General features: G+C 43.5%; 15 protein-coding genes across 32 annotated transcripts in view; 5 read left to right on the plus strand and 10 right to left on the minus strand.

The window, feature by feature from the left end:
- Positions 1-924: 924 nt before the first annotated feature.
- LOC142969209 (uncharacterized) lies at positions 925-8,885 on the minus strand. Its single transcript, XM_076108942.1, has 7 exons — positions 8,768-8,885; positions 3,848-6,701; positions 3,555-3,750; positions 3,308-3,406; positions 2,965-3,214; positions 2,741-2,857; positions 925-1,516 (listed from the first exon to the last, which is right to left on the minus strand). The coding sequence occupies exons 2-7, from the start codon at positions 6,451-6,453 to the stop codon at positions 1,353-1,355; spliced, it is 3,432 nt and encodes a 1,143-aa protein (XP_075965057.1). The 5' UTR covers positions 6,454-6,701; positions 8,768-8,885; the 3' UTR covers positions 925-1,352.
- Positions 8,886-9,547: 662 nt separating this feature from the next.
- ltap1 (lipid transport auxiliary protein 1) lies at positions 9,548-14,837 on the plus strand. Of its 3 annotated transcripts, none has more exons than XM_076109297.1 (7): positions 9,548-10,820; positions 12,706-12,807; positions 12,934-13,042; positions 13,116-13,160; positions 13,243-13,409; positions 13,706-13,764; positions 13,884-14,837. In XM_076109297.1, the coding sequence occupies exons 1-7, from the start codon at positions 10,692-10,694 to the stop codon at positions 14,098-14,100; spliced, it is 828 nt and encodes a 275-aa protein (XP_075965412.1). In that variant the 5' UTR covers positions 9,548-10,691; the 3' UTR covers positions 14,101-14,837. The 3 variants fall into 3 exon arrangements, with proteins under 3 accessions (XP_075965412.1, XP_075965414.1, XP_075965413.1); XM_076109299.1 differs by having other exon boundaries at positions 9,548-10,040; XM_076109298.1 differs by having other exon boundaries at positions 9,548-9,847.
- Positions 14,838-14,980: 143 nt separating this feature from the next.
- On the minus strand, positions 14,981-25,846 carry tuft1a (tuftelin 1a). The gene is made up of 12 exons (XM_076109296.1): positions 25,766-25,846; positions 20,600-20,677; positions 19,662-19,763; positions 19,474-19,560; positions 19,194-19,244; positions 18,958-19,044; positions 17,808-17,918; positions 17,446-17,669; positions 17,239-17,344; positions 17,049-17,132; positions 16,721-16,815; positions 14,981-16,063 (listed from the first exon to the last, which is right to left on the minus strand). The coding sequence occupies exons 1-12, from the start codon at positions 25,832-25,834 to the stop codon at positions 15,991-15,993; spliced, it is 1,167 nt and encodes a 388-aa protein (XP_075965411.1). The 5' UTR covers positions 25,835-25,846; the 3' UTR covers positions 14,981-15,990.
- A 5,340-nt stretch (positions 25,847-31,186) lies between these two features.
- cgna (cingulin a) lies at positions 31,187-47,328 on the minus strand. Of its 5 annotated transcripts, none has more exons than XM_076109032.1 (21): positions 47,135-47,328; positions 41,668-42,562; positions 41,460-41,530; positions 41,283-41,352; positions 41,092-41,187; positions 40,287-40,408; positions 39,841-39,952; positions 39,382-39,594; positions 38,696-38,844; positions 38,507-38,533; positions 37,842-37,962; positions 36,663-36,875; positions 36,301-36,522; positions 35,960-36,208; positions 35,662-35,832; positions 35,274-35,435; positions 34,763-34,936; positions 34,550-34,668; positions 33,630-33,738; positions 33,391-33,554; positions 31,187-32,835 (listed from the first exon to the last, which is right to left on the minus strand). In XM_076109032.1, the coding sequence occupies exons 2-21, from the start codon at positions 42,559-42,561 to the stop codon at positions 32,700-32,702; spliced, it is 3,594 nt and encodes a 1,197-aa protein (XP_075965147.1). In that variant the 5' UTR covers position 42,562; positions 47,135-47,328; the 3' UTR covers positions 31,187-32,699. The 5 variants fall into 5 exon arrangements, with proteins under 5 accessions (XP_075965147.1, XP_075965144.1, XP_075965145.1 ...); XM_076109029.1 differs by having other exon boundaries at positions 41,460-41,557; XM_076109030.1 differs by lacking the exon at positions 47,135-47,328 and adding an exon at positions 43,689-43,708 and having other exon boundaries at positions 41,460-41,557.
- A 505-nt stretch (positions 47,329-47,833) lies between these two features.
- Positions 47,834-55,886, plus strand: she (Src homology 2 domain containing E). The gene is made up of 6 exons (XM_076109165.1): positions 47,834-49,096; positions 49,655-49,781; positions 51,859-52,113; positions 52,348-52,699; positions 53,800-53,919; positions 54,703-55,886. Exons 1-6 carry the CDS (start codon positions 48,680-48,682, stop codon positions 54,893-54,895), a joined length of 1,464 nt encoding a protein of 487 aa, XP_075965280.1. The 5' UTR covers positions 47,834-48,679; the 3' UTR covers positions 54,896-55,886.
- A 3,573-nt stretch (positions 55,887-59,459) lies between these two features.
- On the plus strand, positions 59,460-75,457 carry chrnb2 (cholinergic receptor, nicotinic, beta 2). The gene is made up of 6 exons (XM_076109305.1): positions 59,460-59,788; positions 67,326-67,471; positions 68,502-68,546; positions 70,735-70,844; positions 72,622-73,750; positions 75,213-75,457. The coding sequence occupies exons 1-6, from the start codon at positions 59,731-59,733 to the stop codon at positions 75,363-75,365; spliced, it is 1,641 nt and encodes a 546-aa protein (XP_075965420.1). The 5' UTR covers positions 59,460-59,730; the 3' UTR covers positions 75,366-75,457.
- Positions 75,458-78,538: 3,081 nt separating this feature from the next.
- s100t (S100 calcium binding protein T) lies at positions 78,539-79,184 on the minus strand. Its single transcript, XM_076109268.1, has 2 exons — positions 79,023-79,184; positions 78,539-78,931 (listed from the first exon to the last, which is right to left on the minus strand). Exons 1-2 carry the CDS (start codon positions 79,182-79,184, stop codon positions 78,770-78,772), a joined length of 324 nt encoding a protein of 107 aa, XP_075965383.1. The 3' UTR covers positions 78,539-78,769.
- A 2,148-nt stretch (positions 79,185-81,332) lies between these two features.
- Positions 81,333-86,893, minus strand: LOC142969238 (protein S100-A13). Its single transcript, XM_076109026.1, has 3 exons — positions 86,735-86,893; positions 81,976-82,097; positions 81,333-81,869 (listed from the first exon to the last, which is right to left on the minus strand). The coding sequence occupies exons 2-3, from the start codon at positions 82,093-82,095 to the stop codon at positions 81,714-81,716; spliced, it is 276 nt and encodes a 91-aa protein (XP_075965141.1). The 5' UTR covers positions 82,096-82,097; positions 86,735-86,893; the 3' UTR covers positions 81,333-81,713.
- A 62-nt stretch (positions 86,894-86,955) lies between these two features.
- LOC142969239 (protein S100-A11-like) lies at positions 86,956-91,187 on the minus strand. The gene is made up of 5 exons (XM_076109027.1): positions 90,883-91,187; positions 90,062-90,128; positions 89,382-89,441; positions 89,074-89,223; positions 86,956-87,793 (listed from the first exon to the last, which is right to left on the minus strand). Exons 4-5 carry the CDS (start codon positions 89,200-89,202, stop codon positions 87,659-87,661), a joined length of 264 nt encoding a protein of 87 aa, XP_075965142.1. The 5' UTR covers positions 89,203-89,223; positions 89,382-89,441; positions 90,062-90,128; positions 90,883-91,187; the 3' UTR covers positions 86,956-87,658.
- Positions 91,188-91,332: 145 nt separating this feature from the next.
- pbxip1b (pre-B-cell leukemia homeobox interacting protein 1b) lies at positions 91,333-100,562 on the minus strand. 10 transcript variants are annotated; one of them, XM_076109019.1, is made up of 12 exons: positions 100,498-100,562; positions 100,317-100,418; positions 98,526-98,599; positions 98,172-98,247; positions 97,834-97,901; positions 96,868-97,252; positions 96,078-96,308; positions 95,889-95,912; positions 95,304-95,383; positions 94,861-94,974; positions 94,525-94,615; positions 91,333-94,222 (listed from the first exon to the last, which is right to left on the minus strand). In XM_076109019.1, exons 3-12 carry the CDS (start codon positions 98,571-98,573, stop codon positions 92,703-92,705), a joined length of 2,637 nt encoding a protein of 878 aa, XP_075965134.1. In that variant the 5' UTR covers positions 98,574-98,599; positions 100,317-100,418; positions 100,498-100,562; the 3' UTR covers positions 91,333-92,702. The 10 variants fall into 10 exon arrangements, with proteins under 10 accessions (XP_075965134.1, XP_075965133.1, XP_075965129.1 ...); XM_076109018.1 differs by having other exon boundaries at positions 91,333-94,225; XM_076109014.1 differs by having other exon boundaries at positions 94,381-94,615; positions 100,498-100,561.
- Positions 100,563-100,772: 210 nt separating this feature from the next.
- On the minus strand, positions 100,773-102,265 carry lenep (lens epithelial protein). The gene has a single exon (XM_076109028.1). It carries the CDS (start codon positions 101,809-101,811, stop codon positions 101,617-101,619), a length of 195 nt encoding a protein of 64 aa, XP_075965143.1. The 5' UTR covers positions 101,812-102,265; the 3' UTR covers positions 100,773-101,616.
- Positions 102,266-102,409: 144 nt separating this feature from the next.
- shc1 (SHC (Src homology 2 domain containing) transforming protein 1) lies at positions 102,410-122,773 on the minus strand. 2 transcript variants are annotated; one of them, XM_076109023.1, is made up of 13 exons: positions 122,548-122,773; positions 111,260-111,451; positions 111,011-111,081; positions 110,442-110,505; positions 109,280-109,399; positions 108,443-108,496; positions 108,038-108,089; positions 107,088-107,214; positions 106,855-107,005; positions 106,493-106,550; positions 106,239-106,355; positions 105,453-105,688; positions 102,410-105,283 (listed from the first exon to the last, which is right to left on the minus strand). In XM_076109023.1, the coding sequence occupies exons 1-13, from the start codon at positions 122,689-122,691 to the stop codon at positions 105,155-105,157; spliced, it is 1,515 nt and encodes a 504-aa protein (XP_075965138.1). In that variant the 5' UTR covers positions 122,692-122,773; the 3' UTR covers positions 102,410-105,154. The 2 variants fall into 2 exon arrangements, with proteins under 2 accessions (XP_075965138.1, XP_075965136.1); XM_076109021.1 differs by lacking the exon at positions 122,548-122,773 and having other exon boundaries at positions 111,260-112,405.
- Positions 121,469-130,575, plus strand: flad1 (flavin adenine dinucleotide synthetase 1). Of its 2 annotated transcripts, none has more exons than XM_076109024.1 (13): positions 121,469-121,612; positions 122,347-122,642; positions 122,791-124,889; positions 125,754-125,847; positions 125,998-126,166; positions 126,583-126,960; positions 127,417-127,530; positions 127,610-127,877; positions 128,200-128,347; positions 128,663-128,761; positions 128,888-129,077; positions 130,020-130,093; positions 130,192-130,575. In XM_076109024.1, the coding sequence occupies exons 4-13, from the start codon at positions 125,840-125,842 to the stop codon at positions 130,325-130,327; spliced, it is 1,584 nt and encodes a 527-aa protein (XP_075965139.1). In that variant the 5' UTR covers positions 121,469-121,612; positions 122,347-122,642; positions 122,791-124,889; positions 125,754-125,839; the 3' UTR covers positions 130,328-130,575. The 2 variants fall into 2 exon arrangements, with proteins under 2 accessions (XP_075965139.1, XP_075965140.1); XM_076109025.1 differs by having other exon boundaries at positions 122,347-122,420; positions 124,342-124,889.
- A 10,068-nt stretch (positions 130,576-140,643) lies between these two features.
- On the minus strand, positions 140,644-170,056 carry efna4 (ephrin A4). The gene is made up of 5 exons (XM_076109458.1): positions 169,413-170,056; positions 150,583-150,881; positions 146,782-146,850; positions 141,283-141,309; positions 140,644-140,726 (listed from the first exon to the last, which is right to left on the minus strand). Exons 1-5 carry the CDS (start codon positions 169,523-169,525, stop codon positions 140,644-140,646), a joined length of 591 nt encoding a protein of 196 aa, XP_075965573.1. The 5' UTR covers positions 169,526-170,056.
- Positions 170,057-193,241: 23,185 nt separating this feature from the next.
- efna3b (ephrin-A3b) overlaps positions 193,242-202,580 on the plus strand; it is a 50,890-nt gene continuing 41,551 nt past the window's right edge. The window contains exons 1-2 of the mRNA XM_076109338.1: positions 193,242-193,343; positions 193,611-193,823. Of these exons, the coding sequence (XP_075965453.1) occupies positions 193,714-193,823 (110 nt within the window). The 5' untranslated portion in view covers positions 193,242-193,343; positions 193,611-193,713. The remainder of the gene's footprint in view (positions 193,344-193,610; positions 193,824-202,580) is intronic.

Genomic DNA, 202,580 nt, shown 5'->3' on the forward strand with positions numbered 1-202,580 from the left:
TCTGCATCCATGTGCAAGACAGCAGGTAGGTAACAATAATATACTGAATAAATGAGAATACACCACATCTATTAGCACTCAAAACCACCAGCACAATTATTTACATTATTACGACTCCCTTCGTCACAACACCTACAAAACTATGAGAATCATTAATGTCAAATCATTGGTGCATATTTGACAAATACGAGTTGTTTGTACACTCTTTATTCTTTAGTCTTTATTCTGTATGAAAAAAAATGGTATACCTTAATAGTTTTTATAAAAACTTCTTTCTCCTTGTGTATTGTATATTTGTATCTGTATATTGTATCAAAACTGGTAAATGAGCTCCATGGAATTCCAGTCTAAAAACAAGCCATAAATACATGTAATACAAAATATATTACTACTGGTGTGGTGAAACCTTCTTGGCGAGTGTTGAATAAGGTGTTGGGTAAGGCGGTTGATAGGGAAGCCCCTCTCATCATCTGACAAGATGTAACCATAATCCCCTTCACTGAACTTTGGACTCCTTTGTGGATTATGTAACCCAAATAATTGCTGTGTAGGAGTAAAGAACCGTGTTTTTGCTGATCATTTTCAGAGAGGCACATGACTGTGGCATGTCAACTATTTGACACAAGTTGATCCTGCATCCTTACTGGTGAGAATGCTTTGATTTCTGAATGAAAACTGATGAAAACTGACTGGTAGGGTACATTTAGAGTTGGGAATCTGTCATGACATGGTGTGTGGAGAGATCAACAGCTATTGACATCTTATCTTATCACATCTACTGTTGAGTATCTCTGTTTGGTAATGTGTAAAAGGACTTACTCAGCTTGAGAGTTTTGTCCTGTGCTTTTTTTTTTCTGTGAACTGATAGAAAGATAACATCATATCTCACTATCACCCTCTGCATGACATAAGAATAAAAAAACATCACTTTAAGTTAGGATTTATTAAAAAGCTCGATAAACTCTTTATGCAGCCAGCTTCTATTCACAATATATTACAACATGCATATTTATTTACAGGCACCACATTACTAGCTTTTAGCTGACCAAAGTATCTGTAGCAAAGGTTGGTTGACTTGAATGAGCCATCAGTGCATTTTAATCATGGGCTGGTAAAGAAATATCACAGGCCTTGAGGTAGACGTAATCCTGTAGATAAAGTGAGAAAATTACACATTTTTGACCTTGTCTCTAAGATAATATTTCCTGTAGGGATTTGTTATAATGACTACAAATTGTTGAATTATTTTAATGGCATTAGGCACAGATATCTCACTTAAATCATGTCTGGTTCTTAGCCACTAGTGCATGGCTTTTAGTTCCTTTACTGTGTGCAAAGCACCTCCACAATCCTCATTTTTCCAGATGTTTAATAGGGCGACGAAGCACCACGTCCACAGGCCCAGGGGGCAGTCTTCTGATCAAAGTCCAGACCTCCAGGCGCCTCATCCCCACCACGCTCATTCCTTCAATCTCTTCCACCTCATCACCAGGACGCACCTCGTCAACAGGACCTCCTGAAGGGAAAAGGTGGATTTAATGAACATTTCTGTATACAAAGAATCCAAATCAGCTTTATTGACCGTGCACGTTCAAGGAATTTGACTTTTTTGCGTCTCTCATAATGTACTAACACAGAATAGAAATAGAAATAACAGCTAGGGACTAGCTCGACATATAAAGGTTAAGAGTAGGCAGGACAGCTATCTACACAAGTAGCGAAAATAAGTGTTAATACAAACATTATATAAATATGTATAAAAAGCACCAATGCCCAAGAATAAAATAGAAAATAAAACATCTATACGTATGTATGTCAAATGCTCTGTGACTTGAAATAAATATTGAATGATTGAATTGACCGTATGATTATGTACAGTATGTACAAGTAAAGACGTTTATCTACTGTAGATACAGCATGTAGGATTTATATTGACAGTGACAGATGTTATGTACGTATTAACAGAACAAATTGTTCATTAAAAACTGCAAAATGATAATCTATAATGACAGTGTACGTCTTATTGAACTGTTCATCAGAGTGACGGCCTGTTTCTTTTGTCCTGTAGCGCCTCCCAGAGTGGAGAAGCTGAAACAGGTTGTGTCCTAGAGAGGTAAACTCGCAGCGGTCATGATGAAAAGGTAATGTAGAATGTTTATAACAATATCTAAATATGGACACCTAACCTGTTTTTTTTTAACCTGTATCAACACATCTGATATCTTTCTTATTTCTGCATATTTACAAAGAATACTTGGACCATCATATCCAAGTAACAAAAAAATAAAAATAAAATATACTCAAAAGGCAATAGTCACAATATGCCTCTTTGCTCATGTATTTCTTTCCCGACTTTATTTGGCAGTAGAGTAACCTTAGCGATTTCATAAATCAAACTCTTTATAGATTTAACTTTTTTTTGAGACTATAGAGAGACATCTCTAACTTAATGCCGCAGCATAATTGTGATATTTAAAGAAAATGATACGCTTTTCTCTTTCAACATGGCTGTGATCCTGTGCACAGAGTGAGGTCCATAATCATGGTTTTCTGAGTTGGGAGTGGAAGAGCTAGCATGGCCTGCAGGCAGCCCAAACCTCAACCCCATCCAACATCTTTGGGATGAATTAGCTAACAAGGCCTTATCACCCAAAGTCTGTGCCTGAGCTCACTAATGCTATTGTGGCTGAATAGCCCACTACAATCGGATGTTTACATACTCGGCCGTTTAAGTTCTCACCCTGGAAGATCTTCTGTACAGTGAGTGGTCGGTTCCCAAGGTTGGAGTCTACACCTCCCTCCAGGCTGAAGCCCAGATCCCTGGTGTTCTTCTCCAGACGCACACACACATGCTGACCTGAGAGCAGCAAATGCACAAAAACACAGATAAAGTATCTCACTTCAAACTGCTGCAGCTTTAGGACTAATGTCTTTTCACAACTCTGGTAAAGTACCACTTCTCACCTGTCTCAGTGCACTGAGTCTGCGTTTGTCCCTGATTAATCGTCTGCGCTCCCCCGTTACAGACACTGCTCATCCCTCCCCTCCTCAGGACCACCACCCCCATCTCCCGAGTCTTTGCTCTCCTCAGGACCCTCAAGGCCTCCCAGTGGGCGTAGCCGGACAGTGCTGTGCCGTTAATTGACAGGACCTGGTCCCCTTCGATTATGGAGCCTTCCTTGGCTGCAACACCCGAGTGAAACACCTTGTGAACCTGGGAGGAAGAAATCGAGGGACAAATGATGGAGACTGAGGATGATGCTTTTCAATATTTTTCAGGAGAAAGCAGGAAGGGGTGTTTCCTCACAGTGACTGGCTTGTTCTGGTCCACGCCTCCTGCCAAACTGAAGCCCAGTCCCACACCTATGTCCTTATGGAGAACCACCACCTGCACATCGTTAGAGTCCTGCAAAAAGTGAAGGCAGTGAGTATGAGACGGAAGTTGTACTTTTTGTCCTATGTATGATTGATTTTGTGGTGTGCAACTTGCATGGGAAAGGTGACCTTAGTCATGAAAATGTTAAAATTGTTGACCACAAAAAGTTACACCGTACCTGCAGAGTGCTGTCCCCCACGCTCCTGACGTCCTCCAGCAGCCTGTCGAGCTCCTCACTGGGCATCACAGACACACAGGACAGGGCCGACATGTCTGAGCTCAGCGAGGCAGTCCGATAGCTGGTAGATTGCCACTCATCGATATCATTCTCCGACTCATATTCAACACCAGCAAAGTTACACAGGTCTGAAAGACTGCAGGGAGGAAAGACGAGAGTTATGAGTTAAACATTTTTATAAATTGTTGAAAGGAATAATTACAACCAGAAATGTGACATATTACAGTACCCACCTGACACAGAAGCTCTTGTGATCCGACTGGCTCATGTTACTCGTGATGGTCACCGAGGACTCTCCGGAGTCTGAATCATAGTTTGAATCCTCGTCCCTCTGTGTACTTTCATCATCATCATCCTCAAAATCCTCTTCATCATCCCAGACCATAATATTTGGTTTCAAGCCAGCTACCCAGGCATTCAGAAACAGCTGTTTCTTCCCACTTGGATGGGCTGTGTTGACATCTGGTAAGATGAGATCAGAGAGGTTGCTGTGGGAGGAAGTCGCAAGGGGACGAGGGAGAAGCGGTGAATCTTCTTTGGGGATTTTGGCTGCTTGTGCGAGGACGGAAGTACTTTCATTTTTGCTGTGAGCAATGGGAAAGACGTTTTCCGGTTGTGTGGTAGGTGTAAGAAAGGGCGAGTTGTTCGGAGAGTTTGTTGGAGTCTTGTCTTCATCATTAACAGGTGAAGTAACCCTAGGGGGTGTTGTTTTCTGCACACCAGCGGAGTTGGACAGTTGCAAGGAGGATGGTGCCTCCTCAGGGCTTGAGGTTGTGTAAAAATCTGTCTCGTCTACGTAAAAGTTTCTACATTTTCTTTGAGCGCCTCCATTTAGTGGGATTTCTAGGGTTGTCTTGAGACTGGAATATTTACCAAAATCAGCACAATTGTTGGTGCTATCCATTTCTTCTCCTTCATTCTCAACCAAATCATCCCTTTCGCTCTCTCTCCTCCCTGATCTTAGTCCATTCTCATCCAGTGATAAAGATCTAGTTGACCCAACCTTCTTTCCTCCTCCCGTCACTTTCTCCTCAGTTTCATCACCTGCCTCCCCTCCCTCTTTCAATCCCTCCCACTTGTGTCTCAATCCACCTATCGCTTTTGCCGACCCGCTCTTTTTCACTCCTTCATGAGCCAAGCTGAGATGTGTTGGCACAGAAAAGGCCCGTCTGGGCATCAGGGCCTGTCCTGTAGCCAAACTCTGTGTGAGAGCCTCGAACTGATTGATCTTATTTCTCACACTGGCTGCAGAGGCGGCCGACAACCTCCCCGGGAATGTCTTCCTCTCTATTGATTTCATTGTCACTTTCGGTGGGTTTGAATCAAACACATCATCAGTGCAGCTACTCATTAATTCAGTTTTTTCTTTTGCTACTTCATCTGTTTTTTCCCCCTGTTCTTCAAGTCGCTCGGTTCCTTCACTCAATGTCCCTTGTATTCCATCAGTCTTGCCCTTCATCCCTTCATGATCCTTACTCCCATTCCCACTTGCTCTTCCTTCCCTCAAACCAGACAAATCTCTCAAAGAAACTGTTCTATCTTCTTCTGAGAAACTGTTAGAATGTGGGGGTGAAGTAATTCCTGCTGCAGCCCTTGCAGATCGTATCCGAGCTGCTTTCGAGTACCTGCTCCTGGCTCTATCCAGAGACCTTGTGCCCATTTCCTCTAACCCTCTGCTCAAGTTAACTCCCCCTACCTCTGAGTACTGGCCCTGGATCTGTCCTAGCCACTGTACCCCTGACAATCCCTCCCTTGTCCTGTTTGTCCGTGGTAAAAATGAAGTCTCAGAACCTGTAGTGTCTTTTTGTGTCCAGGTGAAAGATTTCCTGCTTTGCACTGGACTGGGGATCCTTTTCTCTTCCGATGAGAAACGCCTGTGGGAGGTTCCCCCCGAAGCCCACTCATATGACCTCTGCTGTGTAGAAATGAGGGGTTGTGTTGTTGTTTCTCTGTGATGGGACGTTGCTGAGGTTGAGATGTCCCTAATTATGCTGCAATCCTCCATTTTACTGAAACCAGCTGACCCGTAGAGTTTCTTTATCCGCTCCATTATGCTCTGACCTCCTTTGGGCCCAAATGAAGAAGCTGCCTCTCTGAAACCAGCGCCAGATCCAGACAGGGACCTAAAACTAGTGGGAAGAGAATGACCTTTACTGGCCCTGTCCAAAGTCTCACTCATGTGACTCACTGGGCTCCTCTCCTGAACAACATTACTTGTACCAGCGGAGTTATAGGCATGTATTGAAGACATCACCCTGCCACTCATGCCTTCAACTCCGGTCCTTCCTTCGTCCATGCCTCGTTGAGTTGGCAACACGAACATGTCAGCCATCTTGCCACGATCAGTGCTTGATGCCCCTGCTCTCCAATCTAGACTCTTACTTCTACTCGGCAGGCTGTATTTCCTCCAGTCTGTCCTGCCCCGACTTTCAGACGCAGGGTTACATTTTCTACTTCTGTCAGTGCCAGAATCCGTGATAGTTTTGTCTGCTGTGCCATTCTGGTTCAGCTCGGTAGATGTTGTGTAGCCTGACGTATCCTCTTTCTCACTCTGACCTTTGATACTGCTGGGACTCTCCGTCCTGGCTTGATAACCAGAGACTGTGTGATCCCCTTCTTTGGTTGTACCATCTGTGCCAGTGTGCATCCTGAATCTCTCTCTCTCGCCAACTTCTTCATCACTCTTCCTCTCCTCCTCCGAAAAACATTTGGGTTTCCTAACAGCTGCCCTGCGAGTGAGACTGTACGAGGGAGAGTTAGCTGAGCGGACAGTGAAGCGTGCTTCTGTCCTCTGGTTATCATACTCACTCACTGGAGTAAGCAGCGTGGACAAGTCCATTGTCTGAGAGTAAACAAAGTTAATGATCTGCTGTCAAGTGCCAAATCACAAAAAGAGAGTGGAAGAGATCTTTATGCAATTGCAAGTAACTGTCTTTTAGACGGAAATCTGGAAGCAGTTTGTGTGAATGCAGCAGCTGCCGCTTCTGATGATTCTCTGTTTTGTGTCCTCGATGTCTCCTCTGGGCTCCTCTTCTTGATCTCTTGTTGTTCTGTCCCTTGCAGTCTTTAGCGAACAGCTCCCGTTGCCTGCCAAGCATAAAAAATGTACAAATTTCCATTCTGAGAACGAATTGGGCAGGAATGTTATGAAATGTGGATTGTGGTTGCTTTGGCTCCTCGAGATGGTCAAACAGAAGCACAGAGTGGTTGAGGACAGTCAACACAAGACGTTACAGGGAAGCATAAAGTGGAGAGTGAATGGATGAGATATGAAAACGATAAGAAGAAATAATAGAAACAGAAAAGCATGAGGGCCAGAGAGCCAAAAACACTACAATATACTCACTCCTGTCAGCTATGTCATTTTGCAACACATCCCTGCCCCTCTGACATTCGCCTCACAGTGACTCAATGAGCCCATTCAAAGAACAGTGGGACTCAGATAATGCACTCTGTTGTACACACACATCATAACTGTTGTTTACACAAGCAACATACTCATGACTACCTGTCATCGTCAGCTAAACCTGAACCCAAAACTGGAAAAACTCCCCTAACAGCAATCCACCCAGCTAAAACAATGTGTTAAAAATCCACTATCAGTCTCTGTGCAGCCCGTATCGGTCTCATAAAACCAAAGTAAGACAACAACAGACTGAAACCGTGTTACAGTGTATTCAGGTGGAATTATCAGATAAGATGGACAAAGGTGAGGACAGCGCCACTTTGATTTACGTACAGCCTGCTGAGAGATAGATAGCATTACTGATGAACAATGGCTCATCAGGGAGCTCTCAGCCACACACAACAGGCACCGTCTGTAAGCCAGTGAAACCATCTTTGATCATTAATCAAGTCAGAATTTGGATCCAATCGTCTCTTTTGAAATTGAACACAAACAGTGCAAGCTTTTGATTTACTGTACAAACACAACAGGACAAAAGAATCAGATAAGCAGTGCCTGTGTGATTATATGAGGCCGTTTATAGGTTACAGCGCGTACCTTTTGGCGACAGTCTCTATGGTGCTTTCCAATGCAGGTGAGTCTGAGTGTCGATTTACAGAAACACCTGTTCAGCGAGGTCACAAAGACTCCCATCTGGGTAACCCGGGCAACACGGCACAGTTCTTTAAACTCCGATTGAACAGCAAGAAAGATAGAAATGCACCCCGACATCCGACATTACTCTCTCACATAATTACAACATTCACAAATACATGTTCCTTACCTTCTCTTGGAGTGACTTCTTTATCTGTCGCCACTGTGTTGACACGGGTTCATAATGAAGGCAGCCCTCTGTAATGACATCAGCCCCTACAGCGACTCCTCTCTCGTCTCTTTTCATCGGCTTTGCATGATGGAGTACAGTGACGCAAACTTGCCACACTGGTTTATCCTCTAGTCCACTCTCTCTCTCTCTCTCTCTCTCTCTCTCCTCCCCCTCCCATTGTTGTTTTCTCCCTCTTTTCCTCTTCTCACAGGGTAGCATTCCTGACTTCAGTTAAGTATGTAACCAACTAAACAGGGAGTGCGCGCACGCACACACAGTGTGTGTGTGTGTGTCATAGACGCCCTTGTGACGCTGCAAACTTCAAAACTCCAAACTCCCTCACACATCAGCATTTCATAGCTCAAGGGAGAGATCATTGTGTGAAACGGAAGAAGAATGACATTTCTCAACACAGGCTTATTATATCACCCCACCTAAAGGCAAACCTAAGTTTAATCATCTGTGCTGAGCAGGTATCAAAATACATAATAACAGAGCACCTTTAATTGGGACCAGAGACCACAAAGAGCTCATGTGGACCCAGAAAATACCAGCAGGGATTAATATTGTTAAAAGGTATATACACCTCTCGTATGACATATGTTTAACAAAACAAAACTCTATTGGAGACACACTGAGAATCTGTGGGACCATAATGCCGACTGAAGGAGTGAAATGCCTGAAATTGATAGATTTTATCCACACAGAAGAAGAAGAAGAAGAAGAAAACACAGAAGAAGAAGAAAACACAGAAGAAGAATAATAATAAGAATTGTTTTTGCAAAAACTGAATTCTGCAGAGTGGGAACAAACAGCCTCTGAGTCGTTCAAGGAGAAAGCAGACAGATATTTAACATTTTTAAATATCTAATAAGCACTTACAGTTTTGGTTGTCATGTAGAGGCTCATGTTCATACTGCTGCTTTTTTGCATGCACCTGCTTCCTTTGAGATAGAGGAAACTGTGGTTACTACATCAGCGCGCTGCAACGCTAAATACGGGACGTCTTAACGTCTCTCTGAGCCTGTCAAAAGCCAAAAGCAACTGAGTCAGAGACATTAATGCTAGGCCAAGTCTTAGGACATGAATGATCCAATCAGTGATTAGCCATACAGAGGGGTTGGTAGGTCGCATGGTCTTGGTCGCATGGTCTTCTCTCAGGACAGAGATAAGTCTGTGAGTAGGGATAAATAGCTCCAGTGCGACTCCACAGACACCCACCCTTGTTCCTGACAGAAGAATGGCTCTCAGTGTCTCTGCATAATGGATGCAAATCACTGTCCTGCTCACAGAGACACACTGGTTCTGTAAATTCATTCTTTAGGGTGTAGGACTCGGAGGGTTTTGTGAGAAAAGGCAGTTTATTATATTTAATCACGAGCTCACAGTGGATATAAATAGTCTGCAGTCCATTCAGTGTCAAGAAACAGAGAAATAAACAGCAAGAATGTGAAAATGGAGCAATTTCATGGTCTCCAACTTTGCTTGACGGCCGAGCTGGAGATTGTGGATGCTGGCCTTTATTTTCTGTCCTTGGTGCTTGTTGATTTGTTTGTTGTTGGTTGGTTGGGTCTTAGTGAAGTGGCTTTCAGCAGCAGGTGGCAGAAGAGACCAGAGAAACGTCAGAGCTTACGTCACTACTGCCTTCACCAGTCACGTGACCACCGCGGAAGTCAACAAACCGGGTGGACAGCTAAATGTAACGACGAAAAGCACTTTACTTATTTTACTTCCCTGTTCTGTCTTTCGTTTAACGTTTTTAGATGTTAACGCGTTTTAAAAACGAGCATTTAAATGGAAACCGCGTGCCTTTCAAATGTCATATGTTGGACGTACTTTCCGTCATTTAAATGAAGTCAGCCAACGTTACTTAGTTTAAATTAAACGCACCGTTTCAACATGCCGACTGTTCCTCTTCTCTCGAGCGTTAACGTGGTGCTCGTAATGACCTACGGTAGTCTGGTGAGTCTGTTTCACTTTATGTAATATCCAAGTCCAGTTTAACTTAACATCGGAATGAAGTGTTTTACAACTGCTTTGATTTAATTGTAAAGTGCACAACACTAACTCCTATGCTGAGTCATTACAACACACACACACCTCATAGAAGACCAGTGCTGTTTACCAGACTCCCAGATCACCACACCAATGCAACGTGAGTCTGCAAACATTACTGAACCCAAGTGAGCATCACTACAACACAGCTGAAGTATAATTAAATCGTTAAATGTAGGATTTACTGTGTAGTCAGACTTAACCTTCCTCTTGTGTTAGGGTCGGCACCGACCCGTTTTAGGTTTTAAATGCTTAAAGGAACCACAAAAAATGTGTTTATTGCATCAAGGCTTTTTGACTTTGTCAGGAACCTCTATTTCAACAAAATAAAACAAAAACATTTTTTTTCGCTAAATTATAAAATGCTCTGGTTGAAATTATGACCTTTGTGTTGTTAGGGTCGGTTTCGACCCAGTTATAAAAATAATATTATAAAGCAATAATTAGAGCCAAAACTGAAATCATAAGTGCACCGTCAGCCAACACACTGACAGCCAGCTCCTCTCCCAATCATGTGAGCTTTAGGGGATTCTCATTTTGCCTTGTTATCCAGTATACCTGCACAAAAACAAAACAAACGAAGACGGATGTCCAGACATGTGAGGTCAATTCAGTATAGAGTTGGTGACTTGCAGAGTGCACATCTCCAATTTGCAGCATGCAAAAATGAAAAGATTTTCAGTGAGACAAGTTCTGGATCATATTTTTGGTGAAAATGAGGGAGAGGACATAGAGCAGCATAGCGAGACGGATGAGCAGGTTTCTGAGGAGGAAGACAATGTGGAGTAGCATCCAGAAGACACAGACACATCTGATGAGTCTGATGAGGAGGTCACCGGTGGTGAAGCTGCTCCCGCTGAAAGATACAAGTCCAAAAATGGTAAGATGTGTTGGAGCTCAGTACCTCATGATGTACATGGCAGCTGCTGCAAATGTCATCAAAATGACCCCTGGAATCACAAGGTTTGCTGTGATGAGAGTCAGTGACATCAAGACATGTTTTGAGCTATTTATGCCATTGTCACTAAAAAGAGTCATCATTGCTATGACAAACCTTGAAGGAAAAAAAGTCCATGGCGACATGTGGAAAGACATTGATGAGGAATACCTGGATGCTTATATTGGTGTTCTTCTTATTGCTGGAGTGTACAGATCCTGCAATGAGGCCACTGATAGTCTCTGGGACGCATCGACAGGCAGAAATATTTTCCGGGCAACAATGTCACTTCAGACCTTTCAAATGATATCAAGAGTCCTCAGATTTGACAACAGAGATACCAGAGCAATATCTGACAAGCTTGCCCCCATTAGGGATGTCTGGGACAGATGGGTGCTGAAAAAAATACTTTTGAGCCTTTTTCTTGAAGTAAATATATATGGGTCGAAATTGACCCTAACACCATAGATGTTACTATAGTTAATAATATTAAAATGAAAAAATAAATAAAACAAATTTATTTAAGAGATGTGTTCTAATACCCCTCAGTAATAGTCAGGTAACACAACAACCTTTTATTTATTTATATGATTCTCTTGAGGTTCATTTTAACATTCTTTTAATTGAAATCGAGGGGTATACTGACAAAGAAAAGGCCCAGAGGCCCACACCAAAAATATTAAAACCAATATGTTCATGGATAAGGAAGCCTAACAAGGTAACCAAGAGATGAGAAACAAATTGGATGATAGATAATTGTTTTTAGTGTATTTTACAGCTGATTTAAGACACGGGTCAAAACCGACCCGTTAACATAAGAGATGGTAACAGAAAGCCAACACAGGAGGAAGGTTAAACCACATTATCTAGGTTTTATAATTCTACAGTATGACCAATAAATAAAACGATAGTTTTCAAAAATAATATAGTTACACTTCCTCATTTATAAACTCACTTCTGCGTATTTGGCACATTACGAAGCGATGATATTCTGATTGTCCATTACACTTCCTAATAAACAAGATATGGGTTTCATATCTACACGGAACAAATCAAAGCACTACTCTATTCATAACCTGATAATACTCTTTTCTAAATGACAGCCATAAGAGCAAATGTAACAAAGTCAAGGCCTGTTTTAACACAGGAAAGAAACCCGAACATAGTTTTTAACACTCTGCGCACATGCGTACTAGTCGCTAGGTTGTTGACCTTCTCATCCGGAGAGTCCTACACTGGTCTGGTCTGATTGGCAGTTTCAAACAGCAGAAAGTCCTCAAACACCTCACAGAAGGTAAAATAAAACAATAATCCGCCGTCAACGCTGGGGGATCCATGAGCACGTTAGCCACACTTAGCATGTTAGCCCCTACTGTAAGCTCGGTCGAAGATATTTGCAACATGTTGTTACTATCCCGAGGTACAATAATGCTAATTATAACCAGCGGTGGCCCGTGAGCAAACATTTGTAAGGTGTCATTTTTGGAGTTTCACCTCTCTACTATCTACTACTATATGCTCTGCACGTGCAGCTCTGCCCTCTTGCGGCCGCAGACACACATGCAGCAAGTACAAAACTTGTGATGAAGAGTACTTGAGTAAAAGTAAACTTGCATAAAAAAAAAAAACTCAAATAAGTACAAGCCTACACAATGAATTAAAACAATTAAAACATGCAAATGTACGTAGTAAGTTCAATATATCAATATTTTGTGTATTTTAATTAATTAAATAAATTATTTACATATTTTGTTCTGTTTATCTTCCACTGGCATCCTGTAAACTCAGCTTTAAAAGGGTTAAAACATCCATTGACTCTTCCCTCTAGGTGTTTGTTTTGCTATTCATCTTCGTCAAAAGACAAATTATGCGATTTGCCATGAAGTCTCGTAGAGGACCACATGTTCCCCTTGGCCACAATGCTCCTAAGGTACCACACACACTACAATGAACCAGAAGTGAGATGCTGTACAATGTGTTGCTAATTAATTATTATATCATAGCTGTGTGTGTCGTGTGTGTGTGTGTGTGTGTCTTATGTGTGTGTGTGCTGTAGGAGCTGAGACAAGAAATTGATGCCAAACTGTGCCAGGTTCAGAAAATCCACTTTGAGCCTCGTCTGCTGTACCCAGATGATGACCGGCTAAATCAAAGAGAACTGTGTGGTTAGTGGAGCACATAAACATACACACACATACACCCGTTAAGTGTGCACAACAATCTGTGTTTGTGTTGCAGGCTCCCTGTACAGGATGAGAGCACTGGATGCCATCAGAGACACTGGTAAGCTTTGCTGTCACTTATCTTAGTCACGGTTTTGTGTTGTTGTCATGACAGACTGTTTACAATACCACCTGCACTTTAGATCTCCCTTTCCGTGAACTCGGCGGCACATCCACCGCTGTGACGGGTAAAAGACTCCGGACGTGGCTTCTACAGCTGCGAAACTCCCACTGCGTGTTCGGAGACCGCCTGAGCTCACTCATCGACACGGTGCTGGATGGGTACAACAAAGCACGGCACGGGGCGGAGGTCAGTGTCTCTGTGTGTGATCGGCTCCCATCAAACACATCCTAGCGATATTGTGTTCCACGGTCTGCAGTCTAAACCGATAACAAGAAAAATGCTGTTTAAATGTGTGCCTTGTAGTTCAATACCATAAACAACCATTTACATATGGCGCACATGTGTACTGTACATCGCTGCACATTTATATTTACATACATTTTTACCATGTAGCCCATCCTGGTGTTTTCTGTATATTGCGATTGCATGAAAAGCTGACCAATGTCTGATGTCCTGTCATCTGCTCTTGTTTGTGTCTGAAGGCTTTTGGTGAGGCTGAATTTTTGAAATACCACAAAGCTCTGACTGAATTGGCCTCTGTGTGAGTAAAACCACCCTTTCCTCACAGTGCTCCCTTACAGCTCTCCTTTTAGGCTAATCCCACCGTGGAATGTTAATTCTGCAGCGGGAACAATCTGTTTTTCCCCTTCGCTGTTTCAGCGTCAAGTCTCACAGCGGTACCAGCACTCCGAGCCAGTACCACCAGTCCGCAGCCAAAGACCTGACCAGCACCGCGGAGCCTGCGAGCTCCTCCTCCTCCCCCACCCAAACCACCTACCTCACATCTTCAATGCAGCAGCGCAGCAAGCGGCCCAGACACTTCCTGGAGCTGAAGAACTTCAAAGACAACTACAACACTCTGGACAGTTCGTTCTGAAATTGTATCCAAAAGAAAAGGTCAAAGACGAGGTCGAGCCGTCGGTGATTAAAGTGCCTACGGACGACGACGGGTCACCAGATAGTTTAGAGAGTGATGATAAAAACACTGCCTTCGTATACCCAAACGTATTTCCTGGTTTACAGTTGAATGCATATCAGACTCGGTGCTCTTTATCTCCGTGTAGCCTATGCATAGATCCTGTATTAATGCATGTGCAGTATAAGTAGGTTGGGTTGATTTGACCAAACCAGAGCTATGGGGAATGCAATGGCATAAGACAATCAGTATTTATTGCACAATGTAAAAGCCTATGCAGACTTGTTGAAATGACTGGATTAAAACATGCTTATAGTTAATTATGTTTGTAGAGAAACCAAGTGTTAGTTTAAAAGACACACACACTGTTTGTCACTTATGTTTACATCTATGTATGTCACTACTGCAGTGAAATTGCTGCCTGGTTTTTTTCTTTGTTTGTTTTACAGAAGCCATACTTGATTTAGTGCTCTTTTTTTATTGTTAATCAGTTCTCTCAGTGCAATGCAATTTAACAGTATTCCAGTACATTAATGCATCATGAATGTTGCACCAGGGGGAAGTCTTTTGACTTTTGTCTTTTGTAAAAGGTAGACTGGCCTCCAGATATCTAAAATGTGTTTCTTTGCTAATCAGGGTTCCTATAAGGTGAATACTTTTATTTTCTGTGGTTGTTCAAATAAAACAATGACATATGATGGTGCACAATGTTCTTACATGAGTTCCAGTGTATAGTGTCCAGCAGAGGGCGCTCCTTCACAGTAATCTTAAAAGTTCTTAAAGCTTGCTTCATTTTAGTAACAAGTCAAAAGAAACATTAAATTCATTTTTAGTAATTTATTCTGAGAACCACAAACAAATACAGTAATAGATTCAAATTTACTTCATAAAAAAATCCTCTCAGTGTCTAAAAGTGTTTTTCATATATAAATAAATACAAAGGAGAAAGTTGTTAGGTAGAAATTAAAACATTAAATCACATTAATTAAAAGTGTGTACAAAACAAGCTGTCTGGTTAACCAATGAGAGGGGACTGAAATGCTTTACAAGAAACATGTAGAATAGCGACTGCTTTGAAATCATATTTCTTCCTTCTGCTTCCACAGTTTTATGAAGTGCCACATTGTTGTTTGGGGCTTAAAACCATATTATCATTTAAAAACATCACAGGGTGTTGACCTTATACAAACTATCGTCAGTATTTACATGTTAAAAATCTTCCTGTTCACTCAGCAAAGTGAACAGAGTCACGAGTGACTAATGATTACACAGGAAGTAGATCATCTGGTTAACGATTGATTGTTACATGAAACTTCTCGCTTTGTTAGCTAGGTTTTCTACATTACTGCATTTAAGCTTTATTATGTCATAACCCACTTTGGCAAAAGGTCCGTCATCCTGCCCTTTGCTCAACTGTTCTGCTTTGATACAACAACGCCAAAGGTCTAAAAAGCAATTCAAAACAGGGCAGCACAAGATAACACTCGCATTAAGTACGCAGTATTTATGAATAGTATTTATAAACTTAAAATGCACATCAGCTGAATCAGTACGCTTCAGCTACGCTACATTAAAGCTGACACACACACACACACACACATTCATTAGCTATGCACAGACGCACAGCAAGCTTCCGTGCGCGTGTGCCGCCAAACATCACGTACAGTTTCCTTCAAGAGTGTTTGTGGTTTAAGTGGTAGTGTTGTAGTTGCAGTCCAGAAAGCTCAACTCTGACACCACAAATGTTAAAGCGATCAGATGTGGTCGCAGAGCTGCTGTTCAGTTTTAGTCTGCATTGCAAAGATTTGGTGGTTCTTAACAATTGTGGTCTTTTTTTGCTCTGCAGCCGCTTCATGACTTGATCTCGATGACTCTGATGAAAGGGAGTGGTTTGTTGGATGAGTTGGACGGCTTGATTTGTTTACTGAGGGGACAAGAGGAAGAGACATGAGTCGTTTGTATTTTGTATTTTGAAACAGTATAAAAACTAGTAATCAGTATGCATCTCATATTACAGTGCGGCAGGAATGAGTCTCGTGTCTTAAAAAAGGCAGTTGCTGACAAGTGGCTAAATGAGACTACAAAACGTCATCACACCCACTGGTTTACCTTCACAGTCTGTGGTGTATATTTGTGCAACTGGTGGGGTTTGTTTGTAAATTACATTACCTTTCATTTTTGCCGATTGCATTCATGCATCAAAAATCATAAAAGTGGCGTTCATTTGTGAAGATTATATCGCTGAACAAAATGTGTAAGCATCATACATGTTTGTTTGTGTTGCTTATTTTCTACAATAATCCAAAAACTAATGGAAAAATCCCATTGGCTTTTTGTTAAGGGGACCAACCTCTAACTTTCGAGGTTGGCCTATAAAAATACGTCATCCCTGCGGCACTCTATAGGTGAATATTTCATGTGTGTTTGCATGTACTGCATTTTGGGACCTGTTGCACCAAATTCGCAAAATTTAAATTTAAATAAAGTTGCAAATCCTGCTTGGGCAAGAATAGGCCCTGTAGGACTGGCACATTTACAAGGTTTGCGGGTGTAAAGAATATTAAGAGGAAGTGCAAGTTACCTGTAGACGATCTGGGGGTTGCGCTCTGATGGAAGGTAGGAATTTGACCGTTGTCCTCCCAGGAAGTAATCCATCTGGTCATGCATCTCTTGGTTCTGCACAAACAGGAGATCAGGGGTCAGTCCACATAACACCAAAATAAATATTAATATGACCACAAAACAGACAGTGGTTGCATCTCCTTCCCTTTCATATCTCCTCACTATCTGCAGATATTTTATTTCCTTTCTCCCGTCCATCACTTCCATTAACCGCGACTCTTTATTCTAAATTTTATTGATGAGCCATAAAATGTTCTTTATTTGAGGAGACAATAAGCAGAACTCACCTCAGCCTCCAAAAAAGTCACTTTCTCCTCTAGCTCTTTGATCACGCGGTCCCTCTCCTGGATCACCATGCGAGAGTTCTGGAGCTAAAGATGAAAAACACACACACAGTCAAACAGTCAGTAAATCCTGCACAAATATGAACAGAGACAATGTGTTTGCTTTACAGAGTCTCACACATGTGCGCCTCACCTGTTCAATCATGTGTCTGACTTTCCTTTGCTGGCTTTTCAGCATGTCATCCAGATGGTGGATCTTTTCTTTGAGAATAGCCACCTCCCTCTCCAACTGCTCAGTCCTAAAAATACACGCAGAGAGTTAGAACGCGCGACACGTGATCTATCTGTCACTGATTGGTAGATAATCATTCATGCTGTTAATGTGTTTGTGTTGACTGACCTCTGGTCCCCTTTCTGGCCCTCCTCTCTGATCTTGCGCAGTTCGCGCATTTCGTCCTCGCGGCTGCGCATTGCCTCTCGCAGGGTGGAGCTCTCCTGCTCCATCCCTCCCAGCAACCTCTGGAGCTCGTCTATGCGCATGTCTTTCCTCTCGCTGGCTTCTTCTGTTATCTTCAACTTCTCCTCCTCTTCGTTGAGACACTCTCTCAGCCTGCGGCTTTCAGCCTGGAAGAGGCAGGGAGAAAAAAAAGACGGGACACTTTATTACTTTAGTTTAAAATGTAGTACCGTTTCAGTGCAACCAAAATGCAGTGTACATTATTTGTGATGATTCATATGTAAAACATAAGCTCTGTGTGTTACCTGCAGCCTTTCTTTGTCCTCTTGGTGTTTCTTTTCTGCTTCCTGTAGCTGTGCATATAAGCGCTTACTGACCTCCCTCAGCTTGGCTCTCTCGGCTTCTTCATCTGCTTCCTAAAGGAGACAGAATGTAGTGTTAGATTAGCAGAGCGATACTGTAATGTGTGTGGCAGCGTCAGAGTCCAGATCTTAATCCAGTCGAGAATTTGTGATTGAACTTGTTCCCTCACAATTCCTGGGCCACCTTGAGCAAAATTTCCAGATAAATTCTGACTTGAAGGGGATGAATACGTATACAAAACAGGTATTTTGTATTTTATATTTGTAGTAATTTAGATCGCTTTGTCAAGATCTGTTTTCATCTTGACCTAAAGTGCATTTCCTGTTAATCAGTCTCAAAAACAGCCACACCTACTATTATTTAATGTTGTAAAACAATAAAGCTTTATATCGTAAACTGTACACAGGAATGGCCTAAAAACAACAATCCAAGATGGATCGATAGACACATAGATGCTTTCAGGATGATAAATGTAAAATCTTGTTTTTGTTTCATTGGAGCTCAGTGGATTTGGCCGTCATAAGAAAACAGGTGTGTCTGTGTGCGTCACTGGAGCAGTTGGATCACGACCAGCGTTGTCCTCCTAATTTCTGCAACGCTTCTGTGAGTGAGCCATAGCGTGAGTCACAGCTAAATGCTATAATTGGCACAAAAACTATTGAACCAAACACAATGGTGCCAGCTCTGTTTGTATTTGTACACAACATTAATGACACGCAGATAGTACTAGTGGTTGCTAAAAGTGTGTGTCTCAAAGACAGCAACAAAACTATTAAAGGAGAGGTATCTGTGGAATGCTGGGAACAATGAGGCGGGCCTCAACACAATAACACATGTAGGGAGAGGAACAGTGTGTGCTGGAACGGCTCTCTCACACATTTTAATACACCCTGGGGTGCTATCGCATATTTACACTCTGTGTTTAACTTTATACCTCCTTCTACCTGTGTGCCTCTGGCAGGTGATCGCTTTACAGGCATCGCACGAAACACACATTGTCCAGATGAAAAACACAGACGGTGGACTGCGGCTATGAAATGCATGCAAGATTATTATTATTATTATTATTATTTATTAACTTTGAATGTTCACCTGTGCGTCAGCTTTGGGTCCTCCGTTTTGGGACGACGAGGGGCTCTTTCTGAAGGGAAGACCAACTTTCCACCCGTTTGTGAGTGGCTGAAAAAGAGAAAAGGAGGAAGTCAGCCAGGAAAGAGTGAAAGAGTGAAAGATGGAGACGAAAGAGGTTGAGGAAATGCCATTAAGCACACAGGATGTAAGGTTAACAATGGCAAAGGGCACAACAAAGCAGCTTGAAATACACCTACCTTGTTTTTGGCTGCCATCTGCTCCCTCAGTGTCTTCAGGCAATACCTCACCTGTGTGAAATACAGACATATAATGAGTCACACAATTTTTATAATGTTTTAACATGTGTATGTTCTCTAGGAAGTGATGAACACAAGACAAAACATGTATGGAAGCCAGGAGGAATTTACATGTTGCAAATATGCAAATTGTTTCATGATCCAGGAGACGGGGTGGAGAGACTGTGCGTGGGTTTAAAATGAGTGTCAGAGCTAAAGAAGATACTGTCCAGAGACTGACCTCCTGTATCTGGGAAACCTCGTCTGACAGCATCTTCAGGCTCTGCTGGTGTTTATGCTGCTCTTGTTTGCGGGCCTCTAGATAAACCTGGACAGACAAACACAGATGTTAAACACAGACGTGACCATGAAACAAACGCACACCATTTATTTCTTCAAAAGCAACAGCCAATGATGTGCCACACCCACCTTGATAACTTCCACCTGCTCCTCTTTAGATTTGACCGGTTCAGGGTTCAGAGATGTCCTGTCAGTGGCCAGCTGCACCAGCGCATAAGCACGTCCAGTTGGCTGGAGGTTAGAGAGCAGAGGAGTTAACAGTGCGGCATGCACAGTGTTGCGTCAGGATGGGTGTGGTACATTTCCAAACATCGTCACTGTGTTTTTGCTAACGCTGGAAGAGAAGGGGAGTTGGAGCATGTTGCTGATGAATATTGCAACAGTCAGGAATACATCCATTTAAAAATCATATGAACAATGTTATTAAACTACCAACGGGCAAAACTGAATACATACATTTAGTATTCAGACTAAACCATTAGCAGAGACACACAAAATAGTTTTGTTTTTTTAAATCTAACTTTGGCACTGTTTTTGGGAAACAAATGGTTGTCTTGAGACATTTTGAGTAGTTTGTGTTAAAACCATGGTATTAAAAAACGCCGAGCTGTTTGAGTCTCTGTGCAGTTTGTGTTTAGGAATATGCCGTGATACTTCTGTGGAGGAACGGCAGCTCTGAGGATCATCGGGAAGTTTAACTGACTGAACATTCAGATCCAAATATGGCCTGAATGATAGATAGCACCTTCACCTCCAAAGAAAACTACGCAGTGCTACTGTTGCTGCTGGTGTTTCTCTCCTCGAAAGAAATCACAGATCATTCTGCCTTTGTCTTACAACAAATCCGACAACAAAAGTGTCGTCTATTAAAAATGAAAAGTCAATTTATATATAAAGCATAATATAATAAACCCTCAATTGTCCAAACCATGTATCTAAAACAGTGAGGATTGTTATTACTCTTCCCATTGCTACTCTCCTCTATCTCCTACCGTTGTGATTCCCTCTCTGCACTGGTGTTACAGTCCAGGTTATAACCCAAGTTATCAGGCGCAGGAAGTTCTTACCTTGTCCCTGTGCTGCTCCGTGCTCTGAGCTGCCTGCCTCTGGTCGTGCAGTGTGAGCCGCAGTCGCCTGCACCCCTCCTGAAAAAAGGCAACGAAGAAATGAGACGATGAAGTGAATCCACAAAGAGACCGTTATGTGATGGAGAGACTGATTGGACTATTTTGAGGTGGTGAGGGGAAGAGGAGGAGAGACTGAGTCATACTCACTGACAGAAACAAGAGGAGGGCGAGAGTAACCAGTAAGAGAGAGGGGGTACGAGCGTCAGAAAAAGCAAAAAGTTTTTCACAGCTGCACAGAGACAGATTGTTTGAATTAAATTGTGTGCTGTGGACGTCAGAGGGACTTTAGGCGGAAACTCTCCAGGCGCTCACAGCCAATTGGAAGCAGAGGCTGGATTTCTGGGAAAGTGGGCAGATAATGTAATGTCAAGCAAGACAGAACATTTCCATGGAAACAGAATCCTCACAGTAGCCATAAACTCTGGCACTCTAACAATGTGAGAGGGAGGAGTAAGTCCGAGGCAAAACAAATGCCAAAAAACGCTGCAAGAAAGCAAGACACACAAACCCTCCGAGACGTTTTCTTTAGTCGCAGGAGGGGAGTCGCGTTGACGGGAAAAGTCTTGAGCGGGATGTGACTGGGTGTGTGTCCTCCAGCACAGGGAACCCCCTTAAATGTGATACCCAGTGAGTGTGTGTGCAGGTATAAGTATGAGGATGTGAGGGAGAGGAGGTCAGGGACAGTCTGTAACTCATTCCAGCCAAACAATCTTGTTCCGTTTATCTTTCCGTAATGTGTTCACTGTGTCCTCATGGAGTCTAAATCATGTCAGCTCTGAGACAGACAACAGGCAAGGAAGAAATGGCTGCAATGTTCTCTTGCGGTTAAATATAAACAAGCGGACACATGCAAACCAATTCCACAGAAGAACACACACACACACACACACACACACACACACACACACACACACAGATTAATTGATGATATATTATACTGGCCTAAGCTTAATAAGTAATGAGTCTGGCAGAGGAGAACTGAGGCTTGTGTTTGCGCATTGATCATTCGTTTGTCCATATTTGACTCTTTTGTACAGTATTGCTTTTAGTACATAATTTGCAGTACAAAAAGGACCAGCTACTGTATGTCACATTGCCTTTCCTGTTTAAACTGCCAAAGACACTTTTTTTTTTTTGCAATTGTCACATACATAGTATAACATTCATAAAATTTGACCGGGGGAGCAACTTGGGGTTCAGTGTCTAATTCAAGGACACTTCAACATGCGGACAGGAGGAGCTGGGATCCACGCCAACCCTAAATATCTTCAGGTTTTTGACTGTTGGTTGGACAAAGGAAGACTTCTGATCAGTCTTTAGGAAACTAATATTACATTTTTTCCATTATTTTGTTTTCTTCTGACATTTCATGGACGAAACGATCAAATCAATAATGAACATATTTGTTACTGGCAGTCCTACTTTAAACTCAATTGTTTTACCTTTAAAGTGGTAGTCAAAGTGTGTACTGCATCTCTCGCTTTGCATGGAAACCATGTCTGATATGCAGAATGTCCCAGCCTTGATATTAGCCAGACAGGAGAAGTGAACTGGGCTGTGTTGTGTAATGCAGAGATAAAGAACAGAGAGAGGTTATAAAAGAAAGGCCATGTGTTGTATATACAGAGAGCCTTTATGAGAAGCTGGTTATCTGTTCAGGAAGAGAAAGCAGAGCAGGACAGATGGGACTGAAAATCTTAACGAACAATAAAAAAGGCAGAGGAAATAGCGTAATAGTTGGGGGTGGGGGTCCAACTATGACAAACAAAACTGAAAGCCAAAAATTCCCCACTTGTTCACCATGTTTTCCTCTCATATTACAAGTACCTGAAAGCTCCAACACAGCCATTATATGGGGGGAACAGAGGGGAGGGGGAGAAAAAGGGAGAACAGTGAGAGGGTTGTTAAGAAGGAATCCATCATTATACAACTTCTCTGGCTCTTCATAGACAACCAAACAAAGACCCCGTTAATCCTTACTCTGCCATTGTCTATTTACACGCTAGTCTCTCTGCCTATTCTCTCTTTTATATCCACGCACTCAAAAATGCTGTCTATACCACCTTCAAAGACAACCTGTAATACTAGATTTCCTGGGAACACAGACAAAGGGACCAGTTGGATGGGCTCATGGAAGGTGACGTACGCACGCACACACACGGGAAAATTCACGCACCGATAAACAAACAATAAAAGTACACGTGCAAAGTACACGCTACCTTTATAACAGGGCAGAAACCTGAAACCAAGCACGCACACACAGCGTCCGCACTGCTGGGTGCACTGACAAAGAGCACAATAGATCACGGGGTACGGCCGGGCTGAAAGGATTTATCGATATGAAGACGCTTTTTGTTTTGGACTTTGGCATCAGGAGGCCTGTGAATCATGCCAGTCGAATTAACTGAGATGTGACTGCCAACCTGGTAATGTTGCTGATGAACAGACAGAGCTGCAGAATTAGGGGCAGAAATGTCTTTTAGAGCTCTGAACCACTTTAGGAAAAGTACCCGATGTTCAGCAGCAGGTATCATGGCCATAAACAGCAACACATCTTGTGCCTGCATTCTACAAGTACTGCTTTCCTACACCTGCTGCACAGATGCCACGTTTGTCTTCTGTCCAGCTACAGATGTGAGCCGATAGGGCTGAATAGTTGAGCTGCAGGTAATGTTTCAAAACCAGTGCCCACATAAAACCTGAGGTTTGTTTTTACCTGACTTCTACAAGGAAGAAGATATACAAACATGTTTTTCTACAATACCTTTTTATCACAAGCACAACTTGCCAAACTCCTCAGTACATTTGTGTTTGAAAGTCATCTTTACATAAGCAGCTGAACAGAAACTGCAGGAAAAAAATGTCAAATTTATGACTGAGCTCAGGAAATGTTTAAAGAATAAGAAATGAGACGAAGAATTTAAGAAGTTATATAAGTTACAAATGATTGTTAATAACGCAACAAGTCAGAAATGTCACTTTGGTCTCTGGGAAACTGTGATCGCCCCCATTCTTTGACAATTCAGTGGCTCAATGATTAATCAAGAAAAGATTTAATAAATGACTCAATAATGGAAATGATTGTTAGTTGCAGCGCTAGTTTATCCTGTTTTTTGGATTAAATTAGTAGTAGTATTGAGCTGTAGTTGCCAGTGTGGTGAGGGGTATTTTTGACTGTCAAAGCTTGCCCCTTTAGTCAGTCAGCAGTCTAAAGGGTTAAGTTAAAGGATAGACACTAACTGAGGTGTGAAGTGAAGCCTTGGGAGGTTTGCGTGTGTTTGACATCACGTGAGAACCTGAACAGTGAACGTTGATGGTAAACAGTTAGTCCAGGATATGTGTCATAAAGTCATCAGGGCAGACTCGCACTTATCAATTATTTTGTTGTTGTGGTTTTTCCTGCTCTGTGTAGCGTGCGAACCAGATGTGATCTGACATATTCTATTTGTTCCTCTACATTGATGCATTTAGGATATGTCATGTTTGGCTCATTCCCAGCCAGTAACGTGACACATTAGGATGAGCAAAGACAGAAGGAATGTGTTAAGTCACAGGGAATCTAAACGGCTGGAGGGATAATTGTGGCATTGTTTTAAAAAGTGCCCCTCACAGAAGAAAACATCGTCTCAACACACTGGGGCTTTAGGGAGGAAAAAATTGTACCACAAGTTTCAAATTATTCCCAAATAATAGCTGGACTTTGGTCACTACTGTAAAGTTTTAAGTAACAATTTATGTCAAAGCCAGGCCTGGCTGTTCCTTCTGTTTCATTTCAGATCATATCATCTCAGTTCCAGGGAACTTATCAACAAAACACCCACTGAAGGCCTTTCCCTGCTACACAATGCACATTCCCTCTCCTCATGTATCCGTATGGACTGACCTCCCCCGGCCTGATGAACAGGAAGGGTTTCTTCTTCTTGTTAATAAGTCATTATGAAATGTTACATGTAGAGGTGAAATATGTCTGCCGGTTCATTTAGTCCGACCTGAATAACCTTATCAGATATGTAAATAACTGTAGGTGGGTGACTATTTGACTGTGATAAAGATGAATTTGTTTTCTGTATGAAGCTCATGCAAATGTGCTATCAGTCGCATGTTAAGGACGCATTATAGATAAAACAGAAGCGGAGTTTCACATACCGCTTCCAGAGAAATAATCAGTTTATTAGGTGTGCGAGTGGCGCTGCCCTTTGTACACTCTGACCTTTTTGTACAGTTAGACAACAGTAACTGGATAGTTAAGTGTCGGCCATTGACGCAAAATCTGGCTCTCAAATTCTGCTCTAATCGCACTCAGTTATTTAATCCAAAATAATCATGGTGGGGAATGTTCACTGCAGAGAATTTCATCCGATACGAGCTCAGTGGATCTGTCGCTGCTGACAGGTATTGAGCTCAGCAGGAGGCTGCTGATAAGGTGAAAGTGTCATGTTGCTCTGCAAACCCATAAACCACAGAGCAGGAAAACTGTTTGCTTTTTTCAGGCAAGGTAAATGATTAAACCTCTGCTTTCGTAGACAGAGGAGGAGACAGCTTATCTACTGTACATGCCACGGGCAGCCGCTGATCACTCATTTACAGAACAAGTATCTAGCAAAGTGTGATGTTTAATCTTGCTTAAGTAAACCTATCGTGCACAGGTGCTGCACAAGAAAAGTGTTTAAAGGTTTGTCTCCTGAGCAGTCTGTCACAACTGCAACTGTAAGCCCTTAAGTGATGAGGGCAGAAGGCAACTGTGACAGGCACAGATGTTATCTGGACTCTTATCTGTGTTGGGATTTTGGGGGGGGGGGGGGGTTGGGGGCTAATACTTTAATTAGAACAAGGCCAGAGACTTAATAGTAAATACACCACTTAGAGGAGATGAAGCCTGAACAGAAGCACAGATTCACACAGAGCCTCTAATACAGGCAACAGAAGAGTCACGTCAAGACAAATGAGAGAGGAAACTAAAAGTGAAAGATCTAGAATCTGAAAAAAGGAACCAGCAGCTCCACAAACCAGAGTGGACAAAAAGAAGAACCGAGGTCTTCACCTCTGGTTTTCTGCATGATTCACTAATTGATTGAAAAAGAAGCATGTGAATATCGAGTAACTTACCCCATGCTCTTGATTTCTGATGTCCTCAAATGTGCACATGCTTCTCGTCATCCCGTTCATCTTTGACATCAATAAAACTTCCTCAAACAAACAAGTGAATAAATAAATATATAAAAGTGAACTGTATAAAGCTCCCTCCGTTGGTCTCTCTGCTGCGCGTCCACGGTAGCTTGCTGCTGTTATTAGTCTTCAGACCGGTGTGCTCGTGTGTGTGAGCCTCCTCCCCTGTTAGCACATTGTACTAACTTTTCTCACCCACGTCACTGTGGGAGTGAGACACAGCAACCAGCCCGCCCACAAACCGACCGAAACAGCCAAACAGGGAACTGGGTGTCCGCGGAATGTCTGGGAGGGGAGGGTGAGAGGACTCACCTGCTGCCTGCGGTACTTCTGGTTCAATACATCAGGATCATGGTTGTATTATTAGACTGGATAACATGCTTTTAAAGGGTGAGGCAGAATGACCTGGTTGGACTATAGATGGTCAACTCCTGCTTAATGTTGCGCAAACACTGCTCAGTTTACCAAAAGGCGCACATTATTTATTCATGAGGTTTCACCCCCTGACTGAACCTGTTCAAGTGTCTCCTATTAGCTTACAAAGCAATGGAAAACACGGTATTACATTCACTGATTTAAAGCACTTTCAAGGGTGTTTTGTAAAAACATTATATTAAGTGTGATTCAATGCTCTTTTCAACAGAATTAATATACAATCATTGCAAATATAACTCTTTTCTTTGTATAATTTGCATGTTTTTAATTCTTTCACTAAATTTCACATATAAGATTAGAGACATTGCGTCATCCACAGTGAACATCATGCTGCTGTTTTGTTTTATTATGTTGCCTTATGGTTGTGTGGTTGTGCAGCAGAAACGTTTCAGTTCAGTCTGTACTTGTAAATATATAACCACAAAAAGGATAATGCAACTTTAACAAAAAAGTAAATGCAGACTGGCTCACTGTGACCCATAAAGCAGAGTCCAAGGAAAATCAATGTAAACCAGTTGAAAAATAAAAAATGATTTTGTGTGCTTGTCAACAGCAATGAAAATATGTAGTAAAACACATTAAATCAATCAGTGATATGAATGTTTTGGTTATTTATTCTAAGTGTTTACACAGCATTAATGTGACGCATGACAAACAGCATATTTCCAGAGTTGACTGAGGTCGACCTGGAACAAGCTGACACAGCACAAGTAACAGAACGCGTCTCTCTGCTGGCTTATCCGGGCCAACACAGACCTCAAATTGGATAAAGACCTTAACGGCATTAATGGCTGTTGAGAAGCAAACAACAGCTCGCGGTGGCAAACAAGGGATGACACTAAGTGAATTTGAAACAGGGGCAAGAAACAACTCACACACAGGCGGAGATAGAAACATTTCACATGTGAAGAAATGTTGCTGTAGTATATTCAATAGACACCAATGAAAAGATATATCCCAAAAGTGCAGTGATGTTTCATGGTAACTCTTGACTGCAATAGATACTAATCAAGAATGTGGTTCACTCTTTAGAGGGTGTTGTTGTTTCATGGTTGGTTTATCAAGTGGAATGAGGTCATAACAAACACACCTAAACCTTACTACAGTATGTCATCATGTGTCCCAGTTACTAAATCATAATACGAGTCACAACAGTGTGTTTACATCCCACAGGTGACCACATTCAGACAGACTGATCCACAAATCAGACAGTTATGAGCGATCTGTGTGTTTACATACATCCAAGTCTGAGACTACAGCGTGAGTCCCAGTCCAGTGTTCACACTCCGTCCAACACAAGAAGAATAAATAGACATCAAATGTCTTTTATTTCACCTCTCAATGGAGAAAAAATAAGAAGATTGTCGAATGTGCAGTTTTACTGTAAATGGAAATCCCAACTGTTTAGTAGAGGATCAGAATCAAGGAATAGTTCGGTCAGTTTAATTTGTTGTTGTTGTTCGTGCACAAAAAAATATTACTTTATATCAATGAAATATTAATAAAAATAATGTTTCCATTCATTTTTGTATGAGTAGGACCATTAAAAGGTTAAAGATCAAATCAGATGATTTCAACAAAAGTGCGTATGAGATAGAAATAGCTCATATTTTGGTTGAGTGGGAAAACGTGTTAAAAGTGCACCATGGTGACACAGATACAGTGAGTGGTGAAGCAATGGTGCTGCTTTCCCGAAACAAAGGATGACACTGTAGTCACATACTAGTTCTTTCCACTCCTTTATTATTATCATCAGAGCCCCACTTTGTGACTTTGGGAGTTTCAGCAACCTGGATGTGGTTATTTAATAAATTCATGGTAAAGAATTAAGAAATGAATATATGTGAATAAAACAGGCACTTTGTTTCACAGGTCCGTATGTTCCTTATAATTCCCTATAGGTTTCCTGGAGTGAGTAGTAGAAACATACACAAAATATAATTTAATAGCCAGCTAATCAAATTAGATTATAAACACAAATATTTAAACATTTTAAAGACTTTGTTTTTGTTCTCATGACCTCAGTATTTCAAAAACCTGGGACACGGCCCTGACTATATACTGTTGAACACAAGGATATACTGTATATATATTTAGCACTAACCACTCCTTAAATATAATGCAGATTAAATAACATGTTGCCACTCTGTCTGAACTACTGCAGGTGGCATGTGCAAAGATTTGTACGGTAGGACTGCATTCTTTCTGAGCAATCATTTGTGTCAAACACATCAATTCAAAACACAACACACCCAGCTCTTGGCAAATCAGCTCTCGGGGTTGTGCCTGCAAACCCAGAATTATATTATGGGAACCCAATCCCACCCCTGGAAAGTATGTTCTCTCATAGTTTCTAGCTAAACAGGTACAGTACACAACATGGTGGCACTGTACAGGTTTGGTCACACTGAATGGGAGTTGTAGTATCGTGGAGGCTGCATCTGGTTCTACAGGAAGTATCGAATGTGTGACTCCATGGCAACATATTTGTTTCAAATAACTTTAGTGTTCAATTTCTGGCAACCAGGAGAGGAAAAGGGGCTTTTTTCAGGTCTTTTGTAGATCAATCACACAATAGCACCACATGAGGTACAGTATGTCTGTCACAGACCAGCAACAGACCAGAACACTTCTGAGGAGCAGACACACTGTGTTGTCTCAAAATAGTCAAACACAATCTTGTTACGTGTGCCAGTGTGCCAAATAGGATGTAAACACATAAATAACCCCAGGAGTAGGTGAAGTCTCCCTTCAGGGTGCTGACTTTCATCTCTTTCTTAAATGTAGGAAAAACAAATGCCTGAAGCCATAAAAAATGTTTTGGCATGACGCGTAAAGGCGTGGATTAATTCCTGTTACCGTACAGAGATTCTTCTGAGAATTAAAGATGAGTTGGATTAGTAGTTGCAGGTGTTCTGGCATCAGATATGACTTTATACATATCTTGTGTTTCTGTGGAAGCTTCCTTCCACCAAAGACAGATCTCAGTTGACCCTGCACATTCCTAACGTGTCTCACCCTGCGGTGCAGCTTGCAGCAACAAACTGCCTGCGTCTCACGTCATAATCCCGAACAGGATTAGGAGCAGTGGGCTGCTGTAGAGCACACAGGGAGCAACTTGGGGTTGAACGTCTCACACAAAGACGCGTCAACGTGCAGATGGTGGCAGCCGGTGGCAGCCGGGGATCGAACCGCCAACCCTGTGGTTAAAGGTTGCCCTTCTTACCGAGCCACAGCTGTAGAACTGTGAATGCGTCCACAAATGGAGTCACAGGCCTCTTCTATCAACACACCAGCTCAGTATATATATGTTTATCACAGTTCAATCAAAATCCAGATTTCATACGTAAATCATCACGCTAGGTAGAGAAAATGTAACTCTCAGAAAACATTTTGTTCTCTTCTCTTTCAAACAAAACAAAGTTGCTGTCATCAACACACTCAATGTCAGATTTAGTTAGAGTTGTTGTTGGCAGTTAGGTTTTGTGCATGGTGGGGTACAGTATGTACTATTGTAGATCCTGTTAGTTTGGTTAGTGGACCGCTGTGCTACAGGGAGAGTGTAGCAGGTGAAGTAGAGGCCTGAACTATTTATCCAGGTTTGTATGATAATCACATGAACGTGTGAATGTGTCCATAAACGGGAATGTGGCCCTCCTGCATCAACACATGAGCCGAGTGTATTTCTGCCCTGCATGATGCTTATCTCAGTTATGATGAACACAAATAACTCTGCAACAATAGATAAGAGGGTAAAACAAGAACACTGGCACTCGTGCGTGGCTGCAGCAGGTTCAGTGAATGGCACGTCAACACGTTTGAAATCTATACATCTAAGAAAATAAGGGATAAATCTAAATCCAAATACCTTTTTTCACAGCAGAACATTTTGACATCATAGAAAGCACAGGCAGGAATAATAGCATATATGGTGGCTCAAATCCATTTAAGTGCTCCAATGCAGCATGCACAATATCAGGACCTTGGGAAAGGTAATCCCACATAAGAGGAAGCTGTAATTAATGGAAGAAGTTACTATGCTTTTCCTGATGTGACATGTTAAATGTGTTATTAATGTCTGCAGGTGCCACAGTCATTTGTCTGTTGAAAACCAGTGTTTAAGAGGAGAATGAGACAAAACTGTAATCAGTCTGCCCTGTGCACACACAGGTGATGTGAATGAAGGCAGGGTACATGACACACACACACACACAGTCATTATCATCCATGTTGACAACACAGTGATAATAACTATTATAAGCTTAGCGAGCTCCAACTGATGGTATTGAACTCATTCAGCAACACACTTCTTTGAAACTCAGGCTTAGATTGCAAACCTCAAACAAGCACCGCCCTGCAGCAACAACATGATCCATCTCTATTATCTTAAGTCATAAATACTCCTTCACACATGGGAATGGTAGCATATAGAGAATTCATCGAATGTGATTCTGCTTAGATCCTTATAATTCTCAACTAATTAGTGTGTAGTTTCGTCTTTCAAACAGATTGTTCATACAAATCCCTTTTTACTCTTTTATTTAGAATAGAGCGGCTATGGGCTAGTATGTAAGTGTATTTCCCCATGGCTATGAATACTGTATTAAGGATTAAACCTCCAAGAACTGGTTTTTTTGGCCTCTTTTTGGGGGCAGAAAAATCCCAAAGTTTTACCAAAGTAGAATTGGATTGTGTATTATTGCACAATAACCTTTTTTCTGGTTAAATGGTTTGTTGACTTTCTCCAACAGTGATCTTTTCCAATGAAGTCTCATGACCTTCTCAAGAAATGTACTGCATGAATGAGCAACATCCACTGTAGTCCTACTTTATGTGCAGAAAGCCAGTTTTATCTGACTCTCTGCTAAAGAGAAAGAACAAAAACTGTGAGGAAACTGAACATCGTGAAACGTGCAAAAACATGGATCAATGTAACTTAAATCTTTTATTGTAGCTGAATTCACGTGCAACAGAAACATTATCTATTTTGTGAAGTACAGTCACAGGGTGAATTTTTCCAGTCAACATTATAGTTCACAAATTCAACAGCTTTATACTCATTCTAACAAATCATATGAAGTACCATCTCCAGTTTCACTGAAAAGATAAGAAGAAACATTACATTACAGCAAAATGTAATACAGTTATTAGCTGATTGTTCAAACTGTATACAACACTCAAGTCTCAAAGAAATCTATAATGTTAAATAGACAATGTTACATTTTACAAAAAACATTCAGATAACAATGACAAAATTCTTTTTTAACAATTATTTTAAGGCATATATTTCAGTGACTTGCTATAAAGGAATGCGTAGAAATTGTGCAGCTTCTACAAATACACACGTAAAGATTTTATTGGACAGGATGATATTCTGGCCATGATTTTAACTCAAAAGTGGAAAACCACTTTTGTAAGTTATGTGATATTCTAACAAAGGACACTTCTGTCCTCAAAAGTACAACCCACAAAACAAAGGTCTGTTGCACCTTCACCAGGAAACTGTTTCAGGTACAGTGAATAAAGACAAAACTAATCAAAACCTTCACACCAACATGAGGTTTCTATCACGTTTATAGCAATAATATTGTGCTATTAGTGTCATATTTTATAATTCTGAATTCATGGACTGTGTACCACGTGACAAAGTCTGGGCGGTGTAATAAACACACAAGTGACATATTCCAAAAAAACATGTGAAAATATATTTGATTTTACGTTAACAAACTCCAGATTTCATTCAATACGAATACTTTGCATTACTTAAATTTTACTCGCATGAGAATCATCGTGTAATATTACTTATAGTTTGTGAGAATCAAAAATGCACACAATGTTTTGTCCATGTTTGTCAGTAGCTCTACATAATATTTGTGCATGCTGGGGTACAGAGTTTGTGAACTCAGTCATTTGAAGTTACAGGTAAACTCTGAGAGATGATGAGAGTATTTTTGATTCTTCAGTCAAAGCCAGACTCGGTACCGTAAGTGCTCGACGCAGAATCTCAAACCTGAAATGGTTTGACATACTGAATTTGTATCAAAAAATGCAAGAGGAATTTCTTTTCTGTGCTTCTAGCCTCTTTTCTCTCCTTGCAATCCAGTTACCGTCTTAGAGCGGTTTTTGTATGTTGGAGTTCTTCCAGCTGTACCGTGGACTGCATCGAAGTACATTGTAGACTGAAGGAAATACCCTGATGTGCAGAGGATGTTTTGTTTCCTTCCATTCACCCTGGTGTGGAAAATGATTCCCCTGCTAATGATGATTTAAATCCCAGATCAGTGCGTCCCTCCCTTATTGCCTGTAGTGTATACCATTCTGCCTTTTGGCTTAACTCCCAGTCTAAAAAGCAACCTACACGCCCCTGTATTTCTTTCCTTAACAGTGCTATGTTTTCCCACTCTCACCCTGTCCCTGAAGTGCTGTTTATTTATTTTTTTTAACAGGAGCTGGTCTGGAGGTTGCCCTCAGTGAGGATGGAGGTGATGGTGGAGGGATCGTACAGGCTGTCGTCGTCATCTGAACTGAGAACTGATGAATCCAAAGCTGGGCGCATTGCTGCCTGGGCTTTTCTCCTGTGACACATAATCATCATTGTCATTATCAATGTCATCATTAACTGTTCAAACACACTGTATTTAACAGTCGCTTTATCCACAAATGTTAGCACTGCCAGGTGGACAAAGTACTCCCTCTGCTGGCAACACAAGGGAACAACCTGCCTTTCCTTGTTGCTAGTGGGAGCATGTCTGTAATATGATTTCCCCCGAGGTACATGAGTGACGAGCCTTTTTAGTTTAATGAAATACCTTTTCAGACGTGGCTGATTGCCGATTTGTTTTACACACATCACATTGTGAAATACTGCACCTCAGGGGGCTCTGTGAATCTCTACCAGGTGTCTGTTAATTGTGTGTAACAGATAAGGAATCTGGGTTTGCTGGTAATAACGTCATTGACGCGCAGTTTTATTCATTCTGGGACATAGATAGGATGAGATCACTCTCTCTTACTCACTCTCTCAAACTGCTGTGAAAATGTGGCTGCCAGGAAGTGTCTTGCATAAGCGCACAGCGAGTAGCAAATTGGATGAGAGACAAAATTTGATACAAGGAAAAGGAAATGCGTACTTGAGCTCAGTTTCCAGTGCTGTGACTCTGGCCTGCAAGGCCTCTTTGAGCTCCATCTGTTCCTCCATGTCTCTCTGGGCCTTTCTCCTCAGTCCATCGAGCCTTTCCAGCTCCGTCTCTCCTTCGTCCACCTGCCTCTTTAGAGCTTTCACTCTCAGAGCGAGCTGCAACACAGGATGAGGTTAACGTCTCCAGAGTAAGTTCTAATATGACACGCATTTTGAGGTGAATGTGTTTACCTGGTCCCTCTGCTCAGTGTGTGTTTGTTTCTCCTCATCCAACATCATGTTGAGATCTTTTAGTTTCCTCTCCAGACGTCGTTGAGACGCCACCACTAAGTTCTTCTCCCTTTACATACACAAGAGGAGAACAGAGCAAAAGAAATGTCAGCATGCTCATGAGTAATGCCAACCCCTATCTCGACTACTGCCAAAACGCCCTTTAGCAAGACATTTGCCACCTCATTGCTCTCATGAAGATGCTCTGTAGTCAGGTGTTAAAGTCTGGTTTTACTGTGTGTGTGTGTGTGTGTGTGTGTATGCATAACTGAATTAATGTGAGGTTTAATATTAGTGAAAAAGAACAGTTAATGCACCTAATGTTACAGCCCAAACATGGCTTCTATAACTTTACTAACATGTTCCCTTAAGAAAAGGAGTTAACTCTCTTTCATAATTAAAATGAACAGGTACATGTCTAATGTAGACAGCGGTGGAAGAAGTACTCAGATCTTTTTAACTGAATTAAAAGTAGGAATACTTCAGTGTAAAACATACTCCGTTTCAAGTATTACACTTAAGGCAGCAAAAGGAAAAGTACTCATTATGCAGAATTATATGACCCATAATATTACGTCATAATGTATTCGTTGGTTTATATTTTGTATTAATCATCTGAATTTGCAAAATTACTAATAACTAATGTTGTATAAATAAATGCACTTGTACTTGAGTAAATGTAATTAGTTACATGTAAAAACCTGGGATCACCACCAAAATCATCTATTGCTCAGCTAATGACAAACGGTATCCCTCCACCAACTTTCAAGGGAATCTATTCAAAAACATTTGAGATATTCAGTTCAACAAACAAATAAGGGTGAAAATAAATGTGATCCAGAACTACACATGCAGCATGTCTAACGTTTGTTGCACTGTACCTTTCCTCATTCCGTAGGCGTTCTTCCAGCTCCTGGATCTTGTTCTCCAGCTGGGAGAGTCCAGCTGAGGAGCGAGAGTGGCCCTCCATGTCGGCCACGCGACCCCTCAGCTCCTTCAGCTGCAGGGACAGACAAAGACAAACAGCAGGTCAACAAAACCCGAAAAATACACTCGAGTGGTTCAGTCAGGGTGGGTATGTTCCTGTTACGTACATGTCTCTCCATGGTGTTCTTGTCCAGCTCCAGGTCCTGTTTGGAGGATCTCTCCTGCATGAGGTCAGAGCGGAGCTGATCGATCTGGTCTCTGCTCCTGGCCACTCGGTCCGTCAGCATCTCCACGCTGCTCTTCTCCTCCTCCAGCTCCAACTCCATACGCTTCAGCTTGTCCTGGCACAGACAAGAAGAGACCACTTTATTAGCTGCTCAGAACGGAGACGGTGTGCGGTGGGTTCGCCGAAAAAAGGCATTTGATGGTGCTGGAGTTTGTACACGTAAGCATATAAATACATATATTTGATGTGCATTAAACAGGTCTACATGCTAATCTTTTAACCATATTTGTTTGATTTACAGATGAAAGTAATAGATGTGCAGAAAGATGTCTAGATATATAGACAGACTGCTGAAGTCACATTGTATGCAGAGCAGAACTATTAACAGCAGAGCGCCCTGCAGTTATGCTTTATTCTCCCAGACCACGGAGATGCAGCTGCACATATCTTACCTCCAGGATGCGAATCTCCCGGGTTTTCTCATTCTGGCCGTTTTTGACGGCCTCCATCTCTCCCTCAAGGTGGCGCAGCCTGTTGGCCAGAAGCTCTTTATCCAGCTGGTGGTTGTCTCTCTCCTCACATAGAAGCAGAAGCTCCTTCTTCTCTCGTGACATCTGGTTAGATTTATCATTTTACAAACAGTAATGCCACACTGAATTTCCATCATGAAATAAATATGTGCGGTTTTGCATGTTTACACGCACATGAATACAATCAGTCACGCATGCACCATGAATACGATGTGTCAGAACTACTGAAAACATTCAGACCAGACATTCATAATAAAAACAACAACAACCAGGCCAAGCAAGTGAGCGAGCATGCACTCAAAACACAAACCTCTTCCTCCAGTCTCCTTAGATTTATATGACTTCTTTCCAGTTCACTCCGAGAGTCGTTTCCGTGCCGTTGTGTCTCCTGCATTTCCTTGCGTGCCCTCTCTCGCTGCTCCTCCAGCTGAACCTTGAGAGTCTGCACCTCCTCCCTCGAGGACACGGTGAGAGACTCACACTGACAGGCAGAGGGGGAAAAAACCAAGAGGATAACTTTTTAATCCTCTAACGATCAGTTGGATGTTCAATGCTGCAGACGCTTTAATTTGCTTATCAAGGTATAAAACCGGATCCCTCCTTCTTACCTCTTTGTTGAGTTTCTCCAGAGCTCTTTCCTGCTGTAGTTTGGTCTCTTCCAGCTGGTTGAAGGTCTGTTTGAGTGTCTCCTTCTCTTTCTCCGTGTCCTCCACACGCAGGAGAAGTTCACGGTGCTCCTGACTCAGTCTAGAAGCTTTTCTCTTGGCCTCGTCTAGCTCCGATCTCAACCCTCTCACCTCAGTGTGGAGGGCGATCTCTGCCTCTGAGCTCTCCGTTGTGTTGGTCTGCAGCTGAGCCTGAGGGAACCACAGAGTTGTGCTTAAACATGTCTGCTGATTTCAGGGTATCTAACACGCGGACACTGGTGTGTGAGAGGATGTGTGCCTACCTCCAACCGTAAGAGTTTTTCTCTCAGACGCGTGTTGGCCCCCTCCTGTTCCTGCTGAGCATCTTGGAGGTTTTTAACGTCCATCTGCGCTCTATTGAGAAGTGTTTTACTGGCCACCACTTCCTCCTCGGCCAATGAGAGTTTCTCTTTGAGCTGGCTAGCTTCACTACGGTTCTCACCAAGCTTCTGCTCCAGCTCTGAGATGATGGCTGGGTCTGGGAGCTACAGGCAAGAAGTCAAGGGAATGATGTTGACAAAAAATACAAGAGAGATGATGGCGGTTAAAAGGTGAGAATTTCTAACACAAATCGAATCATCCTCAAAACTACCACATACACATCATCACTCTTGAGTAAACTAACCCGTTTGTTTTTGTCCTGTGCCTTGATAAAATCCTCTCTGGCCTTCTGTAGTTGGTCCTTTAGCCGGTCAATCTCATACTTCAGTTCTGCCTCCTGGTTCTGGTGAGCTTTTTTTATGGAGATGACCTCCATGACCTTCTTGTCAAACTCCATCCTCTGCTTCTCCACCTCAGACTTGGCCTTCTGAAGATCAGTATTGTAACGCTGAAGTTCCTGAACAGAAATATGGGCAATTTGATGGTTAAAACTACAGTTGGTAACTTTAATAAAAATAACGTTTGTCATATTTGCTCAAACCATTAGTATGTCCCGACAGTAGGACACGAGACAGCTGAAAAATCAGGGTCCTCTTCCTCTTTTTAATGCTCCTGATGTCATTTAGAGAAAGAAAAACAACCAATCAGAGCTGAGGCGTCTCTGGTGCAGCTGTTCATCACTGCTCGTAAAGCTCATGAATGCTGATCAAACTGTCAAACTGAGCAACGCTGATCAAATATGAATCATGATTCTGTTACTGCATTTCCTACTTCTTGCCTCAAATGTTTTCATGAGAACGTTTATGACCCGGCCGCCATGTTGAAAACAGCCGAGCCAAAACCAAGCACCGCCCACCCGCTGGAGCAGATTTTCTCATTTGACAGCAGACTCAAAAATGTTTCTGAAAACATTTGAGACAAAGAGAAAAAGGAAATGCAGTCACAGAATTGTGATAAATATTTGCTGAGCGCTGCCTAGTTTCACAGTTTGATCAGAGTTCATGAGCTTCAAAAGTAATGACTGACACTCCGGGGCTCTGACTGGTGGTTTTCTTTCGGGCGTGGTGGAATCTTCGTCTTTTAAATTGACAAAATGCATGTGAGCAATTCATGGCACAACTCAAACATATAATATGTATAATATAATATATTTACAAATAATTTGTCTCTCGCCGTTGACTATGGTACATCTTTTTAAGTTATATATATTTAAGTTCCCATTGTGGTCCAGCGGAAGGGAGAAGAAGGCAGAGGAACCTGACTTTTTGTATACAGATTATCAGTCTCCTGTGCCACTGTCAGGATGTGTTGGGCAAATATAACAACAACTTTATTATAATAACCAAATGTAGCTTTAAACTGCTTCATATTTTGTGAAACAGATCAGGCGTCAGGTATCATATGAGGCCGAGTGTATGTTCACCTGGTTGAGAGTCTGTGTGTGGTCCGGGTCCGGTATCTGCCGTTTCATGGTGCTCACTTTCTCCTGGAGCTCCTTTAGTTCCTCCTCAAACTCCTCTTTTTCCAGTCGGGCTTGCAGGAGACTAAACATCGTAGATCAAACACAGTTGATCCAAACAGATTGTAGCAGATGAAAGCATTGTAAGTTCTGCTTGATTATCTGATCAGCAGCAGGTGGATTGAAGAGGTGATTCATGAAATGAGCTTAATTTTCTTTCATGTACTCAACAAGCAAATACGCCTTTTAATAATCTACAAACAACAGGAAACAAATCAGCATTCCTTGTTAGCACAACAGATATAGTCACAGAAAGAAAGTCTACAACACATTTTTCACTAAACACAGATATCTAAGATCATCAACACCCCCCTTGTAGTGTTACAGATGTCCAGATTGTGACTGGTGTTCTGCAGCATTGTACATATATGGTCCATATTCCCATTGGGACCCATTGGTACTTCAGGGTCCCTGGTACATATTTAAATGTAGACCATCTAGTCAGTCATGAATGAGGGCTGTAAGTGTGGATGACCTTGGAACTACAGTCAGACAGTTGTTAGCACAGCTAGCCACATCTACAGGTCTGCATATCTAGACACAAATGCAGTTCAAATAGTGACTCTCACGGTGTTTTAGGGCCGCTGGGTGGCTCTCTGACAGAGAGCGGGAGAAACATAGACCAGGTAGAATGAAAGAGAAGAGATGGACACACATTAGTAGCACAGCAGGTGTAAGGACAAACCGAAAAGACGGTGACTAAATCCACGTCCACGTCAGCATTGGAAAGCCCGACTCCAGTACTAGAATAAACTCACTCATGTTTGGTCGTTCGAAGCTCGTCTCTGGTGGTGTGGAACTGCTCCATCCAGTGGCTGCTCTCGTCTCGACAGTCTTCCAACTGCTGCTGAAGGGAGCGAACGGATGCATTCACACGCAACCGCTCTGACTCGATGCCTGCGTGAGACTAAAGTAAGAAAGACACGCTTGTTATACATTCCTTTTCATTTCATAGACATAAATAGATAGATAGACCACTCCGCATTGTTTTGACCAAACAGATCACATTTCAGTTCAGTTCAGTTGTTTCTTGCACCTATGCTGAGCATGCTTACTGCACCTGTGCATGCAGATACTCCTGTGTTCTTATCCTTTCCCTTTCAACAGGGGAGTTTCGGCTTTCATCACAGTACTCAGAAAGGTAGTTCCGAGTACTGCACATATGTATAAATGTATGTATTTGGGTATTTATGTATGCGTGTGTGTATGTATGTATGTTTAAAAACTCTATTAAAAGGTATAATACATGTATATGTATATGTGATGTATGCTATATTGACACAATAACTCTTCCAGCAGGTAGAAGTGGTTTCTCTTTTTTGCTTTGCTGGTCTGTTGTGGAGGGACCGGCTTTTCCCATTTTGTGTCCAACTTCAAAACATTTTCAAGTCAAATGTACGTTAGTGATGAGCTGGCTAGGGGCTTCTGTGTTTCGCGTACACACCTGAGACACCTGCTCCATGCTGCTGCGGAGCTTCTCCATGTCGACGCTGTACTGCTCTCGGAGCACCTCGATCTCTTTGTCATGCGTGGCCACCTCTTCTTTCAGCGCTCCTTTGAGAGCCGTGAGCTCCCTCTCTCTCTGCCTCAGCGTGTCCTCCTGCTTTTGTTTCAGCTGGCACACCTCCATCAACTCTGCCTGACAAGACATCAGGTCCTGCAGACACGGGGAATACACAGTCACGACTTGATGCTTTTGACCTCTCGGCCTCCGGTTCGGTACAGCATTGCTCATTTGTTTCCACACAGAACGCTAATCTTGCTTTTAATCGCAAAAGCCTTTACAAATCATCATCCTGTCAATGTGATGCGATGTGATAAAATTGCTGACTTCAGTGGGGTGAGAGAGTTTCTCTCTGTGCATCTGCGCGGGTACATTTGTGTGAGCATGTTTCTGTAATACCGTCTTGTTGCCATTCTCCCTCCTCAGTTCATCCTGAAGCTCAGCCAGCTGGTCCTCCATGTCTCTGACCCGTGCCTCTGCGTTCTCCCTGTCCATACGCAGCTGAGTCAGCCTGCGAGTAAAAGAGGACACACACACACACACACACACACACACACACACACTACTGAATGATTCTTTGAAATTGGCGATGGCATACAGTTTGTCTTGTGAATAAGTGACAGTAACGGCTTGTTTCATGAACTGTGAGGAGTGTGTGCTTGATAACAAAGTGGGTTAGTCATGCAGCCCTCGACCTCCTGACCACCAACACAAAAACAGACAATGGTACCATGCCCCTTCCTGCTTCCCTCTGTCTGTGCATTTGAGTGTGTGTGTGTGTGTGTGTGTGTGTGTGTGTGTGTGTGTGTGTGTGTGTGTGTGTGTGTGTGCTGTCGAGTCCTCACTCTGATTGTGTTTCATTTAATTCTTTCGTCTTCCGGTCCAGCATATCCTGGAGCAGCAGATTTTCATCCAGACAGGACTCCAGCTCAGCTTTCAGAGCAGGATCAGAATTGCTAACGGAGTCCTACGCACAAGCAGACATGATGAATAAATGAGAGCAGTGAAACACAAGACACCAGGTGGCTCTGGTGGCATGAACAGAGAGTTTTTAGGAAATGTTAAAGCAGGCTTGCTTTTGCCCACCGGTCAATATGCATAAAGACTTAAGTCCTTAGGAGCTATTAGAGATTAAGACCTGCCCACCTTCCTGAAGCCAACATAAAGAGTCATTATTGAAGTTAGATTATTGTGTGTGTGCACCTTTGACCAGGCCAGGGGGCTTTAAGGATTAATGTGAGGATTAATCTGAAGCACACTCCAAGGAACCCCCCCACCCCCTCAGCCCTCCTGGTGAGATTAGTTAAAGACATAAAAACTCTGAGGACAGTTTCCTTCTCGCAACCAACCGACAGCCATTCCCTTCACTCGATAGCTAGCGCTCTCATTTCAGGAAGACTTGGATGAGTGTTTGTGTGTGGCATTGGATGTGCACTGTGTAATCAAAGCTGATTAAAAGTGGCAGATTACTCTCTGAATGTTAACTTGCTCTGGTGGCAGCCAGTTCCAATCAGTCCTGTGAATTCAGGAAGGTTTGGTGGGTCATCCAAAGCACCGACACTACAGTTTCACAGCACGGCTAATAACCTCGTAAGTATTGGAACAGTTATGGATATAAAAAGTGTCTATGGAATGCTCTATTTTATTTACCCGTCTTTCCAGTTGCAGGGTGTTTTGTAGTTCAGCCATCTTTCTTTCCAGCGCTCTCTTTTCTCTCATCCACTCTTCCTGAGCTCTTTCTTTGGGCTGTTGTAGAAAAAGATATACGGGCAAATAATGTGAGCAGCTTTCTTTCCCCGACACGAACCAGTGCAGGAATAACCCCTCACAGAATTACAAACCTTCAGATTCTGAATCTTCTTAAAGAGGACCTTGACTTTGTGCCTGATGATAACATCACTCTCATTGGTCCTGAGAGAAGGTGAAAATGGGCAATTATTAAACGCATTCATGTGTAAACATTTATTACTGAACACAGCCGATATGTGCTACGGCCAGGACAACACGCAGGTCCATACCCTTGTCTCAGGATGTTGTATATAGTCTGCATGACCTGCTCCTCCTCACTGGTCAGCTCTGCACTCTGACCCTGGTCCAGCAAAAGGTCAGGAGTCACCTTAAGACATAGATCAGAAAACTACTCTTGCAATCTTGCGTGCTATGTAGTGTTTGGAGCTCGCTAATAATCAGCCGTCATGCCCAGACATAAAATATTGTAATTCTTACTTGTGGCTCAGTCGGCGTGGCATGCGGGGTCTCCGCAGCGGCATATGTCCCCGAGGATGTCCGCTGATTGGCCACTGAGTGTCCGGGGAATTTGTTGACGGCGGCCTGACTGCGTCCCAGGCTGCTGTGAGTGGAGGACGGAGGTGAGGTGTAAGGGTTGGGGGTGAGGAGAGGAGATGTAGCTCTGGGATCTTGTTGGCCTCCAGTGTTACCACCATCAAACCTGTTTATTAGTCTGTTGACAGGAGTTGGTCTCTGATGCGTTTGTTGAGGAGGGGCAGGGTTGGACTGACTGCTTCTAACGGACCCCAGCGACCCGTTGAGCCCTGCTTTGTTTGAACCATCCCACATGTTCCTCTCCACGCCCCCCTCTCTACTACCGGCATGCTGAACCTGCTCCCTCTCTCCCCTTACTCCAAGTCCTCCATCCAGAGTCCCGTAACTTCCAGACTTCCCGTCCCCTGGTGGCCTAGACAGCTGAAAGTCCTCGTTGCCTGCTCCTCCCTCTCCATCCCTGTCCAGCAGTGACCCATGGGACTGGGCCCTGCGTAGTGCCCCACCCTGCCCGGCTCCTCCTTCTACATCTGGCCCCTGTGTTCCTGGCTCTGCCATATCTCTTCTGCGGGGAAGGCTACTGTAACCAAAGGGGTACTGGGTCCTGAGCTGGACCCCGTAAGAGTCTCCTTTCTCTCCGTCCTTCAGGACCACGTATGGCTGGCCAGCAATACCCTGCACCCTGACCGCCACGCCGTACTTGGAGGTGGTCTGGGTCTTGGTCTTGGTCCTGGGCTGGGGCCCTGGCTGCCCCCCGCCAGAGTCCTTGAGGTCATTGATGAAGCGGATCTGGACACCGTAGTCCACCGGGGTCTTCCGATCTGAGGGTGATGTGCTCATGCTGGTAATACGGCAGAGAGCAGGGCAAGGAGAAGAAGAAGGAAGCAAGTAGGTGGTTAGATCACATATTTGCTCTGGTCTAGTATTTTCATACCCAAAACATGAAACATGAAAAGAAAATTGGGTATAATTGAGAAAATACTTTATGAAGGTGTCATATTCACCCCCGAAACAATCCTGTTCAGGATTTGGTATTGGTTTGGTATTTCACCAGATTAGCACTGGCAAGTTTATTTTTTCAACTGAAAAATATCCTGCTTAGTATAATAGTCACAATTAATTAAAAATCTAACTTGAGGGGATCTGTACCAAGATTGTTTGTTTATGTTAATCAGATTTTTTAAACTCTTTTTAAAATCAGTTTCGGCCTCATAACTCCAGTATCGGTTGGACTATACTCACAGTAGCAGGTTCAGGGACACAGCAGGGGGAGAAAACAGAGACGGCTACAATACAACGAAAAACCAGCTTAACATAAAACAGTGCCTCCCTCAAATTAGGAAATCCGACAAAGAATACCGAGACACTCATTAACAAGCAACCCTGAAATGTCAAAACCTTGTTGGACAACGCTTTGAACACAAACGGGGACGCCGGTTTATCGGCACTAACACCAATACTTAGTTTGTGGCTCTTGACTACTTGTGTGGACTTTGTCCTCCGTGCGTTCCATTAGTCATTAACCTGAAAGCACACACCCACATATCACTTTCCCCTTGTGAGGACCAACAAAGCTTTTCCCAATGTTTGGAAGATTCCCAGCCAGATACTGAACCTATTTCCCTCTTCAAAACGTTGACAGCTTGAATAGAGACAGGTACCATAATAACTAGCGAGGACTATTTCATTCTTTTACTTTGTAATTTCTCCACTTCGGTGTTTTTTCTGACTCCCTAATCCTCCCGTTTCCTGTACTCCGATCGCCCTGAATGAGTAATTCTGAAACTATTTCAACGGGTCACACCTACGTCATTAATTAGTGATACGTCACTTTCAGCCTTATTGGTCTCTGCCTGGCAAGTAGAGTACTGCACTGAACAGATCAGATACTACATTGACTGACTGACCACGCCTTGTGTTAGTGTCATCCTCATGTCTATTACACTGGTATGGTTCAGTCAACTCACATTAAACCTGTTGCAACACTTCCTCACTGACCTCCGCACCTTCCATTTCCTCTCCACAGCTTTGCAAGGTGAGAGACAGAAAGTGGGCTGAGAGGGTGTGGTGAGAAAATGATAAAAAAAAATAACACCATTATCAGTGCCTTGTGTGATAAAAGTCAAAGTCAAAGTCAAGCTGTGTACAACCCCCCCCACACACACACACATTTTCATGCAGGTTTTGGAAGCTGTATGACGCAGTCCAGCCCAGGCCAAGAACAAGATACAGTCAGCAAAGTGAGCCATGACAGATAATCTTATAAGTCCCCGCTGTGTGAAAACTAACACATAAAACAACTTTGCAAAAATAGGTGATGGAAAATGTCCCAGCTGGCAGTAAGCGAAGCAACACGACATCAGTGACCTTTGAGGATATCTGTGTGCTTGTTGTGCGTTAGCATCGTCCGCACACACAGACCTGCTCATCGGTCGTGCACGGCGAGCTGATTTTTTTTTCTCCCACCCTTTGGGAACCCCAGAGGAAGCACCGTGTCACAACACATTTGAGCAGTCGAGCGTGAGGTCTGCAGCCCGCTGTCTTCACTGCAAGGTCAAGCATGTCGTGCACGGAAGAACGTGCCATACGAGGGCAACGCTGAAGTTCTGGGAGTCTGAACCGGAACGATCTGCAGAGTACAAGTGTGCAAAACTTGCGTACGAATAGGTAGTAACAAGACGTTCCTCTCTTACTGTCGCTTAAAATGTCGTTTCATTTTTGTATGTCAGTGAGGTAATGCGGTCCCAGCTCCAAGAGGAACAGGGGTGAGGGGGGACCCCATCCCATTGTCCAGCTGATGTGGGGCAGAAAATGAGGGCAGCAATTCTGAGAATGCCAAAACAATGCCCATGGTCTTTCATCCCCCCCCCTCCTTACATTGTTTATCTGATTACAAGTTTGTTCTAAAACTGACAGTTGTCCGCATACACTTTCCTTTCTAGGTTTCTCCCCAAAGCTAATGTCTTTCTACATCTCAGCGTCTGTGCTGTCAAATTAACATATCAGTCACAACTTATGTTATTGCTTTCTTTCTTTGAAAGAAACATTGTGTGACTCTGTATCCTTTAGAGCTGAAACAATAAACAACAAATCAATTAGCAGTTAAATGGTGATTATTCTGTTGTTCCTGCTTCTTAATTGTGAGGATGTGTTGCTTTTATCTAATGTCATAGTTAACGGATTATCTTTGGGTTTTGGGCGTTGGTCGAACAAAGCCGGTGATAAAGAGATCATTGGCTTTAGGAAATTTAGATTTTTCGTTATGTTGATCAAGCAAATAATCAAGTAAATAATGGGTGGCTTGATGGATAGCTGCACCCATAGCAAGCTTTTAGCAAGCTTTCAAGCAAAGGACTCGTATCATTGATATGATGCGGCTTTAACAACAGTCATGTTACCCTGCTGGTATGCTGACGGGGTCTCTGCCTCTGGCCTCTAATTGAATTCCTGCACAGTAAATTGGATCGGAGCCGCTTCCCCGTCAACATCCGAGACGCAACGGAAAATATAATTAGGAGATTAGAGCAGCTGTGCAGAGAAATGGAACAGCAGCAATGTGTGGAGTCATGAAAGTGCCTCTGCTGACTAACAGAGTGAGCAGGGCTCATGTGATCAGATCATCTCTGAACTGACACAGATACAGAGACAGCAGCAGAGGCTGGAGGCTGTTTGAGTCTTGTGGACAGGATGTCACAGTGCATCAGCTTTTAGGATGTAGAATGTGTTAACAATTTAGAAATTGACTGTTTGATTATTATCCATCATTAACACGTTGATTGTTTTTTTTTTTTATTAATTGATGAAGGATTTAGTCTCTAAAATGTCTGAAAATCATTTCATTTGCTGATGATGAGAGCGCCAGTAGAAGCTATGAGTGGACCATGCGTTAAGGTTTCTGTGTCTAACTACTGTTTTTGAGGTCAATAATGAACTTCCATCTTTCAATAAAATAATAGAGAGAAAAGCAGCAAATACACACATTTGTAAATTATTATTTTTTTGCTGGATAATTGAATTTAAATAACGAATCACACAAATGTGTTGTCAATAAATTGTAGTCGATTGACTTGATCAATGAACTGTTTCAGCACTTGCATACATACTATTAGGTCAACACGGACAAGCTGTAAAACAGTAGTTTGGCCCTTTTCTTCCAGGTGAATCATTGAGGTTTACGGGTATAACATGGAAAATAGAAACACGAAGGTGTAACAGCGATGGACAAAATAGTAGCTCACGCCTTCAGTGTCCTCTAAGGACAAGCAGCCACTCAGTCCTCAGGGAATCCTGCCTCTCCATTACATTCTTCACATCAAACCAGGCTCCTCTTCCTCTCTCCAGCGGTCAGTCTCTTTCTAAACTTGCCCCCCGCTCCCCTTACACTCTCAAACAAACAGCCATTTATTCCTCTTTTCAAATCCAAAGAGGTTCATTGGCATAACAAAGAGATACTTCAGTGTTACCAAATAGTGCACAAATGACACCATATTTGGAGCACATAAATACGCCCCTCCCTTACCCCACATTCCAGACACTTGTTTCTCTGTCCTTTTCACTTACACAGGCCGAGAGTGTGTGTGTGTGTGTGTGTGTGAGAGATAAAGACTTATTTATGGGAACCTATCTGCACACTACAGTTGTACCTGTAATATTAAACTAACCTTCATCACTTCGTCCAGAATTTAAAAATGGCGATGTGCAATGCTATGATTATTTAATCTTATGACACCATCCATGAGCCATTCCCCACACTTCAAAAACTATAATCTGCACTTCTTTCTTGCTTGTGTCATCAGTTTCATCTGACTGAAGCTTACTATTGAAGAGCAGCTCTGTACCATAGACCTGCTCTTCAAAAACCTCCTTGAGAGGTTGCAGAGAACAACATGTAAGACTATCTTATTATTAAGTTATATAGATTATATAGATGTCAGGCCTAAAGGGGATGTGGTTGTAGGTACCCTCCTGTGTCCTAAACACTAACGTTACGAGGAGGAGGAGGAGGAGGAGGAGACACATCTCCCTGGTAGCAGGTAACGTTGGGCTTTAGCGTTAATTACCTGTTTTTAAATATGAATTCGATATTTAACGTTAAAGGTCTCACATTTTAATTGCAGAAACGTGTAGTCCCCCTGAGAGCACGTGCACATTTCACATAAACATCTCTCACGTGTATTTCACATAATATGAGGAAAGTAATCCTGAAGTAACGTTAGCTACCGAGCTAACGTTAAACTGCTGATCAATTACCGCCACTGACACAACGCTGTAAGACATCAGTACAAAGCTAACTTCAACAAGGAAATAGGCGTCACAAAGCTCCTACCAACACCTCACACAAAGTAATAACTGACAGGTCGTGTCTGGTTTAGTTGTCTCGGTATGTGAAATCCAACAACAAGCGTAAAGTTACCTCTTTCTCTGGAGTTTACGTTCATCCGTTGCTGCTTTTACGCACTTCGCTTCCCTTATGTCGGTGATAATTCAAATGTTTTCCATCAAAGTCCACGCAGAAAAGTGGGTGGAATAACAACTCCTACCTAAATTAACACAGCAACAAGTTCATTATGCGGCGACTGCAACCTGTTACCTTTGTCGGGGATGTAAGAGTCCCGCCCAGTCTGTCCGGAGGGACGGCTGTGATTGGACCAGCGAGCTGACAGAGGCGGGACTATAGATATCGGCTATGTTTGCTATTGGTGTAGTCTTTACGTCAGTCATTCCTTGTGCTTTTCCACTCTTCGCTGTAAAACGGAAGGCCGCATTATTACTTCAATTAAAATAAACAAAACAAAAAGCTACCGGTATGACCCAGATAAAAGTCAAACAAACATTTTTTTCTGGACTAATGATGGACGAAATACAGAGTGGTGCCTACATGTGTTTGTTTGTCTCTAATTTACCAGTAGATGGCGCAACTATCTACCAGTAGGTGGTTCAGCATCATCATCCAGGGCCCTTGACAAAAATATCTAACTCTTAGCTACAAGTGCACGGCCTCCAATAACGTGGGACTGCAGCTGAAGGAGTACGCAATGTCCTACTGTTGCTTTACAGATATTACATTCATGTAAGTGGTTGTTGGGTTGCTATAAGAGGCCGTTTAGCTTGTTTTTTATGGTGCAATCTTTCATGATGTCTCCGAAATTGGAGTCATCATTTTATAATTGAATTTCGGTTTAATTTAGATTTTGTGGCATATTTAGTGTCGTCTGTAATCCATTGTTTTTGCTACCTATTTTGGCTAATCAATATAATCTCAACTGTAGACAAAAGAAATCTTTAAGGAACATTTTTTTTCAAATTGTGTCAAAACTCACATGTTGGATCCCATTTTGCTTATTGCCAGGCATCTGCCGTCGTTGGGCCAACTACTACTAAAGTTTGGAGCTTTCAGTTGTCCATTGCAATGCTTACAGTAAAACTCCTACCCCGCCCCGTACACACAGCCCCTCCCCATGTCTCCAGTGACATCCCACAGTCGGTGCACACAACTGTCCTCTCCATCTCATCACCTCGACAGGCTGGACACATCATCTCACGCTCCGGGAATGGGAACTTTACTGGGTTCAAAGAAAAACTTTGAGTTCTTCCGCATTTACGCTCTACAGAGGCTACTTTTCAAATTGCAGGGATAGTTGTCACTGCAGGTACAGAGTGCCAGCAACCAGGGCCACTGGCCAATGCCTTCCGAGACGCACCAGACGTTGTAAGGAATGTTTTAGACGCAAGGAATCGGCTTAACACCACGAAGTAGGCTGACTGAATTTTACGATTAGGAAATACTTTTCAGTAATTTCAGCCTAACTTCAACCGAGGCGTGCGTAAAATATTTGTGCGTAAAGTTGGAGCTGACGCGCACGGTCCAAAGTTAGTTGCAGTGGGGCAGCTAATGCAAGTACGTACAAAAGACAACCAGTTTGTTAACTTTTAAGCCTGTGTTAATACCTTGACAGCCATGGCAAGATGGTTCAGAGATTTCCCCAACCTAAAGAACGGAAATGAACGGGTCCGCTCGGCCTCTGAATCTGGTCCACAAACTCGCCTCAAACCCTCGTTTTCTCGTGACAGCCTGAAAGGGGGTTTACTGGCAGGGAGAAATAGGAAAAATTCGGCTACAGAATTGGGTCGTAACAATGCTGGTTCTGGTGGGACAGTCTGGGATACTCTCACACCTGGAAAAGGTCGCAAAAACTCCAAGCTCGAGACTGGCACGTCAGATGAGAACCGTCATGTTCGGACCTCTAGTTTGGCGCAAGCGTACATCAGCAGGATGATCAAGGTGGATAAACAAGACAAGACCCCCAAACTCAACGGGATAAGCGAACAGAAGCAGCCCGAGAACGAAAAAGGGAGGCCTGACATCAAAACAACAGTGAGTAACTTTATAAGATTAAACACAGTTAATCCAAACCCCATTCATCTTCATATTTCATGCTATTTGCTATTTTGCTATTTATTCAGAATCAAACAAAACCAGGCAGAAGCAGTTGCAGCAGCTTGCAGATAAAAAGTCAATATACTGTACAGTGCAAAAAAAATGAAGATTTCACTGTGGGCTTGAGGTCAGTGCTGGCCTTTGTGTTCCCCATCCCCACCTCAGTTCATAACCCTGTATTCAGTTTCCATGCTCTCAAAAGAACACAATGCAGTTTCACTACATTGTGTCACATCAAACAGCCAAACACAATGTGTTGACCTCTTTGCACTCTTTCTGCTTGTCCCTCCTTGTCACTTAGTCATGGACACTAAACACACTCACACAAACACACACACACACACACACACACACACACACACACACACACGCACACAATGAAAGTATCAGATCCCTCTCCTCCTGCCAGCTCTGTTGTCTTCAAGTAATTGTAACATCTGAATGCTGAAAGCAGCCCAGCATTGTTCTTTCTGACGAGTCTTTTACCTCTCGCAGCTGATTATCCTGGAGGACTACGCAGATCCTTTTGATGCAGAGAAAACCAAGGAGCAGAGGGAGGCTGAGAGAGCAGGAGTGAATGATGGCTACATGGAGCCTTATGACGCCCAGGTCATCATCACAGGTGAGTTTAGGATCATCATCCATCTCAGCAATAACAACTATGGAAGGGCCAAAGTGGCATCATCTGGACTGCAGAAAACATAAATACATGTATTTATATCTCAACACTCTTGGTATAATCATCTTTGGTAATGTATATGACACGAAAGCCAAGGAATACACAGCTGGGTTTTAAAAGGACTTGTAGGGTAAAACTAGACGAGTCTCTTTGCTGACTTCCCTCCCTGCTGGTGGTTGTCATAGGAACAGTGTTTTGCAGGGACAATGGGTGCAGCTTCCTCTTCCAGCTTCCTGTCTCCTGCCTCTGTTTCCTTTGCCCCATTCTCTTGATAGGAAGTTGGCCCCAGTGCCCCCCCCCCCCCCCCCCCACACACATACACAAAATGCTTTATGATCCCTTACGTGTGAAAAGAATCGAAAGACCCCCCAACCCCTCTGCAAAACCTACAGGTCCCCCCCCCCCTGGTCTCGCCCAATCACTTCCCAGCAGCCAGGAAGTGGCCTGGTCAGCCAGCCAATCAGCAGTTGTGTTGACCTTTTCTTCCTGTAGCTCCATTGTTTGGTCACACAATAGGGCAGACACTCAGGCTACCTGTCAGACAGTAAAGAAACACAACAAGTGAAATTCCCCTAAACTTTAACAACATGTCATAACAAAACTTAATTTACAGATCAAATCACACTGGACAGGCAGATTTGGTGAATCCAGCTGGCCCCATAAAAACACAAGTATTAGCCTACAAACTTTGTTTACCGTATACTAAAATCTAAAAAAACATACAACTCTCTTATAAGCATACCACTGTTTAAGTTTATAGACAAACTAACCAGTCTACTTTATCAATTAATAAAAATGTGCCTTAAGAAAGTGTATTATTTATTTTTTGCACAGGTGTCAGTTTTGACATTCTCCTTTTTCTGTTGTATAGTTTTCTACTCCACCTGATATACACGTACATTTACATCAAATGTTACTCATCTCTGTGGATATGAGACAGAAACGTCATGCAAATGAATACTGGGAAGCTTGCATGCTGTGCATGCCTGATTATAAACTTATTTAGGTGATTTTTTTGTTTTTCTTTATAAAATATACTCAGTTGTCAGTTTATAAGGTGCATCTTACCAAAGCTAATGTAGTTATTCAACAACTTCTCAGCAATAAATTGTGCTTTCATGAGGGTTAAAATAATGTTCTCAATATTTTGTCCACCCCACTTTTTTTTCAATAAGTGCAGAGAAAATATTAGAGACACCTCTCAGCATAACCAAGGACCAACAGCACCACAAACTACAGCCTCCTAAATGATCATTAAGTTGAATCAACATCTCTCTTGAATAGTTTCGACAAAAACTAAACGTAACAAACGTCATGAATGTTTGATATATTGCAGCACCGTTGTATTAGACTGTATTAGTTTAAGGTAAGTGTATCTAATAAATCGGCAGCTGAGTGCATCATTTCAAGGCGTGTGTTATGAAAGGTTACACTGTGGAAGAGCTCACTATCATGTTGATCCAGCTCAATGCATGATTATTTTACAGAATCATGGTGTGAATGTAGCTGAATATGTTTTGAAAAGATTAAGCAGGTACGTTTGCCATATTATAAATTTAGATTTGTTTGAGGTTGGTTGATGTGTGGCAACTCAAACAGAGGAGGATAAAACAATACAAAATAAAAATAGTTATTGGACATTGAGCTGATGACTGCTTTGTCTATAATCCGTGAGAAAACACACACACACATGTTTAAGTGCTGAGTCCAAAACAAAAGAACAGTCAATTCTACGTCCCTAAGGACTCGCCACACTGTCACCTGCTTTGATTAAAATGTCTTCTTTATGACGTTTTGAGGCTAAAGAGGCTCTTTGTCAGGTTGGTGGTTATTCTATCAAAACACAGAGGAGCCAATTTGGGCTAAAAAAAGAATTCTAAAAGAGAGAAAGAATACATCTTAACAAGAGCAGATGACAGTGTCCTTTGGGAGATACAATGTTTGTCTAATATGACGTACTGTATGTGATATTCATTCATCTTGATGCCATTTACTAATCACATGAATCCCTGTGCTGCAGAGGTCCGTAGACGTGGCTCCAAAGACCTCCTGAAAGTGTGTGTTCTGCTGGACAGAGGCAAGAGGGAGGGGAAGGGGGACGAGGGAAAACCCACGCCCCCAAACATCTACGACACACCGTATGAGGGCGGGCTGGAAGGCGACAGTGGGGGGGTGTGGATCCCTGTCACACGGCCAGAGTCTGACGTCCGTCCCGCCGGAGAGTATGAACTGCCCTGGGAGTGGAGAAAGGAGGACATTGTTAGAGCGCTGTCAGGTAGAGAAAGGGAGAGAGGGATGATGGGAAGGGTGGGGGTTTAGGGTGTGGAGGAAGGATGCCATGAGTTTTATTTGTTCAGTAATGCCACAACAATTTTGTGTTTGCTTTAGAGAGGAAACAAAACAATCCTGCTGAAGCAGTTTCCAGAGATGTGTTTACTTTGGTAGCTCTGGCATGCTTTAATAGAACTATATTATGAAAGGTTGATATTGTCTCTCCTGCTTCCTTCAGCTCAGTTCGAGGCAGTGGATTGTTCTCCCACTAAAGAGAACGGTTCAAGTTCCACCCGCCAGCAGCAGCAGCAGCAGCAGCAGCACACCCTGAGGCAGAAGAACTGGAACCATAAAATACTCGTACCATCTTCTCCATCCTCCTCTTCCTCTCCCTCCTTTCCCTCCTCTCCTATTCTCAAACTCTCCCCTCTCTCGCCCCCATCTCCCTCTTTCCCCACCCTAAAACTCTCACCCCTCTCACCCTCTTCTAGTCCCAACAAACTTTCCCCTCCGTCTCCTACCTCCCTCAGTGCCCCATTGGATGGGGAGGCAGTCAAAGTGGACCCCAGCCTGCCCCTGGAGAAGCAGAGGTAAGGAGGGAGAAGACTTACTTATCCAGAGGAAGGAGGAGTGGATACGACTTTTATAAATGTTAGTAAGGGAAAATAAGAAAGCTTTTGCACGCTGAATTATAGCTCATAAACTTTATTGGACTGAAACAGGCAACATATCGGCCCTATTAGTTCATCACCAGCCCAATGTGCAACAAGACAAATCAATGTATGTAAAACCGTTATGACACCATGCTGACATCACGTTTTTTTCTTTCTTTTCTTTTTGTCTTTATCTTAACCATCGCTGTGATAAACTCTGAAAGAACAGCACCCTCCACAGTTTTGGTTCAAAATCTATTTCCCTTCGTAAAAGTTGTAAAGCAATGTAGCAGATTTCCTTTCACACCCGATCTGGTGACTCACAATGTCAAATACCACAGAGGCTGCCATAGTGTTGGCCAAAACCACATATATTTTACACTTGGCACATTAGACACTTTTAAGTGAAATTTGTTTTTTATCAGTAGGAGCATTGGCCAGCAGCAGGCCTTGAGCTCTCCCCTCATGATAAGGTGCTGAACATAACTGCTGGAGGGAGGTACGGCTGGAATAGAGAGAGACTCATTTTAGCTCTAAACCTTCTGTCCTCAACTCAGAAAGTATGGCTTTTCTTTTCAGATGTGGGGTCATGTGGGGGACATGCTCAGACCATGTTCCAGCATGTGTCCAGCCGTTGTTCCTCTCATGTTGTGGCTGAATGCCAGTGTGTTTTGCCTTCATGAATCAAGGCCACATACAGTCTGGTTATATATGGCTCTAGCCTGTAGCCACTGTCAGCACCACCTTGTGTCCTAATAGGCCTCCCTCCACACTCTGTACAACCACGTAAATTAAGTTTGTTCATTTTATGTATCCCTTTGCCCTCTCAAGTTGACCCTAGATACCGTTAACTCACCATATACACGTCGGTCTGATTTATGGAGACTGTAAATCTCTGTTGGTGTCATTTCGTTCCTCCCGTCAGTCTCTTACTCTTTTTTTCTCTACCTCATCATCATCGCCTATCATTCTCTTGACATCTGACTTATCTCCATATGTTGCTGCGCTATATGTTAGTGATCTGTTGTCTCTCCAAGCTGGTACCATGGCAGTGTGAGCCGGCAACAGGCGGAAGCTCAGCTGCAGCGCTGCAGGGAAGCCAGCTTCCTGGTGAGGGACAGCGAATCAGGAACCAGCAAGTACTCCATCGCTCTGAAGTGAGTTCACGGATGTGTGTATTTCATTTGAGCGTGTTTGTTGAACACGGTAATGGCACGCTATATAGTGCAACATGTACATATTCATTCATATACATTTTTGTCAACTTTTATACTGCTGCATCATAATCTCAGGTGACAGTGAGACTTTGCGCTTGAAAATCAAATATGATTTTCTGATTTTTAAAATGTCCTCTTCTAATGCCACGTCTTTGAGCTCTGTTTAAAAATGGGCATGGAACATTTATCTTGTGTTCTACAGTGTGTTTCATACTGTACACAATATATTTAGGTCGGAGCCCAATGGCTTTGCCTCCACAGTGATTGAGGAATTACTAAGGTGTAACAGCAACCGGCATTGTGGTGGAAACCTCTGAGGCGTTAATGCATGAGAATGTGTCATTTGTAAACCTGACACTACTGATAAGTGTGCCAGTAACAGGTTCTCTGGATAAAGGCTGAAATCCTGTGGTGCAATTGTGCATACGTGTGTGTGTGTGTGCGCGCGTGTATGCATGCGCCTGAGTGCACATCTGTTGTAAGCTGCTCATTCATTTGCGAGTCCACATCATTAACCCCATTTACACATCCACTGAACTTGGTAAAAATGCACAGCCTCATTTGGGGAGAGATAGATAAGAGAGTATAAGAGAGAAATACAACATTATTAGGTTTCCATTCATCAGCATCGTATAACTCTTAACTGTAACTCTTGCTGTGTGTCTTTTACTTGCAGTCGACAATATATCTGTATTTTGTGTATTTTTGCTCCTGTTCCATTAGGACCAGTCAGAGTTGTGTGCACATCATTGTGGCCCAGACGAAGAGCGTTAAGGGTTTGGGCTTCACACTGGATCAGAGTAGCTGTGTCTTCTCCAGCATCCCTGAGCTGGTCCACCACTACTGCACGCACAGACTGCCCTTCACTGGAGCAGAGCATATGACCCTGCAGCATCCTGTGGCCAGGCCGCACTGATTACATACGTAAAGGACGAACAAACACGCTGGGACATAAATACACATGCGCATACATGTATTACACATGTATGCACAAATGCACACAGACACGCACATTAACTTGTCAATACATGTGTGCACACACATACCCAAAGATATGCTGCTTAGGATCGTCCTGCGTACCACCTTGTTAATTTCATATGTTTGTATCTCTTACATGCGCTGCAATGATCAAAGCCATACATTACAATAACCATTGATGACATTGTTATAGTAGTATTTGTTCCCAGTCTAAACACCCTACTGAATGTATTCATAGTTACAGGAAAACCATCCCTTCTTCCCCAGCCTGGTGTCTTTGTTTGCCCCATTTTCTTGTCCATCTGCCCTGCAGGCATGATGCTGTTTTGGCCATGCAGTATTGTTGATTTCTATAATACCTGAAACAATGCACATGAAGCCCTGCACTTGTAACCAAGCGGATATCTGATTTAAGTGGAGAGGTTTGTAATCTCCTCTTAGACAGAGGTGCCTGATGAATTAGCTCCATGCCAAACCAGTTAGGCTCCGTCTGTGAGGTCAATACATCTGATTAGATCTATCCTGAAAATCAGGCTCATTTGCCAACCACTGTCTGTCAAGAGAAAGAGCTTTATTGATTTGGCGTTTAGAACTAGTGAAGTGGGAGGTGTCTTATAACTTTACAGTAGTCAGCAAAATAGTTTGAGTGTGTGTGTAAGTGTGCAAAATAAATATGTGAATTTCCATTCATGTGCCTTCACTGTAATCTAAATGAGGCTGTGATTAAAAAGCTATCTTACTTTATTGTGAATGAACTGAAAACGTAACCCTGAAATGTATCTACTGTTTGCATAAATGATGTGTGTATGAAGTGATTGTTGGATATTGTCAAATTTTTTACATCTACCGCACAATGATGTGGGTTGTAAATTATTGTTGTAAGACTTTTATTCAGTAAGGAAAATAAATTCATATTAACTGTGGACAAACAGTGTTATTAATAGACATGCCGGCAGCAAAGTCAAAGCAGGGTTCAAGAAAAAAAAACGCACTGAAACAGAGATGAGAAGCTAACCAGAGCACACAGATTCACCGTGTGCTTTTCTCTTGTAGCTGTAAAACCGCTGACCTGAGTGTGAAATCAATTACAGTTACACACACATGCAACCTCCTGCACGCACACACCTATTTGTAGCCAATAAACACTGACAAACACACGTACGTTTGCTACACCTACAAAATGCATACATGAATAGTGCACACACAGATAGCTAGTTTACTCACACAACCCCGAAAGGTGGTGCATTTACAGGAAATCCTCGCCAACACACACATGAAGCTTCTCACAAAACAGAGAGAAGCTTTATCCTCACAATGATGCATGGAAGCATGTGTTTGCGGTAAGATATGGCTAACCAGTAAACACCAGTGTATTGGTATGCATGAGTATCTCTTCGAGTGTGTGTGTGCGCGCGCGCGTGCAAGCGTGAATCTGCCAGTGTGCACACCCATGTGTGCATTTATGTATGTGTGCATGCAGTCCTGTTATGTGAGTGTGTGTGTGTGTGTGAGAGAGAGTCAGAATTTTTCTGTTCAGGGATTACCAGGTTGCCATGGTGATTAGTTAGAGTGAGGTAGGGCCATCTCTACAGGGAACGAGGGGAGGGAGGAGAGAAGAAGAGTAAGAGGGAGGAGAGACAGGCTGCAATATAAAAAGAGCTATGAATAACCGTGGCCATAGTGCCATAGTAGCGATGAGCTCCCCCACAGAATAGCCTGCTTGGTTTGTGAATGGAGAGCTCAACATGTAATGTCAGAGCAGTACCATACTTGAGTAAGTAGTAATAGGCTACACTCCTCTTACTGTCTTATGAAACTGACTTTGTTGATCATATGACACCTCCTCAAGGGTTCCAAGCACAGCGGCGACTCCAGCACAAATGCCTTGCTCGAGGGCAGATGCTGATTTCTATAAGCTTGCACCGAGGCTCTCTGGTTGAGGAGCCGTCTCTAATCTTGGCCATCCTGCTGTACCCAGCGTGTCACAAACGGCAATGTTACACAACAGCAGACACCGCTAACTATCACCCTTCCTTCCATCCGTGTTATCTGTTGTGGTTAGTCCTCCATGTTCTCTTAATTAAAATCACAAAGTAGGTCAAACCAAACAAGAGGCCCGGGGTGCTGGACACATGATTCTTGCAGAGCTTCTGTTTTTGGGAATGTTGGGTTCTATAACCATCTAGCCTACAATGTTAAAGGCTTGAAACTCTGTCTCATATTTTAGGGATTTTTTAAATTATTACATGAAGGATTATGTGTTCCTTTTATTGGCTGAGAAAGTGATCCTGCTAAAACGTTTAAAAACTGCAGGATCTGCAGTATGAAAACTGCATCATCACATTGGGCCATTTTTCATCGCCTCACCTGCACCTACACTAAAGTATGTTTTACATTCTGTACTAGCCTGTCATTTGCAAGTGCCTTCATCATTTCAAGTGTTGATTGCAAAACGGATAGTTATTTCTGTCCCCTGCACTCTGAATATGAGCTTATAAAGTATCAGTGGTACAAATATATGAAGTATTAGTTATAGTGGCAAAACTAAAATATAAAAATACAAATAAAAGTGTTGCCTTCAAAAGGAATTACAGAAGTATTATAAGAAAAACATACAGAAGTAAGTAATGCAGCAAAATGTCTGTTATTTTGTTTTGTCATTAATAGATAATTGTTGCTGTTACATCGAGGTGGAATTTTAACAATTTGTTCTCCCATTGGATTGCTTCATCTATAACAGTACATCATGATTTTGTAAAAAAAAAAAAAAGTAACCACAGCTGTCAAGGAAATGTGAAGCAAAAAGTGGAAATGTAATCAATGTGAAAGTAATTATGTCTTATACTTTGTGTAGTGTTACATTAATCAGTCTGTGATTCATAGATCAGATTTCTATGTTGTTAATCAAAGTGTCGCATGACAGGACCACAGGAAGTAATTGCAGCAGCAGAAGACAGAATGACAGCAACATAGGAAGGGACAGAGGGAAGAGGAGAGAGAGGGAGAGCGTGAGGGGGTGTTAGGGGAAGACAAGCACTCGTGGGGGTCCCAGCTTTTAAATAATTCAGAGAGACTCACAGCACTCAGTGCAGAGGAGGAGCACTGTCAGGTCAGCTCATTCACTGCAAAGAAGAGGTAGGGAGGGAGAAAGGAAAGGACTGTACAGAGAGGGCGGGAGGAAGAGTGTTTAAAGATAGCATGAGAAGAGGAAGACATTACTGTGGAGGAGTTTGCTGCATGTTTGTGCATGCATATGTACATTTGTGTGCATGTGTATTGTGTGCATTTATGCATGAGTGCATGTGTGTGTGTGTGTGTTGTGTGCCAGCTGCGCATAGGTATTTTGTCTGCGTATGTGATGAAAATAGACAAAATTAAGGAGAAACAGGTTGTTTCATCCTGGAGCTTTCTGGTTTCTCTTAGTCACCACGGTAACCACCTCCTCCCTGTTATGCACTCCTGTTTATTAGTTTACTCTTCCCCCCCACACCCCTCCCTGCCTCCCATGCTCTTTTAACTCCTCCTGTACCCCGCTTCATTTGCTGCATTCCCTCCGCCCCTCATCATTCAAATCTATTGTTATATTTTTGTTACCATCATGCACTCTCAGGATGACCCGTAAGTATGTTACAAAGTCCAGAACGAGTCCCAAGCTTCTATATGATCGTCACAGCTCATGTCTATACCTGGCTACCCCTCCTTCTTAACTCCTTACTGGTCTTTCTTCCCTTCCCATCTACCCAACTCCTGCATGCTTGACTTTGTAAATGTGGATTAGAGGTCACTTCAGTTGCCTAGAATGGAAAAAAACAAAAAGAGACATTCAATCAAATATAAGTGACAGGAAGGGGAAAATAGAAAGAAGAAGAGGTTACACAGAAAAGACAAGATACCCCTCCAGAATGTAAAAGGTGAAGCATTTTCAAAGAATACTGATAACATTAGGCTAAGGGAGAAAGAAAGGTGGTGTGATGTTATTTTAATGGGCAGAGATGCGAGGTGTATCAGATATACACAGAAACTAGGGCAGGGAGACTCACACCTCAAAATCTATTTATACATATTTACAACTACATGTCCAAATCGTGCTTGTTTTACTCTTATTATATGTTTCATCTATTTTCTCAGGAAAAGTGCATGGAGTAAAGGCCTGCATGCAAATGTCAATCATGTGTTGCCTACATTTCCCTAATTGATGAAAGATACATTCTAGAAGATATGAAATATTGCTGCCACAACAATTTGGCCTGTGGCTTATATTAAAGATAATGCAGATGAGAGATGTCATTAAGTTTGACAGTGTCACTATCGGGCACCACAAACACTATACGTGCCTAAGAGCACTGAATATTATATGGTGATGTGAGACTTTGTGCGGGGAAGACACTGGCATCGCTATCTGAGCTGTGGGGCCTCTGAGGTATGCCGCTTCCTCCCCTCCCGCCTCCCCCGTTCCTCTCCGCGCGCAACCCGCCCCGCCCCCGCCTCTCTCCAGCGCGACGCATCGCGAAGCTGTGTTCAGCACGGACAGCCAGCACCGCACGACCCAGCGCAGAGCGTACCTGGCCCCGCCGAGGTATTTCCATTTTCTCCCTTTTTTTTTCGGGCGAAGAAGTGCGGACCGATGGAGAGCCCTGACGTCACCATGCCAGGTAGAGAGTGAAGGGAGCTTTGGGTCGTGAGGAGGAGGGGAGTAACACTGCGGGTGTGCTTCGGGTGGCCTCTCCATCGCGGTGAACACCTTTCGGGCTCGGAGCGCGCTCGGACGCACGTATGATGATGGACGGCTGGCTGCCGCTGCTGCTGCTTGCTGTCCTCGCCATTGCGGGAGGTGAGTAACTTGTCCGTCTAATGGCTCCATCGATGCGCTTTGGTGTGCATCGTCACCTTTATAGGGCCAAAAACCACCGCGAGTTCGAGCATTCAGGAGGATCAGGTTTCTTCAAAGTAATGAGGGAGCGAGTGTGATAACAAAAGGGGTGGCGAGAGGCTGAGGAGAGGTTAGACGCGGAGAAAATGACTCTTTCATTGCTGTGTCACCATTTTTCTCATAATAGCAGTGAGCGCGACGGAATGATGAAGAGGATAAATATTGCCCACTGCTTATATCACATGCGCACAATGTAGAAACAAATGCAATGGCTAACACCATTATCCGATTGCAAACTAAAATAAATCCTTTAATCTGTTGTACTCAACATATAGTGCGTTTAGAGGCCTTACTTTATAAAGTAACACCATGTGCTCATTATTGTATCACAATAATATTATTGTATGGACTTATTAGTCTTAATAATATTAGTTGCTATGTATTGTTGGGGTAAATACCACACAAATGAAATAGAATACAGCACATTCTGAAGAAGTTTTAAAGCATTTCAATGTTGTTTTTTGCATCAGTTATCTCTTTCAGTCTAAATATACCAGAGAGAGAGAGAGGGGAAGAAATTATGTTATCACCCACTTACCCCCCTCCTCTCTCTCTCATTAACACCGAGGTCTTGCATTGAGTGGGCAGGTTAATGAGAGACACGTTGAGCTAAACCAACTTCTACATCCTGTCTTCAAAGGACAAATGATGTGTCATTCAGCAGGAAAAGCCTTCTGCCTGTGTTTGGACAGATAAATGGTCTGTTTTTGTCTTCATTGGGCACATGCACCGAGTGGATGAGTCTTATTTACGAAACTGTTGTTGCAGTGTATTAGGAGCAAATGAGGTATGTGTTAAGTGTAAAGCCATTAGGGTATTTGGACATATTTTACCTCCAGAAATTGGCTCTAATTTGGTGTTAATTCCTGCTCAGTGAGGGTTTGCCCGAAGCACAGCGGAAAACACATCAGCTGATTGGTTGAATTACAGCCACCGTAATATTTTCAGCCAATCCATAGTAGTGACAGGACAGAGACCAGCTTAGTGCCTCCAAGCAAAAAGACTGTTTGTCACTGGCTGTGTAGCAGCACACATAACCACACACACACACACACACACACACACACACACACACACACACACACACACACACACACACACACACCTCCATCCACTCACACATGCCTGGCCATCTGCCTTGCATTGACTAACTGATCATCATCATCACCCATGGCGACAACACGCTCCTGCTTTCTCTCTGGCACACAAACACTTGCAGTCTTTTTGTCACACACACACACACACACACACACACACACAAACCTATACACACACACACCTAAAGAGAGCTTTATGCAACGCTGTTCAGCACAATATTAAAGCAGATAAAAATAGGGTACTCACAATAGCACATACAAAACATTACAAATATAAAGTGTACTGGAGTAATATTGGGTCTCTTTGTATTACAATGCAAATATAAAAAAACAGAATATTACAATAAATAAAAGCTACAAATAGAACTAACTAATAGCTAACTAATTGATTGTGACAAGGATTGATCTTGTTTATGAAGCCGCTCTGTAATTGCTGCATGACATTCGGTGTCCCTGAGCACTCGGTTTTGTCGGTCGATCATTCCCTGACTTCAAACAAAAGGTATGTGTACTAGAAAATGCTACCAACATGAAATATCACATTCAGGAGCTTCATAAGTGGCGGAGTACTAATGAGTAATCTCTCCTTAAGGTAGAAAACCTGATTTGCATCATCCTCAGAGACTATAAACACAATCCACACGCAAACACGCGTTTGAAGAATGAGCACATAGTCGCACACCTGGGCCCTCACACGTTTTAGAGATTCCCTACAACGAGGCTGAAAAAAAACACGTAATTGTAAAACACGCACTTAGAAAAGACAACATGTGCACAGACTCAGACCAACACACAGTTCCCATTTGTTCATATTGGTGGTGATGGAATTAGAAGGGACAAAAATCATAACTTTACAACTCCATACGCACAACACTATTTTCTTACATAAGACGTTTTACATTCACAGACTTGCACACAAAAGGAGTCTCGCATTCAGTGGCTGTTCAAGGGCGCTCAAGGACATTTCACCACCTGTCTCGGACGCTGCCGCAAGGATGTGGCCGTCCTGTTTGTGTGAGGAGGATGTCTCTTGTCATTTCCCCTGCAGGCCATGCATAATAAACAGCTCTGTGGTGCTGAGTTGACCTGATGCAGGAGTTACTGGATACGGAGCACGGTGTGCGACAGTCTCATCACTAAAGGACGTAGTGTGTGCTTTGATTGATTTCGCAGCAACACTTTTATCAGCTGCATCTCAAAGCAGATGTTTGACACGGTGCCAAGTCATCCTCTTTGCATGTGCGACCGTGTGTGTTTATGCATGCGCCATAATCTCTGTCCTCTGCTTTACGAATGCACTCAGTGAATATCAAATAACCATTTCCTTGGCACAGCTACGGTCGAGAAAGTTCTGCACAGTCAGTTTAGCCTGTCATCACTTTTCTGCTGCACTGCTCCGGCCCACTGATCTCTGCAGCATCTCGACCTGCACATTACAGCAGCCATCCTATTCTCTCTCTCTCTCTCTCTCTCTCTCTCTCTCTCTTTCTGTCACTTTTTGTCTTTATCTCGCTCTCCCTCATTTTCTCTCTTTGGACCAACTCTCAACACGCGGCAGCAACAGGATCAGATCAGCGGATACAGGGGCTGCATCTGTGATAAGAAATGCACAGAAGTCACTCAGCAGAGGCCTGCATGTGACTGTGAGAACGTGTGTGTGTGATCCCCTGTGTAAGACTGTGTGCTGTCATGTGTGATTCAGTGTGTGAGTGTTCGTGTGAATGAATGTGCAGCAGTAGTAGCATCACACAGCAGTGTGCAGCCCTGGAGGTTAGAGGGGAAGCACAAGGAGAGCACAGAGGTTTAATAGAAATTTAAGCAGTGGAGAAGAAAAGCAGATAAGAATCGTTTGGAAAGTTAAGAGTTTTGATTTAAGTTAATTTTTTTTAAAGTAAAAGGTTGACTAACATTGAGGCAAGGTTGTGCTTAGGTTGCTCCGATGCAGGCGTGTGTAGAATTGTGTAGAAGTGTATTCAAGATAACGCAAACCTTCATCCGGTGACAACATGAATGAAAGGTAAAACTGTAAACGTGATCTTACATCTAAAAGTGCAATAAAACTAGAGAAACGAATGCTTATCAATAATAAATAATACTTCTGCAGAGAGCGGGAAAAGAAATGCTTGTTTGTTATGATTGTGATCAAGACTTCTGCAAGATAAGACGTAAGCCCAAATGTGTTCTGGATGTATTGCTGTCCTATCTCCGCATGTTTGCATATATAACTCACAGGCAGCAGACTTCGACCTGCTGATGATAACATATATGGATTTATCGGTATCCAAATAATAGCTCAAATAATAGCTTGTTATAAGAGGCATTATGCAGTTCAAATGATGTATTTATTGCAATCCCTGAAATATGCAACACCATACCGTCTGTCGTCAAACAGCTTGAGCTCCTCGGGCTGTAAGTAATACAAATAAAACCATGAGGATTTCATAGCTTCTGAGTTTTTCAGCTGTATATTCTTCTGCAGTCTAAACCACTTCAACACCTTCCCCAATCTTAGACTACCTATTTGATATTCAAACCTAAGATGTAACATGAAACAGAACACTTTTGTATATTTAGCATCACTGTAAACGTTGAGATGTTTACTTGACAGCACTAACTTCACTGGCTACACTTTTCCTGACTGTGGAGTTTCTCAGATTTGGTGACAGTAAAGCTCCTTCCACTCTCAGTTAGTCCACAGTGAGATGACTTTGTGTTTGGAGTGCTGCGATATTGCGGTTGGATGGAGGATCAATATTAATATCTCAGTCCTATGGGCACTACGGTGCCAATTGGGTGTTGCTAGTAGATCAATGGATCTCTCCATTATTGATTTAAGAATATTTCAGCATAAAAGATCCCCGCTGCAGCCAAAAAGCCTCTTTGGCAGAACGCAGCGCAGAAAGCGACCTTACTTCCCCTCCAACCTTTTCTCATTTGAGCGAGCTGTGTAAATAGAGATCATCACTGTAATAGTCTGAGCAGGATAATTCAACTGAGCTCTCTCTTCGTCCTCATTTTCTCCACATTTGTCTTTACAGCGTGCGTGGCCTCTAATGGCTTTGTAAACTGCAAACAACACTGTACAGTTTAACGATGGATGGATTTTAGTACACGCAGCGATTTTCCAAAAATCATGACTAAGACCTACACACTTTGTGAGGTCGATCAGCATGCTGAGATCCGTGGCTGTTTAAAACAAGGAAAGAGAAACGGATGTATATGGGAAGCAATCGAACACTGAACATGGCCACCATCCCGCCTGTTCCTGTGCTGTGTCACAGAGGTGTGTGTGTGTGTGTGTGTGTGTGTGTGCGTGCGTGGTGTGTAACTTCCCTCGCTCCAGGGTCTAATGGGGGAGCCCTGCTGAAATATTCATAGTGTCACATTAAGTTTGCAATATTTGAACTGGAAAACAACCAGAATACAACCTGAGCTACCGTCAACATTACGACCACTCAGCGGGGCCTTTAGCACGACAGCGTGTCGTATGAAGGTGCGAGATCAGTCTTTGTTTAGAAGCATAAGTAAGTGCTGAGGATGAACATGTTTGTGCAGTGATCAGGCTGCAGTGTGTAGATATTTTTATCAGTCGTGTTCTTGAGATAAGAATAAACCAGAAAAGCTCTCGGTTTTGGTCTATAATTTGTCTCAGTGTCGTAAATGATTAGTCTAGACTTTCATCCTGAGCGCATGCATGCAGATATTTTAGTGAAAATAAGCAGAAAATACGAAGAGTCATAGAGTGGATATGTAAGACAAGACTGCACAATCCTTTTGCATATTGATTCAGATTTGCATGGGATGCGAATGCTTGGGATGTTTTATTCTGGAATAAAGAATAGAGTTGTGTTTATATATAAAACATAAATCAAACCTGAAATCATTTTAGGCAAGTTTTTTAAATATTATCCTAACGTCAGAGAAAGAAACACAATATTTTGCTTGCAATAAACTGAATCATTTTGGCCTTGGACTATGTTTTTGTTTTAGTCATCTGCAGGGGTCTTTGACTGAGCAGCTTTTCATAATTACTACTCATGCAGCGACTCATCATATCACAGATGAGGGGAATCGGCATACAATTTTTCTTTTCCATAGATTTAAGTGCACAGATGCTACAAAATGCTTGATATAAGGTACGATTTAAAGTAAATATAACCCCTCTCATAAACTGTGTTTACAAAGAGAAATAACTGAATATCACTTTGACAATTTACACGTCATCTAGTTAGTTTGAGCAGGAAACTACCTTTTACATTATGAGAATGACGGATGGAAATGAAGGCCTTTTTCTGCTTCATCATTGTTTAAGTGAACGGTATTAGCTTCCTGTCTCATCCGGTAGTGTTATTGCCCTGGGCTTCTGGGAATATTATGCATTACTCATACGGTTCAGGCACAGACAGTATTGTTTATTTCCCTCATGAATATGTGCACGCAAAAAAAACACACGCACACGAAAAAATAAACAGCAAACCGGCGCCTGTGCACAATAAACAACCAGAGTGCTACACACATGTGCTGACAGGATGTGTATTGATGATGGTGGATTAGCGAGAGAAGGGGCAATAAATGGACAGTGGCTGTCAGCGACAGAGAGATGGAGATAACAGGAAGGATGGAAGGATGAGAGCGAGGCAGACAGTCAGGGGAGTGAAGAGAAAATATGGGCCGGCTCGGATGATGGAAAGACGGAGAAAGTGTAAAAGAAAATGAGACGGAGAAGATGGGACACAGGGAGGAGCAGGAGATTAAAAATAAGGTGGCAGCGAGGAATTGCCTGTTTAGTTTATGGGGAAGGAATAGAGTCCTCATTGATCCAGAGACAGAGGCTATCATTCCTGCTCAGTGAACACAGCAGTGCTACAGGGCAAGAGGGAGGGGGGGACGTAGAGGGGGAGGACAGTGTCAGAGGAGCTCAGAAGCATTTTCAGTGGGAAATGGTGAAAAAAGTGGAGTATGTTTAGTGTGTTTAAAGCTTTTTGATATCAATTTTAAATTTCCATATTTTTACATCACTAATGCAACAAATCCCACTGTTGCTGTTTTTTTCATCCCAGATGTACCTGTTCTTCTGTTTGATTGTATTTCCCTCCATGAAAAATAATCAGTTTTTTCCTCTTTGTTGTGTGTAGAATTGATAGAGCTGAAACTAACCTTTGTTTTCATTGTTGATTAATGGGGCGATTCTTTTATTAATCAATGAACCATTTGGTCTATAAATTGCTCATCAAAATGTCCTAAACAAAGAATTTTAAATTGCTTTCTTTGTCCAAACCCCAAATATATTCAATTGACATTGAAATAAAACAGAAAGAAAATGACTTTTCTTGTTAGTTTAATGCAGATGACGCATTCCCAAAGAAGAGAATAAAAGGTGTGGAATGAGTAGTCAGGGGTTTGTTTGAATCTTTGTATTTTATTTTATAATATTTAGATTATTCTCATTGTTCTGTTATTTTTCTGTTATAGTCTTCGTTTTGTTAACATCATTAACAAATGAAAGGGTTCATCATCTCAAACGTAACATCATTTACTCACATCAGCTTTTACATGTTATAGGTATCAAGGTCACAGTAAGCAGCCTGTGTTTATCTTCAGGGGGAACGTGCGAGGGGATTGCGAGAGTGAAAAGATGCAGCACAGGAGCGAGGAGATGCCGGAGAGGCTGGGAGTGAGTAGCTGAGGAGAGGGAGGAAGGACGAGGTGCAGAACAGTTGTTTTTCTCTCAGTTAAACACCTCCCCTCCTGTGTGTGCTGTTGTGACAGCCCGAACTCAACCACTCACACGGATACGACTAAGGTCTCCTACAGATGGAGGGATGGTGGACAGAGGGGAGGGACGGAGGTGGGGAAAGACAGGGGCAGGGAAGTGAAGTGAGAGACGGAGTGAAAATAACCCAAAGCTACAAAAGACTGGCAGTTGGGAAGAAGTGCAACACAGCAGAGGGGAATAGATGGAGACAGAAAAGAGGCACGGAGAGAGCGATAGAGACAGAGAGGATAGCGATAGAGACATTCAGACTGGTTGACTCATTCTTGTGATGTCAGATCTTGTAAAGAAATGTGTATCGAGCTGTGCTGACGTGCTCCATCCGGCAGTGATGAGTAATGCCATGGTTCAAAGGCTGTGCATTCTTGATACACATGGATAGCCAACTCTCAATGCTGGCAGTGAGGGCAGTGGCCAAACAGAGAAACTCAACAGCACCACTGATTTCCTGCTCTTGTATGATTTAGACTCATCATCCAATATGTGACAAGAGAGACACAGATGTCTGCACCATTTTTGTCTCATGATCGAGGCAGATGAGGATGATGATAATGTGTTCTCATTACAGGCGGCCTCGGGGCAGACACAGAGGAGCGGTTGGTGGAGCATCTCTTAAACCCCGCCCACTACAACAAACTGATCCGTCCGGCGACTAATGGCTCCGAGCTGGTTACCGTGCAGCTGATGGTGTCGTTGGCTCAGCTCATCAGCGTGGTGAGTGTGCATGTGCCCGGGCTTGTGTGTTTGACTCTGAGTGCACCTTTTCACAGTATGAGGACACCCCTTTGTGTTACTCATATAAAAAGATGCCAACTGATTATTTACACATAGAAGGAATATGAGAGGTGCAAAAACTGCAGTAATGCTGATTAATGCGGTTCTTTCTGATTTCTTGAGTCTGCAAAACATGATTTGTATTCATGTGTCAGCATGGTTACAGCAGAAAATGAAGTTGTCTAATTATGGAAATCTCATGTCAGTCTTATTTAGCCCTCGGCTCAAGGCCTGATGAGTATTAAGATCTTGTACTTTAGCAATACAGCAATTTAAAAAGATTTTCTTAAGTAAAAATTCTGTATTTTACATCAATAAATTGTATTAATACTAGGTTGTTATAATTATAAGTAATTATAAGTAACTGTCAAATAAGTGCAGTGGAGTAAAAAGTACAATGTGACCCTCTGAAATGTAGTAGAGTAAAATTATAGTGAAGTAAAGTACTTCAGAATTGTACTTACAGTAAGTACAGTACTTGAGTGAATGTACTTTCCACCACTGCAAACAAGCTGCACTGAAAATGATTACTGCAGTACATCTTTACGTTAGTTAAAGATCCACTCCACTGATTTTACACATGAAGATCGTTTTCCTCATTATGTTGAGTGCCACTCAGCCAAACAGTTGTATGAAGTCTTCTGTGATTATGGAGTTTTTTAAAACCTGAGAAATTAACATACGTGTTGTCATCAGGGTTATTTCAGCTTGAGTTTGAAGACTTTTTTTTCCTAAAAAGCGATATAAACTGGGGATTCAGATTTTGAAATACGGGTATTTACCAAGAACCAAGCTGCATGATGCAACTCGGCCTATAGGGACTTAAAATGTGGATATTTTGACTTTGCTGCATCCATTTAATGCCACTTTTGAAAAATCTGTCACACGCGTCCCCTAGCTTGTTACAGGTGTTGTGGTACCCGTTTGATCACAGTTTGTAATTTACAATACATGTCTTCTATTTCTGCAGCATGAAAGAGAGCAGGTGATGACCACCAATGTCTGGCTAACGCAGGTGAGTCTTCCCACTCTTCTCCTCATCTGACCGTTCTAACATCGTAACATTCTGCCACACAGAGAAGAATTCATTTCGACAGAAAGATTAAAATGTCGCGAAAAATATTTGATTTTGGATGGTTTTACCTGAGATTTCAAAACGTTACTGCCAGGTCAGTGGAGGTTTATCACACACCACAAGGGGCATGGATGGTAGTAACAAATGCAGACACTAAGTAATGCTCTCTCTACAATAGAATACATAAACATGCTGATGAACATTATATAATCATGGGCCACAGTGTTATTCCACCAGTGGACCATATACGAGCAGTGGTCCAGTTACTGGAGGGGACGGATGCATCCCTGTGTTCTGTGTGTTTCACTGGTTATGGCTGATGTGCAGAGTCTGATCCTGCCTCTACTCATGTGGAGCAGCAGCCCTGAGAGCTGACATGACTGGTGTGTCAGACAGAGATTTCTTCTTTTTTTTTTACACCCAAATCACAAATAACTGGTGATATCAAAATCCCTTTGCACAAATGCTGAGCCCCTATTTGTCAGCTGGTGAAATTGGCAGTTTGTGGATTTGGATGAAACCTAACGTAATCTCACCCTGTAAATAATGTGACTCTGACTGAGCTGTGAAACGCTTCTACATGGCTGGTTCTTTGTATGCTTACAGCTGAGGCCTTTAACATGGTAGAACATGTAGGTGTACACATGTACACACATCAGGTATACAAATGCAGTCACTCACACACATCATCAACATACGTGTTTGCTTTTAAGAGCAGGTGTTTGAACAAATTACACAGACGTATGTTCAAGTTGGAGGTTGATTTAGATCTATATGATCTACTTTGTAGTGCATGCTGCATTTTTGATGACATTGTTTTATAGCTTCATGTTTTTTTTTTTTGTGTTTTATATTCACAAACACACACTTGCACCTGACCAAGTCAAGATTTACGACATGTAACGAGGCGTAGAATGACCATCAGTGCTCTACGGATCCTTTGCAACTGGTAAGCAGGGGAGCCAAGGACAGCTGTCCTCAGCCAAGACAAACTGTAATGACCACAGTGCATCACAGTTACTGCAGATGACCTAACATGAGCATTACAGCTCCAACATTGCCATAACATAGAAGAGCCAGACAGAACTGCTGTCACAGAGGCTTCAATGCGGCAATGTCAATGACTGACCCACAGCGTACAGAACAAGACAAGGCAGTCTTTTAAAAGAAGGTTGCACAGAGGACGTGAGGAGGTTTGCTGATGCACACACATGCACACTCATAGGAGCAGCCTTACTGCGTTACTGGGTTACGTAAAAGGGGGACGGAGTGATGATACATGATACTACTGTTAAATTAAAGAACATATTTAGGCTACAAAATTTAAAAAAAATGCAGAAAGTCCTCAAACACCTTACTGGAGGTAAAAGTTATTCAGTGGAGTGAAGTGAGGAGGATCCATGAGCATGTTAGCATTTAGCATGTTAGCTTAGGATACAGGTGATGAACATCGTTGGTGTGTCACTAAGCCTGCTTGCAAGGTCAGTCGATACATTGTTTTTGTTACTACCCCGAGGTACAATTATGCCAATTAACGACACCCCATAAGTTACCCTTTTTTGACATTGGACTGTGCTTGTAGTGTCCACGGCCCGGAGCTCTGCCCTCGTGCGGCCGCAGACACACCTGCAGCTTCTTCTCTGTTGCAGCTGCCGGTTTATCTTATTTCTTCAATTTCATTCTCAGTTTATCAGGACTTTTTTCACGCAACTTTTGTTGTTGCTCTGTAACGGATGTGATTTGAAATGTAGCGAAGTGCAATACTTGTGATAAATAGAACTAAAGTAAAAGTAAGAATACCGATTCACAAAACATACAACACGTAACAAAACAACTTTGTTAGATTAGAGGTCGTACTTATAATACTTCCACCCCTGAGCAATTTTAATCTTGCTGATTGGTCTAGGTTGACATGAGCGCTTCAATCTCTCTCTGTGGCTTATAAACATGTGATGTAAGCATGGAGGGACACAGCACAGGATGTTCCCCAGGCTTGTGATGTGTCATATTGACCACCGACTGACAGACACAAAGACGGACAGACAGACCTTCTCCTCACTGCTCCTCTCTTGCCGCTGTGTGCTTGGCTCACGAGTGATTAAGCATTTTGTTTTTATTGGCCCCTCAGGAGTGGCAGGACTATCGTCTGACTTGGGTCCCTGAGGAGTTTGATGGGATGTTGAAGGTCAGGCTGCCCTCAAAACACATCTGGCTGCCTGACGTGGTGCTCTACAACAAGTGAGTCACTCACTCACTCTCTTGCTCTCACTTCTGACGACACACAAGGCTCATGGATGCATGCACTGGCATACAAATGCACAACAAGAGCACATACAAGTCTCATATTGAACTGTTAATGTTTTAAAGCGAACTCCCCGGCGATTTGAGCCAGCTGCCACCATTGTCCTGTAAGTCACTTTGGATAAAACATCAATTAAATGGCAGAGGTTTCACTGTGCAACACGTGCACGCTCCGCCACATATGACTGAATATGTCCGCTGTAATCTGCTCATATCGCTCATGCTACATTACTATACAGTATCTCCAAGTCTCGTGAGACACTTCAAAGATGGAGTCCTCTATGTGCACACTAGAGACTGTACATGTACAGCAGATGCGACCGGTTAACCGGAAATTCGTCTTTCTTTTTATGTTGTTGTAAAATGTGTGATGTTGCATGCAGAGATGCTTGATAACTAACTCCGTATTTGCATTTTAATTTAGTTCGTCATTCTTCGGCCTGGATTAACCTGTACCTTAGTAAATTGTGAATGCACCTGGCCAGTTTCAAGTTCCCATCAGGTGCAGTTACACAGAAACCAACTTGTTTTGGTGATTTAATTAAACATCAATTTACTTAGGAATATATAAACCAAACATCTAGTTTTTATTAAGTTTTAAGACTATGGGCTATCGCACGCTTTGCTGTTAATCCAGTCTCGAGTGTAGGTCTGGGCGACATGGTCAAAATCAACCAAATGGCAAATGTATGCAAGATCACATATATGTAAAATTATTCAATTTCATCTTCAATGCAATTAACTGTCATGCATTAAACAACACAAAACTCTTCACGTATATAAAACAGAAACTGGCTTTGCTAGGCTTTAACTCCAATTAGCTTGCATGTCTGAGGGAGGTACGGGTGCAGACCACTAGTCTAATGTTATGGAAACTGAGTGTCAGCCTCCAGTATGTAAATCAGCTCATCAGAGAACAGTGATCTGTCTGGCCTTCTCATCTTTCCCTGCCTCAGTCCTTACTTTACTAAAGATTAAAAGATCCCAGGCACTTTGGATGAAATGATCCTCCTAATCCCACTAACCCCAGGTCGACACGCTATCCTCCCAGTCCTCTTCACTGCGCCGAACTCCTGTCAGGCACCTAAACAGCAGGATTAACTGAGGGAACAGCGCTATTAGAGCAGAAAAGTCGTTGTTTCTGAGAGTGCACTTTGGTAGGTGGGTCAATTGTGTAATCAGTCAAAAACGATGACATTTTATTTTGCATATGTCACATCTCACAACATTAATAGCCGTCATTAATTAGTTCTCTTGTCAAATGCTTGAGTTAAATGGAAATTCAATCTAAAGCTTTAATGTAGTCAGCCGACTTCTGACTTAAGTGTCTAATTCAGGCTGTTTAACTCGACCCAGTCTGCCCTGTGAGCTGTTTTTTCTGTCTAGACTGCAGGTTCATCCTGTTCTTTGGGTTTGTAAGAAGCAGGTGTGTGAACCTGCTGCCCTGAGACACCTCAAAGCCTCCACACCCATGTGTGTGTGTGTGTGTGTGTGTGTGTGTGTGTGTGTGCCCTAGAGCTCTTTGATGAACCCATACTGCATAAAGAGATGCGTCATGTTCCACTGTTCATAAGACTCAGGGAAACATGGCCTCTCATTATACTTTCTGTTTACAAAATATATATTTTTAATTAAATCATCACACAAAGGTTTCTGTTCGTGTCTGACACTTTATTTCTTTTATCTTTCTCCTCTCCCGCTTCCTCTCTCTCAGTGCTGATGGGGTGTACGAGGTGTCGTTCTACTCTAACGCGGTGGTTTCCCACGATGGCAGTATCTTCTGGTTGCCTCCGGCAATATACAAGTCGGCCTGTAAGATCGAGGTCAAGCACTTCCCCTTTGACCAGCAGAACTGCACGATGCGCTTCCGCTCCTGGACCTATGACCGCAACGAGATCGATCTGGTTCTCCGTGCTGACGTGGCTAGCATGGACGACTTCACGCCCAGCGGCGAGTGGGACATCATCGCCCTGCCAGGCAGACGAAACGAGAACCCAGCCGACCCCACCTACGTGGACATCACGTACGACTTCATCATTCGCAGGAAGCCCCTTTTTTACACCATCAACCTCATCATCCCGTGTGTGCTCATCACCTCGCTGGCAATCCTGGTCTTCTACCTGCCCTCTGACTGTGGAGAGAAGATGACGCTCTGCATCTCTGTGCTGCTGGCTCTCACTGTGTTCCTGCTGCTGATCTCAAAGATCGTCCCCCCCACGTCACTAGACGTCCCACTCGTGGGGAAGTACCTGATGTTCACTATGGTCCTGGTCACTTTCTCCATCGTCACCAGTGTGTGTGTGCTCAACGTACACCACCGCTCGCCGACCACACACACCATGCCCCCTTGGGTTAAACTGGTGTTCCTCAACAAGCTTCCTGCCTTGCTCTGCATGCGCCAGCCCAGAAACAGCTGTGAGCGCCAGCGGCTGCGCCAGAGAAGGAGGGCCCAGGAGCAGAAGGAGGGTGGGCGCAGCGGGGAGGCGGGGGCCTTGATGGTGGGGCTCGGGCTGGGCAACGCTGGTGGGAATGGAGGGGGAACGTCCACAGGGGTGTTCAGCACGGAGGACAATGAGCCTTGTACCTGCTATGTGAACCGGGCGTCCGTTAAACAGTTTGGAGGGGATCTGGTAGGAGCGGGTGGGGGGTCCACGGATGGTCTGAACAGGGTGAGGGAGGGCCGGGAAGGGGGCTCTGGAAACCTGCCACGGGGGAAGCAAGCAGCAGGAGGTCCTGCTTTGACTCAGGCCCTGCTGGCTCAAGCCTGTCCGGGCTTTGATGAGGCGGTGGAAGGAGTTCGCTTCATCGCCAACCACATGAAGAGTGAGGATGATGATCAGAGTGTAAGTATATATATTATCTGAATGTTCACACCATTATAGTCATATCACAGCCTGACTGGACTTTTTAGAGTGACAGTGATATTAGGAATGACTGATATTCATTTTCCAAATAAACATTTTGTGATAATGAGTATAGATACTACAGATCCAGTTTACTAGAGATGACAGATAAAAGCAAATATTACAGTACTTTTTTATCAAAGTTTTGTTCACTTAAAGCTGCTCGAATGAATATCTTAAAAAATGCTGATTAACCTATTCATGCTACCTGCCCAGCACCAGACAACTGACAGACACAGTTAGTGTCTAGCTGGTGAACACAGTGGAGCACTCAGCAGCTAAAGAGACAGAGATTTCTGGTGAGGTAGAAACCAAAACACAGCAGAGAAATCGTCAGGTAGCCGCTAGCCAGATATTTAGATTCTATGACTGCGTAAACAGGCACCTGTTAGCTACACGTCCACTAAATCAACTTTATAACGTGATACTATTCTTTTGTTTACAGCTTTTTGCTCTGCACCCAGTGAATATAAGCTTAAATAACTTAACACATTAAATTATATTGCTAAATAGATTCTTTAAATTAAACACAAAAAGGCAAAGTGATGCTGATGCAAATAACTCCTTTATTGCTGCAGTTTACTGCTCTGCAATGTCTTGCCAACACACACTTTAATACCAATACATCCATATTAAAATAAATAGTTATCTTGTCATAGCATAAATCGTCTTATTCTGTGCATATGTTACTAACCATAAAAGGCATCATGAGCTGCCCAGGTCTGTCCTCTCAGTGCCAGCAGTCCCGTTTAGCGCTGCCATTTAAAACGCATGGGGGACTACACCAGAGCATATGGAGACAGATCTGGTGACGCAATCATAGCTCTCTGAATATTCAACAAAGACAAGTAATTATAGCAGCGGCATGACGTGTGCATAGAGAAGGAGTACAACTGGAGAAGTGCTGGAATAGGGGAACCAAGACGGCGGAGAGAGGGAGGCATTTTTTATCGCTTTTCCTCTTAGGAGAGCCTTCTCTCCTGGAATGAAAGAAACCGACACGGGAATCAACAATCCTCTGTAATTCTGTCCATCGTAGACATAGTAACCATCACGTTGCCATACCGACCACAATCCTGGCCCAGTGCATGCCCTCCCCCTCCCCCAGGTCGCCAGTGCAGGGGTTACAGTGTGAGCACACCCCTCTGTTTCTCTGCCCTCCATCACTGTCTCTCATCTCTTACGTCCTCCCCCTCCTCCTCGACCCGTGTCGGACCTCATCAGAGCTGTGTGGCAGAACGAGTCTCCGCTCACATTAACCCCTCACCTCCATTAACCCGCTGCATAGGGAAAGGCAGGAGGGTAGTTAGAGAGGGAACGACGATGAGCGATGTGATTCTGCTCACCTTAATCTGACTCTTCAACCTGTCCTGAATCCCCTTTTGTCTCTCCCCACACACAGGTGAGCGAGGACTGGAAGTACGTTGCGATGGTGATCGATCGCCTCTTCCTGTGGATCTTTGTGTTTGTGTGCGTGTCCGGCACCCTGGGCATGTTCATGCAGCCACTTTTCCAGAATTACACAGTCAAGACCATCACCAGCTCGCCAGGCTGACCATTCCCAGGACGAGAACACGCTGACCTGACAGCTCCCCAGGCCAATCAGCACAGCAGGACAAGGGCCAGAGGTGGGGGGGGGGGGGGGGGGGGGGGCAGTTCTGGGTTTTATTGTGTCTATTGAACTGGAAACAAGAACTGGAACTGAACAGTAATCACGGCCATTACCTTTATAGTAACGTTTTTGCAACGAACAAACTTTTTTTCTTGGATGAAGAAAAAGGAAAACACCATCATACTTTTACCTGAAGTTTTTTGTCCAGATGTTTAATGGACTGACCTCCCCTTTCTGGTGGAAAGGTCCCTCCCTGCTCTCCTCTTCAGCCAGTCAGGGAGTGAGGGATGCTCTGATTTTCTCCTTGTTGGACCTTACGCCAGCCTATCAACACTCTCTGCTCGACGCCGACTGCTTAATTGACACATGACATGCCCGCCTTCAACTCTGACATTACTCATCCTCGGTATTGACTGACGTCAGAGGGAGCTAATCAGAAAGGGAAGGGAGGTTCATACCAAGGTTCTTAAACATTTATTTAATTTTTTCAGAAATCCACTACGTCAGTGAGCTGATTCAGTATATTTTATCATAGCATAGCGGCTTACCACAGTATAGCATTAGGAATATATTATTAAGATTTCTCTATGTGTTAGCTCATGCAAGGGTCTGTTGCTGATAGAGAGGCTATGGTGTGTTGTATGATTGTATAGATTAAAGAAGAATGTGATCAAAACTGTACTACACAGCCTGTAATGTGCACACCAACACAATATGTGTACAAGCAACAGATTGTGAAGGGAAATACATAGAGGAGACTTGAATTATTCGATTTGCTTTCGGTTGCATTATTCGATGAAAAAGGATACAGTAATATATGCATGGACGGGGTTACGCTCAGAGAGTTGTGCTCACTAAATAGAGGACAGCAGCAGCCTGCTGTGCCAGAGTGCACAGCTGCAGTGAGATGAGTTCAGCTCCAGAAACAAGATGGTGGATAGGAACCCCTATATGATGGACAGTGGAACAGGATTTCCCTCAGACCGAGTATCTACTGAAGAGCTCAGTTGGGATGGAGCAAAGATCAGTATTAGAAAAAGTAACATGTAAAACAAATTGTATTGATGGAAGGAAGGGAATTCTATCATGAAAATTAAGCTATTATGTGTATTAATCTGTAATTTCATATTTCAGTATGTAATCTTCAGAGCGTATGTGTGTGTGTGTGTGCCCCACACCCGGATGCATTATCAAATCGGTCAGATACGATGTTCAGAAGAGCATACTGTATGTGTGTCTCCCCCTCCCTTCTGTTAATCTCTGGCAACCTCTCTCCAGTTCTCTCTCCTTTATCTGGTCTTCCAGAGACAAACACATTTCTGACATTTAGTCTAATTACAATAACGATTACCTACATTCTCCGAAGACCTTTTCATTACGACACTTTTCCTTTTAATCATGGACTGGCTGATTTGTCTTTTTTCACAATCTTTCCAGGTTCCCTGACAACCCAGCGAGAAGCAAAAGGCCTTTTTTAATCATGCAGGGAGTGGGGGGTGAATAAAATGCTGAAGCAGACGCACCAGGCAATAAGTTACAGATCTACAGAAAGAAACAGGATCATCTGACCACAGCAAGCACAATCCAGAGAGTGAGGAGGAATAAAGCAGGAAAGGCAGAGACGCCGTAGGAAAGTCACTTTGCTGTCTAATCCTCAGTCACTGTCACTCGCTGTGGGTTTTTTACGGTCATGGGGCTGCAGTCTGCGGCTCGGATTAGTTCTGGACTGGGAGCTGTCTGTCTTTCTCTTTCTGTGTCTCGAGGATGGGATTACCCAGGGGGGGAGATCCCCAACCGATCCTGAACAAGTGTGAAAAGCCTGTCAGAGACCTGTGAAAACTGTAGCCTGCACAGCGCCACACGGACAAAGTGCTGCTGTCCACTCCATTTCTCTCTCTCTGACCTTTCCACTTTACTTCCTTTCTTTTCACTTCCTCTCTCATCATGCTCCACCATCTCTCACCCTTCTCCTTCCTGACTCTCAAATCTGCTCCTGTGCACACCTAACCAGTCCAATAAAGGTTGTAGGTTCAGATTAATCAAAGTATGCGTCTGTGTGGCATGTTTTTACCCTCATATTCACACACAGACAGTCGTGTTTCCATCACTTTAGAGAACATTACATTGACTTGCATTCCACGTACTCTAACCATAAGCGCTACTTCCCTAATCCTAACCTTAATTGTGACGGTTATTCATGATGGTCATTATGGGGACTGGCATTTTGTCCCCAAAAGGAAGGCGAGTCCCCACAATGTGACCGTGTAAACAGATGTATGCCCACACACACACACGTAACCATCACAACTAAATGCCTGACCACTCTTACCTTAACCTTAACCTAAACCTTAAGGAACCTTAAAGAATATAAAACCAAGTCTGAAAGATAGCTGTACAAGTATACGCATGCACACACACACACACACAGGTAACCTATAGTCGGTAAATTACAGTATTACCCAAACTTCCCATTAATCTTTCACCACAGGATAGAATGAAAGAAAGAAATGTTTCCTGGCTTTCTAATTTTCAGGCTGGTAACTTCCTTTGTTATGTACTCACACACACACACACACATACCTTCACACTCCCGCAGTGCTTTTTTTTCTAGGAAGCAGGACTTTTAAACAATCATGGGTGTAGTGCCCAGCCAAGGTCACTGCAAGTTCTCATTATTCTGCTGTAAAAACAGGGTACAGCCGTTACCTGCTCAAAACGATGAACGTCACACCGGAACAGAGATAACTGTTGAAGACTTAACTATAGCCTCTTGTAATATATATTTAATTAATATAATATCTCTTTGTTAGGGATTCACATCTCTAATCTACATCCATCTACTTCTGAAATAAAGTGCTGTACCAGCGTGTGCGAAGCAAATTGAAAGTAATGCAACGCTCTTAAGTTAGATTCAATTGAGGGCTATTTGCTGCCATCTGGTGCCCACCATGTGTTCTCACTCATCTTCTTTGATGTAACAAAGTACCACCAACATTGAATTGTTCGAGTAAAGGGCACATTTATTAATTCCTTTGCTTGAATGTGTTATAAAATACACAAAAAGACAAAAAGAAAGAGAGAGAATATTCATACATTCAACAATGACAGGTGTTGAAACCGACTTAAACTCTTCCGATGTTCACATTGCAATACATACAGCGATGGAATAATTGGACATTTACTGCTCAAGGGACAATTAGACAAATGTGTGAGTGTGTGTGTGTGTGTATGTGTATTTGTGAATGTGAAGTCCATGAGATGATGACCTTCTCTCCTGTCTCAACTGTTTCCTCCCTGGAGTGTGTGGGTTTGCAGAGTGGACGGTCTTTGTGCAGAGGGCGTGTTCACTACTTCTTCTCTGGCTTGTCGTTGTACTCCAGGAAGAAGTCGTTACAGGCCACAGTAAGCGCTCCGACCAGTATGATGAACTCTGTGAAATCTACCTCCCCGTCGTTGTTGGAATCCAGGTCTCCCATCACCTTATCCACTGCCTCCTTATCCTGGGCATTCTGCACGTGTGTGGATAGATAACACAAATGTAAGCTGGCTCGGTTTTATACGCATGACACTGTGCATTTGTATCCCTAAGTATCTCCTTACCCCCAGGTAGCTGCCAAGCTCTGTGGTAAGCATCTCTTTGAGCTCAGCCCTGCTCAGTGTGTATTTGTCCCCCTCATTCCCAGAGTACTTGTGGAAGGTCTGGATCATGAGCTGCATGGCGTTCTCCAGGGTGGAGGCGTTCTCTGAGTTGGGCATAGACATTCTGGAGGAGGACAGAATAAGAGGAAGGGTGAGAGGAGGAGAAAGTCCACGTCAGTACTCTTGCCTGCAAGGAGGATGGAGGACAAGCCTGCTGCAACTCAACACATGTTAAAGTCTCTCTAGGTTGCTCTCTCTCTCTCTCTCGCACACAAATGCATGCACACACACTCTTTCTCTCTTTCTTTCTCTTGGACACATGGACAATCATAGGTTGAATCACCATCACTGAGATCGTTACAAAATGATCTTCTATGAGGTCTCTCTATCTAGTGACAGGATATGGGACGGCAGAGTCGGAAACTCAAGTTTGCTCGAGCTGTTTCCTCATCAGGAGATTTTCCTCCCTGCTAGTTGTCCTGATAAGATTCTGCAACAGATTAAACAGATCCTCAATCTGTTTGTTGCTTTGCTCCAGCGAGAGGACCTCTGGGAGTCAGGACATTGACAGCAGCCGGATATGTGAACCAGCTGATAAGAGTGAAACTCTAAGCTGGTAAAACAGCCAAACCAGCGGAGGAGATGTAACCAGGACACGCTGAGGCAACCTGATCTGCCTTTTACTTCAGCTCCACCGGATGGCAGAAAACAACGGAGACAGGTGTAAGTCTTTGCCTTTCTTGGGCCCACATCAACTATGAACTGTGAAGACTTTTCCGAACTGTCCATCACATCTTACATCAGTCTGACCCGGTTGACACAGTGCTCCACATTCTCATGAGTCAGCGGCATATAAAATACATCTCGGAAAGACATTTTTGGCAAGCTCTGTTTAAGATAAATGAAGGTTCTATAAGTTATCACTGAGTAAACAGAGAGCTTTTCCTGTCTTTGTTGTTGATTTGCACTATTATTTTCAACAGGCCGTCCCCCCTACAGACAGCACTGTGCATTAGCGGCACCGCTAAATCCTACTTTTAAAAGGGACAAATAGACACAACCTCAGAGAAAAATAGAGAAACAGCTTTCAGAGTTGAAGTCTGTCCTCTACATCATCGCTTACCTGAGGGAAGAGTGATGGCCTGCTGGTCAGGTGCAGAGAGAGAAGGCAAGAGCGACTGATGAGGAGGATGGGAGGGACACCGTCTTAAATACATCCCTCAGTCCACTCATTCCCCACCACCCCCAACCCACCACCCCCTCCTCCATCTCTGTTTACGCATCAGACACCTGCTGTCCTCTCTAAATGGACACATGAAAGATCCATCTGACCCCCTTCTTCGGAGACAACATATCGACAATGATATCATGAATGGAACTGTAACTACATGCATATCCATCAGCATTTCTTAAGCACAATGAGTATCCTGTTACCCTGTTACGCAACCATTTTATACTTCTTCTCAAAACAAAGAACAGGTTTAGAGGGAGTGCTACGGTAAATACAGTACCAAGAACAAGATGAATCATGTGAATACTCATGATATGAGTCTGGTTTTAAACAGCAAGGAGTGTTGTGTCGAGGTAGGATGTTTACTGTGTGTGTGTGTGTGTGTGTGTGTCTTGGGGGGGGGGTCATGCCTGGTACAGTATCCGAAGGATTAGTGTAGCACCGATGAATGGAGCCATCACACCCGGCAGCCATGCAGAGAAATCCCCAGACAAAGACTTTGCAAAACACAGGCTGACACTTTCACACCTCAAGCTCCAACACACGCCGCATGCAAGCGCTATAATGGAGAGAGTGAGAGCCAAAGTGCATGAAAAGTAAATGAAGAGCAAAAATAAATGACGGAAACACATATGATCATGTACACTTGAATTAATGATCTTGAAGATCATACTAAAGCCCTGCAAGATGTCATGAAATGTAAGTTTGATCTGCCGTCCATCTTCTTGTTTGTGTGTTGTCGCTGCAGTATATTGTGTCAGTGAGTGGGGCAGCACAGTGTGTGCATGCTTGTATGCACCATATGTGTGTATGTATAGTGTTGAAGAGTGAAGGAGGGTGCATAATAGGAAGCGTATACTGTATGTCAGGATCTGGTTGCAACAGTTGATGCATCTAAATGCTGCTGAGTTTGACTAGTCAGGGATGTCACAGCTATATTTAGTAAGTGTTGCTGGTAGCTATGGAAGAAGCAGGTATCATTGCAGCAGTGCCTGTGGGACAATGTCAAACCATATCAGAGAAACCACTGGACACATACAGTACTTCCCAGCTGAATTTTATTTCATTTGGAAGCTAAACTTCAAAGCAAAAGCAACTTAATAAAGATGGAACGCCAATTAAAAACTACACACAGTATAGTTGCATTATATAAAGCATTTATTTTGAAAATACAGTAAGTATCTTTTGTATAACTGGAATATAAAAAGACACTCCCAGCAAAGAGTCCTTCAATGTGTCCTTGAGATGGACAATGGAGATCAATATGGTGTGACTGAAGAAATGGCTGATCTGGACAGACGTTAAGAGCATTTCACAACTGGTTGATTGTATGTAAAATGATTATGGACTTAAATGAGAACAAATATTTTTTTTAAATGCCAAAAAGGCTGTTCATTTTCTGATCCACCAAACAGAAGCATCTATGAAGCATTTGCATTAGCTCCAGTCTTCCTCTCACTGGCGGAGTTGGCCAGGTAGCCAATCAGAGTGAGGTATTCCTGGAAGCTGACCTTTCCATCGTTGTCCGCATCCAAACCCCGCTGCATCTCCTTAACAGCAGAGGAGCAGGTTGCATCCTGAGGGATAGACAGAATATGTTAGTTCTGTATGAAAAAAAAAAATCATTCTAATACAATGAGCAAAGGGTGATGTAGGACAGCAAAACATTACGTGGTTTCTTACCTCCATCATGCTGCCAAACTGTTTCTTTACCAGTTTCTGGAAGGCACCCCCTTCTAGGTTCTCCTTCCCCCTGGTAGAAGTAAGAAAAGTGGTCACCACCGTCTTAATGGCTCCCTCCATATCTAAAGAGAGAGAAAGAGAGAGAGAGAGAGAGAGAGCGAGAGAGAGAGAGAGAGAGAGAGAGAGAGAGAGAGAGAGAGAGAGAGAGAGAGAGAAGGAAAAAAATGGGAGAATTGAGTGTTGGACGTGGCAGGAAGAGATATGGCGATATCTTAGACACTCAGACGTCATGCCGTTGGGTACAGTACCCAGGAATTTTATTAATATGAAAATATATTAACTTTGGGTCTTTGGTGGATAAAAGGCTTATTTCAGTTATTGAATGCATCATTGCAGAAGAGAACACATTATAACCTTGGAATCCTTGGGAACAACTGAATGCTAGAGAATAAAGATTCATAATTAACTCTGTTAAGTTATAATGCAGCATTTCACTTAGGTTTTGTATGTGTGATATAACTGAAAACATACTGAAATGAAACGCATGTTAAAAACCACATCGTCCTGCAAATAAATAGTCATAACAGTGATCTGCAAAGCAAACTTGTCTGAATTGCCATTTATGCCAAAAAAAACGTGAAGATGAGACAAATGTAATTCTTTGGCGGATCACATCTTTATTTGTATTAAATAGCATTTGCATTTTATCTGTTTGGATATATGTCTCCTGAACACAAACATATGAGAAAGGTGATGTCAGTGTAGAAGAGGAGGAGCCCAGGGGAGGAAATGGACAGAGCCCGGAGGCTCTCTGAGGTTAACAGAGCGAGAGAGAGGGAGCGATGGAAGGTTGAGGGGGAGGAGGGGAGTCTCTGAGGTAAACACAATGGGAGCTCTGATCTCCGACGGTGGACATCTGATCCCCAGAAGCCATCGGGAGGATCCAGGTTCAGATTACGGCCTGCTGCCCGTCTGCTGCAACACACCTTCCCTCACACTGTAGGAATACTCTGCACACTGTGCTCAAGTATGAACAGAGACACATCACATAGCTCCGACAGATCAAAGTAGGCGAAAAAGGCTCCTGTTATTGACAGGATCTCAGAGTCATGCGAAGCTAAATCCTCGGGCTGACAGATTTGACACAAGCAGTTTTAAGTTCGGGTTCTTTGCACTAACTGCTTATTGGACCTTGCAGGAAGGAGAGAAGCTAGATAGAAAGGCGTGCTTTCATTGGATCACAATTCCATACTACAAGCTAATTCTACACACTTTGATTATGTTGTACACAAACGTTACAAATCGTCAGTTTGCATACTAAAACCACTGATATACTCATTGTTTTAGTGTGTTGATGATGAAGACTATAAGCCTTTTCACAGAAGACATTTTGACATGTCGCAGGTGTGAATGATAAAAGTAATGATGGCCGAGTTGCATTTAGCTGCTTCACTTTCGGGGTTTTGGTGTTGTGCATGCTGGTTCACTGAAACACTTTAATAGAACAGAGCACTCCTTAATGTTAATAGGAACACCTGTGCTTTTCCCACTTTGAAAAGCCAGAATGTCTGCTGTGATGTCTTGTGTTATCTCACAATGCACTGCACAAATGAAATAGAGGAGCTGCTCACAGCTGCAATAAATGGAATAAATATGAATATGAATTGGGGGTGGTGACGAAAGAGCTCCAAGAATATTGTAAAAAAAAAAAAATGTATTAGAGCGTTCCGCTTTCTCCTTGTGAAGTGCAAAAGTGACAAAATGAAATAAAATCAAAACAACTCAAATGAGTGTCCTGTTGAGGTTCCCTATATTCTCCTACAGTGCACCGCACGAAGGAAATGGAGGAACTACTAGTGCTAATGCTTCTTTTCTGCTTACTAACAGCAAAAACAGCATACGACAATGATTTGTCTGTTTCCTTTATAATGGTTTGTATACTGTGTGCATTTAGTTTAATATGTTACAAAATTAAATTGTTTTCTTGTAAAGAAAACTAGGAAAACAGTAGACTATGATAATTAGTATTTAATATATACTGTACATCATTGGTGTGTAGCATGACATTAAGACAGACATTGATTTAGTCTAACTGCAAAAACAGCAATGAAAATGACTGTGTGCCATTTATTTTGTCGTATGGAAATGGGAGAGGACATTATATCTATAAGACAGTGTTAAGGCCAGTGCAACCTAATCCAGACATAAATCAGCAAGCAGAGGGGTCCCTCAAGGTTTTTGCTCCCATTTATCTTTCCGTTGTCTCAACAAACAACCTCTCCAATGCAACTGCTCTCAGAAGATTAAAGGCCTGAATAAATGCTGCAGATACTTGAGTAGAGTTGCTGATAAGCATCGCAGCAGTGCGGTGCAAGGCCTTGCTGCAGGGTTTCCACTGAGTATCGGAAACTATCAGGGGGTGACAGCGGTGGCCGTAGGACAGGTAATGATGGATGGTGATTGTGGTGATGTTGTTGTAGTAACTGTAGAAGGTAAATATCCCATCTGACATAGATGTCACACCTAAATGCTCACACTATGCACCCGCACTGGATGACACACAGAGACATATAGATGGACGGACAGAAAGATAGACGCACACGCGTGCTCGCCTTAAGAACACCAATTAGGACTTCTGTTGCATTAACATAATTACTGAGTGAGTGAGTGCAGGCACCCATGGATTCTGTTTCATGTCTCCCTGCCATGCCAGCACACACACACACACACACACACACATGCGCGCACACAGAGGTGGACACACAACGCTACATACAATGGAGCGTGTCTCTCATCAGCATGCTGTTCATAATTATTTAATGTGTTACTATAATTGTCCTAACACCTTCCTAACACCCGCTACAAGACGAACAGCAGCACGGGAGCATGCGAACCAGTGTCTGTGGGTGTTTGTATCCGTACAGCACCATATATCCAAATGCCTGACAGGCCACTATCCATTCGAGTCCTTTCCGAGTGTAATGAGATGAACATGAAACCAAGTCGTCTTCGGTCAGAACCGGAGACATCAGGGCCACAGAATTACAAATGGCAGAGAGGAACATGTCATGGGCTTAGTTAGATAAGAGCAAGATGTGGCCTGACTGTGCTGAGTACAAATGAAGCTCTCCTTCAGCCTCTCAGCACATGTACTCCATTCAGATTCAGAGCCTGCAGATTATAATGACTCAAGTGTAATGAATGCCTGTGGGAGATTTAGCGTATTGTGCAATTTGCATCACGGGTCCCTTTCGCGGCATTTTACCGGAATTAAGCACCACACACAGTGAGTCACAACACTTTGGCCCTGAAACATTTTTAAAATAAGCACTCTGACCCATCGTTTCCTGAATATGTAGCCTCTCCTATAAGGATTATAACCAGACAGAGTGATATTTTCCCTTTCTTTTAAAATAGTTTTCAAAGCCTAGAGTTGGAAAACTATGTAATTCTAGATAAAAAAGGAAGTATTACAGCATCTGAAAAACTAAATGTGTTTTTTTTGTATTTTATCTATCCTGGTTCTTACAATCCCTCAGACATATCTTGACAGCGCTTTAGTGATCCTTATCCACACATTGTAAACTAGGCCTCACCAGCTGGTTTTGAATTTGGTTAAATGTTTCATGTAAATATGGTTAAAGGTTGTGAAGCTGAATTTCCAACTAGGATATTGCTGGTTGAATCCAAGACCACTAAATTACCTCTGTGTTGTCTCCATAGCTGATTTTTTATTTACTTTATCGGTTTCCCTTATTTTGTCATGTTGGTTAGGACACACATATTTTAATAAATATGTGTAGTATACCATAGTGTATTGTGTCATTAGTGTCTCTCAATGTGTCATAGTGTACACAGTAACTCCCAGATTATAAAACAAATAAAGCATGATGAACGTGAGACTTTAGTCAGCATTACAAACCGGCTTAAGGCTTGACAAGTACAAACCAGTTTACGCATTAGTCAGGTGGGGCCACCCAACCCACCCAGTCATCTCACCACCCCCCATTAACTGTAGCAGGCGGACACATAGTGTGTGTGTGTGTGTGTGTGTCTCAGTGTAAGTTGTTTTACCAGACTGACTACAGGACATTATTGTGCGCTTCCACCCGATAGTTCCTGAGCATCGATAACTCCCAGCGATCAGCTCCACCCTGGTTTGCGCCAAGTGTGACGGACTCGCCTCCTCCACGTTACCTGTCATCGCCCAGGTCGCTATTTTTTCCGGAGCGTCATTAACTAACACCAGGACGAAGCCATCCGAGTCTGGCTACCGGAGTCTTATCATAGCGTCAATAATTCAGACTGATAAGGGCCAAATCGGACCGTCGGTACAACAATCACAGTGCGACTGTTTAACGGGGCGAAAACGGCCACGGTGCAGATGTCAAAACTAGTCAGCGCCGTGCGTAAAGGAGATGTCAGGGCTTGCCCGCGTCCCACATTTACATGTCGCCCTAAGTAATCCTGACAATTTGTAGAGCGGCCAGAAGCAGGACTGACACACAGCGAATAAATAAGTAAACGTGAGTCGAGACTCCAGTTTCTCTGGAAGTGTAAAGTGATTGGGTGTTAGATTACCAAGGAGAACCTGATCCCTGTGGCCACCAAGCTTGATAATGACAATAGAGACGCTCGCTAATTATGCAAAATGTACGCAGCCGAGGAAATAAGCTAAATTGATAATTACGTCCAGAAAACAGCACAATAAACTACAGAGAGACGTGGCACAAAACTAGTAATCAGAATCACCACTCACCGTTAGGACTTGGAAACAAAAGGCAAGAAACAATTTCAGCAACTGTGCTCCTTCTTTCTCAGACCCTCCTCTTCAGTCCTGCGCTAGATAAACCAGCAACACATATCTTTTCCGTGATTTAACTTCTCACTCCAGCCAACTTTTTTTCCCTTCATTGTCATAGGGCGTGTGCTTGAGAGAGAAGGAATGTGGAAAGAGGCGCAGCTTTAAGCAACACAGCACTTTTTTTTTTTTTCACCAACATTTTATTACAAACGTCTCCGTTGTTTAAGAAAATAGAGCAAGACTTTCTCATTTGGGTTTAATAGATTTTTATAGGTCTGTTTTATTCTTGCACGTTCATCTGATTGTTTTTTCTGACATGCTTTCTCTCAACATGTAGGAACAAGAGCGCGCTCATGTTTAAGTGTCTTCAAAGCTTTCCCAACAGACAGATGTATTTAAGCCACACCCTGAAACTGTACTCACTTGTGCAAAGAATGGAAGGATAGTGTTCAGTCGAAAAAGTTGTCAAATGAAGGCATTAGCAGGAAGATTTACATTTCTATTATTATGTTTCCAGCTTTAAACAGAAAATCCTGCTCTGCCAACAACAGACCTTCTGTTTGTGCACTGGAGGGAGATGATGAAGATCACAAGATGTGTTTTACAGTAATTAGAAAAGCCAGTATAGATAATGCTTTTTAAAAAAAACAACAGTCAGATAGTATTCTGTGACAGAGTCTGTGCCAGTTGCTGGTGAGAGGACGGAGTGAGAAGAGTCACAGACAACTGGTTAAAAATAAAAAACAATTTAAATAAGATAATATTTTAGGGTGTGTTCCATTTGGCTGTTTCCCAATTTTTTCAAACTGTATGGCACACAGACAAGTCAGTTACATACATGAAACTGTGACAGAACTCAGTGTATCCGAGGACAGCACGCTATTGGCTGAACCCCCCATGCTTGCTTGCAAGATGCCCAATCAGCTGCCAGAACTCCAGGAAGTTGAGCTCTCCATCGCTGTTCTTGTCCAATGAGCTCATAAGCTGGTCAATGGCAACGGGGTCGGCAGCATTCTGCAGGAAAACAGGAAGATACTTACGACATCAGATGTTTAAAAAAACACAGTAGTGATACTCAGTGTGGAAAAACTTGGTTGTGCTTGTGGGGCCACGAGACTGAGGCAAGCTGACACCACTGGCACATACACCAGTTTAAAAAACCACCAATGCAACGTCAGCAAAGTTGGTTAGGCTGATTGTGCAATGGAGTTGTCGCCACCTGGTGGCCAAACGTGGTTATTTCAACTGTTCATGCAAGGAGAAACATGGAATTTTCCATTCTTGTATTTAGTGATGGGCCTCAGGAGCTTCTCCTTTCTGCCACTGAGCTCTGGTTTAACATGACAACACAACCACAACTACACTAGAGTGAAACTTTGAAGTCTCTGAAGGGTCTTTATGACAAATTCAATTGTTTTTGTGCTCTGGATCACAGGAAGGAGTGGAAGAGAAAAGTATTCTTTACAAGTACTGCTATTTGGCTCAGAAGTACTGTACGACCACAGGCACTAAACACTCTGCCCGAGGAGAAGAACAGAAGTGGCCTTTTGAACGCAAGTATGACTAACAGTTAATTATGTGGTCACAGAAAAAAGGGCCAATGTGGCATCCAGATGATACCCATCTCAATATGAATCTGCCCTCATGAGGCGGCTCTTTTGTCAGTAAACAAAAATGTTCAGAGCAAACTTATAACATGTTCCTGATTGTATCAGTTTAACTGTGGCTCTTGTCTTTCAAACAAGTGGCTGAATGAGGTACTTTATCAGAAATCTACAGATTTACAAGGCTGGTGATCTTCTGTGTTTTGGTTATTGTCAACTAATCCCATGAAAAAAAAAAAAAACAATAACAGCAAGCATTTTCCAATGTGACTCTCAGACACAAACCCATTTGTTCCTTCAAAAGATAAAGATATTTAGCCCTAAATACATATCACACTCTTAATAGAGGCCAATTGATCCCCTAACATATTTAATTTGTTGACTATTTTCAGGAGCGGATTACAACACATTTGGTGGCAGCAGGACGATGTATGTGTGATCAACTCAAAATAAACACTGGTGCCACACAGAGGAATAAGCTGCATTTGGCTTTGAATATGTAGGAAACATTACTATCGATTTGATGAGAAAAATATAAACTCTCGTATTATAGTAAAATAAATATACATACAAGTGACTCAATAAGAGTAACGAGTAACATTCCCTCAGCATAAACCAGCAGACTTATGGCACATTCTGGACCAGAAAACAGACAAATAAAAAAAACAACTAAAAGCTATAAATCTTTACCTTGACAAAGTTAGGGAGCCCTGATGTGACCAGTCTGTGGAACTCATCTCTGCTCAGTGTGTCAGAGGAACCATCGCTGCCAGCATACACCTTGAACTGGGACACCAGCACACCGATAGCAGACTCCATTGTCAGTCAAGAGGGTTTAATCTTCGGGCCAAAAGGGGAAAAATGAGAAATGCTGTTGATCATAATACATTTCCAAAATGCAGTTACTTTATGATACAGATTAAGTTCAAGTTCAGACAGAAGTAAACAGCGGATCTTACAACGAGATTTTAATCTGGCAACACAAATCAGAGACTCACCAACTCAGGAATGTGTGCGAGTAAGTTGAGTCCTGCTGGTCTTTTTGTAGCCGACCTCTCCTGGTAAAGAAGACAAATCATTCACTCATTTCTCTCTAACTATTTACAGCTTGTGTTTTCTCAACATTGCAACCAGTAAAAATGTAAACCACGTTTGCCCAAACACCACGGATCTTTTTCCATGACGTGATTGCATTTTCAGCATCAATCCAAGCGTGTAACTAGTCTCGGGTAGGATATGGGTTGCTGGATGAATCCCCTCATTCAGGAAACCCCAGACGAACAATCACAGTTAGGACGAGTTAAACATATTACAAACAGGTTAATGTTTTGCTCAGCTCGTGCCACTGCACGGACAATAGTCTCCCATTTGTCCTTTGCTTTGTACAAGTGTGAAACTGTGAGCAAAAAAAGCTGCAGAGAGCAAAAAGAAAGCAGTAAATCAGATATAATTACGCAGTCTGTGTTGCAAAAACTTTTGAGAACGAGGCACTTGGGTTTCACCTCAGAAAAGCCGTATTATTTAAGCCAACGCTCCGACACGATGTGCACAATTGGCATATTAGGGAGGCAATTAGTGCCGACAAGAACAATGGCTTTTTCATCCAAATATCCCCTCAACTAGTTTTCTTGTCTCAGCTGCATGACACACACACACACACACACACACACACACACACCTGAAACAGCAGTCTTCTGTTCTTCTCCTCACATTCCCTCGGCCATCGTTGAGGAAGGAGAGTGCAGCTGCTGACACAAAATAAATGACTTACAGAGGACCGAGAAATCACGTAGCGGTATTAAAGCATCAGGGTTTTCCTCGGGGCGATGCTGCTACTTGTCTTATGATTAATGCATTTGTGTCTAAGGATTTGTTGGTCTATATTTCAAAACATAATCCATACTTTTTGAATTTCTAGATGGCCTGCTGCACTCGCTCTTTCGGCGGTTGGCCTTGTGAGTAGATGTGTTTTCTGCTCTAAATGTTTCATGCAAATAAGAAAAAGAAAAAAAAAAGTGTGGGAAAAACTCAAGAGGTCCTTAAAGTCATACACGTATATAGCAGCACTACTGGGTTGATGGACAGCGTCTCCTTTCACAGACTTTATTAGGTAGTTGATTCATAATTCATTACAGAGGAGTGTGGGTCAGGGAATGTAAATCTGGAGAGTATGTATGTAAGTATGGGGAGGGGGGGGGCTCCCGGTCAACTCGGTACTTATTAATAGTTTTAATATGATCATAGATATATATTATTTCTTTTACCTTTTCTATATTTAGATACATCTTATTCTGCCTCTTAATCCATTTTATTTAAATATCACCTCAATGCCTATTTTGCCTAACAACTACTAACGCTAAATGCACAAGTGTAAAAAACATGATCCTGGGTCTTGAACACACAAATGATCAATAAAAATATATTTGCCATGAAAAAAGCTTCAACATTTAACCAGGTCACTGCCCCGGTTTCTGGCCCAATGATTGACTGAGCACTCACTGACTTAACGGCCTGAAGTCATCGTTTCTTTCTTCTCTTCCTCCGCTACCGCCAGCCAAGCCGCCGCTCCACCCATCCAGCTTCAGGGAACATAAAAGGAACCGCAGAAAAAAAAGTTTCCCAGAGAAGTTAACATCCGTGTGGCAAAGGCAATGCAAGGGGAAAGACGTTGATTCACCTGCAATGGAACACACAGTAATACATCACTCATGTCGGATTGATCTGCCAGCGAATAAGTAACAGCTTCTTAAAGATTCCACCGACTTTCAGCAGACATTGATGCGACAACAGTTCAAACTACTTTAATCATCAACAAAACCAAAGATCTCACCTCACTTCTGACCGTGCTGAACCAACAGGAGCAAATTCAGAGGAAGACCTGGAGCCACTGTGTCTAATATAATGAGCAGATGTTTGCAGGTGAAGCGAGCGATAAAAGACAAAAGACTGTTATTTTATCACAGGGATGCACCAACTTTATTATTCTGCTCTTGTGACAGTAACGGGGCCAAATACGGACATCCTTAAATACAACAACAAAGCTCTCTATGCTGCCACAACACGTTTCTGCATTGCCCCTCTGAAACATACTTCCTATGCGGCTGTAGGCCCTCGAGTTAATAAGTTAGCGTGTAAACAGACGGCAAGAAAAACATGCTTTTTTGGAAACTACGTGCCATGACTTCAGTGCCATGACCAACCAAATCAATTAAAACAAAACATTCATAATGAAACAATAATCAAGCAAATGTTTAGTGCACATGAGTTCTGTACCTGAAAGGAAACATACATGCTCAACACGTCGATCTCTTATGTGCCAACCAATTAGATTTGTATAGATTTAATGCCAACCTCTGTAAAATAAGTTAATTATATATTTCTGGATAGTTTTAAACACATTTAAAGCAATATGTACATTCAAAACAAAATCAATGCAGACTTCTCTAAAGTCACATAAAAGATTCACTAAACTTTTTTCAGCAGTTCACACGACTCTATAAACTTATGATTTAAAGATAATGTGACATTACGTGCCACGCTAAAGCAATTAATACACAAAGATGGCAAACTGTAGGTACAGTGTAGACTCAGTGGACAGGTAGACTTCATCAGTGTGTGTGTGTGTGTGTGTGTGTGTGTATATAAGACTATACAGTATCTCTTCCTGCATCCCAATGGATGCTCAACATCAGCTGCTCAGTCACAAACTGTACAGATGTGGATTATTTTTATGGGTTGAACACTACAAGAACGAGCCCTTGAAGGCCATTTAATGTTTGCATTACTCTTCATTAGTACCTGTAGCCTCTCATCTTCTTCTGTCTTAAATCCATCCCAAAACACTATTTAGATGCAAGCACTTTCTCCATTATTAAGTTCTAGTGTGTAAAACACAGAACGACCCAAAGCAGTGACATTACATTTGAAGTTGAACTTCGCGGACAGATGGAAGGGGTAAAATGAGAAAAGGGTGACAGGATGATAAATGTAAGCGCTTAGTGGTCCAATATAAAATGTTCCCTTTGAATAACCCCTCATCCGTCATGGCGGCTTATACTTCACCCGCAAAATGGCCATTTGTTTATCTATTACTCACACCGTGTTCCCTTGAATGCTTGACGAAAACACCGTTTTTCTTTTTTCATTCATCATGACTCAGTTTTTTCGATTCTTCGTTCACCGTGGAGCCGTGTGAGGAGAAGAACAACGTCTCCTTCAAGAAGTCAAGGCAACACGAGGTGAGTAATTGACATTTTAAAAAAAAAGGTCATTTTGTAGGTAAAGTATTCCTTTAGGCTGCTTCTAGATCCATCACTTCATCAGCCACGTCCTCGTCCGCTCTCTTTGCTCCACTCCGCTTTGGATCTCTCCTCCGTCTCTACAGCTCCTGGCACTGAAAACTTCTTCATGACTTCTCTTTCAAACTCCTCCATTTCTTCCTCTATGGCACTATCCTCTTCCTCCTCATCATCATTATCTCCTTCCACCATGTCTTCCAGAATGTCTCCCAAATCTTCGACGAACTCTTGAAAGCTCGTCTGGTCGTGAACAAAGACTCCGTCCCTGAAGAACTCGGCGGCTAGCTTCTTGAGCTCTTCTCTTTTGGAATCGTCCACTCCCGCCTCCTCGGCCCTGGCGAGGTACGTTAGGAGGATGGCCTCGAACTCGGGGAAGGGGACGGGGAGCAGCCCCTCGGTCTGAGCGCACGTCTCCAGCGAGTCACACTGCTGTGGTGGTTTGGAGTTGTGCTGCAGGCGCCGTCTCTGCTGGACCCAGTACTCGGGCTGCTCCAGGGAGGGTCGGCCGTGAGTGTGAGGAAGCTTCCCGTCTCCCCACAGGTGCTCTTCTTTGTGGCCGTGACCAACTTTTGATTTGTGCTCTTCTTTGTGATTCTGAGAGCTTGATTTGTCCTTTTTCCAATCGCCGCTGTGTTTTTTGTCCCTCTCTCCTCCGCTCTTCCACGGTTCTTCTTTCTTTTCCCGCTGTTTCCTCTCATCTTTCATCCTCCACTCCTCGTCATCTTTACTGTTTTTACTCTTCTTCTCATTCTTGCCCTTCCTCTCTTTACCGTGATTTTTGTTCTCTTCCCACTGCTTCCTTTCACCCTTTCCTTTCCCTTCCTTACTACGATCTTTGCCGTCTTTACTCTTCCAGTCACCTTCTTTCTTCTCACCTTGCTCTTTCCAATCTTTTTTCTCCAACTTCTCTTTGCCACTATCTTCAAAGCCATCTTTCCCCTTCTTCCATTCCTTCTCTCCCTTCCATTCCTCCTTGTGCTTCCCTCCCCGGTCTTTTCCTACCTTCCAATCCTTCTTTTCCTCCTTAGCCCTCCATTGTTTACCCTCCTTCCCGTTCTCATGACTTGCCTTTTTCCAATCTTTCTCATCCTTCCTTCCTTTTCGCTCACTCTTTTCTATCCACTCTTTCTTCCCTTCCTTATCTTTCAATTGCTTTCCTTCGTCACCTCGGCTAGCCTTTTCTTTCTTCCCCTCTTTCTCCCTCCATTGTTTTGTCTCATCACCGTGTCTCTTTTGCTTAACTTCCTCCTTGTCAAACTTTCCTTGCTCATGTTTTCCCTGTTTCCATTCGGTTTGCCCTCCATCTTTGTGCTCCCTTTTCTCTCCTTCCTTCCATTCAGATTTATCTCTCTCTTTCCGCTCCTTCTTGTCGGCCATGTCAATTGTATCTTTCTTTACATCTTTCCTCTTCTCCCTCTGATCATCCCGTGGCTTCTTGGGCTGTCTCTCTGTAGTTCCAGCTGAGCCCTGCGTGCTGTTCTCTGGCTGGCCACTGGAGGGCGATGTGACGGGCTTCACAGCTGCTTGAGCTGCTTCACTGGCTGCTAAAGGAAACACACAAATGGACTACAATTACAAAGAAGTGATCGTTGAAGTGGGAATAACACAAAAGTAAGCAAAAGGAGGAAACATACTGCTCTTTCCCTAGCTGTCTAACAACTCTCATCCTTCTACATCCTCTACCCTCCTCCCTTTGTACCTGAGGGGAGTTTTATTTCAGTCACAGTGGATCGCAGGGTTTCTACTTCTTTCTGTAGGGCCGGGACAACCTCCAGCTCTCTCTTCATCCTCTCGTTCTCCTTCTGAAGGACAGGGAGAGATGCCATCTCTTTCTTCAACCTACTGTTTTCCTTCTCCATCTCCTCCCACAGCAGTTGCTCCTTTGCTCCCTCCTCTGCCTGTAGCTGGGCTACTTTTAGCTCTTCTTTCTGTTCCTGTTTGCGAAAAAAAAGACAGGAAAAAAAGGTCCTGTGAGAATATGATAAACTCAGTGACACGTTTATGCACAGACACACATTCATGTATAGATGTATATATACCACACACACACACACACACACACACACACACACACACACACACACACACACACACACACACACACACACACACACACACACACACACACACACACACACACACACACACACACACACACACACACACAATGGAGTCACACCTGAAGTTGGGCTTGTAGCACAGCAATCGGCTCGTTCCCTTTGGCTAACGTATTTAGAAGCTCTGAACTGTCAGCATCTACTGGGAGTGGAGGAACCTCGGGATTAAGCCACTCCTGTCAACAAATTGCAAACACAGTACAACAAAATGACAAGATTTTAGACGACTTCTCAGAATAAGCGTCGCCAGGCCGAGTAGTCGAGAAGTGAGAGAAGAGTGAGCGTCGGACAGGAAAGAACAAAAGTCCAGAATAGCACAGTTGGTAGACGATAGCAGTGATGTTGCCAGTGTTGTGGGTGGTCTCCAGCTGAGCATATCACACTAAACATTCATGTGGTGGTACTCAATGGACTGTAAACTAGGTACACAAATGGTATTCATAATGAATAGCAGTTAGAAAGAACAGACAGAAGAGAAGAAGTGACTATGTGATGTCAGACTGACCTGTTTTCCTGGAGCCTCTGCATCTTTCAGCTCCATCGTACCATAGTCGCTCTCTGCAAATGTATTATGCAAAGCGTACCCTTCATGAGAATGAAAACACGTCAAAGGAAACAAGCAAAAGCTTTGCGTATGAAGGAGAACTACCCAACAACAAGCAAGACTTTTATCACCGAATGTGTACTCCTCACGCGCATATAAACAAGGTTATGAACTTTATATTTATTGCTGGTTGAAAACCATGCATCTCCAATTTTCAGTTTAAACTTTTGTTAAAATTCAAATTTATAGATCCTCAAAATCAGGCATTTCGCTAGAAAAGATATGACGATCAAGCTCATAATTATTGGTTTACATTAAGGTTTTCATTCAACAGAAAATAAGCCTCATTGTAAAAGTGCTTAAATCATTCTTCCTTTGCTCACACACACACACACACACACACACACCTTTGCATGCAGTGCTTTTAATATTCGCTTTTTAAAGAGGTGTCAGATGCAAAACACTTTTTTTTTTCTGCATGCACATTCAAACGTATGCTGCAGAAAAGAAAGCACTCCTTCACAAACAAGTACACACAGAACCTACCCTCATCCAGGTCCATGAAGACACCTGCAGGCATAATACACCTCAGTCTCAGAGCACCTCGTTTACTTATAGTAACGCAGCATTTTTCTCTGACTAACGTCACTTTAAAGTCTTAAAAAACATTAATACAGTGCCGGGCAAAACAAATGGGATGTTTACCTTCTCCACAGGTCATATGTGGATGCCTACCTGAGAAAAAGATGGTGCCAAGGCCTAACAGAATGACAGCACCCAGGATGCATTTGTTCACAGAGAAGCCGCTGTTGTCGTCCTCCTGTCGTGGCAGCTGGAACTCTTCCTCTCCTTCCTCTTCCTCCTCTGTCCTTCCGATCCGCTCCAGAGCTGCTAGGAGAGACCTCCTTCTCCTCAGCTCCGGCTCCTCTCCCGTCTCCTCAGTTGTCCCCTCGCCCACAAGGGAGTCTGGAGCAGTGGAGAGGAAGAGTATGAATGTTACTATTTTTGACTATTACTTTGCAATTAACATATTTGAATTCATTCTATGGGTACCCCCCCAAGGAATAACTGTTGAAAGAAGCTGATCATTAAATGTGTCGGTATCCATTACACCATTTTATTTTCTGCCAGGTTTATTATTTTCAAGCCGCTGCACATTATTGGGCTTACATTTGCTCTTGCATTTACTTTGTGGATGTTAGATGGCACAGCAGCTGCGACGCCGCCAAAGGTCTGATGCCACAGTGTACGCCTCATGGGAGATAAGACTTACTTCTTTATTGGCTTTGCTTTGCATGACACGCTGGTTAATTTGCTCCATTGCCATTCCTTATTTCCCATTTAACTGCATAAATAAACGCTGAAAATCTTGAATAAATCACCTGGAATGTGATTCAAATGCTTCACTTTGGAACTTCTGGCACCAAAGTTTCCAATGTGCATCACAATGTATTTTTAAAAGAGCCATGAAAAATAATAGGACACTGTAAAGAACTCACTGACACTCAACTCTTCTTGTTCATACCTGCCTGTTTCCATAAGTCAGTTGTTTTCGGAAACAGGTCTGACCCCCCCCCTTCCTGTTGTAGCTCCGCCCCGTTCAGCGGATGCAGTGTTCCTTCCTGTGTGAGACTCTCTTCTTCCTGCGTAAACTCCGCCCCTCCGAGAGTCTCTGTGCTCAGCAGCGAGGCTGAGGGCTCGTCAGGGGAGGAGGGGCTTACGTGGGCGTAGGAGTCGGCAAATGAGTCGGGGTCAGGGCCCGACGGTGCCGGGCCCTCGGGTTGGCCCTCTGACTGGACGAGTGCATCACTGCCAGAGACTTCCGAAGAGGCGGGAGCAGAAGCATCAGTGACGGCGTGTTGCTCTGTGCTCGTGTCTGCACTTAACTCTGCAGTTGTTTCTTCTGATACCTGGGCAAAAGAATCAGAGCATTACAATCCCTTAATTATTGCACTGAAAGTGAAAGGTGTTAGAACTACCTTTTAGAATTGTTAAGCAACAAGCCTAATTGAAAAGCAGACGTTTTAAACTAATTGACTTTGAGACGGGGATCCAGAATTCATTTCAGGGTTTTAGGATTCATTCCTGCAGCAGTCTTTAGTCCAGGAGGATATCGTTACCGTCCAACTGAGCCAAGCTAGCGGTTTCCAGTCTGTTTACTGTGTGAAGCTAGCCATCTGCTGGCTGCAGCTTTATACTTCATAGACTTGGATCAAAACCATTTTCATATCTGTCTGAGTCAATTAGTTTATTTTTCAAGATGTCGAACTATTCATGAAATGTTTCTGCACCTGCCTTTAATAAAGAATAGAAAAACCATATAAGTGTTAACTTTTATTATGGTAAATGGAAACTATGTTGAATATTATTTTAGAAATCAATCAAGAAGCTGTAACCAGGTAACGGTTGAAATGAGTTATACTCAGTAAGAAGGGTCATATTGTAGCTATACACACACATTACACTGTAATGACGTGTCCTGCTGTCTTACCAGGTGGCCCTCCACAGGAAGCCCCTCTGCAGACTCTGCACAGTTTGCAGGCTGGTTCTCCCCAGAACCTGGATCATAAAACACAGACACAGGAGGAAAGAAGGAAACCTTTAGAGCAACAGTTTAACATATTTCCATTGTGAATCTTTGACATTTTTTATTTTCTCATTTTTGAGGATATTTCTATTTTCATTTGATTAATTATCAGAGAAGCCAAATGGGTAAGATGGGTAAGTCACAAATTAAAAACTAGAAATTACAATAGGTTTGTTTGTTAGAACTATGTTTTTTCTGAGCCTAAATAATCTTAAAATCCTCAAATGTATTGTGACAAACACCTGCTGCAGATGTGAGGCTGTCTCCATGATGCTCTGTCCCCTCTGCCAAAGGCCTCAGGGTTTCAGCGACAGTCTCCTGGAACCAACAGACAATAAACAGACAGTCAATGGACACTACGCACAGATAACATTTGGATTTATTGCTGGAGCAATCCAGGCTAATCTGAACATGCAGTTCATGTACGTTTCTGAGCACCAGTAGTGACGGAGCATCACTTTCTGAAACAACGGCTGTATTATTACAGAAACCTACTTCATATCCAGGTGACCCAAAAGAAAATCAATTGGGACAAGCAGTGTTCTTTGCATTTTCAACGAGGTCTATCAAAGTGACTTTTCTCAGAGTGGTGGTACCTCAGGAGTGAGGATAGTCCAGCTGTTAGCACTGCTGCCGCCAGACATGGCCCCCTAGAGGCTGTGCCCGTCTCCTGCAACACAACAGGAACATACAAAAACAGATGACATGATTCATATTTAATTAATAGAAGAAATCAAACTAAATTAATACATTGCGATCTTTATACACTCTGACTCAAAGCTGGCTGTGCAACTTTCAAGTGGGAAAACCTGAACTTAGGTTTGTTAACTTTAACAATGCACTTTGTACTGAAGCGAGTGAGCAGGTGTGTTGTTCAGAGGGCTGCCACTGGACCACAGTTAGGGTGACGGTGTGAGTACTGCAGCTTCAAGAAATTTACATCCTCTGTTTACCCATGAGCAGGATTTGAATACATGCCTTTGCTATTCGGCCTCACCCATTCTGCCAATAACAGGAGCTACTGTAACACATTGCTCTCTTTGTGTGCGAGTACATGAGCGTCAGTGTGCAGGAAGTCCAGGTCCCCGGGACAATTCAGTTCTTCATTAGTAGTTTGCGGGCGTTGCGGGCCTTTGTCACCCTGGCTTTTGACTAACTGGGGAAATGTTTTGGCACGGGACGCGGGTAACCAAGGCCGGCACCATTCTAGGGGTACAGACAGCAGAATGGGCTGTCCATTTCAAAGCTACTGGTCCGTTAATATACGTCTCCAAACCACCAAATGTCAACTGTAAATACCTATTCCGATGCATACAGTACGAAGGAAAGATGCACATATGGTGCAGTCTTACCTGAATCACTCAAGGAGAAACCGGCTGACATTTCAATTTCTATCGGCTAGTCAGAAACAAGCGTCAGGTATTACAGCTGCATGAAGCCTTTCCTCTCAAACAGAAGCAGACACAACAGAGATGCATATTTATCCCGTGTAGTCTGGCTTTCTTTCTTCAGCGAATGCAGAAAAGAGCTAACCACTTACATTAACACCACATTATGTGGGTAATGACACACTTCACTCCCTAAATTCAATTCTCTCCCAGCGCCGCAATTTAGGTCTCCTAATTGAGTGGCTCCCAAGAGAAGCCGACTGAATCTAGCCTAGGGCCCGAGGAGCATTGTGGGGCGTATAGTGGAATGGCTTAAATAGATACCGGCTAAATATAGCTACCGTGAGATTGAGTAGAGACAGAACGGGGGAGCATGCAGAAGATGGCCATGGGGAACACAACAGAGGCAGAAAATGTATTCTAATGACAGCATTAACATGATTATTTCAGCTGCATCACAGAGCCGGTGGAGGATCATTTCCACTGCCTTGTAGTCTGTTCTTCTTACTCTCTGATCTTTAAGAGTGATATCTGATACAGCCTGTGACGCTCTAGGTTTGAGCTCAGTTTATTAATACTTTTTTTAAAACAAACACTTTTCTAGTTTCAAGGCAATAGCAGACACGCTTTTATTTTTTTCCCCCTTGAGCAATGTATGATCACAGCTGTAGGCCTAATCTTATTATCTTGGTCTCAGCAGGGAAGAAAAATTACCAAAAAAGGTCACGAGAATAAACTGCAAGACAGGCCAGTAGGACAGCAACAGCATCATCAACAAAGCAGTTTATCACACGGTTATGTAGCTTAGTTATTCAGACTGCTTTGAGTGAAGGAGTGTGAAGCCTCAGACAGGAAATATCAAAGAAATATAAAACTTTACGCAGAGTTAAATTCAGAAATATCACTTTTTTTAACGTGTTAAAGGCCAATGTGAGCAAAGTTAAGCACGTAAGAAGCCATGCTAATTGTTAACATTAGCTATTAAATACAGATACTTACCACCTCAACAGTCAAACAAGCAACCAGGGAAAAGTGCGTGAAACGACGTTGGTGACGTGACGGAACGGAAGAACTAACGACAACAGAAGAGACGTCGTTACTCTGAAATAAAAACACATGTACGTTACATCCACATTCGGTTAGTTGTTACCGTGGTTCGTCGCTTTACTTTAGTCCTCACCGTCTGTCACAGATACAGCAGACACTTCTGGGGCTTCCCATCCAACTTGCAAACTTGTGAAGTGCCTCCTAAACTTGCGTGATCAACGCGCCTCTCCGCCAATCACAGACGGCGTTTAGCTCTCTAGTCCCACCTCTCGCTCTCCAGTCCGACCAATGGCAATGCAGCATGATTGTTCTTTACTGGTAAACGTTCCAAGTTGATTGGCACGCGCAGAAGATGGTGAGTATGTCAAACATACATCATATATAATATATATGATAACACCACCGCTCCTCTGGCATTTAATGCTGGTAGTCCGTAGTCTTGGGCTGATTCCGGTAACAATATCCTCCTTTCCCATATTAGATAGTTAATGTATCCTGTTTTTGTTTAATTTAAGTCATAAATTGGACCTCTATAAAGACATGCTCCTTTGCTATCTTTGTCAAATGAAATAAAAACAAGCCTTAAAGTCTTATACAAGTCAGATAAAAGTTTGTTCGACACCTAAACCAAATTAATTGCATTTTTTTCCTTTACAGTATATGTTTACAATAAGACTAACCAAAACAAAAATGAACAAAAATGCAGACATAAAGGTAATATTATTTCTAGTCATTCGTTCCTTTATTCATTGCACACCAGTTTGTGTTGTACAGTGAACATCAGGGTTGCCATTCCTCAAGATCTCAGATGAGCAGGGTTGAACTCAAGAAACTTTGACCCACTCTCACGGTGAACATTTGTAGCTTCTGTAAATGTGCAAGTGTGTTTCCTGGGACCCAAGAAGAGCATCCTACAGACACTGAAAAACAGATAAAGAATATTTTAACATTGAATACTATGATGTAGTACACCTATTCCTTATTGAAATTGCTGCTGTCTAAACTTGAGAACCTCGCTTTGAACAGTTCAAAACATTAACTGCATTATATAAATTAGACCGAGTTCGCTAAGTGCTCAAGTGGTTTGTTGTCATATGAGACAAGACTCATACTTGCCAATGCTTTGCCAGCACCGCTGATCAAACACTCCATTCCCAATGAAATAAAAGCTGGTTGAAATTACACTATAGGAGCCAACGGAGAAAAAGGGAAAATCAATGTTTCACCACTCGATCTACTCTCCTTCAGTCTGTCAGTCCAGGATCTCTTTGATGCACCAGCAGCAGAGGAGGAAGTAGAGGCATTCCTTAACCGACTGGATGAAACCATAGGCGACGTTTCCGCCAAGGAAGTTCTTGCCTCTCCCCAGACCCATGGCCATGTCCCTTAGGTTCTGTCCCAGAGAGGAGGAGGGCATGGCCTGAGGAAGAGGACGCTGGGGATGCATGGCTCCGAAGAGGGGAAAAAAAGAGGCAGAGGCAACAAGGAGGGCAGTCGATGAGAAGAAATAGAAGCTGAGGTCTGACAAATCGGATCAGACTGGGCCAGTGCGACAGCTGAGGTCTGTTTCGTATTCCTGGCACAGTTAGCTCCTCTACTTATAACCTCCTAAACCAAATTTGGCTGCCTCCATTCACATCCTGATTTTTCTCGACTGTTCCCCGCTTTCAAACATCTGCTGATTGATTAAAGGCCTTGTTTATCTATGCTGTGCACTGTTCCTCTCTGTTGTATAGTACCCCACACACAGACTCTCCCCAGGCTCTAATATTCCCTGAATCAGCTCCCCACTGTTACACGCTCATCTGTTCCCAAACAAGAGAGTTCCAGTAGCACCAATACAACTCCCGTCGCATCTCTCTCTTTGTTCAGGTAAGTATGCGACAGGCTATCACACCTTCTAGCAGTGCGTGCTTTGTTGCTTCATTTTCCATCAACGTTTTTGGTGTACTTTGAGGGAAAAATTAAAAGGATTTTTTACAAAGCCTTTTCAACAAAGTAATAAACAGTTACTCAAATCAAAAGACCAAACTCACAAAGAGAGATGAATGATATACGTATTTATATATGCAATCTATATTTTCAGATACAGGTGTAAACAGAAATGTTTCCCTATAAACAAACAAACAAAAAAAAAAAAAGTATTAAAACAGAAACGTATAAAGTAAAAATGAATATCTGTGCACGCTATTTGAAAGTAAACTTTGGCTTTCACAACTTAAAAAGTACAACAACATCATCAACAACACTATCACCACCACCAACAACAAATAACACTTTTTTTTTTTTTAAAGGATTTTCATGCAACAAAGGCATCTGTGATGAGCGATGACAGCACAAGACTGGGTCACTAATCATGCAGAGGGGCAGGTGGGTGTGTTTCAGCACACACACACACACACACACACACAGTAATGGCAGATCTTAAAGCTCTGGTTTTCCCATCTCAGACCTACAAACACCTGAACAGGCTGAGTGCGAGTACCTGACTGACCCAGATGTCACTCTCGTACGAGTGTTTGTGTGCGTGCATGTTAGACCCTGAACCGGGCTCACATATAATCTGAGGACTAGTCGACAGTAAAAAGATTCCCTCTCATATTTCAAGAGTTTGGCCTCGATCTCTTTGACAACTGTCTTTAAGAAGAGCTACCTCAGCACTCTGGTGTCTGTGCTACTTATCAATTACGCCGTTAAAGATACAACTATGAGAACAAGGATCCAATACTAAGCTGACCAGTCAAAAGTGAATGTTATATACAGATGGTCAGGAAATAACCCCACCCTGAAGGTGACATCAAGTATCTGTGACTATAAGCTGTATGCAAGAATGTGCATCAGAGGAGATTGCCATCACTGGATCCGTTTGTGTGTTTATTGGAGCGTCATTTTTGCAGTGTCTTTGTTTAACTGAGAGGCTTGTGTAAGATTCTCCTGTAGTCCACTACATTTGAATTAAGTACATAAGGTGACTGCATTGAAGTGACGAGACTGCATTGAAGAAACAAGGCACAATTAAAAATATATTAAAAAACAACAACAACATCATGAACTGAGGGGGGAAGAAGAGGACAGGAGAAACAATAGCGTGAACTCCCCCCCCCCCCCGATCCTCAAGTTTTTGAAAACAGCATCAACAACATTTGGCTTAACATTAGCAATGCTCCCCCAAACCACTTTTTTTTTCTTTTCTTTTTTTTTTTCTTTAAAAAGGTCATTATTCCCTCAAGTGATTACAAATGAAAGCAACATCACGATACACAAAACTACCTAACCGGTTACAATGACATATTTTGCATCATTTTTTTTGCAGAGGGAAATTCATTTCTGAGACTGTTCAACGTTTCTCATGAGCCAACGTTTAAAGGGGCCCCTCTTTAACTACTCTCCTTCGCTTTCAGTCAGAATCCTCTGCAAAGACACAACCCTTGATTGTCAGTGCAAAACACATACTAAGGTGTCAATGAAAAGCAACAGGTCAAAGTGATGCTCTTCGTAATGTAGCTGTTCTTGTGGGTGACATCATCGCACAATTTACTTTAAAAATCTCCATTTTAATGATGTATTCAGGCATAACCGCATCGATTCTTCTCCCCTCTAAAACAGGCTTATTTTCATTTGCTTTCTAAAATCTAAACTTGCTCCCAATGCTGTAAGCACACTGATAATTGTCACGGCTTTCTCCGCTGTTAGCGACCGAGTTCATGTTCTTTGGCATGACAGGTGGTGCAGACCGTGTGTGTTCTTAAAGGTGTATGTGTAACTGTGTTTACGGAGGGATTAGGGAGATAGAGCTGTTTAGATCCTCCTCAACTCAGAATGTCCAACAAGGAATGAGTCCCAAGATAACAGATGGAAATAAAAAGAGAACGTGGTCATTGGTATAGCAGTCCCCCAGTTATGCATACAGGTATCACTGGAGGTGGTTGAAGTTCAAAGTCCTTAGAAGGGGAGTGGTTGGGGGTAGGGTGGCCCTCCTGATTGGATTGGAAGCAAACTCATTAATGCATATTCACCATGTTTTTTTTTTTGTTTTTTTTTTCAAAGTCAGGTTTGCTGCTGAAGTGCTCCAGTGACACTTGAGGGGAGAGTTCATGCTCGAGCCTGGGTCTGTCTCGGAAACAACGAACCGTTACCATCCAGTTTGTGTTTTGCCTAACACGCTCCAGCAACCGTCTGAGGAGGGAAATCATTTCCCCGTATGAAACAACAAATGCTTAAAAGCACTGAAAATCTCATTCGTTGTCCCATTTATGCTCCTTTCTTCACGTTTCAGTTCTACAAATTTTTTTGTACAAGATTCCATGTATTAGTAAAATGTTCTTTTTTTTTTTTTTTTTCATTATCGCATGTTAAGAATTTTTGTTGTCCTTTAAAAAAAAAAAAAAAAAATTGCATTTGTTTTCTGCCCTTTCGGAAATTAGCAAAGGGCTCCTCCCTGGTTCACAGTAGGCTGTTGAGAAATTGCAGCAGTGCTTCTCCGTTGAGGAGTGATGCGCCTGATAGTTGTTTGGTGTAGAAGACTGCAGGTCACAGTTTGGCTTTCAGAGAGGACAGGAATATGAAGCAACAGCAGCAAGTGAGGGATTTTACAAAGAAACTGGTGATTCTTTTTCGGCTTTCTTTGCAATGGTGTGTGCATATGTATTACTGCATGTGTGTGTTAAGGGTAGCGTTGAAGTGTGTGTTATAGCATACAAAGGTGTGTTTGTCTTGTGATGAATTGCTGCAGGAGCGTGTGTATATTTGGTGGAGTAAATTCATTGGTGTGTGTGTGTGTGTGTGTATTGTCAGGCTCTGCGCTCTACTGGCTGTTGCAGACACACTTCGCTCCCAGCTGAGACGATGGGGAGTCTGTTGTCCATGTGGTAACTGATCAGGTGACTCACACTTTCAAACCGATGGTCTTTTGTACGGACCTAAAAGACAAAAGAAAAAAAAGCATTAAAAGGCACATTTGCATACAAACCTATACAGCTACATGTTAGGAAAACACTACTTACAAAATGGCCCCTGACCATTCCTGCCTCTCCCTCCCCTTTGTAATCCCTCCTGCCCTTATTTTCTCCTCCTCCCTCCCTGACTCACCACTCCTTCTGGGTCGACTAGTAGCAGGTGTTTGGGCTGACCCCCCTGCTGTCCCGTGAGGACGTACTGTCCGGCCGTTGTCCCAGACTCTCGGACCAGAAAGTCTCCGTCGCGGGTCAGCAGCCTCTCTGCTTCCCTGCGACTTAAGCTACCGTGGAACCAGGATTCGCACAGCAGCTGCTGCACCAGAGGGGGCGCCGTCGTCACAGAGACTCCCAGGGCATCGTCAAATGGCTCTTAAAAAATAAACACACATACATTTGTAATATTGCATTTCTCTGTATATATAGCAAACATTGTCTTCTTCTTTCCATTTAGAACCCAAATGACTGGACCTTGTCCAAGCGAACCACATTATTTGACAGTCGCATGCTAAACACCGATAGTGGACTGCGTCTTTAATGCGAAAAGCTTTGCGCAGTCGACCAATCTTGTTACATAAAATGGCCCTGTAATGGACAAAGGCATTCTAATTCCCTTATCTTCCTCCAAGACTGACATCTGTGGGCAGCTCCACTCTTCAATTAGCCCGTCTGTACAGTACACACTACTCTGCTCTTCTCCTGAGTCAACAATTAGCCCTTACACCCGCCACATGGTGAAACAACTGCATGTTTGTGTTACTAGTAATTCTGGTCATTTTGATTTCAATGCACACATCTTGTCACTTGTAAAAAATGATTTTGTCTACCTCCACTGTTCAGTGTGTTGAGACAGCAGTCCATTTCAACTTGACTGGTATGATACTCCCAACACAACATGGGTGGACTGGCTAAAGGCACTTACTCATGTCAAAAGCATCTCTGTGAGCATTTCCATTAGCTGCAACTGGGAGGCGGGGTTTGTCCACATTGACATATGAAGGGTCATCAAACAGTTCCCTTCCGCCTTCTTTGGCACCCACTAGAAGAAGAAGAAAGAATAGAATGGGAAAAAAGACCAGTGACCGTGGCACATTACATGTTCTTTTAACAAGACACGACAAGCTAAAACAAAGCAAAAAAGACAGATGCAGACAGACAGGACAGACAGAGACTCACCTGGTAGAGGCGGCAGAGGCTGCTTGTGAATGTCATTCTGGCCTGGCTGTCCGTAAGGCTGCAAACACAGAGGCATATAAACAAATAATGAGTCACAGCCACATGTGGGCATACATATTGTATCCATACACAAATAGATTCCTATTAAAAGGGTTACAAAAGGTTAAATGATGATTTATCTATCACAAACCACGCAACTGCGATTGCCTTTTAGTGTCCTAGGCTCAGAGCTAGGCAAGTCTGACACTTTCTGTACAGTTATTAAATTCCTTTCAAGTGTATCTTCTCTTAACTGCAGTGGGAGTGGTGCTTAGATGTGTTGAAGCATGCGTATGAGTTGTGTGTATGTGCAGTTTTCTCACCAGCGTGGCACCTGGGCGGGTCCTCATGTCAATCAGTCCACCAGGGGGAGGCTGTTTTCCAGGGAAATTATTATAGTAAGGGACGTCAGGAGGTGGAGCGGCCTCATCATCTTCTTCTTCCTCCCATGCAGAGCCGTCAAACGGAGCCATTCTGAGAGAAAACGGGCAGATATAGATTATGGGCGACGAAATACAAACATAAGCTCACATTGAGGGACATTTTTCACATTTACCTGTCATGAGGTGTGACCAGTTTGGGGGGGTTCTTTAGGTACTGTTTGAAACGCAGTTCAAAGGCCTGACCGATGGTGCTGATGACTTCCTGGGCTAAACCCTCTGAACACTCCAGGATATGACACGCTGAAGGAGAGGAGGCACAAACGACTAATAAGGAAGCTGTAGCAACACGTATTCGAATGAAATATGTACTCCGTTTGTCGAACTGCAGGCAAAGTATCAAATTGTTCACGCTTGTGCATTTTCAGCAACAGTACATTCATGTACATGTGCCTGGCTAGAGGACACATTGGCAGTCATTTCTTTTAAGAAAGAATCCATGCCATTCACCTTACCTACCAGTTTTCCCTAAAATGACAGGATTACATAGAAAACATGAGGAATGTTTAAAGTGGTGTTGTGTGTTGGTAGAACCGTAACGCAGATGAACAAATTATTTTCAATATATATCGTTTTGTTGCTCCTGAGAACAGTGTTTGTTGTCCTTTGTATTTGCCATCATTGCATGGACAATTATATATTTAGCACATAAGCAATAATAAAGCAGACTGTGCCAAACAATTAAAAACAGTCCTGGTACTTGCTATGCCCATTTGCTGGTAAATGTACCGTTATCTTCCTTCACTCTGCTCACTGAGTCTGTAATGTCTCCAGTGGGCTGTGTGCAAAATTCAAATGGTGAGTAAGAAATAAATAGAGCCATATCATCTATTTAATAGGATTCATTTATTCATTACAATTGATGTCATAAAATGACTCGTTTGTATTAAATAATTTACAGGAATTGCTGAAAGTGCAATGTCAACATCTGTATTGCTATCCAATGAGACAGAGTGAAGAGAGAAAATGTGCAACTCATGTACTGAAGCGACACGTTATTTTTAAAGTGTCTATTTTGCCAGTTGCTGCCTGAGGAAAGGTGTCATATTTTTCTGTTTCTTCTCACCTCTCTGGTTGACTGGGTCTTTGGCCACATATGCTACGTACTCAGCTGTATCCTGAGGGAGACAGGGTAAAACAGTCAGGGGAGGAGGGGAAGGGGGAAAATGGATTGGAAGACGAAGTGAAGGGCAGGTTTAGGATAGAAAGGTTGAAAAGAACAAGAAGAAAGAGATAAAGCAAAAGCTACAGTCATAATAGAAGCTAAAAAAGCATTGAGCTGAAAGAGAAGAGACAGGAAGTAACAAGATCAAGCTCCGAAGAGAGAGAGAGACTGCAGACCAGCGAGACAGTAATGGAGTGAGTGGCATTCATAGGAATAGACAATGACAGAAGACAGGAAGGAAGGATATGCAGGCTGAAGAAAGATGGAAAAAGGCCAGAGTGAGATTGAGCTGAGAGAGTGACTCACTGGGTCTCCTCCAGAGGCGAAGGAGATGGACTGCATGTGATGATTGGCGATTATCTGTGGAGAGAGAGAGAGACAGAAGGAGAGCATGTGGGTGACATGAAGTATGTGGGAAGTGAGATGAAAGCATGTGGACGGAGAGACAAATGTGGAATCATTACTGAGAAAAGTGCTTTTTCCCCTCCATTGAGAGGCATCAACTGCAACAGAGAGTGGGACCGCGGATGGAACACCTTTTTAACAGTCTGCAATAACCGCCCCATGTTGGATCAATAACAACATCAACACTAGCTAATGCGCCGTGCACAATGTGCGGTCAATATCCGTGGCTTTATTTGTGAATGGACATATTTGCAAGATACGTTTCTTTGTGCTACGTGTTAATGAGGGCGCACTGCACTGCTGTACACCATCTCCCAAAAGAAATAAACATCTTTCAGCAGTTATTAACTCATAAACGGAGGATCACATCCTGCCCCGCGGTGATGCAGGAGTAGAGACGATGGTTAGGAGTGATTTGCGCTGCGTCCAGAATAAATGAGGCAAACAAAGTGGAGAACCTGGCCTTTAAAAAAGTAAGTCTGTATAATCCTTAAATCCACATGAAGTCCCTCAGGCAGAGAGATCCTCAGCTTTACTCTGCTTCAGTCAACTGCACAGGCTAAGTGCACTCTGGATACCAAACATACCTCTGGCCACAACAGAGCTCCATCAATCAGATGCATCTTTGACTCACAGTCAAATCTCTGGCGATCGGGGACAAATCTACGTCAGCGACGGAGTTTTTGAGGAAGAATTCGCACAAAAGCAGCTCCAAGAGTGGGCTGGTTTCAGTCTTACCTGTTTGCAGTCGGCGGCCAGCAGGTTGAGGCTGCTGGTCGAGATGGTGAGGCTGATTGTCATGCCGGCAAACTGCAGATTACTCTTCCCCAGGATGGATGTCATACAGCGAGAGGAGGGCTGCGAAGGACAGGGATGCGGTCCGTGAGTAAAAAACAAACAAGGTGCACAAACAGAAAACAGGCCTTCTTTTTTTCTTTTAACTTAACAAGGCGCAGTAGTCCATCGAGTCCTCCCTGCCTGTGCATGAGCCTGGGGGCGTATGTGTGGACAGGCCTGCCTGTGTGTGTGTGTGTGTGTGTGGAAGTGGAAGAACAGCTGCAATTGTGAACGTGATCCTGTCTCCGAGGCCAACTGTGACCAATAGAGAGCAGACAGGACAGCTCACATACTGAAGGCTGGGCCAAGAGCATCAGGCAGACCACGCCAGCACTATTGTGCCAGCCCGTTTATCCCGAACCTCCTCCTGTTCTCATGGCTTTCATCCATATCTGCTCCAGAATATTTGGCGTACGCTGTGAGAAAAACAGCATCAGGGCAGGACGCCCGTGCTCAGCCACACTGACCTCAGCCCAGCCAAACCAGAGGGACCGGACTGGTTTTTAGCTATTCTAGTTTACATCCTTTAACTGTGTTTTGTATGGTGCGCCAGACATTCCTTGCTCAAATCAGACTACGGCAACAGGCCGCTGGATTTAGCCACCTGTTTTATGGACTGTTTGGGTGGATGTTTGGAGTTTTATAGGAATACTGTACACAGACACACGCAGTCTAAACACACGCAGACTGTCGGCTGTGTCTGCTCGTCTGCAATGCTTCTTTGGCTTGACAGTGGCTCCTCACAAACTACTACTCCACCTCTCCAGCCTCCCTTGTGACAAGAGGGCGGGAAAAGGGAGACCAGAGAGTGATTGGTAATTACCTGCGAGTAGCCCACTAACCGCAGAAGTGTACAATCATCCTAAATCAAGATATGTGTGTGTGTGTGTGTGTGTGTGTGTGTAAGAGGGAGAGTGTGTGACTGAATAGCCAACTGACCACAGAGTGGACAATCAAGCTAAATCTAGCTCTTATGCAGAGAACCTTTCCCACTGCTGCCCACTTAAGCCATATAAATAAATAATGCCGTGTAAGGGTGTGTGCTCGTGTACATGCTGTGTACCTTTCTCCTGCGCTGGGCTCCTTTGGCTCCGGGCACGGCCTCGCACACCACAGAGATTGCCTCCCTGAAACATTGACAACATGCAAGTGTTGTAATAGCATATATCATTAACCCTCACACCTTCCCTGAATCACAATTTATGTGGATTAAATGGGATCTGGCGGCGGGTGATTGAATTTGTCGTCCCTAGACTGTGCTCGTCTTTGCCATGGAGACAAACATCACTACGGAAACCAGAAGGAAACCACCAGGATTCCAGAACATTCAAATTTAGGTGCTGGGAGAGCTGCAGGCGTGTATACACACACACACACACACACACACACACACGCACGTATGAACACACACAGTTAGACACTAACTCAAGGGAGAAACAAGCAAGCAAGGAAAAGAGAGCAGCAGCGGGACAGAAATAAAAGGTAAGCAGACATAAATATATGAGAGGTGAGCGGTGTTCCTCTAAGTCTGAGCACACGTCCTCCGTCTCGCCCCCCCCCACATGAACACAAACGCGAGATTAAATGAGAGAAATGGCAAGCCAGCAACGCATGAGCTGTGTGCAATCTCACCTGGTGACCTGAGTTCTGGTGTTGAAGTCCAGCGCCCGCATTGACTGTAGCACCTCCACGCACCCCATGTACTGCACAGGAAACAGGAAGGCAACACATTAGCATCCAGACATTTCCTGCATCACCGTCACATTGGACAGATGGAACACAACAGAGGAAGAAAGCAAAGGCAGTTCTTTACGCATTTCGAGGAGGGTGTATATAAGCAAAGAAACTGTCTGGAACGAAAGAAGTGTGCCAATCACTTACGCGTACACTGTAGGAAACACCGGTGGTGCTGACCACACTGTCGGAGTGCAGCCAGCCGCGGGTGGGCTTGTTGACAAAGGAGCCATGGCGCGTCCACTCATCTCCTCCCAGCTGCCCTCCTTCCACGCGGGCCTTCCTGGCCGACGCTTCCGCCCGGGCCTTCCTGGACGCCCCTCCCAGCCGGTTCATGTCCTGCAGAGGAGGTCGAGGAGGGGGAGAAGGAGCGGTTAAAGGGGGAATTGGGTGATGAAGCGGAGGGGAGGAGCTGAAGCTGCTCCGGCTGCCCCCGTAGAACTCGACCGGAGCACGAGGCTGCTGCAGCCTGCTTGAGGCCTTGAGTCCTGGGAGGAGAGTGGCAGAGACACCCAGGCGAAGGGACCCCATCCTGGGGAAGAAGGAGCAGAGGGTGGTGGGGCTGTTCTCAGCCGGGCGGGGAGAAGACGGGGGCAAGATAGGAGTGAGAGACGAGGAGGAGAGAGAAGAAGGTAAACCAGGGGAGGGAGTGAGCGGGGTGGCAGGACTGGAAGGAGGGAACGATGATGGATTGGAGTTTGTTTCATCAGTTGAGCTCAGCGACTCACTCCGAAAGTGGGTGTACTTGGTTTTTGGGACGAGTTCCATAATGAATCTACAGTGTCAGTTTTTGTATCCGCAGAAGTCCGAAACAGGCTCTAGTGATTCAATCAAAGTCTCTTTGTCTCAGTATTCAAAGTTTCTCTCTAAAAGGACACACAGCCATCTGTCTGTGTCTCTCGGCGTAAGAGCTGCATCCATCTGTCTGGTTGTCTGTCCTCCACTCATTACCAGGCGACCGAAACCAAACTGCTTTAAAAACGGCTTCATCCACAGTGAAAGCAGAATGACAAAAAGCGCAGACGAAAAGTGGCGTGTCCCAGTTAATGGTAGAAAGTTTTGTTTTTAGTGCACCAGGGCAGATCATGTTGTCCTCCGTTCACTTTTTAAATCTGCACCAGTGTTCATTGTGTTCCCAGGGACTGATGATGATGAAATGGTGTTAGCGCGCCACAAACCGTTCATTTTGCCATCGTGTAAAACAATATCTGTGAGTTTTCTTGTCCCAACTTAACAGCGAGGGCCAGTTATCCAGCTGTCGGCAGCACCATGGAGAATCAACACAAGTGATTGTCTCTCAACGCCCCCTCCTCCCTCCCTCCCCCGCCATGTGTCTCACTGCACTGAGGGCTGCGCTCTTGTACGTGATGTCTTTACATGCGTGTGAGGAAGTCTAAACCTTCCCTGCCCACAATGCTTCTTAGATTATCTGTGTATGTGTGTGTATGTGTGTGTGTGTGTGTGTGTGTATGTGTGTGTGTGTGTGTTGGCAGGCGCAAACGCGTGCATGTGTGAAGCGGCTCCCCTTTGGCAGCTCTATCCTGCTTGACGTGTGCCCATAAAAATCCTATTAGCAGCCAACGAGGGGATCGCAACGGGGCTGCACGCACGAACACGGCAGCAACACACACACACACACACACACACAAACAATGCACAGCTCTAATTGGTCGATCCTACAGCGAGCACCTGCAGAGCTCAATGAAGCCCAGAACTGCTAAAGAAGAGAGAGAGCTTACTGATGTATGGCTAGTATCGAACGCAGCACGCTTTCCTTAACACCTATTTCCTCAAATCTTTTACTCCCTCTCTCTCTTCCTCCAAATGGTTTCATGTCCTCTCTGAATGGCCCTCCCCGCGTCTCCTTCTTCCTCGTCTTCTCTCCTCTTCCAGATTACTTCTGGTACTTTCTCTGCACTCTTTCCTCCCTTGTCTCTGTCTCCTGTCTTCTCCTGGAAGCCCTCTCTCTTCCTCCACACGATGTACTCTGCCGATCTCTGTCTCTCCAGCGCCTCCGCCCTCTCCCGCGCCACCACTTCCTCTCTCCTCTTCCAGATGATCTCTCCCTCCCCCCCTCCCTCGTATGCCCGCCCGTTCTCCAGGCTGTCCTGTTTAACACTCCCCTTTATCGAATGTATTAATGGTGAACCCTGTCTGTCTGCCTGCCTCGCTAACGTCAAGGGATGGCTAGAGGCTCGGCATGGTATATAGACACCAGTAGAAATCAGAAAGAAAAGAAGTTGGGACTTAAGACTGGGCCGTGTTGGGCCCGTTCCTGACAGAAGTTCCTGATATGGCTAAAACAAGCGAGGCTGCCTTGGTTCAAGTGTGTTTCCTAAAACTGGCCACCTCGGTTAAGATGTTTTTTATACTTTTTTTTATTTCTGGAGCACCATTAGATAGTGATAGGTAGAGTCTGAGATGTTGTCTGGCACAGTGACACACACACTGCAGTAGCACGGTGGTGATGTAACACCGGAGAATGTAGGTCATTGGCTGATGACGACTACCGGTGGGCTTGTGACGGTAATGAGACCTGATTTGTCGGTTTTGAACTCCAAACCCAGGGTTCCCTGAACGATGCCGGAGTTGAACGTGAACTCATTCACCCAGCTGGAAAGGCTCTATTAAAAACTGCACTTTGTTGTTATGCTGATCTCTCTACGCACCTCTCTTCTCACCCTGCTACTTTATTACTGCGCCGGTTCAAACAACAAGCCCAGATTATAGTCAGTTACCTGAGAGAAGAGCGTTGACACAGCGCCATATTGATATGAACAGGCCAAGTGTTATACTTTGGAACCGCTTCCTTCCTTATCTAAGGCAGTGCTTATCAAGCAGCAGGTTAGCTCTCAGTTCTAGAACACACTACTGAACAGACGCCACACACCATCTCATGTTCTGCATAGTCCAACCTAGAAGGCAAACAACAGTCCGTGTACAGTAACAGTCTCTCGCAGCGTCCCAAAGTAGCACAAACAAAACAGTTTGCCCTCAGTAGGAGGCGAGGCTCCACCTACAGTCCTGCAGCAAGCCGGCCGGCCGGCACACTCGTCTGATTTACAACCTCTTGACCTTTACTTCCTCAAAAGGAGATCCAGGTTTACACACGTTTACTTTTCCTAGACCACTTACACAGCGCCGTAAATTTTTTTTGCACCGATGTTTCAGCGACGCCAAGCGAGGAGGTTGATTTTTCCGCACACTAACGTTTCAGAAGTTAACTGTGTCTGAAGTACAGCAAACCAGCTTGTCGTGGGCGCTGGACGCATGGCAAAGGAACAGTCGCCTACACCAGTCTAGCACCGCAGAGGGACTGTCTAGCAATTCTAGCTAGTCGTCCGTCTGGTCTTGGCCAAAAAGCACCATGGAGGATCCAGTCATACTCACACACTGCCAGACAGGCTCTGGGATGATCTCCAGAAAAGCTGGAAAGAAGTATGGCTGGAAAAGTCACAAAGAGACACCCGGTAGTTGGACAATCAAAGAGCATGCAGAACAAAGAAAACAGTCCGTCACACTCCGAATAAAACCAGAAACTAGACTTGAGAAGGAATTAGCATTTTTTTTTTAAAGGCAAAAGATCCAACAGAAATGGACATTAGAGAGGACTGTCCAGGTGTGTTAGTGCACAGAACACAGTGTAGGTCAGGTGACTGCAGAGGAAATTACCCTCTACATGAGGAGAAACCCTCAGGTCACCCACACACAGACAGAAAAAAGGAACAGAGTGTCACAAACATAGCACTCCTAATGATCGGTGATTAGGGGCCAAGGGGCCCCGAGCAGCTGAACAGAGCGATAGGTACAAGAGAAACCAGTGCGATCATCCAGTCAGTCCTGATAATGGCCCCATCAGCATTGACTGATGAAGATGGTTGCCGGTGATAAAAGGTGAGATCAGGACAAGCGGGGCTGCGCCGACTCGCACAAGACTACACAGGGTGGGGAGGGGGAGACAGGTGACCTGAAACAATCCTGATTCTGGGAGTCTGGCGAGCTCCGCGTAGACAAAGACCGTCTAGAGAACAACCCTGTCTACAGAAGAAAGTCTAAAAACTGCACACAATCATGTAACAAGTCTACCGCCTCTTATCTACTAAATATATACAGTGAACTAATGAAACAGCACCGTTTCTTTAAAAGACAAAGAAAAAAACCGAACTTTACATCTTGTTCTGTCTGCAGCTGCTGCCCGTCGCTATGGCAACAGACATTAAAAAAGAGACGCCTGCGGAGGATAAACACTGAGAAGTCCTGACAACTGCAGAAATCGTCAGACAAAGAGATAACTGCTTTGTCGAATCACATGACAGCAATTAGTTTGCTGCATCAAAGGCTCCACATTAGACAACTTTTTTTTTTATCAGACAACTGCAGGAAAAACTAAAGACGAGCAGAAAGATCAATTAGGTTTCAGACAACGATCAAAGTTTGACCGGCGTCGCGCCAGCAATAAAACCCAATCAATGTTGACATCCCACGTCGGCTGCATGCACTGACTCCGGCTAGGGAACGTCAAACTGTACGTCTGATATTATTTCAAAAAGTACAATAAATCACTTTTCTAACAACAGTATAAACAACAACAACAACAACAACAACAACTACATTTACTTCTAAAAGACAACACTGATGTTTAGAAAACTTGCAGAAAAACCCTGAAAATTCTCTGCAGCAGCTAACAAAGATCATTATTGTTTCCCATCCTGCAGAATACGCACATAAAGAATACAAAATCAGAAGTCCCAAAGAGAATCTATATTTACAAAAAACAAAAAAAAGTTATTTAAATTGTTCTGTATAAAGTGAGTCTAAATCAATTTCCCCAAGACTTTTCTTTTTTATGAATGGCAAAGCATAAATAGTTCCTGTTGTGGATTAAAAAGCATACAGTTGATAATCCATGGTGGGTCATCTAAAGCTGGGCTCCATATTCACATGAGAACACATTAATGTTTAAACAGCCTCAGACTGTCCGGTCCTCCGTCCTCTCCTTCCTCTCTCTGTCTCTCCGTCCGTCCACTCCCTGAAAAACGTGCTTCTCCTCTGATCCGCTCGATCAATTCACAAAGTCACTGCCGGCAGCTCCTCTCCATCTATCCTCTCCTCCGTTTGGCTGCCTCCTCTTCTCTTTACTTCCCTCCTCCCTCTCTCTCTCTCTCTCCCCCTCTCTCTCTCTCTCCCTCTCTCAGCAGATGGTGAAATGGCAGTGTTGCCAGGCTGGACAATGGCACTCCTTCATTGTGCTCCTCTTCTCCCCTCACGTCTGTCTCTCATTCCCACTTTCACCTCTGTCTGTCAGAGGGACGGGCACGCTGTCTGTCCTCCCCTCCTCCCAGTCTGGGTGGGTGATGCTGCCTCACAGTTTCTCTCTTACCGTCTCTCTCTCTCTCTGTCTCACACACACTCGCTGCTGCCATTGCCCTCCCCATCTCCTTTTTCTCCCATCCTACCTCCTTCCTGTTTCCTCCCCTTCCCCCAAACCTCTCTGCAGCCTCGCTCATTGTGTACATGTGTATGCACACTCCTGCACATTAATGCACACACTCCATGGGGAGATGGGGATAGGGAGGAAGGGAGGGGGTGTTTGTGTGTGCATATGTGTGGAGGGGGGGGGGTTGTCAATGTCGGCTATTCAAGTCTCCTCCCTTATTCATATTTGGTAACCTGAGAAACAGAGTGAAAGAGGGAGAGAGAGAGGGAGGATGGAGACAGACAGAGGACGAGGGTTCACCCTATGAGCAGAGAGTGACATGAGGTCAATATAACCTTGATGAAAGTGGACAAATTAAAAAAAGAAAGTGTAAACATTCCCTACTGGCTGTTACTACACGGCTAGAGCTCTCCAGGGGAAAAGGACAGGTTATTACCAGGCGAGCACGACAACAACAACCGAGTGACTCTGAACTGGCAAACAGAAAGCAGAGATCCCACTGATAGGTCCCGAAATTCAAGCGCATCTGATGCGACGGCAGCGTTACGGAGAGAAGAGGAAACCACCCATAGAGTGACACAGGAACACAGCAGAGTCCTCAAATGACGCCCCGGCACACAGCCGCTGCAGTACTACGTTCTGACCACTGCACCGGCATCATGCAGTCGAGTGGTGCACTCAGGGGTGGTTTAAGGATAGACATCAGAGAACTGCAGAGAGTGTCATTCGAGGTAAATGTCCACCACCTTGCAGCACACAGGTAGGATAGTGAAGACAACCCCCTCAGCCCGTAGAGCCTGCACCCTGCCTGTAACCAGTGAAGCACACGACACACTGTGGCTTAGGGTTGACAAAAAAAAAAAGATCATGTTTTATTTAGGGATTTCATATATTTTGGTAAGTTAAGGATTAAAGTGCTATCCTGAATTTATATGTTTTTGAAATACTCACTCAGCTGATGGTTTATTCGGTACATCCGACTAAAAGTGATGCAGTCTAATGCAACAATTCTACCTTCCTGAAGGATATACATTTCTGTGTTTTTATTTACACACACACACGGCTGCTCGATTATACACCGTGTGTGACTTCAGTTTGAAACTGTTGAAGAACACTGTTTTCCGCCGTTGCTGAGAAAGCAATCTGAACGGGTCACACAGAGCTCCCCTTCTTCACAAAACTACACAATTGAATAATGTCAAATAAAAAATAAAAAATGAAAACAGAAATGTAGGGCAAGTCTCGACTGTATTTCATGATGTATTGAAAATGAATCATTATAAAAACTGTAGTCATGTTTGAAATGTCTAGAAAACTAATTTGGAGCATTTCTGCTGTAATCATGCAGCCCTAAATGTACATGTCATTAAGTCAAACACCCATATTTAACCCCTCTTGAACATAATTGGGCCAAATTGGGAGTTTTGACCCGTCTTTTTGATATTACATATAGTGGGGAGAAGACGCAACCCCTTTGCCACTGTGTCACACTGTGCTGTAGATTACCAGGTTGTATCATTTGAATGTCTTACCATGTATTCCATTGGCCAACACAGGCTGCCTGTGGGTCTGTAACCCTAAAAACACCAAACTGCACATCAGCATACTGTACACACGAAAAAACCGAAGGAGCCAATCACGGCACGCTCCAACGCCGCCCTTGCAGATACTTGACTCCCAGCATGCTTTGCTCCCAGGATCAGCTGTGGAGAAGGGTCACGGGACCTCCTTGATATAAAACGGCCCCGTTGGTTAAGCACACAGAGACACAACGTCGACGTAAGACAGAGACAGAGACAAAGACAGAGAAAGTATCTAGAGGGAGAGAAGAGAGGCAATAATCCAGCGTGCGTGTCGAAACACACTCTGTGGAATGAAAGGAATTAACTGAAAGGACCACATGTGTAGGGTGTTTGTGTCTCGGCTTGTCCAACGCGAGTCAGCGAGTGTGCGTTTTGTTTCTAGTAGATGGAATAACTGTGGAAGCTGCAGCAAGTCAGTAGACGAAACAGTCAGAGACGGACGAGACAGAGCTCTGGATCCAACGCTCACGCTGCAGGGCCATGTCTGCTCTTATACTGTGTGTGTGTGTGTGTGTGTGTGTGTGTGTGTGTGTGTGTGTGTGATCTGATTTAACCCGCCTCACTCACCCCCTTAGGTACACTAGGCCAACAAATTTGAAACGGGCCTAGTAGTCACTGACCTTTTCCCTTCTGGACTACCGCCAGCCTGAGATGCTGTCCAACATCAGTTCACATTATGGAGACAAGAAAGACAATAATGATGACGATGAGCACAGAGGGAGAGACGGGGGGGGGGGGGGGGGGGGGGGGGGGGGGGCGTAACTGACAAGAGAGAGTCTCTCTGATTGGAAAAAAGACGTGCAAACACACACGTACGTACAGACAGAGAAATCACATTTTGAAGAATTAGGGGTGAGGGTGAGCATTAGATTAGACAGGCATTCAGCAGGAGGCCTTTCTGCTGGTTTCATAGCTCACTACGCACACAGCAAACATGTGAGCTTGCTATTTTGGGTCGTGCCAACCCCCCCTCCTCCTCCTCCACCGCCTCTAACCACACTCCCACATCTCTATCTCCTTCCATCATTCCCTTCCTGCTGCCACTCTCGGCCTCCCTCCACTTACAACTTCCCCTTTTTGCCACAGTTTATTTGTCATAAACCGCTTTGTTTCTCCACGGAAGCTCCCAGTCGAACACAAACGCTTGTCTGAGTGCCAAACGTGTCAATAGCATCGAGTACTGAAACCGAAAAGTAACAAACGTTGGAAAGGAATGCTTCACCGGGTCTTGTTGACATATTCTCTGATTAGTTATAACGTTGCCAATTGTATCCTAAAGTTTCTTTTTTTGTGTGGCTGCTTGTGCTAAAACATTACAATGTGTTGTGTTTAGGAAGTTTGGCTTGATTTGTAAATGAAAAAAAAAATGAGGGTTGGAATTAATGTTGCCCAAAGCAAGATATAAAAAAACTTTTAGTATGGATACAAAAAAATTCAAGTATATTTATATTTTACATCACATTTATTCATTTGGCAGACATTTTTGTCCGGAGCGAAGTACAACTGAGGTGCAATACAAGCCACAGTGGATGAAGGAGATGCTTCAACACTTGGTTCCATCTTCCACCTGGCCAATATTGTGTTGGCAACGGTATCGAAACACGTCAACCAGACCCGGTGTCATGGTACTTCCACATTAACTACTAAACAGGTGAACGTTATCACAAACCAAAGCTAAAGGGAAACGGTTTCTGTTTCTATGCAACACTAAAGATAGAAAAAAGTCCCTGGTCTGCAAACATAAACATAAAGAAAGTAATTTTTTCCATCGTACACACTGCTTACACCATTTAGATTGTGTTATCTAATTCAAATACATCTTGCAGTATCCCAGCTTTCCAGCTATTTTAGCAAAACATGTTTCCAAGTCCCTGTTTTTTCAGCTGCTCAAACAACAGTTGGTTTTAATCGCTGCTTTGTCTTGTAGTACATTGTATCTACAATATTTAAATAAAGTGCTCTCAGTATTTGCAGAGCAGTAAAAATAATTCAGCGATCATAATCTTACTGGTGATGTATTATTCTCTGAAATTAGTATAGGGAACAATCTAAAGCATAAAACTGAGATTACATCTCGACCGCAGACAGACGAGGAAATCAGAATCCAGTCGGCTCCAGACCTGATATTGACCTAACCCTAAAGTGACCTTTCTTGGCAGAGGTACAACTTCAGGCTCACACCCAACGCATCACCTAAGGCTAGACAGAGGGGGAGGAGCCCTGATCTGGATCTACATCACACTACTTATAAACTGTGTGTATCAAAGTTAATCATAAACCAATCGAAGCCAGTCAATCCAAAATAATACACTCAACTGTCATGACAGTGTGACTTAAGGACTGCTTTTTTTGTGTGTGGGTGATTTACAACCAATCTAGACTCACTTCTCATATCTTAACATTGCACAGGACAGGATTGACTGCGGTTAGAGCGCTGAGCATGGTGCACTCCACCGACCAGTGCAGGAGGAAACACAGCTGAGGCTCAGTCCCATTGTGTCGAGGTAGAGACGGACAACCACATGCTACGACCTCAAAAACAAACTCCTACAGCTTGTTTCCAGAACACACACACACACACACACACACACACACACACACACACACACACACACACACACACACACACACACACACACACACACGTCCTGTCACACACGTCCTGTCAACAGCCTCGACATGTTTAAAGCAGCTTAATACCTCGCCACTGTGTTTTTATCAATAGCCAAGTATCACAAGACTAATTCAAGGCAAATATCAGCGCTAACATTCACCTCTTACAAAAAAAAATGACTATTTGTGTGTGTCTGAGGGTGAGTGTATGGCTATGTGCCCTAGCGCACACGCACACACACACACCTGTCAAAGTGAAGCTGCAACAATCACAAGTGTCACGCTGTGCCGTCAATCAGGGCGAAGGCTTTCACCTCCGACTGATACGGTTTGAGCAGAATTGGACAGATCCAATTTTAATCAAGTGGCTTTGGATTGTGCCAATGTTGTGATAGAGTGGCCGAGATGCTCCTCTTTGACTGACGGGTTGTGTCTCGGACCGTCCTTCCCGTTTGTGTTATTTTCGTGTGTGTGTGTGTGTGTGTAAGTGCACATGTGTCTTGTTTGTCTGGCTCCTGACATGCGTCTGGCCTGAATCTACAATTTTTCAGGGATCAGCTGTTGATTGGACGTTCTCTTCTCCTCCGTTTCATCAGCGGAGATAACTTCCACCATATGATATCATGTCAGGGGGCTGCCGGTCTGAGCGGTGTGGCTGACCCTGATAAGAGCACTGAGCCCACTGCTTTCAGTCGCCTCAATCATCCCCCATACCCTTGAGTCCGTTTCCATAATAGTCTGCCTGTCCTTCACTCGTTCATGGTGAACCTGAAGTCACAGCGACCCCGTTTCAACACATCGGAGGTGTGTTGTGATGATCAGTCTCTATGGATATGCTCGACACAGAAGGAATAGAGGAGCAAAAGTGTAAGATTGCTGTGTAATTGTGAAAAGATCTCCGTGTGTGTGTGTGCACTGATAGGCTATTAGGCCTATAGCTTATCTCGCTGACAATTTACAGCAACTTGGAGAGATTTAGTTAGACTCTGACCCTTTTTTTATAGGGTTTGTTTTAAAGTTGCAACGGTTATCTGCCAATTACTTTCTCAATCATTTTGTGTGTATAAAATGAGAGAATAGAGAAAAATCGGAATATTTCAAAAGGTGACTTATTCAAAAGACTTGTTTTGTCTGATCAACGGTCCAAGATGCAAACATCTTCAGTTAGCTATTATATGAAACAAAGAAAAGCAGGACATCTTTACATTGGAGAAGAAGGAACCAGCAAGTGTTGGCTTCAAACAGTTGATTATCAAATGAATTGCCAATCAACTTTCTATCATCAATGAATCATTTCAGCTCTGACTCAATTTTGAGGATATTTCTGTGTACAACCAAAAGGCTCGTTAGTGAGCTTTTCTCTATTCATTTACTAAAGAGTGGTCGGCTTGTGGCCGCTCGGTTGACTGGTCATCATTGCCTATTTTAAAACTAACTACAGTCATTTATCAGTGACTGTGCTGCTGTGTTTCTGCGATGTTTCTACTGGCAGCTACTCAGACCTCAAGCTCAAAAGGCGAAACCTGAAAACTCGTCTGACAGCGCGAGGACGAAGTTAAACATTTATGATCAACAATTCTTTTGTTTGTTTTTTGTTACAGTAACCCGTCAGGCTACACTGTAGCGTCTTAATACCTCCATTACAGAACAGTGCTTCCCTGCAGGCACCAAAAAGGTAAGCGAACTATTTCCTCAAACTTTTCACATGCGCAATAACTGCGGTACACTGACGCACAGCACGCGACAGATCTGAAAACCATGCCCCAACACAAAAGTGTGGTCAACTTTAACGAGCAACTTACCAGCTCTCTTCCTCCCTTTCCCTCGAGTTGCCCCTCCTGCCCACCAAGCCGTCGCTGCTCAAACTTCGGCCTAATTTCATCTACCGGGACAAAAGGTCGGTGGTTTTGTCCGCCGCGCGCTTCACAGTTTTGATTAACTTTCATAAGAGATTAGTCTAAACTTCTTCTTTCTTCTTTCCTCTCTCTTTCTTTCCTTCCTTCCCTTCCTCCTCCCCCTGCCTCCCCCCTCCACGGTCACGACAGAAGCCACTTCCGCGAACAAATGGCAACGTCATCTGACCGCGGATCTACCGAGTGTGTGTGTGTGTGTGTTTGTATTTGTGTGTGTGTGTGTGTGTGTGTGTGCGTGTGTCTGTTATGCACCTGGCCGAATGATTCAGTGTACATTGCGCAAAAGTAGAAACCCCCAGATCGTGCGCCAAAAGCATTAACACGCAAGTTTCCTTCAATAAATATAAAATGCCATATATGTTTTGGTCCGCAAGTTACTACAAGACTCCAATTGCCTGTAATAATACAAAATCAAATAGAAATACACTGTATTGTCATCATCAACCTTATTTGTTCATCTGTAATAGCAGCCCTGAAGTATTCATTTAATATTGCACATGTGGTAGTCCTATGTGCATTAAAATATGAGGCATACACACCCAGTTGCCAGTTTATTAGGTACACCTAGCTGAAACTAATTCAGTCTGATATAACAGTTCTGCAGTAAATCATCCCTTCATGAAGGTTATATAGTTCGGTTTTAGTTGAAACTGTTTTAGAGAGTTGTTGATTCAACTGATAAGTTTGTGGGTTGTAGTTTGTGATGGTGTTGCATCACACGGTTCTGTAACCTTCCTCACTGTTTTAAATGGGGTGGACCAAATTAATAGTTGAACAATTTTGCCCTTCTGTGTTTCAAACAAAGCTTGTTTCAGTCACTAGTTCCTTAGTCTCCTCATTGCCATGAGCACTGTTTTGATTTTCATATAAGTACATGTTTAAAGTTACTCTGTCTAAACTATACTGTACACAGTAAAATGACCAACAGGTGAACATGTCCATGAGCTAAACATTTGACTTAGCTCATGCAGACCAGCTCACATGCACCCAGGATAGATATGTATGTATGCACAATAGGCCCTTTGTCACTGAAAACATTTGACATGTCACAGTAAGGACAGCGCAGGTATAAATAATGAAATAAATGATGGCTGAATTCCTAGTCTACATGTTGGCTCCCTGTCACACTGTTACGGCTTACTGGGCCACTGGAACAGACAGAGCCATTGTTAACTCTAATAGTCACACCTGTGCGTTTGATTTTCAAAATGCATTATCTGTCAGATAAGCCTCTCTAAAACAAGTACATAATAGATGTAAATGTATTACAGGCCTATATATTGACATATCTCATAATTTTCACTTATATCAGAATTTTGTCTTAATTCTGATTTATTATTTCATTATTTTGACTTATCATGAGTATGTTTCATGATATAATTGTGTCTTTCTTTTTCTATTTTCTTTTCCTAGCAGAAAAGGGCTTCCATATACTTTTTCTTTGCAGACTTACCATGACATTAAATGGTTGCTTGAAATGACTGTTTGGTAGTATCCGGGTGAGTGGGCATAAATGCAGTGCTTGTGCAGTATGCTTTGCATGATTGATACCACCCACAGAAGTTCAATGTGCTCCTTTTTTTAAATTGCTTACATATAATGTAACTTATACCACATGTGTAATCTCACGCAAATAAAGCAATGTGGAATACAATAAATTCACCTTCCACTTTGTTTCAATAGAGCCGCGGAGGCAGACTCGCTGTTCATGTACATGCCAACATGCGCCACCTCTAGACGAGAAACACTAACAGCATGGCATTAGGACGGTGGAGGAGGTTCACTCGTCGGATCTCGTCTCCTCCAGCCAGCAGAGGCAGACGAGTCACAGTGACGTTCATTGCTTATGTTTTGGGCAGCAGAGAAGAAGAAAGGAAGGTCTTCGTAGAATGTATTACACTGCTATACGCCAGCCATGGTGAAGATGGTGCAAAGCGAAAACTTGCACATATAGGAGTTGTCGGTACTGTTCTGATCAGCCTATTATTTGTTACTTTGTCCAAAGGACACATACTGCTCATTCTGCGACCATCGGGATATTTACTTCCGCGTAGATAAAGGCTGACCGTCGAGACAGAATTCCGTGAACCTGATTGGCTGTCGGACCTCTCTGGATCCCGTTCTTATCTGTGATTGGACGGTTTACGAAAAGGGGTTTGAGTGACGTGTACCCTCAATGCACGTACCCACCGAACGGTTGGATAAGCAACGAGGTCATATGCGACTCAGGAGTAAGTTGCCTCAGTTTGGTTTCCAAAATTATAGAAACAATATATTGTGTTCCTTCACAGTGTGTGGCAGTGGCGAGAAATCGGCTGTATAGACGGATTATAATCTACCATGAACGTGTACTTGAATGCTAACGTTTGCTTGAAGCTAGTGACGCAAACCGGTAGCAAGGAGACTTACGTAGCTTTGTTACCTTACGCTTTATTGACAATAAACCATCATTTATGGTAGTTTTTTTATTTCTTATGAATGTGTATGAGGCTAACTTCACTACTTTGTCACGCGATAGAATGTGCAGTTAAGAGAAGATAACAGTATGCTCCTGTAACTCCTATAAATCCTTCACATAGAATACAAAGAGGGATTGATACAACTACCGGTATTGAATGTTCACGTGACCTCCTTTGACTGCTGAACTCAGCTGTCCATTACACCTTTTGATCCTTGATCCAGCTTTCTCACTTAGCTAATTATCTTGGCAAGTCTTCACTGCATTTCCATGCCAGCCAATTAGTAAATCACACCTGCTTCAGACTACTTGTAGACATATCCCGTATGTATCACCGTCAGTGTCATTGATGCATATGTGGCCATTTGGGTCTAACTATACACTATTGAAAGTACAGTGAACAGACTTATTAAATAGAATTAGAATACTTTTCACAGCGATACATTTATTATAATATATCTTAAATGCAACTCATCAGTACTTTAATCTGTTGACATATGTCAAAAGACAACTAATAGAAATACATTTTTAGTTGTTGTACTGTCTGTGCTGCCGAAATCCACAAATCGCTCATTGTTTCTTCTCACTTTCCACTTCTTTCTGTATCTAATTTGCTCTTTCTCATGTCTCTTTCAAGATGCTCCCTGGTAGGAGACAAGTTATGAAGGAGAAGAAGGCCTAAACTGTATTGAAACAATTAAGCATACTCCATATGGATGCTTCATGTTGACGTAAGATTCAAAATGAACTTATAGTATGAGTCATCACAAAAGCAATAAAAGTGTATATTTAAAACGCACTTATAGAAAGTGAACAAAGCATACCTGCATGAAGAGCAAAATGCTGAGTGAAGAGTGAGCACTTTTTCCTTTGTCTTCTAGCCTTGTTTTTCCCAAACTGAGTCGAGCAGTGGTGCGTGTGAGGAAACTGGCGGTGCATCTCTCTAAAGCAACCATGTCCACAAACAACCTGGGCTCCAGTCCGTCCTTTGCAGCCAACGGGGATGCTCCCACTGCAGCCATTCTCATCATCGGAGATGAGATACTCAAGGTGATTGTACTTGTTGTGCGACTACGCTGTATTTGTATGATTGACAGCATCCCACAGAGAATCCTTGAACGTCTGTGGACTTGAGAAAATCGAACTAAACCCCCTCACTGTTCTTCTGCTAAATCTGCGCGCTTGACTGCGTGCTTATACATTCTAACGTGACACTCTAATTCATCAGTATGCCTCAGCTGTCTGCACCGCTACGCAGTCCGGGATCCACATTGTATATCGCCAGGAAAAGCTTGTGATGGTTATTTGATGTGGCAGCAGTGCTCTGTCTTCAAACGACAAGTTCGCCGCTACTTTTTGACGTGACGCGATCATGATTTAAACATGAAGCCTTTGTCCAATGTCATGTCTCTAAACATGCTCTCGCTGTGACTGAGCGTTTTTCTTTCCCGTCTTTCGTCTCACAGGGTCACACACTGGACACAAACAGTGCCTTTCTGACACGAGCGCTAAGAAAGCTCGGGGTGTCCGTGCTGCGCATAACGGTCATACCCGACGTGCGGGAGGTCATCGCCAAAGAGGTGGCCCTGCTCTCCCCTCAGTATACACACCTCATCACCTCAGGGGGCATAGGCCCCACCCACGACGACATCACCTTTGAGAGTGTCGCCATGGCATTCCAAGAGGAGTTGCACTCCCACCCTGAGCTCGCCCGGTTGGTTGAGGAATTTTACGGGGTGGCCGATAAGGACAGTGCCGCCATGAAGCTGGCCATGGTGCCTCGCTCGGCCCATCTCAACTATGGAACCGACCCTCAGACTGGACAACTGCTCCCCTACCCGGTGGTGAGTGAAGGCAGCACGGAGGAGGATTAGTTCCTTCATCGAGCTACAATCGTTATTAAACAGTAAAGTAGATATAAATGATCAGTACCCTCCACCTACTGACTGCCTGCATCCTTTTTTAAAGCTGACGTCCCATTTCCTTTGCAGTAGGCTTTCGGGGCAAACATTTGTTTAGCTGACACAACTTTCCGGACTCACAGTCTCACACACACTCTCTGTTGCATCCTGTTCTGGGGGTTATTTTGGAAGACAGATTGCAACATCAACTGCTTAGCAGAGACTGCAGGAGTGAAAAGTGGGCAAAATGACATTGAACATTTGCAGAAAACTGGCAGTGTAAGGAATACACGGCTGCAAGTATTCGTGTTCCGGTTAGCTGAGATTCAAACGTCACTAAACACAGACGGGCGGGTCAGTATACATTCTCTCGGTATCTGACGTGTGATCTTCTCTCAGGTCAGCGTGCGTAACGTGTATATCTTTCCTGGGATCCCGACTCTGATGGAGAGGGCCTTCAGTGGGCTGGAGCACGTCTTCGCTGCTTCAGGGACCACTTTTCACACCCGTGAGGTAACACCATGGCCAAACCTATCATTTACAAATCCACTTGAATACGGAGTTTTTATGACCCCGATATCTTTGCGTTTAGGTGTTTGTGGATGCAGACGAAACAGATATCGCCCCCGTGCTGACAAAACTGCAGGCTGCTTGGGGTCGGAAGGTGGCTCTTGGCTCCTACCCCGCTTGGTTGAGCAACTATCACAGAGTCCGGCTGGTCCTGGACTCGGATAGCCAGGAGGAGGTGGACAAAGCCCGGGCACAGCTGCTGGACGAGCTGCCTAAGGGAAGCGTGGTGCCCTTAGTGACGGACTCGGTGTCCATCGCCACTGCTGAGGTGTACAGACTGGCCAACAGCGGTGAGGGGGGGGAAGAGGGCAGAGGGGGGGGAAGTGAAAGTTAAACAAAGTCAACTTAATATAAAGTGGATATTGCAGAGAACTCTTAATCTTTACACGGGTATCGGGACCAATAAAGGAAGCAAAATGATTAAAGTAATTATCGTAAAATCATAGTGAGTTGTAAAAAGAAAGAAGAATATAACTGGCATGAGACTGATCAGAGAATGGCATAAAAGATATTTGTTCTCTGAATTTGACATAAGAATGAGTGATTATTTATATTATAGCTGTCCACACTCGCTGTAAAACATCCGCCTGCTGTTGCTTTCATGCCCCGCAGGCACACCGTTGGGTGAGAAAGTTATGTCCGCGCTGAAAACGATAGAGGCTGCACTGGATCAGTATTCGACGGAGGAAGTCTGCATCGGCTTCAACGGAGGCAAAGACTGCACAGCGCTGCTCCATCTCTACTATGCAGCGCTGAAACGGTAACGGGAGGGGGGGGGGGGGGCAGAGTGAGACAATTAGTGGAAGGGCTGAATTAAACGGGACAAAAACAAATGACCTGTGGGAAGAGAGTCAAATTAAAAACATAATGATACCATGACTGAACAGCGGGGCATCACTGTAGAAAGTAAAAGAAGAAGAAAGCGAGCAGCAGCTAGACTGAGACGGACTACTGTTTGGACATTTCTTGACCTGTAATGGACAGATAGTGAGAGATAGTGATAATGGTAAACATCTAATCTTATTCTGTGTCCCACTTATCTTTTTTTTTTTTTCTCTCCTCATGTCAATCTCAGACGATACCCAGATGGTAAAGACAAGGTGAAAGCCCTCTATATCCGTATCGTCTCTCCATTCCCAGAAATGGAGAGATTCCTTCAGGACACGATAAAGAGGTGAACCACCAGTCCACCATATTGCATACTGTCAATAAACACATTTCAGTATTTGTGTATTTTAATTCATTCATTCATTCTATCTTGTCAAAAACAATTCATTAAATGGGGTTGTTTCTCCCGCAGATATGACTTGGAGATATTCTCCGTGGAGGGCAGTATACGGCAGGCGCTTAGCGAGGTGCAGGAGAGGAGGCCGGAGCTGAAAGCTGTCCTTATGGGAACCAGGAGGAGTGACCCCTACTCGCACACACTCGCGGCCATGTGTCCCACTGACCCCGGCTGGCCAGACTACATGAGAGTCAACCCATTACTGGTGAGACACACACAAGTTACATAGTCATTGAGTCTTTGTATTTCTCCCTTATTGTATTGTTCCTGTCGCTGGTGTCACAGAGCACAAAGTCGTGTCATGTAAGAATTCACTTCAAAACAAAATCAACCAATTCTCATGAGTGAAAATGACATGCAGCCTTATTCTTAAGAGCACTTGTAGACATTCATTTAAAAAAATAAGAACCAATAGCAGTCCTTCAGTGTCCCCACATTTGTTGCGGAAAAACTGCTTTTTGACTGGTGATACAAATCAGTTTTCACTGCTCCAGCCAGGCAATCTCCCCTTGTTACACATGATGTTATTTACCATCTTGACTGAAGTTTCAGAGTGCAGATCTACAGCGTGTGAACAAAATATCAGAGCACCTGCACTGTTTAATGCAATTCAACAGCCCCGCAGTAATGACTATAAAAGATGATATGAATATTTTTGCACCCCTCTCTCTTACACACAAACACTCGGTACACCTGTTCAATATCAAGCTGTCCAATATAACCCCAAAACAAATTGGTGATGGAAGTCAACACCAAATATTTAACATCGAAAAGCTTCTCATAACAGAAGTTATTGCAGGTTTGTATGACACCGTGCGAGTCCATCTGATGTAGGCAGCAACGTCTGATGTTGTCGCTCTTTCATCTGCTCCAGTTAACTGAAGAATAGATGTCGATGGATGTTTATTTTGGATTTAATAATGGATTTAGAAATGGCAAATACTTTTGGACTGGCTGTTAACGATCATGCTGTGACAGCAGCAATAGTACAAACGATGCGTGTAGGAGAAGCTCACCAGTTGTTCTCATTACACGGTAATTTATGTTGCCCTTCATCACATTAGTGCATCTCAAAGGGATCCTCATTTGAACTGATTGTGAATCGATCACGAACCAATCACATGTGATGTCTTGCAACACTCTACAGGACTGGACGTATCATGACATCTGGTCGCTCTTGAGGACGTTATATGTTCCCTACTGTATCCTCTATGATAAAGGGTAAGAATACAGTCAAAGTTTTAACCCTTTCTTTATCCGTTATTCACAACATCACAGTGCAGAATTCTTGGTCTTAAACGTCTCTTGTCAACCTGCAGGTACACCTCACTTGGCAGTATGGACAACACCTGTCGAAACACTTCCCTCCAGATGGTGGATGGGAGGGGGGTGTCGCGGTACAAGGCGGCCTACCTCCTGGAGAACGAAGAGGAGGAGCGAAACTCCCGTGCCTGATGCGGTCTCACTTCTCACCGTGTCACCTGTTACTGATCCATCCTGGTTTTCCACCCCTTTGCACACATGAAAACATGGCCGTTTTTTAAAAATCAAGTCGTCATGCGAATATTTGCCGTATATCTGCAGAATGAGATTGTAAAGGAGGTCTGTGTGAGTGAGTGTGCTATTTGTTTATACATGTGACTTTCAGCTTAAGTAATGGCTCTCTGTGCTGTTGAATAAAACATCAATCCGTGTCATCCTCATCCATTGTCATGTTACTATTTTTTTCAGTCTCTCATACAGATGGAAGCATGCAGGACTTTAAATATTGCTCTTGATTTATCTTATACATGAATCTATTTGTCTTATTTCTTAATCCAGTAAAAACAAAGGACCTCTATCAAAATATGCTGGTGAATAATGTGAAACGGTTTCCTGTGAAGGTGAGACAAACAGGTTTCGGAGACTCAGCCTGCAGCAGCGTGGACAGACGACTGAAGGTCAACCGACAGGCTGGTATTGACTCATCTGTGTCTCACTGAATATCCATATTTTGCAGACTGCTGCTTATTTAACTGAGCATCTCTTCACCGGAAAACCTCCACCCCGGTGTTGCAGTTCTCTTTGAGCACCTCAAGGGCGCGTTGTTCTCACTTTTTCCCACCATTTCGCACGAGATTACAATGAATTACCTTCTCTGTTTCCAGACATGATTGAATCCAGGCTCATCGATCCTCTCTCTCTCTCTCTCTCTCTCTCTCTCTCTCTCTCTCTCTCTCTCTCTCTCTCTCTCTCTCTCTCTCTCTCTCTCTCTCTCTCTCTCTCTCTCTCTCTCTCTCTCTCTCTCTCTCTCTCTCTCTCTCTCTCTCTCTCTCTCTCTCTCTCTCTCTCTCTCTTCCCCCCCCCCCGGCCTGGAGATTAGTCAGCGCAGCGAGGATCGATACCGGCCGATCTAATAAAGCGGGTGGCTTACGAGGCCACCGCGGGGTAGCACACACTGTTACACCAGCAATTACCACCTCCAGCCCCCCCCCCCCCTAATTTATCTGTCCGGGCTTCACGGCTTGCTTGATTTATTAATAATAACGGTAATAAAAGAGGCAATGAGCAGAGGCTTCATAATCGCGGATATGTAATGGTGTGTGTTGTGGTAAAACAACAACAACACCGTCTGGAATATTTGTGTGGAAGAAAATGATACTCCTGGCTGAGGTGGGTTCCCCATGTGACCAAACTTTGTTCTACTTGCAGGTTATAGGTAAGTAAATAGTCTAGTTTCTCTCTAGTATATAGTGCTGCAATTCAATTGTATTGATATAACCACCTACAATATGTTACTTTACTCACAATAAACTTCTCATAATAAATAAATTGCTTCTTCTTGAAAGCATCCAATTCCATTTTGGCCTACTGAAATACTGACCATAAGTTGGTCTTCAGTTTTGCTTGTACACTTTACTTTAGAAACAATCTGACGTTTCTAGTTTGATAAATGTATATTATACGTCTACTTGTCTGTAGAGGATAAATTAATCGTCTTTTCAATGACCACAAAGAAGTTTATCAGACGATCAATAAACGTCTATTATATGAATTTAGAAGTCTACTAAACTTATCTTCACCAGGGTTCATTTTAGCCGTTTAATCTACGTCTTTTAGACATTTCGTAAATTAATGAATACATTTTTTTAAAGTATTTTATTTTAATGTGCGTTATATATATATAATACAAATGTAATTATATAAACAATTGTTTGTATTAAAAATGTATGTGATAAAAGTGATTCAAAACATATGCCAATATTATAAAATTAGATATATTCCATTGACGTTGTCAACTTTGAGCATTTCTTGGATCTTTGGTTGTTGCCATCAAGTCGTCATGATGACTCAGGTTACCTGCAAAAAAAAAAAATAAATCCAACCTTGAATGATAGTAAACAAGTGTTTTCCACAAATCAACAGAACATAGCATACATACACCATTGTCCAGGGCTTCAACTAACAAGAACACGTATTGTTAGTGGAGTGGACAGAAATCCCACTAACAGTCTTTGATTTATTTGATAAGCGGGATTCAACAGTTCCATATAAGTTTTGGCCCAACATAACTCTATGGCTGGGAAAACAATCATGGAGGAGTTGGATGAGGATGAGGATATCCTGTGCCTAGAATGAATCAGGTTGTTGTTATGTGAGGTATGTGAGGTACTTGTCCTGAAATCCCACCCCCCCGGTTCTGATTGTCAAATCAAACTTCTGAGTTCTGTCTGGTGCCTGGTCACATCTTTCAGGAGGTGCGCAGGGCGTCTCTCTGCGAGCTTCTTAAACCATCTTTGCGCAAGGTACAGTTGTTCAACCTTACAATTGCTAGTCTTTCTAAATGATGTCCTTACATTGTAAGTATAAAACATTTTGTTTAAGATAGAATGTGCATAAACCACTTAGCCCATTAGAATATACTAAATGTGCATAATGTACTGTGGGATCTGTGCATATGACAAAACATAAAGTGATATGTAAATGCGGGGGTAAACAGTGCTTATGTTATATAGTTAGAGGATTTTCTGCATTTTTTAATATTTAATGATGTCTTTAAAATAAGGTCTAAAACCGGGCTTTAAGTAGCCAATAAATCCTGGTCTATATAAGAGCGGAGCATATACTATAGGCAATGAAATGATGTCACTTGCTCAGTGGTATGTTGACTACTTGACTATATTCAAGAGGGAGCAAATGTACTTTTTAGTCCACTACATGTCCACGATTTTCCACATTAAAAAAACTAAACACATGATTATCTCATAAAACACATATATTATAAACACATTATGGTTCCCAACCTTTGGCTTGTGACCGCTCGTCATATTTCAGTTAGCAGTTCTACTCAAAGAGCGATCTCCCCACTGAACTGCTCATATGGTTTAATTTAAAAAAAAAAAAAAAAAAAAACTGTTTAATGTCCAAAGTTTAATGTCAAACAGCTACAACATACTGCAGTAACATATCTGAATTCACTTCCACCTCTGCATTTGCTATCACTACATGATACCATAGTAGCAAAATTCATTTTGACATTTGTATATCTCTCTAAAGTTGATTTGCTTTGTCCTTTTGTTCCATTGTCTTCCACAGTTCCATCTTCATCCTCTTTCAGTTGACACTCCGTCACTCTCACTTTCCTGTTTCATCCTTCATGTCTGTTTGGGCTTCACTACTGTATTCAGCCGCTCTCTACTGTAGTCGTCACACCACTTCCTTCCTTTCTGCCTTTCTTGTGCATTAGACCTCTGGATTCTTGTTCAGTTCTTCTTATGAATTCCAAGATGATGTTTTGATTTTGACCCAGAAGAGGAAGAAAAACACGTCTTGGGGTGACAAAGTGGGAGGATATGGGTATTGACTAGGGGCCTAAAAGTATCTGGACTAAAATACTTTTGTTGTGTGTTTGGTCATCAAATGCATATTTATGAATATCTTATTTTTTTAATTTCACACTGCTGTGCTTTTGAAACAGGGTCTGTTTGAATTCTACAAAAGCGCAAACAAAACACTGCTGAAATTCCGATACAGCAACTTTTGTGTAATTTGAGACGAAGTGGAGCAAGCAGGAATAAAAAAGAAAAGCTCTATTTCTTTTTCCTCCTGTGCATATTTAAACTTAATTGGCTCTCCAAAGAGAGATTGCCGGTCGGCTGGTGGAAGTATGCCACTAAAGGTGATGTGAGGATAAGAAGAACTGGGGTGATCAGTTATTTTCTTCAAATCTCCCAGGTGGGACTCTTCGGTAAAACAGAATCCAGAGTTAACTGTGTGTGATATGATCTCAGCATGACTTGGTATCTGACTTTGTACAAAAACATGCAACAAGCTTTGATATTGGAGTGAACCATACCTTTCAGATGCCTGCCCTGGTGACTGCGATGCTTTCGTCTAAAGGAATATCTCCTTAATCCAATTCCTCATCAGTTCCTGCAGTGTAAAACGAGACTTGAAGCAGCATGAGACAGCAATTGAGGCGATGTCCTCGGAGGGACGCTTAACACAGAGGATGAATAGACACGCCGTTGTCAGAAAGCATCAGGAGAGAAGGGAGACCTTTGAGTCTATGCAAATTACCAATCCGTCTGCATGTAAAGCCAACCGACCAGAACACAGGAAATAGGATGTTCAGTATCAAAGTGTCACACATTAAAAGTGGATGAAAGTAGGAGAGAAAGAAAGGAAGGAAGGAAAGGAGAAAGAGGAAGGAGGCTGCTTTGCTCGGCTGCCACGTGAAGTGTGACTGACTTTAACTCGTCTGTGTCTGGTTTTGGTGTCTTCAAATAAAAGCCAGTCTCATAATCCTGAGTTTGTCACAGCTCGCGGTCCGGTACACGGCACCGAGACCCCCTGCTTGCAACCGCACACATGGTATGCATTTAGAAATGCCTTACGCGCAGCGAGCTTGCTTTAATGTAAAGGGCCAGGGTCTGTGAAACGTCAACCAGCAAGCTGAAAACTGCTCAGCTCAACTCAACTGGAGCTCATTTGCACTCAACAGCCATATTTCAAACATGGTGCTAGAAAGATGAGAGATGTTTAACACTAGAAAGGCCCGGCGAATGTCCACTGATTCTTGTTATTAAAGATTAGTACTGCATCCATAAAGTCAGACTTTTTCTGAAGCCAATGTAATGTATGAATCAATGTAAGTATCCAAAATCAGGCATGGGAATAAACGTTCTACAGATCATATCTTAGTCATCCCTAAAAAGTTGCAATGCTTTTCAGAGCGTCCTTGGGTTATGTACAAAATATGAAATCAATGGATCTGAACAAGAGCACATTCACAAAAGACGTGTTAGTCGTTTTATCTGTTGACAAGTGCTCTTGCTGGAGCTCGGCACCATAACAGTTCACACGTACGTGTTTTTCCTTCCTTCGTTATGATCCGGTCCATCCACATTCATCACAGTTCGCGTGACACACTGGATGTGCCTGCTTTGTGAGCACACAGAAGAAATAATGATGCTGTTATCGGCTGCCTGACACGTGTGAAAGATGTGAACACGAGTGGGCCAAGCAGACGCGGTTACTTTAGAATTTATTTAGAACAAACAAACTCTGCTTATGCCCAAAGAGGAAATAAAAGCCCTGACTATTATTCATTACCTGGAAATTAAATAGCACACCGATTCATCGAGGCTGCAAAATTATTCAATGATAATCCTCAGAGGCTTTCACAGCCCAACGTCTCACATACAATACACCAAGCAACACATGGAACCTGAGTGGGGCACATGTGTTGTCTTTTTTTTAATCTTCCAACAGAACTCTTATTGTAAATGATGCAGTGAATCACTTTGTATAAATATAATGAAATGTAGCGTAAAAAACAACAGATTTGTCCAAAGCTGTATGTGTGGTGATGTGGCATTTTCAGGAGTGAATGTGTTATTTCAATTGACTCATTTATTATTATTTCAGGCGACATTTTGAATCTCCAAGTTGATAAATGATTTGAAATATGTGATTTTCTTTTTTTTGTACAAAGTTTTGTGCCATCTAGTGTCATTATCACAGTCAAACGTTTAAACTGGTAAAGTCATAATAAATATTTAGCTTACTTCAGCTTTAAAGCTTTAGGGTTTCTGCATCTATATCATGACTAAAAACACAGTTGAGTTCTCGAATCAAGGCAATATTTTCTACAATTGTGGTTGCACAGCAACTATTACTGGTTTACTTCTGTATATAGTATATATATATATATACAGTATATATATATATATATATATATATAAAGTATCGTATATGATCAGTAGGGCCATTGAAATTATTCCTAGATGTGTCACTGGGAAAACAAGTGAAGTGAAACCGCCATGAATAAATAAAAGGGCTGTTCTTAAACTGGATTTTGAAGACTCTAAAGGAGTTTATATGGAGGGTCTGCTTCACAGATTTACTGTCGCGTGTTAAGTCGGTCTTTTACTCTGCACTGCATGAAGGGTCAAATATTCACCCGGGGAAATATATATATACTGTCTCTGATTATAAAGTATTGAAAAAGTTGACGCAATATTTGCAAGAGATGTTGAGTGACATTTGGCTGATTGGTGGAGACTTTAACAAAGTCCTCGATCTTGAAAGTGTTCGGAGCTCTTTTGCAGGAATGCACACACAGCTCAGATGTTATACCTCGAGGAGAAGACAACACAGCGATGCTGCTTATTGATATAGGGGAGCGATGGCACCCAACAGAAGAATACCAGGACAAGACTTTTTTTTCCTGTTCTCACAGCTTCTGCTTCTTCATGCTAGAAGATGCTTTATGTCCAGAGCTGTTTGAGAGGATCAGGAGATTTCAAACTGGGATTCAGTCACATTTCCTGATGCAAAAAGGTTTTGGAAGTTGGCAGGAATGACAAGTAAACATTAGAATAGTGAGCTGGAAAGACCCTTGAAATCTCTAACTGGCTCTGCTAGTCAATAAATTGTATCGCCCTATCTCTGTGAAAAGGAAACAGCAAAAGTAGTCAGAAAAATACCATCAAAAATAAATACAGGATCTTAACAAGATTTAGCTCGTCTAGAATAACATATTTAAGGTACATTTTCAGTACTGACTGCATAATATTCTTCACAATCCTTGGATGTTTTTGTTCAAATATACATGAGGAATGCCTCCAAGGAGAGAATGTCCAGACAAAGCCAGTTTGGCCTTGTATCACTTCACCTCCCAGAGGATTATGGATGCTGTGACTTCAATAGAATCAAAATAAAAAGCCAACACATATTTTCTTAAGGACCACGTGATCTTATTAAGTTTTCAGAAGGACACTTCCTGCAACAGGGCTGCCCTCTCACCTCAGTTCACCTTGATTCTGAAGTACGTGAAATACACACAGGTCAGGATTCACAACGAGGATGATGAACGCCGCCGATCAAGGTGTTGATTACACGCTGAGAAACGCGTAACTGTGAAAATATCCTTCCAAAATTCTAGGAAAGGTTCTAGACGCATGTGTCCAGGACATCTACTCCTACATGTTACCCTGCAAGGATTTAAAACCAATACAAGATAGATGGATTGATAGGTTGATAGGTAACAAATACAGCAAAAATATATCTTCAAATGTATTTCAGCAGGTACATTTTCTGCTGTAAAATGCATTCAAGTATTTAATAATAATTTATCGTAACCCTTAAAATATATTGACCTGTGAGTGCGCCCATAAAAATGTCTTTGTTCAAGTAATTACAATACAACTATATAGGCATCGTTTGCTTCTATTAATAGCGAGAGTTTTGTATCTCTGAAGATGTAATCCACACAGGCAATCCGAGCCTTAAATGTTCAGCCGATGTCCAATTAAATATAGGCCAACTTGTGGGAAAAGAACCTGCTGTGTAGAAATATGATAGTGTAATTACAGTGCCATTGGTGGAAAAGGAGAGCTGCGATATGGATATGCAACAAGGATTGTTTTTATTTTTTTTAGTCAGACAGATAGTTAAAAACTAAATTTGTCATCCCAGAAATTGTTTATGATCCCAGTCACCCCAGAGAGCCTCTGAGGAAGCTTTGACGTGGGATTTTCATGATCTTCTAAATTTAGATAATATGGCAACATCTGTCCATAATTATGACGTTTATTTCGGAAAGAGCGAGTTCAGTTCCAGCTTTAGCACATTGATGCACAGCAGACATTGTTCAAGCTTTTCCTGTCTGGAATCAAAGATAAAACATAAAAAAACTCAATATCACACAATTACATTAAAGTGTTGGTTTGTGCATGCTTCTGCTGGAATAAACAGCCGTACAGTTTTTACACACATAAAATGGAAGTGGACACAGGCTCCCTTTACTGCTGGGGGCTTCCTTTAACGCCAGTCTGAAAGTACCGCCCTGCTGACTTCAGTATGCTCACTTCATCATTCACAATGGAAGCAGAAGGAAAACATAAGCTTTGGAAATGTCTTCGTGAAGGTCAAAATCAAAGCCAGCTCATAACATGCCTCAACAGTGACAAACATGTCATCAGAAGAGATCATAAACCATGAAATAGAAGCATTAGCCATATTATCCAGGAAATTGCCTCTCTGGCTTCACAAGAGGCTCTACATTACAGCCTACATAAATGGAAATACATTTACAGCTTATCTGGATGTACACTTCTATATTTACAAAACAAAAACACCACCTCTTGCCCTGTATTCCCCCTCACTGACAATAAATACAGTTACTATTTTAAGGTTGATGTATTGCAACGATGCTTCAGGGTCTTAATACCGGGAGTCTATAGGAGTCTTATCAGGCTTTGGCTGCCCAGAGATAAAAACTCAGCTCAATATTCCACTAAGTTACTCACATTACAATGGCCTCTTGCACCACAAGGTCATTTCAAGTCCCTGAAGTCTCCTTATCGAAAATACACATGTATTACACTTGACGTGTGTGTTCCGCAAATAAAGTCGTGTTTGTGTGTGTGTGTGTGTGTGTGTGTTCTCACAGAGACGCGCGGTTGCATAAAACAATCAATACTTCTAAAAGTTTAACTGACAAATCGACTCAAAGTGTTTAAATGCAATCATATTTATTTTTGTTGTCGCATACAAAAAAGGCTCAGATTGCAGTTGGCTCTTCACAGAAGAAGCTACATTCTTCACTAGAATGTGAAAGCAGAACACGTTACACACACGTAAAGAAATGAAAAACAAATTCCTTGTTGTACACGATTGTAAAAGTCTACGTCTTTGAAATTATTCTTTATCTTCAAACATTGTTTTTTTCACTCATTTAGGAAATAAACCTAAGAAAAAGATGACTTTAAAAAAATAGCATGACTGGTGTGAGTTACAGCATACAGAAGTGCTAACAATGGAGTATTTTCTTTTTAAGATAGAATAAATTGTTTAATAAATGAAACACTTAAACTATAGATTTTCAGAGCTTAAGTCACTCAAATTGTGGGGAAATTATTATGCAACCATAAATATATAAACTACATTATCTCGAATTTCAATTAAAAAAAATAATTTATTGATTAATAGATATTTTCTTAATCTGTGACAGTCAATTTGGGCGATTTGTTAAAAAAATGTTTGGCAAAAATCATATTTAATTTGTGAAACTACACTGTAGCAGAGCAATGTGAAAATACCAGTAAATGCATATATATCCAGAATACAAGTCATTGTGTATGTCACATTTTTTGCACTTAAATTCGAGAGATCAGTTCCGACTAAAATGTTGAATTATGTAGTTAATATATCTCATTTTGTAGAATATATTAACTATACAGTAAAACCTAAAATCAAGGATCCTGTGTAAAAAACAAACAAACAAACAACAAAAGGAACAAAAAGCATGTGTGCATATCTGCACACCTGGTTGTTCACCAATCAGCCTCCTCAGTGGTCCGCAGTGTGTTCAGTGGAGCGAGGCGAGGCTCTCCATTTACCCATAAACCCCTCTGTTCTGTGCTTTATTCTGAGGCAGAGAGAGGAGTGGGGCGGCAGAACAACAGGGGGGGTCCGATCAGAGAGGACAAACTCTGTCCCAGGTCCCATTATTACGATACAGCACTAGTGTCTAACTTATGTGTCCAGTTCATGGCCATCCCAGTCCAACTCCAGTTCAACCAGTTTGATCCCAGTAGGGGGCGCAGCAGCCCTGCTTGATTCCAGAATAGTGCCCAATTGCTCCTAAAACACCTTTATTTCCTAAATCTAATTAGTTAAAAACTGTTTTTAAACACGTCTATCTTAATGAGATGCAACTGAAACAGTTCAAATGTGTCAGTTATTTATATATCAACATGTAGAGAAATAAAGCAGACTGACCTCCGACCTGAACCGCTCAGTACAGTAGCTTCTGTTTACGAGGCCACTTTTTAACACGACGCAGGTTCTCAAAAAGAAGCAAATACAACACAATAAGTAAAAAATGAGAAGCGGAGATGAAAAAGTGGGAAAACTTGCTTCCCGGCAGAGTCATTGGTCTTCTGGCTTCAGAGTGGGCTCTGAGTCTTATGACTCTGCGTGTAATATTCTGTGTTACTGCTTACGCAAATGGTGCGAGAAAAAGAACAAGAAATGAATCACTGTGATTCAGCGCGTCGGTCCCTGAGTAACATTCTGGAGAAGAAACGGATTCTTTCTGGAATTTCAAAGGTAAAACAGTCACAAGGTAATACGAGTCATTTGCAGTAGCTTAGCATAGATTGCATTGCGTCATTCACTGTCCGAGTGTAGATTGCATTGTGTACTTGATGGGCGAGTAACAAAAAATCTCCCAATCTGGGGGAGAACGGGTGCGAGGTCAGCGGTGAGGACGGATGAGGAAGTCAGGTAGTCAGCAATAAGAGGACGAGGAGGAGTGGAGGTGAAGCCGTCCTCAGGGAGGAGCCGCTGCTTTTACGTACAGTTCCTGGAAGAGAGAAGGAACCTTTATGAATGAAACAGTGTATCCGACGTTTGGCCTGCACCATTTTCCAACAGCTTGGGCTAGCCGCTTTAATTGCAACTTATGAAAATTAGAAGGTTACAACATATAAAGATATTATAGACAATGGTATGCCTCCTAACTTTGTGACAACAAGTTATAGAAGGTCCTTGGTTTCTAAGTTTGGCGTAGCCGTAGAACAACTTTGGGATGAATTGGAGCACAGAGTGCGAGTCTTATTGCTCTGTATCAACAACGCTCTTGTGGCTGAATGGGTGCAAATCGCTGCAGCCAGGTTCCAATATCTTGTGGAAAAACTTCCCGGAAGAGAGAAGGAGGAGCATTTTCCATTTGACTAACTTGCATGACTGATTTAATTAAAGTAGATTTGTATGTGGGTTCTCACTGTCATGTTTTCATACAGACGATGTGCCGTGTTCTTGCTATAATCAAGTCATGCAAGTGAACCACATGGGCAGAGAAAACATCATGGAGACGCCTGCGTTTAAGAATAGATTGGGTTTGAAATGTTGCATCTCACCTTGTGTTTGTTTTATACCCTCTGATGCTGTAGGAGAGAGAGAGCACAGAGAGAAGATTTAGATAAAGTTGAGCCAAAGAAACAAGATGCTGATTAGTCATTTTTGTGTGCTTAACTTTCTCAATAAAGCCACTGCTTTCTGGAACAAAAGGAGCAAGAAACAGACAAATGACCAAGGGAAGGTATTTACCATTACTCAAAGCCTTACGCCATGAAAAATGTGTACCGACTGGCTGCGCAACCCTAAATATGTCCCCTATGCAAATTCTCTTAAAGGTCGGATAAAAAAAGCGCTTGAGAAGCATGGCAACAGGAAAAGATAGTGTTATGTAAATTAGTAGGAGTAAGAATGATGGAGATTATACAGAGGGGATACAGGAAATGAAAAAGGGGGGGAAAAAAAACACACGAAAATTCAAAATGACAGAGCGAAACCAAGAAGTGGACAGAAGATGAAAGAGAGAGCAGAGGAGATCCGAGTGAGAAAGTATGGCGAAAAAAAAAAAAAAATAATAAGGCTGGAAAGATTGAAACAAGGTCAGACAGAGAGAAAAGGGAGGGAGAGAAAGAGACGGGATAGGAGGGTGTTTGTGTCTGGACGTCACTTTCTCAGCAGGGGGCGGACTAAAAGGAAATAATGGAGGGAAGGATGAGTGGGATGAAGGGATAGGGAGGGGTGGGAGAGCTGGTGAAGAGAAGAGGAATAGGAAAAGAAATACAGGTGGTGAGAATAAAAAGCCGATATGGTTAAAACCTCTCAGAAAAAGGAACCGCCGTGTAACGTAGTGCGAGAGAAAGGTCAGGGAACGGGGATGAGGCTGCACAATTGCAGCAGTTATTAAATCGATACGGCCTTGAACCCATCTATGACAGTGCAACCTCAAAGACTCAAACACACACGTGAAGACAAAGTGTGTATTGATGTCTCCAGGAAAACTACCACCTATTCACATCCCACTGCGACTGACGGATTATGGGAGAGGAAATGGGACACTCTGAGCTCATCTGCTCTACAGCCACACAGAGGGAGAAAGGGTTTATTAATGAGGGCTTAGTGTCCAAACATTGTGTTTGTCTGGAATAGCCATCCCATCCCTACAAGTCTCTGTAGCAACATGTCGCTCCGACAGACATGAGACACTAAATTACTCCCAGGTGCCGTACAACTAACGACCGTCTAGGGGTTAACGAAGCATTAAATAGCATGCTGGGTCGGGCCTCTGACTGAGCCGGTGTGTGTGTGTGCATCCGAGTGTGTGTGTGTGGATGTAACGGTGAGTGTTTGTAGGGAGAAAATCAAAGCAAACAGAAAAGAGAAATAGACATTTCAGGCTTTAAATAGCATTGGAATACTAAATCAGATAATAAAAATCATCATTATGTTAATTATTTTATGAAAAATGTAGCATTTCTGCAATCAACCCATGTTTTAATGCAATTTAACAACTAAAGAATATTCATTAATTAGCTGTCCTTTGCGTTGATCTGCAGTGTATGTATGATTTTAATAAAAAAAATAAATAAATGTTTTTAAAATAAATTGACAAAATAATATGTAATTTAAAAGAAAAACCTGGTTTTATAACCTCAACTCCTTAACTTTAGTGAGTTTTTATTGTGGATATTTTGGATGCGGCAAACATCTATTTATTAAGCAATAAAAAAAGGATTACATTATGAAAACAATAAATATGTTTTGAAATCAAACTTATAATTTACTTGGAAAGAGGAAAAACACTTTACTGAAAAGCATAAATTAGCGCACGCATGTGTGTGTGTGTGTGTGTGTAGCGCCACACCGCATTTGGAAACTAAAATGTTAAATGCCTTGTGTTTACCCGGCTGTGTGTGATATGCGTGTTTTGATCGGTCTATAATCACATCATTTGCACAAAAAAAACCGAACACTGAGGACCACGACTTTGTGTCAACATCATGATTTCAGTCTGGGTGAGCGCCGCCACAAAATGGCGTCCATGGTGGCATGACTGCAAGAACAGTGCCGCCTCTGCACTGCAGTCAGAAACATGCAGCATGTGTAACTGTACATGCACAACCATGGCTAAGTGTGTGAGTGTGTGTGTGTGTGTGTGCATGCCAGTGCAGTGTGTGTGTGTGTGTGTGTGTGTGTATGTCTCCAGTAGGCAGAACGCCCCTGCAGAGACAGACACTGTTCCACCATCCCACCTCTCCTCTTATGCCGCCATTTTACACACGCAGGAGCTAATGCTAACCAACCCTGACCGTTAGCACTTTACTAAAAATAAAAGAAAATATGCGATAGGCGGAAAAATACGCGAACGAAAAATGCGAATTGACGAAAGCGGCTAAAGTAAAATTTTGAGTGTCGAGTTTAGCGTCCGAGAGAGCTCGGCTGGGCAAGCGGAGTGTGTGTGTGCGTGTGCGCGGGAGCGAGTGTTCGTATTGTGTCCTTGTGTGTATCGAGTTCAGAGGGTACAAAGGTATTTGGGAGAGAGGGGAGGGGGTAAAGGAGGACAGCGATGTAAGAAAAAAAAAAAAAACTAGCAGAAAAAAAGAGAAAGAAAATGGGGAAAATGGTGAAGCCCTGCAAATTGAAATGAATGCAATGGACTGCTCACAGCGGGACGACGACAGAAAAGAGAGGAGAGAGAACGGGAATCAATTAGAGAGAGAGGGAAGTTGGTCTATAATGGTTTCTCACAGTAGGACGGCGAGAAAAGAGAAAGGAAGAGAGGCAGAGCGACAAGGTGAAGAAGAGGGATAAACACAACAGGAGGAGTTTTAGGGAGAAGCTGCAGCAAGAAAAGGTAAGTATGGAGTGAGAGGCGAAGCGAGTCGGTGAGAGATGCAATAGATGGCTGCAGGGCGGCAAAGACTTTACAAGACACCAGTCTGCTGATGACGATTCAGAGCCTTGTTTTTCTGATGCAACGCGGGCTCAAGCACCTTTCGGCAAAGCACTTTCTCTGGCATGACTCGTGACAGCGTTGTGTTCAAATAAACATCATCGCACACATCGCTACGGCAAAAAACATAACCAACACCTACAAAGCCAAAGTCATGCTCTATACTGCCGCGAGGAACAACCAGGATGAGGAAACATGAAACACACACACACACACACACACACACAGGATGTCATTAGGAGCTCCCTGCACCACTGAATCTGTCCTGCCTGGTTTGTTGTGTTCTTGGGTTAAATTAAGGAGATAAACACACACATTCACACACTGGAGAGGAGACCGAGGGACAGGAGAGTGGTAGCTGACCTTGGAGCAATGACAGCGTACCTGACGGACCCTCTCACTGTCATCACTCTGTCCTTCAGACCAGTGTGAGGCAGGTGTGTAGGTGTGTGTGTGTCTGTACTCTGATAATTAATTCAAACACCCACAACAGGGCATACCCACGTGGAAATAGCGTTTAATCACATGCTTTTTAGAAGAAGAAAAAAAGTTTGGGGAGACAAGGAGGGGAGGGAAGGAGGGAGGTGCACGGGTTGAAGTTTAGATACGAGATAAGATGTAGCTGAAGGACGAGAGGCTGCCATCGCCGAGGGCCACACACACACACACACACACACACACACACACGCGCACACGCACACGCACAGTGCGCCCTGCTACCTGTCAGATAAAAGGGAACCTGAGCAGGAAGCAACCAGAGGGTATGTAAGGTGTTACCACAGGGAACAACACAACAACAGCGGTGGTAAACCGCCACTAATGGACAGTCAAAGAGAAAGCGAGAGAGAGAGAGAGAGAGACCCTCTAACTCTCCTCAATCTCCACTCTCATCCATCTCGCTTGCTCTTCTCTCTCCGGCCTCATGTATTCTCATCCCAACGCACTCGCCGCACAGCATGCACACGACATAGATGGAGCGAAGCGAGGGCAGGGGAGTCGGCGAATAACTGTGTGGTAGATATGGAGATACAACAAAGAGATAGAGAAGACACAGAGAAAGGTGGAGGAGGAATTGGGTGGGGGCGGGGCGGAGTCAAAGGGGGAGGGAGGAGGAGGAAGTGTGAGAGACTGCCATGGATGGTGCCTAGATTAGTTTTGCTCCAGTAGCGAAAGATCATAAAAAAACAAGGAAGGGAGGAGAGAGCTGAGGAGACAGAGAGAAGGGGAGGATTAGTGCCACTTCAGGAATGACAGAAGACTAGAAAGAAAGAGCGGGAGGAGTGGAAGACAACGAGAGGGAGATCCTGACATTTAGTCGGGATTAGTTTTGGTGAAGGAACAGGATGAGAGGGAGAGAGAAAAAAATCAGAAAAGGAAACAGTAGATGGAAGTATGTGAATCTTTCTTGGTGGAAGCCTTTCTAATGTAAAGTAATGGGCTTTAACGGTAAAGTCAAGTGTGTGTGCATGTGTCTCCCCGCATGCGTAGTCCAGGTGATTCCAAATATTTAGGTTATTTCTGGCTCAGATAGGCTGATCTGGGAATACCGTCAGAAGGTCAGAAGACTACATTAGCATTTTCTCACTGAACAACTATCTGTGGTATTTCTAATTAATGACAGCAGGATAATTAACATTTCAAAAAAAAGTCATCAGCCTTCACTCTGGTAATAACGCAGCAAATTACTCCCCGTCTCGCGCCGGAACAGAGATGGCATTTAAGAATTCATTCGAGACGGATGGGGCTCTTTTTATACTGTTTTTTTATATTTTTCTCTTTTACACAAAAGTGACATGAATTTAATCAAGGCGGTGTGGTTGGGAGGTATTCGTTAGACGACGTGTAGAAATTAAGTGAATGGGTCTCCCACACACGCAGACACACACAACCTTGCGTCCAGCTCTCCTGGAAAAAGTGTGTGTTAGTTCAGCCTGGGACAGCACGACAAGCCCCCTGCAGCTAGCACTGGGATGGGAACTGGGACAGACGTCTCAGACCAGCATATGAGGGGGCACACACACACACACACACACAGGCTCATAGACCCATGCAAGAACGCACAAACACACAGAAAAATGGTCATACACGCAGAAATGCTCACACACACCACCAACTGTACAGGGATTCCCACAGCGACTGGGCAACATTCCCAACCGGAATGGGCAGCTCACTGGACTGGAAGACTAACATTACTCTAGGCACGCTCTGGATTAGATCAACTCTGGGAATTTCACACTGCGACAGAGAGATGGAGAGTGGGGGAGACCAGGAGGAGGGCTGGGAGAAGAGAGAAAAAACCCTCAATCCAATTAGTTTTAAAAGCCAACATGGAGTGGAGAGTGGGCTTAATCTAATTTTACAATGTTAAAGATAATACAAGATTCTGAAGGGTAAAGATGAATTTAGTTTCCTCGATAAAAATGGAGGATGAGAGCATTGCAGTTCTTCAGAGAGAGAGAGAGAGAGAGAGAAGGAATAGTAGTGGGGGTGAGGAGCAGTCTAAATATCATGCCCTGGTAGTAGAGAAGAGAGAGGCAGAGAGAGAGGAGTCTCCTGGTTTACAAAGAGGGCGCATGAAAGGAAGAGCAGATGAAATGAGGAGTGTACTCACTGGGCTCGCAGCACACGGTGACACGCAACTTCATACATGGCAGAGGAGGGCCTTCATCTGCGGGTAGAGCTAGACGAGGGAGGGAGGGAGATTTTAATATGCTGCTTACCTATTAAACCCGACAAACGGTTAGTCAAAATGCTAACGTGTCAAATAAAAAGAGAAATTCAGATATGCTGGGTAAAAATCTTCCCATCAAATCTACTCTTTGAGAACTCTCTTGGTACTTTTGAAGAATACTTATGACAAGAAAAGCTAAAAGAGCAGCGAGTATGTTTTCCTGTTTCTACCAAATCAATACCTCAATACAAAAGAATCACACCATCTTCCTCTCACAGGGACACAATCTGCACGACGAACAATAACATACACTGCCGAGAGTGCAAGCATAAAAAAAAAAAAAAAAATGTAACTGCTTCGATGTCAATACTGATCACGGCTCTCAAGGGAAAATTGGCAAACATCAGCTGTATCACCTGTCAGTTTGGTATTGCTTTTACAAAACAATTCTGTCTGGAAACTGCAGCTAAATGGCTTTACATTTGAATTATTCACAAACAGCTGCTAACTCTACAGGGACCCACCACACAAGCTGAGTGTATGATCGCTAACAGTCTGTCCCACTTTGTATCAGTAATTTCAACGTATAAGATACAGCACAGACTGGCAGTGAGGCTGTTATAAGGCACTATGTACTGCGGCTGGGAGGCTCACAGACTAAACAGCTTCACCATTTTGACGGCAAATGCGTCAAATTTAGAAAACAAAATACTGCAAATAATGAAACGCAAGCAAAGACAGAAGCACTTTCACCAAACTACAACAGAAAGTACTAGCAAATATAGAAATTCCGCAAGTCGTACGCAACACATCACAAGTTGCCCAGTTTGACACTAGAAGGCTGTCTGCTGAAAGTTCACCTAAAATCTCAGTTTAACACGTACGGATTTCGTGACATCACAACTAGTTTGAAAGCCAATCACGGTCTAGCATGCAACTTACACAAGCGTGATGTGAGAACTTGAAACCTCCAGTGCACAACAGGTGGCAACCCTCCGGGTCTGAAAAGTGAAGCCAATGCGGGAGTGCCTTAAACTTTCTAATAGCCAGCAGGGGGCGACTCCTCTGGTCGCAAGAAGAAGTCCGACTGTCTCGTAGAAATGACCTTACTTCTCACTTGATTTGTTACCTCAGCACACGTTGTAAACATGAGCTTATGGTCTCAATCGCTAGTTTCAAATCTTCTTCAATAAAACATGGTGTTCATTTAGTAAATGATGGTCCCATTTAGAGTAAGATAGACCATAAAGCTGGGTATGCGTTACGGTGTGGCTACCTCGTGACTGACAGGTTTCCACTGCGTTGTCTGGTCTTGGTGCTCGTCATACAACGTTAACTCTTTCAAAGTGTGTTTTCACTTCTTTAAAGTTAATCGTTACCTTTTTGATCCATTCAGCACTCGGCTGTACTTAGCTCCACCCTCTCGTCTCACTTCTGGTTCCAAAAATCCAATATTTATTTTGGTGTCAACAATGTCATTGCATAATTTCGTGCCTTTGGCTAATTACTACTGCATTCTTCAGTTTTAGGCGTCCCCTGGAAACGATCCCCCTAGAATGGTTCCATGCTCAGAGCTGCGGACCGTCAGAGGATGTTGAGGTGTTTCCTGTTTTCTAGGGAACAGAAATAGAGAACCAGCGGTTGTTGGTCAGCAGGTCAGCAGGTCAGGCAGCGACCCAGAGACAGTGGGTTGACAGTGTCTGTGGGAGCTGTAGAGAGGGGCTGAGCCCAGCTCAGACTGAGCCAACTAATGCCATTAGTGTTTCTAATACTATTGTACTGTTCTCCCAGGCTAATGCCATTATACTGTCTCCAGTGCTGCGGGCCCATTCAGCACACAGAGCCCAGAGCCAGACATTTGGACCAAGTTTACGCCTTATCTTTGATGTGGACAAAACACACACAATCTCTGTGAGCCCAATGTGGCCCGACCAGGGAGGGGGGGGACAGCCATTGTTGCTTTTCTCTGAACGGGCCTGAACAACCACAATAGCTCAGTGTGTGTACATATATACACATGTGTGTGTGTGTGTGGGTGGAAGCACTCTCTCATGCACTCACAATGCTCCATTGTCCCTTGGACCGCAACAGTAATTTATGTAAAGATTCTTTCTTTCTTTCTCTTCGTCTCATCCATCCCTTTTCTCCGTCGCTTTTGTTGCTCTCCCTTTTCTCTCTCCAATGTGGATTCCTCTCATCCGGACCCTCTCGTCCCCCCCCCCCCCGCCACTGTCAGACTGTGTCCATCTTTTGCTCTCTCTCCCTCTGTCACTCCTCCACGCTTCTCTACCTCCGTCTGCCTGCCTTCCCCCCCCCCTCCTCACTGTCGTCCCGTATTGATCTCCATTTCTTCCTCCTACACTGCGCGGCCCCTGTGTCTCTTTGTTGTCACCCTTCCATACCATGCGTTCACTTTGACTCTTTCATTCTCTGCCTTGTTTCATGTCCTACTCCTTTTGGTTGGACTGACACCAGAATTTGTCAACTGATTTTACAGCCACCTTTTAAAATCTCCCATCTTTCCCTCCCTTTTCTCCCTCCAGTGGTTTGAGATAAGTGAGTGAGGGGAGTGTAATGGGGAAAGAAGATACCATCACTAAAATTGTTTAACAGCCTACAGGTTTAAGAAAACATCAAATTATTGTCATGCAGCGTGAATTTATGGAAAACATTAATGCTATAAGCTGCAGTTTGCAGACGCTCAAAGCCTCGTGAAACACACTCAATCTTTGAATTCTTTCAACATCTCGGGCTTCCTGTCCGCCACACTTCCTCCAACACAGGTGTCAGAGTCTAATAATGAAATGTTAAAATCGTATCTCTTTTTGTGAATAGAAATAGAATGAATCAACGTTTTTCACAAGACAGTACCTGATAACGCTCTTTGCATATTAAAAAGGCAAATCTTTAGCCATGTATTGAACCGCTGTCTGAGATATGACAGGAAATGAATTTGCAACTACGAATCAATTAGTGACTATTAGCAATAAGAAGTCCTGATGAAGCAGATTATGTGAGTCTTTAGTGTTGAACTTGTAGTTAGGGCTACCAAAGGATGCGATGTTATGAAATGCTCGCCGTTTTCAAAGCTTGAACGTAGATTTTTGCTTGTTGAGTCATGAACATTTAAAGTTAGTGTGAAGAAAATGTGAAGGAGAATTACGGTGGCCGACACGAAAACGTGAAATCGTGATTGGTGCTATCTCGAGCCAGTGTTTGGTTTGTCCGTTCTGGGCTACTGTAGAAACATGGCAGCCGGTTCCGTGAAGAGGACCCGGTCCATATGTAGATAGACGGATGATTCTACGGTAACAAAAACACGGTTTTCAGGTGATTGTACACTAAAGAAAACATACTTCTTTATTATATTCCATGTCTGGCAATAGATCACCCTAAAGGCTACACACTGTTCCTTTAATGTGGAATACTTAAGATCCTAATCCAAGTTTTTAAGGGATTGAAGTCATTTTTTCAGCTTCTTAGTTGAAAGGATAAGACACTTTTCTTTGCCTTATTTATTTCTCCTGTTGCACAAAACAAGACTCTTGAAGACGTCATCTTTGGTTTTTAGGAAATTGTGATGAACATTTTTTCCAATTTTTGATATTTCATAGATAATTAATAGATTCCTTTTATAGTCCACATAATTATTTTGCAGCCCTTACCAACCGAAACGAGTCCCGATTAAACCAGAAACTTATTTTGTGTCAGCTTTTGTATGGACACACATCCTCTACTCACAGCTGTAGTAGTAGTGGCGCCCTGGCAGGAACTCAAACCCCAGCGAGAAGGGGGTGAATCTTTGGATCTTCTCAGTAAAGCATACTGGTCCAAACACAGCATGGGGGGTGTTACACTCCCACCTCTTGATGGCCCCTCTGGTCTCCACACAGCCCTGGAAAGAGGCCTCTCCCACCAGGTAGAGGGCCAGCGTCTCCGGCTGCCCGGGGCCCTGGGTCCACTTGTCGGGGTAGTGTGGGCAAATAATGTCTAGGTAGTCATTCAGATTCACCTGGATGGACAGATCTCCTTCTGTTAACCTGGAAGGAAGAACGACAACAACATTAATATTTCACTTAACGATTATAGAGTACAGAGTAATACATGACTGAAGGGGAAGGGGAGGTGGTGATTAAACAGGGAGAGAGAGAGAAAGAAGACAGATGACAGGTATTCCATAACTCCTTTGTGCCCGAAGGAACGTGGATAGTTACAGCAGATGGATAGTTCATCAATATTACACATAACGATTACACAGAGTGATAAAGCAAAGTTGTGCAGGTCTTAAAAAGAATGTTTTACAATTCGATGTATATCAATGATACGAGTGCATTTTACTTCCAGACCAGCAAGGGAGCGGTGTTGAGCGAGAAAAACAATCCTTCATATGCTAATTGAGACCACTGAGGGGAGTTGAGTGTAAAATAAACTTCACTCTCCCACTGCACAGCACAAATATACACAGGCGTGTACAAACCTATGTGGTTGTGCATGTGCATGCACGTCTTCTGTCAAGGTTGACTGGCTTTAGGCATAACAACAACTCTGGACAAGACAGCATCATTAGAACAGAAGAGCTGCATAATGCATGCTCCTTTAGACTGTAGTTTCTGACTTCCTGTCAGCTGCAGTATAAAGAGCTACCCGTGTACGAGCTAATATGGGGCAAGAGAAGACGTGAGAAAGATTGAGGGAAACCCATGTAGGACAAATTCAACAGGAAGAAAGAAATCACAAGACTTTGTATGAATCATAACGGCATGAAAAGACAAAGCAGAAACACTAAATGAGGAGAGAAATGTGTGACAAATGAAGGGAAGGAATGTGAGTGATGAAGTGACATGAGACCCAGAGGAAGACAGATGGAGAGACCGACGACAACAGAGCTGTTGAGACAGGTTAGGGCAGAGAGACGGAACACACCAAAAATGAAGAAAGCTAAAATAAGAGGAAAATTGGATGAACAGGTGAAAAAAAGAGTGTGTGGCGTAGAAGTGGCGTAAAGAGAAAAGAAAGTGAAGCGTTTTAATTAGCGACCCCAGAGAGTGGAGACACACAGAGAGGAGAACAACGGAGTGGAAGAAAGAGAAGAGACGGACTTTAATTGGGCTCCTCTTCGCATGGAGTGCAGGAGGAAAGAATGAGGGGCAGAATTTGGCTTGGGCAGAAGGTTCAGGTCCATCAGTGGGAGTCTTTTTAGAGGGGTGACAGAGCGGAGGAGAGAGGAAGGGAGTGCTGGGAGTCAGTGAACGAGAACATGGGAGAAAAGAAAAGAAAAAATGGGGAGGGGATGAAGGCGGTGGACTGCAGAGTAGTCTTAAGCTAAGTAGGCGGACAGAGAAGAGGCCCAAAGAACAAATGAGAAGAGGAATGGATGCAGAAAGGAGGAGGAGACAGAGATGACAAAACAGTAAAATGAAACAGATAAGACATGACAGGAAGCAGGAGACTGAGATGGTCCAGCAAGTCAGCGGAGGGTGTGAAAGATGGATGGAGCAGTGAGGGGAGAAATGACGAGGGACCATCAGAGAGAAACGGGGTGTTATGGCACGGCTACAAATGTAATAGACATCCAAGTTTTTCTGTTAACCTCGAAGCTGAATGTGGGAGCCATGGTGCATATTTCTGAGTGAGATAATGGAGCAGACAAGTGTGTGTATCGTGGGGATGCAGGTGAGACCCTGGAGGCAGGTCTCACCAAAAGCTGCTTCCTGCTCAATAGCTAGCGCACAGAATTGGCGATCTATCAACACGACAGGACACCATCGATCTGGATCCCTCGCTCAGGACACACACACTCTCCGCTGATCAATATCCCCTCTGTGTGTGTGTGAGTGTGCGGCCTCGTCCCGATAGCTCTATTACCTGTGTGTGCTAATTACAGCCGAACAAAGGGACTTGATTGTCTGGTTAAGGGAACACAAAAGCAGATAAGCCAGTGTAGGCGTAAGTGCACACACACGCACACGCACACACACACACTTACTCTTCGTACTACCTGTGGTGCTTTCTGAGGCTTCAGCGAGGCAGAGAAATGTTCACTTCGGTGCACCAGCTGTGGAAGTGCGCCAGTGTGTGCGCGTATTGGCAATGTGTATGTAATAATAGACATGTGCTATGTCAACATGCTGCATTCCCTGTTATACATGTCATTCACCTGAAACTTCATCTGCACTGCCCCCCCACCACCTGATCTGCATTCCTCCTCACCCCCTTCCTCTCCTCGATCTCTTCCCCCACTTTGGATGTCGTGCACTCTTCCCCCATTGCTTCAGAGGCTGCATCTCACCCTGCTCTCCCTCCTATTTCTGACTCCTCTCTATCCAACGTTACCCCCTCTTCCTCCCACAAGCCTCCAACCTTGGCCTGCGCCATATGCACGCCAGCAATTACAGAGACGGTGTGCTCTACTGATGTCAAACTGTCAGCCCTCTTTCGATCCTCTTCCCTTCCTTCCTTCCTCCCCGTTCCCTCTCTCTCTCTCTCTTGCCCTGGTAGGCTTGGGTACGCCCTAATTACACCCAGCATCCTCCCCTCCTGCCAGCCACCACGCAGCAGAGTGGTGACAGCACAGGGGCATCATGGGAGCACCAAAGGGCTGTGGGTGCAGTGCTGGAGCAGCCTATCAGCAGGAGAATCCTCTGGAAGCGGAGGAGAGGATTGGTTTGGTCCAGTGCTGGAGCAAAAGGGGAGAGGGCAAAGACACAGAGTGGCACTCACACACTTGTGTATTTAAGCACATGTAGGCGTGAATGTGCACACAGACATGAAAGTACTTTAGGAGAATAAAACATGCTCCATCCCTCATGCCAGAGGGTGATCGGTGACACCCTTCTGAGGACTGGTGCAAGCTCTTGGTTGATAAAGAAAACTCTCACCGAGCGGCCGAATCAAACACAACATGCTGGGCGCTTCAATGGAGAACTTGAAAAGGCGAACATTTAACTCTTTTATAATTGCAGGAACTCGCATTTAAAGTTCAAAAATTGCACATAACCAATGTCCTCCCAAAGTGTGCCCATGTTAAGGAGTGTGCGCACACACGTGTGTGTGTGTGTGTGTGTGTGTGTGTGTGCAGCTATAATGAAATGCAGGGGGTTGACTGTGGCAGAGACCTTTGATCCTTTAATATGAGAGAATAATTAAAAGGCGCAACAATCCCACAACACGGCTTCAGGAATACAGAGCAGATACTCCATCACGCAGAGCAGCTGCGTACTATGCATACTGAACACACTTGGGCACTTAACGCATGTACTGCACATGAACATGGTGGGTACTAACATTCCACGACAATGAAAAATGCTAATGACATGCTCACACTGCACCATGCATTCCAAATGAATGTATACTGTAGATACTGTAGCTTTAATAAACACTTTCACGCTCGTGATGGAACGATAACAAGCCCACAGTAAAAGTGTGTTGGTTCCCTGTAGTGACGACGGGAGAGCGAAAGGCTTGGTGGAGCCTCAGTTCTTCCGTGGTCGATCCCAGCAGGGCGATCGCCAACTCTGCTTGCTACGCTGACTGGGCACAGCACGCTGTGGTCACTGGGCCTCGGCTGGGCATAGCGTGACGCAGCTTTAGCCGCTATGCTGGCTGCAGTTACACTTCTGGTGGTGAAGCGGGAGGATGACTTTGGGAAATGGTGTTTTTGTTTATTTCAGATTTGGGTGGGATTTATGAGGTGATGACAGATGAGTAGCCGTCAGGCGAGTCATTAATCGCAATGAATAAAACAACGTGGACATACTGATTGTGGGTGTCACGGTTGTGTTTTGTAAAATCTATAAATTCAAAAGGAATTGCTGCGGTCAGTGGATTTGCTTTGCTGAGACAAAGTAAATCAGTTTAATTCTGGTGAATTTTGACACAAAATGTTGCACTGCTGAGTTGACCAACTTCAACCTGTATTCATAGATAATGCTGCAGGAATGAGTCCTACAGCAACAATGAAAGTCAATTTATTGGTTTTAATGGGTTTTTGGTTTGATGCCAAACATAAGGTCTGTGGTATTTTAATGAGTACAATACAACAGTAGATACACCACTTTTAAAGCTTTTACGTGCCTTAAAGAAGGCGGTTAATAACAAGTGGTTAAATGAGACGACAAATCCATCTTCACAGCTTCACTGTGTATACTCACGCTCACCAGACCGTGGTGTAGTTCTTTTGTGAAGATAAAATTTGTTAATTTGTGAAGATTTTCTTGCTGAACAAAACGTGTTAGTATCATGAACTTGTGTTTGCCACAGAGATTACTTTCTGCAATCATCAAAAATCCAAGGGAATCGTTGTTTGGTGGAGACCTACGAACGATTGCTGCTGTGCCACTTTCTGGTGGCATCCGGTAACTAAATCACAAAGAATTGTGTGCAAACATATCTCAACACAAGTCTGACTAGAGAGGGACTGTAGAAACATGTACGCACCTAAACACCAACACATCTGGATGAATAAAACCAGACATTGCTGTACTGTTGGGGAGTAATTGATGGAAAGTATGAAAGAAGTTTATGACAAAAAGAGCCCAAAGACAGTACAGGAGGAAAGAGGTAACAAGGCAGAACTAACGAGAGAACATTCACTCTTGATGTCTCCAAAGCCTCAGTGACCTCCTGCTCCACAGGCTTTCCTTTCTTCAGAGGAAGAAAGGAAAGGAACCATACACCTGCAGTGCTTCAGCCACGATTCAGGCAACGAGAGAGAGCTCATCTACGTGCTACTGCACCATTTCCAAGAATGTTTTGTTTCCCATTTCCTCTCTCTTGCTTGATCTTTCTCTGTGTGGATGTAAAACAGAGCAGAATCAGGACAACCCCCCCCTACCCTCTATGAGCTGTGCGTCCCACCCCCCCCCCCCCCCTCCCTCCCTCCACACCCACACAAAGCCATGCTGTGTCCGCAGCCTAAACACCAATGTTGTGTCTAACCTGGTGCTTACTCCCCTCAACGCGCACAAACAAGGACTTCACCCCCCACCTCTGACCATCTGGGGCCCCCCCCCCCGCCATCCCAGCTGGCAGAAAAATCCCCCCTCCAACCTCAACGCTCTGCAGACCCCGCCTCTCAGTGTCATCGAACTGGGGCCAAAGAAGGCGATCAACCGCTCCTCACCGAGAGGAAAGAGGGACTTAAGGGGAACAAGCTGTTGCTCTCCACTCTTTCCTGTTTAGTATGCCTATGTGAGTGTGTGTGAGTGTGTTTCCTTCAAGGTCAGCAGGAAGTACATATCCCTGCCACACCAGACCATTTGCTTTATTTTCTATGACTCCTAATCTCCAAATGTGGACGGTATGTGAACTTCCTTCCTATTTTTTCCCCTCTTTCGTCTCCATCCTCTTCAGTGTGTGCTTTTTCTTTACGTGAAAGTTCTGAGCACACGCGTCGTAATAACGTGCATTAAGATCTTGCTGGCTTCTGCTTAACACGTCCCTAGGGGGAGCTCTGTGCCATTAGACAAACTTAATGCCTCTGCCCTCATAAGGGTAGAAGGATAAGAGCACAAGTGCACAAACGCATTGCAAAGCATCGTATATCAATACGAATTTGGCACATAAGCGTTGGCGACTATGGCTGTTGGTGTATGTGTGTAGCCCGGATGAAGTGATTGCACCTTTCTTGCCATGCAGGCTCCATTAAATGACCAGGAGGCACCGGGCATTCAAAGTGTGTGGATCAGCAGGCTGCCTCACGTCCCCACAAACACGCACACCTGCTGCTTCAGGCCCTGAGGGATTCTCAGCCTCAGGTAAAGACAGACCCTATTTTCTGCCTGTTAGGGCATAGGTCCTCCTCTGTGTGTGTGTGTGTGTGTGTGTGTGTGTGTGTGTGTATGTGTGTCCATTTTGTGGGACTCAGCAGCACAACAGGATGTATGGCTACGGCCGTCAGAGCTGAGGAAAATTGCACGATTTGGGCCCACAGGACCCATCAGTATGGAAACCAATCCATCGGAACCATTTTGATACGGCTGCAGGTCTACGGAAACCATCGCCCCCCCTTTGTGGCGGAGCTCTGTCATGCATAGGCACCGCTCTCCATGTGTGGTCCGAGTCCGATCCTCAAATAAGCTTTCCAGCGACTTTTCTGGGGAGGTATGAAATTACTGTCCACAATATAAATGGACAAGAGTGCAGTCTCGCAGTCTACGGCTCGATTTTCTTTTTTTCGCCGTTTGACCAAAAAACACTGGAATTGTTGCCTCCCCGTGCCCACCAGCACGGCAGCAGCTGTAAGTGTTCTGACTTGACTCTCTCACCTGCTCTGCGTGGAGGCGGCCACTCTCGTAAGAGTGTGAAGGGGGAAAAAAAGGGCACAAGAAGAAGAGTTTTCGCTCTCAAGCCGAGAAGAGCGACGAGGAAAGCGCACAGCATACGTACGGCGAAGGGGTAAATAAGGTCAGACGTGCTGTTGCCAGGACAACAACCAATCCGGAGCCGGGATTGGTGCCAAACCAAGGCCCCACCCATGCATCCTTCGCTCCATTCGTCTTTTTTCCTGCATCCCTCTGTCGGACAGCCTAAACCTCAGAGTAATGAGTGCTCTCCATGTTTCTGCAGTCTAAATGGAGCTGCAGCGTAAATACAGGGCTGATCTGTACAGGTGCCAGGCTCGGATACATGAACCCGAATATAGCTACAGTACCTCACCGCTCAGACACTGACGGACGGGGCGAGGGAGACAGTGACAGCGATGATGGGTGGACACAAAAAGCCATGATTCAAACTATTTCTGAAATCTATCAAAAGCGTATTGCTACAAAGTGGCAGCTGGGCTGATCCACCGCGTCAACATCATTTATCTCAGGTTTGTGTGCCAACTTCGCCGTAGTGTCAGAGCAGATGAGTCGAGCTAAATAAAGGGTGTTGTCAAATTAATGTTAACTTTGAAGTAAATAACACAAAAGGTCGGTCACATTGGGTTCACGCCAACGGGGCAGGTGATGTACGGCTGAGGGGGAACCGGACAATCTTTTTCCCATCGATTAGAAAAAATTATTTGGCAACCGGCTTTAGACTGTGGATGTCAATCATACAGTGTATCTGCAGGTTTCAAGCGGTCGATGGACGGAGAAACTCGTACAGCTTCTTAAATATGAAGATTTGAATCCTTTCTCTTTTTTTACATCATCATAGATTAAAGAATATTTGGGATTTCAGATGATACATGTTAAATGAATATTGTAAAAACGTGTCACCTTGAGCTCTGGGACATTTTACACACCAAAGAATTAAATCAGATTAATCGCTAATAAAAAGAATCATTAGTTGCAACCTTAAGTTGGCTTTTGGTCCTGTGTTCGGTGCCGCTTGTCTGTCTTTGTCTGCGTCTGCATGTTGTCTTGAATTTTTGTTTCCCCGTCAAATCACACTTTTTTCTTGTTGGGTAAAATATGATGAAATCTTTGTAGCAGTGTTTGTAATCATGATACATCAGTAAAGTGCCGTTTCAATGCGACACATAATAAACTGTTTTTAATACACTTCTTTTAAAAAGTTATTTCATGTTCTTATCTCTTGTCTACAACCTCATCTATTATATTAACTATACTTAACTACACTTGCGTCTCAGGTCTCTCAGCAAGGCCCACCTGTGTAAGTGGGTTAAGGAAGACATGCGAGCAACACCCATTAACACACACACACACACACACACACACACACACACACACACACACACACACACACACACACACACACACACACACACACACACACACACACACACACACACACACACACACACACACACACACACACACACACACACACACACACACACACACACACACACACACACACACAGCCAATAAATCAGACTTGGCTTTGAGAATCCATCATTTACTAAGTGGGTCACACTTCTGATGCCGTAGACACTCTTTCCTCTCCATTCTCACACTCTGTTTGTCTCTCTCCATGACGTGAAGGTCAGTGCTGGATAGGCAACATACGATTCATCCCAGGTGTGCGTTCTCCCTCGCTTTCCCTCTGTCTGATTATTTTGCTGGTTGTTAGTGAAGGAATGGCCAATTGGAGGGCTGGAGCTGCCTTTCAGTCAGTCAGTCACACACACACACACACAGTTAAGACACACAAGGAAAGCTGCCCTAATACAACCAACAGGCCTGAATTATTTAAACAGAGGGAAGGAGAGGAAAGGAGAAGATGGAGAGAAAGAGATTGGAGAGGCACTAGAGCAGAGGAGTAAATAGAGTACGCTGGCCGCTTTCCGTCCCTCTGACTCCTGGTGAACTTATTTCAAAACTTCTATACTTGGTCTCACTCCCATGTGCTTTCTCTCACCCCATCTTCAGCAGGTCTCATTTCCTCCCCCTGTCAACGAATCCTACACCTTTCACGTCCTGTCTTCCCTCCGTTGCTTCTTCCACCACCATTTCACCCACTTCGCCCACCCTCCCTCCTCTGTCTTTTTCTCTGTTTATCTAAGCACTTTCACGGTCACTGCTTTGGAATCCCAGGAGCCTAAACTGGCCCCCTCTCCCTCCCCTCGCAGCCGATCCATGCTCCTCTCTCCCTCTCCATCTTTCTCCGTCACAACGGTTAAGATTGATATCGCTCAATGCATCGGGGGAATGGAAGGTCCCCCTTACTCCCCCTCAAGGCAGCCAGCTTTGTCCTGTTCTAGTCACGCACAGCCACACACCCGCCCGCCTGCCTGCCCCCTGCCCTCACACACATTAACACATATTCGCACCAGAGATAGGACACTGATGTCTAGTACCAATCAGCTGGGAAAAAAAGTGACTAGAAATACAACTATTGAGACATTTTCACAATATCCATCCATTTGGCTTTAAGGCTCCTGAATGTGTGGTATTTATAAACTCAACACAGCATATTTAGCTCCAGTACATTAGCTTATCCATTGCTTTGCAGTGTGTGAAATTAAATTCATCCTTTTAGCATTTGGGCTGATATAACTGGATGGGGGGGGGGGGGGGGGGGCTGGATTTAGGAGCACAGTGGAAAGAAGTGGTGAGGGTCAAGAGGAGAGGCGGTCTGACATAGTGCTAACAACAGCCTGAAGCTGGAGTGGGATTAATTGATTAATTTGGGATTAAAAATGACTGGTCTCTACTTTAGGTAATGAACCGCAATGACCCGAAGTTGATTGACAGGCAGTAGTGTACAGTGCAGGAGTGTGTGGGCGAGTGTTTTTTCATCATACGAACACAAAGTCCACTGCAAAGTAAGCAAATGCCACAAAAAAAAAAACACACTTGTTTATATTCATATATCTACTCCTGATGAAGAACAAAACCGCTCCGAACTATTTTCCGTTCTGAAAGAAAATCCATCAGCAAACCTCTTTAAATGAATAAAAGTAGTGAGTAAGGGATTTTCTGACTTTCATGACTATAGGCATTTGTCACCGGGTGTATTTTGGGAGAACATGCAGATTAATTCCACAATCATAAACACGCAGCTTCTGCTCCAGTGTTTTGAGAAGCGCGCGGCGTACAAGAACTCCATTTCCAGCTGAATAGGAGAGCAATGAGATTCATGAGTTCCCCTGCTACAAGGCCACAGCTATGGAGATTTGGGACAAGGCTATTTCCCCTCTTCCATTCAGCACAACATTACCACCACTACTCTGGATGCTCTCGGACTGTGAATTACAGCCATCTGATCATTTCTGATGAATACAATAAAGCATACTTTTGGACAGGGACAGACAGCAATTCATCAAAAAATGAGTTTACATTAAAAAAAATATGTAAAAAATAAACTGACAAAATGTAATCAATTTAGTCCCAAAGAAAGGTAGGTGTAGTGTTTGTACAGTACTGACTCTGCATACCAACATGTCAGCAGCCTGTCAGCACGTACCATCTACTGCACTCTCTTAGTATCCCACAAAAGCAATAACATATGCACCATACTGCACTCATCTAGCTGCACAACTGCAGGTTGATCAAAGAACTAATTCTGGAGAAAAAAAAAAAAGTCCACATTCCTTGAACTTATAAATATAAGATTTGATTGGAACAAAATGTTAAGGAAATAAAAAAAATAAAAAAAAGAGGAGGAAGGGCAGAAAAAGAACAAGGAAGCAGAGAGAAAAAAATTGTCAAGAGTATCAAGAGACAGGAGATCAAGCTGCGCATTACTGCACACCCGGAGTCATGTGGTACTGGTTATTGCTACAAAAATAACATCCAAATATGCTCACACACACACACACACACACACACACACACACACACACACACACACACACACACACACACACACACACACACACACACACACACACACACACACACACACACACACACACACACACACACACACACACACACACACACACACACACACACACACACACACACACACACACACACACACACACACACACACACACACAATCTTAAAACAAGCCTCAAAAAATCTGGGCACAGGCATGTTTGAATAAGCATATGAAACCACATTCCATTCATATTTTTGTCCTTACTCAGGTAAAGAGACTCTACTGTAATTTCACAACATACACAATATGCTTAGTCAACACGCACACACACACACAAGCACACCAGAAAGCAGTGTCAGGTCTAAATGGGGTGCGATTCCTACTCGGGCTCTCCCTAGAGTCCATGCAGCCGTGTGCGAGTGTGTGTGCAGCAGGGCGATGGTGCTATTGGTAGTGCGTGCGTGTCTCTGTACCACACCTGTATACGAGCCTGCATCACAGAGTGTGTGTGTGTGTGTGTGTGGGGGGGGGGGGGGTTTCTCCTCATGCCTGCTTGCGACAGTGATAGTAATTCCTGCTGACATCCTTTCTTCCCTCTCTCTCCCTCTCTCCCTCTCACCTCATCCCTCCATCCCTGGGGGCCTTCCCGAGCTGTTTTGGGAGTTGAAATCTGTTGACTCTTTCCCTACCATCCTCTCCTTAAAGCATTCGCCATCCCTCGCTCCCTCCACTGCAGGTCTAATGTTTCTATAATCTCTGGGGGCCAACGAGAAAAAGGAATCGGAGAGGGACCGTGTATATTCATATGTGGTGTGTGTGTGTGTGTGTGTGTGTGGTATGTGTATCCCAGCCCAAAAAGAAAGAGAAGAGGAATGTGTGTGTGTGTGTGTTTCACATCACTGGGGGTTGGAAAGTAGGCTGTGGTGCCATACTTCTGGGAGGCAATGGCAAAAATAATATTAGTTTCTGTTCCACCATGGAAAAGTCTCCCATCACAAAGCGGATGCAAAATATCTTCACATATGTCGTGTGATCCATCTCCTCTGGAAATCACAAAGCGCAGGATGAAAGGTGTTTTTTAGGGAACTGGGAATATAGCTGACAAAAAGTGTTACTTGAAGCTCTTTCTATGAGAAGGTAATTCTGATGAGCAGAATCATAAATAGGGATACACAAACGTTATACACCCCCTAAATACACACATACACAGGTTCACACCCCTTCAAGTATTTTTATTTAAGTGTCTCTTTGTTATGTCTCGATGAAGTGTAAATGAGCGGTGCTTTCGAGCAGGTTTATCAGTCCATAAAGTTTGTTCTGGTGTGAAGAGAGCCGCTCTTATCTCTGCTCTGTGGCTTCTGGCTGCACACCGTCTCAGTCCAGACACACTGTACTGACGCGAGCACATGGCAACTTGTGTGCTCGCTCACATGACAGGAGCTAAATACTAATCAATGGATGAAACTTGCAGAATAGGAGAATTTTTGTATTGGGTGTATATGTATTCTCTGCTTTTTCCTATCAAAGGATGCTTCCATTTCCTCCAGTGAGTACAGGACTGTAACAGAATTTGTATGATTAATAAAAAAATAAAAACATTATTATTATACATCATATAACAAAAAAAAAAAGTTAAAGCTACTTCTTCTTACATTGGAACAATTATGAAAAAAGAAGAGTTCAGGTTCCTTGAGTTGTTAGCTAAACCCAGTGACATACTGCATCCGTTAAGGCTTACAGATATGCGTCTTAAACACAATCCAAAATTGTACAAGTATGCCACTCACGTGGACACCCTAGAACTGTGTCTCCAAATCTGTGGCGTGTAAGACGGGAAAGCCGATTTTTTTTTAAAGATTCATGACAATATCCTTGAGAGTTTTTCTTGAAATTGGAGAAAATGGATGTTCTTTCCTTCCTGGCTGCTAACGACAGGACTCACACTGGGAGAGCCGTATCAATATTCTTCATACGTTCATATAAATCACAAGTGCAACTGTGCGAACATGGTGTTTCTTCGCAGGCTTCATCAGGTTTTTGTTGAGTAACAGAGATATTCACATCCAAAAACATGGACTTGGTACAAGTTCTACTGAGATAAAGGAAAACTATTGCACTGGTGAACACAGTAAAAAGCTTTCGGGAGCGACTTAAGCAGCTTTGAAGACTTGAGGTATGATGGCAAACATGTCTCATGTCCTCCTGGCAGCGAGGACCTTGTATGGTACAATAATCCAGGCTCCTGCTACAGCCTTTTGCTCTGCCTGGGTCAATACTAATTCAATTTCTGTCTCTGGGAATTCCCAGGTTGCCTCTTGGCAGAATTTCTGAGCTGAGTGGAGAGCATTGTGTGAGGTTATATGTACTTGAGAGCGTGTGTTTGCCGGTCTGTGCGTGCACATATGAGTGTGTGTGTGAATGTATTGGCTAAACAACCAGCAGACTCGATAGTGTTTCCCACATTTTTAGTTTACACGCTACAATTTAATTGCTGTTTTGTATGTTAAAAAAAAAAAAAAAAAAAAGAAATACCGGGTTGGCCCGACACCCACAACAATGCCAGCTCTTTGTGCACCATGAATGAATGCGCTCCCGCTTGGCGCTCACCAACAACCCTTAACCACCACAACCACCCTCTTCACACACACACACACGCACACGCACGCACGGCAGCCATTTTGTGCCAAAGCCAGGCTGTGCTGTGCCAATCGAGCGGCAGACAACACTGAACCTCATTTCATTCCACAGCTGTTTTCCACGCCACTTGGACACATTCGTACAATCCAACTTATTACAGCTTAATGCAACCTAATATTGATGTATGTGTGTACACAGAGAAACAGGGCAGTGTGTGGGCGAGAGAAATTGGGAAAGAGATTGGTCCATATGCAGTCTGGTGATAATGCGAGGAGCCGGCGATAATATCTGGGTGTTAAATTGGTATCGATTGACTAAATATCCCGACCAGGAGGAGAGAGCGGCCGTCCTTTCATGCTTGTACACCATGTCTGCTCCGACGGCTCCAAGCTGCACTGTGACTATCTGATCCATTTTAATACAGACATCCTCTCCGCTAGGCCTCTGCTGAAACCTCATTTTCAACACAGTGTGCTTGAATCTTCCTGCGCACGTGTGTGTGTGTGTGTGTGTGTGTGTGTGTCTCTGCTTTCAATTCAGCTGCAGAGATTATTTTTGTTGTGAAACTTTTATGTTGGTTTCACTCTTGGGTATAATATAACACTAAACCGCCAAATGCAAGATTACCGATTTCACACAGATATACGCACAGATAGCAGTCACCTATATCTGTAAAGTAACACCTGTAATACTTCACAAAATGAGGCCTTGTGACACTTTAGCGCATAAGACATGGTTGCACAATACTCATTCTGCATGCCCCACCTTTAAAAAAAAAAAACCCAAGCATCCAAAGGCAATAACACGCCTTTTCCCTGTAACATTTCAGTCACACCCAACATCGACTAACGAGTGGAAACTAAACAATGACCTATTTAGACGAGAGGCCGGCACAGCAGTTGGTAAACGTTCCCACAGACGCACACCGCCGGACGGAATTTAGAGTTTTTCCAGTCAAAGCCACTTGCACTACTTGCTGTGAGCGGAAGAGAAATCTCAAAAAACTTGTATAAAAGCATGAATCACAAAACGTCACGTGTGTTTTAATAGGGCTGGGCATCCTGGTGCATTGCCGGGTTTTGTTTTCCCCAGAACTGAAAGTTATCACACTCCATCTCTTCTCGAGGAAACTAAAAGTGCCCTTTTATGCAAACCAGCAGGTCAGTGCACAAACCCACACAAACACGCACGCACGCACACACACACACACACACACACCTCTAACAGAGCTATTGTTCCACTGAGATGAACTTCAACTGACAACAATGTCGTCCAATGTCAATTCACAGGCGTACACATCACTGAAAATCACGGCCTCGCATTGTTTTCCGACAGAGACGAAGAAGCTCGAGTGTACACATCCACAGTTTACCTCCAGATAATACACTCAACACCACAAACAAACAAGCCGAAGCACATTTACAGGAGACAGATAAGGTACACAATCTCTGGATCTACACAGACCACAGCACAGCAGCGAGGGAGACAATCGGCATTGACGCAGAGAAGGAGGGAGACACCGATACAGTTAGATGACAGATGAGGAGAGAGAGAGAGAAACAGAGAGGTGGGAGAGAGAGATTGCTTTGTTAGCAGGACGGGGAATAAAGTGGTAATTACCTCACTGTGGGTTTGTTGATTATAGTTCAGCCGGGTTCTCCATGTTAATCATTTACCAGGGGAAGACAGAGATTAGTACGGAGACAGACACAGTGAGGAGAGATAGCAGGTAGTATGAGGAACACATTCATTTGCATGCACACACACACACACACACAACAGAGGCGGACACATCGGCGGGTGACGAAATAATACAAAAAACAATGAAAAATAAATAAATCTGTCTAGGAGTGCAATCATCTCTTCTGACAAGACGTGATTACAAACACTGTCTGCTTTCACTTTACTGTACACTGTGCGTGTGTGTGTGTGTGTGTGTGTGTGAGAAGGTATGGCATGCAGAATGTGATTTACTTTGGTATTTAAACTAGATCATTCATGAGTGCACACAAAGGGAAATGATGCATAAACAGAGCAGAGATTACACGGAAGACTTATGAGGGCCGCTTTCAATAAAGACACAGAAAACCAATACAAATATTCATCTCCTCACGCACCGTTTAAACATGCTTCAGTGGCTTGGAGCTCGCCCTGAGCTTGTGTAGAGGGGAGAGAGAGAGACAGAGTTCAGAGGGTTCTGGTGTCGCTGTAAATGCTCTCAAGGTCTGTGTCCAAACTTGTGAGCGAGTTCCAACGTGAGCGAGAGACAAGGAAACGGGTAAGAGAAATTGTTTACAACATTCCTTATTGTTCAGCATCTCTTTTTTTGTAAAAGGCCAAAAAAACGTATCTCTAATTGACACCCAGATAATCCGCCACTCTGCAAAGAAAAGAGGAGTCTGGAAACAACAGTTTGGAGCTGCGATCAGAGGAACTGTTGGAACAAGTTGGCCTCCTACCATGTCGGAGAAGAGGGAAGGCAATAGCAGAGGTGCAAGCATAGACCGAGGGTAAGTCTGAGGACAGGGGAATGGAGTAGCTGATTTTAAAAGTTCAGGTTCGGGTGACATTTATTCTTGTTACAGATGTGTAAGCAACCCGTATATTGATAATAAAAGCTTGTTTCAAGCAATCTCTTGCACAAAAACAGGGAATTCAACCCTTAAAGTTGTGTTGCTCTGTGTAAACTAGCTGACAGATCTTGAGTGAATGTATGAGGAAGAATGTGGCACAAGAAGCAGACACTGTTGTATCAGCAAGAAGGCTGGTCAACTTATTTTGCCCAACAGGTTTTAAAGCACACCGCGGCTCAGAGGAGGGGGCTGAATATACCAATAAACTAGTCTGAGCTTGCTACTCAGGAGAGAGCTGAGCTATACTGTCAGCACACACTCAAGCTTGGAGCGCCACGGTTATAACTGCTCCAGGAAGTAAAAAAAATAATTTCTCCTCTAATAAGGAACTATCGCTCTGAGAGAAACACCGTTATAAAACCGAGAACAATCGTAAACGCTGTTCATAAAATCATAAAAGGGCAATCGACCCTCTTGAGCCCCACAACGAAACAGACCAGAGCATCTTGATTCCACGATGTTCGACGCTGACCCTGCAGTCACTCTCTCGCTCCCCATTTCAAAGCTCCATTTTTCAATCTGGAGGGTGATAATTGTGTGCCAGTTAAAGTGCTTCAGTGAGCCTTTGTTACAGCCATATTAGCCAGCGAAGGGCAGAGCAACAAGGCCCTTCAGTCTCCACTTGACTGCCCCTGCTTCATTAAAACCATAAATCTAGATGTCGAAAGAAAAGGTGATGGCCAGAGAATGTCTTCTGTCATCTGTATTAAAGATGTGCCGGTTTGGTCTCCAGCTCCGGTTATGTTATATACGAGCTGAGCCTTTAGAGTAATGGCTGTGATGGAAGCTCGCTCCTCTTCTCTCCGTTTGTCAGAGACAATGGGTTTCCTACATCTGCAACATTTGCCAAGAAGGTTTGAACAACCGGAGAACACAGAACAGTCCGCTAATGTGTTCCAATAAATTTAAAATATGATATATAAACCTACATTAACCGATTTAGGAAAACACAACATCGACATATTAGCGTGTATATGGTGTTAGCAGCAAACAGTTGCCCATTTACAGACGTAGCAGACACGGTTCAACATTAGCATCTCAAGTCCTGTTCAAAATTCACTCTCTTCTATGACCAATATTTGCTGTTTTGTTCTCCACCGACTTCTGAGGGAAACATCCGTCTCTTTAACTGCTAAATGCTCTACTAGTCTCTAACTGCCGTTTGCTGTCGACCAGGTTGCTCATGTGGCTTTATGAGAGATCAATGTCGCTTTGAACAATGGTGAGGCTGAATCTAAACCGTAAAGTTGCTGGCTCTTAAACCAAAACAATGAGCTGAAAGATGCTAAATGCTTGCAGAGTCAGCTAATAATTCACTTTGGGTTTGTCACTACAAGAGACTTTCACATAAGACATAGTATTCTGGTCTATTGTTGATGTGGGAATACTGATTGGAGCAGCTTTAAACCATGACAACATTGTGGACAAATAAACAAAAAGCCAAATGTGGTGATTTTGTGATCTAGAGTGCCATGGGCATCACTGGCACCCCGGACTCTGCAGTGCGGCATCATGCCAAAAAAAGCATCGCTCTCCTGTCCCTGTGCTTTTTTCCCCCCTCGCCAGGCTACATTTACAGGCTTCAGGACAACCTGGCCGGCTGGCTGGCTGCTAATCGAAAATATGGTATGGGAAAATGACTGAGGCTCAACTAATCACACCGCCAATATCCATCACTGGGCAGGAGGGAGTCGTGAGAGATAAAGGGGGTGAAGGAGGAGGAAGGGGGGGGGGGGGGGGGGTGTAAATGAAAAGGAGAGCTGGATGTAACAAGGGAGGTAATGAAGAGTGAGGAGAGAGGAGAGCAGAGGAATGAAAAAGAGTCCTAGTGGTAAACCCAGGGGATTCTGGACCGGGTGCAACATCTCGGCTCCGCTGATAGCTTTGTGATTGGGTGGTGTTGCTGATGAGAGTGATTGTCTGCCACAGTGGGTTACCCTCCGCCATGATGCTGATGGCATTGTGATTGTGTGGTGTTGCAGCCAACTGTGTGGCCCTGCCACAGACTGTGACCATTCATCCCTGAATCCCAGGGGAACAAGAAGGTGCTTCCTAATCCTCGGCGTTCCTCCCCACCACATTTCTGTTGGATCCCAATTACAGGTCTGGGTTTTACCCGCTTGGACACACCGGATGCAACCTCGGCCGACTCCAGGATGAGTCCTGCAGATCTGACAAAGGAGCCCTCGGGGAAATGATCCGTCCCAGGAGTCATATCTCTGTACGTTTGTGCATCCATAAATGCAAGACAAAACAGCCATTGACAAGAGTGGTCTCGGTGGCCAACGGCTATTAACTAAAAAAGGTAATTCATCTAAAACAGTGTTTAGGGAATCAGGCCCGGCAGAGAGCGAGAGTCTCTAAATAAGCAAGTGAGAGGCTGTGTTGTTTTGGGCAGTGCAGGTCTCCCACCCCAACCCTTCAATTAGCCAGACTGGAACACCTGGAGCAGCAGGTGAGCCTAACTCTGCCTCGCTAATGGCCCCAATCAACTCTCTTACTGACACACACACACCTACCTTCCCATTATCCAACATATTCGCTTATGCACAGCAGCACTTTAGACTTTAATATACACCTGTGTCCTCAGAATGCTATCTAGCACACTATTTAGAACAAACACTTATGAGATACCCTTACTTCTGGCTTTCTATAAGTGGAATAATAACCAACTCCAAAAGCCAATGGACAGGTGAAAGCCGGTGTTAGAGTGTAGTCATTATGATAAAGATAGTTGCGGGAAAAAGGTGAGATCAGGCCACTCAGTGAAACACCTGACAAGGCCTATAGCTTTAGGGCGAGGGCAGGCTTCATGTAATCATACCAGCTCTGCACTCTTCATCAAGTCAGAGGACGTGAAGGCGCATAGCGGAGGCTCTGCAAACCAACAAACGTCTGACTCACTTAGTAGGAATTACTGTGGCCGTTGTGCAACAGCGTGGCAGCGCAGGTTCAAACCAGCTACGCAAAAAGGAACCACATTCTTGCTCTCCACATGAATCCTTAATTAGAGCCGCTAAAAACAACAGACTTTTCTCATTTAAGTCCCGGAGGTGAGCATCATTTAGCGCAGTTTTCCTCACCTTGCATTTGTAGAATTCCAATACACGACGTGCCTTTTTGCCACGGCAGCGGAGATTAAGTTAAAGAAGAAAATCGTGGCTTTCCACGCAGGCAGCGCTCCCGGTGTCCCCATCCTGAGCGCCGCGCGGGGGCCGCGGAGAGGCTCTGCACCGGCTGGGAGTGGCGTGCAAATCAGGTGAGGAGCTCGGTTAAAAAAAAAAAAAAAAAAAAAAACTTTCCCCAGCAGCTTCACCAACTCATCAACAAACGTCTAAGTCATGCGCTGCTGCAGTTTCGCATGATGCATTAAAGCAAACTGATTAAAGTCACTCAAAAAAACCCCAGAACAGGTTAAATCACAGGCTGCAGAGTGGGAGGTGTGAACTTCCACAGGGAAAAGGTCTCCTTGAGAGTTTCTCCGAGTTGATCCGCATGGTGGTTATGAACTCTTGATCTCTTTCTGAAAAGTAATAAAATATACCTAACCTGAGTGTAAAGGTTAGAGTGTCGATTACATAGTCACGAGACAGGATATCAATTGGCAATGCCAGCTGGTTTGGCAGCAACAGGCTGAGCAGCGTCGAAAGGGCGGATCCGCTGAGCTGAGGGCGGCGCCGGGGAAACTTCGGACCAATCAGTGGACAAGGGTGTGGTGGTACTGTGTGCAGTGCAGTGGTTAAATCCTTGAGAGGTGCGCCGACTGGTGTGGGGAGACAGTCTGTCACTGTTCCAGTTTTTCAGGGAAGCCTGGGACCCTCTGTCCTCTCCGCTCCCCCTTGACATGACTCACCTGGAGCCGAATTCCTAAAACGTATTTAAACGTATGTCACGCAAGAAGCTCCAACAGACAATTTAGATTGATTGAGCAGTAGCAGGGTGTTTGCCCATATAGGTGCTCCTGCAGTGAGGTGCCTTTGAGCAGCTGGTTCACAGATTTCAACAAGCACACTTCCTTCTTCATTCATTTAGCTTGTAGGCCAGTTGGGCTACTTTATATCTCCAAGTAAGACAACGTTACATGGTCAAATGGTGCATTCAGGGACCCAACACACAAGATAATCAAACAGTGGGAAGCCACATCGCCCCTGTAACTGTCTTCTGCAATATCCACATTTAGGTCCACTGCACTTGGTTGCATGAGGTGTGTGTGTGTGTGTGTGTGTGGGGATAGTATTAATTCCCTGGTTGTTGTCAGACGCCCCAGGGGAGGTTGTAGTGACAGTAAACACTACGCCTCCATGGGCGAAAGCCACTGGTGGTCCTCTCTAATTATCTGATTATCTTAAGTGTGTGTGTGTGAGATTACTATTGTTCCAGCACTATCACTCATCCGGACGACGTTACATTGGTAGCTTTGTGTTAATAGCTGCTGCAACTGCACGTTTGGCTGTTTCCCTTCTGCAGGACGCCCCCTCCTTCTCGTGTTTTCTCTGTCTTTTATCCTGTGTGTGTGTGTGTGTGTGTGTGGTTCATAGTGTACATGTGCGTCTGGCACTAGGACTCATTAGCTCACTTCCTGGAGGTCCTGATCATTAATTTCCCATGATGCCTCAGTGCTCCTGTGTGGCTAATTTGTCCCTAGTGAGCAAGCGCTCCCTCGGCAAACGTGGAGCGGACCGCAGAGGAGTAACTTACGCCACAGGGGTCTCTCTCTCTCTCTCTCTCTCTCTCTCTCTCTCTCTCTCTCTCTCTCTCTCTCTCTCTGATTGATCTACAGGACCAGACAGACCCTACAATTTTGCCAGAGGTTAATAGTACTTTGTGAAAATTCATTTCATTCTCGCACTTTCTCACTGAACAACTTTCTAACTTTCAATTTGGAATTGTCTTCAGAACATAACAGTTTAAGTATTCAGTGGCCCTGAAGCTAATTCTTCTGTCTCCGTCTATAAATTGACCAGTTTCCCCCCTTTACTCAGATTGGATTTGGAGAGAAAAGTGGTCTCATCTACCTCATGGGAGCGCCAATTGAAATCTACAGATATGATGCACTAAATTAAGAGCCGCGTTGATTGCAAAGCTGATGGATTTTGCACACGTGCTAATGGCCGTTTTAACTAAACAAGCAGAAAAAGAAATCTTAGAACCAACTTTACAGCTTCTCTTCACCCTCAAGCCATCTCTCTCTCTCTCTCTCTCTCTCTCTCTCTCTCTCTCTCTCTCTCTCTTCCTCCTCTTTACTATTTGTTTCAACTCCTGTGTGTCTGCTATTCATCATTATCAGCACTCTTTCCAAAATATTTTTTCTTCAATCTCTATCCATCATCCTAATCTTCCCTCTCATTGATCTTCTCATTACTGGTCAAATATGTTTTCCCCCACATCTCCTGGCACAGTTTATCTCAGCAACCATTTTCTGTCCTCAACCCCTATATCACTTGTTCATAAAATATTCCCATGAACATAATAACTATTTCTCTATTGCATTGGTCATCAATGATTTAAGTTCTGACAGGTTTAATTCGAACTGTGTGGGTGTTTGATCAGATTTGATTGACAGCTTATCAAAATAAGAAAACAGAGAAGTGTCAACAAGTATGCGACATTACATGTTTCCATCTGAACTCTTTCCACTTCAGACTTGTGAGAAACGCACAGACAAAAACACAAACACAGAACCTTTTTTCTTGTGAAACAACCGCTAACCGTTCTTTGGGTGTTTACGTAAGACCACATACCTCGAGACTCTGATTAAGAAAATATGTTTTAAGGGCCTTTTAAAACCCACTCGTTTCAAGCTAAAGATGATTCATGAATATGTCAACTTGTTATAGTTTTCTGCATATTTTCGGGGCTGTTTGTTGTTATGAAATCTGAACAATGTTCAGCTGGTTTTTTTTCCCCCCCCATGTGCATACACAGATTCAGAAGGCGACAAACTAAAGAAAAGACCCGAAACAAAAAGTGTATTAGTAAGGTGTTGGGCTCCCAAACCTCAATGATTTGAGGAATAAACACTATTCTTCCAAAAGATATTTCCTCAATCAGTGTTTGGTTGATGGAGAGCACAGTCCAACATGTGCGTTTTCAAATGGGTTGAGATCTGGTGACCGCAAAGGCCGTAGCATATGATTCATATATTTTCCCTTTCTGGAAGCATGCAGCTCATTTAGCAAGGTGTATCACCCATTTGTGTAACTGATTTTCCACGATATAATTACTTATTGTTTTACGTCATATGACAAAGGCATTTTCAGAATTCAAGGGTAATATTCCTTGAAGTCCCTTTTCCCTTTTCCATCTCCAGCTGTTCCTCCTCTGTTGCTCTCCTCGCCATCACTGCCTCTTCTCTCTCTCTCTCTCTCTCTTTTGTACAGTAGTGTCAGTAGCCTCTTAATCCTGTTATCTCCACATATACAGGCTGACACCAGGCCACTCGCCGGAGCTGTAATCAACTACCCTATACACACACACACACACACACACACACACACACACACACACACACACAGAGCGGTACTGGCCCCATTCTCCGTCTCCTCTGTAATCCCGCTATTTTTGGTCTGTTACTATTTTGATCGGCCATATGCCTGCATGTTTTATGCACATCTTGGCCTGTCTATCACTCATCATACGAGAACTATGCTTCCCATAAGTTATCTTGTCCTCGCCTGTCACTCTTTCCCGTCCTCACTTTTGCTCTACTCCAAATCCTCTTCTTCTTCTCTTTACATCCCTGCATTTCTGTCTGTGGTCCCTGCAGCGTTAATACTCCAGTTAATCAGAGAGTTGTTCATTTCTTTTATTTGGCTTAATAATCACCCAGGACTATTCCATCTTTTGAACTCACTCCCCCGACACAATCCCTTACAAAAGAAGCCTTTTCACTACTTTCTCTTTTCCTTTTATCTTCATCATTTTTGTACTTTCTGAAGCTGTTTTTTTTCACCTCTGCCTTTCCGCTGCACGCCTACTACACTTATTTGCAACAGTGCCAATTTGATGGGGTCATCACTGTAGTTGTGTGTATTTTATATTCTCACCTTTTCTTTTTGTGAAAGTACATTGTGTGCGGTTCTTTTCTTGTGTGTACCTTCGCTCTTTTCCTCCCCTTCTCTCGCTGCGTCTCAGTTCCGTAATTACAGCTCTGGACTCAAGCGGTGATGGTAAATGCTTTTCTATTCCCCTCTCCCCATCACTCCCCCTCAATCTCCATCTTTCTCTTTTTCTCACCAAGCAAATTACATCTTGGTTACTATAGAGACGCGTTTATTGAATGCTTTTCGCCACACTTTCTTCCTTCCCCTTAGCCCCTTCGACTCTCCTCCTCTCTTCTCTCCTCAGCTCCGCCTTTCTTTCTCTGTGTTTACAACTTTCTCACACTCCGGTGTATTGATGAACATCTGTGTCTTTTCCCTCCTTTCGTCTCCCTCTTTTGTTGTCTGTGGAGCCACTTCAACTTCGTTGGTGACTAATAGTTGCCATTTGTAAAGAAAAGATGAGAATTGAGTATGTCGGACGGATTTTCAATGCAACAGTTGGGGCTTTTGTGGTCGCCATGTGCTACATGTAAGCAGATAAAGAAGGCCATGTCTTTTCTACGGCATGTGCTATCCATTACTATTGACTGTGTAAATGGCCCCTCACTGAATAGAGCACCCTGAGATGCGAGCAATCCGATTGAGTCTCGTCTTTCTTCTTATCACAGGCACACTGTCCAATCTGCGTTTCTGTCTTACTCTATTGGCTTTTCTCTTTTTCGGTGTGTTCATCCTTCTTTCAAAGCTGCTGAGTCTGATCTCCATATGTCCCCCCCCCCTCTTTGTCTTTGATGGAGGTGGGAATCAAACTTCAATTCTCTTTTGGTACCGACTGAGACTGGCACATATGCAAAGCTAGCTACACATGCTTGCAAAATGTCTCTCTTCAGCTTCTCCTTCAATCAGACCGTTACCGTGAGACAATTGTGTTTCCATTCAACCGCCAAGTGAATTAAGCAAACTTTTGAAATGTCGCAAGAAAAGAAATGAGAATTAGGCAAGTTTCCAATGTGATACTTCAAAATACACACACAAATATATTTCTGGAAACACGGCTCATGCAACCTTTGCTGGAGAGGGGCCATCGGGGCCACAGATGACAAGTACGAGATAATGGTCAATGCTGAAAAGTAGTGGAACAGTAGCGCTAGCAGAGAAGAGGCGAAACGTTGATGAAATGACTCAGTGTGCTAATATTAGCTAGAATTAGCCACCATATGCCAGACCAAGTGAAAAACATGGTGGTGTATTGAACTGAGCTAGGGTGCCCTTGAGTTGTTATGAACTTTTAATTTGTAAGAGAGAGAATGTGTTATTTCTTCCATCAAAAGCTACATACACACTCACTTTGAATCAGAATTTTGCCAATTTTGATCAACTATTAACATTCAGAATCAACTTTATTGCTCAAGGATGTCAGACATAAACATAATGTGAGTCTGGTTGTCAGAAGGGTATACTATACAGATACAATAGTAAAATACAAATAGATGTTCAACTAGTCAGACACATAAAGCTATAAACGTGTGTGGCTGTTGAACCCCGGCATGCACGCTAAACTACTATTTTCATTTTCTAAAACTAACATTATTGTTCAACATAGAGCACCCAAATACAGGTTAAATTTTAACTGAAAAATTGTTTAATATACATTGGATTATGTGGGAAAATGCATTGTTGCAAAGTTGAAAAAGTCCTGCTTTTTCTGACCTCATAAAAAAGTCAACATTTTGGAGATACGTTGGACGTTGATGATGTTGCTCCGGGCTGCAGTTCTGTTAATACCGTATTATAGATTGTTGGATGTAATAAGTTACTTAGACTTGATATACAGAGGTGGTTTATCTATTTCTACTGATGGACAGAGTGTGTGCAGCGTCACATAGTAGGAAAAGAACAGGTGTTACCAATAACGTTAACGATGGCTCAGTTCTGCTTCAGTGTCGAATGCAGTTCAGCCATCATTAATGTGAGTATATACACCTGTGTCTACTTAAAGTATAATTATATTATGTTCATGTTTTTGCACAGTGACTCTTTTATGCTAATATCATTTATATGATATGTATATATATATACAGTGTATGTGTTGAGACATTTAAGATTTTTTAACTTGGGCGTTTGGGACTTTGTAGTTTTTATATTCCTCAATATGAGGTATCAAAAAAAAAAAGTATCGTCTCAGCACTAGTATCAAAGAATTCCCCAGTCTCTCCTGTCCTCCCCCCTCCCCCCTCCCCTCTCACATCATTTGTGGATGATTAGTAGAGTCAGATGGAAGCAAGAGGAGGACACGCGGCCCGCTCTCCATATTCATCTGTCCTTCTGTTCCTGTTATTCACTCAGGATCTCGCTGCGGTCTCTCTCTGCTCTCTGTCCACTTTCTCTCCGTCCTCTCTGCATGCCAGCAGTCATTCTCCCCCCCCCCCCCCCCCCCCCAAACACCTCCACAATGTATCCTCTCCTCTGCCTTTCCATCCCCCACTGCACTGCATCTCCCTCCGCTCCTCCTCTCCATCTCACATGCACATGAGTGAACCCTCTGTAGTAAAATTAACTTTGAGATGAACGAGTCTATGGCTGTTTGCGCATGCAGTTTGATATTCTGCCAAAAATTCAGTGAAGGTTATGTCTTGATCTATTTACTGCCAAGACACTCCACTTATATGTGACTTGCAACTTTCCCCACGTATGCGCCCGTGTATAAAAATGAACCATTCTCTTCGGTGCCAAAAACAAGATTTTAAGGAGTCAGCAGGGCAGTGTAGTGGTTAAAGTGACTGTCCCATTACAACACATCGAGGTTTGAACCCCATCAAAGTGCCTTTGAGGAGAAATCCTCACCTGCCCAGTCATATTGCTCTGAATGAGATAAGAGAATACATGAATATCCATCTTTTTTTAGCAGCTGTGTGCTTTGACAGGAGAGGCCAACAACCTACACGCCCTCAAAATTGTCACTCTGTGTGTTTTTAGAAATGTTTGCTTTAGATACCAATATAGAAAAGCCAAAATGGTAACAGCGACACCTTTTGATGTAAAGTCATAATAGTACACATCTACATTTAAGTGGATCCACTCTTGTAGTCGAAAGTTGACAGATAAAAGTGTCGTAGAAACAAAACTCCATTAACGTTTTGTCTTTTTATAATCTCTGTACAGTATATTCATTCATTTCTTGCTCTCGCAGTACTCGCAGCTTTCTTCATTACGTGCACACATACAAGTGCTTTCTAGTTTGTGTCTTTGTGTCTGTAATCTCTAGTCGGTGTGTGTTTTTGTGGGCAGCGATCTGATGGGGATTTGGCAGACATGCTTATGTGGTAGGAACTAAAAGCAAGTTAATTGTTCCCTGAGGAAACATTCAAACAGGCCGGACCACTTAGAATTATGGGCTGAAGATAAAAATGCAGATTTTTCTTTTTTTCTTTTTCCCTGTCAATGACTTTTTTCCCCATCAACGATTTTCTTTCTGTGAGTTATTACTGCGGAATCAGACACTAGCACTGTGTGTGTGTGTGTGTGTGTGTGTGTGTGTGTGTGTGTGTGTGTGTGTGAGTGTGTGTGTTTGACAGAGAGAGGAAGACTTCTCTGTGTGTGTCATGAAAACGCTTCTCTTCTGCTGTTCTTGCGTCACAATGTTTGACAGGTTTGCAACTAAAACCTGCAAACATTTAATTAAATGGGAACATGTTTTCCAATAATCCCACTTCATGCTTTGTAATTAACTCTGCATTGACTTTACCTTAATTGCTCTAAGAGGAGACATGCGATAAAAGAACAAACAATATGCGAAGACTACCTAATTACCTTGAGATTTACCTCCAATGCAGAAACGGAAAACAAAATGAACGAGAGTGTTACGTTTCTGTAAACAGGTTTTGTAACTCCCACGTGTCGATCCGTTGGCTGCTGGTTTGTGATTTGAATTATTAATTGCTAGTTATTGTCTTATTGCTGGAGGATGTGGACTCTCAGACCGTATCTGTCTCCTCCCCTCCTCAGAAGATGGGTGAAAGTGATATCTTCTAATGATTGCCCTCTCATTCTCCCCTCGCTCCCTCTCCCTTGCTGTCTTTCAGTAAATGAGGGAAAGTGATATGGTTTCTCTAATGACCGGTGTGAATAATTGCCTTCCAAATAAAGGCTCTGTTTGGTGCTTTAAAATCTCCCAGTTTGTCTTTCACCATCCTTCCTCATCCTCTCTGGCCCATTAGCAGATGAACATACTTCTCCAGCTTTGTCTCACTCTGTTGATTTCACGCTCTACTTTTTCTTACTATCACTGTGTATCTTATGGCCAGAGTGCTGTCCTTCTTTCATCGTTGATATTCTGGTTGAAGTATTTATTTTTTTTTGGTCCCATGCTCTACCTCAAACCAGATAGTCCATCTTTTATGTGCTTGTCAGTTTCCACATCCCCAGTCCATTACAGCTGTTTGGTGTGTGCGTGTATGTGTATTTTCTTCTCTCCACAGATCAGGGGGAGCTCAAATTGACATCCATTTCGCCTGCACGTTTAGCTTTTATATCCTCAGCCGGAGTGAACGGTGAGAGGAACCGGAAGACATGAAAGAGCAGGAGAGTGCTGGGGAGATAAAAGAAAAGCACTAGAAAAACCTCGCTGTCTGTCCGCACGTTTATTTTGTGCTTACTAAAGTTCTTCTCCTCGCACATTCTCTCTCCCTTCGTTCGGGTGAGGAGGAGCTGAGTTATTAAAACGCCAACCGTTCCAACAAGAGGCAATAAATCAAACTAAATATCCAGGGGAGAGAGAGTGAGAGAGAGAGGAGAGAGAGAGACAGGAAAGGAAAGGGAGAGAACATGGAAATGAAAAATAGGGAATGGATAAGTCTAGAAGGGGGATTTGATGAGCAGAAGGCTTGGGAAAGAGGGAGAGGAGACGCAATGAGAGAGCCGTATTATAAATTGATGTAGGGGATGAGAGGAGAAGAAGCGAGGAAAATAATGAGAGTCTCATCCGGCCGGTCCGTTGCCCTCGCCTCATCCACTTTGATTACAGACGGACAGGCCGGCCAATCAGGGTTAATTCACCATCACTGAAAATCAGTCAGTTAGTGAGCAACTGATTTTCAAGGCAACTATCAATGTTTTCCACAGTTTGTGGCAAATATGACTTCAACTAAAGAAAAATGGAGTGATGAAGACAAAAAAGTTGGTGGATGGATGGATGGATGGATGTCAGGCCCTGCAGCGTGATGATGAACAGATGATCAGTGAGGAGCTGGATATGAAGGCTCAGCGTAGCACACTCACCATCTGGAGCAGGAACGTTATAGCCGAAGAAAACTAAAAGCAGCTACATTAACCTCTGGAAGACAATGTTGGACGGTGGACACTGACAGACCTGGCAACCCAGAGAAAACGAAAGCTATGTCTTAAATCCATGCACTAATGGAATATAGTATGGACTATGTATCAATCATTATTCTGTTTTACCAGAATAAAATCAACGGCAAGTTGATTTCGTCTGAAATCAACTTGCCGTTTCATAACAACTGGAAGTTAATCAAGCTGTGACTTTGGGATCACACAAGTTTAACTTCTCAAAGTGTTTTTACAAAGATGGATTACTTTTTTAAAAAGATGATTCTGAAGCTGTCTCTAACTGTCATTTTTTTAAAAAGTTTTGCTCTTCTTCCTTTGCACATCAAGAGCACATTCAAAAATCTGGCATTTTCCAGCTTAATTACTTTTTTGCGGGTATGTAATTTTGTCACTTGTCATGTGTGAACATATACCTGCTTAGAATTAGTACATATTATGGACTTGGAACTTGGCTTTATTGTTTCAGTTTTGCCAACGACAAAAGGTAGATAAAGGTAGGCGGACGCATAAAGACAAGAGAGACCACTTCTTTAGTCAAATAAAACAAAGAGTTTATCACAATCGCAAACCAAACCCAAATTCAACATTTAGTTGGGAAAGAGCTGACTTTGTCAAAGAACAAGTCAAATATGTCCGGACACTTCACATCCTGAAGGACAACCAGCAGAAACAAACCTGCCTCCTTCTTCAGACTTTCTGACTCCCGTTACATTCAGTTAGATCACAAAGGTATATCTCATCCTATCACATATATTCTTATATTATTTTTGTATTGTCTGCTCGAAATGATTGTTCATGTTTCATTATACCATGTAGTAATCTAGTTGTATACGGTGTATAGTAGATCTAAAACAATTTATAGATTAAATAGATAATTGGATACAAGGTACATTTAACTGTTGTGAACTTTTGATGGTATCACAGGGATTTCACTGGCAGATGTTCTCCATTTTAAACTTAAATTGTTTTCAATTAAGATTGAAAGATGGTTTTATGCGACAGAAAGATGTCTATCTGCAGAAAATAAACTGGCAACAATGTTTAACAATGCATAAGTTGTTCTTCTAGGATTCCTTGCTCTCCTGTGTTTCATATCACTGTAAATTGAATACGAATGGGACGTTTTGAATGGCATCTTTCACAAATTTGAGACGCAAAAATTCATTATACTAACTGTACATTGTAAACCTTGTGCAACATGATCATGGCAATAGAGCAGCTTTGAATTAGAGACTAGGCATTATAGAGGAGACACAGTTTGAGCGTGACATTGAGAGGGCAACAGGGTTAAATGGTTAAATGGTTTAGGCCCTCTTAAGTGGCTGTTTTATTTTTCCTCCTTCATCCCGTGCTCTCTCTCTCTTTACCCCATTCATCTTTAAATGCCTAATTTGAGAAGAGAGACATCAATCATAACTCAGACACACACACACACACACACACACACACACACATTATTCCTATCCACATGCTGTATATTTCATCGTGTTCATGGATGTGGGTGTGTATTCTTCTTTTTTTTATAGATTCAGGAGACTTTCAGGGTAATAGAGAGATTCAGGGAGCGTGAAAGAGAGATGGAGCAATAAAGAGTAACACTCTTGTTCTCTCTCCTTCATCGCTTCCCTACTGGACCATGAGATGGGCTCTATTTCACTACATGCATTTTAAAAAGAAAGCCATTATTATTTGCCAAGTCTGAGAGTAATTATGTAATTTTTAACAAGCTTCCTCTTAGGACATGTGTTTTGTGTTTTGAAAGTGTTTGACTTCATAATGTATGAAAATAGAATTTAGGAATGTCCCCGCTGAGAGGTAATTCAAGGTTCTGTTATACAAAAAAAAGAAACCAAATGATCAAGACACAACTTGTGACAGTTTGTCTCCTTTAACCCTTGAAAGACGAAGGCATCGTCCTACTGCTGTGAGCATGAAAACAAGACGATGAATAATGGAAACGCAAACAGAGAGAGCATTAGCCAGAAACTACGGGTTAGGCTATTGTTTGCCTTTGTATCATTGTTTGAGGTTGTGTTTTAAAATCCCAAAATCACTTATTTTGATTCAGTATTTTTGCCATCAGAATATTAATTCGCAGGTAGCCTTTTATTTGACATTTACTGTGGATATCTCTGGGCTTTTCTCTTCAGAATGCACATTTTTGCCTCTTCATGCCCGAGGATCTGAAAGAGATGTGGGAGAGGACCGTGTATTAATAAGTGGTTTTGGACTTAGTTCAGCTCTGTACTTAGAGTGCCTCCCAGCGCGCGTACGCACACACACACACACACACACACACACACACACACACACACACACACTGACACCGTTACCATGTCATACACAGGAGCTATCTGGCACTGCTACTAATTGAATCACGTATTACATTTCCTGGAGGATTAGTTGAGCCTGAGAGACTGGTGACTGCATGGGCTGTAAGACAGTTGGTGTTTGTGCATCTGTGTGTATAGTGTGTACTCATTGGGATGGAGAACCTACATATCAATTATTCATCTTGTTTGCTGCTCAATCAGATACTCAGCAATCCATCTTTCCCTCTTTCTCACCTGCAGGAATTACAGGAGGAGCAGTGATGGGACACACTACACTGGTTTCACAGTGAATTAACATGCTGCTGTTGTGCTGGCCAGGAGGTGTGTGCCACAATGGCTACTGATGGAAGGCAGCAGACGCTCATGGTACTGGTTTTACTGGGTGATCTGCTGTTGCAATAGAATCCCAGCAGACTGGGGAAAACCTTCACGTCCTATGGGGGGGGCGCATTACATATTACAAAACTAACCAGTGAAGGGCATTTTAAACTGCAGAGGAATGCAAGCTTTGTTAGCTGATGAAACATATAGAGTGGGGCCTGCAGAGGTAACATCCTCATGCAAGTGTCACTCAAACACATTTAGTTTACGCTGATCCATATATGTTATAAGCCATCCCTAAGCTCTGTAAGGCTGTACTTAAGCACAGCTCTGCTCTGAGCTAAATGCTCATAACAGTATTCACAATGACAACGTTAAACATGCTGATGTTTACCAGGTATGATTAATATGTTCACCATCTTAGTTTTGATTGTTAGCATGCTAACATGAGCTAATTAGCACTGATAATGTACAGCTGAGGCTGATGGGAATGTCCTTGCAGATATTTAGTCATAGTCATTTTAATGTATCCTATTCGGACCTTGAATCTACTGTAAATGGCATTGCAATCCATCCAACAGTTGACAAGATATTTAACCCTGTACCACAATTCTCAACCTCGTGGTGGCGCTGGATTAAATGTCAGGGGTCAACAAAGTCATTTAGGATTCCTCCCCCGAGGACAGTGAATGTCTGTTTGAAATGGCACGGCAATCATACACAATTCTTTGATATATTTCAGATTGGACAAAATAGCAGACCGACAGACAGACTGATAGACCTGCAGACTGACATTATCATCCTTTAGGGCTATCCTGCTAACATTGCTAAAATATAACATAGGAAAAGCTTTAACATCTCGGAAGGGTAGCTCAAATTACTGTTCCTGAAATGCATCCTCTGTGTAACCTTTGAATCAGCCTGACATCACTTACATTTATCCTGTGTTTTGGTAGATTCTGTTCTGTTTATGTTATGAACGAAAGTGTAATTGGTGCATTTCCATGCTATACAGTAGGTGTACTGGAGCCACCTAGACATGACGGGCAGGTAGACAGTAGCTTGTTATTAGGCTCCAACAGCCAGCACGCTGTGGCCTTTGACCTGAGTCTGTCTGTGGCCCTGCAGCAAGACGCTCACACAAAGTTCAGCCTGGGTCAAAGGTCAGGGAGCAAGAAATAAATGTAAATGAGATTACATTGGACAGTATTTATATTTGGTCATGATATGTTGACTGCCTTTAGCCCACCGCTGCTATTGGTTAAACAGATAAAGATAGCGCCTCACTCACTTAAAACAATCTGTATCTTGTACTGTGATGCTACCTCTGTAATGTAGTATTGTAACGTATTAAGTATTGTAATGTAGCAATATGAGAATAATAATACGTTTTCTATTCATTGTTTTTACATAGAAATAAACTTTGCAGATCTTAAACAATACTCTTACAGTGTGTGACATTTTAAGATCCAGAGGTGTTGTCTCATATAGCTGCAAAGTGTAAAGTCCCCCTCCACTCTGAAATGGGTTTTGCTATATACTTCGCTTGGATGTCAGACCTTCACTGTGCAGAATGATGTATGTGCTGAGTTTGACACTAGATGGTTGATTAACAATCATCTGAAAGTGTCTCTGTGCTCACCTTGAATCTCAGTTTAACGTCTTTATGTATGAGCAGGCCTTTGTGATGTGGAAACGTGAAGCCTTAAGGACACTTTGAATTAACTTTTCAGGAAAGCAGGAGACTTCTTTTCCATTTTTTCGAAATGAAAAATACTTGCACTTTTAGAGACTTTGGATTTTTCAATGAAGGAGAAGGAATGAAATGTACTTTTAAGAATTTTTAGATGAAGTAATTTATTTTTGTGGAAAAAACATAAAAAACACAAAATAACATTCAAAGCACAATATATCTGGAGATGATCTTTATTTATGCTCCTAACAATATAAACAATAATTTTCGTCCCAAAATTTGGAAACTTCCTTTAAAGGAATACATTGTGCTGGTGCGCCCTGGTTGGGGCGTTGACCATGAACTGCAACGCCCTCAGTTTGAGTTCGCCCAGGGACCTTTGCATTTTGTTCCCCATCTCATATCTCTCTTCCCCCTTCAATCTCTGTCATCTCTCCATTGTCAACTCCCCAACAGAGATATAATATCCCCCAAAATGAAAAAGAAAAAAAAGCGATAACAATAGCTTAACTTTCCGTCTGTCATTTTGCATCCTGTATCCAACAGTATCCTCTTGCATCCATGCTTTATTAAAAAAATAAGGTAAATAAATGCTTGCTGTGAGATTACTTTTGTCACATTTTAATCTATAAATTGATTTTTTTTTTCACATTGAAATAATTAAGTAAATATTGAAAGCCACAGCTGCCTGGAAGGTAGCAAATCAATGTGAGCATGATGTGAGTAAATGCGTAGATAACGGGTTTAACTTCAAATCTGTAAACACTTGACTCCTTTTCATTGCAGTCACTTGTATATGTTAACCACACAGTGCATATGGGGTTATTATTATGATTCATGCTGTGTATGTACTTTATGTATACTAATGCCAGAAACAAGAACTGGCATGGGCCGCCCTCAGCTTCATCCAAACCTTCATTATTCCCTCCATCCCTGTGGTCTCATGAGAGGAGAGGGATGCAGACGATGACAGTGACAGGCTGATCTGCTCCTCGGTAAGATCAGGCAATGAGGGATGTGCCAGAGGAGGACCGTGAACCGATAAAGAGGGCAAGAGAAATACTCAGAGCCTGTTTGTGAAAAAAAAAGGAGAAAGAAAGCAAGATAAGAAGAGGTCGTTTACAGTGCTGTGTATACTGTATGTAGGAAGAGTGGAGCAGGAGCAGCAAGACAACAGGAGGCATTGACTGGCTTGGCGAAACAAGAAAAATAGTGCTGACATGGCACAGTGTGTGTGTGTGTGTGTGTGTGTGTGTGTGTGTGTGTGTGTGTGTGTGTGTGTGTGTGTGTGTGTGTGTGTGTGTGTGTGTGTGTGTGTGTGTGTGTGTGTGTGTGTGTGTGTTTATAAGCAAGTATACAAGGAAGAGAGAGGGAGAGTGGGGATGAAATCCTTCCCGGAGCAGTGATAAAAGCAGAAGGAGTGATGGGATAATGAAGAATCGTATTCAAAGTGAAGGACAGGGAGAGCACAGGTTGCTTCGATTATGATTCCAGATGTTAAATTGCACCTATTTATTTAACTGCTGATGGGGTCGATGGGGAAAATTGAGGAGGGAGAGGGAAAAGACAGAGTGGGGAAAAAGTGGCAAAGGAGGACTGGAGACAGTGGAAGGGGGGGACATGTGGGGAGTATCGTGAGAGGAAATATGGTTGCCATGCAAAAGCGAGAGCAGTGGAGAACAGCGGTAAGGAAGGAGGGAGAAAAGAGGGATGGAGGGTTGCGATGATGGATGTGCTGCTCTCATTTTGTGCCCCCTAACGAAGACTCTAATTAGTGTTTGTGTAATTCCACACTGTCTCCTCCGCCTGCTCATCTTAATTAACTACATTCATCTTCCCCTCCCTCCATCCATCCCTTTCTCTCGCCCTCCCTCCCTCTGCCCTCCTAAAATAACATACTGACTGTCTGAACCCCACCTGGACCAGACCTGCTTTTACTTACTCACTATCTCTCCTTCCTTCCCTCCCTTACCCCCCCCCCTTCTCTCCATCCTTTCACTGTATGCATTCCTTTACCATCTGATGTCTCTCTCCCGTCTGTTTTCTCCCCGCCTCACCTTGAAAAAACTCTCTGCTCTGTCTCCCTTTGCAGCTGACTATGTTAGTGCTTGGCTGGCGTAAAAGCCCGCCCGCCCCTGTGAGTCTCCAGAGCCGTGTATCGTGACGGCCCATTTAGTCATTCTGTTCATTAATTTCATCAATAGGCTCAAGAAGTAGCAGCGACCCCACCGACAGGAATGCTCGGCTACTCTATGTTAGTCATACATTAAAGCCAAGTGACATTCCCCTCCCTACCAACACAGCGAGCCGATAAACTCAGCAGTAACTCTAAAACAAATTGAGGACGACACGAGGCGAACAAAACAAGGAAGCAGGGGAAAAGGAGCCACACAAATGATTTCACTAAATCTGGCTCTACTTCAGCTATATAAGGACCAATTGGGTTTAGGGGACAGTTACACAAGTGTGTGAATGGCAGTCAGAGGAGGAGGAGAGATGGAGTGGGCTGTGTGAAGTGCATTTGCAGATGGAGATGACAGGGCTGTTGATGACTGGTCTGTATTGTGTTATTGTAGCGAGCTGTGGATGGATCGGAGTACCTGCCATCATTTAGCCCCACAGTCTGAAATGGCTTTCAGCAGTCAGTCAGTGTGACAAAGGACTGCTGGGAGTCAGAGCCTCTTTTTTTCACAGCACCCCATCTCTGCACGGACACACACACACACACACATGCGCTCGCACTCATGCATACACAGTCGTAAATATTCTGCACACATGGGTACCCATGCACACAAAGCCAATCAGACAAGCTGCAGAGGAGGGCCCTATGTACTCACTGTGGCACAAATCAGGTGTCGTTCAAAGTCGGGACAAGAGCAAAACATTTGTATTTATGTTATCATTATGTTTTCTACATGTGTGTGTGTGTGTTAACATGTTTGTGTATATGTGCTGATTCTCTGGACACAGCAGTAAGCTCCAGTTTGCTGAGAGCAGCAAATACATGTTTTTTTCATCCTCTTTGGTATGGACACCAAAGACCCACTAGAACGCACCATCACAACCCAGAATGCATTTCACCCCGTAAATGCTGGATGCCTGTGCTGGCCCAGATAGCCATCATGCAGCCCAAATAGAGAAAAGAAACACCCACACACATGCCACATTGATAGCAATTACAAGCCAATCGGTCCCACCTCCTGCAGAGAGTCAGAGGTTAATCTACCTGGGTTTCACCTGACAGCGCTTCCTCGCAGCTGCCGGGCAGAAGGAAGAGAGGGATGCCGAGAGCAACGGGCAAAAAGAGATAGAGCAAGGAAGGAGGAAGCAGGGGCAATAGGGCGACAGAGATAGCATTGGAGACAGAAATAAGGGGATTGAGACAGAATGACGAAGAGGAAGCCACAGGCAAGAAAGAAAGAAATGGGGAGAGGGAAAGAAGGAAGAGAGATCAACATAGATACAGACAAAGAGGACACCGACCGTCTACAAATCTTAACCAAAACGGCCAAAAATCTCGTAATTCCTTCGGCTTCTTTCCCAGATATGATGTCAAGGAGCCGTCCTCGAGGGTGGAAGGGTGCCTTTAGACATTGATCTCAGATCAGCTTAGCCACTGGAATACCTAACCTTTAACAATAAAAGGAAAATGCAAATCTGACCTTAGATGACAGTGAAAGTTAAACCTTTTCCCACTCTTCTAATCTCGGTGCCCACTGGGCTCACCGTCACCTGGGCCGCTGCTGCTGTGGCTGATGAAATGTAGATGTTACAAAGAACGGGTGGCAGCTGGCTTTTTCAACCTGCACCTGTTCCTTTTCCATGTGTGCGCATGTGTGTCTGTCTCTGTACCCGTCGGGGAGGGTGTGTTCCTGTGTATGTGTGTGTCTCTCCGTGTGTACGTATCTGCTGTCTTCAGTGTTGCTGTGCTGTCTGCAGAAGTACACTCGCGGGGGCTAATACAGTACTGAGACCTGTGATATATGAGGCGTCAGGAACATTTGTCTAAATAGCCCCAAAGCCCAACCGCTCTTATACACAAGCTTGCAGCAGTGCACATGCACACACTTCCTTGTAGGACACACACACACACACACACACACACACACTAACTATCTTCTTAAGTGGCCGAAACCTCTTACATTCTTGCCAGGTCTGTAATTTGCACAAATTAAAAAACATGAATAAATGAGTATAGCAACATGCTTACAGGTGTACTGCATAATATAATCAACCAATTAACATCTCATGCTGTAAAATACTGAGCATTGACATGGATTTTGGATGAATATAGTAAAAGTAAATGATCTCATTGACTTCCTCCTGTGACGAACACCCGTCTCTTCCACGGTGAAAACACTGACCCTGTTTCATTCTGGGAGAAATATTAATACTGGTATTGTGGTAAATTAAAAGTACGAACTATGAACTATGAAATGATGTAAGTCACTTTTAGTTTGGGAGTAATCTCCTCAGTAAACATTTTTTTAGACAATGCTGTCTCATCAATATTTCATATTTCTTATTGATGGGCTAAAAATAGATCTATATTGTTCTAAGAAGAATGAGTAATCTCATATTTACCATTCAGAATGTAAGTCAAGTTTGTTTAGAAACGTTATTGCACGATACATCTCCAGTTTGTACTGCAGTCCTCCTTCTTCCTCATTTTCTTTCCTCTTCAGCCACTGTGAACTCATCTCTCCCATCACTGATGCGCTCCATCTGATTTATGTCAAGATCGTTGGTTAAAAAAATGCAGAGTAAGTGAATGCAGGTCTTTGTGTGTGAGTGTGATAGTGACAGAGAGAGGGGCGTAAAAAGGAGAGATTTGCAATTGTGCGTCATTCTCTGTGTGCGATGCTAGTCAGGTTTAGCTGGAGATATGATTCCCTGTAGGGCTGCACAGCTGAAATTAATTAAAAAATGCATTTATTTATCCAAAAAGAGCCATAAAACATCATCTCGACGCTTTGATAGCAAATGATGGAGGCGGCGAGAGTGTTGACTCATCACCGTAAATGTGTCTGTGTGTGAAGTGTCTTCTTAAACCAACTCAACTTTTCGTACTTTTTTTCATTTCATTTTCAAACAAATCGCTGATGTGCTTTCCTCAGAAATCATTCAATGGTGGTTTTCCTGCATTAAAAACAATGTCTGAAATGGGAAAGTCAGCAGATTCACTTTTTTTTGGGGATCAGTGCCGCTCTCCTCTTGTTGAAATTTGGGATCATCCTCTCGCAGCTACTGACACTGACTTCTGATGTGGAAGTTAAATAAATAAAATCATTTCTCCATGGTAATTTTCGTCAAACCTGCCAAATGCAGCCTAAATATTTGACATGGAAGGAGAGAAGATCAGTGAGAAGTGAGATCAAAGGAGGGGGGGGAGGGTGTGTGTGTGCGTGCGAGTGTGTGCGAGTGTGTGTTGGGATGGTGCAAGTGGTGATGAAACATACTCTGCAGTGTGATATTTTCGACACCACCAAATTCCGCTCCATCTCCTCCACACATGGGAGTAATCTAAACTCAAAGCAACGCGAGTGTGTGTGTGTGTGTGTGTGTGTGTGTTGGTCTCCAGCCAGGAGCAACAATTCTTCATATTCCTGTCACCTACTCTTCTTCTCTCTCATCTTCATCTGTCTCCTAAACAACACACACACGCACACACACACACACACACACACACACACACACACACACACACACACACACACACACACACAAAACGATTGTATTTGTCTTTATCAGTCCCTCCATTTTCCTCGCCCCTCCTTGTGTTCGGCCTCCTTCGTTCAATATTTCATGCTGTTGAGAGCGTATCTATTCTGAGCTCTCTCTCTCTCTCTTTCTCTCTCTATACATGCCCTCTCCTCCCTCTCTGCCGCCATCCCTCCCATCCTCTTAAAAAAAAAAACCTCTCTCTACGCATCACTCTTGCTGTCCTCTGTCTCCTTCTGCACCTCTATAAATCTCTCTCTCCCCCTCACTCTCTATATCTCATTGCACTCCTAATATTCTGTGCCCCGTCTAACTCTTTCTCACAACTCTGACTTACATTCTCTCTTCCACCCTTTCATTTCCTTTTCCTCCCCCCCCCCTCCCCTCCCCTCTCCCCTCTCCTCTCCTCCCTCCCTCTGCTGGCTCAGTTTGCGTGACTGTTCAAAAGTATCGGCTCCTCTTCTCCTTCCCTTAACCTCTCACTCCTCTAGTCTCTTTCCCCCTTGGATTCCTCTCCAACCAAAACACAGAGAAAGCCCTGTTCTCTCTTTTTGCACCTCTTTCGATTCTTGCATCCCCGCCTCCCTCCCCCCCTCGCCGTTCTCCTTCTGCCATCCAATCTTAGTGGCACCTCTCCTCCTCGTCCTCCTCCCTCTTTTTCCTCCTCCAACGCTCTACTCAGCTCCATCTCCACCCCCCCCCCCCCCCCAGTCTCCTCCCTGCTCTTAGCCTGTACCAGTGTTGTTTTAGGCACAGCAGCGAAAGGTAAACAGAGAGATTGAAAATTCGTGTCAGTCAGTCGGGTGAGAGAGGGACAGGGAGGGAGGGAGAGCAGCAGAGGTGGTGAGGGAGCGAGAGGAGGCGGGGGGGGAGTGTCAGTACAATTTACTAACACAACAGTGAACAGCGAAGCAGGCCAAGACACAGAGCGAGCGGGAGGAGGAGTGAGAAAGAGACTCACAGTTCAAGAATGCCATTGAAATGCAGCACACATACAAGTGTACAAAGAAATATAAATTCTTTACTGTATATTTACATGATGTTCGTATACATGCAAGGGTCCTGCTCAATTCATATGAGCATTGTTTACTTGCTGGGGCCCCAGAGAGGAATGCGAGTCCTATAGGGGCCTAATATCCAATTGTCAGAGCAATGAGAAAACTCCGATTAGATTTCGAGGTTGCAGAAAGGATCACTTGACAGATGTGTTGTTGGCCGGCTCTGGGTTGGAAATGTCATAAGAGCTTCGGTGTCACCGCATGCAGTCATCCCCGAGGTCGTTTCTCATAATAACCCCAATACAAAAGTAATCCAATAGCACTGCAACCCACGCCTGGAGAATCCAACCTGGGTGATTGGAATTGACAGGGGCGTTTGCTGAAACAGAACATGCAAACGTCTGTTTCAAAGAAACCCAACGGAGAAGCGACACGTGGAGTTTTTGTTTTTCAAAAAAAAGCACCAAATCTCTTGCTTCCGTTGGTGTTCGATTTCCAACTGTGTCTTCTTGCTCCTGATTTACAGTTTCCTTTCAAATGTATCGGGTGTAGGCACCATACAGTCAATCATCCATGCTCTATAGGCTGGCATTTGAAGGGTCACTTCTCCTAAATGGCAAAAACACATTTCCTTACTTATTATAAGGTCGTATAGCCATGCAGATAGCTTGGGTTTTATTCTGTCGCTGAGATTTCTGCTGCCTTCCCAATGCAACAAGGGTGAATACGTGGACGTGAATGTGATTTTGTCTGTAAATCTCAAAGGAATAATCAGAATATTTATCAATGAATTAAAAGACATTTTTAAATATCAAAAGCAACATCTTTCCAGAAACAGTATCCTTGTTGTTCTGGATGACAACCCCCTGCAAATGTTTTATGTGATTAAATAGTGGCACTTTCCAACTTATTCTGGAGCTTTTGACCGTGTTCCAGGGCCTTCTTCAGTTGATGGAACTTGGATTTATGTGATCTAAGTACAGGACTTTGGTTGCATGATAACAAATGGTCTACAGGTAGTGGTCTAGTTTTCACATCACAGAAGGTCAAATGAAGATCCATCCGCCAAAGAAGACAATGCGGTTTGATCAAAGGCCTTCGTAAAAGCTAGTAAGTGAACCTTGAGTTTAGAACATTTTATCAAAGGTCAGGAAAGCTCATAAAGACTCTGATTCTGGAAAGCGATGTTTCTCTTAAAGGGATAATTTGACAGCAAAAAGCCAGGCTAGCTGTTTCCATTCTTTATGCTAAGCTATACTAACCTGCTGCTGGCTGTAGCTTCTTAATTAGTGGACAGACATGAGAGTATCAGTCTTTCCAGATAACTCTCAGCAAGAAAACGAACAAGAGTCACCAAAAAAATCATATTATTCCTCTACCCTTTTAATTCCTCTTTCAATGGCTCAAAACTATATGCATGTATAGCCTACCACTGGCCTAATCATAACATATGTATCTATGTTTATATGTGCAAAGGTTTCTGGGCATATATATTTAATTGTACCAAGTGTGTTTAACTGTGCTGCTGTTGTACTACACAATGCAGTGTAGCGATAAACAACAACACAGAGAGACTAAGGAGAAGTGATGGACAGAGGAGCGAGGAGAGGAGGCAAAGGAGGAGTGCTCATTAAAAAGTTGCATGCCTGCTGTAACGGAGAGAGATGGAGAGAGAGCCAGAGGAGTCGGGTCAACCACCAGAGACAGAGCTAACAAAAGACAGAGGCAAAAAAAGAAGAAGAGCCAGGTAGCAGAGATCAGAGTGGAGAAAGTTTACAGTGGAAATGGGGGAATAAAGTGAGGAGAAGAGGAAGAAGAGAGAGACAGACAGAGGGGGGATTAAATGGACAGCTCATGAGAGAGGTGGACGGACTGGAGAAGACAGAGGGATTCCCCGATGGCATCTCATCTCACTCTCTTTCTTGCTCTCCTTCTCCCTATTTCCCTCCTTTTTTCTTCCAATAAATCATCCTGACTTCCCCCTTAACCAACTCATTCCCAGCAGGCGGCAAGAAAACTGTAACAATCTTTCTCCTATCTGCAAACCTCTCTCTTTCCCTCCCTCCTCCTGTCTCTTTCCCTGTCTGGCCTGTTCCTCCCTCTCTCTGTCTCTCTCTGTCTCTGTCTCTCTGTCTCTGTCTCTCTCTCTCTCTCTCTCTCTCTCTCTCTCTCTCTCTCTCTCTCTCTCTCTCTCTCTCTCTCTCTCTCTCTCTCACACACTTTAGATGCAGTGGCAGTGGAGGTGACAGAGGGGGGCAAATTATTGAACATTTTACCATGTCTCTGCATGACAGAGCTACAGGAAGATATAACACCAGCCACATCACACTTGCACGGAAATAACTCTACACAATATTACAACTTAATTGCTTCAATAAATTTTAAGTGTGAAATTTAATTTATAGGATCATTTGCTAAATAAAACAGCAAGTCACTTCTGTTTCATCAAAACTTAGACAAAGTCACCATAGCATCGCTGTGAACCTAAAGTGTGATATGCAGCTTGTGTATTTTCTCTATGGTGTATTGCGTGAGAGGACATGCGCGTGTGTGTGTGCGCGCGCGCGTGAGCACGCGTGTTAATGTGCTGCAGCTGTAAGAGGATTGGACATGATGATAGCGCTGTATTAGACTGACTTACAGTGTCTGGTGGATGGATCCATAGTGGAGAATATATGTGCGTGCGAGAGTTTATGTTTTTTAGCCTTTGTCATAAAAGTGTGTGTGTGTGTGTGTGTGTGTGTGTGTGTGTGTGAATATATGTGGCTGGGGAGGAGGAGGGGTGTTACATTGAAAAATAGGCTGCAGAGGATGGCTGCAGACGTATCTGGCAGATGGGGGGGGGGGGGGGGGGGGATTCAAAGCGTACTACTTATGGGGCGGAGGTCGAATAGTTGACAAAAAAAACTTCAAGTCGCAGTGATGCCTGATGTGCTGCGACTCGGTCACAATATTGAAGGAATGCGCTTTTGTCGCTCGCAGGGGGTGGAGTTAGAAAGTGAACGAGCGCTGCCTACCAAACAGAGAGAGGAGAAGGAGGAGAGAGTGAGAGAGAGAGAGAGAGAGAGAGAGAGAGAGAGAGAGAGAGAGAGAGAGAGAGAGAGAGAGAGAGAGAGAGAGAGAGAGAGAGAGAGAGAGAGAGAGAGAGAAAGGGGAGAGACGGGTGGGCAGGCTGCTCACCGTAAACGATGGTTGTCGGATAGAGTCTTGAAGAGCTAATGAAACTGGCTGCTTGAATTGTTTGCAGCCATTATAGAGCTCAGTTGCCCGGCGTGCTTTGCATCTCTCGGATACTTGGAAGAAAAAAAAAAAAACTGCAGCAGCACGCAGATAAAGAACAGTTTTTCTATTTTTAAAGAAGAGGACTTGCTTAATATCTATTATTTTACCACCGTTTTTTTCCCCCATTCTTAGTTTTCCTGCAGTCAGCCTTTTCACGTCAGCAGCAACTCTTTCCCCGCGGACCGTTTCATGCGCGGAGGAAGACCGACCTCCCGCTTGGACCCAGTGCCGGCCTCCCACACTCCTCTGGCGGGCTCAGAAGCAGCAGTTCCCGGTGAGCAGAGAGGACCAAGGCGCAAGTCGGTCATTACGGGGACCAGCTCAGAAGGACTTCCACAAACCCTCTTGTTGGAAGCCCCAGGATTTGTTGCAGAGGGTGGGAGGAGGGGGTTGGGGGGGGGGGGGGGGGGGGGACTTTATAGTCACTTCTCACCACAATAGACTTTTACAACACTTATTAACCAGAGCAAGTCTTATAGTCTTTTGACCGTATCTCTATGTATGCATGAAGCTTTTGTCCCCCCCTTCTCCCGTCTGTTAGGCATTTGCTGGGATGTTTGAGTCGCGTTGTTTGGTGGGGTGAAGGGACCGAGAGAGTGGCCGGAGAGACCGAAGGGACGGAGGCCGAGAGAGGAGCCGAGAGCATGGCTCTGGTAGCGCTGTCTCTCTGGGTGCTAACGAGTCTCACCTGGGCGGACGTGGTCCCGGTGTCAGCCAACAGGCATTCTGTTTACTGGAACAGCTCCAACATACAGTAAGACCCCTCATTCCTCTTTGCTGATCAGTGTGTGTGTGTGTGTGTGTGTGTGTGTGTGTGTGTGTGTGTGTGTGTGTGTGTGTGTGTGTGTGGTAATAAGCCATTTCTTCTGATCTCTCTATTCTACACCTGTTTAAAGGAAGGAAGATGTCCTGATTTGCTCTCTGGGCTGTCAGGGTCACGACATCACACTTTCAGTCATCAGTGGGTTGCTGAGTCCCTCTAACGCTTTTATCAAGGATGTTAACTCCTCGTCTGTATCTCATCTTTTATTTTTTTTAAAGTGGAAGACATGATATAGGTCCACAAAAAAAGCTATTTAAACAGGCCTCTCACGTTTCCCTGTAGGGTGAAGCTGTTTTTGAGCCTCAAAACTGCTCCGTCAGACCCCTACTGTGAAGTCAAGGTGGCTCCAAACCATCTTTCCAACACCCTCACCTGCACAACTAGTCGGACATATTTCAGTCTCTGTTCCTCAGTCCAGCGTCAATCTGTGCACGTTCCTATTTCTTCAATTGCTCCCCTCCTTTTTTCCCTCCCCTCTCCTCTACCTTCATCCATGCATGGCCGGGGAGCATAGAAAGAAAAGGACAGAGAGTCATCCTCTGTCCTTCCTCTCTCAGTCTTTCAGGGCTCTGTCTCTGTCTTCTCTATCTGGTTCAATTAGGAGCACTTCTTCATCCTGACCCCATTGTGTTGTAGCAGTGTCACTATTCAATCTCTCCTTCTCGCTCACTCTCCGACTTGCTCTCTCCTTCTATCCCTCTCTAACCCCCCTTTTCTTGTTTACACTCAGTCCGCTGGCCTTTTTGTTATCCTCCCTAATCCCTCGCTCCTCACCCCGATCTTGATTCAAGTGAAAATGCTTTTTTTTTTTTTCTCCCCTCCTTTCTCTCTCTCTCTCTCTTTTTTTTTTAAAGAAAGCTGCCTTTTTCATACTGTCCTCGTGAGTCCATGGCTCTGCTGCTGGATCCTTTAAGAATGTAGCGTCAGTCTGCTGTAACACACTGTAGGCTTATGTCTCTTCCCACAATTCACAGTCAAGTCTTGTGTACGTTTATGTTGTATTAGCTGCGTTTCCACATGTCCCACCCTGTACATCCACGGGGTTCTTCTCTTCTGCCCAAAATCTGCAGATTAAATGTTGTTAATTTGCAATTAAATGCCGGATTTGACGTGACATATCGGTCAATTTTCAAGATATCCTTATAATTAGCAATTCAGCAAGCTGTGTGATCTCATGAATTATGATTTCTAAATAATACAACAAAATAACGCAACAATCAACCTAGATTTTAGGTGCGCAAGAGCGCATGTCACAAACTAACACACACCTTCCTCTTCGCTCTCCATCTTGCAGTGACTCCTGTCTATGTGTAGGATGTATTTTGGCCCTTAAAACATCTCAGTTTGTGGTATTTACCTCTTCAGCACAATTTACTTGGCCCCCAAGATGAGCAGTCACTCATATATACTGATTCACATTTTATGACTGCACTTATTAAAGCAGTAAACAAAATGAAAACTCAGAAAACACACTTGTTTTTTTGGCAGTAGGAGGATCAATGATTCTGTCCGCTGATAATAACTCCAGGCCAATGATTTTAGTTTACAGCGCGAAATAAAACTAAGAGAAGCAAATGAGTTGATGCATCACAGCAGAATTACTACACGTGATGTACTGCGTAACGCGACAGGAACGGAAAACATAAGGTCATCGGTTGTGGTACCATACTGTAAACAATATTAGTTTTCCTGAATGTGAGAAAATTATTTTCCTGTACATTTTTAGATAAACTAATATTGCGCGCACAGTCGCTGCTAATGCATTCTAGCTGATATTTTTTCTCAGTGTGGAGAGTGCTCATTTTCAATTTTCTATATTATATTCATTTTTTTCTTTTCCTGTAACAATTCTATAATAAATGCTAATGAAATTCCACCTTCGGCTTCCATATCGGAGACGAGTTGATTTAGATAAAAATGTGGAAAAGAATCGCTCAAAGGCATAAAGGGAAGAGGTGAACCCGGGACCTCGGTACAATCAGCTCGACGTAACGTGAGCAGCACTAACCTTGGTAGAATGTACACTAATTAAGTCATTTGTCAGCTGCTTTCTGCTGTACACTCAGACTGTGTTTAAAGGAGAAAAAAAAAAAAAAGGTTGCAGTTGGTTTTTTCAGCAGTGGGGAGAATCCTAACCTTTAACCCGACTGTCCAGGACCCGAGTACTGCAGAGCGCCGCGGTCTCTCCACACGTTCACTGCCAGTACGCTTCTCATCCCAGCGGCAGCATATTCTCAGCCCCTGCAGTGTGAGTCTTAGTGTGTGTGTGTGTGTGTGTGTGTGTCTTTTATAAAAGACTGTGGTTAATTAAAGAACACTGCATCTCAGTGGACCTGGCTCATCCTTGATCTCCCCCCATCTCTCGCTCTCTCTCTCTGTTTCCCTTCCTCAGTGCACACATACACAATGACAATGTATGAGCAGTGGGTGGGGATAACTTTTTCAATTATTGAATTAGGAGACAAAGGGGCCATGGACAGTGACGCGCAAAGGCCAGATAAACTGCTGGATAACCTGTCTAATCCATCCTTTCATATACTTCCGAGCTATTTTTTTCCTCCGAAGGCACAGATCCCATTTCCAGCATTTATCTGAATCTCTGCACTCGACACCACAACATCTCACATTTGTAGGGTTGGCTGGCGTGTCTCCCGCCGTTGGCAATGTGCCTCTCTGGAGTTTCTCTAACTCACAGTGCAGTGTGGAGGTTTAGAAGGCCAATAATAAGCTGTAGTATAGCTGTCAGTTTGAGTGGTAAACACATTGTAAAGCCTCAGGACCCTGCAGTTTCTCAAGCAGCTTCTGACCCCGAGCCACTCATCAACCACTAGAGACAGGCTGAGACTGTTACCAGGGATTAACTGTTTACACACACACAAACACGCACACACAGGCATGCACGCTTACACCTGCACATGTGCACATATATCTACGATTATCACAAACACACACACGCGGCTGTGTACTTTTTTAACTTCGTGAAGATGGATCATTTCCTGCGTTCGTGCCTTACACAATTGCTGTTGCCACTGCTATCAGTCACTTGTCACTGATATCCCTGGGCTTCAACGTGTGTATAATGGTGTGTGTGTGTGTGCGTGTGTGTGAGAGAACTTAAGCGTGTGTGTGTTGGCGCTGTTACAGATGTCTCTGTTCATTGATGGGTGACCGAAACAAAAACAAATCCATCAGTCCGTTAAATCACACATTATCTTCCACCACCTGGCAATTAACCACCGCTGTGTGAGTGTGTGCGCGCACGAGTGTGCGCGTGTGTATACATGTGTATCATCTAATAACGCAGCAGGTAACTGATTTGCATAATAGATATCTGGTGGTATCTCTTAATTTATCAGTTGTATATTTTTGAAAGCGATTAGGGGTTGCGAATAAACAAAGGCATGAGAACTTCTCGACGGTGTCTTTGCATGTGTGTGTGTGTGTGTGTGTGTGTGTGTGTGTATCAATGACGCCGTCACCTCGATGCATGCCACTGGAATGAGGCCAGCAGAATATCCTCCTCGTATAAATGTACGCGTGTGTGGGGGGTAATCGACGCAGAGTTCCAACTTGTTTTATATTCATCCAGCTCGTCAGAGTGTGCAGAGACACGTCACGCAGGGAAGGAGAGAAATAATGCAATAATACGAGAAGGGAGAGGCAGCGAAATATAAAATGCTACGGGACCGGTTAGAGGAGAGGGGAAGTCAGGAAGATTTTGTGTTGAACTATGACGGAGCAAGGGGAGGAGGGTCATCATAATTATAATGCATAATATCGCTTGGCCAGTGCCCTGATCCACACGAGTTCTCACATTAGACGCCATAAGACAGGCCCAGTGCATGTGTGTGTGTGTGTGTGCATGAGAGAGAGAGAGAGGGAGGGAGGGAGGGAGGGAGGGAAACACACACGAGAGGATTAAGCAGGCCAATCAACGCTCCCCTCGACAGCAACACAAACCTATCTGTTTCCCAGCTCCATTTAGGACAACAACATTTACATTTATGAATATCTGCACAAAGCGGAGTATTACTCACTCACTATAACAACATGCACGCCCTGCCAGTGTTTGCATGTGTGTGTGTGTGTGTGTGTGTGTGTGTGTACAACACATCCATCATAGGCGTTCGCACCGTCGCTACGTATGTCAGCTGCCACTGTGTGATGGGCGTTTGTTCCCCTGCACACACAGAAAGTAAAAGTTCCCACACAGGCTCAGCGATCATGGTGACCGTTGTATAGACACAGCGATCAGCTGTTCATTAGTAACGAGTAATAAGGCCACATAGTGTACGGGTGAATGGATTCTGGTTTGCGTAGCGACGTGTGGGTTTGAAAGTGTGTGTGTGTGTGTGTGGCGTCCAGACGCTCGCATAGAGACGTCATTAATTAAAAGCAATAGGGAACACCTGTGTGATGGATGGTCCATCCCCCCCCCCCCCCCCCCACCTCTCTCTCTATGTGCATGCGTAGGAGTAAATACATTGCTCTCACTGGACAGGTATTGTCTGGTAGGTGAGCCCAGCAATGAGGGACATGTACAAGAAAGGAGGAAAATAAATTATTTCATGTCCATCTTTTATTTCCTTTTTTTTTTTGGGATGAGCTAGATTTCAGGAATGTGCCCCCCACCTCTCTCTTCTTCTGTCATCCCCCACATGCCTGATGGGAAAGCACTCTCGGGGTGGTGGTATTTTGGGAGCCGTGTGGTTTTAATGTGAATGTTGTGAGACTCTTTCTCTGTCAAATTAACTTGGACTAAATCTTTTCAGTGCTAGAAACTATGCTGCCTTTCTTTGTTGGCTGGTTTTTCCCTTCGCCTCACCTCACCCCACCCACATTCTTTATTTCCTTCTCGCCACTCTTCTCCTCTCCTCTTGCACACTTTGAGATTTTTGTCCAAAGCCACTTCAAACGCACCTCCTTTGCAGATCCTTTAAATTTCCACACACATAAAACACTCGCATTGATCTTGAGAAAAAGACAAGCCTGAAATATCAAGCCCGGCCCGGTTTTCCCCCCCCCACATCTCTTGATAGGCTCTTTCATTTCCTCAAACGCTGTCCCGCTTACACCATCGACTAATCGGAAGCATTGCTGTGAAAATTGAGTATTGATGTCCGGCGTTGGCGCTTGGATCAAACACGAACTGGTCACCGTAATGGTTTGGATTCGAAGGAAGACGGTTCTTCGAGATTTTAGGAATGTAATTCTGCTAAAACCAACCTCATGTGAGAGTCGGACCAAGATGAGCGATTCTGATCCAGCCGGGCACAAAGCAAGGGCGTTGTAGGTGTAAATGTGCGGCCCGGGGTTGCTATTGATTCAAGTGACTGCTGATTGGATGCTGGTGGCGCAGTGCTTTGCAGGCTGCATTCCTTAAGACTTTCAGAGTCATTGCGAGAAAAACACTGAACTAAAACCCTTCTACCTCAGCGTACGGTGTGATTACCAACACAAACACGAGGAGAAGAAGTCACCAATTACACCAGGAACAGTGATTTTAATCTGAGGAGTTTCAATGTGGATGTAACACATTCCCAGCAATAGCCAGGTGTGATGTAGGTGAAGTAAGTTGATGCAGGGAAACACAATAGAATACAGAAAATAGCCGGACTGCGTGTGTTTCCCATGAGTTGAGAATTTATTCTTGGTAGTGGACCTCCAGGGAGGTGTAGGTGTAGCGTGGTGGAAGAACCGCACATGGATGCTGTGTTCTGGCATCTCAGTCGCTGCTCAATCGGTTTCTCTCGGACTCACAAATTATAATACACAATTTACCAAAGCATGACTTTTTTTCACCCTTTTTGCCAGAACTCATTTTTAAGCGTGAATTGGTTAAATTGGTTTAAATAATCTGATGTCCGACGCTGCTGCTGCCTGCTGGCCTGTTTTTATGGTCCGAGCACGTCTGTGTGTTGTTCGGCTAAAACATCAAGGATAATGCATGCAGAAGCAATATCTGTTGATAATGTGGTATGGATTTACGTGGGAGGTGTCCTTATCAATGCTTGGACCAGTGATTTATGTGATTCATCATGACACTGACAAATCACAGAAAGCCACAAATTGACGCAATTGTGAGGAGAATGTGTGTTATTGGTTCAATCGGTGCATTCACAGCTGTAATGTCCCATCTAACTGCAGTATTTCTTTGTTTTCCATTAAGCATGAATGGCGTGTTTGGATGGAGCGTTACATTTACGGACAAAATGAAAATGATTTAGTAGAGCCAGTATCTTTGAATATCTTTGAGGATGATGGTTGTTGCTTAAAATCAAATTTTCTGTATTTTATATTCCCACATTTGCAGAAACGGACATGTTTATCGTATCATTTACCACCTGCTGGGAAACCCGAACAGCTAAGAGCAGCCCCGCAGCTCAACTAAATCCTGGAGCAGACAGGAGGACTTTTCTCAATTTAAATAGGCTGAGAAAACAGCTTTCTCACAACGGACAAATATGCGTCACTCTGAGACTTTTTGTGCCAGTTAGGACCGGTGTCCCAATCAGAAACGGTTGATGAATATGCCTCCAGGTTTGGCTCTTGTGTGGAGTTCCCTTTGTGTGTTGGTTTTCTTATCGCAGCGTCAGTGTTTCAACAACACGCCATCAGTTAGATTGGACGGTCTAAATCACCCAAAGGTGCGTCTGACACTGTGAGGGATTGCTCTTCTTGCTGTTCTTTGTGTCTCGGGCAGGAGACGCCAGAATATTATAACATTCTAAAATGAACTGCTACACCTGGCCAGGTGTGCACAGGTGTGAAAATGGGGTGAGCTTCATTCTGCACCGGTGTGGCTTCCTCGCGTCCATGTTGGCAACAGCAGAGAGGCTGAAAAAGAGGATCGCAACCGAAACAACTGGCACAGAAATGAGTCGATAAGACAGACTCTCCTCTCACCTGCACTGTACGCTACCAGATGTGCATCCTGTAAGCTTTGTGGGACCACACTGTTGTTTTTAACAGTGGCTAAAGAACAGGGATCCATTCCACACAGTCGGAACAGAATATCGGCTTCTCCGTCGGTGATCTCAAGATGTTGGATGGTCTGTGTTCACTGTTCTGCATGACCTGGGACAGTGTCTGTGTAAGGGCGTAGACAGGAAAATATAAATATGACAGTAAAGTGACTCAACAGATCATTTCAGGAGAGTTATCTTAACGGCGAATTCTCAAAAATCCCATCGCAATAACAGGAGGGGCTGCGTCAGTCACTTGATTTACGGTAAAACGCTGTCGTCTGAGGCGGATGCATTGCTGCTTTTTCCTCGACAGGCCAGTTATTGAATGACCGTCTTCTCTTGTTATCTGTAGATTCTCGGCAAAACAAGAATTTATCTTTCCCATCCATGTGTTAAATTTGAACAAATTGTCCACAGAGAACAAATCCCACAGCGATGGGCTGGAGGCAATACACGCCAAACACTCGTGTACACACACACACACACACACACACACACACGCTCAGACGCACACACTCGATGTTGTTGTTGATATTAGCATTATTCTCTGAGCCGACGCCTAAGCTCCAGCAGTGTAATCAGGTGCTAATAACAAGGCTGTGATGTTTACAAGCTGTTTCAAAGCACTTCATGTATCTGTGTGTGTGTGTGTGTGTATACGTGTGTGTGTGTGTACTCTATGTGATGCCTACTCTATTCCTCGCCAGCGCTCTTGGGGCTTTGGGGAGGGAGGGGGTACTAATAATGTAGACTGTCAGCACGCACACACACACACACACACACACACACACCAGATGCTCATATGGTGGGTTTGTGATGTGGCTAATGGTAGCAGCGTAGTGGCAGTCTGAGGCCATATGCTGAGCCTGATCACAACGCAGATTGGTCTAGCGTTAATAAACTCGAGCGACATGACAATTAGGAATCCTTCCACATAAAGACAAAGCCGTCACATGTTGAAATGCAGCTGTTTTCATTAAACGCACCGGGAAATGAACTGTCGCAGGCCGGGACAGCAGGAAGGGGAGCCACTGCGTCTATTGTCCCTGCTCGCTGGGCAGAAAGGACGCTTATTGTTGATTACAAATTTCATAGTCGGTTCATCAAGCCGTAAAAAAAAAACTTTAGTCTGAATGTAGCTTGTTTTTAAACGGGTTTCCACGAGAAACAATTATTGCGAGGTATGAGAAAGTCTCCTTTTGAGAAGGTTTGATTTAACAGCCAGGGGAGAAGAAGAAAAAAGAAAGGCCAGGCACGGTCCTCACTTCAACAAACTGCAGAGGACACAGCATTATGCTTATTCCATCCACAGAGGGAGCGCGGCAGAGAGGGAGAGACTCTTTAATTGAGGTTTTATCCATTTAAGCTGTCACTAAGAGGCCAACTCTGAAACCTTTTAACCACTCTCCTCTCAGTAATGACACATATCAGAGAGGAAATGCGTTTGTGTCTGAGCGTCGGCGCGAGTGTGTGTGCACGTGCGCGTGTCCGCGCGCGACAGCGTTCGTGAAGCAGGAGGGTAATTATGCGGAAATTGGGCATTGGCTAAGTGAATTATGACCTTGTTTCAGCAGAAGGCTTTAATCAGTCCCAGCCAGGCCAGGGAGGGAGCACGAGCACTCGGCTCCTGATGGCAACAGCAAGCAGTCGGTAAAACTGTCGACCAGTGGAAACCAGCCAGTCAACCAGTTACTCAAGCAGCAACAGGCATATTCACAAA

Source organism: Anarhichas minor, unplaced genomic scaffold (genome assembly GCF_050575085.1).
Source record: "Anarhichas minor isolate MPS153535 unplaced genomic scaffold, ASM5057508v1 ptg000041l, whole genome shotgun sequence".
NCBI lineage: Eukaryota > Metazoa > Chordata > Actinopteri > Perciformes > Anarhichadidae > Anarhichas > Anarhichas minor.

Bases quoted from the DNA above. Each gene is read 5' to 3' on its own strand.
- LOC142969209 (XM_076108942.1), bottom strand. From the start codon at position 6,453: ATGGACTTGTCCACGCTGCTTACTCCAGTGAGTGAGTATGATAACCAG. The intron at 3,407-3,554 runs GTACGGTGTAAC...CACTTTTTGCAG, and splicing joins TGGGGGACAGCACTCTGCAG to GACTCTAACGATGTGCAGGT. The intron at 3,215-3,307 runs GTGAGGAAACAC...TCTTCCTCCCAG, and splicing joins ACCAGAACAAGCCAGTCACT to GTTCACAAGGTGTTTCACTC.
- ltap1 (XM_076109297.1), top strand. From the start codon at position 10,692: ATGAGCAGGTTTCTGAGGAGGAAGACAATGTGGAGTAGCATCCAGAAG. The intron at 10,821-12,705 runs GTAAGATGTGTT...TCTTCCCTCTAG, and splicing joins AAGATACAAGTCCAAAAATG to GTGTTTGTTTTGCTATTCAT. The intron at 13,161-13,242 runs GTAAGCTTTGCT...CCTGCACTTTAG, and splicing joins GGATGCCATCAGAGACACTG to ATCTCCCTTTCCGTGAACTC.
- tuft1a (XM_076109296.1), bottom strand. From the start codon at position 25,834: ATGTCAAAGATGAACGGGATGACGAGAAGCATGTGCACATTTGAGGAC. The intron at 19,764-20,599 runs GTAAGAACTTCC...TCTAACCTCCAG, and splicing joins CGGAGCAGCACAGGGACAAG to CCAACTGGACGTGCTTATGC. The intron at 19,245-19,473 runs GTCAGTCTCTGG...TATTTCACACAG, and splicing joins AGGTTTCCCAGATACAGGAG to GTGAGGTATTGCCTGAAGAC.
- cgna (XM_076109029.1), bottom strand. From the start codon at position 42,561: ATGAGCACATCACCCTCAGATCGGAAGACCCCGGTGGACTACGGTGTC. The intron at 41,353-41,459 runs GTATGGACCTGC...ACCTTCTCTCAG, and splicing joins TACAACATCCTGAGACAAGG to GACCAATGAGAGTGATGTTA. The intron at 35,436-35,661 runs GTTTGTGTTTTG...AAATCTAACCAG, and splicing joins TAAGGAGACTGGAGGAAGAG to ATGTCACGAGAGAAGAAGGA.
- she (XM_076109165.1), top strand. From the start codon at position 48,680: ATGGCAAGATGGTTCAGAGATTTCCCCAACCTAAAGAACGGAAATGAA. The intron at 52,114-52,347 runs GTAGAGAAAGGG...TGCTTCCTTCAG, and splicing joins CATTGTTAGAGCGCTGTCAG to CTCAGTTCGAGGCAGTGGAT. The intron at 53,920-54,702 runs GTGAGTTCACGG...CTGTTCCATTAG, and splicing joins AAGTACTCCATCGCTCTGAA to GACCAGTCAGAGTTGTGTGC.
- chrnb2 (XM_076109305.1), top strand. From the start codon at position 59,731: ATGATGATGGACGGCTGGCTGCCGCTGCTGCTGCTTGCTGTCCTCGCC. The intron at 68,547-70,734 runs GTGAGTCTTCCC...TTGGCCCCTCAG, and splicing joins CCAATGTCTGGCTAACGCAG to GAGTGGCAGGACTATCGTCT. The intron at 73,751-75,212 runs GTAAGTATATAT...CCCCACACACAG, and splicing joins GTGAGGATGATGATCAGAGT to GTGAGCGAGGACTGGAAGTA.
- s100t (XM_076109268.1), bottom strand. From the start codon at position 79,184: ATGTCTATGCCCAACTCAGAGAACGCCTCCACCCTGGAGAACGCCATG. The intron at 78,932-79,022 runs GTAAGGAGATAC...ACACACGTGCAG, and splicing joins AGCTTGGCAGCTACCTGGGG to AATGCCCAGGATAAGGAGGC.
- LOC142969238 (XM_076109026.1), bottom strand. From the start codon at position 82,095: ATGGAGGGAGCCATTAAGACGGTGGTGACCACTTTTCTTACTTCTACC. The intron at 81,870-81,975 runs GTAAGAAACCAC...TCTATCCCTCAG, and splicing joins AGTTTGGCAGCATGATGGAG to GATGCAACCTGCTCCTCTGC.
- LOC142969239 (XM_076109027.1), bottom strand. From the start codon at position 89,202: ATGGAGTCTGCTATCGGTGTGCTGGTGTCCCAGTTCAAGGTGTATGCT. The intron at 87,794-89,073 runs GTAAAGATTTAT...GTTTTCCTGCAG, and splicing joins GGCTCCCTAACTTTGTCAAG to AATGCTGCCGACCCCGTTGC.
- pbxip1b (XM_076109010.1), bottom strand. From the start codon at position 98,573: ATGTCTGGCGGCAGCAGTGCTAACAGCTGGACTATCCTCACTCCTGAG. The intron at 98,248-98,525 runs GTACCACCACTC...TGTTGGTTCCAG, and splicing joins GGACTATCCTCACTCCTGAG to GAGACTGTCGCTGAAACCCT. The intron at 94,975-95,303 runs GTCAGTCTGACA...ATTTGTTGACAG, and splicing joins CAGAGGCTCCAGGAAAACAG to GAGTGGCTTAATCCCGAGGT.
- lenep (XM_076109028.1), bottom strand. From the start codon at position 101,811: ATGCATCCCCAGCGTCCTCTTCCTCAGGCCATGCCCTCCTCCTCTCTG.
- shc1 (XM_076109021.1), bottom strand. From the start codon at position 111,880: ATGGAACTCGTCCCAAAAACCAAGTACACCCACTTTCGGAGTGAGTCG. The intron at 108,497-109,279 runs GTAAGACTGAAA...CTCTCTCCACAG, and splicing joins TGGCCGCCGACTGCAAACAG to ATAATCGCCAATCATCACAT. The intron at 106,551-106,854 runs GTGAGAAAACTG...CTGTGTTTGCAG, and splicing joins CCCGCCCAGGTGCCACGCTG to CCTTACGGACAGCCAGGCCA.
- flad1 (XM_076109024.1), top strand. The intron at 126,167-126,582 runs GTGATTGTACTT...TTCGTCTCACAG, and splicing joins TCGGAGATGAGATACTCAAG to GGTCACACACTGGACACAAA. The intron at 129,078-130,019 runs GTGAGACACACA...AACACTCTACAG, and splicing joins TGAGAGTCAACCCATTACTG to GACTGGACGTATCATGACAT.
- efna4 (XM_076109458.1), bottom strand. From the start codon at position 169,525: ATGGGGACACCGGGAGCGCTGCCTGCGTGGAAAGCCACGATTTTCTTC. The intron at 150,882-169,412 runs GTGAGGAAAACT...TCTTCCTTCCAG, and splicing joins TGGAATTCTACAAATGCAAG to GTTAACAGAAGGAGATCTGT. The intron at 140,727-141,282 runs GTGAGATGCAAC...TCTCTCTTCCAG, and splicing joins GGGTATAAAACAAACACAAG to GAACTGTACGTAAAAGCAGC.